This window comes from Xyrauchen texanus, chromosome 18 (assembly GCF_025860055.1).
Source record: "Xyrauchen texanus isolate HMW12.3.18 chromosome 18, RBS_HiC_50CHRs, whole genome shotgun sequence".
Lineage (NCBI taxonomy): Eukaryota > Metazoa > Chordata > Actinopteri > Cypriniformes > Catostomidae > Xyrauchen > Xyrauchen texanus.
Window position 1 is genome coordinate 20,382,172 of NC_068293.1, and position 254,101 is coordinate 20,636,272.

Consider the following 254,101-nt stretch of genomic DNA (forward strand, 5'->3'; position numbering starts at 1 on the left):
TTGTTAAACAAGCTTGCTCACTGGGGTTATTAATACAATTTTCATTTAATTATTTTTAAACACTATTAAAAATCGTATTTTATCTAAATTACACAATGATGATTAATCGACTTTATAGACATTACAGTTTTATCGTCTGTTAATGCTGATATTCTGTAAAGCTGCTTTGAAACGATGTGTGTTGTGAAAGGCGCTATACAAATAAAATTGACTTGACTTGACTTGACTTGACTTGTTAGTGTAACTGGATATATTCAAGTTGATCCAGTAAATAACCAGTAAATTTAGATGTAAAATGTTAACCTAAAATTGTGCTTCATGTGTTAAAATGTACAGGTTATATTAAAGTCAAAAATATTATTTGACATCAATCAATCGAACAGGTAACACCAACAAAACAATTTTTTAAGGGTCAAATCAGATAGTAGTAATAGCTCCTTAAGGTGACAATTGCTGGTTACCACTTTTTATAGTGCATAATATAAAGTATAGTTTAGAATGCTGTGAAGGCAGCATTTTTGAACAAGGACTATATTTCCATGGAAGCAGAAAAAGAAGCTTATTAAACAACAAGGGAGGTTGCATTAATAATAATAATAATAATAATAATAGGGAAATAAAATGCAGGTACACTCAGCACAGCTTGTCTTTGTGTGAGAGAACAATTCATCAGTCTTTAAAAGCTATGCATCAAAAGCAGTATTGTTTTCCGCTTTCTTGTCTAACTTTAGAAAGTAACACACCAATGTATCGTAATACACCACAGGGGAATCTACACCACCCCTGCCCCACCACAGGATAAAGGTAACATATACTTTGAAAAGCTATTCCCAAATTGCATTTCTTGACTTTCCGGCTGCACTTAATTATTTCCACCCTCAGTAATAACATATCTGTCAGTAGTGGGTGTAATGATAAGGTGTCAGACGTTTTCGTTTCTTCGTACAGTGAAATCCGGCTAAAAACCCTGTTCTTTACACCCACACTCATAGGCTGAGTCAGTGCAATCCAATCTGCCTGCAGTCTCAAACCCCTTCTCAACAAAGTTCACTCTGTCCCTGTAGACTGCTCACTTGCTCATATACCTCAGATTTAGCATAGCATTTCATGGGTGGTACATCTTCTTCAGCTGCTGACTGGGGAAGTCCAGATCCTGGTGCAATAACTTCTGGTCACCAACCTCCTGGACTAAGTGATGTTGAAGAAGTGTTGGCCATGGAAGACATTCATCAACTTGGTGGTGCTGGAGCAGTTAATCTCCCAGCTGCCGAAGGGGATGGCTGAGTGGGTCCAGTGCCACCGGCTGGCATCACTGAACAAAGCATTTCAGCTGGCAGAAGACCATCTGGTGGTGTATCTGGGGGCCGGCGCGCCCAACGGCCTTTCCCCCCTGTTGCCTCTTCCCCAGCAGCCCCCCTTCCTTCAACCCTGTTCTGTTCCTCCATTATGAACATTATGCGGAGTACTCCACCCTGGGAGGAGCGGCTGCCATCCGCTAGAGCATGGAGGAGTGGTCGAGAACCAGGCCATGTTATATCTGGGAACCGGCGAACAATTATTTTTCTCTCTCTCCTCTCTCTTTCTCTCTCTCTCTCTCTCACTGTCGCTCCGTTTTGCCCTTTCCCTCTCCACTTTTCCCTCCCCTTGTCTCCCTCCCATGTCTCAAAGAAGGCATGGAAAGCCAGAAAGGAGGGGGGGTGAACGTCATGCCGGGGGTACCTGGCCTGAGGCAAAGGAGGAGTGTGACGATGAGGAGGGTGGGGCCGGGCTGTGAGTGCACATGGTCGGACCCCAATCAGGCTAATCAGCCGAGGAGAGGTATAAGGTCGAGATGGATGTAGCAGTTCGAGGGAGAGAGAGCCATGTTGCTGCTGTGTGTGTTAATGTTTGTGTCTTTTTGTTGAAATTAAATATTACTTTGTATCTTCAGCCGGCTCCCGCCTCCTCATTACTAGAATTTGATGCATATCCAATTCCTTGGATTGACGAACTGCTCAATCGGTTGGGCACTGCTCACTTTTATTCGTCACTGGATTTGACAAAGGGATATTGGCTGATCCCCTTAATGCCGACAACCATATTGACTGCGACCTGCCCAAGACCCAAGACCAAAAAGGAGATAAGACAATTCCTAGGGCTGGCTGTCTATTATCGAAGGTTTGTGCCTAATTATTCAGACATCACCAGCCTGCTGACTGATCTCACTAAAAAGGGAGCTCCAGACCCAGTCCAGTGGACGGAGCAGTGCCAACAAGCATTCATGCAGGTAAAAGCTGCACTTTGTGGTGGGCTGCTTCTGCATTCCCCTGACTTCTCTCACCCATCTGACAGTGGGCTGTGTGCTGTACTGTCCCAGGTGGTGGAGGGGGAAGATCCCCAGATCAGAGAGACTAAGTACAGCACCATAGAGAAGGAGCACTTGGCCACAAAGTGGTCGGTCCTCACTCTCCACTACTATTTGTTGGGATGAGCATTCACCCTCTGTTTGGACCATGTCCTGCTCCAGTGGCTCCACTGCATAAAGGATGCCAATGTTCGGAGGTATCTGGCACTCCATCTGTTTAAGTTCTAGGTGGTCCACAGGCCGGGAGCGCAGATGGCTGTCGCAGACTTCCTCTGTTCCCTGTTTTGGCCGCTGCCATTAAATTGAAGATTCACCGTTGCGCTCTAAGTGAAAATGTTTTATTTTCATGACGGTTCGAGAGAGAGAGAGAATTACAGGCAGCTGCTCTGTGTGTTTATGTTTGTGTGTTTGTCATTTATTTCTTTATTAAACAATTTTTTATATCGTCAAGCTGGTTCTCGCCTCCTCCTTTCCATTGAACTGCCCTTACACTGGTGCTGAAGACCCGCGAAGGAGGAGGGATACGCCGTAAGGGAGTTCTCGCCGCTACCATCCACTCCAACGGAGCAGCCGCGGCCATCTGCTAGGGGACGGAGGAGCCCGGCTGCCTGGATGCGGAGTGAACGGCCGCCGACTGCGAGGTGGGTGTACGTCATGCCGGGGGCTCCCCTGTCTGAGGCAATGCCGGGAGGAATGTAGAGCAGAGGAGGGTGGGCTGGAACAACGCATGCCCGGTCCCCAATCAGCCCGATGGTTCAAGAGAGAGAGAGAATTACAGGCAGCTGCACTGTGTGTTTATGTTTGCATGTTTTTCGTTTATTTCTTCATTAAACTATTATTTATATTGTCAAGCCGGTTCTCGCCTTCTTTCCATTGAACTGCTTTACATTGGTGCCGCTTTCTCTCTCTCTGGATGGGCTCTTGACCATGCCCCCGATGCCACACAGCTTCAGTCACCATTCACTTTTATTGCATGGAGGTGACACGGGTTAAACTTCTGCTGAACACTTCTTTTTGTGTTCCAAAGAAGAAAAAAGTAAAGGAATTGGAACAACATGAGGATGAGTAAATGACACAATTTTCATTTTGGCAAACTAATGTATCACTTTAATATTGTTGATTTTCCTATTGACACACTAGAATCTATTTTATGATCTATTCTTAAGTCTTCTCACGGAGACACATAACCCACCAATATCATGGCTCTCTTTATAAAATAAAACCAATCACCTGACAGATCCACATGATTAAGAGGAAAAGGACGAGGGGCCATGGCTTGAGGGAAGCAGTAAAAATTATGCAATTTTGAAAAAGAAATTATGTGCTGGAGCTCATTGAGCCCAGTAGTGTGTTTTATTGCAAAGGCAAACAGTGCTTATCAGTGAGGGATGAACTCTCCATTCATGTATTTATAGGTGAGGGTTTTCAGATCATGATCAGGACTGGTCTTTCTTATGGAGTCTATTCATAATTTGGGACTGAAACAATTAGCAATCTATGGAATAGCTTTTATGGGATCCAAAGTCTTCTAGTCGAAGTAGTTTTTATATATTTAAAGCTTGATTGTGTAAATGTCAAATTTCACAGTCAGCAACATTAATCATACATACTGAGCCCCAGCTGCATTAATTGCTTAAGGCTTTAAACTTTCAAATGCAATATCGAAATGTAATTATTTAAACCTAATGCTGAATTATTAAAAGCTGACACATAAGCATGACAGCTTTCCGTGGTTAAATTATGGCAGAAATTACTATTTAAAGTAAGAATTTCATTGCAATTTTTTTGTTTTTCAATTTTGTTCTTCAATTTATTTATTTATTTTGCCTATACAAATGTAAATCATCCTCATCAGTTGAAAAAATTTTTTTTTACTTATATATTTGCTTTATTCACTTTGCTTAGTCCTTCCCGAAGACTTTATCATTTAGATCCTCCATGTGTCTGTATATAATGCTTGAATGATTGATGGCATTGATATTCAGTCCCAAGGTTAAAGTAAAATCCCCTCTGCCTTGCAGGGAGATGCATTTGTGTGAGAGTTATTCCCTTGCTTCTTGGAGATAGGATACTTGTGTGAATTTGCATACTAATAGAGATGTAGCCAATGTACTGTGTGCAAAGCAACACTGATGTAAATCATTCAGGAGACTGCCAAAAACATTGATTCTCAAGAAAGAGCTTAGGTAAAGTCAGTGTTGCGGTGATGCTAGTCCTGGTCTCTTGTTTGTAATGAAGTACATGGAAAGCATCTAATGGAAAATGTGATTGGAGCGTTTTAACACACTCATGTAGAGCAAGTGTCGTTGTTTGCATGAAAGGAAATGCTGAAGTCAGAGCAGGAGGTCCCAACAAAGGAAACCGGTGCTCTATCTCTCTGCACATGTGTGCATGACTGTGGTAAAAATATGAGCTGAGGATTTCAACCTTTCTTTGTCACTGTTACAAGCGAGGACATTTCTTTCTTGACTGTATTTTGAAAAAAGAAAGAAAGAGTTATCCTTAAGTTATGTTTTTCATTATTAACAAATGACTCAGACTAGTTATTTTCATGTCTAAAGTTGGCATAACATGGTGTCATGAGGTTTTAAGGCCCATTATATTTTACAATTATTACCCATATAAAAAAATATATTGAAATAAATAAACAGATAAACATTGTATATAACCATAAGATTGAAGTGGGCCCTGACAACCTTTTTCTTGGTATACTGCCTCCTTTACTAAGACATAAATTACTGCATTTTCAGAGACCCCACAAATGCAATGATGGAGTGGAGAGAAATAATATCAAGGATAAATACAACAATGGAGTTGAATGAAATATATTAGATGGGGATATGAATAACATATAAGATTAAGAACCTAAAATCTGAATACAGATGGGAATTTCTTATAGTAGTAATGATAATATGAAATGATGATGATTCTTTCTTTCTGACTTTTCTGAAAAATTGATTAAACAGAAATGTGATTGGTAATTATGCTGCCCTACAAAGGCAAAGCACAAAACTGAGTTATGACTGAATTCAGGTCTCTTATGATATGTCCTGTGACAGATAAGTTTGGCTCATCTGCTAAGAGTCAAAGAAAACTTGATGTGAAAGTGCAGTAACTACAAAATCCACTTAAAAATAATTTGAACCATTTTCAGTGTTAGTTACAGTGTGAGTTTCATCTTTGTTGGGTATAAAGGGCTTTGCTATTTTTAGCCATGAAACTAAACATGTTTAAAGTCATTTTACTGAATAAACAGGAATATGGATGGATGGATGGATGGATGGATGGATGGATGGATGGATGGATGGATGGAAAGGAATGCCATGTCAGCACCAAAGGTTATTTTCATGATAAAAATTTAGTATTTATAGTGCAATGACAAACAATATACAATGAACTATCACAGCACTGTAAAGGTATATGTATATATTTCAAAGACGTAAGACGCGAGGTGATGACAGCACCTCTCTCGTCAGCAACACCGAGCTTTCAACATGAAAGAAATAGAGCAATGTTTTGAAAGCGCCACAAAGCCAGTGTTTACAGCTTTCAGGGGGAATCAACCTATGAATGGCTTCCTTTTAACTGTCTCAGCACATTAAGCTGGGATAGGTGAAAAGTATTTTAACTTTGAAACAATTACACACATCATTAATTAACTCACAATATTGTATAATTGATGCAGGTTTTGATTTTTGTGCTGTCTTGTCTATGAGAAAAGGAAATGTATGATTGGAGAATACTTGAAGATGAAGACAGTTTTTAACCTAGTGTGCTTGTGACCTTTGTGTATGTGTGTGGGTGGGTGGGTGTCAGTAACATGCCATTTCAGACTATGCATGTGTGAAAACTTGTTGCACTTTTACGGTGTTACCAGAAGGGCCCATGGAGTCCTCACACTGTGGTCATACATGCCTCAGACTGCTTTATCGTAAAATTTTTCTGTTCTGTATAAGCTATTATTGTTTTATTTCCAAGTATAAGTGCCAGTTGCTAACTAAAAGACTAATTCAAACCATAATATTATTTTTTAACAACCTCTTTTAAAAAAAAAAAAAATAACATGTCTGTTATGTGATCTTGGTGGATCTGGCCAAGAATTATGGTTATATATTTATTGGATAAATCTGATGCTGTTTTATGAAATATATGCTTGTTAGATCTGTTACATTTGTTTAGTGCTGTTACTGAGCCTCTTCATAATGGATTCTCCATCTCCTCCCCCTCTTCCTGTCCCGCTGTCTCTGGGGATGAGCTCTGCCAGCTCAGTGATGTGGCTTTGGATCTTATTATGGGGCAGAAATGTAATGGGTTTCTCTGTCTCAAGCTAGCATGTGCATTAATGTAGAACTGTTTGTCCACTGCAGCCACTGATGGATTCAAACTGATGCTTTTTGAAATACAAACTCCAAGCTTGAACTTAGTCTTCAGGACATTCCTGCTCTGTCTTTTTAATATATTGATTTTATTATCTTAAAGTAATAGTGCAGAAAGTTATTCTGCTGGATTGTTTAAACATTTATTGGTTCATAGTTTTACATTGTATTGGAACATCTTTCTATTGATACAGAAATACAATAGTACATGAACAAAAGTGAATACAGTCAACAGGAAACAATATTTTATTAACACAACCATCTAACCCAAACTCAAGCCCTAAACCTAACTATCAGTGAATTAAAATGTCAATTTTATAAAGAAAATTCAACCTACAATTCACACAACATTATTCATGTGAATACGATTAGGGCTTCTTCCTGGTTAATTTAACATTTCTTTATTTAAAAATTGTCCATATTCAGAAACATTCTGTCTGTTTCTAGGTGTAATTGAAAAAAACTAAATCCATATTTTCAATATGGTCTCAGACTTTTTAACCCCATTGTATCTCATAACCAGGGTTTGGGGGGTTACTTTTGAAATGTATTCCACTACAGATTACAGAATACATGCTGTAAAATTGTATTTGTAATGTATTTCGTTAGATTACTCAAAGTCAGTAACGTATTCAAAATAATTTGGATTACTTCTTCAGCACTGGTAGATTTTTTTCAGTTGTTTGACTACAAACACAGTACAGTAAGACAAAATACACATGTTAAAAATACATTCTCTGAAAAACCTAAATATCTTATGCAGTGTTGATTCTAAAACAATCTAATTGATCTTGTTTTAAGGATTTTTTGATATTTTTACAGGAAAACAATAAAAAAATTATTATCAAGAATATGATTTGTGTCCTAATGTCAAAGGTCTTATTAGAAAAAAGAAATTATGATTCAACATGAATTTTTTTGATAAACAAATATGATCGTGCCTAGTCTAGTAATACCAATTTAGCTTAGCGTAAAGGTGACAATTTACACAATGTTTATTTATATTTCTTCTTGTCATGTTTATTCTGTTGGTGTCAGGGTAGAGACCAGGAGATTGGAGGTAAGTGATTCAAATATAGTTTTATTCAAGTATAGAAGGTGAAAGGTAAGTATCAGGTGACTTTTCAGGTGCTGGTTTAGTGAAGATAGTTTGTTGCACGGAGAACAACTGGAAATCCAAATGACTTGGATCGTAGAACATTCACTCTGTATCAGTTCGTTAACTCCTTCTCTTTTCTAGGAGCAATCGGGCCGGTTTGATCAGATCTCAGACAAGGGTTCAGGAATCGGATAAGTGATCTGGAGATGGCAGAACAACAGTGCATAGGGTTAGTATGAATCAGGTAAGAAAATGGAATACTCAGGTTTTCAGGATCGACGGAGATATCAGGACTCAGGGAGAAATGGTCTGTTCCTGTTGGAGGCTTGACAAAGACTGGATACAAGGTGATAAGTGATGACCAGGTGTTTGTGATTTAGAATTCTGGGGAGAGTGATCTTTGAGTGGTGGACTGCAATGAACTTGACTGATCTCTGACATTACCCCCCTCCAGAGTCAGCCAGCAGACCTAGTACCTTGGCGTCGTGGGGGTCTACCTCGGGGTCATGGAGCAGGCCTTTCAGGATGAAGTTCGGTGGAATTCTGTGAGTAACATGGGGTCGAGGATGTCCTTCGAGGTTCCCAACACCTCTCTTCTGGGCCATAGTCTTCCCAGTCTACCAGATATTCGAGTAGACCCCTCACGACGTCGGAGTCCATGATTTCTCTAACAGTATAGATGGGGTCGGCTTCAATGGGAGGTACTGGGGGGTTGTCATCGTGCACTAGGTCTGTGGAGGGAACAGGAACAAGTGGATGATGGGGTTTCAAGAGTGAGACGTGGAACGAGGGGTGGATGCGATATTGGGCTGGTAAACGGAGCTGGTAGGTGACTGGGTTAAGTTGTCTTACAACAGGGAATGGACCAATGTATCTCGGACTTAGTTTACGAAAAGGGAGTCTTAGACGGATGTCTCTGGTCGAAAGCCAGACCAGTTGCCCAGGCTGATATTCGGGAGTGGTACTGTGGTGAATATCTGCGAAGTGTTGTTGATGGTTCAAGGCTTGTTGGAGATGATGATGAGTTTGGTTCCATACCCTCTCACTGTTTTGGAACCAAGTGTTAACTCTTGAGGGACTTCAGATGACTCACCGGACCATGGAAACAATGGTGGTTGATAACCCAGTACACATTGAAATGGTGTTAGATTCGGTGGAGGTTTGTCGAAGGGAGTTTTGAGCATACTCTGCCCATACTGAGATATCGGCTCCAGAGATGTTGATTCGAATGGCAGAAAGTACTGAAGGAAGCGACTGACATCTTGTATTTTTCAGCTCCGCTTGACCATTTGCTTGTGGGTGGTACCCTGATGTTAAACTCACTGTAACATTCATTAGTGCAAAGAAGGCTCGCCACACCTTGGAGATAAATTGTGGCCCTCTGTCTGACACAATATCCTCCGGGATGCCAAAATTCGGAAGATGTGTTCCATCAATAGCTCTGCAGTCCGAAGGCTGTGGGTAAGTTCTTGAGGGAATTAATTTGCAGGCTTTGGAAAAACGATCAATAGTTACCAGGATACATGTATTCTCGTCTGAGGGAGGAAGGTCAGTGACGAAGTCGACTCCAATGTGCGACCAAGGTCGATTCTTGGGACTGGCAGAGGCATGAGTTTTCCAGTGGGTAAGTGGCGAGGGTTCTTGTTCATGGCACAGAGAATGCATCCTTGGATGAAAGTCTTGATATCCTGTAACATGTTGGACCACCAGTATCAAGTTTGAAGAGTGGAATAGGTCTTATTAACTCCAGGATGACCTGTGCCGACAGGCGAGTGTCGCGGAGGAGATTAGAGAGGTACGAAATTGTTCGAGTACGTATATCTTTCCGATAGGACATTCTGGAGGACTGGGTTGGTGTTGAGACATTTCAAGCAGTTGTTCATTTAGGTCCCACTGAATGGGATTGACAAACATTTTTTAGGGAGTATACTCTCAGGTTCTTACGTGGGAAATTTCAGGGGCATGGAGGCGGGACAAGGCGTCTGCTCGGACGTTCTTCGAACCCGGACGATAGGAGATCTGGAAATGGAAGCGAGTAAAGAAGAGTGCCCATCTGGCCTGGCGTGGGTTAAGTCTCCTTGCCTCTTTCAAGTACTGCAGATTCTTGTGGTCTGTGAGAGCTAGGAATGGATGTTTGGCTCCTTCTAGCCAGTGTCTCCACTCTTCTAAGCGCAAGTTTAATGGCCAGGAGTTCTCGATTACCAATATCATAGTTCACTTCTGCAGGAGATAGCTTGTGGGAGAAGAATGCACAGGGCATGGGTTTAGGTGAGGAAGCAGAGTCTTGTGACAACACCGCTCCTACTCCTGTTGTAGAAGCATCTACTTCCACAATGAACATCTTTTCAGGGTTTGGGTGTTGGAGTAAGGGGCTGTGGTGAATGCGGTTTTGAGAGATTGAAAGGCATGTTCAGCCTCAGTGGTCCAGAGCAGTGTTTTCGGTTTTCCTTTGAGTAGAGAGGTCAGAGGAGCTGTAAGCAGGCTGTATTGATAAATAAATCTTCGATAGAAATTCGCAAATCCAAGAAATCGTTGTAACTCTTTGACAGACTGTGGAGTGGTCCAGGAAGTAATGGCTTTGGTTTTATGATCATCCATCTCTACTCCTCTTTCACTGAGGTGGTAACTGAGAAATTCGACTGAGGTTTGATGGAAGGAGCACTTCTCTGCTTTCAGGAACAGGGAGAATTCACGTAGCCGTTGGAGTACCTGAGAGACATGTTGCTGATGCTCCACCAAGTTTCTGGAGTAGATTAGGATATCGTCTATGTAGATAATGACAAATTGATTCAGGTAGTCTCGGAAAACTTCATCCATGAAACTTTGGAAAACTGAAGGGCGTTGACCAGACCATACGGCATGACCGAGATATTCAGTAGTGTCCTGCTGGAGTGATGAATGCAGTCTTCCACTCAGTCAGCCCTTTCGGATTCGAATGAGATTGTATGCACTTCTCAAATCCAGCTTGGTGAATATCTTGGCTTCTCGAAGTTGTTCAAGTGAAGAGGGAACCAATGGGAGTGGGTAACTGAACTTGACGGTTATCTTGTTTAAAGCTCTATAATCTATACACGGACGTAAACCTCCATCTTTCTTAGGGACAAAGAAGAAACTGGCGGCAGCAGGTGAAGTAGAGGCCCGAATATAGCCTTGTTTTAATGCTTCTTCAATATACTGTTTCATGGCTTCTTGCTCAGGAATAGCCAGAGAGTAGATTCAGCCCCTTGGGGATGGATTCTCCAGGAATCAGATCGATGGCACAATCCCATGCTTCGATGGGGTGGTAACTTAGCAGCCTTGACGGAGTTGAATACATCTGAATATTGACAGTAGCATGAAGGAATGGATAACGACAAGTTGTCTATGGGGCTTTCAATGGAGGTTGAATTCTTCGGGATGGTGTCGGGCAAGTTGGCGATGGGCGATCATGGGTGTTCAAAACTCATGGACGAGCACAGGCAACCCCATTTCAAAATCTTACCCGATTTCCAGTCAATGTTAGGTTGATGTCGTATAAGCCATGGACTGGCCAAGGATAATATCAGTCTGGCTATTCTCAAGTACAAAAGGTTCAAACAGTTCATGGTGGGTGTCTTCAATACAGAGTAGAATAGGTTTAATTCGAGGCGTGACATACCCCTGATTAATGGTTTCACCCGTCACTGCATGGATGGCGTATGGCTTGGAGGTGGCGGATTGTTGAAGTTGGAGTTTCTGACAGAGCTGCCCAGAGATGAAGTCTCCTGCTGACCCGGAATCCACAATGGCTGTAGCAGAGACATTGAAGCGTGTAGATTTCAGAATCACAGATATCGATTAACGGAGCTGATACAGAGGCGGACGTGCAGACAGAACTCACAAGCATTCTAGGAGGTCGTGTAGGGCATGAGCGAAGAAAATGTCCTCCCATTCCACAATATAGACACAGTTTTAAATCTCGACGGCGAGAACGTTCAGCTTGGGACAGTCGATAGTTATCCACCTGCATCTTCTCGACAGTGACTTCGGAGGGTCGCTTATCGGGTACTGAGGTGGTGAAAAGGTGGGTTGCTGGGCTTCACGATAGCAGCCTTGAGATCTTTGGTGCACACGGAGAGCTTGCTGTATGAATTTCTCGACCCCAGGCTATCATCATAAATCGCAAGTTGAAGGCGGAGTGCAGGATTCAAACCACGTCAGTAGATGTAAATGGCGCTTTTAGTTCCACCCACTGGCGGCGCTAGAGTCGCGGAATTCCAGTGAATATTCAGCAACTGACTTCTTGCCTTGGTGTAATTGCAATAGCTTGTCACTGATGGATGAATCATCTACTGGACGCTCGAAAACTTCTTTGAAATGGTTTATAAATTCTTGTACAGAGGAAGTAACGGTAGATTCCTGCAGCCACAAAGTTTCAGCCCATCTTAATGCAGCTCCTGATAACTGTTGAATAATAAAAGCAACCCTCGACTTTTCAGTGGGGTATAACTGAATTTGTTGTTCTAGAGCGGCGAACACTGTAACAGGAAACCGTTGCAATCCTCCGCCCGGCCGGAGAATGACGCTGGACGGGAAGTTGGATTGGTGAAGCAAACCAGAGAAGGAGCGGGGTTTACAGAAGTGCTGGAAGCTGGCTGACTGGGATTAACAGCGGCGGCTGTCGGTTGTGCAGGGTTATCAATATTACAAACAGATTCCATCAGCTGTTCTTCTTCCCTTTTTTCGGCCAAGCCTTCTGTCAGGGTAGAGACCAGGAGATCGGAGGTAAGTGATTCAAATATAGTTTTATTCAAGTATAGAAGGTGAAAGGTAAGTATCAGGTGACTTTTCAGGTGCTGGTTTAGTGAAGATAGTTCGTTGCACGGAGAACAACTGGAAATCCAAATGACTTGGATCGTAGAACATTCACTCTGTATCAGTTCGTTAACTCCTTCTCTTTTCTAGGAGCAATCGGGCCGGTTTGATCAGATCTCAGACAAGGGTTCAGGAATCGGATAAGTGATCTGGAGATGGCATAACAACAGTGCATAGGGTTAGTATGAATCAGGTAAGAAAACGGAATACTCAGGTTTTCAGGATCGACGGAGATATCAGGACTCAGGGAGAAATGGTCTGTTCCTGTTGGAGGCTTGACAAAGACTGGATACAAGGTGATAAGTGATGACCAGGTGTTTGTGATTTAGAATTCTGGGGAGAGTGATCTTTGAGTGGTGGACTGCAATGAACTTGACTGATCTCTGACAGTTGGTTCCTGTTTTTCATGTCTCTTATTTTGAAAAGTTAATGTCAAGTGTTTCCCTAGTTATGTGGTTTCCTGTTTTCCCTCTTTGTTCATGTGTCTTGTTTTCCTTGGTTCATTGTTTGATTACTTTGTAATTAGTTCTAGTTTGTAATTGGTTTTAGGTTATTAGTCTTGTTATCTTGTTTAGTGTTCTGTCAAGTCAAGGCAAGTCAAGTCAAGTGAAGTCCAGTCAAGTCAAGTTCATGGTTATGTTTTGTTTTGATTCACATTTTTGTCAGGGTTTTTTGATATTAAGTTTTGGAATAAACTGCACTTGGGTTCTTCAATTCATCGTGTCATTACCATTGCCAGCTACACAATGTTACACTTCTGCTCCAAACGTTCTTCAAACCGTCTGCTTGTATGAATGTAACAGATCATAAGAAAGTGTTTCACCGCTGTTCAAATGCACTTTGGATCGCATCATTTATATGGATAATTGTTTTCCATCTGAAAGGACTAAATATTAAACAAAACAAATGACAATAACATGAAAAGTAATCTCTTCAGTAATCAAAATACTTTTGGAATGTATTCTAAATACCATTGTGGCAGGGCGCCACAACCATATCATTTGTATATAAATTGTACCTATAGTGGAATACAGTTACTTATTTTGTGTACCATAAGATTGAAGCATGGAATCTAAATTGATTCATCGCTAGCTGCGTTATCTCCCTACTATGTATTTAGAAATAGTTTTAGGATACTGTTCTAAGCAATGCACCCTATTTAAAACCTTGCCAAAATGCAGTAATTAAACACCGGTTAATGCAATAAAGGTTGCAGCAGTATTAGCAAATAACAATTAATTTTGACCATTGGGAGGCATTGAGATAATCTCAAGGGTGAACTTGCTCCTTAGCCTCCACGTCATGTTCACCATTATTACTCTCAGCAGGTAATGCGTCTGCTGCAAACAAACTTCTTCCCCATCAAAAGCGATTGCTGGCGGTGTATCAGATCTTTCTGCTTCCATTTCTGTATGGAACGCATACTTTTCTAGATCCAATCAATTCCCAGTGGATAAAATCAAGCCCTGCCCTCTATTTTTTCTCATTCAATATTCCATTCCATATATAACGGTCGACCTCTAGGCTCAACTATTGCTGGACTCATTTTCTAGACAGATGGCTCGGTGAATTCGGCGAAGGTAGGTCAACAGTTCTGCTGCTAAAATTGGTCTGTGCTTACCGAAAATCAAACCACTGATCCCCATTACCCCAGTGTTGTTGAATGGATGGGCACATGTGAGCTCCAGTTTATACAATACATGCAGCCTGATCTTATTAAATTTACGTGACCATGGCAACATTTTTGTCATATGTCAGCTTGCATTCTTGACTGGTCTCGAACCAGTCTTTCCAACACTCTATCAGGTGAGTTACCATGCAAGCTAATTACTTTGGAATAAGTGCGTAAATGTAGGTGGCTATGTAAAACAAGCTTTGTATCATTTTTCAATTAATGCATTAGAATAAAAGTGTGTCCTTGTCATAACATAGCAGTGTGAGTAATAGTGTGAAAAATAAGTGTTTATAAAGTCATAATCAGCCATTATTGAACTAGTGATTTGTGTGACAGTGAATAAACGGCACAGTTGTTAGTAACTCAATGTGACAGGGCGGAGGGGCCGGGTCGTGATTATACACACCCGGTCCCTTATCAGGCTAATTAAGCCTCCGAGAGGGATAAAGGCCGATTGCAGACGGTGGTGCGACGAGAGAGAGATCGTTTTTGGACATGTCCATCTTGTGTGTGTGTTTGTCTTTTGTTTAAGTTAATCATTAAAATATTGTTTATATCACCAGGCTGGTTCTCGCCTCCTCATTTCCATTGAACTGCTTTACACTTTAGTGTTAATTTTACCAGAAAACAGCAGCAAAACGTTTGAGAGCTTTTAAAATTCTGTTTGCAAATATGTAGTTGAAGTAACGTTAATTCTATGAGACTAGGTTGAATACATGAAACACTGTGTATATATATATATATATATACACATACACCTAAAGGATTATTAGGAACACCTGTTCAATTTCTCATTAATGCAATTATCTAATCAACCAATCACATGGCAGTTGCTTCAATGCATTTAGGGGTGTGGTCCTGGTCAAGACAATCTCCTGAACTCCAAACTGAATGTCAGAATGGGAAAGAAAGGTGATTTAAGCAATTTTGAGCATGGCATGGTTGTTGGTCCCAGACGGGCCGGTCTGAGTATTTCACAATCTGCTCAGTTACTGGGATTTTCACGCACAACCATTTCTAGGGTTTACAAAGAATGGTGTGAAAAGGGAAAAACATCCAGTATGCGGCAGTCCTGTGGGAGGAGAATGGGCCAACTGATTCAAGCTGATAGAAGAGCAACTTTGCCTGAAATAACCACTCGTTACAACCGAGGTATGCAGAAAAGCATTTGTGAAGCCACAACACGCACAACCTTGAGGCGGATGGGCTACAACAGCAGAAGACCCCACCGGGTACCACTCATCTCCACTACAAATAGGAAAAAGAGGCTACAATTTGCAAGAGCTCACCAAAATTGGACAGTTGAAGACTGGAAAAATGTTGCCTGGTCTGATGAGTCTCGATTTCTGTTGAGACATTCAGATGGTAGAGTCAGTATTTGGCGTAAACAGAATGAGAACATGGATCCATCATGCCTTGTTACCACTGTGCAGGCTGGTGGTGGTGGTGTAATGGTGTGGGGGATGTTTTCTTGGCACACTTTAGGCCCCTTAGTGCCAATTGGGCATCGTTTAAATGCCACGGCCTACCTGAGCATTGTTTCTGACCATGTCCATACCTTTATGGCCACCATGTACCCATCCTCTGATGGCTACTTCCAGCAGGATAATGCACCATGTCACAAAGCTCGAATAATTTCAAATTGGTTTCTTGAACATGACAATGAGTTCACTGTACTAAAATGGCCCCCACAGTCACCAGATCTCAACCCAATAGAGCATCTTTGGGATGTGGTGGAACGGGAGCTTCCTGCCCTGGATGTGCATCCCACAAAACTCCATCAACTGCAAGATGCTATCCTATCAATACGGGCCAACATTTCTAAAGAATGCTTTCAGCACCTTGTTGAATCAATGCCACGTAGAATTAAGGCAGTTCTGAAGGCGAAAGGGGGTCAAACACAGTATTAGTATGGTGTTCCTAATAATCCTTTAGGTGAGTGTATATATATATATATATATATATGTACATATAATTGTACATGAATTATACAGTCAACAGGAATGAATATTTTATTTACCCAAACCCCTACCTAACTACTAGCCTCCAATTTGTATTAGTATTTGTATCTAATGATTATATACTGTATGTTAATAAGATTAGGCCTATGTGACACCATGTCAAGGTTCGTGTGGGGAAATGAGGAGATGGGGAGCAGTGACATGCTTAAGGTAAGGCTTTAATTTTCTTTGCATTCATGTGCTGTGTATGCATACTTTTCCGTAAATATTTAGTTTATGCCTAGGGTTACGTTCTACCTAAGTTTAATGGTGCAACGCTCATTTAGTAGTGCGTAAATTGTGACTTAGTGCCCATTTATGCCACAACTAGTCTAAGTTGTAACTTACATATAGCTGGTGCAAATGGCCCCAGAAACCTTGTCTCAGATTAGCACCAGAGGGAACACATTTTTAATTGATCCAAAAATGGCTATTGTAAGGAGCTTTTCAAGAATTCATCACAACTGTGTTTATTTCAGCATACGTGTAGCACCCTGCTAAATTAATATATTGTTTATTTTAAGTTCTGTTAACAGAAATACAATATATCCTGAAACATGGGCCAGTTCAGTTGTCCCTGGTGTATAATACAATTTTGTATTAATATGTGTTAATGCAGTATAAAGTGGAGGTGTTGAAATATCCTCTGTTGTGAGTAACCTTTGAATCTTCTGTCATTTTATTTTGTATTGGGTGGCTAGGTGTCAGTTTTGTTTGTTATCAAATCAGTGCCATCCAGAGAGCAGTTGGGCAACCTATCGGGTTATTGAGGGGGCGGGACTAAAAAAAAGTTAGAGTGAGACAGAAAAAAAGTGTGACGAGAAAAAACCCAGAGAGATAGTTACGAGCTAAAGTTAGTTTGAAGTTCTGTATGATTGATATAGTGCTGTTATCGTAGTTAAGAGCCAGGGGGATTTTTATTTTATTTTTTGTCAAGTTTGTAACCCTGTTAAAACGGGAGAGTGAACTATGTTTTGGAGCTGTTTAAATCGTCCACGGAGATTCTGTTGAAGTGAAGCTATTATCTGCTACTTTTTTATCTATATATCTGCTACTACATAGCCAGAAACCACTTTGCCACCGAGTTTCTTAGTGAGAATAGACATTGTGAACTAGAATGGAATTGACATTTAGTTTTTGACAGTTGCTCATTTAGAGTTTGTGAACTTTTGGCTAGTGTGCGTCAGATGCTGCCACCCATGTTGCTGCAATAGATGTGCTCAGGATTCGCGCTGCAGGCCGGAGGTGTCGCGTTTGCACAGGGATGGACGGAACTTCAGGACGGGTTTCCTCATTGCGTCTCTCACCATTGGACGGAACGGTTTGATAGACGGTCACAATAATCTTTCAGTTACCGAGGAATCGTGAATACAGACAGTCTTATTTGGAAAGGTTTCAACTGAGCTCCAACAAGCTCTCCAACGTTATGATACCATAAAACTGAGATATAAAAGTAGAAAACAAACCCCGGGGTATGGTTCATTGTCATTTCATTTGGAACATGAGGACATTTTAAAAGGTTAACTCACCTAGTTCTAAAAAACATTCAACCGTTGTGGTCTGATATTTAAGTGTGTGCGATTGAAATGTGATTGGTGTGATTTTAGTTTCATTGTTGCACATAAGGGTTATAGTGGCTAAGTATATGTGCATGGGAGTTTCTTGCTCACAGTAAAAATAAAATAAAATAAACTAACACAGTATAGCTATATTTAAGCTAACCAGGCCTCTCTACACTCTAGCCAGAGTTGCTTACCCGAAGTTTTAGTTGCTGTAAATACTGATTATTAAATTCTAGTAACCTCTCACCAATTCATTCCCCATGCACATGATAACTCCTTAAAAAAAAGTGGAATTGTGTAGGAGGGTTACACGTGGGGGCTCGTCCGGGATTGTTGTTTACTGTTGTTTTGTGTTGTGAGCAGATTTATAAAATGAATAAAAAGTTAGTGACAGTCATAGGAAAGTCAGTGTTAAATGAGGTAGCTTCATAGCCCTATAGCCACTTATGTGTATTTAAGAGATTTTTTTCTTTTCTTTCTCTGTGTATGTAAAGCTAATATAACATGGAGTCAGAACAGATTTTCAGATGGTGTAAAGACAAAGGTATGGATGCAAGGAAAGCATTTGTGCTTAGTAGGGTTTCTCTTGGTGTTACTGATGAGACTATGTATAAGGTACTGGATGAGGCTGAAGTTTTTGGTCCCTGTAAAATCAGAGGATGGTGTGTAGAACACGTCAGTAAAAGCCAGTTAGTTTTAGTCGAAACTATTAATGATATGACTAAGACTGACATACCTGAACAGTTACTAGCTGGAGATGAGTTTGGACCTTGGATGGTGAATGTCACTGAGATCCAGAGTGTTCCTGTAACTGGTAAAGGAGACTTCCAGTCCAAGTTGCTGTCATTCTTAGCAAATGAAGGGAAGACATTAGCCGATGTCACAGGCTTACTTACCTCTGCTTCTGCTCCACCCACCGCTCCAGACCTGAACACAAAGCTGGTGAATGCCATCTCCTCACTAGTTGAAAAATGTCAAGCCACGCCTGTAGATGGACTGGGCTATCGCAAGCTACGCATGTTCTCAGGTATGAAACCCACTCCACATGGAGAAGAGGAGTATGATGCTTGGGCGGAACAGACCACCCACATGTTGGACGAGTGGCAATGTTCTGATGTTGTCAAGAGACAGAGAGTAGCTGAGAGTCTTAAAGGGCCAGCAGCAGATATTATCCGAGGTTTGCGAGTCACTAATCCCCAGGCCACTGCCAATGACTACTTTAAAGTCCTGGAAACAGCTTTTGGAACCACAGACAGTGCAGCTGATCTCATGGTAAGGTTTCATAATATATTCCAGCAAGACAGTGAGAAATTATCAGCTTACTTACACAGATTAGACAAGCTATTGCATGCAGTCCATCGTAAAGTTGGAATTGACGTGATTGACATGAACCGAGCGCGCATTGATCAAGTTGCTAGAGGCTCTCTGCCTCATGACCTTGTTGCCCTTCACATAAGACTGACTTACAAACTCAAGCCTCCTCCCAGCTTTACTGATTTGCTTCGGGATGTAAGAGAAGAAGAGGAGATGATCCTTGAAAGACCGATTGTAAAGAAGGGTGCGTCTTTAGCTATTGGTAGACGTGCAGAGTGTGCTACAGCCTCAGTTGTACATGTACTGCCAGAGCCTGCGCCAGTCTCTGAGGTAGCAGAGAAAGATCCTGCAATAGAGAGTCTAAGGAAAGAGTTTCAAGGTCTCAAGACTGATGTTGCACGCCTCCTCTCTGCCTCTGTGACTGCATCAGCAAGTGTGGCACAGCAAGTAGACCAGAACCCCAGCCAGAAAGCTACTGGAAACTCATATGCACATGTGAAGGAGAGGGCACCCAAACCTCAGTATCGTGCTGATGTCTTTTGCTACAGATGTGGTGAAGATGGTCATTTCCAGCGGGAGTGTCAGAACCCAGAGAATCTCAGAAAAGTGAACAAGCGTCTCTTAAAAATAAAACAGCCGACGGGAAACTTTCCAGGGGCTCAGTAGAGGAACGGCCTGACGCTCCGGAGAAGATACATTCCACAAGGTGTGACACGCTACAAGAAAAGAAGGCTAACTTGCCAGAGGGTTTAGTTGGACCTAGCTCTATTGTCTCAGTACAAATTGAGGGCATTTACGCCAAAGCATTACTTGATAGCGGGTCTCAAGTTACCCTACTGTATCGCTCCTTTTATGACAAGTATCTGAAGTACCTGCCTTTGATCCCTATTGAGTGCCTGGAGATTTGGGGCCTCAGTGCAAAGGAGTATCCATATAATGGTTATATGTGCTTGAAGCTTGAGTTTACTGAAGAGGTAGTGGGAGTAGCTGAGACCGTAGAAACACTTGTGCTTGTGTGTCCAGATCCGGTCATGAAAGGGGATGTTTCCGTTGTGGTCGGCACAAACACCTCTATAGTTCGAAGACTGTTCCATTCATGCAAAACACATGGAGGAGACCATTTTCTTAACACCCTCTCTGTTCATCCAGTAATAAAAGATGCTTATGAAAAGTTTCAGGAAACTCCTGATGACACAGCTGAGATAAAAAAGGAACAGTCTGGTTCACACGAGACAAGCCTTTCACTCTGCCACCTGGCGGCGTTGCAGCGGTTGTTGGTATTCCAACGTTTCCTGGAGGTCTCTCTAGCCAAACTGTTCTTATAGACCGTCCGGAGGAGGATTGTTTTCCTGAAGAGCTTCTGGTCATACCGTTTGTTGAAAAGTCCACCGCTGTCCACTGTCGTCACATCACAGTCACCATGAGAAATGTGTCCAGTCATAATGTGATATTAAAGCGTGGAGTTCCTATTGCTCATCTGTTCCCTGTAGATGTACTAAATACAGTTCTTGAAAAGGAGGGTTCTAAGCTGTCAACACCTAAATTGTCCCCATCCTCTTTCAACTTTGGTGATTCTTCTGTGCCACCTGAGTGGAAGGAGCGACTGTGTCAAAAGATGATGGAGAGAAAAGAGGTTTTCTCCTGCAGTGAGTTTGATGTGGGTTGTGCAAAGAGCACACAACACAGCATTCGGGTGACAGATGATAGACCTTTCAGAGAACGTTCTAGACGTTTACCACCGGGTGATTTGGAGGATGTGAGGAAGCATCTGAATGATCCCAAAGAGGCAGGAATCATTTCGGAATCCAGAAGCCCCTATGCTTCTCCAATAGTTGTGGTTCGCAAGAAAAATGGCACCATACGAATGTGTGTGGATTATAGGACGTTAAACAGGAGAACGATTACGGACCAGTATACAGTTCCTCGTGTGGAAGATGCTTTATCCTGCCTGGGTGGTAACCAGTGGTTCAGTGTGCTTGACCTCAGAAGCGGCTATTATCAGATCCCTTTAGCTGCTGTTGATAAAGAAAAGACAGCCTTCACTTGCCCAGCATTGTTTTATCAGTTTGAGCGGATGCCACAGGGGATTTGTGGGGCCCCGGCCACATTTCAACGAATTATGGAAAGGACTGTTGGTGATATGAACCTACTGGAAGTGCTGGTGTATCTGGATGACGTGATCGTTTTGGAAGAACATTAGAGGAACACGAGCAGCGCCTTCTTAAAGCCCTCGACAGATTGAAGGAGGAAGGATTAAAGATATCGTTGGATAAATGTCAGTTCTGCTGCCCCTCTGTTACATACCTTGGCCACATTGTGTCTAGAAATGGCATTGCTACAGACCCTGCAAAGATTGAGGCTGTGAAATCATGGCCACGTCCAGAAAACATCACTGCTCTTCGTTCCTTCCTTGGCTTCTGTGGATATTACAGACATTTTGTAAAAGATTTCTCCCAAGTCTGTTATCCACTCAACCAGTTGCTGCAGGGCTGCATTGTGGCTGGAAGGACAGGGAAAGGGGCAAAGAAAAATAAGGACATCAAAGAACAGAGGAAAGCACAAGCAGGCACAGCAACAAAAGAGTGGTACCATCCTTCTGAGACTTTTGGGGCTAGGTGGGATAAAGACTGTGAGAAAGCTTTTGAGGCTTTAAAGAGAAGTTTTACAGAGGCGCCTGTGCTGGCAATCGCCAACCCAAAACTGTCATATGTGCTGCATGTTGATGCGAGCAAAGAAGGATTGGGAGGTGTCCTCTACCAGGATCAGGGAGAAGGTTTGCTCCCAGTTGCTTTTGTCAGCAGAAGCCTCTCGCCAGCAGAAAAGAATTATCCCACGCATAAGCTCGAGTTTCTGGCATTAAAATGGACTGTTGTCAACAAATTGCATGATTACCTCTATGGAGTCAAGTTTGAGGTCCACACTGATAACAATCCATTAACATATGTCTTAACTACAGCTAAATTGGACGCAACAGGGCATCGATGGTTGGTGGAATTGTCAACATATGATTTTAGTCTGAAGTATCGGCCTGGAAAACAGAACGTGGATGCGGATGCATTGTCACGCCGTCCTCATGCAAATCACAATGCTTCACATGAGAAGGAAACACTGCTTGCCACCACAGTCCAAGCTGTCTGTCACATGTCCAATGTCAGAATACCTCACTGTCGCCGGTGCAGAGCTGTGGATCTCATGGGCTCATCCAAAGGTGCGGTGCCCAGAGCCTATTTCAACTTGTCCTTTCTGAACACTCAGCAGTTGCCCAAATTGAGCGCAGCAGAAATCTCAAATTCTCAGCAGAAAGACCCATGCATTGGAGAAGTGTGGCGTGCTATCATTCAGAAAAGTGCCAACCATGCCAATAAAGAGAAACATCCTGATGTGTCATTGTTGTTAAAAGAGTGGGATAAGCTAATGGTCAAAGACTCTGTGTTGTATAGAATGAGCCATCCACCAAATAAACCAGCTCGGCAGCAGCTGTTACTCCCACAAGAGTTCAGAACAACTGTGCTCCAGTCTTTGCATGACCAAGCGGGCCATTTGGGGGTTGACAAGACATACGGCCTGATACGAGAGAGGTTTTACTGGCCTCGCATGAAAGTTCAGGTTGAACGGTACTGCAAGAGCTGTCCGAGGTGTATTCAGAGGAAGACACTGCCTAAAAGAGTTGCTGAGTTGTCACATCTTAACAGTGATGGACCGATGGATCTCGTCTGTATGGATTTTCTGACAATTGAGCCTGACTCCAGAAATATCTGCAATGTGCTCGTAGTTACAGATCATTACACGAGATATGCTCAAGCTTTTGCAACTAAAGATCAAAAGGCATCGACTGTCGCTAAGGTTCTGTAGGAACAGTACTTGGTCCACTATGGTTTGCCAAGAAGGGTGCACTCAGATCAGGGCAGGGATTTCGAGAGTCGGCTTATCCATGAACTGTTGAGCATGCTTGGCATAAAGAAATCCAGGACCACTCCTTATCACCCTCAGGGTGATCCACAGCCTGAACGTTTTAACAGAACTCTTCTTGACATGCTTGGAACTTTGGAAACACAAGACAAAAGTAGATGGAGTAAACACCTCAGCCATCTTGTACATGCGTACAATTGCACAGTGAATGAGTCAACAGGCTATTCTCCATATTTTCTAATGTTTGGACGAGAAGCCAGGCTGCCAGTAGACGTGACATTCGGGATCTCAAGTGATGGCACATCCACAAAATCCTACTTGAGGTATGTCAAAAACATGAAACGTGAGCTCCAAGCTGCCTATCAGTTGGCTGGGAGTATGGCAGAGAAGAAAAATGCAGGGAACAAGCAACGCTATGATCAGAGAGTTCGTTTCTGTCCATTAGATTCTGGGGACAGGGTCTTGATTCGAAACCTTGGTTTACAAGGGAAGCACAAGCTTGCTGATCAGTGGAAAGATACTCCTTACATTGTGGAGAGTCAGCTGCCTGGTTTGCCCGTATTCAAACTGAAGCCAGAGAGTGGACATGGCTCTGAAAAGATACTGCACTGCAATCACATTCTGCCGATCAGACAGGAAGTGCAGCTGCGGCCTGAGATGAACAAAGAGCCTCCAAAACAAAGGAGAGTCAGTAGACGGCTCAAAACAAAGAGATCAGAGAACTGTGACGCTCCTTGCTTACTAGCATCTGAACAGGATCATAAGATGGAGGCAGCATCTGACTCCGACGATGATGAAATGGGTGTATGGCATGACTATTATGTACCACGAGAGTTGCCAGGACCAGAACCTCAAAACATTGATCACTCTGAGCCTTTCAGTCTGGATTTGGATCTGGCTGTTTTGACAAGTAGATCGGAAACGGATGAGACTTCATCTGAAGAACCTGCTGCAGTGGCGGAGGATGACCATTTGATACAATATGTGACTGCAGAAATTGTGGAACGAGAAAGAGACACTGAAATACAGATGTCAGATGAAATAGATGAGAGACAAAACAGTGTAACAGATGTTGGCTCTGACAAGACAACTCAACCTCAGAGACTAAAGAAAGCTCCAACCAGACTAACTTATGACTTTCTAGGTACCCCAATGCCAGTAGCCGTTGGTACACATAGTGCTACCGTAGTTGAAATTAATGACAAAAAAGATTCTTCAGTCCTATCTCCTATTAAGAGATATAAAAGTTATTTTTACAAGTGGATAGGTTAAGGGGAATGTTAGTAATCTTCCTAACACAATCTTTTAAGAGAATGTGTTTATTTTCTTGAATGTGATTTACGGTGTTAGACGTGTCATGAGGGCATGACCATTTTTTTTTGTGGGGGAGAATGTAGCACCCTGCTAAATTAATATATTGTTTATTTTAAGTTCTGTTAACAGAAATACAATATATCCTGAAACATGGGCCAGTTCAATTGTCCCTGGTGTATAATATAATTTTGTATTAATATGTGTTAATGCAGTATAAAGTGGAGGTGTTGAAATATCCTCTGTTGTGAGTAACCTTTGAATTTTCTGTCATTTTATTTTGTATTGGGTGGCTAGGTGTCAGTTTTGTTTGTTATCAAATCAGTGCCATCCAGAGAGCAGTTGGGCAACCTATCGGGTTATTGAGGGGGCGGGACTAAAAAAAAGTTAGAGCGAGACAGAAAAAAAGTGTGACGAGAAAAAACCCAGAGAGATAGTTATGAGCTAAAGTTAGTTCGAAGTTCTGTATGACTGATATAGTGCTGTTATCGTAGTTAAGAGCCAGGGGGATTTTTTTTTTTTTTTTTTTTGTCAAGTTTATAACCCTGTTAAAACGGGAGAGTGAGCTATGTTTTGGAGCTGTTTAAATCGTCCACGGAGATTCTGCTGAAGTGAAGCTATCACCATATCCATGTGCGAACTGCTACTACATAGCCAGAAACCACTTTGCCACCGAGTTTCTGAGTGAGTATAGACATTGTGAACTAGAATGGAATTGACATTTAGTTTTTGACAATTGCTCATTTAGAGTTTGTGAACTTTTGGCTAGTGTGCGTCAGATGCTGCCACCCATGTTGCTGCAATAGATGTGCTCAGGATTCGCGCTGCAGGCCGGAGGTGTCGCGTTTGCACAGGGATGGACGGAACTTCAGGACGGGTTTCCTCATTGCGTATCTCACCATTGGACGGAACGGTTTGATAGACGGTCACAATAATCTTTCGTTTACCGAGGAATCGTGAGTACAGACAGTCTTATTTGGAAAGGTTTCAACTGAGCTCCAACATGCGCGCCAACGTTGTGGTACAACAAAACTGAGATATAAAAGTAGAAAAAAAAAACCCGGGGTATGGTTCATTGTCATTTCATTTGGAACATGAGGACATTTTAAAAGGTTAACTCACCTAGTTCTAAAAAAACAATATAAATACATTTCAAGTATAACATTCAACCGTTGTGGTCTGATATTTAAGTGTGTGCGATTGAAATGTGATTGGTGTGATTTTAGTTTCATTGTTGCACATAAGGGTTATAGTGGCTAAGTATATGTGCATGGGAGTTTTATGCTCACAGTAAAAATAAAATAAAATAAACTAACACAGTATAGCTATATTTAAGCTAACCAGGCCTCTCTACACTCTAGCCAGAGTTGCTTACCCGAAGTTTTAGTTGCTGTGAATACTGATTATTAAATTCTAGTAACCTCTCACCAATTCATTCCCCATGCACATGATAACTCCTTAAAAAAAAGTGGAATTGTGTAGGAGGGTTACATACGTGAGCATTCAGAAGCAACAGAATATTGGGTTGAGAATAATTTTCCTGCAAAAAATAAACAAACATACAAACACACAAAAAACATCTTAATCCAGCATCAAGTGTTTTACTGCTCTTAGCTGATTTAAACTTTTCTTAACTGTTTCCCAACCTGGTCTAGCTGGTCTCCCTGTCTGACCAGCAGGAATATGCCCAAAACCAGCCAAGCCAACTGACCAGGCTGGGAGACCAGTTAAGACCCAACCAACTCAGACTAGTTTTACCAATTTTAGTTTTTTTTTGTTTGTTTGTTTGTTTTTTTCCCCAACAGGGTTAGGATTAGTTACAAAGATCAGCTGATGTTTATTTCATTCATTATGAGATGCATGTTGGTTCCTAACTGTGTTGGCTTACGTCTTCAAACAAAGAGGACAAAAAGAGAGACAGGAAGAGAAAGCATACGCTCTGCTGGCACAAGGCAACGCCTCCATCTCTAACAGCAAAGGGGAAAGTCCCCTTAGAGAGAGAGAGAGCATGAGAGAATGAGACAGAGAAAGAGCAAAAACATTAAGCAATCCCAAGCTGTCAGACCAACTACATGTCCTTCTCCATTACAGTTCTCCCGCCGTTTTAGACATATTGTAAATAGTCTATTTCCCAATTTGAATTCTGTACACTTGTAAACACTCATAGGCTTTTGTTTTAGTGTATGTTTTGCACAATTGCAACAAGCATATAGATGATGCATTTTTTCATGTTACCTTCAGAATTAGGAAACACGCTGACACTCCTACACGTTTCTAAACACCGACAACGGTTTGCACAAGAGTAGCAGCTTACAACTGAAATATTCACGGTAAGGACAGTTATCATACAATCTAATTTGAATTGTTCCATTTTTGTCTATGAACTACCCTTGCATGAATGTTTGTTTGATTATTTGCTCTGTAGGTATTAGTGAGTGTTCTTTTCTACCGGTGTCCTCTAACTACAGCATTTGACCAGGTTGGAGGCTTCCGGGTCATCTTGTACACTCTTATTTAAACCACTTACCTTAAAAGGTCTTTTGGAGCGTATTCGTAATTAAACTTTTTCTGGAAAATGAAAAGCGGATGACATACCTAGGTGAAAGTCAGGTCAGACAAAACAGTCTGCTTTTGATCATAGGTGCAGGGGAGGAGTGCTATCAGGCTATTTCTGTCCCTTTATCTGCTTCTCAAATTAAGTGATGGAGCAATGGTGATTGGGCTTAATACCCTCTATATGGCTGAGTCAAATTTGGTTGATAAGCACTGGTCTCAAACCCTCATCCTGTGAGTTACGTTAGCCTATGTCATACCAATGTGACATCTGCACAAAGGCATCAGAATTGTTTTTAACTCAAGCATTCCTAACTATTAATATTAAATGCTATGAAGTTTTGACCATGATTTTTATATAGCTTACATTTCAAATACATTTTCTGTCTGCTCAAATTTATGTGGGTCAAATGCTGTGCCCATCTTTTCAAACTAATCTAGAATGCCTTTTTGGATTGCTGATGTGTTTGTTATTCTTTTTCGTAAATTAATTGTTTAGTCAGATTCAAATAGCATATGTGGTACAATTGACAACATCCATTCTCTGATATTAATATCATACAAGCAACAAGGATTGCTTAGAGGTGTTTTGAGTGCTGCGTTATGAGGTCTTTCTGTATGTGAGGGTGAACAATGATTCTGAATATAGTTGAATGGTTTTATGACCACAAGATTCATGACACCTGCCCACCTAGAGGTTACAGTGGTACACAGTGATGGTTGTGTAGTTCTTAATTTTAAAAAGTTACTATACAGTATGTAACTGATGATATTTCAGTATGATGTTTTGTTTTTGTGTTTGGCTCTACAACGAGAACAGGAACTGTCGATTTTTTATATTTTAGTGTAATGTCACAGAAAAAAAAAACAAAAGAAAAAATGACAGTTACAGTAAGGCACTTAAAATAGAAGTGAATAAGTCCACGCTGTAAAAATATCACTGTGAAATGTATAGTAACTGGCTGGCAGCAGTTAGCTATTAAGTTGCTATAGTACATAGTACACAGTATGCTTACTGTAAATTTTATCACAGAACCTATAAAATACTAGTAATTGTTATTACAGTAATAATCACATTACTGTAATTGTCATCAGAATAATAGGATACTGTATTTTTATCACAGCAAATATTATACTACTGTAACAGGCATTACTGCATTCATTTTAATACTGTAAATTAATAACTGTAAAATAATTACATTATGTAAAATGAAGACTGTTTTTGTCACATAAATTACATTTATTGTATAACTTCATTCAACTTTCAATATTTTAAATGTGAAAATATATAAATAGGTTTTATTTGGGATTTTTCATTTTGTATAAAAAAAATTTATAAAAAAACTTACATCAACTTACAAATCCTTCCACTTTGTTCAAGTTACCCTGATAATGTAAACGGCATGGCCTGAAATTCTTTTGTTAATCTTTCATGCATATTTAGAGAGTTTTAACATGATTGATTTATTGTTTGAAGAGTTTTAGTTAATTTTACTGTAATTCTAGGGACAAATATAAAAGAAAGAAAATACAAAGGGAAGGAGTTGTTAAACATGAAGATATGTGCAAGTCCCCTATTGTTTTACATATGCTTTCTTAGACTCATTGACAGTCACATGTATCCTAACATTGATTCAACGTGAAAAAACACAAAAATATACACACAAGATATTCAAGTCATTTTTTTTTATAATCAAAACAGTAAAATCCAAGCACTGGAAGCAATTAAAATGTTCAGTTAAAAGTGGACATGTACAAAAACACATATGAACCAAAAATAGAAGAATTTTAAACAAAAATGACTGACTTTATTGTTCCTGAACTGGATTCTGCTTCCTGAACTGGATATTTCTTCCTGGGCTATAGAGTCTTCTTCTCTGCAGAGGAAGGAATTAGTTACTAATTGTGATGAGGAGGAGGGCCGGACCGGGCAGTGAGTACGCACGTGAGTACGGATACAGTAGTTTGGGAGAGAGAAAGCCACATGATCCAATTGAACTTTTATCAAATAATATTAATGTAACTGATGACGTTACCAAATAAATATCACCAGATAACATAATCTATCAAAATTTCATGTCCAAATAGTTTCTTTTGGTAATATTATGCAAAATAGCTTACTAGCTAAGGAGCTCGCTCTCTCGCTCTACTTCTCTCTCCCAGTGCACACTTAATGTTAAACACATAGGAAACTTTACATGAGTAAACTGTGCCAATTTAATGAAGCATTGCAAAATAAGGAGCAAAGTTACCTTGCTGAAGTCAAAGGCTGAAGAAAGTGTGGAATCTTGTCATTAAGCTCTTGCAACAAAATAGTGTGGAGAAAAGCAGGTGACCATCAGAATATCGTTAGACTCCCATCATTTGTGTAACTGTTAAAGTTATGGAGGATATAAATATATTGTGTCCTCCTCTGTCTACGTGATAACTAAAACTAAAAAACGTCTGTACTGGAAATAATACAAAGTGTACCAACACCAAAGACAGTTTATTGTTTCTATTGCTGAAAAAAAAAAAAGAAATCAAAGGATTCACAGGAAAAAAACATATTTACTGTAGAATTCACCCGCCAAAGAAATTTGACCATGCTGCTTTGCAGATCTACAGCAACATGCTATTACAGGTTCTACAGTAAGAATGTGTTCATTATACAGTAATAATGCTGTGAAAATTACAGAAATGTGTTACAGTGGAGTCCATAAACACAAGAATACACATTGTTTCAAAAGTTAATTCACAATACGGAAACATTATATATGATAAAAATATGATTTATCACACTAAAATCATGTTAATGTGTATAATGTTTACATCTTATGGCCATTTTAACAATGTGTCTTTTATTTTGTATGCACTGGCCCCATTCACCTACATTGTAAATGCCTTATTTTAACCACCATTTATGCTTTTCTAAAACTAAATGTGGGACAAGATTATTCTGAAGAAATCATTTTGTGGTGATCAACATTATGCCACAAATTGCACAAATATTATCCACTGAGCTTAACTTGTATTGGACCTAGAATATTCCTATAATAATTATACATTGTGAAAGATATGTTTTGTGTGGTAATCTAAAACATGTGTTTCATGTGGTAACTAAATTAACTGGAAGTCAAAAATGTGATTTAATTTGACATAATGTAGCTGAAAAATGAGGTTACATTAGGATAGTAATACATTAGATCAAGTATAAATAGATCCATAGGGTAACATTTGCAGGTTACCATTTTTTATGGTGTAGAAATAACAATATCAAGCAGCTCCATAAAATAAATTCACAGTAAATGCATATTGTACACAAGTATAAATCAGTAATTACTTATGTAAACAGGCCTACACAGTAACATGAATGTTGTAAAATAGAGCATGGCCTATGAATTCTCACAATATTATTGAGGATTCAAGCAAATAAAAGTCTAAAGAATATAGGTTATTAAAGATGTTTTTAATTAAATTATTTTGCTTTTATATTCCTTTATATAAATATAAAGGAATATAAAAGCAAAATAATTTTTTTTTTGCTGAAAATACAATACAGCTGGGGAATGATCCAAAAGAAGAGCACATTTTGAGAGAGAGAGAGAGAAAGCACTACAGTATGTAAACAGGCTGTCAGAAAAGAAAGTGCAGGAACATTTTTACCAGCTTCAGCCAAGGGAGAGCATTGTGTAGAGCACACTGAAGGCTAATCACGAGGGGAAGAGAGAGAGAGAGATTTTTTTTTTTTTTTTAACAAACATTTTTTAAAGAAAAATTGTAAACATTTAATTAAAAATATAAACTACATCATGTTTATAAAAGATGTGAAAAGTAAATTCCATTTTCGACAACAGAACACAATGCCCATCTACAAGCCTTATAAAAATAGAAGTCAATTAACAGTCTCGATTTAATCATAGCTGTAAACATCATTACAACATTATAATCACCCTTTTGTTCAACTTTTCTCGTTCTGTTAACATATATTGCCATTTTTGCCTTGCCTATAATAAAATTGATCAATTGACATTCATGTTGTCTTCTTTAGGTATATTTAAAACCAAAAATAAAAACTTAACACAGTAAATTTTTCATCAAAACAACTGAAAATGTCTTTCAGCAAGTCAAATAAGGGCTTAAGTCTTGAACAGTGCATAAACAAATGAAAAATGGTCTCTCTTTGGGACAAAAGGACAATCATGACTAACAATTGGATTTCAAATAGAAACAAAATAATTAACAGCGATTATACCATTTATAATTCTCCACTGTAAATCCCAATTATTTTTGTTAATGGTGGCTTATAGAGTGCCCTCCACTCCTGTTTTACATCTCTATCAGAAAAAATGGTACGCCAAAGTGAATCAACTCTTTCGTGCAGATCTTTTTTGATAAAACGTTTACACAAGCATTGTAAAATAAAATTCCCCCAACTTCATATAAATCCATATCTGGTACATTTTCCAAAAAAATTCCAGAGTGTTCCCCTATATCTGGTGACAAAAAAACACTTTGGGAAAGCATCTTTATCATTAGGTAAAACATTTTCAGCAAAAAATAAATTTCAAGCATGTTCATTTCTTTTACTGTGAGTACAGATTGAAAATTCTGAAGAAATTTTACAACAGTTCAAATTGATTTAATACCTAAAGAGGCAGCTACATTTTCCACATTTTTTAACTTTGGACCAGACACATTAATTAAACTCCCCAATGTTACGATCTTATATTTAGTAAATGCACCATTTAGTAGTCCACATGTATCCAAAATATCCAAAGGAGATGTTTTGCCGCAGTTCTGCTTTCATTGTCATTGACCACCTCCTTCTTTTTTTAGATACAAAATGTTGTGTGGTATCCAGTGCAGCTTGTCCCAAAAAACAGGCTGAATTTTCCCAAGTAAATAAGCCGGTGGATCAATGCAAGCCATCCGGTGCCACAAAGAGGAAGACACCAAATTGCTAATAACCAAAGTGCATCCCCTGTAAGATAAATTTGGTACGAGCCATTTCTATTTTTCAAGTAGGCTCTTTAGCTTTTCAATTGTTCCTATCCAATTTTTTTGAGCTACAGTTTCATTGCCTAAGTATACTCCCAAATATTTAAAACCATCTCTTGTCCAATGTAAACCCTCTGTGAAAATTTTCCACTGTCCTATCAAAACTGCCTCACTTTAACTTTAATTAACTGTAACGTTGTTCCACTTAATTCTTGTAGAAGAAATTACGCTAAAACCTTTTATTGTATTGTCAAAAGTAAGTCTACATCATTTTGCTTATTCGTCATTATAATAACATAATTTGCATATGCAGAAAGACATAAAGAAGTTTTACAATTTTGTAAAAACACCCCTTCTAAAACTCTCCGTAAAAAACTCAAAAGCTGTTCTATTGCAAGATTATATAATAAACCTGACAAAGAACAACCTTGACTTACCCCACAACACACTTTAAAAGGAGCACATAATCCACCATTAAACTTCAGTAAACTCTCAATATCACGGTAAGACTTTAATGTAAGCTAAACATTTTGAATTAAGCTTGAAGAGTCTTCCATAAATAATTGTGTTCTAGGAGGTCAAAAGCTTTTTCTTGGTCTAAAGGAATCAATCCTATATCAAGACCAAACATCTTAGAAACATCAAACAAATCTCTAATTAAATGGATTTTATAAAAAATGGACCTCTTAGGTACACAATACTACTGGTCAGGATGGATAACGTCAGCTAAAACTTTTCCCAAACGGGTAGCTAGTGCTTTAGATAACAGTTTATAATCACAACACAATAAAGACACAGGTCTCCAGTTTTTTATATCGCTCAAATTACCCTTCTTAGGCAAAAGGGTCAAAACCGCTCTTCTGCAACTCAAAGGCAAAAGCTCTTTGGCTAAACTATCATTAAGAACAATTAGCAAATTTTGTCCAATGATTGACCAAAAAAATTTTTACACTCAACAGGGATTGCATCTAATCCAGGAACTTAGCCATTCTCCATGCCCTGCAGAGCTTTAAACAATTCCTATAGGCCAATCGGCTTTGTAAGTGCTACATTCGCTCTTTCTGACACTTTAGGTAATAAAAAAAAACAGTTCTATATCTTTATCTTCTTTATATTCTGACTTATAAAGCTTTTCGTAAAAACTGACTGCTCTTTCTCTTATTTCTGTTGAACCTGACAATAAAGATCCGGACTCAGAGAGTAATGAATGAATAAAACGTTTCTGTCCATTCTTTTTTTTTCCAATCTGAATTTTTTTTTTGATGGAACATCCATCTGTTCTATGGTCTTAAACCGTGATCTAACCAATGAACCCGGTGCTTTCATCTCTTGTAGGTCAGACAAAGCGGTTTTCGTTACAAAAAGAGAATCAATAAAAGCCGCTTACTGGAAGGCGTATGTGGTTGTGATCAATAATTTTCTCAACACAATTAAAATCTCCACCAAGGAAAAGATACTCTTCGTTACTATACATTTGTCCAGGGTCGAGCATAAAACATCCAAAAAAGCCACTCTTTCTAACGGTAAAGTGGAGGCATACACACAAATAAAAACCAGAACATATTTTTCAAAAATGGTTTGAATTTTCAAGAGTCTCTCCTTCACGATTTCTTCTATTTTAAAAGAGCATAGAGTAAAATTCTTCACAAACAAGATGGCAACTCCACCACTACTAAGTTTTGTGACTCTGTTTCATTGTTTCATACACCTGCATTCTCTTAACGTCATCCCTGGCTCCGTTTACATTTAAAGATGCAATACGGATATCTGCAATGTGTAAAGTAGAAAAAGAAAGAAACAAAACAAAAAAACATACGGAAACACAAACCGGTGAAGATAAAAGAATTATGTCATTATTGTTCTGCTGGTTTTGGATTTTTGACATATATTTCTTCAGTCGATATACTTCTTTATCCAGAAAGTGACCGTCACTCATTAAACTCTTAGTGCTTACCACAAACTGTTACAGGTCTGGGTAGAAATCAACAATCTGTACTCCTCTCTGATTTTTTGTCAATTTTAGAAACATCTTAATTTCATCAGCACTATTATCATTACATTTCCATTCACTTGGTGAACAACTTAAAACACTGGTCAGAAAATTCACTTTCACTATCAACATTGTCAACTTTTGTTCCTTTCTTGGTTGTTTTGATCCTTCCTTCCTGTCTTACTTTTTCCTTTTAAAAGGAGTTTTGAAGACATCTTGATCCATGTCTACCTCACACAAATTTACATTATCTGTTAAAGACTCAATATCAGATAAGCATTTCAGCTAACTATTTTGTGTGTCTATAATTTTTCCACAACAGCAGTTTCTTCAAGCAAGGTCACAGTCAACTTCATTTGATCATCAGCCAAATCATTGTCTTCCTCGATCTCAATCATGGTTTAAGCAGTTTCAACTATCTGCTCACAAGGCTCTGTGTTTGTTGTGCGCTTGACAGTCTGTATTGGATTCATAGGTACTGACACAGATGAACCAGCTCACTTTCTTCATCTTGTACCATCTTCTCATCAACTTTGACTTGTTTCGTGTTTGTACCCTCGTTTTCGGGACAGGCGCGAGTCAAATGTCCGTTTCTTTCACATCCAAAACATTTTAATGTGTCAGTAGATAGGCCTACATAGACAGTGTAATCAAAATTATCAGATCTACTTTCCCCGGTGATACACCGGAACGGCACACCCGTGAAACAATATACTGTTTTATCTAGCAAAGTTCAAGCAGGAAAAAAAATAACTTATCACACACTCTCCATGATCACTCAGCAAACGCTCACGCATGCGCACGACACAGAGAGAGAGAGAGAGAGAGAGAGAGAGAGAGAGAGAGAGGTTTGCTTAATTCATGCAGGAGGGGAGGGATGTTTCTGCCGCTGACTGAGCTGTTTCCAGCGCTGCCTGTAGCATTTTGTTTGTGAAACCGTCCGTTTGTGCCCCGGCGGTGACAGCACTTAGAGCAGCCGGGATTCAGCAACCCTACTGCAGACAACATCACCTGAACAGGCAGAGGTAGGGGACGACGTCTTTCTATCCTTCTCTATCTCTCTCACACACATCTCTTCTAATCTCGCTCTTGTGTGTTCTCTGTGTGCGTTTGTTCACAGGGTACGATAATTGCTGTCTGCAAAGCCATGACCCGTGTTTTCCTCTCAGCATCTGTTCTTTTCGGTTCTGCCCGTCATTACACCAAAAGCATGCAGATCAGCACTGTCAATGTCAATGACACTGACACTGATTCCAGAACATGCACATTGATCATGTGTTTTCATTCATCAACTTGGGTTGATTGGTGCTCTTTGGCTTTATTTTGATGTTGTCTCATTGTCAGACGCCTTTAATGAAAGTCGATTGCTTGTCCTGCAGGTTTGTAGGAGATTATTTTAGTTGTGGAATCCTGCATGCATGTTGCATGTTGCCTGCTTATTATTGTTGTTATTGCCTACATTGTCAGAGTGCCAATAGTGTTTATATTTCACTCTCAGCTAAGTAGATCAATGCCATCAGATATCATCAATAGACTTGTTGATGGATTCTGTTGAAATGGAAGGAAACACAGTTCTACCATTTGACTGGGTATGTTCTTGATGGCCTGGGTCGGTCTGCTCCACTGCGGTCATCAGCCCATAATCTCTGTTGTGAGGGAATGTAATCAATTTGATGTGTGATGATTCATTCTCTTCAGAAACCTGTGCCATCATGTGTTCGAAGACGAGGACCCTGGTAAATCTCCAATAGGCTTTTTTAATTATTATGCAATCACCAAAGGCAAGGGGTCTTCATGTCTTAACAGCATCCCAGAAGCAAGAACAGCATGAGCAGTGTGTGTGTGTAGGCAGGTTTGGGTTGTTAACAAGGAATAATTTTTTAGGTTACAAACTGGTAATTAAAAGGGTATTATGCTATAAATGTGGTTTATGATGACATTTCTAGTGTCCACATAATTAAAATCACTTAAAAAACATACAAAACTATGTTGTTGTTTTTCTTTATGTAAAAATGCAGAACTTTTTTTGTGAGGGTTAGGGTTAGGGGATATAATCTATAGTTTGTACAGTATAAAAATCATTATGTCTATGGAGAGTCCTCGTAAGGATAGCCGCACCAACATTGTGTGTGTGTTTTGAGTGGAGCTTTTTCACTATAGCTGCTTGAGGATGCAATTTCCATTCTCAGTACTCAGAGAGGGCAAACTGAATGTTTGTGTGTGTGTTTGTAATGTTTTCCTTAGTAATTAGGCATGCTATTAGTCATGATAAAGAAACTCAGGTTAGAGAAAAAGAAAGAGGAAAGGTTGCTCATGACACAATACACAAGGTCAAAACAGCAGTCAGTAATGGAGAACCTTAATGGAATCCACAGTAAAGGAGAGGCTGAATAAAAACTCAGTGCTCATACTACGCTTTTTGGCTTGTCTCGCATCTTTACTATGCTCCTCTTGGGTAGATGAATATGTTACTGTCTGGTAGAGCAGCACAGTGATTTATCTGAGTGTCCTCGCTGGAATCACACGTTGCAATAGCCAGAGCCGTCTGCAGTAGGGGGAAAGATTTTTAAACAAATAGAAAGGGAAGCATTAAACAGTTTTTGGCACACATTACAATACAATATCATGCTTAATGTATTTCCTGATATTTTGATTCTCACACATGTTACAGATACTTACTGTACTGTTATTCCTATGTTATTTCTATTATAGCAAATATGATAATAATAATTATTTAGTGTAATAATAATTAATATTATATAATATGCAATGGGATTCAAAATCTGGGATTTAAAATATAATTTAAACCTGGAAATTCTTAATAATTAATTTTTCAAAATTGGTTATACTGATAATTTATATGATTTGTAATGCAAGAAAAATGCACAATAGAAGCATTTACACCAGTGGTCTCTGACTTTTGGACCCCACTTTATGTTCTTATTATTCAACTCTTACTATTATTTGTTTTATTATAAATATTATACAGTATAATTTGTTACATTTATATTATTTTTTATAATATGTTTCGGTAACACTTTACAATAAGATGCTATTTGTTAACAAAGGCTTTAGGAATCATGAACTAGCCAAAAAACAATGTATTTTTACAGCATTTATTTAACTTGGTTAATGTTAATTTATAAATTTACAATTGTTGATTGTTAGTTCATGCTAGTTCATAATGCATTAACTTATGTTAATGCATACAACTTTAAATGTTAAAATGTATTAATACTTTATGTTGAAACAAAAAAACTAACCATGAAAAAAAGTGTTGTAAAATTTTGCATTGTTAATTTATGTTAACTAATAGTTAACTAATGTCAACAAATACAAAGATATTGTAAAGTGTTACCTATATTTCTGAAATAGTCAAATAAAAGGATCATTTAGCTCTTTTCCCCTTAGTTCAATATACAGACTTTCTCTGATATGGTTCATAGAGCAGCCATCTTGTTAGTACGTGTTGATGAGGCTCAGTTACATTAATAGACATTCAGATCCGATTGAAGGGCAGTGGGTTTTTACTTAGCTGGGAATCAGAGCAGGTCTTGGTTGGATTTTTTATGTCATTGCATTGCAATTTTGAACCAAACCCTGCTGTTGCCATGACATCCAACCCCTCTGTAAATACTCCCAGGATTTTTGAGCATGTAGGCCCCAGGACAAGAGCGAGAGAGAGGGGGAAAGAGGAAAAGATTGCTCATGTTTTTTTTTTCAGCTCAGAGAGTCAGGAATGGTAAAAGGCTAAATGTTTTTGGAAATCTGCATAAATGTCTTCATTTATGTGTGAGAGTGTTCAATATACAATTTCAATGTAAAGTAATAAAACTTACTAATGTGTGATTTCTAAAGAAACTTAATTTAGACTATATTTAAACTTTGTTGTTGTTGTTGTTGTTGTAAAGTGATTTTTAAAGAATCTGTTTGGGTTTTCCTTTTTTTTTTTGTGCTCATTAAAAAAAATGTCAGTGCTAACTACAGTAAGTAGAGATTGGATTGTTTTATTTATTCTTAATTTTAGCAGTGAATGCCAAACGCTGTCCTTATACCGTTTCACCAGCTATTACATTGTTTTGGACCATTAAATAAATTATGCTAAATGTCAGTGTTTTTCAATTACACACTGTACTTTACTAATGCATAAGTGGTAAAATGCAGCTTTAAGTAATAACATTTGTGAACATCATAAAGGATTGTTTAGTGGTAGCTTGCAGTTAGAAAGTCATCGTGTTGTGTTTGGCATGGGAAAAGAAAACTCTTAAAAGCATGCCATTTAAACAAATCAAAAAGACCTAGCATTACTGAAGTGAGCATAATATTCTGTTTAGAGATGCTCGCTAAATACTTCTGTCTGGTCTTTGGGGCTGGTTGTGCTACACTGATTCTGTGAAATCAATAGAGATGACTCCTCTTTACCCAAATGGCATCTTAATCAGACAGCAATAGCCACAGAGTCCCAGAGGAGTCATCTCTATTGATTTCACAGAGACCCAGAGGAAGGTCCATACCTAAATTTCTGCAGTCCATCCATCAATCAAACTGCATTCCTACTTAAAGGTGTGTGTCCTTTTCGTCTGTCATTTCTTTTTCCAGTTTAATATGCAAATACAAAGTATGCTTGAGCCATTTGCAGGTTCATTCTCCCTGAAAGTGCTCGGTGTGTTCCATTAAAGAAACAAATGTATACAGGTTTGAATATTCAATAGAGTTTTCATTTTTGGGTGAACCATTCATTTACAATAAGTTGACAGTCCTCAGACAAATTTAAATGTACAGTACACTCCAGTTGCAACCTTGGGTATTTAACACCCATTGTGTTTTTTCCTTTCATATTTCTCTAAGTTCATGACATGTAAAATGTTGTATTATCAGATCTGTCCAGACTCTTCCCTATGGTTTTTATAATGTGCTTTATTTAGTTGTCACTCTCACCCACTGGGTCAGATATATTTCTGCCAACTGTACACTAGACCACAGAGACTATCTGTGAGAAATTGAGACAAAAATATTCCACTACACCTAATCATTCTTCAAACTGTGACAAACAGCTATGTGTGGGTTAGTGAAGCTGGGTGATGAGTGGCAACTGGTGCACATGGCAGTTTTGCTGTTGCCCCTGACTGGACTGCAGCACAGCCGTGCTACAGGATGTTTAATGCTATAACAGCATCTGTTTATGGAAGCTGGTTTTTGGTGTTTCTATGCCCCTCACTAACCTCCCATTGCCAGCTACTCAGCCTGCCACTTTCCGCCGACTCTTCATTTATCACGCTGCTCTCTCACCCGCTTTTGAATAAACTCTCTGTGTGAGACTGTCTACTGTCCCTGTTGAACAAGGGCAATGTTACCACCATGGCTGGACAGTGGTGCACCTCTCCCTGTTTATCCCTGTCATAATACGTGTCCTAATTTGGCTGTGTGTTTCCTAACTGTGCTCAAGAGTCTAGTGCATTGGTCTTACTTAGATGATGAATATGGAATGAAAATAAACTGGGGATATGCGCAAAACAACATTTCAAATTTATTTCCTGTGCTGACGATTCAAGCTACTACAACTGCATATCAGTTAGAGAATAACGTTTTTGTGTGTGTTTGTGTGTGTGTGTGTGCGTGTGTGTGTGTGTGTTATGTATATAATAACATTAAGTGAATTATCTTTACATTTTCCATGTAAGCAGCAAGATTTCAGATAATTCATTCTGCATAGAATACTGTATATAACTAGCTAACTGTAATTGTTGAAAAATTGTTTCATGTTCATTCAGAGGAAGGTCATGACTCGCCTTGCATAAGGCAGGTACAATTGGATTTTTATTGGAAATTACTATTAATAATAGCTTTCTGTGGTACTACACAGTTGTCCAAATATGATTATAAAAGGTTATATGAAACTCTTAACAAGAGCATTGTCTGCAGCAGGGAAGTGATGTTTTGAAGCGGACATAAAATGAGAGAGAGAGAAATATGCCATTTGAGATCATTGAGGTCACTGAGGATCTGATAGAACAGATCTTTCTAGTTTTTCTTTACTTTAATTTTAGATACATCAAGTGCATTTTTTACCTGTTACGTGACAGAGAGGTAGAGACTTAATGTGGTACATTTAATGGATATGAGAATGGGGAAAATAAGGTGTAAAAGGATAGTCACATAAATTCTACATGAAAAGTAGATTTATCAGGGACTGAACTGGTTGTTCGGAGGAAAGTGAGAGAGAAGCGTGAGATAGAGTGAAAGATGTAATATAGATAGTTACAGAGAAAGGGATGTTGGGGAATGGTATAAATACTACATGGCTGGAGCATAATGGAGTGTCAGTTGGAGACAGAGAGGTAAATGGAATAAGGTACATGCATTTCCTCACTGCTAAACAGAGGGATGGTAATGGTAATATGCTAATATTGTAATATTTCAATAATTTTATTGGCTGGACAAATATATTTTGGTTGCATTTTGGCTTTAAAAGTTTTAAAAACATTGAAAGTTTAAAATACTGTAAATAATTTTTTCTGGTTTAGATGGAGTAAAATATGTATCCCGTGCTGACGATTCAAGATACTTCAACTGCATATCAGTTAGAGAATACAGTGTGTGTGTATATATATATATATATATATATATATATATATATATATATATATATATATTAGTGTTGTCACGGTACCATAATTTTAGTAGTCGGTACCAATACCAGTGAAATTGTACCATAGTACTCAATACCATTTTTGGTACCAAAGTAAAACGCAAAAACAGGTTACTAAACAAAACTCTTTTATTAACAAAGTTAACAAAACATTAGCAGCAGAACGAAGAACAAAAATATGCTATTGTGCAACACTTCAAGCTCAATATATTATTTTTAAATGATAACAAAACTGTTCAATGTAAAAAAAACTAAATAAACAAGCATACAACAGAATTAATTAAAAAAAAACAATAGGAACAAATTCCAAACTAATGTGCAAAGCACTTGAAGTTTCATTCAATCCAACACTAACAATTAACTATTGTCTTTCTTACCTGTTCAATTACGAACATCAGTAGATATTTTCCTGTGTCAGGCTTGAGCGTCTTGGGCTTACAATATACCCTGCATCACTGAAAACTCTCTCCGATGAACAACTTGATGCAGCAATGCACAGATACTTCCTGGCACACTCGGATAGTTGAGGTGTTTACATATTTTTTTCCATCAGCAACATACTTTTACATCTGGCTGTAAATCAAAAATTCACCTGGTAACTTATCATCTGCAGAAAGTGTTGCTTGACTAGTGTTGCTTGAGGTAGCTGCCTCTCCTTTTTCTTTTTTGTCACCCTGTATGCTGGAGAGCAGATGCTTGAGATCAGTTTTCTTAAATGTTTTTGATGGCCTCCTTTCACTTGACACTTCGTCTCCGAGGAGTGACATCAGTTGTCCTCACCTCATTCAGGAGATTTTCTTTGACTTTATCCTTAAGGACTACAAAACTGTCCTTAAACCTTGGATCAAGGTAGGTCGCAGAGTTCAAAAGATGTTGCAGCTGAATGTCTTCATGACGATTCTTAAGATATGCACTTATCTTTTCCTTCATACACTCTAAAAAATAAAACATTGGGTCAACAAAAAAAAATATGTTAACCGTTTCCACTAGAATTTCTAAGTTAAGACTGCTGGCAGAATTACATTAATTCAAAGCAATGTTTTGAGTATGGTGAATTACCTTTTAGGCCACAATAAAACACATTTTTAATTAACATGAACTTAAAACATTATGTTGAATCAACTTAATTACTTGCATTCATGTTGAAAATTATTAAGTTCATGTTACTTAAAAATGTGTTTTATTGTGGCCTAAAATCTTCTTCACCTTACTTAAAACATTATGTTGAATCAACTTAATCATTTTCAACATGAATGCAAGTAATTAAGGTGAAGAAGATTAGTCCACAATAAAATACATTTCTGAACTGAGGCTAAGTTTTTATCAACTTAGCCTCCTGCGAAACACAGGCTATCGCAATGCAATGCCTCCTGAAGACATTTGGGTCTTTGATCAAGAGAGTTGGAGATTTTTGATGGGACAATAAGGACTTCAGAGAGGAATTCAATTTTAAAATATAAACAGACAACATTAATGATCACTTTTTCCACATGATATTCAGGCTTACCATGTGCTGTGTCTGCTCTTCTGTCATGACCTTGAGAAAACTTCTTTAGCCAATATGTAGTTATCATGAAATCACACTGAAGCATTGAATACGGTTCACATACTGTTTATTTTGCATTTTTTCTGGTTTTAACATGGAATTCATTCTGTAAAAAATACTGTTGATAAAAAAATAAGCATTTCAAAACATTAATCATATAAAACCGTACCATCCTGCTGATTGTCAGCTTTCTCCAATAAGTGTCTGATGTACATTTTTTTTCTCAAAGGATGCTATTTCCTTGAGTTTTGGGATAATCGTCCCCTCCCATTTCTTGATAAACATGTCTTCTTTCCCATCTGTCATCTTGGAAAATTCAATGTCCACCTGCAGTGCATAAAACAAAAAACAAAGAAATTATTAATATTAACAAATTATGAAACACAACCTTTGTGTAAAGTTCTCTGCAGCTTAGTTTAACATGTATTACCAAGGCTGGCATGTCCAGAAATCTGGGATATTCCTTGAAGATTTGACCAACAGTTGGCGATTTCGATCGTTATCCATCTTCTACGGTAACTGAAGGTTTGGTCAATTGCAGTCTTTATTGACGATGAGTTCTCTGGAGAGGGTCGCATCCTCTTTATCAAGGTCAACCACTCAGTGGGCACTGTTTCATCAGTAATCGGCAGAGAAGGTTGGTCTGTAGGAAGACGTCGTTTCAAATTGTAGATCCGCTGGCTCTGTTGAAGTTTCCGTCTGATGTTCCGTAGTCTCATTTCTATAAATCCACTGTGTGATGGCCCATCAAAAAAATGCTCCTAACATGAGAAATGGACAAATAAAAAGTTGGACTCAAGTATGCTTTTGCAGTTTGTATACACACTGCCAAGTAATTTCATACTCATAAATTAATAATGTAAAACATCCTTACATGTCCTTCATTTTCGCCAAATGGGACATTAATCCTTAATGAGGGGAACAGTGACACAATCTCCTTTGCCAGTGCCAGCTTTTCTGTACCAGATGGATAGCTAAAAAAGGGCAATACAAGCATATACATGCAGAAACTCGTATTAACACAAACATTGACATGCACACAAAAAAGTTCCCACTTTGAATAATACATTGATACTCTAGACCAGTGATGGGCAAACTCGACCCTTCCAGTGAGGCCACTGTCCGGCAGAGTTTAGCTCAATCCTAATCAAACACACCTGAACTAGCTAATCAATCTCTTCATGATTACTAGAAGGCTAAAGCCAGGTTTTATCAGGGTTGTTAACAAGTTAAATTCTGCAGGACAGCTGCGTTTACATGGACCCTTATAATCGAATTGACTGCTCAATCGGACTAAAAACCTTCATGTAAACATCTTAATCGATCTGATTGAGCTCGATCCGATTGGAATTTCGATTGGATTGAAAGGGTAGTTTATTCCTTTTGTAATCTGATCGAGAGAACATGTAAACACTTGATCGGATTGAAAACCAAAACTGAAAGGACTGTGCATGTGCAATGACATTGAAATAGCGTAATGACATTGAAATAGTGTAATGACATATGACGCACGGAACGCGCTGTTCTTCCTGTTGAATAAAGTGTCATCTAAATGAATTATTACGCTATTTCAACGTCATTACACTATTTCAACATCATTGCACATGTGCAGTCCTTTCAGTTTCGTTTTTTAATCCGATGAAGTGTTTACACTCAGATTACAAAAGGAATAAACTACCCCTTTCAATCCAATCGAAATTCCAATCGGATCAAGCTCAATCAGATCGATTAAGGTGTTTACATGAAGGTTTTTTTAGTCCGATTGAGCAGTCAATTCGATTATAAGGGTCCATGTAAACACAGCTAATGTTATTTGATGTTATTTATAACTTATGAGTGCAAATCTGTTAAACAGTTATATACTTACAATCCATGCTTTTCTACAAGGTCACTCACAGCCACTTTAACAAGTAACTTTCTCAAAGAAATTGACAATGTCTTTGTGTCTTCATGTTCTCTCAAGATTGTAGGGGCCTTTTCCTCGAGCAGTGTCAGCAGACCAGTTGTGGTGACAGTCCGGCTTACTTCTGTTGAATGAAACTAAGGGAAAAAAATTACAACTGAAATGTTTACTTTGAAAATTATAAATAGGAAGAGTGAAAACATGACTCGCCAGTAATGACTCAACTCTTCCATCTAATGGATCCTGTGTGATACTAGCAGTATAATATATTTGGAATTTGTCAAGCTCCTTCACTTCTGAATTAACATCGATGTCAATAAATTCTTGAAAATCTGTGTCAAATCTCAGTATTCGATCAATAGATACTTGTTGAGAGAGCTCCGTTTTGGCTGAGTTAATCAGTTCTCCAACACTTCCAACTGTGAATAGTTTTCTCCATGTTTCCTTCCCGTCTATGAAGACAGTCGCGAGAACTCTGTGTAAAATTGTTAGAGTAAACGTGATTTGACCCTCGTCTTCCATTACCTAGATAAAAGATATAATAACACCATATTATAATGCTGTAATCATACAAGAGTCATAATTTAATGAGAAAATGTAAACGTTAAGTGTATCGCGTTATCAATACATGTAAATAGCCTAGTCAGTGACAAGCAAGGTAACTTAGCACAAAGTGGCGCGCTTTTTAAACCACACAACACTCATCGCCACAACTATGCAGTGGTTAAAAGGACGTTTTTGGTAAAATGACTGTTAGAGACTAGTCAAATTAGTTCAAACTTAAGGTGCCATGTATATTAACCTTTAACGTTTCGACTTTTTAAAAACAATTATTAGCAGTCATACCCAATAAATAAACAGCTTTGCAAAGCGTGAGAGCTCGCTTGCCTTGACGCTAGTTAACACACAAAACATATTCGGCTACGGAACATGAAAACGGTTAAAACAAACAAATTATGTTTCCTGGACAATTAACACAACTCTTTCTCATGCTATGTGGAGAAATATTTATTATTTTACACGTTTAATTATATTCACTCACCTGAGGCAGACAGACGCATTTCTGAATTCTGACGGCTGGCTAGGCGTCGGTTGGAAAAGACCGCCACCGCGCATGCGCAGCAAAAACATCCCCGTAGTCCCAACAGTTGTTTCCCCAGCGAGTTAAAATGCTTTATTCACATTTTCAACATGATAAATAAATCCAATCATTAAAGTTGACATCGCCTGTTGAGTATTTGCAACAGAATATATGCCTTTTATATAAACATGTACTACTAAATGTGTTTAACACAGTAATTGTGTAAACAGTTGAGCACAATATTTACACATCATGTGTCTGTAGTAACACAAAATGTGTTACAAATCCTTTTACACATATTTTGTGTTCATTTTTAACACATCAATTTTAAGAGTGTACGAAAAACGTAGAAAATCGAACCCGATCCAATTTTTTTTTTTTTTAACGAGGGACTAAAGTTTCGGCGGTAGTGTGCAAGTGTGATTGACATAACGTCGTATTTATTTTTTAACGTGCAAAAATTTCAGCCGCGAATTTCGGACTCAGTGTGCAAGGGCCTTTAAGGACTTCCAGATTTCGGTATTCGGTTACAGTAGGCTATCATCACAAACAGAATCCTGAGCGATTGCAAATATGTGAATCAATTAAGCATAAAATTACTTACCATTCACCACGCGCTTCAATGCGTTTCAGCCATAGTATGTAGTCACTCGTCTGGCCTTGAACATGCGCGTACATGGAAACTGTGGGCCGTTTACACGTCATAAAATTGTATTTTACATTAACTGAACTTAAATTTAAATTATTTTTTATTAACTGAAAATGTTAAACTCTGACAACTCATGATTGTATATTTAATCAATAGGCACAATTTGTGTGTCATCCAAGCTCAATAAGATAACAATTACAAGTAAAAACTGTAACAGTATCTCAGAACTTGATTTTTTATTTCACAACAATATATATATTTAAGTAATGACTAAAGGTCCTCTGAATTAGTTTTTCGAGTGTATCCTGGGCTAAAGCAGAGTCACTCTGTTCAAGATTAAGGCATTCAAATATTTTCCACATTAATGGCAAGACTGATGACAGGGTGGTATGTTTCTCACCACTAAGTGCATCAGTGAAAGTGCTGAGTGGCTCAAGAACTGCTTTTACAGTTTCTAAAATGGTAATATCAGAGTCTTTTGGCATCTGATGCCATTTCTTCCGGTCTTCAGCAAGCACAGCACACACAGCCTGCTGCTGCTCCAAAAAACGTTCCACCATGTCATAAGACGAATTCCAACGAGTGGGTTTGTCATGTATCATTTATGTCCTGGGAAGGATAGCTTTTCCTGCTTTTTAGCCAGCTGGCGTGAACGTTTTGGTGATCTGGTGAAGGACGATATTGTTTTTCGAAGCCTTGACAGTGCTGAGGACATCCTGTTTATTTCAATTGCTTTGTTGACAGCAAGGTGGAGATTGTGCCCAAAACAAGGAATCCACGTGTACTCCTGAAAGGCTTTCTTGTTGTTTGAGGCATTATCTGTTATGATGCCTGCCATCCTTCCTCAAAGGCCTCCATCAAACTCTCAGCTGTGTGATCTGTATTTAGCCCACAACAGCCTAGACACCAGGACTGCAACTCCCAAGATTCAGTTATGTAATTGATTTACAGACATGAAAGTTTCTACAGCTCTACTTGTCCACAGATCAGTTGTATAACTGTAGAATGGTTTGTGTCTGAGATGATGATTTATGAGGTCTTTGTTTTCATAATAGATGTGAGGTATCTCTGTGGATATAAAATAATTTCTACTTGGCAGCTGATACTTGGGGTTGAACTGTTGAAGCATTTGCTGGAATCCACTTTTTTTCAACTGTATAGAGGGGAACTTTATCCATACATATGAATTCAGCAACAGCTCGGTTCAGTTTTCTTGCCTCTGCTGATTTTTTGTCATATTTGACTTGCCATAAAAGCTTCAGCAACTGTTGGCTGTGTATATGCTTGCTGGAGACATTCATGCTCAACATGCTCTCCCTCAGACTGATTCTGTAAAAAGATAAGAGATTTTAGAAAAAAAAAATGTAATGTTTAATTACAAAAGTTCTGTATTTAAGAGAAAATGCCATACAGTATAATACCAAATTATCATTATCATAATACTATATGTACTTAATTATGATAACAACAGAACATTACAATACAATTACAATGCATGTAAAGGCAATGCTGTGTGTATGTGTGTGGACTGAGTGTTGTAGACATTAAGCGATCTCAGCAGATGACTTGGAGATAATTTATAGAGCCCAACTCACAAATTTTGTCAAACTATGTTATCTAAAAGCCTCTGTAAAATTAGTAAACCCTGTTGTGCTCTCCTTTCGCATGCCCCAGTATTAGGTATTGCATAGCAGTAGGCTAGCTTTAAAGACAAGTAAGGATTCGTGACATTGCTAGCTGAAGCTGAACATATGCTCTGAACATATGCTGCAAACCATAAAGTAGCCTACATAAACGGTGATGTTTTTTGCGATTTAACTCTCTGTGTCTATCGGAATAAAACATTCATAATGCAAACGATAATGCAAATAATATGCTTTTAAACTCACCTGCTTTAGTTGCTTGAATAAATCCAGGTGTCTGTCTTTCAAGTTCTTTATTAGGTTTGACGTGTTTCCTCCTTTCGTCAGAAAATTGCAAAAGCACCGTTTACAAACAGGTTTTTGCTGATTTATGATGTTTCCCTTTTCATCAGCCTCGAATCCAAAGAACTTCCAAACCTTTTTCCACTTTTCTTTTCTACAATATTCAGTTGAGCCTCCGCAGCAGCTTTTCTTGTCGCCATCTTTTGCTTGTTGTGAGCATTGTGAGCGACTCTGCATGGGTACCGGGTAGAACCGGTACTCGGTACTCCGGTACCTTCAGAAATTCTGGTATCGTTAAAAATATTTTTGTTTGAGTACCCACTTGGTACCGGGGTACCGATATTTTGACAACACTAATATATATATATATTCACACACACACACACACACACACACACACACACACACACACACACACACGTTTTTTCCATGTTTTATGGGGACTTTCCATAGACATAATGGTTTTTATACTGTACAAACTTTATATTTTATCCCCTAAACCTAACCCAATCCCTAAACCTAACCCTCACAGAAAACTTTCTGCATTTTTACATTTTCAAAAAACATAATTTAGTATGATTTATAAGCTGTTTTCCTCATGGGGACCAACAAAATGTCCCCACAAGGTCAAAAATTTCGGGTTTTACTATCCTTATGGGGACATTTGGTCCCCACAAAGTGATAAATACACGCTCACACACACACACACACACACACACACACACACACACACACACACACACACACACACACACACACACACACACACACACATACACACTGGCAGCCAAAAGTTTGGAATACTGTACAGATTTTGCTTATTCACCAAAAGTGAAAAAGAAGTTCTTTTATCCACTCTAATCCCTTTTGTCAGTGTGTTCCTGGTCTGATTATACAAGATTTTATCCCCCCTTTTGTAAGCATCCTCTTTGGCCTGACGAAGCTGAGTTTAGCTGTAAACCAATTGTCATTATATATATATATATATATATATATATATATATATATATATATATATATATATATATATATATATATCTTCTTAAACTACTTCAAAGAGTTCTCATCAAAAAATCCTCCCGGTGCTGTAATGACAGCTTTGCAGATCCTTGGTATTCTATCTGTCAGTTTGTCCAGATACTCAGGTGACATTTCACTCCATGCTTCCAGTAGCACTTGCCATAGATGTGGCTGTCTTGTCAGGCAATTCTCATACACTTTACAGTCTAGCTGATCCCACAAAACTCCATGGGTCCATAAAAAAAAATTCCAATTATCTGTTGTCCAATGTCTGTGTTTCTTTGCCCACTCTAAACTTTTCTTTTTCTGTTTCAAAAGTGGCTTTTTCTTTGCAATTCTTCTCATAAGGCCTGTACCCCTGAGTCTTCTCTTAACTGGTATTGAGCGGCTAGAATTCAATGAAGCTGAGGACATGTGAGGTGTCAATTTCTCAAACGAGTCTCTGATGTACTTATCCTCTTGTTTAGTTGTACATCTGGCCTTTGACATCTAAAGATATCCAGATTTCACTTTATTTGGCAGTATGTGTACTTTCAGAATAAAATACTTATAATAGGGAACAATGGGATTTAAGGCACACCTTAAGGAAAATTAGCTTTTTTTTCTCTGGTGTCTCAAGATTCAAGATTGTTTTTTTTGTTTTTTCACATTTATTTTTATTGAATATTGATGGAGAAACACAATTTGTAGGAACAGAAATAACAACAGAAGGTTGTTTTGAATAATAAATGTTGTTTAAAAGGCGAGGGAGCCTTTTACCCCACACCTGGGATTGAAGGCTCCCTCAGATGGGGTAAAAGGCCCCCAGGGGGGTTATATTGAAATAATGTAGACACTGGGGCAATAGTTATAGGGCACAATTTGTCAACTTATTCAAATACTTTCCAGACTGCAAGATGCTTTTTTATTGACAAATTAAGAAAATGTTTACTCAAAATAACCACTTCAGAAATTGTGTCATTTCTTTTTCATTTCAATCATATTTGACATTTCATTACATCTCAAGTATTCTATAAACAAATGAATATCCATTGTAATTGAATCAGTCAATGTGAGCCCACTTTTTCATAGCAAATCTATTCCCTCTTAGATAAAATTGCCTCTGGTAGTTTTTGATACTATTTAGTATTTTGGGAGAAAATAGGTTAAGGTTAGGCTTGGGTTAGGATTAGGGTTAGTAGTAATTACTTTAGTTGTTGTAATTGTATAGTACGGAAATGTAGAACAGTACTGTAAAATAAAGTGCAACCAAAATCCATTTAGAGATCCTTTTATGCTGAGACAATCGTATTTCTAAAGCATTCGTTCATGAGATGTGTCTGAAGTGCAGCCTGATGTTTATCATATGATCATGTGTAGGAATGAATGAGAAAGTATTCCAAGCGCCACAAGCTTCAGATAGGATTTTGATGTTATTTTTGTTTGATTTGTTAGGATTTTGAATGGATGGGAAGACCTATTGCAGCCATAGGGCCTGAACGAACTGAGTCTGATATCATCATCCGTTGATTTGGCTGGTGGGCATGAATGGACATATTCAAAAGTGGTTTAGCTTTAGAAATGTGTGAAATATGTTGCAAAGTGCTTCTTGTTTTATGTACACAAAATTTATGTTTACAGGTTTAGGGGTACAAGAATTGCTTGTGCTATTTTGTCTTTATTCTTGACTGGCACATGCATAACCTCATACTGCCTCCCATTTTCTACCGTTTACCACCCAGCAGAGCATGTCTCGTTTCATATGAATGGAGGAAGTGGACTTGACTTCTTGCAGTGTCATTGCAGCAGGACATTTTTGCACCTTGATAAAACTACATTTTCAACCTGGTTTGAGGCACCACAGTAAGCATGATGTCATCTTCTTAACAAGGCCCTTATGGAGCTTTTGTCCTGCCTAGATATATAGCAATGAATGGAAATGTCAGGATGAAACCTTTAAAAAGCATGTTCAGAAGAGAAGTGTAATTTCAGTGTTCGTGAAAAAAATATTTTGGAAGAAAATGGCACATAACTATTGTAACAAAAAAATTGTCTTATTGCAATCGTTATTCCAAAAAAAATAAAAATAAAAAATGTTTTATTTTTTGTAATCTTTCATCAACTTGCAGTAACTTGCCCCCTGAAATCTGATCTAACCCATAAAACTAGTTTTGTTGGTGTAACCCATTGTATTCAGGTTGATTCAGTGATGTTAAATAATATTTTGACTTTTTTTAATCAAACCACTTAATTTATATGGCACCAGATTAAGCATATTTTTGTATTAAAATATAATTTTTTTGATACTCTTCTACAATACATATGACATGTTTATTTAGTTGTTTAGTATGGTTTTGACAAAGTCTTTATATCATTTGCCTCAAATCATGCGTATTCCTATTATATTTGTTACTCCGAAAGAATAGTTTAATCTTGGAAATCAAATTTTTGTGCAAAAAAGTTATTACATGGACCTCTATCCCATGGGAATAGTTTGATTGTATTTTTTCCTTTTTGTGTGAAATATTCCACAAGAAAAAAACAAATTACATTTTGAAGTCATATATGGTAACATAAATTGTAGATATTCAGTATGGGACACTACATCATTTTAAAGTTAAATGAGTTGGAGGAATATCGATGATTTCTCATACTGGGCCTCTTATTAATAGATACAAAGTTTAAAGCTGTTTATGCTCACAGTACACAGTAATGTCAACATTTTAATGTGTAATTTATTATTTCCACACTATCAGACAGGCTTGTGTGATTCTACATAATTGCATTGATCATTTCATTATACAACGATAATCATCGGTAATCAAACTGAATCCAAAGCAATGTTTCAATTAGTATCTCATTTCCCCAGCTTTGCTGTGCTTTTACCCAACTTGGTGGGTTGCATTTAAAAGCATATTTTTTTAAGGCATCAAAGAAAACATGTATATAAAAAACTGCTCATGTATTATCTGTTTGTTAATAATGAATTATGAACTGATTATAGACATGGAATTTGGAACATTCCATTCAGATGTTCAACATAATGTTGACATGCACATATATTATGGGCATCATGTATAGTTTTGATAAGCCTGTGCCAGACTAAAAACAAGTATTGATTACATTGGTCCTGAAATAAATATATAGATCACACATACAATGTAATCAGACATAATGACATAATGAGTCTGGCCATGTACACTCCCCAAGAAGGTTGAATAAATAATCAATTTTGAAACAGAATTATAGGCAGGATTCCACCTTGTGATTATCCCTGCTTTTCTTTGTCTGTTTCAACAGTTAAATCTATGCCAAGCTCTTTATCTTTATTTATCCACAACAGATTGCCATGTTTCCCATTTATTTTCCCATACATTCTAAATTCTCCATTTGTGCTGTTCAAATTTTTTTGCTTCATTTTAGTTACACCTTGGGATTTTACATATTTTTCACAGAAGTGAGTTTGCCTGAATGAAGCTCAAGGATCAAGAGACGGAAAAAAAAAAGCAATAGTGTGCAAAGGTGTTTTTTTTTCTTCCAAAAATCGTTCTCCTTATCATGTCCCTTTCACATGTTTAAACAGTTTTTTCTCTATACAAAAATAAATAAATAAAAATAAATAAAATAACAAAATATTTATCACTCATTGCTTTTTAAACCAGTGGACATGAACTTACCTGCCATGCTGTCCGTCATGGCAGCCCTATAAACTTTATAGATCATTGTCTTTTTACTCTGTCTCTTCTTCTCATCAAAGCAAATTCTCATGCGTCAGCTTCTTACAGAGATTTTATGTCAGATTTTCACTCCCTGTGGAAGTGCTGGCAAACTGCAGTTGATTTTTGTCTCCGCTTAAACTCATCGAGAGTGTCTGCACAGGGCAAAATGCGGAATGAGAGTGAGAAACAGAGACAGGACACGATTATTCTGCAGAGACCGAGAGAAAGAGAGACAATTGATTGGTGCAGCATGCTGAGCACAGAAGCAGGCCAAGCTCATGTGAGTCATTTACTGAGTGGCCCTTTGAACTCAGAGCTACATGGAGAACCAAAGCTATCCTTTTTGGGTGAAGTGGAGCAAAGAAAATCCCAACTTTAAGGCAAACTCTAGAGGAGACACATGTGTAATTACAAGAGTCTTTCTCAGGAGAAAAATCTGAGACGCAGGATACTATAGAAGAAGTCTCCATTTGCTCTTAATGTAAATTCTGTCTGACAGAAACAACTGAGATATTAAAGAAATATATGTGCTATTGGGGTTAGGCTTGGGGTTGATTCTTTTTTCATGCAGAATCAGAAAAATGTCCCTATGATTATTGGTCTATATCTGCATTTTTTTAAATATAAATACGGCTACCGTAATTTCCGGACTATTGAGCGCACCTGAATATAAGCCGCACCCACTAATTTATTTTATTTTATTTTATTTTAAACATAAATAAGCCGCACCTGTCTATAAGCCACAGGTGCCTACCGGTACATTGAAACAAATGAACTTTACACAGGCTTTAACGAAACACGGCTTGTAACAAAAATAAATATGCTTTAACGAAACACGACTTGTAACAAAAATAAATATGCTTTAACGAAACACGACTTGTAACAAAAATAAATAGGCTTTAACGAAACACGGTGTGGCAGCGGGGGCGTGGTCAAGCGCCCGTCCGGGAGAGAAAAGCGGTAAGGGCGCTTACATCAAATGCTGAAAACTGTCACACTGGTGCCAGTGTGACAGTTTTCCCAAGAAGGACACGTGAAGCAGGGCACTTGACGTTCCAGGTAAGGCTTTTAATGGCCACAGCAATCTTTACAATCAATTTTACAAAGTTTCTCAATTCTTGGTCTTCTATGCGCCAACACTAGACTGACGTGTGTCTGTCTGTCACTCTCTCTGCTGCCTTTTTATGCCGCTCTCCCCACGCTTACTGAAATTAGACACAGGTGTTAGACATTAGCTCAGGTGTAAGCGCCCTTACCGCTTTTCTCTCCCGGATAGGTGCTTGACCACGCCCCCGCTGCCACACACAGCTTGTAACAAAAAATAAAAAATTTGCAGTAAACAGTAGCCTAGCAAGAAAGTCATTGGTCACTATCTTCCTCCTCTTGTGCACATGAAACCACTGAAGTCATCTCCATCGTTGTCGGAGTTGAATAGCCTCAGCTTTAGTTGTCTTTTTGCACTGAGTCAATTCATCACGCTGCTGTTTCCAACGTCTCCCGTGCAGCAGCTCTATTTCCTTTTCCAACAGCCAGATCAATCGCCTTCAACTTGAAAGCTGCATCATATGTGTTTCTCCGTGTCTTGAGGGTGACAAAATGACTACCGTAATCAGAATGATGGGAAGTTTGAGCGCGCTCGATTTAATCTAAACAGTAAACAAAAAAGTTGTTTGACCTTAACCCGTTTGGCAATATCACTGGTCTAATGAAAGCTTCATGCCGCCAAAAAACTGAGCACGTCACAAAATGTTTTTTTTTTTTTTTTTAAATAAAATTTGAAAGCGGGAAAAATCCAGATATTAGCCGCGTCGTTGTTTAAGCAGCGAGGTTCAAAGCGTGGGAAAAAAGTTGCGGCTTATAGTCCGGAAATTACGGTACTCATTCCACAATAGTTTTTGTCTCTTCGTGCATATTTCTCAACACAACATGTGTGAGTGGCAGGGTAACTTAAAGGGGGTCACAGAGTGGATGCTTATGGCAGACGACATGGTGTTCTAAATAATTATTTTCTATGAATGTACTTACACCGCCGCTCGGCGTCTGTCAGCTGTGTCAAGCTACGGCTTCAGAGGCTGCTCAAAATTCTGCAGCGCTGATATACACTGTATGATATATTTTGTATATATATCTTTTGTGCAGCCAACACAATGTATTTTAAGTAATAAGTATGTGTTTTTGAGGTTTGATAACTTAGAGAACTTGCATAATAAATGTCACCATTTCTGTTGTATAATAAACATCATAATTTCTAATCGTTCAGTTTGCGCAGTTACTCCAGTTTCATACACTAACCAGAAAATCATCAATGTCACTTTGTTCATTCTTGAAGAAGTAAAAAAAGCTTTGCGTGTGTATGGTGACTAGATTCACAACTTTGGACTGCCACATGCACTGCATCAACGAGTCCTGTGTGACAGTGATACCTGTGCTTTGTCATACCCGCAACGCTCCGCTTCTCCTCTGGTGTGCGAACTGATTCAGTAGATGTTATATCACCCCCTTGTGGTCTCCCTAAGCTATTACGCCAGATTTTATAGAAGGAAAGGCCAACTGACAGTGAATTGGAGAGCACACAATCAGGCTTCTAATTAAAATGTTGGCTAATGTTAATATACAGTATCAATGCCTCAAAAATGTTTAGATTAAATAACTTGATGATCATTAATCTATGTTTTATGGCATTCCTAGCTATTGTCATTTGTTGATGTATGTTTGCAACATACCTGGAATGTCAGAGATTTAGTGATACTTACAGTATGCTTGACCTGATACAGTGTATATTTAATAACCTTAAGTCAACTCTGAGGCATTACTAATACTGTTTTAATCTTCTCTCTCTCTCTCTCTCTCTCTCTTTCTCTCTCTCTCTTAATAGATCGCTCCGGTTGATAGGTCATAAGTTGAGTCTCACCATTATAGTCTGTGTGCACCTGTCACCTCCCCATCGTGGAGCTCCTCAAATCACAGCTCCTACTAGTGCCGTGGCATGGCACACACCTCACCTTGACCCTCATCCTTGGGCCCCTCCCTTGTTTTGCCACTATACGCCAGAGACGCCTCTTCGCCATCTGCTCATAAAGGAAGCAGTTAAGATGCTGCCAGATCGCCCCATCTCATTCTCATACCTCACCTGACGATAATCACCTCAATTCCCCCTGCTTGCCTCACGTGCTCCAACCGGTGAGATGGGAGACTGGGTGTGTCTGAGCCCGGCTGAGTTCTCCCAGCTTCAGCAGTACAGTGAGTGTGAGTATCTGAGCTCAACACAAGAACCATCTCCTCTGATCTCACATAGACTGCCTGTTTGATTGGAATTGATTTTGGTGCTGCTAGGTGGTTAAGAATGGGTGAGAGGTTTTATCAGTCTATTTAGTTGGTTCTTGGCCATTATTTACGATGTGCCAGTCCACTCACCTGTTTATGGTGATGTTTTATTCAATATGTTATTTAGGGAGATGTTTCGGGATCTGTAAACCTTGTGAGGCCCACCAACAGCAATTTTACGAAGCACTGATGGGAATGTAGTCTATATTGACAGAAGTTATTAATGTGTTGCCAGTGCTCTCTGCATCTCTATTTATTAGCAACATTTAATGCAGCTATTGATGCCTTCATTGAAATTGACTCAAGTATGAGTTAAAGTAGCTCATGAGAAAAATACTTAAGTAAAAGTATTAAATTAACTGATTTAAAATTTACTTTAGTATCAAAAGTTAAAAAGTGTATTGCATAAATTACCAAAAAGCTAATTATACCCATGGTGACGTATTTGATTGGCAGTGTGGTCCTGGAGTTTATATTAGGAGGAGTTAACTCTTGAACTGCTCTGACCAGTCAGTTAGCGAGTAAATGTACTACTCATCTAGTGCAAAATAAAGTAAACAACATGAATTAAAGGGACAGTTTGCCTAAAATGAAAATTCTCACACCCACATGCCATTTCAGATTTATTTATTCTGCAGAACACAAATTAAGATTTTTAGAAGAATATTTCAGCTCTGTGGGTCCTCACAATGCAAGTGAATGGTGGCCAGAACTTTGAAGTTCCAAAAAGCATATAAAGGCAGCAAAAATGTTACACATAAGACACTTCTGAATTGATCCAGTTGAATTTGGATGAGACTAACTAAATTGTGACTAAATTGTAACTCATTTTCACTGTACATCTTGCTTGAATCTCACTTACATCTTCATTTGTGTTATGCAGAAGAAAGAAAGTCATACACATCTGGAACGGTATTAGGGGGAGTAAATGATGAGAGAATTTTCATTTTTGGATTAACTATCCCTTTATTGGTGCGTTTAATCACATCAGAATGATCACAGTACATGATTAGCGCAAATGAACAGCACCACAAAGTCATAAATCCAGTTAGATTTTCTTTGAATACCATTTTTCTGAGAGGGGGCATATCCATTTAAGAAGCATGGTAAGAATAAAGCAAACTGGTGACTGGACAGTTTAGATTGAATTCATTTCTTGTGCTATTGATGAAGAATAGCCTGAAGCTTGCCAGAAAATAAAAATAATTTAGCTAGTTTATAGGCTATGAGGTGACAGGCTTGTGCAAAAAAAAAATAGCCTGGTTGCCCACCAGTAAATGTGACCAACACAAGAATGATGAAAATAAGACACACCTAATGTACATGTATTTACATTGGTGAAAGTGAAAAAGATAAAAAAAAATGGCAAAACAGGCACATTCTGTCCAACTAAATCACTTTAACACTCATTACTTCACAATTACGACCTTGTATGAACTTCCCAGGAGGACTTGAACGCAGTTTAGCCTAAACCACAACATAACTGAAATAGTGTACCTTAGCAACCACCCAGAATAACCTAGTAACAACATACTGTATATCATCAATGTGCTAAAAGCAAAGAAAACACTCTAGTTTATAAAATAAATATTGTCTGTTACAAATTTTCATGAGCGCTGTTAATTATTTATACACATTGTGTCATACCTTGGTTAAATATAGAAGGTAGCCTAAACACATTTGATCGACTTTCATATGCCGATAGCACGTATCTTCATCATTATTTCACAGCTTCATAATGTTTAAGCCAAATTTGTCAAAGTAATTCGCCAAAAAAAAAAACATATTTAAACATACATGAGCAGTTTCTTGTCTTCCCTAGTGGAGACAGATGACAGATTTTGATTCAGATTCATGATTCAGGAAACAAATCATTCAGACCGCTTTTTGAATCTTTTTGATCAGTCCAAATTAATCAAATGTAAAAAATCTGACTCAAATGATTCTTTCATGATTAGACAAAACTATTGAAGATCTCCATGCAATTTACATGTATAACTATGTTATTTTTTGGTGTTTTCAGTTGCAAAGTAACGAAACTGTCTGGAGAAATATATGAGTAATTTTCACTTCAAAATGTAGTGAGGTAAACACAGCTGCTAACTAAATAAATAAATAAATTCCCACCTGATCTGTTCTGGTCTCCTGGCTGCCCCCTGATCTGCTCCCTGACCTTGCCATGTTCCTCTGCTCTCCTTGCCCCTTGTGCTGAGCGGGGACTCGTCTTGGTCTCCAGGCCGTCTGCCTGATCTGCTCTGGTCCCCTTGATCTCCTGGCCGTCTGCCTGATCTGCTCTGGTCTCCTGGCCACCCTTCTGGTCAGCTCTGGTCCCCCTGGTCTCCTGGCCGTCTCCCAGATCTGCCCTGGTTTCCTGGCCATCTCCCGGATCTGTTCTGGTCCCCTTGGTCTCCTGGCCGCCTGCCTGATCTGCTCTGGTCCCCTTGGTCTCCTGGCCGACCACCTGATCAGATCTGGTCTCCTGGCCGTCCTCCTGATCTGCTCTGATCCCCTTGGTCTTCAGGCTGTCTGCCTGATCTGCTCTGGTCCCCTTGGTCTCCTGGCCATCCGTCTGGTCTGCTCTGGTCTCCCTGGTCTCCTGGCTCAACCCCAGATCTTCACTGGTCTCCTGGCCGTCTCCCAGATCTGCCCCCCCACACACGAGCCTCATGTTTTCCCCTTTACTCAATGGACGATTTATTTTTTTGCTTTTTTGGAGTGTCTGTAATCTGCTCCTTAAAGCGGGGGCTCTGTCATATTCCCTGTTGTCTTTTGTGTTTGTATTTTTATGTTGAAATTCTTGTTTAGTTCCTGTTTCCTGTTAGTTTTGTTTTTATAAAACATTATACCCTCCAGTCTAAGAGGTTTCACTTGTTTTTCCTCAATCAAGTACCGCGGAGTGCCAGATGAGCCATGAAGTATTCAATGTTTTGATTTGAAATGACCATTCGTACAACTTGTTTCATACTGTTCTAAATAAACTTTGTAGTCAAGGCCTGTAATTCTTCGAAACAATTTGGGGGTGATGGATGTTCTTTTTTTTACTGAAATGACTACATATTCTCACAGTATACTCACTTATTGCAGTCCGCCAATAATATTAATTATAAAAAGAGAGAACTTGGTGTCATTTTAAGAGGTTGCCTGTAAAATTCCAAATGGAGCATCTTTGTGAAGTTAATTGGCTTGTGGGATGCTGGTTATAAATCTAAATAGTCATAAAGTAAAGATAATTACTTATGTTTTGCTGGGGGGAACCTCAGGTAACAGATTTGATTAAAAAACCTTGTGGAATAAGGGAATATTGAATAATCAGTAAGAAATGCTCACCCTGAATTCTGTCAGCATGCCATTTTTATGGTATAAAGCCTTTAAAAATAGCACATATTATGTGGAGTATATTCTTGGATTTTGGACACATTTCCATTAAGAATTAAGCAGGTGAAAAATTAAACATACATTTTTTAATTACCACTGATGGATTGCCTGTCCCTGATATAGCACAGATTTGAACATCACTGTAAATGAATTGTTTGTGAAATGCAGAATTTCCATGTCTCTTCAGTTTGGAAAGGAAAAGATCTATTTGCAACCCTGTCTGAATTCTTCCTTTTGTATGATTTCTTCATAGAGTTCAGGTCTGTCCTCATGTGGCAGGAGTGCTTGTATGTGTGTTTGTATTGGCACTTTTCCACTACATGTTACTTTTCGACTTGCCTCAACACTACTCGCTTTACTTTTCTGAGCTTGCATTTCCACTGCAGTTTAGTGCTGCATCAACGTGGGTGGGATTATAGGCTGATCGTCATAGTTGTACCGCCTCTACTGCCGGTACATAATTTTAAACATGACACAAACTGACCAAAACAATTACACAACTGCTAGCTGTCAGCTAATAGCTCATTGTGCTGCATAAAGCAGTGGTGATTTTTTTTAGACAAGTGTAACGGACGAGACTTCCAAGTGTTAAATTGTCCTGGTTGTTTTAGAAGCAAGCTTCCAGTAGCTGGTCAACTAAATAAAGTGAATCTTTCAAGCAGAGTATAGAGATAATGTAACAAAATGTACTATCCTCCATCGTGGCTGCGTCCAGGGATTTCTCCCTCCCATTGCTCGCCTGTTTAGCTAGCGTCCATTTGGTTGAACCACTTCCACTTTTCCTTGATGGTTCTGTAGTCACAAGTTTCTTTTACTTTTCCCTACACTGTTAGTAGGTCTGGTGGTAGACGTGTCCGGCCAACAGCTGAGACACTTCCTGAGAGACTTTATTGTTTCGGTCATCGTTAACGAGTGGACTGTCTGCGCCTCGTTTATTGACCACTGTGTTGCACACAGACATTTCTTTTTTCACAATTAGAAATTATACTGCTATCGCTGTTACTAACTTTAATACTAGCGGGTAGATGTAACGTGTCGGAAATCCAGTGACGCTCGTAGTGACGATTCTCCCTGACCAATCAGTGATCTGCAGGATTTTGACATCACATTTAGTATCGGCTTGGCTCGCTTGGAACCTCGACCGAGGTGGTACTAAAAAAAAGTCAGGTACCAGGTACTATCCACAGTGGAAAACCCCAAAATAGCAAGCAGAGTCGAGTTTAGTCGAGTTGTACCATGCAGTGGAAAAGCCCCATATGTGCCTGTCTCCAAGCAATGTGTAGGCTCAGCTAGGTGCTGAGGACTTTGATTCCATGGTGTTAATAATCAGTGGAATAAATTTGTCATCTCCCTGTAAAGAGCTGTTAATTGAAACTCCACTCACATTGGTAGCAATAAGATCCCCCTCTATTAAAACACCAAGTCGGTTACTAAGAGGATGTGTTCACTGCCCACAGAAGCCACAAGGAGCTAGGAGTTTGGTGGCAGTCTTTAAATCAATTATGATTTTTTTAAGTTTAACACATAGATCAGCAGTGAATGTCAGACCTTCACAGTCCAAGACCTCAGATTTATTGTGCCTGTTTGACATTACGCTGGATGTATGCAGATCTGAAACCATACAATCAGCTCATACACATTGATTGATAATAAAAATGTCTTCTAATCTTTCCTATCACAAAATCATCAGATGCTTTGTTCTAGGTTTTACCTGTTGAGGGAAGACTAATTTTATGCTGAGATTAGACTGTGGGTGCACTTTGGTTTTCAGTCATGAGTTTCGGTCACATTGCCTGGCACCCCCAACAATTTTTCCTTTAAACAGTGTGTTCACTACTCTGTAAAAATGTTAAAAAGATTTTTTTAAATGCTACAGTAAAAAAAATATTTTGTTATATTAGTTAGTATTGAGTTAATGTTTGCATTATTTTAGTGTTATGTTAGCCTGATTGTGTTTTGTATTTGTATGTCTAACACTGTGTGCTGTCTATACATGTTTATAGCTATGGCTCATGGAAAGGTCCTATTTTGTTGTAGGATATTTTGGTTGATGTAAATGTACACATTTACAGTAAATTTATAATGGAATTATTTGCATTCGACAACCATTATAAGAAAGATAAATGACAAACAATTTGACCATTAAAACTTGTAATACAACGGATTGTTGTATCTGCTCATAATTTCTATGAGGGCCAGAGCATGGAGGATGAGGAGCTGAAGAAGAAGTAGAGCACGGAGCAAGAGAAGAATGCAAGGTGTTGTCCAGGCTGGTCTTTTAACCCATCTGGTTTGTGCACACCCCAAAGAGGCTCTAAGCCAATCATAGGTGGCTTTTCAGAGGTCCCATGGTTGAAGTGTCCCCCCTCAAGATAATTAATTGATGGGCTTTGTTCAGAGGTTTGTTAATTTGCCGCTCAAAAACTGAACATCTAATCATGAATTTTACAAGAAAACTATAACTGCAAATAACCTGAAAATACTACACAACATAATTCTGGAATTTAAGTGACAATCAATTACATACCAAACATTTGTACTTTCTTTTTAAATTACAGTTACAATTCAGTTATAATGCATGATAAAACTTTCTACGAATTTGTTTTTTATTTTTAACACAGATAATACATTACACATTTTGAAAAACAATGTTCAGGGTTATCATCTGCATAAGATGCATTTGTCCATAGTTGTAGTATAATCCACACGTGTATTTGGATTGTAGTGAAATAGAAAAGGCCTTGATCCATGTCAACTGTTCATGAATGAAGTTTCATGTGAGCTGGTGAGCTGGAAACATACTTTATGATTAGAATATTACTTTTAAATGTGGAGAGTTGGTTATATTGGAGAACACAAGGTTTCCAACAATAGGTTTCTCTGGTGATCATGAACAGGGCAGTCCCTCAGCAAATGGCCAGTCATGTGAGTTAGTTTGGGGGGGTTTATCTGATTAACAACAAAGACAGATTAGCTTCACTGTGCCTTTCCCACTGTTCTGCACTGTTTTTATGGCAGTTAAGATTTGCCAGATGCATGACACCCACACTTGCTGGCACCAGTCCAGATATTTTTATATCTCAGGAGAAAGTCAGAGTAGATTCTGTATTTAAATCATTATGTGTAGAATTGTTAAATTTCTCCTATATTTCTCGCTATATTGAAAGCACTACAACTAAAAATTATATGATGTTTTACCTTGTGAATTTCATTTCAGATGATTGCAACACACTCCAAAAAAGATAGGACAGTCAAGTGTTTACCATTGTGAAACACATCTTCTAATAATAACTTTTAAGCATTTAGGCACCGGAGACACAAGTTTGTTAAGCGTTGAATTTTCCCCCATTCATCCATTATGTAGGTCTTCAGCTGTACAGTTGTACAGAGTCTTCATTGCCGTATGGTGTGCTTCAAAATGCACCACATCAGGGGATTTAATCTGAGGGTATGCACAGAAATCTGCCTAATAAACCTTATATCTAGGGGGGTCTGGGGGCATGCTCCAGTGGGAGATTTATTTATTTATTTTGCAAAAAACAACACCAAAGCATTCAATTCTGGTGACTTTGAGATAAGCTTTTTTTTTTCCTTGAGTATGAGTAGTATTCATGTAACTATTGGCTAAACCATTTCTTCCAGTAACCGTTCTGAACACACATAGACATTTGTTTCAGTTGATTGTTGGTAAATTTCCACTGTATCCAGCGCTGTTTGTTCTGCATTCGTAAATATCCCGATACTGTTTTTTGAGGAATCTGCTCCAAATAATTCAATGAGAGAGTGGTCAGAACTAATTGTTCTGAATCACAAATAGATTCAGACCATTGTGCAAAGCCTGTTTGGCCAATTCACTGAAAAGAACCAACTCAAAATAATTATTAATTTGCAAATTGGGCATTGCTAGTTCTTTTAAACAGCCAACAGAAATACAGGACACATTTCATGAATGGTGAAATATTCTGAGGGTAAAAAATGCAGTCGGAGCGCACGTCTGTATGGCCGTACAGCTGCAGGCTTCACTGCACCACATATTCTCAATTGGAGATGGTCAGGACACATACGTATGGCCGTACAGCTGCAAGCTTCACTGCACCACATATTCTCAATTGGAGATGGTCAGGACTCCAGACAGGCCAATCTAGCACCCGTACTCTCTGCTTATTTGGCCAGTATGTGGTTTGAAGTTGTCCTGCTGAAAATGCTGGGACATCCCTGGAATAGACAGTGCTGGATGGCAGTATATGCTGCTCCAAAATGTTTACATATCTGTCTGCTTTAATGGTGCCCTTAAAGGTGTGTGAGTTGCCCATGCCGTGGGCACTGACACACCCCTGGCCCATACAGACACTGGCTTTTTGACCTGATGCTGATAACAGCTTGGGCAGTCCTTTTCCTCTTTGGCCCAGAGAACACGGTGGTAGTGTTTTTCAAAAACTATTTTAAATGTGGACTCTTTATACCAAAAAACATGGTTCCACTGTTCTACTTTCCATCTAATATGAGACTGAGCCCAGAGAAGTCAGCAGCGCTTCTGAACAGTGTTGATGTAGGGCTTCTGCTTTGCATTGTAAAGTCTTAACTTGCATCTGTGGATGCAGCAGCAAATGTTTTTTACTAACAAAGGTTTGCTAAAGTAATCCCAAGGCCATGTTCATGAAATCCGTTACAGATGAATGATGTTTTTTTAAGACAGTGATGTCTGAGGAATCAGAGATCACATGCATCCAGAAATGGTTTTCGTCTTGCCCTTTACGCACCGAGATTTGGCCAGATTCCTTGAATATTTGAACTATATTGTGCACTGTAAAGGGTGAAATGCCCCAAATCCTTCCAATTTGTCTTTGGGGAACATTGTTCTCAAAGTGCTGGATGGATTATTTGCTGAAGCATCTGTTGGCAAATTGACATGTCTCAATGATTAATGATCCTTGCTCTTGAAGGACTAGGCTGTTTTTGGAGGCTCCTTATATACTAGGACATGATTGCCTCACCTGTTGAACATCTCCTGTTTTACATTGCCTTGTCATTTCAACTCGTCAAATTGTTTTTAGTCTTAAATTGCCCCTGTCTCAACTTTTTGGAGCGCGTTGTAATCATCTGATTTTAAATGACTGTACATTAAAAAAAACAAGGTAAAACATCATACAATGTTTAGTTGTAGTGATTTTAATATAGCAAAAGATGAATATAATTTACAAATAACTCCTTTTAGCTTTTATTATTAGCATTTTTCATACTGACCCCTTTTGAAATTGGGGTTGTATATTTAAAAAATATAAAGCAGATTTAAGTAGTTAAGTTGGCATATTGCAATTACAGTATAACATCATTATAGTTATCGATTTATCAGTTAAGATTGGTAAGACCTCTGGCTCTTGGATCCTCTTGGAAAAAAGAATTACAATGTCTGGAACATTACCATATGACGAATGGTGCATCTTGAGAATATGCTTGATGCTGTGTTCATTTGATTCACAGAAGATGCTTTTGAGATATAGCTCTAATTTTAGTTTTTTTTTTTCTTTGCAAACAACTTAAACAAGTAGCTAGAGTGAATATCTGAACCCTAAATAAATTGATTAATATATTAACTGGATGGAAGGCAGTACATGAAAGTATAGTAAGTACTGGCTGTTACTGTAAGCTTTTATGCAACAGTGCTTTAAACAGGAAGCTAATGTTGAGTAATTTATGAAATGAATAATGAAAATAGTCTGGATGAACTGTTGCGTGTCGCAGATCGACGCACAGACTGATAGCCTGTCTGGAACTGAAACGACACAAACACAGACAAACAGTGTGATACAAACAGTAAAGCGTTCTCCGTGCTTTTATACTTAATATCGGCACTCTTAAAAGGCTTCCCAATCAGATTAGAGGACCGAAACTAACTGTTTTAATATACATTATTAATGGCTGACACATTTACGAGTTCTTAGACAATAATAACAAAAAATACTGTAGATAATTTGCTTACAGTGATGTTTTGCGTCAATGTTCATTTGAAATCAACATGTTAACATAATGTCCAGTATATAAGACAATTCCAAACAGCTTTTGCTTCAAAAACAAACCAAGAAGTTCCCCATTAATTCATATACTGTACTGTATATCCAACTAATTTACTTTCTTTTATCCCTTGCACAGATTCCTCCAAGAAGCTTAAAGATGTGCTGGGAGAGTTTCATGGAAATGGTGTCCTCTCCAAGTACAACCCTGAGCAGGTACAGGTATATTATTACCACAGGAGATGATCTCACCTGATTAAATTATCTGTTTAGAGGCACTGAAGCCTCTGGCTGTGATTTGACAAAACAGCCCAATACGACCTGACTCAGGCCCCAAGTCATTACAGGAAATGCTTAGACATCCGCTCCTGGAATGGAGGTGCCCAGATAACTCCTCCTATTAGAGAAGGTCCACATTGACATCATAAAGCCCATGCATCACGTTGCCGTGACAACAGAGGCCAGCATGCAGCCGCATCTATAATTTGCTTTATGGAGTGTCGCCATTATATTTCTCTGCTCTCCTCCACACTGACATAAATAAGAAGCTGCTCAGGGTTTGGCGCCACAGGTGGTGACCCAAAGCTTTTGCTCAATCAATACAGTATCAGCCCTGGTGCAGTTAAGCTGACGCCACTTTGGCTGTGGTGCGACATTACATTCTTCTCATCCTTCAATAGTTCTGTTGTGGCCGCACCTGTAAATCTCAAGCCAGGAAAGTAACACAAAATGGTGGTGACATGCCATCAGTGCCACTGTACTACCGGCTTTTGATGACAGAGCGCTATATATTTCACTCATGTATAAAGGTCAACCAGCTCCTTTAAGTGTCTTTACAAAATGAATTTAACAGCATAAGAATGGGCACCAGGGAAAGATTAAATAAATTGTTCACTGTTTACACCACTACAGGGCTTGTTTCAGTGTTGAAAGTCAGACAGTATGTTCCCTTAACAACTACACGGTTGTAACTAGTAGTGGTTACACTACTTCTTACACCACCAAATTATATAAACACATTTTTGAATACTGAGATAGTTACTTAAAGGGATTGTTCACCCAAAAATGAAAATTCTAATATAATGTATTCACCCTTATGTTGTTCCAGACCAGTATGACAATTTCCTCTGTGGTACAGAAAAGGAAGTGTTGGGCAGAATTTTAGCCTCAGTCACTTTTCACTTCCATTGAATGGAAAAACATGAAATGAAAGTGAATGGTGACTGCGGCTTCCTTTTATGTTCCACAGAGGAAAAAAGTCATACAGGCATAAGGGTGAGTAAATTAGGATAGAATTGTAATTTCTGGGTTAAATATTAGATTATCTGTGAAAAAACATTAATGCAAACACCTTCCTGTTTTTGGTGTACATCTGCCATAGGTTTGTATTCCTTCAAATGTGGCATGCCACTGCATACAAGTTCCTCTCTTCCACCTCTAATTCCTTCTCTCTCACATCTCTTGCCATTCTATCCATGTTTGCCGTAATGGCTTTTTGCCATTAATAGAGTTTAATTTTAGCAACAGGTTGGGGAGTTTCTAAAGAAGGAAATCTAATAAATCCAGTTTCCTTCATTACTGATTTGCTGATTCGTTTTTTTGTTTTTTTCTCAACCTCATGTTGTTCCAAACTTCAATGCTGTTATTTTTCCTTTGGAACGCAAAAGGAAGAATGCACATGCTCCTCTTTTCCATTCAACGTGAGTTCCTTTTGATCTCATGCTGTCAGAAATGTTATAAAATCACAATGAAAGCAGTCCATGTGATTTATGTGCTAGATTCCAAGAATTCTGTAGCTATACAATAACTTTGTGTTAGAAACAGGCAAAATTTATAGCTGTTATTCACTTCCACTGCAGTTCTCAAATCAAATGTCCAACCTGCACCATATTTGATTTGAGAGCTGCAGGGGAGTATACAGTACAGAACTGTGCATGAGTCATATCATATTATTATTTATTTTATTTTATTTTTTTGGAGCCTGACAGATTGTAGTCAGTATGGAATTTCAAGTGAAGGTGAAGAGCTGCTTAAAGATTATTCAAAATTCTCTGTATTGCACTGAAAAAATAACAGCATATAGATTTGGAACAACATGGGGTTGAGTAAATTATTCATTTAAATTTAAAGTAAGTCAGGATTATGCAAATAAATCAGTAAATTGCAATGCCACTAAACCTGCAAAACAGTATAAAGTATGACACTGGTGTGCTAATTTCATACAACTTTAAATGTGGAATATAATGTGTTTGGCGAATTCAATGAAGTGTCAGAGGAACAGAGGATATGAAAGGTAACACCATTCACTGAAACCTTCCCTCTACACCTACGACCACTACAGTATCTATAACCCCCTCTCTCCCTCTACCCTCTCCATATATCTCTGACTGCCACACAGAAGCCAGATGTTTTCAACCAAGTAAGCTATTACCTTATGGGTTTGCATGTTCTGTGGTTCGGTGTGTCTACAGACTGCATGCCCCAACATAATCTGCCAATCCCACAAACTGTCTAACAACAAAGTCACGCTCAGGTCATAATGTCTTCTAAAGGTTAAAGGTCGTGGCAAGTGTTTTCAGTGTGAGCTATATGTCTGTGCTACTTTCAGTTCCTGTGGATATTATATTAATGGCCTCCTTGTCATGGTGTTTTTGTAACCTCAGATGATTTTATGTTTTTCTGAATAGCCAAAATGTGCAAATGTGTTATGTGTTTTTACTTGGGCCATCACATTAAAGTGCTAATTTGGTACAATTTATGCATTAGCTCAAATTGAAAGCAGTTTAACAATTCATGACCCATATTCCATAATAAAGAATTTTCCTACTTTTTTACTAATATCTGAACAAAGTTTTTCAAAGTTGAGCTACTTTCAACTAGATAAAGATTTTTTAAAATGTGGTACTTATGAGGAAAAAAAGTGCAACACAACTTAGACCAACTACACAATTGTGCAGATGGAATGCAAGAATGCATTCGGTGTTTGACCCTTAAGTCTGCCTCTAACAGATTCACAAACGCAATTGCAAAATGGATTGCTTTTGGACTGTAGGCTTGTTAGGAATGAGGCAGCGAGGAGAGAGGATCTAAATGCAGGCTTTATTTATTAAACAAACACAAAAGGAAAAACCCTCGATGGGGAAACAAACATAAACTAAGAACTCAGGCAGGGAAACACAGATCAGGCTTGACAACATTCAACGAACGACAAGGAGTGAACAAAAAGCAGGGCTTAAATAACCAGGGAGTGATGACTGAATTAGACACTGGTGAGAACAATGAACAAAATGGCAGTGGTGATGGCAGGTGGATTCTGGGAAGTGTAGTACATTTAACAATGACAAGTGAAACCCAGGGCAGACCACAAGGGAATCGTGACATAGCCCCCCCCTCAAAAGGAGCGGCTTCCAGACACTCCTCAGAGAAAAAAAAAAATAAATGAAAAAAAATTGTCCAAGGAGTGAGGGGGGGGAGCAAACAGACAGACCAGAGGAGCACAAGGGGCAAACAGACAGACCAAGGGAGTACAAGGGGAAAACAGGCAGTCCAAGGGAGTACAAGGGGCAGACAGGCAGTCCAAGGAGGCACAGGGGGCAGACAGGAAGTCCAAGGAGGCACAAATGGTAAGGACAGGTTCAGGTGGTCTGGGAGCTGGCCACCAGGCAAGGATAGGTTCAGGAGGCCTGGGAGCTGGCCACAGGGCGAGGACAGGTTTGGGGAACCTGGGAGGAGGCCACAGGACGGGAACAGGGTCAGGTGGTCTGGGAGCTGGCCACCGGGCAAGAACAGGGTCAGGAGGCCTGGGAGCTGGCCACCCGTCAGGAACAGGGTCAGGGGCCCTGGGAGGAGGCCACAGGACAGGGACTGGATCAGGGGGCCTGGGAGGAGGCCACAGGACAGGGGCCGGGTCAGGAGGCCTGGAGGAGGCCCTAGAGGCGGTGACCTGGAAGGCTTGGGAGGCGGAGCCGTAGGGGGCTTGGGAGGCGGAGCCGTAGGGGGCTCGGGAGGCTCTGAGGGCGGAGCCGTAGGAGGCTCGAGAGGCAGAGCTGTAGAAGGCTCTGGAGGCAGAACTGAGGGAGGCTCAGGAGGCAGAACTGAGGGAGGCTCAGGAGGCAGAACTGAGGGAGGCTCAGGAGGCAGAACTGAGGGAGGCTCAGGAGGCAGAACTGAGGGAGGCTCAGGAGGCGAAGCCCTGGAAGGCTCTGGAGGGGGAGCCGTAGGAGGCTCGGGAGGCGGAGCCGAGGAAAGTGGTGCCGTAGGAGGCTCTAGAGGCGGAGGCCTGGAGGGCTCCGGAGGAGGAGCCGTAGGAGGCTTGAGAGGCGGACCCCTGGAAGGCTCGAGAGGCGGACCCCTGGAAGGCTCAAGAGGCTCGAGAGGCGGAGCCCTGAGAGGCTCGAGAGGCAGAGCCCTGAGAGGCTCGAGAGGCGGAGCCCCGAGAGGCTCGAGAGGCGGAGCCCCGAGAGGCTCGAGAGGCGGAGCCCCGAGAGGCTCGAGAGGCGGAGCTCTGGAAAGCCTGGGAGGCGGAGCTCTGGAAAGCCTGGGAGGCGGAGCTCTGGAAAGCCTGGGAGGCGGAGCTCTGGAAAGCCTGGGAGGCGGAGCTCTGGAAAGCTCGGGAGGCGGAGCTCTGGAAAGCTCGGGAGGCGGAGCTCTGGAAAGCTCGGGAGGCGGAGCTCTGGAAAGCTCGGGAGGCGGAGCTCTGGAAAGCTCGGGAGGCTCGGAAGGCGGAGCTCTGGAAAGCTCGGGAGGCTCGGAAGGCGGAGCTCTGGAAAGCTCGGGAGGCTCGGAAGGCGGAGCTCTGGAAAGCTCGGGAGGCTCGGAAGGCGGAGCTCTGGAAAGCTCGGGAGGCTCGGAAGGCGGAGCTCTGGAAAGCTCGGGAAGCTCGGGAGGAGCAGCCCTGGGAGGCTCGGGAGGAGGAGCCCTGGGTACTGGCTCTTGGACGGTCAAGGCTACAGGCGCTGGCTCAGGGACATCGGAGGCTACAGGCGCTGGCTCACTGACATCGGAGGCTACAGGCGCTGGTTCACTGACCTTCGGGGCTGCAGGCATTGGCTGGTTGGCCGTGGTTAGCGGAGGCTGGAGAGCAGAGGCCTTTCTTCTCCTCCTCCTCCGGGCGGATGAAGTTAGCAGCGCTGGTTCTTTGACCACGGCAGGCGTGGGGGTTGGCTCACTCACCGTGGCTGGAGAGGAAAGCCCAGAGGAGGGAGCTGGGATCTGGAGAGGTGGTTCCCTGGCAGCGAACTCCTCCAAGACGAGTCCCACGTACTCCCGCCAGGTGCAGTCTCCGGGAGTTCCCACCACTGGTGTTTGGGAACACCGAACCGGTACGCCACCTTCAGAGTGTGGTCATCCCAGCCGGTGCAACTGGCCACGTTGGTGAAAAAGTAGGAGAACTCCCGGACAGTCAAGTCCGCCTGTGTCAGCTCCATGAGGAACCCTGCTAGATCCATAGTTGGTCGTTCGTTCTGTTAGGAATGAGGCAGCGAGGAGAGAGGATCTAAATGCAGGCTTCTTTATTTATTAAACAAACACAAAACAAACACAAAGGAAAAACCCTCGATGGGGAAACAAACATAAACTAAGAACTCAGGCAGGGAAACACAGATCAGGCTTGACAACATTCAACAAACGACAAGGAGTGAACAAAAAGCAGGGCTTAAATAACCAGGGAGTGATGACTGAATTAGACACAGGTGAGAACAATGAACAAAATGGCAGTGGTGATGGCAGGTGGATTTTGGGAAGTGTAGTACATTTAACAATGACAAGTGAAACCCAGGGCAGACAACAAGGGAATCGTGACAAGGCTAGTGCTTGGCTAATGTGCAAAGATGTAGAAATAAACAATATGTATAGTCATCTAAGGACGCTTTTTGTCAATTTAATGCTAAACTCATCTGCCACAATACTGTAATGTTTTTGAATAATCTTAATTTGCGTGCATTTATCAGCAAATATTGATATACAGAAAATATCTTTAATTGCCGTTAGTACATTTAATTAATAACAAGCATATCTTGTTATTGTTTCAGTTTAATGTTGCAATCAATTGATAGCCCTAGTTTTTACTGTTCTTAATGTATGACAGTTGTCCACCTCTGTATTTTTGTTGCCATGTGTCATAATGAAGGTCCTTTCATCACAATGAAATGCTTGAACACATCATTCATATCCAGATAGAGGGACATTGTCTCTTTTGCTGAAAACATACAGATGGAGGAGGCTACATATTCATGGTCAGGCTTTTAATAGTTTAAAAGGCTTCCAGTTCTTTTTTCTAATCATCTCTCCACTTGCGTCTTGCAGCCCATTGATTACGAGGGCTTCCAGCTTTTCATGACCACCTACCTGGAGAATAACATCCCGGAGGAATTGTGCAAACACCTCTTTACCTCCTTCAAGAGCAAGACTGGTGAAGGCAGCTCCCCTGACAGTTCTCGTTCTGGAGCAGGCATGCTGGGTAAAAAGTCTATTTAAATGCCTTCATACTATCATTAACAGGCCCGTAAATGTGAATATTTCATATTCACTTAAACAGTGCTATGGGTTCTCTGAAATAAGATGTCTCTTTTTCTGAAGTTACTGTTTTTTGCTGCTACTGTATAAATGTTTTGAGCTTATGAGTATTGTAAAAGAAAGCAATAACTTATGAGATGCTGTGTGTTACAGTAATTTTTTGTTATTCCAATACAATACAATTTTAGTTTTTGTTCTTACCAGCCATGACAAATACCGAGCAGCAGGACATTTTGTCGATCGCTTGGTTTCTATATCTGTGGCATTGGACTGGGTAGCCCCGCCCAGGGCTGGACTGGTAATCTGGCATACCGGGCATTTTCCCAGTGGGCCGACGCACTTTGGGGCCAATCAGGGGTGGACTGGCCATCAAGAGAACCAAGCGGGCCAGTGGGTCGGCCACGAAATGGGCCGAATGGGCCGCGATAAGCTAAAATGTGCAGCTGCGTTATGCAGAACGGACCACAAAACGGTGCCGCGATATGCTGAAAAGTCTCAACAACTTTTGGCTCAACATTTGGGCCAGTTGCTATGTAAAATCCAGGGCCGATTTCTCTTCCCTGTCCAGTCCAGCCCTGGCCCCACCCACTTTAATCTCTCATTAGTCTAAAATCCTACTCTTCATAACTGTACATTAAAGGAATGTTCTGGGTTCAGTACAAGTTCAGTCAATAGTATTTGTGGCATAATGTTGATTACCACAGAAAACTATTTTAACTACCACTCATTTATTTAAAGTAGTTACAGAAAGGCACTTACATTAGAAGTGAATGGGCCCAGTACATTAACGCTTTGATACACATCGTTTTAAAAGTGTAGCCGCAAGATGTAAATGTTATATGTGATTTCAGTTTGATAAAATTGCTGATTAACCTTATCTGGGTAAAGTTATATTCAAAACCAGAATTACAGGATTTGTTGTCATGAATATGTAATATTGGTGATAACTTTACACAGAAAAGGTTACTGAGCAATTTTATTACTTTAAAATCATGTAAGCATTTAAAATGCTTACATATTGTGGTTATACTTTGTAGACTGGCCCTTTTCACTTCCATTGTTAGTGCATTACCTTAACTGTGATTTTTGCTTTTCTCTGTTAAAAAAGGACAAGTCCAAATAATGATTTTGTGGACATTAACATTATGCCACAAATTAATTATTCTATAATAATTATTCTGAAACCGGAACATTCCTTTAAACTTTAAATATATTTTGATTGGCTGTGATCATGATGTAATGCACAGCAGTTTTGTGTCCAGGGTGAATAGAAACTTGTCATGTTTCCAACCACTGGTTAAGACAGTATAACTATAGGCTGTTTATGGTTGCCAAGCAACATTGCAACTTTTTGAATTAATATAGAACTTGTGATCACAGGTGTGCATGTATCAGCATTTTACCACTGCTTTGCAGCTTGTTCAGTCGGAATCTTGAGTCAAAACTGTTTTATTTTACCCCTGTCTGTGCAGAAACACCATCACACTTTGATGCACATCTCTTCACTTGAATAAGGATACACATTACCACTCTGTTTGTAAACCTGCATAGAACAAACAATCAGCCTCATGACTATAATAATGAACCGGCAGACGTATTAAGGCCTCGAACTCGCGACTCCAGGGGTGGTAGTCAGCGTCAATAATCGCTGAGCTACCCTGGCTTTGTATATTTTGTATATTTAATCCAATTATGTGTAAAAATTTCAAAAATGTTGTACAATCAAATAATGACTCAAGAAGTCCCTCAAGAAGGAGATGTTGGCAATATTATTTCCGGTTCATTCCTCATACTGGAAATGGAAAGAAGAGTCCATCGCGGGAGGGATAGCGGGATACAGTATTCCACGTAGTGTGCTCTGGTTGAAATCTGCATATTTTGGCAAATATAGCAGATTATCCATGCATTTAGAGTAATTGCATAATATGCAAAATATGCATTCTGCATACTGCAAAAATAGTACATTTAGTTACAGTCAGGTCCATAAATATTGGGACATCGACACAATTCTAATCTTTTTGGCTCTATACACCACCACAATGGATTTGAAATGAAACGATGATGTGCTTGATGAAATGAAACGAAGATGTGCTTTAACTGCAGACTTTCAGCTTTAATTTGAGGGTATTTACATCCAAATCAGGTGAACGGTGTAGGAAATACAACAGTTTGTATATGTGCCTCCCACTTTTTAAGGGACCAAAAGTAATGGGACAATTGGCTGCTCAGCTGTTCCATGGTCAGGTGTGTGTTATTCCCTCATTATCCCATTTACAAGGAGCAGATAAAAGGTCCAGAGTTCATTTCAAGTGTGCTATTTGCATTTGGAATCCGTTGCTGTCAACTCTCAATATGAGATCCAAAGAGCTGTCACTATCAGTGAAGCAAGCCATCATTAGGCTGAAAAATCAAAACAAACCCATCAGAGAGATAGCAAAAACATTAGGTGTGGCCAAATCAACTGTTTGGAACAATCTTAAAAAGAAAGAACTCAGCAACACCAAAAGACCCGGAAGACCACGGAAAACAACTGTGGTGGATGACCGAAGTATTCTTTCCCTGGTGAAGAAAACACCCTTCACAACAGTTGGCCAGATCAAGAACACTCTCCAGGAGGTAGGTGTATGTGTGTCAAAGTCAACAATCAAGAGAAGACTTCACCAGAGTGAATACAGAGGGTTCACCACAAGATGTAAACCATTGGTGAGCCTCAAAAACAGGAAGGCCAGATTAGAGTTTGCCAAACAACATCTAAAAAAGCCTTCACAGTTCTGGAACAACATCCTATGGACAGATGAGACAAAGATCAACTTGTACCAGAGTGATGGGAAGAGAAGAGTATGGAGAAGGAAAGGAGCTGCTCATGATCCAAAGCATACCACCTCATCAGTGAAGCATGGTGGTGGTAGTGTCATGGCGTGGGCATGTATGGCTGCCAATGGAACTGGTTCTCTTGTATTTATTGATGATGTGACTGCTGACAAATGCAGCAGGATGAATTCTGAAGTGTTTCGGGCAATATTATCTGCTCATATTCAGCCAAATGCTTCAGAACTCATTGGACGGCGCTTCACAGTACAGATGGACAATGAACCGAAGCATACTGCGAATGCAACCAAAGAGTTTTTTAAGGGAAAGAAGTGGAATGTTATGCAATGGCCAAGTCAATCTCCTGACCTGAATCCGATTGAGCATGCATTTCACTTGCTGAAGACAAAACTGAAGGGAAAATGCCCCAAGAACAAGCAGGAACTGAAGACAGTTGCAGTAGAGGCCTGGCAGAGCATCACCAGGGATGAAACCCAGCGTCTGGTGATGTCTATGCGTTCCAGACTTCAGGCTGTAATTGACTGCAAAGGATTTGCAACCAAGTATTAAAAAGTGAAAGTTTGATTTATGATTGTTAATCTGTCCCATTACTTTTGGTCCCTTAAAAAGTGGGAGGCACATATACAAACTGTTGTAATTCCTACACCGTTCACCTGATTTGGATGTAAATACCCTCAAATTAAAGCTGAAAGCCTGCAGTTAAAGCACATCTTGTTCGTTTCATTTCAAATCCATTGTGGTGGTGTATAGAGCCAAAAAGATTAGAATTGTGTCGATGTCCCAATATTTATGGACCTGACTGTAGGTAGTGTGCCATTCTAAACATCTTTTTCACTCATTATGGCAGTGATAAATCTGCCATATTAAACTTCCATTTTGTCCCTTGATGACTGCACACATAAACTACCTCTACTCTCATTGTTCTTAAATCTGCTCTTCTTCTCTGTCCATTTTTCTTTACTCTTGTTCCACTGTACTTTGACCCCCTTTGTCTGCAGAGCCCAAGTTCATTGATGCAGGCATCTCTATACAGACTGAAGTGGCGTGTGCTCCTATAGCAGGTACCACAGCAAGTGTGGTGGTGTGATTTCATTGGAAAATGAAGACTTGCATCACAACTGTGACTCCCTTCAAACGTGTCAATTCACCTGGTGTTGTTACATATTGTCCTATTGTGTTGTAGCTGTTTTGATTATTTGTGTTGATGTTAAACAAAGCAACCAGTGAAGTTCTGTCGATAAGTGTATACTTGCTAAATGCTAGTAGCTTCCTCTTCTGTACCCTGTGACACAACGTTCTGCCTTGAATCATTCTACAGTGCCTAAGAATCATCATGCTAATAAGTTACAAAATCAATAGTTACAAAAATTGAGCCATACCAATGAGCATTATTAAGCCCGTAACTATCAAATTCATTGAGTCTCATTTACTAATAATTGCAAACAAGTGTTCTTACTTATGTGTAGAAAACGTTTTTACACTTATACATTTGTTTTAATCCTAATGTTGATGAATCTATTTAATTCTAAATGAGAGTGTCCATGCCCCCCCAAGTCAGTAATTAGCCAATATGTCCAAATCGTCTCCATATTTTTTTTAGCAGTCTGCATGGTTTGGAATATTTCTAAATTTTAACCTAAATTAGGAAAAAATATAAATGCACTTTAACACTGTTAGTTTATGAGACTCATCATCCTTTTATATAGCACTCTCACAGGCCCCATAGTGGACTATCACTTTCATTCTCCTCATACATTTTTCTTGTAGGTATCAATGGAAGGAGTATTCTGAGTGCCATGGGCCGTCATACACCAGAGCCTTCTTCAGGGATTACTCGAGGCTCAGGGGCCACCACGTCTCCCTGCTCCTCCCGGTCCTCCTCACAACACTCCGGCACAGGGGGCCACACACCCAGAGGCCCCCACCAGTCGCCCGGTATGCAACCCAAACCCCCGGCGGGCAGCAGCAATGCTTTTGCTCTCTCCAAGACTACCAACTCCCCGTGCCTCTCGCCAGGTCAGAGTCAAGTGAACACCCTTGATCTTCACTACTCTTATTTTTCCCACAGGTTATCCATAACTAGGGTCTCATTAAAGGAAAAGTTCACCCAGACATGAAACTTGTGTCATAATATCGCTACCCACATACTGTTGCAAATCTGTATGACTTTCATTCTTCTGTGAAACGCAAAGTCATTGTTTGGCAGGATGTTAGTTTCAGTCACCATTCTCTTTAAAGAGCACCTATTTATTCTTTTTCAAATATTACCTTTCATGTAGTGTGTTTTATAGCTGTTTGTGAATGTAAAATGAATGTAAAAAGTTTCAAAAATCAAAGTGCACGACAAATGGAGTTATTGAATCCCAAAAGAAAGAACCGATACGTGTCATTAGTAATTCCAGACTTACTTCCTGTACTAACCTACATAATTTGGTAACAAAAAAACCTGCCTATGGTCTGTATACGTGTACAGCCAGTGCACGCTGTTAGCCTGTTAGCTGTTAGCCTCTTCTAACCAGCTAACTCACGTTATTGTCAAACTACATATAAACTTACCACTGAGAAACTTCCTGTTCTCATCGTGCTTGCAAAGGTGGTTCGGGTTGATCTCAGGCTCAAGTTGGTAAGATAAAAGGTTTTCAGATGGAGCTGAAACTCTGATGTGGTAGTGACCATTTCATTTCCGACACGGCTCTAAGAGGTAGACCAATCACAACAGATGGGGACATCTGTCGAATCAGAGCAGAGTTGGCTCTCTGAAAGGAGGAGTTTAGAATGAATCCTTTAGAACGGATCATTGAACGAGTCATTTTTGAAAAAAGTAATGCTGCAATTTAAATTATGAGCAAATTTATGTGTTTTTTTGACCTTGGATACATGTAAATCTATTGTATAAGACCTTTAAAACTAAATTAGGCATGTTTAAAAACCATAATGCTCTTTAATTACATCTTCTTATTTTTTTCAATGAATAGGCCATCATTCTGCCAAACATCGCCTTCTGTGTTCCACAGAAGAAAGTCATTAGGGTTTGGAACATCATGACAGTGAGAAATGATGGTGTTAAAATTATGATGCCTATGCCTTTAAATTATATTGCCAGACATATATATATATATATTGCTGTCTGAATTCTGAAAAAAAAACAATTTTATGTAGATGAGTATGCACATACACAAACATTTTGGTGTGATATCTGATGTCCTTTCTAATAGACATATGATAATTGAAATTCTTCCAGAGCGAAGTCAATCTGAGAAGTGTTCATCTCTCCGGAGGAGTCCTTCTCCACAAAAGGGCTCTCCACTGCCCTCACCCCAAGTGGTCTTTCTCAAAGACATTGTGTGCTACCTGTCCCTGCTGGAGAGAGGTACACCAGAGGACAAGCTTGAATGTAAGTTGGAGTGGAAATTGGCTTTTTATATTTATCAAAATAGGTTTTTACTGTAAATGTATATACAGTATATATATATATACAAAATTGTGAATTGATGGTTTTTGTCTTTTTGTCAGATTTTCAAATACTCAAACACTAAATGTTTCAAATTAATGTTTGTAATGTTATAATTCACCTCAGAGCTGGTTGGTTTGGCTCATGCCGTGAAGTACTATGAAGTATGAATCCTCATGGGAAAACATTTTCCAGAATGATGGATGAAACAGTACACTGTTGCACTCTATTATTTTACGTGGTTATTTCAGAAGTCTTGTAAACATGGTTCCCTATCTGTCACTCGCTCGACGTTGTGCCGATGTAGTGTCCCAAACACCTCTGATCTTTGAGAAATGGCCAATGGCGTTGGAATTTGCATGCCACTCCCCTGGACATACGGGTATAAAAGGTGTTGGCTCGCAACCACTCATTCAGATTTTTTCTTTGAAGCCGAGCAGTTGAGTTCAGCGAGCTGAATTCCTCTGCTGATCCATTTTTCTCTACAAAAAGTTGATGGATTTATGGCACATTAATAATAATAATTCCTTGCATTTATATAGCTCAAAAGTGCTTTACATAGTATAGGGGGAATCTCCTCAACCACCAGTGTGCAGCATCCACCTGGATGATGCAACAGCAGCCATAGTGCGCCAGAACACCCACCACACCCCACACCACACCACACCAGCTATTGGTGGAGAGGAGAGAGTATAGTTATGTAGCCAATTCAGGGATGGAGATTAATACGATGCCATGGTAGATAGGGCCAATGGGGGGTATTTGGCCAGGACACCAGGGCTACACCCTTACTCTTTACGAGAAGTGTCCTGGGATTTTTAATGACCACAGAGAGTCAGGACCTCGGTTTAACATCTCATCCGAAGGATGGTGCCTTTTTTACAGTATAGTGTCCCCATCACTATACTGGGGCATTAGGACCCACACAGACCATAGGGTGAGCACCCCCTGCTGGCCTCCCTAATACCACTTCCAGCAGCAACCTTGGTTTTCCCCAGGAGGTCTCCCATCCAGGTATTGGCCAGGCTCAACCCTGCTTAGCTTTAGTGGGCAACCGGGAAAGAGATGCAGGGTGATATGGCTGCCGGTAACATTACATTACAGTGGCTTCTCCCCCTTGTGCACCAGTGGAGTGCAGAGAATGCCCATGGGTGCTTCAGCAGTCTAAAAGTGAATATTCTTATTATTATATTTAGAATATTTCCTTCTTAAATAGTGGCACTCAAGGAGAGCATCTTTTTAAAGATGCCTTTCCGTTTTTGTATAATTCCTGGTTGTGGCTGTTACCTCTCCGCTTCCGACTGCCAAGATCGCTGCCTCACATGCTTGGGGGCTGCCTACGTAGAAACAGCGTTCGTGGATGAGTCATGCTGTCACTACCAGGAGGCCCTGACCAATGGTACCTCCTTAGCAGACATCTGCAGCGCAGCAGGCTGGGCAACACCCAACACATTTGCGAGATTCTACAATCCCCTGGTTGAGTCGGTTTCGTCTCGTGTGTTTGCAGGACAACTGGTCGGGTGTGCCACGTGCATATAGCGCCTTTCCCCTCCTGGAGGGGCAGACGTGTGCTTTTTATCGCTCAGCCATGTTCACAAAGTCGTGGACCCCAGATGTCATTCCTCCTTAGCCCTGTGGCAGGCGAGTTTGCGGAGAAAATTGATATCGGCCCAGTACTTGTGCTAAATAGGCCTTGTACTGGGGTAGGTGCTCCACATGCGCTGGTTTCCTGTATGTAACCCTGTGTGATGTATTTTCCGTGAAACAGTTTCCCCATTGGTAAACCCGTATCTTCCTTGGGCAGAGTCCCCTCTGTCACTGGTCGCCGTGTTTGTAGAGCTCCTCCCCTCTGGGTAGGACCTACTACAGGGACTTCTCCACATGCGACACTGCCTACAAAACTCAGTAAGACCATGTGACGTATTTCCACACAATTACCTCCCCTTCGGGCAGGGTGTGGTCTCCACAGTGTCTTCCCCTTGGGAAGGGACAACTTCCCAACACGGACACTTATGAACCCCAGCTGAACAATTTCCATTATTTTTGGGGGAGAAAAAAGAGAAGAGGCCATGCCTGGGGCAGCCTATCCCCATTTTTGGGCAGTCGCTGGCTACGAGGCACGCAATAGTTTGCTCGTCTTGCACCACCAGTCCACGTGACACAGTCCAGCTAGTTGTGCCGTTTTGTATAGGGACCCCTAGTGTCACTACATCGACACAACGTTGAGTGAGTGACAGATAGGGAACATCTTGGTTGCTTTTGTAACCTCCGTTCCCTGATGGAGGGAACAAGATTTTGTGCCACAACACTGAACTACCCTCTGAAATGGCCGGGACCTTGTCTCGGCTACTCAGAACAAAACCTGAATGAGTGGTTGCGAGCCAGCTCCTTTTATACCCGTATGCCAGGGGGAGTGGCATGCAAATTCCACTCGACAATTCCATTGGCATTTTCTCAAAGATCAGAAGTGTTTGGGGATCCCAAGGGCGACCCCTAATGTCACTACATCGACGCAAGGTCTTGTTCCCTCCATCAGGGAACAGAGGTTACGAAAGTAACCAATAGGATCTCTTGCTTTGTCAGATTTTTTAAATAAGTTGATTTTAGAGAGTAATCAGTGTATTGGTATACATGTAAACATGCTCATTGACATAATAGATGTAACCTCATCTTTGCAGCTTTGATGTATTTCATTTCTGTAATCACAAGGTATATCTAAATCCAGTGTGATAGATATGGATCTTTGAAATTAGTTTATTTGATTTAAGATAATAGCCTGTGTCCTTTATCCATCAAACTGTGTTGCTTGTTACTTCATAGATATGGAAACTATTTATATTAGTAACAAGTTTGTTGTAGTAGTTAATTATATTAGTCTAAAGTTTGATTACAAAGTTGTGTTTTTAAATATACACCCACATCTTTGTCTGGTCTGTATTTATCTTATTCTTCACCTGCACACAGGTGTATAATAAGATCTAATCTGTAGCCGTAACTTACTGAGAATGACAGTAGAAATCTCCCCAAATCCTGCTCCCCCTCACTCCTCAAGGGTTTATCTGTGCCCCTGTCCTTGTTTGTCATGAGGTTAGCTCTGACAAGCCTTAAGCCCTGGCTCCTGTCTCACTTCTTTAGCATGGAAAGTTATATCCGCCCAAATTTAATCCTCACTAACTGCTTCAGTCTATCCACTGATAACAGTGCAGCCGTGTCACACTCAAATGTGTCCCTGCCTTTAAAAGGGGCTCCAGGTTATATTGTATAATTTTAAACTTCAAAAGTTTATGCACACTACAAACTGGATGGGGTCTTTAATCTCTCACTTCTCTCACCCTGAAGTCATGTTCCGGCTGTACGACACAGATGGCAATGGTGTGTTGGACAGTTCGGTAAGTCCTATCTCTATATTATATTTATTTAAAATGCTGAGGTGCCTTAAATCAGTGTTTCCCAACCTTTTTTTCTGCCACGGCACACTTTTTACGACTAACATATTCTACAGCACACCAATATCCCACATAGGCTAACCATCGTCAATATTTTTTCTTTTCAAGATCTTGTCCATGTTTTCTGTCCGTCTTTGTAGCATGTTTACTTGTAATGTTTGAAATTTGGCTATGCAAAAAAAATAAAAATAAACAAGTCACATTGGTAGGCTACGCTGTGTGAGGTCACAGGTGGCAAGAGTGCTAAATGGGTAATGATAAATCAACAAAATTGCTTCTTTTCTAATTTGTAGATTGGTTCTTGCAATGCCACAACAAATTGTAGGTATGTAAACTCATGAGGGGTGAAAATGTAAGACAATAACTAGTCCATGGACATTTTTTCTGGGATTATTTTTTTTTAAAAGAATAAGCTAAAAGCACCAATTCCAGCTATTTTTGTGATTCAAGTTTACAACTGTGCAGAATTAACTGCAAAATAAAGAGTATTTTGGTGAGGCATGATTCTGTTTTACAAATTTGTTCAATTTTATTAACTTTAATTCATTTTTTTTAATAAAATTTTTTATTCAGTGACCCCTTCTGGAAATGTCACTAGATGGCGACAAATGAGCATCTTATGTGATATGAGTTAGTCAGTGAATCATTTTGAGTCGTTCATGACTGAAATCTAACAAGAGACTTTATAGTGTTTAAGCATTAAAAGAACAAAGCAGATCTATAGTCTTCCTTCAGACTGAGCATTATTTTACATCCAAAAAGACAACAATAATAGTCTAATAATAGTGAGTTTCAATTTCATCCTTACCTTCTCCTTTATTAAAACTTGCATGGCTACAAATCTACTGACGTCAGTATAAGAATTATAAACACAAAGCAAATCTATGGTATTATTTTCCTACAGTAGCCTATTTAAACTGCTGAGCATGGCTGTTATCAGAAAAGACCACAATAATAGACAAATAATAATAATTTAGAGTTTCAATAATGTTCTTTCGTCATTGTAAAGCGCATTTCACATGAGTTGAGTCGAGGTGTCAACGCTCCATTCAACGTCAGCGTCAAGTGCCGCATCGCCCTCCACATGACAAGAGTTACAGAAAGTGTCACAGAGGGGCGATTTTTACAAGTTTGTCACATAAAAATTGGGAGGTATGCACAATAAACATTGAAAACATGTATTTGGAATAGAGAAAAAAGCTTGTAGTTGCTTTGATAGCGGAAAGTAATAAAAGGACTCGTTAAAGGTCTAAGTGTTTTCTTGGTGAATTTAAATTAGTTCAATAACTGGGGTCTCTGATATTTGTAAACGATAAGGTAATATTTAATTTAAATAGATTACGAGACATTTAATGTTAAATTTGGACAGTTTTTAAATATTTCTTGTTGCTTAGTACTCTCAAAGACATTATTGGTGAAACAAAAATGTGTGTGTGAAAAACACTTTGGTGTAAAGTGATGTCACTTCATAGATTTCAATGTATTCTGCAGCGTTGATGCGAGTCATGTGAAACACACTTAATGCCTATAAATATCACTCACTTTTGCACATTAATCACTTGAATTCAGAATCACAAAAAGTGACCGATTATGGTTTCAAAACTGCAAATTTCTCAGAGAGGTTTTTTTTGGCATTTATATATTTTGTTGACTTTTAGAATTTTCCACAGCACACCTGACAATCTTTCATAGCACACTAGTGTGCTGTGGCATAGTGGTTGGGAAACACTACCTTAAATAATCAGGAAAACAAAATCAGATTGGAAAATAATGAGAAAGAGATTTATTGCCAAGTATGTTCAAACACACAAGTGTCATAAGTGACAAAAGCTTCCAGTACTCACAGAAGTACAACAATGAGACACAGAATAATATAGTCAATCAAATATGTATGGAACGACACAAGAAGATATCCAACATAATAACATACACAGATAGGGTATGTACAGATATGTGCAAGGGGAGATGTAATGTGCAAAAGAGGTAAGCATATGCACGAGTAGTTTAAATAAATATGAATTTGAATTTACAAATTGCTCTTAAAACAATATTCTAGATTCCAGTCATTTGACTTTGTAATTAGATCTAGTAGGCAACAAGAAGTTAATAATGTGTAGTATTCTGTACATGTAATCTAACACATGCTGTATGTAGTCACCACATGTGATGTCATTTTGTTGGGTTGTCATACCAGGGGTGTTTGTCATGTAATCCCTGCAGGATTATCTAATATTGTTATCACCTTTTCATTGATCCTGTTTCATTTGTCTTAAAAGGATAGTTCTCTCATCATTTACTCACCCTCATGCCATCCCAGATGTGTATGACTTTCTGTCTTCAGCAGAACACAAAATATTTTATTTTTTTTAAGAATATTTATGTTCTGTAGGTCCAATGCAAGTGAATGTGATCAGATCTTTGTATCTCAAAATACAAAAAACAAAGAAAACTTTAAATTAATACAAATGACTCCAGTGTTTAAATCATATCTTCAGAAGTGATATAATGGTGTGGGTGAAACAGAAACAGAACAATATTTAAGTACTTTTTTATTTTAAATCTCCACTTAAACTTTCAATTTCAGATGTGAAAGTTAAACTGAACAGGCACCACATGACGTGATGTTTAGATGTAAAAGTGAAAGTGTAGATTTAGTAAAAAAAAGGATTTACATTTTTATCTGTTTCTCACCTATCCTATAGCTTCTGGAGATATGGATTTAACCACTGAAGTCTATGGATAACTTTTATGTTTCCTTTATGTAATTTTTGGAGCTATAAATGTCTGATCACCATTCAGTTGCATTGTATGGACCTATAGAACTGAGTTATTTTTCAAAAAATCTTTGTTTGTGTTCTGCTGAAGAAAGAAAGTCATACACATCTGTGATGGCATGAGAGTCAGTAAATGATTAGAACATTATCTGACCTTGGTGACTCACTGATCAGTAATATTACTGATCTCTTTGTTTGGCACTGAAACTTCGAGGTGGTATTTAAAGGCAACTGTAAATATCCATCTGCTTGAGAAATCAACAGTGTTTTGAAAGTGTATGCTTTATTGTCTTAGTTGTCCAAATCAAGTATGATTGTTGATTTAGGAACTGGACCGCATAATAAATCAGATGGTCCATGTAGCTGAGTACCTGGAATGGGACTCTACAGAACTACAACCGGTATGAACAACCCTCTACTTTTTTAGCATTTAAGGGTGTGTGTGTGTGGGGGGGGTTGTGTTAGGTGGTTTATGAGGACATTTGTTTTATGTTACAAACTGTAATTACAAAGGTATTAAACTATAGATGTGGTTTATGAGGAAATGTTCTAGTGTCCCTAGAATTCAAATCGCTTAAAAATTACTAAACTATGTTTTATTTTTTAAATGTAAAAATGCAGAACGTTTTTTGTGAGGTTTAGGGTTAGGGGATAGAACCTATAGTTCATTTTGTATTAAAAGAATTATGTGTATGGAGAGTCCTCATACGGATAGCCGCACCAACGCGCATGTGTGTGTGTGTGAGTGTGAGTGAGTGTGTGTGAGTGTGTGTGTGTGTGTGTGTGTGTGTGTGCACCAAGCCATCCGTCCACTCCTTGTGGAATCCAATTTTTGCTCATGAATCTCATGTTTCTTTTTTCGTGTCCTTTAGATTCTTAAGGAGATGATGGAGGAGATTGACTATGATCGAGATGGAACAGTCACACTAGAGGAGTGGATCAGAGGAGGAATGACCACCATACCACTCCTGGTACTGCTGGGAATGGAGACGGTGAGAAAATGTGGTTGTGAGTTTAAAGAGGTAACAACAAGTAAAGGTGTAGTAATGTAATTCTACTTCCTCTTTCACATCTGTTCAGAATGTGGAGGAAGATGGGCAGCATGTTTGGAGACTAAAGCACTTCAACAAGCCAGCATACTGTAATTACTGCCACGCTATGTTGTTAGGGGTACGAAAACAGGGCCTTTGCTGCTCACGTGAGTGTCTGCCCAGTTTCCTGTCTGTTGTGATGTAATCTTGAATCATTTGAATACAGAATTAGCAGAATGTGTGTCTTATTATCTATCTGTCTGTCTGTTTGTCTAAATAATTATTCCTGGTAAATGTAAGTTTGAATCAAATTGTTTAATTTAGATCTATTTAAATATGCTGAGCTTTGATAAGTATAAAACTTATAAGAAAAAAAAAGAAGAAAAACGAAACTGTCATTGGCATATGTCTGTTCATCCTCCAAAAATTCAACTCTCACAGTCCTGTCTTCTGTTTGGCAGTATGCAAGTACACAGTTCATGAGCGCTGTGTGTCCAAAGACATTGCTGCTTGCATTAGCACCTACGCCAAGTCCCGTAGACACACCAATGTGAGTACAGAAACTCTTCAGTCTTGCAGATCACCACTTCTTCACTCCTAAATTGCTTTAACGCTTAATTTGGATGTTTTCCCAGAAGAATAATTTACAGCATGGTTGAATTAATAACTACACAAAGAAGGCTCCTATCAGAACTGGTAGAGGTATTGTTTCTTAAAAAAAAGATCAAATAGGCGGAGTATGTGTAAGACAAGATGTTCACATAAATTAATATAAGGTATTGACAGGAAATTCCTATTGCTGCTCCTGAAAGATGCTGCTTGTAACTGCTGGTCCAGGATCAGTTTGCCCACCTCAAATTCTAACTTTAATTACTAGGGGTAAGGAAAATCTGCCTGTAAATCAGTGTCTGTGGCCGAATTCATCTTACATGCATGCGCAAATTGAAAATCGCAATTCATTTTTAAATAATTTTACGTTTTCAAAACAAGTATAAAATAATGTAGTGTAATTCTTACATCAAACCATTTTTATTAGATTATGGTTGCATTGAAAAGGAGCTAATCCAAGTTGGTAACATTGCTTTATAATGACATCCATTTACATTTAAATCAAAAAGTGTCCAAACAAACTCAAAACAATCCAGCTCATAGATGACTTTATAAATAAATTAATAATTCCTCGATGTGAAGAAGGCTCTCATCATCACATTTTATCTTAACTTCCAAAAGTCAACACTGCATGACACTGTCGGTGTAGGACTGCTTGTGTCAGGAGGCAATCAGGCTCACTCACATCCACAACACAAAGATCACACTCACCCGAATACTAATCACCTGCACCTGTCATCAATCCAGCAATCCAGCAATCACCAGCACTATTTAAGAGCACAACTCACCTCCAGTCTCTGTCAAACCTTGAACGAGGAAATATCCACTAACCTGCTCTCTGTGCTTTTCAGACGATTGTTCCTGAGACTATTCCAGTCTGTTTCCTCAGTACACCCTTGTGTTACTTACCTGTTTTCCCTCGTCCAGAGACTCCTCCATCTCCCTGGTGTTCATACTCCGCGTCCTTTGGATTGTGATACTTACCACACTCAAGCCTGCCGTTATCTGCAAGAGAAAAGACGGTCATTCATCAGTATTATACTCACAGCGCCCGTTGATGCATCTGAACTTCCCTACTGTCCTACGAAAGCTTCATTAAAAGTTATTCTGAATCCTTCTAACCTTGTTGTCCTAGTGTGTATCCTGACAGAAGGTTCGACCAAAACCGCTATGGATTCGGAACAAATTAATCCTTTGCAGCGATTCCCACTTCCGCATCTGACGCTCCACCACCGCTGTTTACTTTCTGCCCTATGATGAAACCAGCGCCTTTCTCTGGCCGGGAGGAGGATTGCAACGGATTTCTCCTTCAGTGCTCACTCGCTCTAGAGGTACAACCATACAATTTCCCAACTGAACGTTCAAAAATCTCCTTCATTATTTCACTCTTATCTGGCCGAGCACTTCAGTGGGCAGAATCCATGTGGAATCAGACAGGACCGGTTACTGACTCTCTTCAAAACTTCATAACACACTTTAAAGAAGTATTTGGTTGTCCTGTAGGTGATTCATCAGTCTGTGAGCAGTTATATCACCTACAACAAGGACAAATGTCTATAACTGACTATGCTATAAAGTTTAGAACCCTTGCCGCCACGAGTGGATGGAATGAGAGAGCACTCATGACAACCTACCGTCAAGGATTAAATCCAGCCCTCAGAATACAACTCGCAATTTATGATGATGTCATGGGCCTTGAGAAGTTTATTCAACAATCTATCCGAGTATCTCGCTGAGTTCAAAATTGTTACCCAGATCTTCACCAATCATCATATGCTTCCTCGTCTAGGCCTGCTGATATCCCAGATCACCGCGGTGTTGAGCCTATGCAAATTGACCATACCCGTCTTTCTCCATCAGAAAAAACCAGACGCATGACCCATAATCTCTGTCTGTATTGTGGGGACAACTCTCATTACATCGGTGGTTGTCCTGTCCGTCCACCTCGTCTCTTGGTGAGTTCGTTGGTAGTCAGTCCCCTCAATATTGCTCCTTTATCCACCACCGTTTCATTGATTTCTACTGATGTTACCATCTCAGTTACAGCCCTCATTGATTCAGGATCAGCGGGTAATTTCATCTCGGGCGACCTCTGCCGGCAACTTCAACTCCGAAAATCCTCTGCTCAACCCCGTTCACAGCCAAATCAGTGACTGGAAAGACCTTGAATCCTGGGTATGTAAAACACAGAATAAAACCAATCACTTTAAGAGTCGGTTGTCTACACGAAGAACCATTCACTCCTTTGGTGTTAGAAAATTCCACTTCTGCGATCATTCTTGGCAGACCCTGGCTCATCCAGCACAATCCTGATGTCTCATGGAACAACGGAGAAATTCTGCGCTGGGGTTCTACTTGTTTCTCTACCTGCTTCCCTAAGCTTCCAAGACCTGCCTCTACTTCGTCTCAAACTATCTCCATTGCTGTGACATCTATCGAGAGCCCTCAAGCAAAATGGACCATGGAAATTCCACCCTGTTATGCCTCCTTTGCAGACGTATTTAGTCATGAAAAGGCCTCTCATCTTCCCCCACACAGACCTTGGGATTGCGCCATTGACTTGGAACCTGATACATCGGTGCCCCGCGGCCACATTTATTCTCTCTCCATCCCAGAACAACGAGCCATGGAAGAGTATATACAAGAAGCCCTAAATCAGGGTTACATTCGTCCATCAACTTCGCCAGCAGCATCTAGTTTCTTCTTCGTGGCAAAGAAAGATGGTGGTCTAAGACCTTGCATCGATTACCGGGCTTTGAATAAGATCACCATCAAGTTTCGGTACCCACTCCCTCTCGTACCCACATCACTCGAACAGCTACGAGGCGCTAGTATCTTCACCAAGCTTGACCTCAGAAGTGCGTATAATCTAATCCGGATACGAGAGGGGGACGAGTGGAAGACCGCATTCATTACCCCCTTTGGCCACTACGAATATCTTGTTATGCCGTATGGTCTGGTCAACGCCCCTTCGGTGTTTCAAGATTTCATGAACGAAATACTCCGTGATTTCCTCAACAAATTTGTGATAGTATATATTGATGACATTCTTATCTTCTCCCAAGACGAATCTTCACATCAACGACATGTCTCCAGTGTTCTCCAACGATTACGAGATCACTCCCTCTTCCTAAAAGCAGAGAAATGCATCTTCCATCAAGATTCGGTTACTTTCCTTGGGTACATTGTGGGTAAGCAGGGGTGAAGATGGATGAAGGAAAGGTCGCGGCAGTAACCTCATGGCCCACTCCGCAAACAGTAAAAGAGCTCCAACGATTCCTTGGCTTCGTGAATTTCTATCGCAGGTTTATTAACAATTACAGTACCATAACCTCTGCTGTTACTTCTCTCCTGAAAGGGAAACCAAAATCCCTGTCCTGGAACCTTGAAGCTGACCATGCCTTCCAGACGTTGAAAAACGAGTTCATCTCTGCTCCTCTTCTACGCCACCCTAACCCAGACCTCGCCTTCATCATTGAAGTCGATGCCTCCACAACTGGAGTAGGTGCCATACTTTCTCAGCACCAGGGGGATTCCCATAAACCTCTTCCCTGTGCCTTCTTTTAAAAAAAATTATCCCCAGCTGAACAGAATTATGATGTGGGTAACCGGGAACTCCTCGCCATCAAATTGGCTTTGGAAGAGTGGAGATATTGGCTCGAAGGGGCACAACATCCTTTCACGGTACTTACCGATCATAAGAACCTTCAGTATCTCAAAGAAGCCAAGAGACTAAACCCACGTCAAGCCCGTTGGGCTTTATTCTTCACTCGGTTCCACTTCTATATCACCTATCGTCCAGGATCCAAGAATACCCGTGCGGATGCTTTATCCAGACTCCATGCCCTTCCAGACACCATTGATGAACCTGAACCAGTTCTGCCCACTACAGTTTTCGTCAATCCCATTCAATGGGACATTAATGATCAAATCCAGGAAGCCACGAGACTAGAACCTACTCCACCAGAATGCCCAGACACCCTCACGTATGTCCCAGACAAATATCGCCTACCTCTCATCGAATCTGCTCATTCGTCAGTTGGTACGGGTCATCCTGGAGCGACACAGACTTACACTCTCCTACAGCAATGATATTGGTGGCCAGGCATGAGAAAGGAAGTACAACGCTTCGATCCAGGGGTGTCAAATTTGCGCTATATCTAAAACTCCACGTCACTTACCTTCTGGGAAACTATTACCTCTACCTATTCCTCAACGGCCGTGGTCGCATCTGGGTATTGATTTCATTACTGATTTACCTCCATCAGGAGGCAACACCTGCATTCTCATTACAGTTGACAGATTCTCCAAAGCCTGTAAACTGATCCCCTTACCAGGCCTTCCTACAGCTCTTGAGACAGCCGAGAGCCTCTTCAACCAGGTTTTTCGTCATTTTGGCCTCCCTGAGGACATTGTGTCCGATCGAGGACCTCAATTCATCTCTCGGGTTTGGAAAGCTTTCTTTTCTCTTCTCGGAGTGACGATAAGCTTGACATCGGGATATCATCCCCTGGCTAATGGGCAGACTGAGAGGAAGGTTCAAGAAATTAATCGTTTCCTCCGCACGTTCTGTCAAGATCATCAAGACACGTGGAATCAATTCCTTGCCTGGGCAGAATACGCCCAAAACTCCTTGCATCAGGGCTAACACCTTTCCAATGTTTCCTAGGTTTCCAGCCACCACTGTTTCCATGGTCCGGTGAGCCTTCCGAGGTCCCTTCAGTTGATTTCTGGTTTCGAGAAAGTGAAAGAGTGTGGAATGATGCCCATCATCATCTCCAACGGGCCATACACAGACACAAAAGATTTGCAGATGTACGTCGAAATGACACCCCTGTGTTTGAACCTGATCAACTTGTCTGGCTCTCGACTCGAGACATCCGTCTACGCCAAACATGTCGTAAATTGAGCCCACGATATATCGGACCTTTTAAAATTCTCCATCAAGTCAATCCAGTCACATATAAGCTTCACCTACCTCCTCGATTCAAGATTCACCCAGTTTTCCATGTATCTCTCCTGAAACCTCATTATCCTTCTGTTTTTCCTCCCACTACAGAGCCTGATTCTGACCAGACCCCTCCCTTACCTACCATTGAAGAGGACCCCATCTACTCAGTCCACGAAATCCTGGACTCCCGACATCGGGGATAGAATACCTTGTCGACTGGGAAGGTTACGGGCCAGAAGAAAGATCTTGGGTTTCTAGAGACGATATCCTGGACCCGACTCTTCTCACTGAATTCCACCAACAACATCCACATCGACCAGCCCCACGACCTCGAGGCAGACCACCACGACGTCGGGGTCCTCGGTCCGCTGGCGCGGACCCTGGAGGGGGGGGTAATGTCAGGAGGCAATCAGGCTCACTCACATCCACAACACAAAGATCACACTCACTCGAATACTAATCACCTGCACCTGTCATCAATCCAGCAATCCAGCAATCACCAGCACTATTTAAGAGCACAACTCACCTCCAGTCTCTGTCAAACAGAGCTCTCTGTGCTTTTCAGACGATTGTTCCTGAGACTATTCCAGTCTGTTTCCTCAGTACACCCTTGTGTTACTTACCTGTTTTCCCTCGTCCAGAGACTCCTCCATCTCCCTGGTGTTCATACTCCACGTCCTTTGGATTGTGATACTTACCACACTCAAGCCTGCTGTTATCTGCAAGAGAAAAGACGGTCATTCATCAGTATTATACTCACAGCGCCCGTTGATGCATCTGAACTTCCCTACTGTCCTACGAAAGCTTCATTAAAAGTTATTCTGAATCCTTCTAACCTTGTTGTCCTAGTGTGTATCCTGACAGCTTGATTACAGATAAAATGCAGGTAATAGCGGTTTCAGTCAATTTAATTTTGCTGCTTTAGGAAAGAGTGCTTATTACTTATTATTACATTTGTAAACAATACAAATCACGCATATATACCTACTGTCATCTTGAGTCACTAATAAAGTAAGAGTACTGCCGTATGTGTAAATAACAAAAGTAAAAAAAAAAAAATTCATGTTTTGTGTGGAGTGTTTTACAGATGGTCGTAGTTGCAATTTCAAATAAATGTATTTCAATATTTACTGTAATTATATGTAATTATTATTAGTTTTAGTAATTTTATAACCTCTAAAGTGGTTGGGGGGTTACATAGCCTCATCCTGTTTGTTCACCCTCCGCCTGTGGATCAAAGAATGAAAAAAGAAACAACAAAGCACAGATTTATCCTTTAAATATAGATCTGATAATTATAACAAACACTGAGTTCTGTTATCAATAGAACACTCGTGTTTTGATTATTTTATCCGCTGACCACAATCCAGCTCAGTTTTCACCCAAGGCAACTTCCCAGACCCATAATTCTCGGCTTAACCTCAAAGTAATGTTCTGTGGACATGTCAGCAAGGTTATGAGAACATCCTGTGAGCAGCAGCTATTTCTGTACTAAAAATTAGAGGGAAAAGAGTGACAACACTGCTTTAGTAGTTCATGACACCTCTTTATTTATATCACTATATTACTCAATTGAAGTTTTGTGGGCTTTGGGCTTAATCTTGCAAAATCATCCTGCAGATTTCGCATGGACTTACAACTGTAGAAATGGAAAGATAAATTGTTGTTAAATGGCTTGTTTTGTACTGTTGTTATTGGATTTTGTATTATAATACCACAGAGTTTGGTTACCACTTGAATACTCAAAAAAATTACGTGGAATATTTGTAATTTTAATATAAAAGAATCCATACTGTATATAGCAGAGAACATAAATTGTAAAAAGGTTTAGCAGATTGAATAAAACGTGGGGGTTGTGTACATATATTTGACACCATCAAACTCAAAGTAAAATGCTGTAAGTTTCTTTATGTCTTTCCTTTGTATACATCATCATATGATAAAAAATTATTTAGAATTAGATATGGCACATGCTGGTGTTATATGCAATGTAATTTGTCAAACCCTTGCAGCTCTGTCCTAAAGAATCATTGTACCCAAATCTGACTAACAAAAAGAAATACTATAAATCAGTAAGATATGATAAATATGCTTTTAACTAATGTATTTTGCATCTTAGTGCAATCCAACACTGATTACTATCTTTGAATTCTATTTCATTATAATATCCAAGTTTGCCAATGGTTTTACAGTGCCTGGGAATGTATTATTTTAGACATTTTTGAGGCACTCAACTGTGTGTCTCAAATGGTCACATAAGGTTTTGCTGTTTTGATATATATCTAGATTTAGTGAATAACACTACCGCAAATGGAGTATAGCAGTAGAATGCTTGTGCAAAAGCCATTTGACAGAGCAGGGATAATACTTTTAGATTTGTGTAAATGGACTGTTTAGTATTTCACAACAGAATCTAATGACTCTCTATCCACTGTCTCTCTAGGCCATGCAGCATGTCTGGATGGAGGGTAACTCTCCAGCAAAATGTGACAGATGTCACCGCAGTATCAAGTGCTATCAAGGCCTAACGGGCCTTCACTGTGTTTGGTGTCAAATCACTGTGAGTATCTACTGACATCCTGTGGCCAGTTTTGAATTTAACAGTCTTAAATCAGTTTTAGTATTAAATATTTCTTGCAGCCACACTTTTTTTTAGATGAAAAAGATCCATCAATGACCAGTGTTGAAAGTAATCTAAATATAAAGTCATTAATTCCTGTAATCTGATTACTTTTTTAGTACAAAAGTAGTGTAACACATTTCATTTTAAATTCTTCAGATTACAGTTACTGACTTTCATATAAGTTAATTAATTTTAAGTACATTTCTTAAGTACACCAAGATAAAGTTAATATAGTATTCATCTGATGTTGTGAATATGATTTTTGTGTTGGCTGTCATGTGGCAACCTGCTCTTATGTAAAATAAAACAGCTTTTTGTAGTCTACTGTTATCACTTTAGTGTTCATCTGATGTGAGTGTACAATATTTAGACATATTTTTCTTAAGTATTATTCATTTATTTATCTGTAATAAGGCAATTACAGGTTTGTAATATTTCACTTATAAGATTTCAAATGTGATGCTAAATTGAATTTGTCTACATGAAGAGGCTTTTTTTTTTTTGTTTTGTTTAATTTAGAAAACAATTTATTTTTAAAGAACAAGATTGAGTATAATTAATTCGTTTGTTGACCATTTCTATGCCAGATATTTTTCATGTACAGGTAATACTTATTTTCACCACTTGGTGGTGTTCCTCACTAAATTTTTACTCCATGTTGTCAGTCGACTCACCCGATTCATTTTAAAATAGGTAATAAAGAAAAGTGTCAGCACTTAATAGTCATTCAAAGAGATTTCTCTCTACATAATGACTTTTAAAATAACATTATATACTCCTGAAGACTCTCTGGTAATTTTTGAACCATCGTTCTCAAGTAGATTTTTGTTCAAGTTAAAACAGCATGTGCTGATATGTTTAGCTTTAAATCTACAACTAATTTAAAAATCAAGTACAGATCCCTTTACTCCCAAGAAAAGATTGTTAGCCAATTCCATTACAGTCTGTTGATGTATTTACTTCACCACTCATCTATATTTTTACATTTTCCAGCTCCATAACAAGTGTGCGTCACATGTGAAGCCTGCATGTGATGGCGGACCATTTAAAGATCACACTCTCCTGCCATCATACATCTGCCCTGTTGTCCTGGTAAGATCACCCCACTGCATGATTAAGTGGTTCTTAACTGACTTTGCATCAAGACCCAGATTTCCTATTGAACATCAAGTGCTGATCCTTCAGGCCAATTTAACCCTAACCTTACCCTTACACAGTAGCAAATTTTACCGTAGAACAGTAAGCCAAATGTCCTTAATCAATCATTAAAATGTATTAAAATGCACTGCATATGCCCAACAATATACAAAATAATAGTTGTCAACAACAAAGGATATGGGAAGTGTGGTCTCCTACCTTCTAAAGGTTGATAAGCCTATTAATGTTTATTTTCTAACTACGCACAATTATATGGTTAGGGCCTGCTGTTCATGATCCTTTCAGAACAGACTTGTGACCCACCATTTGAGAACCACTCAGAGTTATTATAGTATTGGATTTTTTATTTACTTTTTATTTTAATTTATTAAATGTTATTCTAATTTATTTTAAATTTGTCATTACAGTTTAGTTTAGTTTTCAATAGTTTTCACACTGTCTCTTAGTTTTATTTTAGTTTTAGTTTTCTCAGTGTTGTTTAGTTTTAGTTTACTTAGACTTTTTTATGGCTGCCAAAGTCAAAGCATTTACTGGTATCATTTAAATATGTCTAATGTCATAACATTTTTAGTCCTGTGTTACCTCTATCTATCTTGTGGCATTTTCATGTTTTCTGTAATTAAGGTGGATGGTAAATGTTTCATATTGTGTTTTAGTTTTGTTTTTCCAATTACGTTAATCTTTATTTTTATTTCAGTTAACAAAAATGTTTTCATTTAGATTTTGTTTTAGTTTTGTGTCAACAAGTGTAACTCTGGAACCAATGTCATTTGCGGTATGCATTCAGAGTGTTATGTTAACCTGTTGACTCCCTACCATTCTTAATCATTATAATTATAATAAGACATTATATTAGAAGTCTACACTAGATAGTTAGAGGATATTATATTATTATAAACTAACCCTAATTGTTTGAATGATAATTTAATAAATAGTAATTAATATACATATATAATTAGTAATAATTAGTAGGAAATAAACATATTAACACCCCTCGCACACCTAGATGGCTGCAGGTGTGAAGGAAACATTCAATTGAAAAAATAGACTTAAGTCCTGCACCCTCCCATTGCTTGCAAATGTTCTAATATTTATTCAAATAGCCATGTTTTGCTCTAAATCTTTCTTCAGGCATTTTAAGTCTCAAAGGAACTGTTCACTGTTTTTAAACTGTTTAAAAAATACAAATAATGTCTTAATTTACTGTTAACTCATGTTATTATTAACCTACTGTACATGACTTTCTTTCCTCCATGGAACATGAAAGGAGATGTTAGCGACAATGTTAGTCTCAGTCACCTTTCAATTTCATTGCATCATGTCTCCATACAATAAAGTGAATGGTGACTTAGGCTAACATTATGCATAACATATCCCTTTGTGTTCCACAGTGTGGGGAAAAGTCATATGGGTTTGGAACTACATGAGTTTGAGTAAATTATTACATAATTTAACATTTTTGGTAAAATATCAGTTTAAAACATCTGCAGATATGTCAAAACATTGTCTGTTTGTTGACTATGTATATCTGTACATCTAAAATATGTATGTAAATGTATTTCATTTGTCTCAGATGTACAATTAAACTCACATCTCTCATCATCATCTCTCTCTTTTCACACCTCATCATCTCTTTCTTGATTTTTCTTTGGGTTTGTAACCTGTACTCTGTCAAATCTGCCTATCACTGTGTAGGACCGTCAGCCTGCTGTTAAAAGAAGTGAAGGAGAGTCATCCCCCAGTACAAGTCCTGAGGACACTGGCCAGTGTTTCAAGTTTGCCAGTGATGGTCAAGCACTGCAAGTAAGCCTGCACCACACAGATTGTCAGTATGTGTGTGTGTGTGTGTGTGTGTGTGTGTGTGTGTGTGTGTGTGTGTGTGTGTGTGTGTAGCGTGTATTTATCACTTTATGGGGACCAAATGTCCCCATAAGGATAGTAAAACCTGAAATTTTTGACCTTGTGGGGACATTTTGTCGGTCCCCATGAGGAAAACAGCTTATAAATCATACTAAATTATGTTTATTGAAAATGTAAAAATGCAGAAAGTTTTCTGTGAGGGTTAGGTTTAGGGGTAGGGTTAGGTTTAGGGGATAGAATATAAAGTTTGTACAGTATAAAAACCATTATGTCTATGGAAAGTCCCCATAAAACATGGAAACACAACATGTGTGTGTGTGTGTGTGTGTGTGTGTGTGTGTGTGTGTGTGTGTGTGTGTGTGTGTGTGTGTGTGTGTGTGTGTGTGTGTGTGTGTGTGTGACTTTTTGAACTTGTTTACATATGGTATTAAGATGCATCTTGGGTGATCCGATCACATGTGTTCAGGTGAGACACATCGCTGTTTACACCTGATCACTTAAAGGGATATTTCACCCAAAAATGAAAATTCTCTCATCATTTACTTACACTCATGCTATCCCAGATGTGTCTAATTTTCTTTCTTCTGCTGAACACAATCAAACATTTTTAGAATAATTTCTCAGCTCTTTGGGTGCCAAAATTTTGAAGCTCTAAAATGCACATATGAGTAAAATAAAAGTATTCCAGATGACTCTGGTCTGGTGGTTAAATCCATATATTCATAAAAAATATAATAGGTTTGAGTAAGAAACAGATAAATATTTAAGTCCTTTTTTACTATAAATTCTCCTCCCTGCTCAGTCAATTTCCACTTTAATTTCACTTTCTCCTTCTATTTTTGGTGATTCACATCCTTCTTGCATATCACCCCCTAATGAGCAGGGAGGAGACTTTCTGACAAAAATGACTTTAATATTGATCTGATTTTCACCCATACCTATCATATCGTGTCTGAACACATGGATTTAACCACTGGAATCATATGAATTACTTTTATGCTCCCTTTATGTAGATTAAGGAGTTTCAAAAATTTGGCACCCATTCACTTGCATTGTGAGGACCTACAGAGCTGAAATATTTTTCAAAATATCTTAATTTGTGTTCTGCAGAAGAAAGTCATACACATCTGGGATGATGTGAGAGTGAGTATATCATGAGAACATTTTCATTTTTGGGTGAATTATCCCTTTAAATGCATCTTCTGTGATCACTTGTGTTCATGGGAGGGTCTCTGAATTCATGACGTCATACATCAATCATTATGTGAGCAATAAAGTCAAAAAATAAAAATAAAGTTCAAATAAACCAAACAAACCCGCACTGTTCTCCCAGATGCTTTTGAAATGTATTCTAAGTACAAACGCAACATTTCAAGCAGAATTCATGTCATTGTAGTGGAATACCTGTATTAATTAAGCTTCAGCTTTGTGTGTGCTTCGCATCTGTGTTATATTGTTGATATCAGACACATTGAAGAAGGTCCTTGAAGTTCTCATGCTAATGTATGTATTTGCTTTTCAAATTGTCCGATTGTATGGTTATTTCCTTTTAAATCCACTTATATTTAAATGTTAAACTCTTGTTTTAATACAGTGGTTAATATACAGGTGAGGGGTGGCACTTCACTGCTGTCCGGAACAGTTTAGTTTTTACACCTCAAATGTGATGTGCTCATATACCTTTTTTGACTACCTTCATATGTTGTTTGTGTGATCCGATTAATAGCATTTTGCATTCCGTTTACACCTGTATTTAGTGCTGACCACTTGTGATCGGATCGCCGAAACACATCTTAATACCAGGTGTAAAGAGGTCTTTTTCTCCTCTCTGCCTTTAAGATCACCCCTTTGCCCGGAACACATCCCCTTCTTGTGCTGGTTAACCCTAAAAGTGGTGGTCAGCAGGGTGAGAGGTAAACATTTTTAAAGCTCAATTTCTTGCTTCATAATTTGTCATGCTATCACACTTTATACAGCTTTATTATACAACAAGGCTGTACATATGAACATTAGATACAAGGATAGCTCACCCAAAAAATAAATTCTGTGTCACACCCTCATGTTTTCCCAAACTCTTTAACTTTCTTTTGCTGATGTTTGGCAGAAATGTTAGTCACCATTCACTTTCATTTTATGACATAATTTTAATATTTTGGGGAACCATGCATCAGATGCATTAGGTATTAAACCCTTTTTTTCTCTCCCTTTGAGTGTCTTAAAATGTTTTAATGATTGGTGTATGTCAAACTTACACAAATCTACTATATCCCCTGCTACTATGTAAAGCGTTTTGAGTCCCTAGAAAAGTGCTGTATAAATGAATGTAACTAATCTGGTTTTTGTGCTCGTTAAAAATAATAATAAATAATAATAATAATAATTAATAAATAAATAAGGTATCAAAAACTAACAATTAACTATTTTTATAAATAGATTTTAGTTCATTGTTAGTTCATCTTAGTTTTACAACTTTTGTATTGTTAAAATGTCTATATATTTATTTGTATTATAAATGTATTAGTATGTGTAGAAAGTTAACTTAAACCAAAGCTAATAAATGCTGTATATGTATGGTTAATCCCCTATCTGTCACTCACTCTACGTTGTGTCGATGAAGTGACACTAGGGGTCATTCTTTGGAGCCCGAGACACCTCTGATCTTTGATAAAAGGCCAATGGGAATTGGCGAGTGGTATTTGCATGCCACTCCCCCAAACATATGAGTATAAAGGAGCTGGCGTGCGAACCGCTCATTCCAATTTTCCCTTTGGAGCGGAGCAGTCCTATTCATTAAGCTGAATTTCCACGGCTTCCATTTGCCTCTGCTGGATTCTGATGGCACATTACAGTGGCTTCTCCCCCCTCTGCACTGGTGTACTGCAGAGATCGGCCCTGGGTGTACCCAGAGATCGGCAAGTCATCCTAGTAGCACACTACAGGCCCACCCAGACTTGGTTCTCGGACCTCAAGCTCCTCGTGCCAGCCCCCACCTGGCAAATTCCCCTTAGGAAGGACCTTCTTTCTCAGGGATGTGGCACCATCTGGCACCCTCGACCAGACCTCTGGAAGATCTGCCATGGTAGACACGATCACTCAGACTAGGGCTCCTCTATGAGGAGCTTGTATGCCTTGAAGTGGCATCTGTTCGCTAAGTGGTGTTCTTCCTGACGCGAAGACCCTCAGAAATGTACAGACGGATTGGTGCTTTCCTTCCTGCAGGAGAGGTTGGAGGGTCGGCTGTCCCCCTCCACCTTGAAGGTGTATGTAGCCGCTATAGCCGGTAAGGAGCCGGTAAGTCCTTAGGGAAGCATGACCTGATCATCAGGTTCCCGAGAGGCGTTAAGAGGTTGAATCCCCTCAGATCGCGCCTCGTTCTCTCTTGGGACCTCTCTGTAGTCCTTCAGGGTCTATGGGGGGCCCGCTTTTGAGCCCTTGGAGTCAGCTGAGCTTAAGGAACTCTCTCTGAAGACTGCCCTGCTGACTGCGCTCACTTCCATCAAGAGGGTAGGTGACAAGCGTTCTCTGTCAGCAAAACGTGCCTGGAGTTTGGTCCGGGCTACTCTCAAGTGATCTTGAGACCCCGACCGGGCTATGTGCCCAAGGTTCCCACAACCCCATTCAGGGTTCAGGTGGTGAACCTGCAAGCACTGCCCCATGAAGAGGCATACCCAGCCTTGACATTGCTGTGTCTGGTGCGCGCGTTACGCTTCTATTTGTATCGCACGCAGAGCTTCAGAATCTCTGAGCAGCTCTTTGTTTGCTTTGGTGGACTGCGGAAAGGAAGCGCTGTCTTGAAGCAGAGGATCGCCCACTGGATCATTGACACCATAGCTATGGCATATCATGCCCAGCACATGCCATCTCTCACAGGACTACGATCCCATTCTACCAGGAGTGTTACGGCCTCCTGGGGTCTGACCAGTGGCGCCTCTCTAACAGACATTTTCAGAGCAGTGGGGTTCATCTCACCAGGTTAAGCCGGTTTCATCCCGTGTCTTGGCAGGAGTGAACAGGTAAGTCCGTTACAGCTGGTCAGGTGTATCGCTGAAGACGGGCGCTGTTGACTCCCAGTAGTTTTCACAAAATGTGTTCCCTGGATGACTTACTCCTAGCCCTGTGGCAGACAAGTTTGCGAAGAAACTCGCTGCCAGCTCAGTACACGTGCTAACTAAGCCCTGTACTGGGGTAGGTGCTCCTAATGTGCTGGTTCCCCATTGGTAACCCCACACAACGTATATCTTCCGCTATCTATATCTTTCCCTGTAGGTAAACTGCATCTTCCTTGGGCAGGGGCCCCTCTGCCACAGTCACCATGTTTGTAGAAACTCCTCCCCCGTTGGGTAGGACCTAACATGGGACTTCTCAACATGACATACTTCTGACAAAAAAAGAGTCGGCTAGACCATGTGACGTATTTCCACTCAAAATACCCCCCTCTCTCTGGGCGGGGTGTGGTCTCAGCTGTGTCTTCCCCTTGGGAGTGACACCCCCATGATGTGGACACTCGACGTTGTGTCATCGACACAACGTCGAGTGAGTGACAGATAGGGAACGTCCTGGTTACTTCCTTAACCTCTGTTCCCTGATGGAGGAAACGGGACATTGTGTCCCTCCTGCCACAATGCTGGACTACCTGCTGAAATGGCCGGGACATTCTCTCTTGTCTCCTTAGCACAAAACCTGAATGAGCAGTTCGTACGCTAGCTCCTTTATGTTCGGGGGAGTGGCATGCAAATACCACTCGCCAATTCCCATTTGCCTTTCATCAAAGATCTTGGGCTCCCAAGAAAGACCCCTAGTGTCTCTTCGTCGACACAACGTCTCGTTCCCTCCATCAGGGAACGGAGGTTATGGAAGTAACCAAGATGTTTGCATTGTTTTGTCTTCAGAAATCTAGAGTTCTGACAATCTTGCCACAAACTAAACTTGCCAAAAATGTCCCACTTATGGGAATTTCATGTAAACTACTGCATTAACCACTTTATAACACTAATCAAAAGTGTTACCTATTTTTTTAATTGAGGAGGTTTGTCTAACCATCTAGTTCAGTCATATGTAAATAGCCAATTTAACAAAAGGCCCACTCTTTTTCTAGCTTGCTGGCAGTGTCCTAAATCCCATCAAAGCTAGCAGGAGACAGTATAGCTGTTTAAGAAGGAAGAATGTGGGTGTTGTTTCAGCTCTCACCACCCACCCAACATCCTCTGGGGGACCAGATTTGGGATTTAGTGCTGGCATCACCATAGCAACACAGTTTTAAATACAATTAATTGGCCGATTATCCTCCATTATTAGACATGTGCTCAAACAAAGACGTGATAACTGCCTTGCGCCTGAAAAAGAAAGAGCATTTTGGTAGATCCTTTGACCATATTCACCCTGCTCAGTACACTGAAAGCTCATTGGTTGAGCTTGACACTTGACTGTGCTCTTTTGTTCTTTGCATATGGAATGAATGAAGTCTTCAGTATTGATAAGTGCTCAAATTATCATCCCTACATAAAAGCATTTCTTGTGACGCACCACAAACTAACAGCCCTTCTTATTTTGCTTTTACTCTCTTTCCTCTCTCTCTCTTTCTCTCTCTCTTCCTCTCTGTATGTCTTTGCAGACTAAAAGGGCATAGTAGCTAACACAGTTAGAAGTGAAGGACATAGCAGAGTATTCAATAATAATTTTATTGCTTCAAGGTTATAGAAGAGTTCTTCTGCAACAGTGTGAAATCTATGTATGTGTTCTTACATCTTTTATTGGACTCTCTTTTGTCTCCATCGATTCCCAGGTTTGTGTGATAATGAAAATTCTGTCATCATTTACTCACCCTTATGTTGTTCCAAACCTGTATGTTTTTCTTTCTTTAGTGGAACACAAAATATGTTAGGTAGAACATTGAACACCGAAGGCGACACAATAATGAGAGACGAATCGCAGACAAATCACCCTTTCACATTAAATACGAGGCAAATGATCGCCGTTAGATCGACCCATTATTAGATACTTAAATACAGCTAACGACAGCAAAGCTGTTAAAGTAATAGTTCACACAAACATGAAAATTCACTCATCATATACTCACCCTTGTGCCATCCCAGATGTGTACTTTTGATGTCTGTGCTTTTTGGTGCTTTAAAGTGCTGATCACCATCTGCTTGCATTGTATGGACCTATAGAGCTGAGATATTCTTCTAAAAATCTTTGTATGTGTTCTGCCTCTTTGCGATGGGAACACAAGGCACTGCTAGTTAATTGACCGCAGAGAGCTAGTTGGGACATAGTCATAGACCTGGAGGATGCTGTTCCAGTGGCTGCCCTGAAGTCCAGAATCAAAGCCTTGAATTCAATGCAGGCAGCTACCAATCGTTAAGAATGTAATTTTTCTAATTTTGACTTTTTAAGTGCATTTCATGCTGATTACTTGTTCTCTGCATCTTTCCTAATCAGGGTGCTGCGGAAATTCCAGTACCTGCTCAACCCCAGACAGGTGTATAGTCTGGATCGGGGAGGACCCATGGTGGGGTAAGACAACTAAAAGCCAGCATAAATGTTGGAGGAAGATAGATGCAAAGAGATGGAGAAAACCAATTTTTTCTGAGACATGACAGGCAATTGCTCAACAGTTTGACATTCTTTATGTTGTTTTTTTCTGGCATATCTCTTCACTATGCTTCCACAAACCTGCAATAAATTGAGCCAACATGCAATTAACTAGTTCGAAATAGGAACCTCTAATAAAGTGGAGCTGACTTTGAGAAACCTACAAGCCATTTACTATGACTCAAGTAGCCTCTGCTGAAGCTTCCTGCTGAGTAAATATTAATTGAAGCACTAATTGAGGCTGAATATATTTCTAAGCCCATTAGTCATCAGATGGCTTCCTCTTCAAGCAAAGATATTGTACTAAAGCCTCTTTACACATGCAACTAACAGCAGACTGGTATTTATCAATGGACCAAATCAGTCTTTCAAATCAGTCTCTCAAATCAGTCTCTCAAATCAGTCTCAGCAGTAGCGTTGTAGTTTCACTGCTGTACTGCACTATGTATTTCCATAATTTTGTCAAGAGAGCTATTTAAATATAAGGCACCAATTCGGCACATACTCCACCCAGTTTGTCAGAGCTCTTATTGTTTTACTAAACAGATAGTTCTGACTGCATTCTGACTGGATGGGCCATGCTCAGATCCATTGTAATTGATTAGGCACACCTTCTGTATATATATTGCAAACTATAGTGCGGCAAGTTGTTACATTACTTGGTAACTGTAAGTAGCCAACTGTTAGGACAATTAACTACAGTATATTCCTTGGAGGAACAATTGTTTATTCTAATATTTATTGCCAATAAACATAACACTTTATTAAACATCATGGTCTTATCATTGTTCCGTTGACACCATATTATATTTTAAAAGCATCTCTGGTTCACTTAGGACCTCTGAATACCCAATACTTGTTGTTAAATCGCTAGAATGCATGATCCCTCATAGCTTATTGCTTTTGTTAAGTATCAACTTTCATAGAAATTTCTCCTAAAATTACTTAAGAAAAAAAAATAGACTCAAATTGGACAATCGTTGACATTCAGGAAGAGAACAGACCTATACAATTTATGTGGAAAGAATAGCTCAGATAATTTGATCTTGGGAAAAAAATATTAAAAACTTTATAGTTCACACTGAATCTAAAATATTTTATTGCAGACTTTGGCATCTTGGTAAAGTAAAGTTTCTAACATTGCTAAGATTCCTTGTTAGTTCTTTGTCCCAGAAGAAAAGAGGGTAATTTATCTAAAATTATTATCTGAAATTATTATTATTAAATTATCAGAGAAGCAGGATAATTACAAGAAAAAGTCTCAATTCGCTCTCCATCTCATCTCTGTGTATGAGAAACAAATGAGATATTAAAAAGATCTCATTTGTAATTTTTCTCTCCTATGGCTCCTCACTTCTACTGTACTAATGTGTATTTATGTACATTGATGTATTTATGTATTGATGATTGGTGTTACATATCAGCCCACTCAAGTGCATAAGAACACTGTTCAGCTTCCTGTAGTTGTGCAACAGCAAATCTCATTCAGAAAAAAAGGACAGAGAGAGAGATACCAAACAAAAGTTAAGCAAATGGTTGCATCACAGCAAAGCAGGCTATCCTATTCCCCAGACCCCAGAAAATGACACAATGCTCTGTAGTCACGACTACAGCACTACTCATCTTGAAGAGCCCATTCATAGGAAAACAGAGAGAGAGAGACTGAGAGACAGAGAGAGAGAGAGAGAGAGAGAGAGAGAGAGAGAGAGAGAGAGAGAGCGAGCAAGCAAAGGAAATTTTGGTAATATGGTACTCATGGAAAACTATAAGATTGTATATTAAATTATCTTCCATGAGCACTTAAATAATTCATAACCAAATAAAAGCACTTTCTATTTAAAAAGAAATCTACTTCTTTTTCTATACTCTTTTGCTCTTACATGCTTATTAATCAATATTTTTGCTGTTTTAAAGTAAAAATATCTAAGCATCCTTAAAATAAGAGACATTTAATTGAGAAGCCAAATTGCATGAGATATTAAGACTTGTTTACTGAGGAGAGAATGATTCTGGAATTAAGTTTATTATTCTTACCCTTTTTTTTCTTAATACAAGAAATTTTTTTTCTTGTATTAAGCATAAATCGAACAAAATTTTGTGATGTTTATGCTTAAAAACAAGAAAAAAAACTATTTCCCAACAAGGGTAAGAAAAATAAACATCTGGGTTACTGGTGAAACCTTGGTTCCCTGAAAGGAGTGATTGAGACACAGCATCAGTGATGCTGATGCTGTGGGAGCTCCTCCTAGGGGCCAATTTGATTGGCTGGTGATGCTTGGCACTCCACCCAATGCATGCATCATCATGGGCATATGAGCAGAATTTTACGACTGAAGGGAAGGGTGCCTTAACAGCAAAAATTCAGTAGTGTAACACAGCTACACAGTATATTATTCCCTCCTTTCAAGGAACCAAGGTTACACCAGTAACTGAAAAGTTCCTTTTCAAGTTGCTTCAAAGCAGCGTCAGTAGTTGATGCTGTGGGAGCCGAATACCATAACACCATGCCACTGATAGGGCAATTCAAACTAGCCAACAGGAAAAGTAGTAAAAAGGCATTGCAATAACCACACCTTAGTATGCTACATACTAAGTACAATATACAAAGATAGTATGGAAAGTGGAGGAACATGCTAAGAAAGAGACACTAGCGATACCAACCCAGCATCATACTTAATGGGAATGAATGGAGCAAAATTGTCAAGCACCAGTCCAAGAACTTTGGTACAATGACACTAGTCATCAGAGTAGTGAAACATTGGTTGCATGCTCTCATTTACACCCGTGGGAATAGTTTTTGACTCACCCAATACAACAACACTAGCCAGCTGGTCAGTGAACATTAAACAGTCTACCCACTTTCTCAATGAAAATCTGGGAAGTGAGGGAAGATACATACAGGTTATAGAACCTGGAGAAGTTGTCAGGGGAAGCTCAACCTGTTGCTAGACATATGTCTAGCAACATGCCTTTTTCCCATGCCCAGGAGGCCATACTCCTGGTGCAATGAGCATTGCAAATCTTAAGCAAGCGCAATGGCATCTACAACCAAGTGGGAATTTATTTGCTTGGAGATGGCCAAACCCTGTGAATGGCCTCCAAAATAAAGTGGAATTTTTCAGTAACCCTGAATTAAATTGTGCAGTCAATGTACATGCATAGTGCCCTCACAGGGCAGAGCATGTGCAGTCACTTAGTCTCACTCTGCTTGCAGAGTATCAGCCTGAGCCCTAAAGCAGATTGCCAGCACTTTGGGGACCTAACCTTCTCTGCCCTTGAGAATGGCCTTTGATTGTCCCGCTCCAAACTCTAAACAAAAGTTGCTGACTGAAAAGGCTTGAAGGTCCCCAACATGTTTGGCTGATAAAAAAGTGAGTAGCAGCACAGTCTTAAGCCCAAAGTATAATTCAGTCAGACGCAAACTGAGCAGGACATGTGATGCATACCTCGTCATCGGCAGAATGCTCGAGCTCTGAATGTGCGCAGCCCGGTTTTCTAAATGTACATCTATGAACGTGTAGAATGTGCATGTGCCTGGTATTATTTGCAAAGATTACTAGATCCACAAGGTGGCAATTCTTACATTTGAGCCGTTTCTGTCACAAAAATGCTAGAAGAATGTAATTGCCGGTAAATAATAGGAGACAAATGTAAAAACAACAACAGTAGATATGCACGTCAAGAGTGCGAGTTTGAGGAGGTCAGGAGATACTATACATGTAATTGAATAACTCGAGTCTGAAGAAATATAAAGACATCTTTATGGGTCTAAATAATACAATACTGTAAATCATAAATTTAAGCATGAATAAAACAGTAAACATCTGACAAAACAGCATCCCCCTCTTCTCCGCCCAGCGTGATCATATCATGGGCATCAATTGTGGGGTGCAGATCTTCAGCTGCATGAGATTCATGTGCTTGTGGAAACATTTGCAAAAGGATCTTTTAATTTGTTTTGAGCTCTGAGCTAACCTCAGTTTATCTTTATTTTTTAGTTAAGTTCTGTTCAGTTGACTATTTTGTTAGGCTTGATTTGTTCACTTTGTACTCTTTCATTTGTGACTTTGAAATGTTTTGTTGGGGTGAAAATAAATACCCACATTTTGTTTTGAAAGCCTGTGTACTCATGTCTTACTGGAATTTCCCATGGGAGAGCTTCCAACAGCTCTACCACTTCTGGGAACCAATGGCTGTTGGGCCATTTCAGCTCAACTAGTATCACTGTTTACTTGTCTTCCTGTATCTTGCAAAATACTTGACCTGACCATCTTTGGGCCTAGGTATCCAAGTCTAGTGTAGCTTGTGTCATGGAGAACCAGAGACAACAATACATGGTCTCTGGGGAGACAAACAGGTCCACTTCATCTTTCCCGAATAACTCCCAAATCCTCCGAACTGTCTGAGGATGGGGTCCCCTGGCTTGGCACTCAGTGGCAAGAGGAAATCTGCGATGCTGTTCAGATGGCTGGGGACGTGCAATGCGCGTATTGATAGGAGACATGACTCCCTCTAGAGGATAATTTGGCATGCCAGGTTCAACATTGGGCATGGCCATACTCTATCCATGGCGATGTATATATGCCACAACTAACGTGCTCTTGATATGATTGAGTGCAAAACTTTAGAACATCTTACTGAAAGGCTCTTAGAGCCAGGAGGACTGCAAGCAGTTCCAGGCGATGTATGTGATAGAGCCCGAAGCCATTTGTTTTGAGAATAATGGCTGGCTGATGAAGTTATTGGCTGGCTAGCCGGCTCAGCCAAAACCTAAATGGCTGCTGCAGCCGCCAAACTTTTCATAGCTGCAAATGGCTGAAGCTGCCACTTCATGTCTACAGAATGACGGCAGAGATCGCGGAGAAGTATGTTGATTAAAGACGCAAACTTTTGTTGAATTTATGAGAAATCTACAGACGCAAACAGACGAAGTGTAGTAAAATAAAGACCTAAATGTGTATTTCGGACTTTTTTCACCACAAGTCTGAAAGAAGACATGTTATTGAAGACAAATATCCAAAAATCTCAAAATTGACCAGTAAAAAAAAAACAATGTTTTTGCCTGCCGTGTCTCGCCTTAATATAAACACACACTGGTATCAGTATTATTTTGGACAAAGTTTTGCACATTTCACTTCAATGTACACTGAAGCATGCGTCGTGAATTAACAATGTGGAAATGGTGGTTTGTTACTGCAGTAATATCACGTTCAGTGCTATAAATCTCTCCGTTCCAGAATATTTGGTTCATAACATCAATCTTTGATTCAGGTGTTTGTGCAACCGTGCCCTGAAGATTTAACAAAAGTCTGGGTAGGCCTAAGTTAAAAAAAAAAGTAAGTAGGAATTAGGAAAGTAAGTGAGAAGTGAGATCAAAATTACCTTGCTTGCTTCTTTCCGCCATTTCACCTCAGTGCGAGAAAAAATGCATCAGCTTCTTCTGTACGGAAAACGAGCAATTTTAATTGGTCGATCAATTCACTGTGAGTCTGTGTATCAGTAGCAACGAGCACAAGACTGTGCTGTTATGAATCCAGTGGGAAAATAGATCTCGTGTATTGTTTATATATTTCGTGTGTGTATGTCACTATGTGATAGAATTATTATTTGATGCAAATAGTTCTAGCCGGCTCAGCCAAACTTTATCAGATGGCGGCTCAATTTGGCTTACGAAATTATTGGCTGGCGGCGGCTGAAATTCTAAATGGCGCAAATGGCGGCGCCTGGCGGCAGCTTCGGGGTCTAGTATGTGACATGTAGGTTGCCCACTTGTCGAAGTGCCAAATGACGGATGTCCTTCACACATGGCTTTCCAGCCTGTGTTGGACACACCCGTGGTGTCAACTTTGTGTCTGTCCATCTGGGCGAGTGTCACACCTTCACAATAAAACCTGGGCCAACGCCAAGAGTGATGCATCACTGGGAAGTGAAGGTGACCATGTTGCCTAGCATGATGATGGAACCTCGATTTGGGCCAGCACTGAAGAAGTCTTCTCTGTATCAAGCCTAGTGTGGGGACAGTGGTTGTAGTGTCCATCAATCCTAGCACTCGCTGGAACTGACGCAATGTAATGGTTCCTTGTCAAGTCCAGGAGAATGGACTGAATGTGTTCAATGGTCAGGTGTGCTGACATGGTTACTGAGCCAAGTTTCAACACATGTTTGACACGAACAGTCTAACGGACAGACATGAGACAAAATATGTCTCTGAGTAACCACCTTGATTGGCATAGTGTCAAATTCAGGTGCCTCAAGTCTAGTATGGGTCACATCCCACCTTCATACTTGGGCACCAGAATAATAGCGGCTATAGAAGGCTATTAGTGCCCAGTATGCTGGTGTTTTCTGCATGGTTGCCTTACAAACAGAAACATGAGTCCAACTTTGGGAGATAAGTACAATGGACAAAAGGACCCAGAGACTTGTGTGTAGCCACTGCGGCTGAACTCTACACTACAGTCAGTTAAACTGAATTTTTGCTCACTTTTTGTGAACATGTGTGTGCTTTGTGCCACTGCTACGAGGTCTGACAGTTGTGTTGGGGTATGGGAGACTTCTGGCACACCACCAATGGCAAAGGCTGGAATAGTGCATATACAAGGCCAGGGAAAGAGAGTGCTGTCCTGGAAATGTGGAAGAAACCACTCTACAGGGTCCATCCAGCATACATACAGGCAAACCTGTCCTGCATTACATGGGGTATGTCACACTTTCTTTCTCGGATCACTACGGCATGGAAGGCAAGAGGTGAATTCCTGACAATTTTTATCCAGGCGCCAGTATCATTCCACTGGCACCAGACTGCCCATAGATCTGTCAATTTCCAGGGCAGAAATCTTGATGGAAAGAGTGCCAATTCGTGACATGGTGCTTTTAACAACCACCAGTTGCATCAGTGACATGAAATCTCACTGAACAGAAAGAACTTCAAGTCATAATAAGCAGCTCTGGAAAGAACAGAAGCAAGTTCGACACATAGAGAAAGTACACCGGTGAATACCTTCAAATGAGACCTCCAAGCAACTTAGCCTCATAGGCCGCTTTGTCCCATTTCCCATCTTCGGGGGAAAATAAATTAAGCACCTCACCTGAGGTCATGCACATCTCACTTATGAAAGCCCAGCATCCAACAAAACAGCATCCCCCTCTTTTCCGCCCAGTGTGATCATATCATGGGCACCAGTTGTGGGGTGCAGATCTTCAACCACTTGATATGGAGAAGAGGAGGCAAGCAAGGCATGATCTTGCAACAAACCCTTCTCAAATCTCTTCGCGCAGTGGGTCTCAAATAGTCTCAATGGGCACTGTTTAAAAAAAAGCGCTTGTGCCTGTGAGACAAAGGAATGTATTGCTCATTTTCGTGTGCTTGTGGAAACATTAGCAAAAGGCTTTTTTAGTTTGTTCTGAGCTCTGTGGACGCTTTTGGTTATGCTGTGGTGATGCTGCTTCTTGTTTCCTGTTTCTGTTGCTGCTAGCTCTTGTGTTTGTAGCCTGCTAGCCTGCTTATTGTTTATCTTTCTATTTTCAGTGTTTAATCTTTAATCTCTGCCATTTTTTTCATTCATGCATTGTTTTTTCCGCTTTTATACTCTTCAACGTGCACAACTGCGCACGCCCGCCTTTCAACTTTTAGCGCAATTAAGCTGCACGTTTTTCCACACGCATTTTGTACATGGATCATTGCATCAATCTCAAACCAATGTTGATCAGGAGCCACCTCAACAACAGCAATAACGTAAGAGATTCACATCGATCTCAAACCCCTGCTGATCAAAAACCACCACCACAACAACAACAACAAACAATTGCGGTAAGTCATGGCATCCGCTCATATTATCACTTCGTGCATTGCATGCCACATGTTTACTATAGCTTCTTCTGTCAGCAGTGAAGGATTCACATGTGATAAATGTAAGTAATTAGTCAGGTTGACGGAGAAGTTTAATGAATTGGAGACACACATCCGAATGCTAATGGAGGTCAGTGAGAAAGTGAAGCCAGTAGATGCTGTTTCGAATGTGGATAGTACAGCGAGCAACACACACTTTGGTTCCGGCTATAGAACCCCTGCAGCGCATTTGGGTGACGTCTTGGCAGCATACTTGTAGGGTAAAGCGATACCACACTCCCATTCCTGTTAGGATTTCCAATTGTTTCTCCCCACTCAGTGATGCACCCACTGAGAATAATTTTTAAAACACCCTTGTTATTGGTGACTATTGTAAGGAACGTGGAAATTGAGACTTCAGTCACTGTTGTTAAATGCTTTTCTGGTGCCAGAGCATCTGATATCATATCAAATATACAAGTGCTGGTTATTGCTAAATGTAGATTTTCTAAGATTGTTATTCATGTCTGCACAAGCGACGTCTGGCTTTGCCAGTCAGAGATCACTAAAGATAATCGTTGTGCTCATCGTTGTGACAAGGTTAGTAGATTAGTGTCTCTAAATGGCTGGATGTCTGAGTGGTGTCTGGAGAATAGCATAGGATTCATAGACAATTTGAAGAGTTTCTGGGGAAGACCTGACCTGCTTAAGAGAGATGGACTCCATCCCTCCAGAGAAAGTGCCTCTCTCCTCTCTTGTAATATGGCTCATAGTCGTAATATAGTGATAGTATGTCACTAACTGGGGCCAAGGTCAGGAAGCAGACAAACTGGCTAATCTGTATGTCTGCTTGCTGCCTTTAGAATCACACAGGTCACAAACTACAACATAATAATAATAATAATAATAAGTTTTATTTATATAGCGTCTTTCCAGAGCTCAAGGACGCTTTACAATAGACAAGCAACAATAAAGGCAGAGGACAAAGACAGCAGACAAAACAACAGCAGGTAGATAACAGTGAAGGTACAGAAAATGAGAAGGTTAGGTAGATGGGACAGCACCCAGCGGAAAAAAAAAAAAAAAAAAAAACAGTACAACTTAAGAGTTATAACATTCAGCAAATAAGTGAGTTTTGAGCATGGATTTGAATTCAGAGATAGTGTTAACAGAACAGAGTGATCGGGGTAGAGAGTTCCATATTTTGGGTGCTACAACACTGAATGATCTGCCCCCATCGAAACAAGGCGATGCCGAGGGACGACGAGAAGGCTAGAGTCGGAGGATCGTGAGAGAGCGAGTCGGTGCGTAGGGGTGAAGCAGATTACAGAGATAGGAGGGAGCCAAGCCGTGCAGAGATTTAAAAGTGAGAAGGAGAATTTTGAATTTGATACGGTAAACCACAGGAAGCCAGTGAAGATCATGCAAAATTGGGGTGATATGTGCAGAACGCTTGGTGTGGGTGAGTATTCTGGCAGCAGAGTTTTGAATGTATTGCAATTTGGAAATGGAGCTAGCAGGAAGGCCAATAAAAGTGCATTGCAATAATCGAGACGTGATGTGATAAATGCATGGATGACAGTTTCAGCGTCTGAGATACTGATGAAGGGACGGAGCTGAGCGATGCGACGTAGATGAAAGAATGCTGATTTAGTGATAGAATTAATGTGAGAATGGAAAGATAGAGAGGAGTCAAAGATTACACCAAGACTTTTAACAGTACTAGATGGTTTGACGTGAGAGCCAGCAAACTTGCAGGTGAAGTTAGTAGGAATTTTGTTAGTGAGTGACGGAGGTCCGGTAAAAATAATCTCAGTTTTGTCCATGTTAAGTTTTAAAAAATTTGAATGAAGCCAATCTTTTATTTCATGCACACAAGCAGAGATTTTGTCAGTTGTGATAGATAGAGTCGATGTACAGGTAGTATATAATTGAATGTCGTCAGCGTAAAAATGATAATTAAAACCATGACGGCGAAGGATCTGACCAAGAGGTATTATATAAATTATGAATAGTAATGGCCCTAAAACGGATCCCTGTGGGACACCTTGCTTCAGGGGGACAGTAGGTGAGTGAAAATCTTGAACTGAAATGTAGAACTGTCTATCAGAGAGATAGGAAGAAAACCAAGAAAGAGCAGCACCAGAAATACCCACATCCAAAAGACGAGAAATGAGTAGTTGATGGGAGACAGTATCGAAGGCAGAGCTGAGGTCCAGCAGCAGGAGCATAGACAGAGAACCAGAGTCACCAGAGAGAAGCAAATCATTGAGTACCTTAACTAGTGCAGTTTCAGTACTATGTAGAGGGCGAAAACCAGATTGAAGAGGATCAAAAGATTATTTTCGACTAGAAAAGACTGAAGCTGGGAGGCAACAGTACTTTCTAGTAATTTAGCTATGAAGGGTAGATTTGAAATAGGACGATAGTTAGATAATACTGAGGGATCAATGTTGGGTTTTTTGAGAACAGGGGTAACAGCAGCAGTTTTGAGTGGCAGAGGGAATGAGGCAGAGGTAAGAGATGCATTGATGAAGTGAGAAATAGGTGCAGAAATAACTGAATGGCAGAGTTTCAGAAGAGGAATAGGAGCAGGGTCAAGACGACAAGATGAAGGGTCTCTACAACACATAGAGAATTAATCACCTTTATGTCATATAGAGACTGTGTCTGTTCCCCAAACTACCAAGCACAAAACCCACATTAATTAATTTAGAAAAAATTTATTGATGTCAAACTTGAAAATAACAAAGTTTTGCTACTATTTACAGTGCTATTGTCAGTGTTACTCAAATGTCTGGATATAAGTTGAATTCTTTTGAACTGATAATGCTTAATGACATTGTCAGATAAAAAAAAGTATTTGTCATTGTTTGTTCTTGCAAAAGTATATAGTCCACCAGGGCCATATTCTGAATTCATTTGAGAATTTGCTGATTTTCTGTCAGATCTAGTGGCTGCTGTAGATAGAGCTTTAATCGTCAGTGACTTTAGCATCCACATAGATAATAAAAATGATGCACTGGTATTAGCATTTATCGATATTCTCAACTCTGTTGGGGTTAGACAAAATGTGAATGGTCCAACTCATTGCCAAAATCATACACTAGATCTAATTTTGTCATGGTTACTGTTGTAAACTCTGTTCCCTGATGGAAGGAACGAGACGCTGTGTCGAATGTTGTGACACAAGGGGTCTTTCTTGAGAGCCTCGCATACTTCTGAACTTGAGAAAAGGCCAATGAGAAATTGGCAGACAGAATTTGCATATCCCGCCCCCGGACATACGGGTATAAAGGGAAGTGGGCGTACATCTGTCAGTCAGGTTTTTGCACTGAGGAGCTGAGAATAAGGTACGGCCGTTTACAGTGGTAGGTCTAGTGTCGCGGGAAGGGGGAAACAATGTCTCATTCCCTCAAAGAGAAAGAGCTGCTCAAAACATCTAAAGCTCTGCATGCGGTCCAAACAGATACGCAAAGCACGTACCAGACACAGCAACGAAAAGGCCTTCCCCTCCTCCCGGGGCAGCGCTTGCAGGTTCACGACCTGATCCCTGAAGGGGGGCGTAGGAACCTTGGGCACGTAGCCCGGTCGCAGTCTTAGGATGATGTGAGTATCTGCCTGAACGAAGTGCTATCAGGAGGGCCGTCTTCAAGGAGAGGGCCTTGAGCTAAACTGAGTCTGGATACAGTTAGATAGTGTCGCCCCCTCCGATTAAATAAAGTTAAAGAGAAAAATCCTGCACCATGGTATAATGATCAAATTGGAGTGTAAGTGGAAGAATACAAAATTAGAGGTATATTGCGGTGCATGAAAGGATAGTGTCTCTAACTACAGACAGGCTCTAAAAACTGCCAGGTCTACATATTTGAGCAAACTCATAGAAAATAACCACAACAATCCTAGATATCCTTCAGTTCTGTGTCTAAATGTATTAGGAATACAACTTCTATGGAACCAGATATTCCATTGCAGCATAGTAGTAATGACTTTATGACTTTCTTTACTGATAAAATAGAAATCATCAGAAACAAAATTTAAATTACGCATTCATCTTTCACTGCACCCCTGAAGACTAAAATTATCCCCTATGAGTAATTTCACCGTTATAGGTCAGGAAGAGCTAACCAAATTTATCAAAACATCAAAATCAACAACATCATGTTAGATCCAATACTGACTAAACTCCTAAAAGAGGTGTTTCCTGTAATCTCAGAACCTCTTCTTAATATTATTAACTCCTCATTATCCTTAGGGCATTTCCCAAGAAACTTTTAACTTGCAGTTATCAAACCGCTTATCAAGAAACCACATCTTGATTCAAGAGAACTGGCTAATTATAGACAGATTAAGATCATCCTGTCCCATTTATGTTGAAAATACTAGAAAAGGTAGTGTCATTCTAAATATGTTCATTTTTAGATAGAAATGGTATATATGAAAAATTTCAGTCAGGATTTAGGCCCCATCATAGTATAGAGACTGCACTTATCAGAGGTACAAATGACTTGGTTTTATCATCTGATCGCAGCTGCTTTTCTCTTCTAGTGCTTTTAGATCTTAGTGCTGCCTTCAACACCATAGATCAGGGCCGGCCCAAGCCTTTATGGGGCCCTAAGCAGAATTTGATTTGGGGGCCCCTCGGTGCTGCCAATATGATTGAATATTGTCAATGCTTGATTATTCGCACACTATAAATCTAACACACCCCTTATCAATTGTATTAGTTGTAGCTGTGTTGCTTACAACATACCAGTGTCTGCCTGGCATGATTTTACCCTTCTACGGTTTTAAATGTAATAGTAGCACACCTATATTTACCCAATCCTGTTGATCCTCTGTTACCAGTTTTGTGTACTTCCTAGAGAACAATTTGCAGCAGAAGCTGTAGACAGTATAATTTATTTTACAGCTCCACTTTTTTCCCCATTAATTAACTTTCTGTAGGTGTAGTGGAAGCTTCGGCCATCAGGTTTTTCAGGGAATGTGAAGTTTTCCTTTATAGGCAGTGGCCCTCTGCTTACCAAATCAGTCCTTTCTGAGTCGGACAGGATAGATGACCACATCAGTGGATGCACGTGCTGGGAAGTGCTCCTCGCATGCAGAGGATGGACCTGATGAAAGATGAAAATAATAATAAAAGCTAGCTATGTTAGATGTCATATTAAAAGGTAATGCAACTGTCTGTCAAAAACAAAGGCATGGTTTATCCATATAAATATAATGATCTGGTATTGTTGAAAAATCATCATCAGCTGTAGCACTGGAACTTGGGGCAGGTGGTGTTAGTTGTGCCCCACGTCCAAAATATTTCAACAGTGCTCCTAGGGAAGTTTCATAAGAGTACATATTTGACAGAATATTTGACAAAATATGTTATTTTCTCAACACAAATTATTATACACAGCAGCAAGCCATCTGTACACCTAAACAACAACTCTTAATCTATAACTAGCTAATTGAGGCATAATGATATTGGAATATAATAGCAAAGACCCCAAAATGGTAGACTGATGTAAATAATGTTAAGTTGTCAGTTATCAGTACCAAGTTTATGGAACAGAAGCTTATTTTTATTACAAAAATATATACCCAGGAAAGTTATTTTTACACAGAAGACAAAAACTTTAATCTAAAACTTGCTAAGTAATATGTTGTACTAATAATATATTAAGATGTCAAGGCTATTTACGGATGTTTAATCAAACTTTCCTAAAAAAAGAAGATATACATAGGCTATGTTAACTAACTAGCCAGCTAATGTTAGCTGGTAACTTAGCCTAGCTACTTAACATGCCTTCATGCTGTTTTTTCTCTTCCTCTGTTTTCTTCTTTTTCCTTTTCTTTGCACCAGAGGATATGTCCTTTTTTGTGACATTGCTGTTTTGCTGTCTGAATGTGCTTGCATCCTGCAGCCCGTTAACATAATATTGCATTTAATATTGCGTTTTTGTATAATTACCATTGTCCATTGACAGTATAATCACAAAAAAAAAAAAAAAGAAAATAATCATGTGCTCTTGGGGGCCCCCTGGTGGCCACCGGGGCCCTAAGCAGCCGCTTAGTTCGCTTATGCCTTGGGCCGGCTCTGCCATAGATCATGACATTCTCTTGGATAGGCTTGAGAATTCTGTTGTATTTGTGGATAGGCATTAACTTGGTTTTGGTCCTTATCTCTCTGACCGTTACCACTTTGTCTCTGTAAATGAGGAACTGTCAGATCAAATTAAAGTTATGTATGGAGTGCCACAGCGATCAGTTTTAGGTCCTCTTTTTTCTCCCTATATATGCTCCTCCTGGGAGACATTATCAGGAACCATGGAATACGTTTTCACTGTTATGCCAACAATACAATTTGTTGGCACAATTTTCAAATTAACAGAGTATATAAATTATATTAAAGAGTGGATGGCTAGAATTTTCCCTCTACTCAATTCCAATAACACAGAACCTCAAAAATAAGATGCTAAAATATCATCTGACTCCTGATGGATGTACTATAATGTCAACTTCTACAGACAAAAATGTAAGAGTTATAATTTATATCAATCTAACCAAATTTCCAATATTTTTAGAACTGCATGCTTCCACCTCAGAAATATTGCCAAGTTATGACACAAGCTACCTGTTTCTGGTGCCGAAAAACGAATTAATGTGTTCATGACCTCAAGACTAGATTATTGTAATACAAGTTGGTTAAAAATGCAGCAGTGAGAGTGCTAACTAGAACCAAGAAATACAATCATAGCAGACCCATTTTATCGCCATTACATTGGCTAACTGTTAAGTTTCATATTAATTAAACAATTCTGGTAATAACTTGCAAAGCTTTGAATTATCTAGCTCCAAAGCACTTAAGTGACCTTCTGTCGATTGCAAAACTCCAGCTTATTAACAATGAAGAGAATATCAAAAAGGAGGGAGATTATTTTTATATTTGGATCCTAAACTATGGAATAGTCTTCTTAGCAGTGTTCGGAACTCAGACACACTATCTCAGTTTAAGTCTAGACTAAAGACATATTTATTCAGCCAGAAAAATGGGCTCAGGATGGAGTTCACCAAAATTACCTGACATAAGTTTCCAGTGCTCCTCACTGAATGATTCCTATATCAACTTGGTCAAAGGAGGAACAACACTCTCTTAAACTACATAGAAAATAAATTAACCACTAACAATGCCTTCATTGGCAAAAATCAAATGACAATGCATCTATGTGTATTTCCTCAGTTTATTCAGTATGACTTCAAGGACTTTAACACTAAAACATATAGTTCATATAAAATTATTTTGTTTAATCATTGACCCACAACACTTACCTAGTATACTCATTTTAATCACTAATAGTTCTAAACATAAATAACTAATATTGGCATCATATTCATTCATTTTCTGTTATAGCTTAATTTCATGTACAGCTACCTTGAAAGAATGCCTGTTGTGAAAATCGCTAAAATTAAAAAACTAAATTTGACTTGACTTGACTTCACTGAAACTACATTTTCACTGAACCAAAACACACAACCCAAACAATAAAATAACAAAGTAGGCCTATATGTTTTTTGCTGGAGCACGCAAGGAAAAAAGTGGTTCTACTTTCTGACCTGCTGCATATTAGATCAGTGAATAGTTGATTAAGGGTGCCAGAGTACAAGAGATATCTACGGGACCCTGAAAGAGGAAAATTCGTATTATTCTGCTTATATGTGCTCGATGACGCAAGTATAGGGCAGAGCATGGTGTGATGGTGTAGGATGTAAAGGTCAACGACCCTAGCAGGAGCTCCCACTGCATCAGCTACTGATAAGCTATCGAAGTGACTAACTTAAAAGGTGCCTTAATTGTATGTTGAAAACAAGTATTACAATTTCACACAGTTTTTCTTCTCATTCATGATTTATAGATTTTTAGATATTTTTACTGAAAAACAACCAAAATAATGATTATTAAAATTATTATTTCAAAGCAAGTTCAATGTAATTAGCTTTGATTTGGCTATGTGGATCTGACTCTTCCATTATATCTCTTTGCCATTTTATTGTGAAATAGCAAGACTAATGACTTACACTCAAGAGATGAAAATAGATGAGAGTGCTCTTTTGCGAAGTATCTGCGCTGAAGAGGCCACTCATATAGCTTTATAAGGAAAAAACACACAGATTGCTCAAGTGTTTGTTTACCATTGCCTCCATGTCATTAGAGAGAGAATCGTTTACACAAACCTTATCACAACAACAGGAGCATACACTGCCATTTTATACAGGTTTGTTCTGGCACATAAAACATTAATCTGTGGCATAAAACATTTGGCCAGGCTTAAAACTGACTAGGTTCTCTGATGAAAAAAAAAAAAAAAAAAAAAATTAAACCCATAATGGTTTCCATGTCTTAGCTGATTTAAGCTGGTCTTTGCTAGTTTAAGCTGGTGCCATTGCCTAGCCAAGTTGGTTCAACTGGTCTCCCAGCCTGATCAGAGCGAAAAGTGCCCAAAACTCCTTTTAAACGTGCTAATAGAGCAGCCTGACCAGTTATGTCAAAAAGCTAAGAACATCAAACCAGCTTTGGCTGGTTTAAGCTCATCTTTTCAGCAAGATTGAGTTTCACAGTGCGATGATTTTAGTCCAAGCCTGTCTGGAGCAATACAGCCATATTCTAGTTACTGAGTTATTGAGCCTCAATGGAATGCCATGTCAACACCATTAATTCTGGGAGATGTTGTGGTTGACATAGTTTGAGTAAAATGGGATGGACTGGCAATAAAATGTTTAAAGGACTGGCTAATTTCTATGGCACTATAGCAACAAACTTTAAAAGCTGAACATTTACAAATCAATAAGAACTGTTAAATGTTTGGATCCAATAGACAGCATTGTTTGTTGTAGATTTTGAGCCATATTTACTCTTCTGTTTTGCTCTCAATATGCATACATAAAATATGCTGAATTCTCATAGCTCATGCAAAGAGGTTTTACATATTAATATTTCACACAGTTGTGTGACTGCTTTGCCGGTGTATTATGCTCAGTGCTATAGCAGATACCAGATGTGCATATATGGACAGGATACAGAATGTCCTTGTGTCACCCATGTGCAGCAGTCAGTACATGGCCCTGACCAGCAGAGGGGGGTATCTTCTTCAGCCTATTTCATGTTCCATTTTCCTAATGCCTATGAGTTTTTAGTGAAGAGCTCAAGTGCTTACCCAGAAATGGTCTCTCACACCCTCCCAAAATGTCAGCCTCAAGCTTTTTCAGTTAGTCAATAAAGCAGATTTCTTATACAATTCAATGTCCATTGTCAATTTTTAAAGTGATAGTTGCTTTTTTAAATATTAGATTATTTGTTGTGTTATCAGTTAGCAATTCCAGAAACTGTTGGCTTCTCAACTCTAGTAACTTATTTCTATCTATCTATCTATCTATCTATCTATCTATCTATCTATCTATCTATCTATCTATCTATCTATCTATCTATCTATCTATCTATCTATCTATCTATCTATCTATCTACAGGATCTATTGCTCAATCTTTTGTTCGATCTATCATTCAGTCGGTCGGTCGTTCGGTCTGTCTGTCTGTCTATCTCTCTATCTTTTGTTTGATCTTTTTATCTATTTATTGTTCTATCTATCATTTCTTTGTTTGTTTTAATTGAGTTTTTGTTGGGCATTAGATGGTTATTCCAGGAACTGCTAGTTTCTGTAGACTGACGAGAATATGTATTTATTTATATATGTATTTATTTGTTTTCACATCTCTGCCCTCTATTGTATTGATTACTTTGTTGTAAATCTTGAGAAAAAGCAGAAATCTACTGTAGCATCCTTCAAATCAAACATGTTTGGTAGCATTGTTTTACAGTAATGTTCCAACAGCACTAGATGAAGCACTTTAATTACAGGACTTAAGTAATCTTTAATGCCAATACACATGAAAGGTAAAATACCATTCCGTTGTTTTTATGTTTGCCAGGCTCAACTTTTTTAGAGACGTGCCTGATTTCCGTGTGTTGGCATGCGGAGGCGATGGAACAGTGGGGTGGATTTTGGACTGCATTGGTGAGTATGCATAATTTCTTTCCAGAACTGTAATATTTAATTTATTCCATGGACTTACAGTACTTAATAGTCTATCAGACTAATAAAACAGCTATGCCTCTTATGAAGCTGTTTTTTTTCTAAGCCATTTGGTCAAGATCACTTTTGTCTTTCAAAGTTAGTGTCTGCTGATATGACCAAAGCAAATTATCTAAACATCAAAGGTCTGCATTTGAGATGTAGATCTTTATATAAAATGAAATCATCTCTGTATTGCGTTGTCTTGACCTGAAATGTATATTATGATTGCACTATGCAAAGGGTTTTGTGCATTTGGTATTTGCTGCTATTTCACATTTGCGTCCCTCTAGGGAATCAATAAAATACGTCAACCCATTCATCTGAAAACATTTGAAAAATTTGGATTTCCTTCTCCTACCATGATGTTTTTGCTCAAGGCTGGCTCTTATTAAGGCAAATATACTGTACAATCATGACATTTAACAGTCCTCTAAAATAACTTTGTTCACAAATCATTGTTTCTAGGAAGCACATCGACTATGACCTCTTTCATATGAGTGAATGCAGGATAGAAGTGGAGAGATAATGGCCTGCCTTTCCCCCTTACTGACAGCCATATTGATGTTAATGGATGAGCACTGGAAAGGACCCTGTGTGGGCAGTGGTATATAGCCTTTAAGTGCTGTTTTAGAATCAGTTTGTTCTCCAAACCTTTCACTTAAAATTACAATTGGTTGCTGACACTGAAACCTGAACTCTGATCAGAAGGGATGGGCTCTTTAACCCTTCAGAGACGCCTTAACCTGTCTTAGTTGAAAAGTGAGGCATGTATGTGATGTGATGTGCAAAGTGATGCAAAAAAACTCAAAGAAAAATAACAACATCTTTGTTAACTGAAATATAAAAAAATATATGACTACAGAACTTGACTACAGAATGGACTACAATACTACAGTATATTATAAAATTTGATACCTTAACAATCCATCTTTAATAAAACAAATTACACTAGATGGCCATGAGAAATTTCAGTGTGCTTTAAAATGATATCAGTCAACAAAAAATAACTAAATATACTGGGGTAAAAAACTGACACTAAACTGAGACTAGAAAACACAGAAAAACTAAACCAAATTAAAAGGACAAATAGAAAATAAATGTAAGTCTGCCCCGGCAGCCGTAAAGTACTGATTTACGAGCAGCTTTTCCTTACAGATTCCAAATCAAGGTTTGCAATAGAGCTGCTCTGTGATCAGTTCTGTTGTTCACCCACACAACTTTTACTGGTATAAGAAAAAGTGTGCTGCTGACAGTTATTTAGAGAGCTACTGTGGTTAGGCAGAAAATCACGCCATATGGACCAGCGTAGAAAACGTCCCCACAGTCCCTGTGCACACAGAAATAAGCCACAGAGGGACCATCATAGCAAGGACAAAAAGATACAGTTCATCATGTTACCTCTCCTCAGTAGATAATGCACCCTGCTATTTGCCTCAATAAAGGAGAAATAATTAATCTAGCTTGACTATATTTGTGAGAATGTTATTTAGGAGGAATGCAAATTGATGTACAAAGTATGTAAGAGTAGCTTCAATTTTATTTGCAATTTCAATAATTAGAACCAATTTGACCAAAACTCATGTCATTGATTGAGCCAGAACTGAGACATGTCGGACTGCTGAGCAATTTTGAAAGCACCAGAGCCACAGTGTTTAAGCTTTTCAGGGAAATCAGTGGTACACTTTTAGTTTTTTTAGTTTAGTTTTTTTGCTCTGCAAATCAGGAGGAAGTATTTTCACATAAAAAAAAATGCAGACATCATCTTTAATAGTCATTTTTCTTTGTCCCTCAACAGATAAGGCCAGTTTTGCTCTGCACCCCCCTGTCGCGATCCTACCACTGGGAACAGGGAATGACCTTGCTCGCTGCCTACACTGGGGCGGAGGTGAGAAAGCATCAGAGACTGTCCACCAGCAGTTTGGATGGAATTACTCAAGGCCTTTTAAATAAAACTTAAAGGGTTTTCCTTGAGATTTAGTTGAGATTAGGCTTTAAATTCTTTGAATCTGAACACAGTCCTGTATAAACCCTTCAAAAAGATTTTGAGACTGCTTTTTTTTAAAACATTTCCAACCCTGAGGAGAAGGTTTATACAGTAATAATCATGACATTTGATCATTGTTATCTGAATGCTCTAATCACATGAATAAGAGGGCATGAGTGGACACAGATTTGAAGCACGTAAGCCCCAGCTAGGACTTGGTTAGGCCACGCAGAAATTCAGGATTTTAATTTATGATTTTCATAAAAGAAAAGGCCACAACAAGTACTTGTCCAGTTTAGCTGGTTAAGTGTGAACTAAACATGTGATTAACAAAGTTAAATCCAGCAAAATTACAGTTACTCATCAGCAGACCCAGATTAAATCTGTGCATGCAGGACTCGCATGTATGTCATTCACAAAAGTTCTTACCTAACCCTTGCATGTTTTCTTATTAAAGATTTTGGCGAATTTAATGATGCTTTCTGCAACAAATAAGACTATTGTACTCTCAACTCCATTAACTCCAGAGACTCCAGAGTATATATTTTTGCCTTTACTAGTTTATTATATATTAATACAAAATTTACTAATATAAATACAGAAATGTGACAACACTTCTGTTATTAAATCAGGCAGACTGATCTGCCAATGGCTTTAACTTTAAAATGGCCAAATATTGTCTGGTCCATATCTTGTTCTATCACTAGATCACAGCATGTCATATCAGAGGTATTTCATGTCAGATACACATATAGACTCACAATTTGCTTGTCGATAAGAGAAATGTCACAGAGACATGCTCTATTTTATTCCAGCATGATTAGATATTTGTGTTCTTGGTTAGATATGTGGGTTTATACAGCTGGCTATGATGGAATGATATGCATCCGTGAGCTTATGTCTGCATTGAAGACAGGTGTGTGTGCCCTTGTAGAGCCTGCGGAATTAATTGGCCTCATATCAGTGTTTCCTGTGTGAGCATGTGTGCAGTTTGTAATTGAGCACAAGATTTTGCATGAATGTATTCCTTTTTCATTTGTATGGTATGCTGGGGTTTTTATCCATGTGAGTTGATTGACTTTAAGACACGTGTATCACCTGTATACACCTAAGAGCTCCATGTGAACATAACTTTTTATAACGTACGGCTGGTGTCAGCATGTTTTGTTCAGAGAGGTAGAATGAGCACCTGGATGTATCATACATGTGCTTTTCTTTTTTTGGTTGCCAGAAGAGAGTTGATATCCCCACCTGACTCACAGTACGACAGTGCTCATTAAGAGATGGCGCCTCTATGATGGTGATATAGCACATTGCCTATGTATCCTGCCTGTTAGAGCTATAAAGTAAATGCAGTTCATCTACCTCAGGGATCCTCTCTATGGCACAGAGAGTTTATCATGTTATTTGGAAGGGTGGCCAAGCATAGGTGGCATCCTCCCAGGTCAAGGAGTTTAGCCCCTTAGTGGTTTAATAAATCAATTGAGTTTTTCTATGCCATCTTGATGCGTTAGCTTTGATTTTTAAAGGTAAAATAGTTAACCCAAAAACTAAAATTCTATCATCAATAACTCACTAATAATGTCATTCCTAACCTGTACGAAAACAAAACCAAATATGGCTGCAAGCAGCGATGAAGGGCCCAAGCACCATGGGTCCATTTTCACCTGGTGGCTTTTGTAAAACAATGCAAGGTGGACACATGAATTTGCCATTTGCCATTATTCTAAACTATTTTGAAGCAATTTGGGTAAATACAAGAGGACTAAAATCTGTTGTAAGAGCCACACCTCTTGCTGCCAGGTGGTGGCACTTTGACCGTCACCCAAAATAGTCACATCCACGTGATTATCCCCTAAGACTAAACATACATCTTAATCACACATTGCAAACAGAAGATAGGAGACACTTTCTTTTGCTTTTGTTCAGCCCAAATGGCCAACGACTCTGATGTGTGTGCAAGGTTTTATGCCTTGCACAAGGTTTTTTTGCCTCAAAAACACCCAAATATAGGAAGAAAGGAATAATAGCAATGAATTTTTTACATGGCAACACTTTTTAAGATATCAAATATCCTTTGACAATTTTATTTCAGCAGTGTCTTGACATTATTCTAAAGACTTTTGAAGCAATTCATGTAAACATATGAGGGCTGTTTCAAAGTCTGTTAAAATTGCCAATTCCTGCTGCCAGTTAGTGGTGCTATGACCGTGGCCCATAATCCATGTGATCAGCCCCCATTACCAAACATACAGCTGAATTTTCATCAAAATCACACAATGCGCACAAAAGATATAAGGCACTTCCTTTTTGCCATAAATGTATTGCTTCGCCATGGCGACATCGTTCAAAATATCAAAACTATGTTTGCAGTTTAGCATCTGCAATGTCTTGGCATGGTGTTGCACAAATTTGGTGAAAGTCACATGAATACTCTCGGAGGAGTATGTAAAGTTCATAGCCTACGATTTTCAGAAAATCCAAAATGTCCGACTTCCTGTTGGGCAAGCTAATGACTGTAAGTATGAAAGTTGTTCAGCTTGAAGAAAACAATATATGTACCAAGTTTGGTGACACTAGGTGAAAATGGGGTGCTACAAAGACCCTCTTATATGCCCATTTTATAGGGAGTGCTAAAGAGCCCTCCTTGCACACATGTTAACTACCCCAAAAGTACCGAAAACCTTGTAAAAAGAAGAATATAAATAAATATAGTTGCAAGCATCGATGATGGCCCCAAGCACAACTGGTCCATTTCCACCTAGTGGCTTTCAGAAAATAATGCAAGTTGGACACGTGCATTTGGCATTTGACATTATTCTAAATAATTTTGAAGCAATTCATGTAAACAAAAGAGGGCTATATCAAAGACTGTTAAAAGTGACTTCCTGTTGAGTGGAGCTAATGAATGTGAGTATGAAAGTTGTTCGGATTTATAATATACGTACCATTTTTGGTGACTGTAGGTGAAAATGAGGGTGCTACAGAGCCCCCTTTACATGCCCATTTTCAAGGGGGCACTACAAAGCCCCCCCCCCCCCCACACTGCAACTTTTCCCAGCCCTAATGGCTGACAACTCTGTTGAAATTTAAAGAGTATTCATGCATGTTAAGTACCCCAAAAGAACCGAAAACCTTGAAAAAATTGTAATAATAATTAGGGATGTGCTCGAAGTGAATACCCTATTCAGAAAGTCATGAATAATGACTTCAAAATGAATAACAGATTCATCCGAATAATATTAAAAATATTTGTATGACTGATTATCCAAAAAGCGCAAGGATAAAGAAACATTTGAAATAATCATATCCGAAATTACAAACAATTTATTAATCTGTGCATAAAATGTTTCTGAAGTGTAAACCTTATAAATGAAAATGTGCATATTGTGATTTCATATCGGATGGGCGTGGTCTCAACTCTGTTTGCGGTCTCTGTTAATTGTGCACGTCTGGAGCTTAAGTGTGACATTATCTAAGACACGTCGTTATATACATGTTCCACTTCTTGAAATGTCTATGTTAATGTATCACACAATTCACACGTGATTCTCATGTGTTCATTTATAGCCTAAACCTGTGCGCAATGTTAAATTCCTGACCTGAAATGATGATATCACTTCAGAGCTCGTCTATCAGTCTTTTAAAGTTGACCACATTATATCCACATCAGCAATTAAGGTTATTGACTTGATAAGACTTTATTTATAAGACTTTTATTTCTTCTTCTTCTTTAAACTGTGCTAAATTTGAAAATGTTAAGTGTTGAACTCTGGTAGGTGCTATATAAATGTAACATTATTATTATTATTTAACTAAATAATGGTGTCCTATCGTAAAAATTCCTGATAGACTTATGGGACTTTCACCTGTTTGTAGGCTATATTGATTTGATTTGATTTAAAAAAAATAATATTTGTATTTAGAATTCACTGCAAAATGTGTGCTTGACATTTGACATTTATCTTGACACCTCCTGCCTCCAGAATAACGTTGTTAAACATGCACAGACTTATAGAAATTATGTTTCTTGCCAATATAAATATCTGAAATACCAGGAGAAACCACAACGTATTCCAAAGTTAATGTAGCCTACAAATTCTACTTCATCTGGTAAGAAAGAAAAAAGAATAAAATCATATTTTTAAAAATAATAATTGTATAATAATAATAATTATTATTATTTTATTATTATTATTATTATTATTATTATTATTATTATTAGGCTATTATTATGAAAAGGCGTATATAAGGCATATTTTATTAATAGAAACTATATACGACACTTGACTTGAATGGTATTTCATTTAGTTTTGTAGCACTTTGGTTTAAGCCCCTCCCACACACGGTTCTATCTGAATACAGAGACAGATACAGATAATTTTGTCATATGAACAGCTACAGATACAAATACAGATAATGGCTTCTCTGCACACCCCTAATAATAATACTAATAATAATCCTTAGAAGAACAATAGGGCCTCAGCAATTTCAGTGCTTGGGCTCTAATAATCCTTAGAAGAACCATAGGGTCTCAGCAATTTCAGTGCTTGAGCCCTAATAATCCTTAGAAGTACAATAGGGCCTTTACACTTTCAGTGCTTGGGCCCTAATAATAATAATAATAATAATAATAATAATAATAATAATAGTTTTCATCAGAAGAACAATAGGGCCTCTGCACTTTCAGTGCTTGGGCCCTAATACTAATAATCCTTAGAAAAACAATAGGGACTGCACTTTCAGTGCTTGGGCCTTAAAAATGTTGAGAATGTGCTGGTCACTTTTGATGCTTCCAAAAGAACACAAAAGCACCATTAAAGTATCATTAAGTGATCCATATAACTTGCTAATTGTGCTACATTCCAAGTCTCCTGAAGCTATACAATTAGTTTGGGTGAGCTCTGCCAGGAAAGTCTCAAAAACACACACACACAAATCCGAGGGGATTCACACGTGAATGGCGATTTGCACATTCAGATTCATGGATACACTCGTACATTTTAAACATTCGAAACTTTGTGCGACTAGTTGTATATCTATGAAGTATGTTTTGCGTTTGTAAAATGTATTTTACGTATGCATACTTTTATTTTGCACATGCGAATAGCTTTTTGTGAATATATATTTTTTTCACGCACGTGATTTTTTTTTTGTTGGTGTACGTGAATTAGGTTTCATGCATGTGAAATTGTCTACGCATGTGTGAATCATTTTTTGTGTGTGAATTATAATGAGATGATTTGGCTCCATAGATGCACAGTCATATTCATGTTGAGAACGTTCCAAGTCATGATTATACTTTAACAACATCATGTTACTTTGGCAAGTTGAATCATGTGATATGGCTTTGTTGAAGTTTTAAATAACCTAGAAATTGTGATAATTTGCATCAATTATCATCATGAGTAGAATAGAAGGTACATCATTTATTCGTTGTATTTTGTGGTATGGACACTTGCAAATTCTTGTATATTAGTTAGAAATGAGCTTTTGTGCATGCATTCTTGATGTACGTGTTGCAACAGTGTTTGAAGCTGTTTGAGAACATTTACACATTGATTCAAGTGTATGTACCCTACATTTTACAGTATGTAGTTTCACACAGAATCTGTGTTCCTGTTGGCAGGCTATGAAGGTGGCAATCTGGTCAAATTCCTCAGGGACATAGAACACAGCACTGAGGTGCTGCTTGACCGTTGGAACATCAACATCATCCCTGATGATAAGGAGGAAAAGGGTGACCCTGTGCCCTACGGCATAGTAAACAACTATTTCTCCATTGGAGTGGTGAGAATCACACTATATTTTAACACAATGTTTACAGCTCAAAGAGACTCAATATTGCAATTTCAGATATATAAGATAGATCCTTGAAAGTAAGTTGGATTTCAGGAAAAATGCTAGATAGATAGATAGATAGATAGACAGACAGACAGACAGACAGACAGACAGACAGACAGACAGACAGACAGACAGACAGATAGATAGATAGATAGATAGATAGATAGATAGATAGATAGATAGATAGATAGATAGATAGATAGATAAGATAAATCCTTGAAAGTAAGTTGGATTTCAGGAAAAATGCTGTTATTTCGGAACTTGCATTCTTTTCACAAGTTGTGAAGCTAAATCATAAAACCCCCTTCTGTCATACTCTCAACACTCTTTCATTAGTCAGAATCTCTCACTCCCTTTATACATGTGTATTTTTAACAAGGCCTGAGGCTAAAATTTCTTTAAAGTAATTTGTGATTTAATTAAAGTTTTTCTCATGTAGCATTTGGATTAATTATTACTGTCAGAGGAACAATAACATGTTCAAACTTTACTGATTTAATGTGTCTGAAACTGTTTCATGCCTGTGAATCGATTTATTACTGCACAGAATTCTCCTTCTCACACACAGTTGCTTAGCAACCTTCTGTTCAAATGTTATATTCAATGTTGTTGTTGTAATGAAGCATTATGAGAGCAGTTAAATGTCAATAACACATTTTTATAAAAAAATTTTGACAGGAAAATCTTTGTCCTTCACAAACAACATGTACTTTACTTAATTTATAAACCAGTATTGGAACAGATTATATAACAAATAAAGCGTGTACCTGTATATAGATAGACAGACAGACAGACAGACAGACAGACAGACAGACAGACAGACAGACAGACAGATAGATAGATAGATAGATAGATAGATAGATAGATAGATAGATAGATAGATAGATAGATAGATAGATAGATAGATAGATAGATAGATAGATAGATAGATATGTGTGTATATATTAAAACTAAATTGGTTTAAGCTGGTCTCCTTAAACTGTCTATCTAAAAAATGTCAAAACCCCCTTTAAAAACAGTCAGCAGAAAAGGCTGGAAGACCGGCTTAGACCAGCTAACCAGCTATGGCTGTTTTTTGTTGTTTTTGTTTTTTTTAGCAGTGTCGTGAACAATTAATTTTTTAAAGTAACAATTAGTCAAAGTGATTATAAAATAATTATCTTTGATATAGCAGGAATTAGGCCATCTTCAAATAAGGCAGAATTTCTGCTCTGGCTCAGTCTACCACAATGGGGCCAGGTGTGTCTCAGTGAGCGCATCTCCCTCTTGTTTAGCTAATGATTAATTTTTGTTCTGTTTTTAGAACAGGTCACTATAAATAGTATGTCTGCTTTAGTTTCTGAAAAATGTCCAACATTCAATTCTAATCAGCCTAATCTCAGGTGTGTTGGATGAATGCTGTTTTATCTCTTTAAATGTGTGAGGTAGTTTGGCCACATTTAGAAAGAACCAAAATAGTGCCACGACCTAAAATGGGCAATCTGACTCGGTTGATATCAATGTGCGTAGTGGCAGGAGGCAGACACAGGAAGGATTAGACAAGGTGGCGTGAAAAAATTATGAAGGAATGTGCCACTTCAGGGCTGTTATGTAACTCGGTTTTGCATCCCACTGTCTCCAGTATGGGCTGTGTTTTCATTAGCCAACAACACAGACCACATAAATGCTGTTGTATTGCTCTAGCATGATTGGAAATTATCTTTGGAAATACTTTAATTAAAACACTAACAAGCATTATTAAAAGGTTAGTTCACCCCAAAAAGGAAAATCCTCTCATGATTTACTTACCTTTAAGCTATCCCAGATGCGTTTGACTTTTCTTACTCAGCAGAACCGAAGTGAAGATTTTTATAATCAGATTTCATCTCTTTTTATCCATACAATGCAAGTAAACGAGTGCCATCAGGCTGCTGGCTATTTGATGGTCTGAAAGGCATATTTAGGCAGCATACAAGTAATCCACACAACTCCAGTCAATCAATTAATATCTTCTGAAGCAAATCGATAGGTTTGTTTAAAAAATAAATCGATAATTAAAACTTTATTAACTTAAAAAAATCGCTTCCTACCAGCAGTCGACACATCAGTGACATAAGCACAATGGCACATTCACACGAAAATTCTGAAGTGTGCGCTTTGTATACAACAGAGGTACGAACGTCAGGTGAGTTAGCTCATTTCAAACATCAATACAGTGCTGGGCGGAAGCAACAACTTAAAGTTCATACCCTTTTAAGGTAACACTTTATTTTACGTAGTCCTTGATACAGAGTAATTACTTAGTTAATTACTTAGTAATAAACGTTGTAATTACATGTACCAAAATGTAATTAACATGTAACTAAGTTATGGTACAGCCTGTACTTACAGATTGTAATTACACACATGTAATAGGCAGCTACTGTTACACATATGTAACAAGCCGAGTCTGTTACATACGTGTTACAAACTTGGTACACTGTAATTATGTAAGAAAGTACTTAGTACCACACAATGTAACAAGAAGTACTTAAATATATTAGGCTACTAAGGTCTGTAGTTACACATGGCAAATGTGTACATTTTGTAGCATTACACGTATGTAACGTAAAATAAAGTGTATTAAGATTGTACTTGAGTGCAATTCATGTGTATCCACATACCTTATCCATCTTAAATAACCCACTAGTTCACCGCTAAAATACATGCATTAGCTTCTTTATTACATTAAAATTACAGAAAATTACACAGGTATAAGCCACGTAAAATAAAGTGTATCAAGACTGTACTTAAGTGGACTTCATGTGTATCTATATACCTTGTCCATATGTACCTTAGTTTGAATTAACTCTCTAGTTCACAGCTTAAATACATGCATTAGCTTCCTAATTACATTGCAACTACAGAATATTACACAGGTATAAGCTACATAAAATAAAGTGTATCAAGACTGTACTTAAGTGGACTTCATGTGTATCTACATACCTTGTCCATATGTACCTTAGTTTGGGTAAACTCACTAGTTCACAGCATAAATACAAGAAGTAGCTTCCCAACTACATTACAATTACAGAATACTGTATTTTAACTCAATAGTGTAGAGTTGAATTGATGTGGTTACCCTTTCCATCCACCTGCCTGCACACAAAAGGTGACATTATCAAAATGACAAGTCAAATTGTAAATTTATTTTCCCCTTCAAATACAACATATAATTAGCAATGTAATTAGGAAGCTAATGCATGTATTTAAGCTGTGAACTAGAGAGTTAATTCAAACTAAGGTACATATGGACAAGGTATGTAGATACACATGAAGTCCACTTAAGTACAGTCTTGATACACTTTATTTTACATGAATATGGACTTATACACTAGTGTAATTTTCTGTAATTTTAATGTAATAAAGAAGCTAATGCATGTATTTTAGCTGGTGAACTAGTGGGTTATTTAAGATGGATAAGGTATGTAGATACACATGAATTGCACTCAAGTACAATCTTGATACACTTTATTTTATGTTGCATACGTGTAATGCTACAAAACGTACACATTTGCCATGTGTAACTGCAGACCTTAGTAGCCTAATATATTTAAGTACTTCTTGTTACATTGTGTGGTACTAAGTACTTTCTTACATAATTACAGTGTACCAAGTTTGTAACACGTATGAAACAGACTCGGCTTGTTACATATGTGTAACAGTAGCTGCCTATTACATGTGTGTAATTACAATCTGTAAGTACAGGCTGTACCATAACTTAGTTACATGTTAATTACATTTTGGTACATGTAATTACAATGTTTATTACTAAGTAATTACTCTGTATCAAGGACTACGTAAAATAAAGTGTTACCAATTACTTTTATGCTGCCAAAATATGCCTTTTGGCCAATCAATTAGCCAGCAGCCTGATGGCACCCATTGACATTTATTGTATGGACAAACTGAGCTGAAATCTACATATAAAAATCTTTACTTCAGTTCTGCTGAAGAAGGAAAGTCATATGCATCTGGGATGGCTGAAAGGTAAGTAAATCACGAGGGAATTATCATTTTTGGATGAACTAACTCTTTAAATTATGTAATGCTAGACAGAGCATTGAATATTATACAATCAAATATAAAACAACTGATATATTTATGTTTAAGCAATATCACACAAGAATGGGTTATATTGTTCTGAAAATGTCTGTGATTCGGCTGGTAATCAAAGCGCAATAGGACATTCTGGTTCCGGCAGTAAAAATTAAATTAATTTTTTCATAGGGGAATTGATTATTAACGCTAATTTATTAACCTTTAATTACAGACCTTCAGTAATCTCCAAGGTTGTCTGTCAATGGAATATACTTCTGCAGAAGCCCTCAGACTGTGTTGTTTCAACATCCTTTTTAAAAATCATGTTTAAAAGTGGATTTCCTGTTGAAGAACTACACTACCCATGATCCTATGGTGGGGAAAAATACACCAATCAGAGAATATGCATTATAATTAACAACTTTAAATCAATAGTTAGATGTTTTTCATAGTTTTTTAGAAGATTGCATCATTTGCAATGCCTCATTGGATTGTAGTTCATTCCCTTATTAAAAGGACTATTGTCTTTTTACCTTTGTCATTTTATCCGATTTCCCTCCAAATAAACTCAGAACTGGTTGGTTTGTTTCAAGGTTAGAACTCTTTTATGAAGTATTTTATGAAATCTGTATAGAAAAAATGAATGGGAAAAATTGTGGCTGTGCACTGTTGTGCTCTGTTGCAAGTGGGATATTGCTTTTATACAACAGTTCTATAAACAAGAAGGTAATATTGAGTAACTTACATTTTAGACACAATATGGCCAGCTAATTTGTCTATATTGCCTCAGCAAACAATAAGTTCCAAAGGAAGCCAAATCAATATCAGCTGTTGTGAGTCTCAGAGAAACGCACTTACTGGCAGCCTGTCTGTTATGCCATGAACACAAACAAGCGAAGTGATGCACACAGTGTAGCATTCCAGTGCTGTCATACTAAATATCAGCACCCTTGAAATGTTGCTTGTCCAATCAGATTAGAGGAACGGAACTGTTGTATTCTTACAGTATTTTTCAATGTACATAAAGGACTCATCTGTTGAGCAGTGTGTAATGTTTGGTAAATGTCCTATTATTAAAGTGTTCTCTCTGCACCATTGGGAATAATAGCATGCTATAAATCAAGGAAACATTACAGGATGCTGATGCAAAATATGTGTCAAAATGAAATGGAGAGTACAGAACCATCGCAATGTGTATTGTGGTTGTCAGGTGTGTGTCAGCCCATTTCATGATGATACAGCTTGTTGGTTTAAGAGGCAGTGTACCAAGGAGTGCTGACTATGAATAGACAATGGCTTGTACTGTGGACCCTTAGTCTTGTGATGGGGTGGACTGACTGTGCAATCTGGGTCCTTGCAGGGCATGGCACAGATGTTCGTTCTCACAAGACTTAAAAAATATATACTAAATATTAAGTGAAATATACATATACGTTGAAGTTACTTGTAAACATAAAGTTGGTATGGGTATTTATTTATGTTAAAATACTTTTTTCTATCCCAGCTTAATATCAGAGACTATAAGCCATTCATAGGTTGAGTTCTCCGAAAAGTGTAAACATTGTGGCTCTTTGGTGCTTTTAAAAATTGCTTTGCTTGTTATAGCATCCCATCACAGCAGTGTGTGTGCAGTCAATGGCGTCAGTTTGGTACCAATTTTGTCAGTCTGTTTTTTTGACCAATGGAAGACGGGGAGAGTGTTCAGGAAACCTGTTTGGAAACTTTATTTTTATATATGGAAACAATTATTTTTGCAGTTCTGTTCAGTGATGATAGTAATGCATAAATTACACACTTCATCTTTAAACTATCATGTCAATTGAATATTCATCAACTCAATGATAGCCACGCTAGTCTCCTAATAAATAAATAGGTGAAGCGCCCATTGAATTCTAATGCTCAATTTAATTATTATACCTTCATGTTTTCATATTTATAATTTTTATTAGTCATTTACAATCATTCATCTATTTCATTAATATATATTGAAACAATTCAATTGAGCTTATTCCATGCTCATATATTTGTAAGGAGCAGAAAAAAGAAAAGAAAAGAGCATTGCCTTTATGACAGCATGGAAGTGGACATAGAGTTGTTGTTGTATTGAAGTGAGAGCACCCCACATGTATTGTATCAGACTGGGTCATTAATGTTGCACAAACAGAAAAAGTGCTTCTTTTGAATGTGTCATTTCGGGCGCAACATAGACCAACAAATTTTAGTACAGCTTGAAAACGGCATGATTTGATGGTTGCTGTTGGTTAGATTTCAGTTTGGTGGAATGGCATGGCATGACTTTGGAGCAGAGAGACAGGGTGCTGGGCATCCTGGAGGACAGGACAGATGGCTCTACACTGAGAGCTACTGACACCTGAGTAAGGCAGCGCAGTGACTCATGCACTGATGTAATCATTAGTAATGCTGTTTCAGCCTTTAACATTTTTTAGCCACTATCCATAGAGGTTGCCCTGGCGTAGGCCATTATCGCTACTTTTATTATTTATAATATTTTAGTATTTTATTAACTGTGATAGTCAGAGACCTAATTTTCTATTTAGCTAAACTAATAACCAATATGTGAAAAGATAAGTAATATTTAAAAGGATAGTTCACCCAAAAATGAAAATTCTGTCATCATTTACTCACCCTCTTGCCATCCCAGATGTTTATTTTGTTCTTTCTTCTGCAGAATACAAACAAAGATTTTTAGAAGAATATCTCAGCTCAGTTGGTTCATTCAATGATGGCCAAAATGTAAAACCTAAAAGCTTATAAAGGCAGCATAAAAGTAATCCATGTGACTCCAGTGGTCAAATCCATGTCTTCAGAAGGGATAAAAGGCCCTGTCCCAAATGGCACACTCCGGACTTGTGGACTTCCTCAGAGTCCACACTTCGGTGACGTCATGTAGTGCAGACTTATAGGGCCCCTCGCGCAAGTCCACAAGGGCGCATTGAGAAGTATTTTTGGGACAGACTCGATCGTGAAGCGTGGTTATTGTTGGACAGGAGCTGCAGGTTCAGTTCGGGAAATATGCTGCCTATTGTTGTTGTTTTTACTATTGTGTTTGCGAGATGGCTTGCCATGCAGAGAAATCACATTTATACGCTCCGACGTCAGTAGAAGACAAGATTATTTTTCATGCATACAAATGCTGATGTTATGCACGGAGGAAAGGGTAAGCAAGTAAATGTTATTGACTTTGTAGATAAACATATAACTTGTCAAAAGTCGTTAATGCATTAAGTCATTATTATTTGATTTACTGTTTAATTTTCTTTTTTCTTTATATACATATATATATATGTATTTTATATTTTTTATGTGTACCTTGTTTTTTTTATGTCGTTTTTAATTTACAGGTTTAAATATCCATACTTCACTTACATATGACTCAGTAAAGCCCTGCCATTCGGTTCTATATAATGAATCGTTATGCGATCAGCCTATTATTCAGCCGCTATTACTACGTTTGAGACATCAACCACTGGTCGATGACCATAATGTTTGTATAAACTGTAGGTAACAACTGGTAAAATGTACACAGTCATAAAAACCATAATGATACTTACACTTAAATATTTTCTTCTCAGCCATGTTATCAATTGTCTGTGTCCGTGAGCGAAAGCGCTCTTCACACCAGTTGTCTGATTGGCCTTTCGCAAGGACTCCTGGGTACTTGAAGTGCGTGAAGCCTGGATCTATGCGGGCTTCGCGTAAGACCGCTTCAAGGGTACAAAGGGGGCGCTGCTGAGCACACTTCAGAGCATTAAAATGCTAAATGGGACGGCCTACGGACTCGTAGACTCAGCGAGCACGCGCAATTTAAGTCCACGAGACCGAAAGTCCGCATGAAGTGCGCCATTTGGGACAGGGCCAAAAACTCCCATTTTAACATTGTTCTTCTTTTGTTTTTGGCAATTTGCATTCTTTGTGCATATCACCGCCTACTGGACAGGGAGGAGAATTGTATGTATTTAATACAGAAACAATGTGTATTATGAAAAATATAAAATACATGAAAACCTATAAAAATACAATTTACTTGTCTATCTACTAGCATTTCCATTCTTCTTAATGGCAGTTGCTCGGCTGGCACAACATCTGTAATATAATGAAATATTTGCAATTGATTTGTTGCTTGCAAAAAAAACATTTTGTCAGAATACACATCTACTTTTGATTGGCCATTAATGGAGAAAGATGCTTTTTGGGTCCAGATGGTTTTGTTACAGAATCTATCTGCAGGTGTTAACTGGAACATGCTAACCAGCCAGACTTTGACCCCTTGGTTGCAGTGGTCCTGTTTGTTGATTAATCAAGTGCTGGCACTGAAATAGCCGCAAATGTCCCAAGTGGCAAATTTTCAAATATTTTTAATGCGTTAAAAAATTAGCCATCTTCTAGAAGCTGTAGCTGATTTAGTTTCTCCCAGGCAATGACATGAACCCTCACTCCAAAGACCAACTGATGGGGGAGGGCAGTGCTTAGAAACTATGTGAATCTGTTTTCTGTCTTAACATTGCATTGCAATCCTGCTGTGTGATCCAGTTCACCATGGAAAGAATTCTCAGGGGGAATTATAGACAGCAAACACACCTCGTCAGCAGCCATTAAAGACACCTCTCCATGTACATCTCCAGCAGTGCCATTTCCCCCAGACCTGGGAGCTGAAATCTATCCACCTTTCTTGACTTCAACAACTTATCTGTGTTAGCAGATAACCCTCCCTGGGGTGGCGCTTGGAGATCTGCACTGCTGCCATCATGTTCTCGCTGCTGTGGTATCATGCGCACCTTTATTTCCAATGACAAATTCAAACCTACCCTGGGACTGATTTCAGATGAGTGTGCTGGCTTTAGATTCCATGCTGGTATTAGGCTTAGTCCAAAGTCACGCTGTCCCTCTCATATCTATATTTTAAGATTAAATTGAATGTCAGATGCAACCTGGGGCAGCGTAACAGGGGTAAGGGTTTATGGGTTAGGACAATTCTATGGGCCCTGGACAGAGAGGGGGCCAGCAGAACTTCAGCACTTCTCACTGGTTAGCTAAAATGAAGACTGCTCATACTTAATAATAAAAGATAATAAGATGTTCTTAAGGGACATCTTAAGGGTTCCAACATCTTTGGTTTATCCCAAAAGCACTTTTTAGGCGTGAACTATATCCTTCTCATTTGTACAGTGCAGCAATACTTGAGCAGGATGCGTCATAAACCAGCCTTGACTGGATCGTGCAGAGTATTAAACAGCTTGGTGCAGACTACAAAACCTGAATTAAACTGATAATTTTCCCCTTTAAAGCACTATGGAGAATGTCATAGATCTCCTAAGGCCAGGCAGCCCTGACATTCTAAACAGCGCTGACGAGGAAAAGACGTTGTGTGCCATTACTGTTGTTTCACTAACTGCAGGAACTGGTATGATGTGAAAGAACTGTTATATATTTATATAAAAAATATAATAAGGTAAGAAGTCTACTTAATTTTTATTATAACAAATTAGTTATAATTGGGGTTTTTTCTATAACAAAATGCTTTAGTTTGCTTTATAAAAAACATAGTTGCTGTCTATTCAATGACGAGGCATCCATGGTATAAACGTATGGTAATTATTACATATGAAAAAAGTTATATCAAGGGCTTTAAAGCTGGACCTCTATACATTATGGACCAAGCTATCTGTTTTTCACCTGTTTAAAAGCTGTTCTATTGGGATGCTCTTGTGTGTGTGGGGGGGGTCTGGTTTTGCTTGTCTACAGATATTGCGATAAATTACTTAACTCAACATTCATACAGAAAAATCCAATATTTCCATGAGAAACACAGTACCAACGTATTTATTTCAGCGATTATAGCTATTTATAACATATATATTTTTTAATAAACTTTTCAAACTCATTTTTGTGTCTCTTGTAGAACGTGTCATTATTATACACATTTATTAATAATTATACTTTTTTATTTAAATTATTGTTGATGTGGCAGGGTGGAGGGTGGGGCCGGGTCGTGATCCTACACACCTGGTCCCGTATTAGGCTAATCAAGCCTCCCGAGAGGGATAAAGGTCGACTGCAGAGGATTGTGCGGGAGAGAGAGATAGTTTACGGACATGTCCGTCATGTGTGTTTGTGTCCTTGTTTTAAGTTTCTCATTAAAAAATTATTTATATCATCAAGTCGGTTCTCGCCTTGGCCCCGCCCTCCACCCTGCCACAGTTGATAATAAAGGTGGCCCTGAGTGCAAAGTTGTCAGGTGGCCCAAAAATCCTAACAGTACCCCTGGATTTACTTGCCTGCTTGGGGCTGTTTGCCTTGTTTTTCAAGTCTATCAAGTGGTACCATGCTGTTTAAACAGAATAAGCCAGCCTAAAATGGTTTGCTTAATGGTTACCAACTTAGGCTGTTAAGCTGTTTTGTTTTTTTATTAAAAAGGCAGAGGTCACATTGGTGGAAGGGGTAGCTGAACAAACAACCGTTTTAGAGATTTATCTGATCTTTAAACACTGTCTATGTGATAAGAGTGTTTATTTTAGAACATGTCAGCCTATATGTGTATACGCATGTGCATGTGTGTGTATTTGTGTGTTTGGAGGGGTATAATACTGGCACAGTCTGAAGGTCAGGGGAAGTATCAGTGACAGGAAGTGTTTGGCTGCCAGAAATGGACCAGGTTACCACGATAATGAATGACCGTACTGAGTGACACCTGGTCAGTCTTAAAGATAGAAGGAAAACTGCACCCACCGCTCCATTCACCTAACACACATTTATGCACTCTAGAGAAGCATGCATACAGTGTTCACATGATTCACACATACAATTATGTGGACTTTGACACAAGTGCACTGCAACCTCATGACGAGTCCCATATGCACCTGCTCCCTGCTGTGCTGACAAGAGCACAGATGGGCACTGATTCAGAACAATGCTACAACCATGTGTGTGGACACACCAATCGCAGTGGCCTGAATATCACCTCCTTTAATATCCTTCACCTTGCCACCCCTTCCATTGATACTGTCCCAGGAGGACAATATCTGTATTGTGAGGACCAAATTAATTCTTGAAATTCATCCAAAGATATGCAAAAATCATGTTACTCTAGATGATAACAATTTTAAGATGATGTAGAACCTTCAGCCTGTTCAGATAGTGGAGGGAGAATGCCAAGAACAGTTAAGCCCACAGTTCCATGCCTTTGGGAGTCTTAGTGGAGGACATGGTGTCCCTCTACTCCCATAGCACAGTGTTTGGGATGAATCATGACATACCGTAGCACCCCAGAGGATTTTAAGGATAACAGATAGGAGGCTGAGGACAATAAGAGAGCTTTGTCTCAGAGGGCTGTACTGATATCCTGATATAGATCTCAATGTTAGGTGTTGTTTTTTGAGATTTGGTTGTCATAGTTTAAAGGTGCACTCAGTAATATCTTATGGTGTGCTGGACAATATAAACATCTTGGACTTTATGCTGACACCTAGCAAAGTGGATGCAGCATCAGTTTGCAGTCAGCCATGATTTATTTATTTTGCGAGTGAAAAATGTCCAATATCACAGCTAATAATTTTTTTAAAATTATTATTCATTATACACTTTTAATATTACACATTTATATTTTTATAACAAACTTCCATCAAATTAAATGTAGTCATCATATATAAAGTAAATAATACAAATAAATATTTTAAGTTTTATTAATTGAAATGAGTAAATCTTAAAAATAGGCTAAATATTGTATTATTATTATTTTTATTTATAGTGAATTGTTTTTTTACTTAACATGAGTTGAATTTAACTTAAAGTTTAGCATATAATTCCTTAAAATGTAAAAGCCACTTAATTTGTCACCTACTTTATAAGACAAATTAAAGCAATCTAGTTTAAAGAACATACAAACAATGTTGCACTAAGGACAGTTTCTCCTCACACTATGTGAACATTTATTGAATAATAATATCATTATAAGGATGTTCCAATATGTTATTTTAAAAAAATGTGTTCCTAACCCTCCATAACATAAGCCAACATTGTTGGATTGTTCTGTTTCGTGGGAAAGGCTGTGTATCAAGATAAATAAAGTAGTATTTTGTTGGTCATACAATCTTAGCATGTTGCCCCCTTATTTTTGATGAACATACTGTATTTGTAAGACATTACATAAAGGTTCTATATTTTAGCATTATTAGAGGCATTTGGTATCTGATCCAACAATGAGCAATATATATTTACAGCATTTACTGATGTTGATTTTTGGAAAAATTATTGTTCATTTTTAGTTCATGTTAGTTCATAATGCATTAACTAATGTTTACCTTAAAGGTAACTCGTTACATATATAGCCGCAAGCTACCAGGGCTGGGGAGTAACGGGATTACGTTTTTAAAATACAAAATATGAGTAACTGTATTTAACTATTTGGTCATTAGAGTACAGTTACATTCAAAAAGTATTAAAATTTTTTCTTCTAAACCTTTGATATTAGGGCAAAAATCATATTTTTTGGTGATTAACATTTGTATTGATTCATCTATTAAATAAAGAACAACAAAACATATACATACAGAATCAATATTATATATATATACTAATCACACACATCCACACCTACCTCCACTGTCCCTCCCCGAGAGCCCTCCAAAAAAGAAAGATATTTGCCCCATTTCTCCACAAACATGTCTAGACTCCCCAGTCTTCTGGATACCCACTCCTCAAAAGCTGCCACTCTGGCCATCTCAGAACACCACTCCTGAAATGGGGGTGCTCCAGCTGACTTCCAACTCCTTTATACAATCTGTCTGGCAATCATATGTAAAGGATTTATGGAAAGGAGGAGGCGAGAACCGGCTTGAGAATATAAATAATATTTTAATTATGAATTTATCAAAAAGACAAACACACAAAGGTGTCGGACAGCTGCCTGTAAATCTCTCTCTCTGTCCCACTGTAGTCTCCATTTGGCTTTTATCCCTCTCAGAGGCTTGATTAGCCTGATTAGGGTCCGGGTGTGTAGCATCACGACCCGGCCCCGCACTCCACACTGTCACATCATAATACTAGTCAGGACCCAGTTTTTCATGTGCTTATTCTCCAAATTAATGACCGCCCCATCTCCTACAAAGTAATACAGAGTCTGGGGCAAAATTAAATTTGAGATGCCTAAACCTCGCACATAAAACTCTGAACTCCTCAGCCAAAATTCTTGACTCTTAACACATCCCCAAAAGACATGGGTTGTGTCTCCATCTTCTGATTGACGTCACCAGCATGTGGGTGTGTCTTTAAGACCAAGCCTATGCACTCTAGAGGGGGTCCAGTAGACTCTGTGTAAAATCGTATGTTATGTTAAATTGCATAAGGTGAATCTTTGTGTCTCTAGTTGCAGACTAGACGTTTTTTTAGAATCCTAGCCCACTTACCCTCCTCCAACGCCAAGTCTATATCTCTCTCCCACAATCACTTAAGAGAAGTTAAAGCTCCATCCCCCAGACTCTGAATTAGCAGGGAGTAATACACTGATGCCTCATGACCTTTTCCAAAAGCAGAAATCACCACTCCCAGAGTAACTGCTGCTTTAGGGGGTGTAAACTACTCCCAAAAACAGTACAGAGCAGATGGCACAGCTGTAAATACTTATAGAACGTAGATCTGGGAATCCTAAACATGTTGAAAGGATCTCAACACTCCACACTCATATAGGTCACAGAGTGTAGTAAACCCCCTCCCACTCCATTCTGACCAGCAAAAGGGGACTTGTTGATACTTATTTTGGGGTTCAGCCATATGATTGACACAACATTTTAAAAAACATTTCCGTTTTAAATACTCTGGCCACTCTTTTCCAAATCACGTGTAAATGTGAAATAACGGGGTGTGACTTAACTTCACCGATTAACTTGATAGAAAGGCTTTGCAATAGCGAAATAGGTGCAAGGACTTCCTGTTCAATAGAAAACCAGGGAGGGCGCTCTCTAAGGTGGAAGTGACCAATGAGCCAGATGTCTGAGACCAAACGCATAGTAATAAAACAAAATGTTGTGTAGGCCTAGCCCAACTTTGTCAATCATCCTATGTAATTTGTTGAAATGTAGTCTGGGACATTTACCATTCCAGGACTTCGATATGCTATCAAATTGCTTGAAATAAGAGAGGAGGACATCTACAGGGAGTGAGAGTAGAAGGTAATTGAATTTTGGAATTCAGTTCATTTTAATAACATTAATCTTACCAATCATCGATAAATGTAATGAAGCCCACCTGTCCACATCGCTTGAAAAACTTTTTATTAAAGGGTCAAAATTAACTCTAACTAAATCAGACAAATTTGCTGGGAATAAAATACCCAAATGCTTAATGCCCTGTTTGGGCCACTGGAAGGTGCCCGGCTGGAAGGCCATTACTGGACAGTAAGTTGTCAGAGCCAGTACTTCGGATTTAGACCAATTGAATTTGTATCCTGAGTGTTAAGTTTCAGACATTAAAATGCATTCATGCATATGTATAACCCTGTGCTGGATATCAGCTGAACAAGTGACTATCTGTTTAAGATTGTACATGACAGTTTACTGAAGGGCAAAAAGGAAGCTGTTATTGTGAAGTAACTGGAAGTGTGTGGAGGTTTTGAGGGGAGCGAAGGTTGTTGTGAAAAATGGCGGTCACTAATAAAGTTGTGCTCGATTAACTTCTGAAGAGTGTCTTTGAGTGTAACACTGAGAACTTGCAAGGCATAGATCGAATAGGGTCAGAGACAAATAATAAAATATAATCTGTGTAAACAGAAGCTTATGTGCCACACCTCCCGCCATCACCCTTGGAAAATCATCATCCTTTTTTAGCGTGGCTGCTAATGGTTCCAGTGCAAGACAGAACAATAATGGGGAAAGAGGGCAACCCTGCCGAGTGCCCCTGTTCAGAGTAAAATTATTTTAAATTAATCAATTTGTTTGTGCTGCTGCTAAAGGGTGTCTATAAAGTAACTTAATCCAACCAATAAATGTACTCCCAAATGCATACATTTCCAAAATCTTAAAAAGATAATCCCATTCTACCATATCACACTCCTTTTCGACATCAAGTGACCGGAGACTGTTCATTCGCTACTGACCACAGGATATTGATGAAACGTCTAATGTTATCAGAAGAGCTACGGCCCCGAATAAACCCCACCTGATCTCTATGTACAGTATAAGAGATGTCATAACTTAACCGGTTAACCAAAATGATTGACCAAAGTTTTACATCTAGCTGGATCAGGGAAATTGGGCAGTAACTTTTACACTCGCTTGGATCTTTGTCCTTTTTAAGTATCAGACTGATCCGGGCTTGTGTCATGGTTGGGGGAATCTTTCCATTCTTTTATGATTTCGTATAAACTTCTAACAAAATTGGAGCCAATTCTGTAGCATAAGATCTAAAAAATTCAGCAGCAAAACCATCTGGCCTTAATTACCTTGTCAAGCTCCTCCAAGGTTATCTCAGAATCAAGAGAATTTGTTTGCTCATTTGTCAATTTAGGGAGTTCTAATGGTTCCACAAATTGTCTAATATCTTCATCAGTAGACAAAGACGTGGAACTATAAAGATCAGGATAGAAGTATTTAAAGGAATTATTAATATCAATGGCTGAGTTAAAAATTTCACCACCAGCAGATTTCACTGGGAGAATGGTAGAAAATGACTCTCTCTGCATTATATATCTATCCAAAAGCTTCCCTGCTTTGTCCCCAACTCAAAGTATGACTGTCTTGCCCTGAATAACCAAAACTCCACAAAACTCCATGACAAAACAGTATTATATCTGTATTTCAATCGGGTCAATTCTCGGAGGCAATCAGATGATATTCGGCGCCTCTGCACTTTTAATATTCCCTTCCAACTCCATGAGTTCTCGTGCTTTGGATTTTTTGGTAAATGAGGCATATTGTATGATCCGACCCCTAAGAACTGCCTTTAGTGCCTCCCAAGCCATGCCCACAGGAGATACTGAAGACCAGTTGGTCTCCTTGTAAACATTGATTTCAGTCTTTAACATTTGTTGTAAATTTGAATTTTGTAACAGTGATATAATAAAGTGCAAACTATATGATTTATTTTTCTCCGTATGTGGCCACATCTCTAAATTCTGATGTTTCCAGTTTAGCAATCAACAACAAATGAAATGAGGGACTTAGACATAAAAAACGATTCTAGAATAAATCTTATAGACTGATGAAAAAATTGTATAGTCCCTACCAGATGGTTTCAAAAGTCGCCAAATATCTCCAAGACCAATATTTTTACACATCCTGTGAAGCGTCAATTTTGCACTAGGGGCTTACACACTTTAGCTTCACAATTATCAAGGACTGAGTCCATCAAAAGATTAAAGTATCCTCCCAATATTATATCATGAGGGGTGCCAGGGCTTGCAACATCCCTTCAAGATCAACAAAAGAGCCCTGATCATCACCATTAGGCACGTAAATATTAACTAAATCCAACCTTTGCCCCTGAATTTCTGCTAAAAAATAATGATTCTCCCTAATTTATCTTTAATCTGTTTGAGAGATTTGAATTGGAGAAGTTTACTTATCAATGTAATGACTCCACTGCTCTTACTTTTGCCAGCACTAAAGATATTATGCCCACCCTTTGTCTTCCCAATTTTTTCAGCTTCCTGTGGGTAAAGATGCATTTCTTGAAGAAACACTATCACATTTCTTACGTTTAATAAAATAAATAACCTTCCTTCAACCCATTCACATTCCATGTGGAGAAAGATAACCCACTTTTGATATAATAGACAAAATAAACTGTGTCAAAAACAAGATTATACAGACCACATTCTAATATTAGTGTAACAATTTACACTAAGCTGAAATGCTATTTATAGCCATTTTACATGCACGTTACCAGGCACAATCATATATTTTTATTAACACTGCACACGACGCTCTAAACTCAAAAGGTCCATGTATTCCTACAAGAGCCCCCATGACAAATTTGCCATCAGATTGCTCAAGTCCGGTGCTTCTGCGCAAACTCTGTAAGGCAAAATTACATAACAGAAAACACTTTGTAAAACAAACCCCAGTCATTAGGCAGAATACACAAAGAACATGTAGATTCATTCACAGTACTGTCTCGAAAGTGTGTTCCTCCACAAAACAAATTCGAATCGATATAAGGGCATTCAGTTTCCTTGGACAGACAAACAAGTGTTCCGTGAGCCAGCTGTTTATGTGTGCAGCAGATGACATAATCATTCCAATGTCCTGCAAAAAGTACTTCACAAAACAATCTCCAGCCAACAGGAGGCATAAGCACAAGGAACGAACAGATTCATCCACAACTGTCTCAAAGTAGTTATTCCATAAAACAAACTCCAGCAGCTAGGTGGAACCAGCACAAAAAGAAACAAAACAGGCATCCCGGTACTTCGGATGGTCAATTGTCAAATTCACTCAGAGGCCACATGAAAAAATACACCATGACTTTCTTACACCATGAAGGAAAAGACATCTTTTGTGTGAGCATGTAAATATTTTGCGGCCATCCTTTGCATCTATTCTCAGTTTGACCGGGAACCCTAGTGCAAAAGTGATCCTCTGTCAATGCAAAAGTTTCTCGAAGGAGAAGTGTTATTCCACAAAACAAACTCCAGCCGCTAGGTGGAACCAACACAAACAGAAACAAAAATGGCACCCAGTTTCCTCAATCGAGTTTATGTTCAGCGATTCAATTCACATGAAATGGCTTACTCACTCCAATGTATTTGATATAAAAATTTGGCCAGAATTGACTGTTTCCCTCAGCCGATCTGCGAGCCGGGACTCTGTGAGCTTGCTCAATTTCCAGCTTATGGCCTGTTATGTTGAGCAGACTCAGGAAGAGCTCATCTAGGAATTTCACCATATCAGGAATCCCAACAATTCAGATGTTATTCCTGTGGCTCCTATTCTCAAGATCTTCAAGTTTTTCAATAACGTGTTCCAAATCAACTTTGGATGCCAGCGGATTATCAGATAATTCCCTCTTCGATGACTCCAGATAATCGATCCTCTTCTCAATGTCTGCCACTCTTGTAACCAACTCAGAGAATTTTGATTCCATCCCCGTAATCAATCGACAGATTACAGTGAGATCCTCCAAGTCAGCAATAACCTTTGTCAGCATCATAAACATGTTGGAGAGTTGATGCTGGATTTCTTCTCCTGCCGCGCCATCCAAATCGAGTCCCTGGTCAGCAGGCCTGACAAAGGTTTCATCTTGAGCACATAAGTGTCTTTTTATGTCTCCACAGCTTGAGGATTTTGACCTCTTTGCCATGTTGACCTCAAAGAACAAATATGTAACTGGGTGTATGGAATCTCACCGGATTAAAACATGAGCTGTATAACAGAGCTGTCACTCACACGTCTGCTCCTCGCATGGCATCACATGACCCCCGCCAAAAATCATATTCTTGATAATCATTTTTGTATTGTTTTCCTGTAAAATATCTTAAAAATCCTTAAAGCAAGAACAATTAGATTGATCTTGTTTTAGAAACAACACTGCATAAGATATTTATGTTTTTCAAAGGATGTATTTTTCACATGTGTGTTTTGTCTTACTGTACTGACAGAGCTTTTATTGTCAAAACAAATAAAATAAATCTACCAGTGCTGTAGAAGTAGTCTAAAGTATTTATATACAGCTATTTTGGTATGACATTTCACCTGCTTTGAGCACAGTTGCAAAAATAAGATTTTCTTAAGTTATAGCATCCCCTAGGACCAAAAATGAATACAACTGGGCATTTTACCTCAGAGTGTTCTCTTGGCCATGTGTACAAATTTTGTTAAGTTTGAAAATTGTGCTCACAAGATATAGGCTACTAAGTCATTATAGGCCACACCCAAAACATATTTGTTTATATCTTTGAAACGATTCGACGCATACAATTATTTTTTATAAAGTTTTGTCAGGAGGGTCTGTAGATGATATATACAAATACATGTACGATTGCTTGTGTATATTCATTTTCAAAACACTTGGCCATTCACAATTCAAGTTATAAGGTTCTGAAATTTGATTGGCCTTTGGTGGCCATTTCTGTTAATTTATTGAATCTATTTTTAAAAATATGTTAGCATTTGAACCAAAGAAGAAGCATATTTAATTTGAACTTTGTCTCTCAAACGGCTGCAAAGTTATCACAGTTTTTTGTTGTAGCGCCCCTAGGGGTGGAATTGTATGAAACTTTGCTGACATCTTTTAAACGTCCTGTTGAAAATGTGTACCAAGTTTGGATATGTTTGGAGTTTGTATTGTGTATATATTTGTTAGGGTTACCTTGTCTTGTTTTACCATTGCCCCTTTGGTTTCCATTTTTGTCCCTTTTGTTTTCCGTAGTTTTTGTCCCTTGTTTAGCTCCACTGTCTCACTAGTCTATTGTTTAAAAGAACTACACTTCCCAGTATCCACCTGTCATCATCACTGCCATTTTGTTCATTGTTCTCACCTGTGTATCATTTGTAATCATCCTGTCCTTGTGTATTTATATCCTGGTTTTTGGTTCAGTCCTTGTCTTTCGGTGAATGTTGTTGTTAGACTGGTATGTTTTCCCTGCCCGTGTTTTTCTAGTTTTATGTTTATTTCCCCATTGAGGGTTTTTCCTTTGTGTTTGTTAGTTTGCTTAATCAATAAAGTAAGTCTGCGTTTAGATCCGCTCTCCTCGTCTGCCTTCGCTGCCTCATTCGTTACAATATTGATCAATTACTCAAATTGCGCTAAATCAAAGGAATTATATTGTTAATATCTTCAGAACAATTTGATGTATCAAATTCTTTTAATAGATTTTTGTCAGGGTGTTATAGTAGATGCATGTTGTAGATGATGCATACGAAATCTCATGCCGATCTGACTAACGGTCTAGGAGTTGTTTGAAAAATTCTAAATGGTGGAAAATAGTTATAGACTGGAATGAAATCGGAGATTAATGTTTTGACTCTAAAATTGTTTATTATAGCGCCACCAAGGGTCAGATGGGAGGGAGGGGGGGGTTGGGGCCATCCTGCCAAGTTTGGTGTTTTACATTACACATTAAGTACCATGAACTAATATTGAACAATATATTTTTACTGCATTTATTTATCATTTTTTTATCATCTTGGTTAACAAAAATACATTTGTTTATTTTTAGTTCAAGTTATAGGTCATAGTGCATTAGCTAATGTTAACGTATACAACTGTTGATTTAAAAAATGTATTAATATATGTTGAAATTACCATTAACCAAGAGATATACAGTAAATGCTGTAAAATTTCTGTTCATTGTTAGTTCATGTTAACTAATGTTAATAAATGGAACTTTACTGTAAAGTTTAATCACATAAACAACTTTTAGTTTTAAAAGTGTTTTAGTATAATTAACATTAAACAATATTTATATGTGCCATATAAGTAATGTTCATTGTTAGTAATATTGTTTATAAAGTTAATGAATACTTCCTTATTGTAAAGTGTTACCAACATATATTTTTTTAAAGGTTTTATTGCTTTATTTGCATAATTTCTTTGAGGACAAAATTACAGTGCCTTTAAAGTGTGGAATTAATGTGATCCTAATGCCTCAGACCACAAAAGGAATTAAAAATGTAATTTGGCAGAAACCATGCATTTTGAGGACAGCTTTCTGGCATTTTTTTGTTGTTGTTCTTTATAGTTACCGTAAGTGTCAAACAGTGCCCACTCTGTGTCATGGTATTCACTGCTTTGATGATTGCCCATCACTCACATGTCGTCTGAGGCACAGTGCGTTCTGCTCTCCTATTCCCTTACTGTTTCACACATGCCAGTTTGTGAAACACCTGCATTGGCTTTCTTAGAATCCAAAAAAAAGAAAAATCATTCTTGTTCCATGCTCTTGGTGCACCAGTGACAACTCTCTTAGACCACATCTACACAAATACATTTTAGATATGCCTCTCATCAACACTACAATGTAATTTTCCTCCTACATAAATAGAGACTTTTGAAAATGCTCTTCATAACCGCATACTTTTGAAATAAGTGGTGTTAGGAAGCTGAAAACTGAGATTTCAAATGGATTAGTCTTGACGTGGCCTCAACTGTGATCAATAGCCTTGCCGCAGCAAGCAGACCTGAGACAAGTTGATGTATTAGCACTGCTCCAGTTCTACTGTATTTAAAAAATTATGTGTGTACTTTTCACTTGCGTCCCTAAGCAAAATTGCAAAAATAATGTCTGTTTATGACACATTTCCTGAATGCTTCTCCCACCTGACATTGGCCAGGAAAACAGATAGTCCTGCCCCAAACTTATGCCATTGATTGAGTCAATGCTGCTATGTCAGGCTGGTTGGGATGCAAAAAATATAGCAATGTTTTATGAAACTACAAAGCCACAGTGCTTACACTTTCAGGAAGTCAACCTACCAATTGGATACTTTGGATTTATAATATTAAGCATATTAAGCTAGAATAGGAGGTAGTTTAACGTAGAAAAGATTACACACTTCAGCTTTAAAGATAAACAAAGATCAGTGTATGGCAGTGAATGTTTGGATATGTTGTAGTTTGGATAAGAGTCCATAGCTCTTCCATTTAGCTTCCCCAACCCCCACACTTACTGTATCCTCTCTCATGTGACCGCTGCAGCACCTGCAAGCACGGGCAGGAAGCCAGCACAGGTGCTAGCGTAGCATCGTCCGCTCGCGGCTTGATCGGCATGCCAGCAGCTATCAAACCCTGAGAATCTCACACACGCACACTTCCTCCCTGTCTGAGTCTGTGATATGGTGAGCACTACAGTATGCTGACATCCATTGCTATATTATTACACAGTGTGTGCACAGCGTGTGTATGTGTTGTCAGGTTTAGGCCTTGTAAAGGATGTGGTGTCTTTTAGCTCCTCTGTCTTTACATGTGCATGTATAAATATAGAAATAATCAGTTACGGTTACAGACCTGATTCATCAATTAGCTGTTCTGTTCTCGCACTGTTGCTTTGATTTTAATCAAGGCTGGTTCACTGACAGAGGAATCCGCTCTGGGTTGGAGCTACAAGAGCAAACAACCTTTGATGCTGTCAACTCGCTGTTTGATCACTTACAGTCTCAGCTGCAGTAAGGCCCTCAGAAACAATTATTTATTTAATTCACCAGTATTATATTTTAGATGTAGCCTTTGTGGTCATTTTAGTAAGCAAATTATTCTAATTATTCTTAAATACTTTATTAATTATTCTGAACTTTTTTTTTATTTTAGATTATTTTCATGACAATAATTTAGTGGTGTTTGTTTGCTAAGGCAAGCATCACTATTACTATTGCCCACTTAGGCTTAGGTATTTAAACAGACATAAAGGACACCTCACATCATGCATCATCTGACTTCCCCCCTTTTCACTTTCATAAAACTGACAAAATGGTGTCAAAATAGCATTATCTACCCATAGATTAGTCTTATCTACAGACCACCATTTCATAGAGACTTTATGTTGGGCTCTCTTGCCTTGGGCTACAGTTGGTACATTTACATGTACAGTAATGGACGTCAGTTGATGAAGTTTGAAGATACACGCTGCACGTCACCTATGTCTTTCAAAGCACATGCCCAATGCAGAGATCAATTGTGGTCTGAATAACGTGCATACATGCAGGATGAAGCAGAACTACAATTGCATCTACAATATGTCTCGACATTGTGAAATTGCAAAAATCGGACTGCTACAATTTCAGTCTGACTAAAACGTTAACAGCTGAATGATTGTTTTTGTTCAACTGAAATGTAACTTAAAAAGCATTAAATTGTTTATTTATTTTATTTTTTCTCATTTTGCTGAAAGAACTGCTCAATTGTCTGCTAACTGGGTCGAAACGTTGTTTTCTTGGATTTCATTTTTATTTATAGAAAGGGCAGATACGTTGACAGTGCAACATAAAGAAAAAGTTAATAAATTAACTTAGTTAACCATTAGAGCTCATTTTAAGAATCAGAATCAGCTTTATTGCCAAGTATGGTTACACATTCAAGGAATTTGTCTTGGTGACAGAAGCTTCCAGTGCACAAACAATACAATAACATGAAAACAGAAATAAAAAAAGTATATACAGAAATACACATTAAAACCAAAACAAAATAAAAAACATAAAAATATATATATATATATTTGTAACAGTACTGTATATAATTAACTATCTTAAGACAAATGTTTTTGTGGAAAATCTGAAACATCAGATTATTGGTTGCCCCCTTCCTCCTTTCAAGAATTGTACACTTCCAGATTGAGGAAAAGGGCTGGAAAAAAATCGCTCTGGATCCCACTCACCCAGCCCACTACCTTTTTGAACTGTTGCCTTCTGGCAGGCGCTACAGAACACTGAGCACCAAAACCATCAGGCACAAGAACAGTTTTTTCTTTAGGCTATCCAGCTCATGAGCAGTTAAAACTTCCCCACTGAGCAATAATTATGTGCAATACACAGCTTATACTATTATATTTACGCAACACACCCTACCTCTTCTGCTATGCATTCCCTTGAATCTGTATATAAGAGATTTGTATTTGTACATACATATATATATATATATATAGTTATATACAAATGTTCTTTGTAGTCTTCTGATGTCTGATTTCATAGATGAACCAAACCAGGCAGTTATTGAAGTGCAGAGGACAGACTCAATGACTGCTGAGTAGAACTGTATCAACAGAGCCTATGGCAGGTTGAACTTCCTCAGCTGGCAAAGGAAGTAATACCTCTGCTTGGCCTTTTTCACAATGGAGTTAATGTAGGTCTCCCACTACAGGTCCTGTGAGATGGTAGTGCCCAGGAACCTGAATGACTCCACTGCTGCCACAGTGCTGTTTAGAATGGTGAGGGGGTTCAATGTTGGGATGTTCCTGTAAAGTCCACTATCATCTCCACTGTTTTGAGTGTGTTCAGCTCCAGGTTGTTTTGACTGCACCAGACAGCCAGCTGTTCAACCTCCCTTCTGTATGCAGACTCATCGTCATCTTGGATGAGGCCGATGACAGTAGTTTCGTCTGCAAACTTCAGGAGCTTGACAGAGGGGTGCTTGGTGGTGCAGTCATTGGTATACAGGGAGAAGAGTAGTGGGGAGAGCACACATCACTGGGGGGCACCAGTGCTGATCGTACATGTGCTGGAAGTGAATTTCTCCAGTCTCACTAGCTGCTGCTTGTCTGTCAGAAAGCTGGTGATCCACTGACAGATAGACGTGTGAACAGAGAGTTGGTGTAATTTAGTCAGAGAATAGCTGGGATGATGGTGTTGAAAGCTGAACTGAAGTCCACAAAAAGGTCTCTGGTCTGTCCAGATGTTGCAGGATATGATGCAATCCCATGTTGACTGCATCATCCACAGACCTGTTTGCTCAATAAGCAAATTGAAGAGGATCTAGAAAGGGTTCAGTGATGTCCTTCAGCTCTCAAATAATTTCATGACAACAGATGTCAGAGCGATGGGTCTGTAGTCATTAACTCCTGTGATTTTGGTTTTCTATGGGACAGGAATGATGGTGGCACTTAAATGCTTAAAACCTTAACCATTGGAGTTTATAAATGAATAAAATAATTGAATAAAAATGTCTTCCAGACCCAACATCATGACATTATAATTTTCATCTGCTAAATGATAATGTAATTAATTGTATAAATGAGAAATTAATCTCATTATAAAACTACTGTTGTGCTAATGACTCTTGCAGATGATAAAAATAGTTCCCTGTTTTAAGTAACATGCTTATACAAGGCAGTTTTATATCCATCAGTCATTGCTGTCCGCTGACGAATGTGTTAGCAACCAGAAATATGTGTCTAGAGTTTTAACAGAAAATCCCTGGAATTATTTTCTCAGAGTAATAGTCCTAAATGAGTTTGATTAAGTGCAAAGTGCTGCTAACAGCTTTGTTGTCACTTGTCTCAGGCAGACTGTTCTTTTTTTTCTGCTGTTTTTTCATCCCACCCTCCTCCTCTGGCATTCCTGGAAAGCCTCTTTCCTGCTTATACTATCACTTATTCATCCAGATTCACTGTGTGTGTGTGTGTGTGTGTGTGTGTGTGTGTGTGTGTGTGTGTGTGTGTGTGTGTGTGTGTGTGTGTGTGTGTGTGTGTGAGCGTGTATTTATCACTTTGTGGGGACCAAATGTCCCCATAAGGATAGTAAAACCCGAAATTTTTGACCTTGTGGGGACATTTTGTCGGTCCCCATGAGGAAAACAGCTTATAAATCATACTAAATTATGTTTTTTGAAAATGTAAAAATGCAGAAAGTTTTCTGTGAGGGTTAGGTTTAGGGGTAGGGTTAGGTTTAGAGGATAGAATATAAAGTTTGTACAGTATAAAAACCATTATGTCTATGGAAAGTCCCCATAAAACATGGAAACACAACATGTGTGTGTGTGTGTGTGTGTGTGTGTGTGTGTGTGTGTGTGTGTGTGTGTGTGTGTGTGTGTGTGTGTGTGTGTGTGTGTGTGTGTGTGTCGTGTTTTGTGATTTACGAGGACAATTTTGTAAGTTACAAATTAGTAATTACAAGGGTATTATGCTATAAATGTGATTTATGAGGACATTTCTAGTGTCCCCATAATTCAAATCGCTTAAAAATCATACTAAACAATGTTTTATTGAAAATGTAAAAATGCAGAAAGTTTTCTGTGATGATTACGTTTAGGGGTTGTGTTAGGTTTAGAGGATAGAATCTATAGTTTGTACAGTATAAAAGTCATTATGTCTATGGAAAGTCCTCATAATGATAGGTAGACCAACATGTGTGTGTGTGTGTGTGTGTGTGTGTGTGTGTGTGTGTGTGTGTGTTTTTTTTTTCTTTTGACACTCTAGTTCTGTGACCACATTTCCAGAATGTCATCTTACCCTCAGGCAAAAGCAACTGAACTCAGCCTCAGTGCTGATCACCCCAGCACTGATTTTAAATTAGGTCCCCGTCTAAAAACCAACTCATTGAGCTACAATACTAGAATGGCTGTCCAAAAGTTTCTGGGTCATGTCTGAATAGCTTTATGGCTGTGCTGTTTGGCCCAAGGGCACTTTTTCCTTTGAGCCCTGAACACTTCATTTAGGATAGGCACTTTAACCCAGCAGCCATCCATCAACTGTCTGTAGCATACTGGCCAGAGACTTAAAACACTATTTTTTACATGTTTAGTAAAGAGTGGCATTTAACCTGTGTTTCCTGTTTTCTATGTCTCCTTTCAGGATGCATCTATAGCGCATCGTTTCCACTTAATGAGGGAGAAACATCCTGAGAAGTTCAACAGCAGGTAAGAGAACATGCATGTTCGTAATTGAGCATATGGTGAGAAAGAGTTCGGAAATGATCACTAAAAAAATAACAACGCTAGTGAGGAGAAAGGGGAAAAAATGATGGTGAAAAAAGTTTGATGGTTAAATGTATTAATACTCAATTGCTGCAAAGGTGAGATTCCACCAACCTGCATCAGAAGCGGACTGCCACTCTTTCTATATTGAAACATCTCTGATGCTGCTAATCTAAACACACTCTGTACATTTATTATGAATATAAACACAAAACCTCTCTAGTTGTATAAATGTGTTGTCCTGATATTGAAGAAATTTCAAATGGAAGTTTTACTGTTTGACCTGAAGATGAGACTTCCTTTCAGAACAGGAAAACCTGATGAATAACCATTTTGTCTGGATTTGTCACTCAAAGCTGCCTTTGTCAGTGTCGTCTACCACAATGGTGGCTGGCTAGCTGTTTCAATAAAAATTTCCAAGTAGAGTTGGTTTGAATGGAGTTTCTTAATTAAATGTTATGCAACACATCTCTGTCACAGCTCAGGGGGCTCGGCTAGTGGAGTGGCAGAACATAAATGGTTATGTATCCTTAAGAGAAGGTGATTTAGAATGGTAGAGTAGAAAAGATACCCAGGAATTGAACTCTCTCCTATTATCTCTACTCAATTGTGCCATTCAAAGCGAGAATGAGAGACTATATAAATGTTTGAGATGAGCAGGTAGAACGGATTAAGATGATGTTAGCAAGCTTCAGAATGAGAAAGGGCAGTAGTGAAATCATCATCGCTCTGTGGTATTTGTAGTTTACAATAAGCCTCTATCAGTCTTTCAGCAATGAAAGGATAATGGGTAAAACTGACCTAAGAACAGCACTTAGGGTCAGCTATAACTGCTCCATAAAATATGAGGTTTTATCTTAAGAAAAAGTCACTCAAAGCCCTTAGTGCACTTTACATTAGTCGTTCCCAGCTCCCTTTGATGTGGATCTCTTTCAAGTCAGTTCTCTGTTCTCTTGGTTGATGCCTCTAGTAACAAATGCAGTAAAAAAAACCTTTGTAGCCTTTGGCCACAAGAGAATCAGGCTTTTTTTTTTAAGCGTCATTGGCCTTGCTTGGTATGACTTTTTTTGTTATTCACACAGAACATTTTTGGGGAATCTGTAGTTGTTACCTCAGTGGTCTATTTCTACTTGATCTAACCCATAAAAGTACAATTCTCAGGTAAATTTAGTGAGATTTTTTTTTTTTTACTGTGTACTTGCTGTATAGTTTACATTTTAATGCAATAGCACAGTACTACAAATTATTATATATGCCAATGAGGACACATACTACACTTTATCAGAAACTGCTAAACAGATTCTTTGAAATATATTCAAAGATATAATGAGACTTTTGAGTGTTCTTTACAACACTTCACACAGATATACTGGTTTATCATTGAGGTGTTGCAGAATTCTGATTTACTTGCTCCTAAATGTTATGTACTAAAATGTACTTTAATTAGTTGAACTGCTCGGAATTGATACTGAACTAATGTCAGTTAATTGTGGAACCATACCTGTGCCAATTAAGTTCTATGCATTGTTTTTCCACTAGTGACACGAAAGCAGGAACTATGACGTAATCATGTGACGCTGTTGTGGCAGCAACGCCTGAATTTAATGCAACAACAGCAGAGATGACTAACTTCAAAACATACACAACGGATGACTCTATGAGAGATTTGGTTTTGAAAAGTCACACGGACAAGGTGCTCCTGAATTTGTAAAAGATCGAAAACAACAGGAGATCAAGTGCAGAGAAGAGACTGCTTTAATGGGATAGTTCACCCAAAAAACTTGCTCATCATTTACTCACCCTCATGATATGCCAGGTGTGTTTGACTTTCTTTCTTCAGCAGAACACATTTGAAGAAAAATAGAAAACTATCTTAGCTCAGTAGTCCTTAAAATTCAAATGAATAGAGATTTCTCTTTTGTAGCTCCAAAAAGCACACACAGTATATTTAAAAATATATCTTTTTTGCCCCAAAAGCAATCGTGTCACAGTTCCTGCAACAGGTTGGGGTCAGGACTACCCAAGTGCAGATCTTTGAGTGCCTTGGCCTGGTGAACATGCAGGAGGGCCATGGCATGCAAGGCGGAAGCAGCCTTTCCATCAGCGCTGTAGGCTTTGGAGGTCAGTGATGACGTCATCCTACAGGCCTTGGAGGGGAGCACCGGTTGATCCCGCCAGGTGGCGGCATTCTCGGGACACAGGTGGATCGCAACCACCCTATCCACCTGGGGGACCGCCGAGTACCCGTGGGCCGCTCCGCCATTGAGGGTAGTGAGAGCGGATGAGCGAGGACGTCAGTTGCATGCAGTAAAAGGTACCCTCCACGACCTCGTCAGCTCATCATGCACTTCCTGGAAGAAAGGTGGCTGTGAGCGGCGCCCAGACCCGAGGAACCAATCATCCAGCCGTGAAGGCTGTGGGGAGGATGGAGGTTTCTAGTCCAGCCCCACGCTGACGGCAGCCCGGACAAGCATGTCGGCCATCTGGGTGTCACCCTCAGACAGGGCGTGCTGACGCAAGGGTGGCAGCCCAATCGAGTCTTCCACGTCAGATGCCGGAACACTCTCCGATGCAGCGGTGAGCTCATCATCCAGCTCGGGGGGCTCAAGGGGATGAGCAGACTGGCCGTGAGGAGAGCCGCTGTCACCCCGTGCCCGGGTTTAAGTCAACAAGCGCGTCCGGGGGCAGGTGGTTCATGGGGATGTACCCAGCGAACCATCCACAAATGCTGCCTCGGTGTGATCATGGCCCAGACACACGAGGGAGCGTCTGGGACCGTCAGGAGTGGAGAGAACTGGACCGCATCCAGGAACTACACAGGAGCGGAAGGGCATCTTTATAAAGACGCGTCCTGAAAAGGACATTCAACTCTGCTGTGTATAACTCTTTTAGAGAAATAAACTTTTTTAAATATTCTCTTTCAACAGCGCTGTCAAAATGCCTAGGGGCAGAGCTGCACTGCTATGCAGAGAAGGAGAAAGCCGCTGATATGCGTCATAGATCCAACAGCATACGCTCTTGCAGAGATGAAGTGAACGGTCTCGTGAATACAGCTCTCTGATCACATAACCGCTCGTCCCTGAAGGAAAATTCTGAATGGGCAGATGCATTTCCCTCCCTTTATACCCGTATGTCTGGGGGCGGGACATGCAAATCCTGTCTGCTAATTTCTCATTGGCCTCTTTCAAGTTCAGAGATGCGCGAGGCTCTCAAGAGAGACCCCTAGTGTCGCTTCTTCAACACAACGTCGAAGTGAGCGACAGACGGGGAACCAGAATTTTAAAAATGGCTGGTGTCGGCTGTCTGATAGCTGAAGATTCATTTTTCTTGACCAAAGAGAAGCATTTGCTCTTTTGACACCACCCAAATAGTTACAATAAGTACCATCTAAGGAGAAGGTACTAAAATGGTTCCTGGTTTTGTTCAGAAATTAGTTTAACATGGAACTATTTAATGTGGTGGAAAAACAACAAGAGCTTTTCAGTTCCAGGAACTAGGAAACGTGTGTAGTGGAAAAATATTTCATGTCCAGATGCCTGAATGAAAATGTGAAAACTTAATTAATGTTCCCTGTGATTCTATTTAATTTTTATTTGTATTGTATTGCACATTTAAAGTTTCTATTTAATATCTTGCCTCTGTACATTTTATGTTCATTCCATTCATTTCCTCATGAAAAGCAAGCAACTCATTAAGAAAGTGCATCAATTTTGTTGTGAAGATTAGCCCATTGGGTCTCTTTTATGTATTTTGTATTGCTGTCTCTGCTAACAGGATTGGTAAAACCCATGGAACAGGTCGATGAGTTCTTTCGCATGCTCCATGCCACAGGAAGCGTGTGAGTGTTTTTAGAGGTAGTGGCAAGTAGGTCATATTCATGATGTGACAGAGATTGAGTCCTGTAAACAGAGCTCTGCTGTAAAATGCTGGATGTTGGGGTTATGTAAAGATGGATGACACCCACCCTCACTCTGTTTACCATATTAGAGTGAAACTGGCACAGCTTTTTAATGACTTTTAAAAATAAGCCTCTAATGACTCATACTTGATTTGAAATATGGAACCTGCCTGCCTGAATTAACTAGTTAATGTTTCAGTCTCTCATAATTCATGCACCTAGATTTCATACCACAGTAAGTGTAGCATTGTGATTCAAAACACACTGTACACAGCAAACAACCCTGTCTGTGGTTTCTCCGTAACGCTATGTTTTTAGTCTCACTCAGTTTAAAGGAGTAGTTCACCCAAGAATAAAAATCTGTCTTCATTTACTAAGCCTCATTTTCCAAATCCATATTAATTTATTACTTCTGTAAAACACACAATGAAATGTCAGAAAAAAGAATAACCTCAGTAACCATTCACATTCGATGAATGAAAGAAACTGCAATAAAAGTGAATGTTGACTGTGACTTACATAGTAATTAACATTTCATTTTGTGTTCCACAGAAGAAAGTTATATGGGTTTGGAACAACATGATGGTGAGTAAATGATGACAGGATTTACATTTCTAGGTGCACAGTCCCTTTAAGTCAAATGTGGTTTTGTATTGAAATGACTGACGGTCAGAGAGCCAAAAAAATACCCATTTAAAGTATTCAATGTTTAATCACAATGTAAGTCATGCAACAACACAACATTTTGTATTTTATTTTTTATCTGCTTGGCTTTGTTCTGCAGATTTAGGATAGCTACATTAGGTAATGCATCTGCCAAAATTCTGGCTTCTAATAAGGGCCATGCTCAATGTTTTAGGATTTGACTATGCACTGTTCTAGTCAGCATGCCACCAGATGGTACGTAAATTATGGTTGCCATGGAGTTTCATGATTTATTCCCAATGTCTGTTTGGATGAGCCTAGTGTTCATCTGACATGTTTCTGTCCACCTGCTATATGTTGGTCCATTGGAAACCATGGGTTTTGTTCCAACTGGCTTTCAGAGGCCGATTTTAATATTTTCTGTTAAAGATTGTGTTGCTACATACCATGTCACTTTGTGCAGAATGGGCGTAACTTCCAGCAAATAATAAACAATCACCGAATGCAGATAATCTAGCTTTATGCAAACAATAATGAGCATTTGCTCAATTTAGGTGCACACAGAATATTGTGTAAAAGGAATTGACATTCAGCCGTTCGACCATTGATGCATAGAATAATAGCAGAAATTTCACCCATATTTTAAAATAAAGCAGGCTCTTTTAGAATATTGTAGATACTTTAGCCTACTAGTTAAAGGGACAGTTACGTTTATGCAGATGCTTTTATCCAAAGCGACTTACAGGGCACTTATTACAAGGACAATCCCCCTGGAGCAACATGGAGTTAATTGCCTTGCTCAAGAACACAATACTGGCGGATGTGGGGATCGAACCATCAACCTTCTATTTACCAGTTCTGTGCTTTAGCCCACTATGCCACCACCACTCCTATTCGTCCAGTTCACCTACAACCTAAAAACTGTTTGTTTTTATTGAATGTAATTTCTTCACTTACTAAAAGCTGCATGGTCATTCGCCTTCTTCAGCAAGATTTGAGGGGATATATATACACAATCAAGCACTTTAACAAGATCAAGTTACTCCATAAATTGCACCTGGCTTGTTTGGAGCATTTGTCCGGAACTTTGTGTGTTTTCTCTCTTGGTTCGCTTTGTAGGCATATATGAACACAGCCATCACACTCTGATACGCAACAAAACAATCGGTCTCAGACCAGCAGAACAAAGAAGAAATCTTTAGGTCAGCTTGTCTCTGTATACGGATATAGATATTTGGCAGCAATGTTATATAGGTCGACAAAACACTGCACACACACAAACACTCACTGTTTGTGTGTTTCTGTGTGCGCAGTTGTGTGTGCATGCATGGAGAGAGAAAGAGCTCAGTGACCGTGAGAACAGGTACTTTTCAATACAGAATTAATGCAAAAGCAACCAATGATGGATACAGATAACCACAACAGAATTTTTACAGTTTTGGTCCATTTAAAAAAATTACCTTGTAAAAGCGAACCGAACCACGAAGAAAATACAACATTATTGCTATTTTAGCCCCTGTTTTGGATCAAATCAAGCAACCTACAGGACTGAAAATGCCCTAAATCACTCTATTACCATTTTTTATGCTCACATCATGTGATCCTACTGTTGTTGTTTCGGCAAGCTACGTTAGGGAATCAGAGAGATAGAGATGTGTGGTGAGTTGGTATGTTTGTCACTCCTCCACAATTTTGTATCGACAAGTGTATCATACCTCTAACTAAAGAGAGCAAGATCTTAGCAAAACAGTCTGCAGGTGTGGCAACCTTGACCAAAATCATGCTGTTTGGAGATATGTTATTATAGTTCACAAAGTAAACTAAAATAATTTATTAAACTAAAATAAAAATGTAAACTGAAATATTGTAAAAAAAACAAAAACTGAAACTAAACTAAAATACTTTTTCATAGCTCTAAAACTAACTAAAATAAAATAAAATTATCTCTAATTAATGTTAGTTTTAGTTTTTCAGCATAATATGGTGATAAAATCCTGGATGTGTTTAAGCAGCAGGGCCTACTGGTAAAGTGGAACAAATTATTCTCTAGAAAAAAAAGAAAGAAAACATATATATATATATATATATATATATATATATATATATATATATATATATATATATATATTATTTTTGTCTTGAGAATAATTTGTGAAAGTGTAGAAGAAAATCTAAATATATTATATATTAAATATATTTTTTTTCTTTTTTTTTTTCTATTTTCTTCTACACTTTCACTTCATAACATTATGTTGACATTTACTTGTTTATAAGTTTTAAGGGCACCTATTATGCCCCTTTTCACAAAATGCAATTTAAATCTTTGATGTCACCAGAATGTGTCTGTGAAGTTTTTGCCTAAAATTTCTGTAATTTTCTTTACCATTTTATTTTCCTGCCACATGAGTTGTGGCACAAAATAAAGATTTAAATATTTATCTTTTTCTCATGCACACTTATCCTGTCGCCTCTAAAGACATGGATTAAACCACTAGCATCAAATGCATACTTTTTTGCTGTATTTATGTGCTTTTTGGAGCTTCACAATTTTGGCCCCTATGGTCATGCATTGTGAGGACATACAGAGCTGAAATTCTCTCCTAAAAATCTTCATTTGTGTTCAGCAGAAGACAGTAAGTCATATACATCTGGGATGGCATGTGGGTGAACTATCCCTTTAATTGTATACTCTCAGCTTTGGCAGCCATAAAATATACTAAAACTAAAATAAAAATGGAAACTAAAAAACACTGAGAAAACTACAACTAAACTAAAACAGACAAACTGTGAAAACAAATGAAATATAAAATAGAAATAAAAACTGAATAAAATTATAATAACAATAACACTGGTTTGGAGTCTGCTAGTGTGGCGCTGGCTTAAAAATGAAAATTCTGTCATAATTTACTCAAACTCATGTGGTTACGAACCCCTTTCCAAACCTGACTTTCTTCTGTCCGTGGAACACATAAGGATATAGGCAGAATGACTGAGACTAGCATCTTTTGTTTTCCATGAAGAATCAAGTCATAGGGTTTGGAGAACATGCTGGTGAGTAAATTATGATAGAATTTTACATTTTATGTAAATTTACTCTTTAAAGCTGTGACTATGATCTTTGGTTTAGTTTAGTTGCAAGAGCATTTATAACAGCAGAATGACACACTTGGTAAAGAAATATACACTTCCGGTCAAAACTTTGGAAACACTTGACTGAATGGTAAATGGTCTGCACTTATATAGTGCCTTTTAACCTTAACGGTATTCACAGCACTTTACACTGTGTCCCATTCACCCATTCACACACACATTCATACACCAATGGCGGCAGAGCTGCCATGCAAGGCCCTAGCCTGCCATTGGGAGCAACTTGGGGTTCAGTGTCTTGCCCAAGGACACTTCGGCATGTGGAGTTGTGTGGGCCAGGAATCGATCCACCAACCCTGCGATTAGAGGCTAACCTGGTCTACCACCTGAGCCACAGCCGCCCCAAAATGTTTCTCATGATCTAAAAATCTTTGATCTGATGGCGTATGCTTAAATGTTTGAAATTAGTTTTATAGATAAAAATATAATTGTACCATATTAATTTATTAATAAATTAAATTCATTTCAAATTTAATTTACAAAAATTGTTTTTGAAATTGATGACTTGGACCAAATAATAAAGAAAAGCTGCCAAATAACTACCCAACATAGATGGGAACACCTTCAATACTGTTTAAAAAGCATCCCAGGGTGATACCTCAAGAAGCTGGTTGAGAAAATGTCAGGAGTACATGTCTGCAAATTCTAGGCAAAGGGTGACTACTATGAAGATGCTAAAATATAAAACACTTTTGATTTATTTTGGATTTTGACAGCTTATAAATCATACTAAATTATGTTTTTTGAAAATGTAAAGATGCAGAAAGTTTTCTGTGAGGTTAGGTTTTAGGGTTGGGTTAGGGGATATAATATTTAGTTTGTACAGTATAAAAACCATAATGTTTATGGAAAGTCCCCATAAAACATGGAAACCTAACATAAAATAATAAAATAATTATGATTGTGTGTGTGTGTGTGCGTGCGTGCTTGCGTGTGCGTGTGTGTGTGTGTGCGTGCGTGCATGTGTTTTTGCATCCAAAAACATTCCCACAGTGAGTGTGATCCACAGGAGGGGGGGTTATATGTGTGACTTCTCTCACCTCAGTCAGTGCTCAGTGATCTGCATGGCAGAGCATCAGCAGACAGTCTACAGGGAACTCATTGCCCAGGTGCTAATGAGTGCAAACACACAATAGACCCACGTCTGTGTGCCCGCTTCCCCAAAGGGGCAGCCAGAGGAAGTTTTAGATTAAGAGGTGTCAAATTGCCCTATAGAAAAGAAAAACCTCCAAAATGCTTTTGTCTGTTTGATTAAAATAACAATGACAGCTCTGCGGACAATCTATTGTCAGACAAACAATGGCAAGAAGATGAGAGGCAGGGCTGGGATACACAGACAGGAGGGTGTAGGGACATGGGGGTTATGTTTCTCCTAACATTAAGGTAGATTACATTCCCACATTTTATTTATTTGATTTCCTAATGCTTTACTGTCCCATACAGCTTTAAGGAATCTTTGAAGTATACAGTGTGGAACTCTCACAACTTTGGAAGACCAAAGCCAAGAAATGTTCCAATTTAAAAATGCATAAATTGGCACAACTTTTTAACACATTGGGCCTCATTCATGAAATATGAACTAATCACATTGTCAAAATGAAAGGGGATACGAACAAAATGTACACCTGCTACTGACCACAGGTAAATCATGCGTAAGCCATCCGAACATTTGGTGTTCAGTCAGGCAAATTACATGACTACATTTTCATAGAAGTGAAATAAAATAAGTTATGAAAATTTTTTACAAATAATTAAAGGAGTTAAATTAACCTTAATAAATAACATCAAGTCAAATATATTTGTATAGCACTTTTGACAACAGGCGTTGTGAAACGCAGCTGTACATGAAATTGTGCTATAACAGAAAATGAATTAATGAATATAATGCCAATATTATTTATTTATGTTTAGAACTATTAATGGTTACAATTTGTAAACTAATTAAGTGTTGCGGGTGAATGATTAAACCAAATAATTTTGTTTTAACTATAAGTTTTAGTGTTAAAGGCCTTGAAGTCATACCGAATTAACTGAGGAAATACACTTATATGCATTGTCATTTGATTTTGGATGTTGAAGGCTTTTCTTAGTGGTTAATTTATTTTATATGTAGTTTTTTTTTTTTTTTTTAAAGAGTGTTGATCCTCATTTGACAAAGTTGATATAGGTATAATATTTGATATAGGTATCGACATAAAAAAGCATTTTGTGTTATTTTGTGAAAAACATATACTTATTGAAATTGTTTCTCTGATGCTCGTGTTTATTTCTTAAATTTATAGTTTTTTTCAAATATGTGCTGCCAATATTGGTAATTTAATATTAAAAAAAAAAAGTTTTTTAAATGAAATAAAATTATATTACATTAAAATCTCATATGACATAATAGGAAATTAAATAGATTGGGCTATGATATATAGAAACTTAAAAAAAAATATTATCATAAAGATTATACTATGGCATTGCATTCTCCTAAGATGTAAATAAAAAAAATGTTTAATGAAATTAGATTTAATTAAGTTTAATTTAAATTTGGATTGTGGATTAAACATTGAGGATAAAAATAAACACAGTCAACAATAAACATAATTTTTACGCTATACGTTATTACTCTTTTGTTCAGAAAACTCTTAACCAGGGTAACCATAGTTGCCACCAAATCACATTTCAACTATGGTAACTTGGTATCTGTCACCAGAAATGAAATGACTAATATGAATCTGAAAGCTTTTTCCACTATTTGAAAGAGCTCTCATATTGAGTTATTATGGGTTTACTGTAGAAACATTACTTATAGTAACTTACATTTTGTCTGAAACGTCATGGTTACTGTTGTAACCTCCATTCCCTGACGGAGGGAACGAGACGTTGTGTCGAATGAAGTGCCACAAGGGGTCTTCCTTGGGAGCCTCGCATACCTCTGAACTTGAGAAAAGGTCAATGTGAAATTGGCAGACATAATTTGCATTTCCCGCCCCCGGACATATGGGTATAAAGGGAAGCGGGCGTACATCTGTCAGTCAGGTTTTTGCATTGAAGAATAAGCCGAGAATAAGGCATGGCCGTTTACAGTGGTAGGTCTAGTGCCATGGCGGGAGGGACACAACGTCTCGTTCCCTCCCTCAGAGGTTACAACAGTAACCATGATGTTCCCCTTCTGTAACTCACTCAACGTTGTGTCGAATGAAGTGACACAAGGGGTTCCATTCAAAAACGCCCCGCACTAGTCTGTGTTACGTGAACTGCTGAGACAGGTGCAAGAAGGCTACTGCGTGCTAGAGGCAACTCTATTGGTTGCACGGAACCCTCCCCAACGCCCCCAAAAGATATGTCTTATACAGACCTTAGTTTCCCAGCGAACCTGAGGGGGGAAAAGGTGTTACATGACTAGCATGGGAGCAAGCCCGGCAGCCGCGGCCTTTTATCTCTCTATGTCTCTCGTATAGAGTGTGAAGCGGCTGAGGCTATCTTAGCGCTATGAAATGCGTCGGGGAAGGCGGTCTTTCCCGGTCCTATTCTTTCAGGGGGAAAAGACCTTGCAGAGGCCACATCCTGTCTAGACTAGGGGGAGTTAACATGTGGCAAATACACCACGAGGGTTGTGAAGCCGTACGTGGGGGTGGTGCGGTGGTAGTTCCTGCCTAATAAGGGAGGAGCTCTACAAGCACGGCGAACAGGGCAGTGGGACTACCCCAGTACAGAGCACCTGTGGCCCGTAGTGGGTCTGGATGTGAATTGCTCCACTGAATTCGTGGACCAGAAGGATAGGGAGTAAGAACTTCCAGGAAGCGACGCATAGTAGCTAACCTGGGAGAGAAAGCGCACTGTATCAACTTGGTGAAGGGCGCTGGGTGCAAGCCACGGAAATGGCGTCAATGACCCAGCAGGCAGCCTCAGTTTGGAGATGGCGTTCCCTTTCCACCGTCTGCCGAAACAGACAAAGAGCTGCTCAGAACATCTAGAGCGCTGCGTGCGGTCCAAATAGATACGCAAAGCACGTACTGGACACAGCAATGAGAAGGATGGCTCTGCGTCCTCCCAGGGCAGCTTGCTTGCAGGTTCACGACCTGGTCCCTGAAGGGAGCCGTAGGAACCTTGGGCATGTAGGCCGGTCGCGGCCTCTGCTTAACGTGAGTATGTGCCGGACCGAACTCCAGGCAGGTGTCGCAGACAGACAATGCTTCAGGTCCCCAACTCTCTTGATGGAAGCTAATGCTATCAGGATAGCCGTCTTCAGGGTGAGGGCCTTGAGCTCAACTGAGTCAAGCAGTTTGAAGGGGGGTCTCCAGAGGCCGGAGAGGACCACTGAGAGATCCCAGGCCGGAACAGGCTTGGCCGGGGAGGGTTCAGTCTCCGGACACCTCTAAGGAACCTGATAATCAAGTCGTGCTTGCCCAAGGACTTGCGATCTGCTGCGTCGAGGTGTTCCGTGATAGCGGCTACATACACCTTCAAATGTGAGGGGGGACAGCCTCTCCTCCAGCCTCTCCTGCAGGACTGCAAGCACTGACCAAACTGCGCATCTCTGCAGGTATTCGGCTCATGAAGAGCACCAATTCATGAACAAGCGCCACTTCAGGGCTTAAAGTTGCCTGGTAGAGGGAGCTCTGGCTTGTTGATTGTGTCTATGACTTCAGGTTGTTGGTCACTCAAATCTTCTGCCCATCCAGTGGCCAGATGTGGAGGTTCCAGAGGTCTGGGCGCGAGTGCCAGAGGGTGCCCCGTCCCTGAGAAAGAAGGTCCTTCCTCAGGGGGATTTTCTAGGGAGGTGATGTTGCGAGGAGTGTAAGATCCGAGAACCAGGTCTGGGTGGGCCAATAAGGAGCCACCAAGGTGACCTTGCACAGCACCATTGTAAGAAGTCTCACTGGGGGAAATGCATACTTGCACAGCATCCAGGGCCAGTTGTGTGCCAACGCGTCTGTCCCGAGAGGGGCCTCTGTCAGGGATTACCAGAGTGGGCAGTGGGAGTTGTCCTGGGAAGCAAAGAGATCTATCTGTGTCATGCCAAATTGGACCAAATCAGCTGGACCACCTGGGGGTGGAGCTTCCACTCTCTGATGAGTGGAGCGCATCTGCCATCGTGTTGCGGTTGCCAGGGATGTGAGTGGCACGCAGTGACCTGAGTCACTGCTGACTCCAAAGGAGGAGATGGCAGATGAGTTGTGACATATGATGAGAGCGCACGCCACCTTGGTGATTTATGTACGCTACCGTCACGGTGCTGTCTGAACGGATCAAGACGTGCTTGCCCCAAATCAGCGGCAGCAGCCAGCGGCATCGTGCCCGTTGCACCCTAACCCCTCTGTGGTGACCATGACACGTCTGCACACCTGCTGCAGGGGGACTCCGGTCCTCAGAAAACAGAGGTCTGTCCAAGGGTTGAAAGTCTGACAGCAGGAGGGGGTGATTATCACATGGAATGTGCCGCGGCACCATGCCCATCTCGGGTCTCAAGTCTGTAGCCAGTGCTGAAGCGGTCTCATATGCATCAACCCGAGCGGCGCGACCACAGCTGAGGATGCCATATGCCCCAGGAGCCTCTGGAATTGTTTTAGAGGAACCGCTGTGCCGGGCTCGAAGAGAGCGAGGCACCTGAGCACTGACTGTGCACGCTCATTGGACCTGAAGCCCTAGACGGCTGAGTTGTCTGAGCACCTGGTCCCTGTGAGTGCATAGTAACTTTCGAGAGTGAGCCAGGATGAGCCAGTCATCGAGGTAATTGAGTATGCGGATGCCCACTTCCCGTAGCAGGGCAAGGGCTGCCTCTGCCACCTTGGTAAAGACGCGAGGGGACAGGGACAGGCCGAAGGGGAGGACCTTGTACTGATACGCCTGGCCGTCGAATGCTAACCATAGGAAGGGTCGGTGTCGAGGCAAGATGGAGATATTGAAGTACGTATCCTTCAGGTCTACTGCATTGTACCAATCTAGCTGTTGAACGCAGGTTAGAATCTGTTTCTGCATGAGCATTTTGAACAGGAGTTGGTGTAAGGCGTTCACGGGATCGCATCTGCTCTGTCCACCTGGGGGACCTCCGTGTATCCGTGGGCTGCCCCGCCATCCAGGTTAGTGAGAGCGGACGAGCGGAGTGGTCAGTTCCGGGCAGTAAAATGTGCCCTCCTCGACTGCGTCAGATCGTCATGCACTTCCGGGAAAAATGGACCGGGGGGGGGGCGTGTCTATGAGCGGCGCCCTGACCCGAGGAACCGATCGAGTAGCCATGAGGGGAGGTGGAACTTCCAAGTCCAGCCTCGCGCTCACGTCGGCCCGGGAAATCATATCGGACAACCGTGCGTCAGCCTCAGACTGGGCTAGCAGACCCAAAGGTGGCAGCTCAGACGAGTCATCAGCATCAGATGCCGCTGTGACGCTCTCCGATGCAGCGGCGATGTCGTCATCCAATTCCGGGGCTCACAGGAGAATGCCTGGAGAAAGCGCCCAGGGGCATGGACTGCACAGAATGCAAAGAGAGACAACTCCAGCTGGACATGCGCCATAAGATCCAACACCAGTGCTTCTTGCCAGTAGAGGTGAGTGGACCAGTGGTGAACTCAGCTTGCTGTTGCACAACCGCTCGGCTCAGAAGAAAAAATCTGACTGACAGACGCACGCCTGCTTCCCTTTATACCGTATGTCCGGGGGCGGGACATGCAAATTCTGTCTGACATAAAAGTACCTCTGAACTTTTCTCAAGTTCAGAGGTACGCGAGGCTCCCAAGGAAGACCCCTTGTGTCACTTCATTCGATACAACGTCGAGTGAGTGACATAAGGGGAACTATGGTTACCATAATTCAAAAACTTAATGAATTAACTAATCCTACAGTTTTATGGTATGGCAACTATTTGCAAGTAGTAGTCAGTGTATGTGTGTGCATTTAAATTCATGCCTTTCAGGGGCGATTCTATTTTAGGGGTGCTGAGCACCCAATGAGCCCCACTGCCACCACCCACCCTCTTTTCACACAAAAACAAAAAATATGTCTATTGAAAAATAACTTTATAATTTTAACATTGGTTCAACTAACTCCAAAATCCAGTTTTCTTTTTCTTTTTTTTTTTTTAGACCTTTTCAGAGCACCAGCTTAATTGTGAGAGTTCACACAGACAGCCCCTGTAACAAACACAAAACCTTCTTCACTCAGCTGGTTTTCCTGACCGTTAACTCCATGTGCCTTTTGTATCAACAGTCATCAGATTGGTTAGATTAGATTCAACTTTATTGTCATTGAACAAAGTAACAGGTACTTGGACAACAAAATGTAATTCCCTCTCATCCCTTATGGACTCTCCCTGTTGTTTTCCTCCTCCTTTATTATGAAAAAATGTGGTGTCAAATAATGTTACAAAAAGTAAATGTAATATAGGCTACTTAATGCCAATAAGTTAGTATAGGAGTATGAGTAGTTACTGTTTTGCTTGCCACTATTCACTATATGTCAATTTATTGTTGTTGTTTCCTCACCTGGTTCTTCCTGCATGCTCTCCCTTTCCCTTTCTCCTTCTCCATCTCCCTCTCTTTCCCTTGGCACTGACAATCATACACAAATATATTGTAGGGAGGAGAGTTGAGGTCAGTTTGTCATGTCACAAAAATGTTATGGAGACCATTTACAGATTCTAAGGATATGATCAAAAGGCACACAGAGACATTTTAAATGTCTTTATTATTATTATTATTATTATTATTGGGCTTAGAAACTTTTTTAAATCACAAATTCCTTTCACAAGAGAAGCTGTATTCTCCATTGTGGGTTTGAAATAAATAAAAGCAGGGGACCATTGCCTAGATAAATAATTTGATACAACAACAGATAGCTGGTTTGCATTATCTGTTACTTTAGCTTAACACTTTTCAGAAGAACAAAAAAAACAAGACAGAGGTCATTATGGACTGTCCCTAGTCTCTCACCTGAATCTGTCTTTTTTCTTTTAAAGAACTTTCTTATGTCCATTGCTCACTGGCAGGCAACACACACACATGCACACAGAGAGAGAGAGAGAGAGAGAGAGAGAGAGAGTAATGCTAGGAGTTCAGGAGTTAAGCCTGGTTCAGGTTAAATCCTCTGTGTGTGAGGAATGAACAAATACAGCAAAAGAAAAACATTAAACTTGCTTTTATTGTCTAGTTTGATATAGTCAGCCACAACTGAAAAATAACAGATATAAATCTAGGAATGAATAACAATTCATTTAAAAAGCCACAGTGAGTGTTTTCACACATACTGGTGGTATACAGTGATATGTTTGTTTTCACTCTGGTCCAAACCCCAGGGCTTCATGTTTCCATGACGACTGACCAGAAAAGACGCACGTGATGTCATGTTTACATGACTCCCGATTGTTAAAATCCATCCATCCATCCATCTTCAACCGCTTATCCGAAGTCGGGTCGCGGGGGCAGCTGCTCCAGCAGGGGGCCCCAAACTTCCCTATCCCGAGCCACATTAACCAGCTCTGACTGGGTGACCCCGAGGCGTCCCCAGGCCAGTGTGGAGATGTAATCTCTCCACCTAGTCCTGGGTCTTCCCCGAGGCCGCCTCCCAGCTGGACGTGCCTGAAACACCTCCCTATGGAGGTGGCCAGGGGGCATCCTTACCAGATGCCCAAACCACCTCAACTGACTCCTTTCAACGCAAAGGAGCAGCGGCTCTACTCCGAGCTCCTCACGGATGACTGAGCTCCTCACCCTATCTCTAAGGGAGAAGCCCGCCACCCTTCTGAGGAAGCCCATTTCGGCCGCTTGTACTCGTGACCTAGTTCTTTCGGTCATGACCCAACCTTCATGACCATAGGTGAGGGTAGGAACAAAAATTGACCGGTAGATCGAGAGCTTTGCCTTTCGGCTCAGCTCCCTTTTCGTGACAACGGTGCGATAGAGCGAGTGCAATACTGCCCCTGCTGCCCCGACTCTCCGGCCAACCTCCCGCTCCATTGTCCCCTCACTCGTGAACAAGACCCCGAGGTACTTGAACTCCTTCACTTGGGGCAAAACCTCATTCCCTACCTGGAGTACGCACTCCATCGGTTTCCTGCTGAGAACCATGGCCTCAGATTTAGAGGTGTTAATCCTCATCCCAGCTGCTTCACACTCGACTGCCAAGCGATCCAGTGAGAGCTGAAGGTCACGGACCGATGATGACATGAAGACAACATCATCTGCAAAAAGCAGCGATGAGATCCCCAGCCTACCGAACCGCACACCTTCCCCACCCGACTACGCCTCGATATCCTGTCCATGAATATCACAAACAGGATTGGTGACAAAGCGCAGCCTTGGCGGAGACCAACCCCCACATGGAATGAACTCGACTTTGTGCCGAGGACCGGACACAGCCCTCGCTTTGGACGTACAGGGATTGGATCGCCCTAAGAAGGGACCCCCACCCCGTACTCCCGCAGCACCTCCCACAGTCTCTCCGGGGACCCGGTCATACGCCTTCTCCAGATCCACAAAACACATGTAGACCGGATGGGCATACTCCCAGGCCCCCTCCAGGATCCTTGCAAGAGTAAAGATCTGGTCCGTCGTTCCACGGCCAGGACGAAAACCGCATTGTTCCTCTTCAATCTGAAGTTCGACAATCGGCCGAACCCTCCTCTCCAGCACCTTGGAGTAAACTTTACCAGGGAGGCTGAGAAGTGTGATACCCCTGTAGTTGGCACACACTCTCTGATCCCCCTTTTTGAAGAGGGGAACCACCACCCTGTTCTGCCACTCCTTAGGCACTGTCCCAGATTTCCACGCAATGTTGAAGAGGCGTGTCATCCATGACACCCCCTCCACATCCAGAGCTTTCAGCATTTCTGGTCGGATCTCATCAATCCCCGGGGCTTTTCCACTGCGGAGTTGTTTGACTACCTCAGTGACCTCCCCAAGGGAAATAGAATCTGATCCCCCATCATCCTCCGGCTCTGCCTCTACCATAGAGGGCGTGTTAGGATTTAGGAGTTCTTCAAAGTGTTCCTTCCACCGCCCAATAACCTCCTTGGTTGAGGTCAACAGCGTCCCATCTTTGCTGTATACAGCTTGAATGGTTCCCCGTTTCCCCCTCCTAAGGTGGCGGACGGTTTTCCAGAAGCACTTTGGTGCGGACCGAAAATCCTTCTCCATGGCTTCTCCGAACTTCTCCCACACCCACTGCTTTGCCTCCCTCACGGCCGAGGCCGCAGCCCTTCGGGCCTGTCGGTACCTTGCAACTGCCTCCGGAGACCTCCGGGACAACAAATCCCGGAAGGCCTCTTTCTTCAGTCGGACGGCTTCCCTGACCACCAGTGTCCACCACGGTGTTCGAGGGTTACCACCCCTTACGGCACCTAAAACCTTGAGGCCGCAGCTCTCCACCGCGGCTTCGGCAATGGAAGCTTTGAACATTGCCCACTCCGGTTCAATATCCCCAACCTCTGCAGGGATGCCTGAAAAGCTCCGCCGGAGGTGTGAGTTGAAGATCTCACGGACAGGGACCTCCTCCAAACGTTCCCAGTTCACCCGCACTACTCGCTTGGGCTTCCCAGGTCTGTCCAGAGTCTTTCCCCACCCCCTGACCCAACTCACCACCAGATGGTGATCGGTTGACAGCTCTGCCCCTCTCTTTACCCGAGTGTCCAAAACATATGGCCTCAGATCCGACGACACGATTACAAAATCGATCATCGACCTTCGGCCTAGGGTGCTGTGGTACCACGTACACTTATGAGCATCCTTATGTTCGAACATGGTGTTTGTTATAGATAATCCATGACTAGCACAGAAATCCAATAACAAACATCCACTTGAGTTCAGATCAGGGAGGCCGTTCCTCCAAATCATGCCTTTCCAGGTGTCCCTGTCATTTCCCACGTGTGCGTTGAAGTCACCCAGCATCACTATGGAGTCCCCTACTGGGGCCCTATTCAGGACTCCATTCAGGGTCTCCAAAAAGGCTGAATACTCTGAACTGCTGTTCGGTGCATATGCACAGACAACAGTCAGAGTTTTCCCCCCCACAACCCGTAGGCGTAGGGAGGCGACCCTCTCGTCCACCGGGGTAAACTCCAACGTAGTGGCGCTCAGCCGGGGACTCGTGAGTATCCCCACACCCGCCCGTCGCCTCACACCCTGGGAAACTCCAGAGAAGAATAGAGTCCATCCCCTATCCAGGAGTACGGATCCAGAGCCAAAACTGTGCGTCGATGTAAGCCCCACCAGATCCAACTGGTAACGCTCCACCTCCCTCACTAGTTCCGGCTCCTTCCCCAGTGAGGTGACATTCCACGTCCCCAGAGCAAGCCTTTGCTGCCCGGGTCTGGTCCGTCGAGGCCCACGGCCTTCACTGCCGCCCATATGGCAGCGCACCCGACTCCTGCGGTTCCTCCAATGGGTGGTGGGCCCAAGGGATGTAGAGGGGGTTCCACGTTGCTTCTTCGGGCTGTGCCCGGCCAGGCTCCGTGACAAGCCCGGCCACCAGGCGCTGCCGACGAGCCCTCCATCTGGGCCTGGCTCCAGACAGGGGCCCCGGGCTTCCTCCGGGCAGGGTAACTCCTCCTCTTGCCGTTTTATCCATGAGTCATTTTGAACCATTCTTAGTCTGGCCCCTCACCTGAGACCACTTTGCCTTGGGAGACCCTACCAGGAGCACATGGCTCCAGACAACACAACCCTCAGGATCATAAGGGCACACAAACCTCTCCACCACGATAAGGTGCTGGTTCCCGGAGATTGTTAAAATGAGTATCAAATTAACGATAAACACACGTATGCACTACACAGGTACGCAGTTTATTTGTCGCGCTGCTGTTTTTGTTTCACGCTCTAGCAGTTAATAAACAGAACTGCATGCGTCTTGCGGAAGAACATTGTAACCGGCGCTACTTCTCTCCGTTTATGACTATGGACGAATCACCCAGGTCCTGTGCTACTCCACAGCGGCAGAGACCCGTTGGACTAAAATAGTCCGAAAATAAACACTTATTATAGGTGTACCATGGTGATTCAGGATACTGACTCCAGTACTCACCGATATGGTTTCGGAATCGAAACAACTCTAGGTAAAAGGAAAGAACTGTGAGACACAGCTTTGGAGCAACTTAGTTGATTCACAACACTACATAACGGGTTCTCACTCTGCGTGTGTTTCGCGCTGGATGACGGTCGTGCTGAGCGGTGCAGGTACAGCGGAGAAGTAGAAGAAGAGAAGAGGATGACACCATTTGCTAAGCGGGGGTGTTTTCATTTTCATCCTTAACACATACATTTTAAACCACAAACTACGGAATATGTTTTGGACATTATTTAACCTTGTCAAAGACGAACAAAATTTTTAGAATAACAACATTTCTTACTCCAAGTTTTAGGGGTGCTGAGCTCCTTTTTAGGGGTGCTGAAGCACCCCTAAAAAGGGGCTAGCCTCGCCCTTGATGCCTTTATTTCTGCTTCAAAGAGCCATTGATTGTCAACATGTATCTCAGTGGCCAAGTCGGTTATGCTACTGTATTTTCACTTTGATCTGTGAAAAGTGTTGAGCTCTGTGGGGTATTTGAGGTCAGGAACACCCTCCTATTTACTTTGAAGCATGTCATTTTAACATAAAAACGGAATGTGGCAGCAGACAAGACATTAACAGCTACATTATGTGCTCAGAAAGACACTAGTCTTGTATATGGGTCTTCATCTGTCCTGAGATACAATAACCTTCATTCAAGTGGTTTATCTTCCTCTTTTTATGTTTGTTTATATTTACGTTTCCAATTATGATCTTTGCTGGCACATTACAAGCGCAAACAAGATAGTAAATCTGTTGTGTGTGACATTTACTTTAGCAGGTGGCTAAGGATATTATACAGTTTGTTTTTATGTTTTTTTTTTCTCTCCTAAGAATAGATTTTACAATATGAAATCTTCTGATTGTGTTTTAAAGTACCAGGTTTCGTCATCTTTGACCTCAGTAACCATTTACTTTCATTGTTTGAAACAAATTTGTAAAGACAGTGAATGGTGACTGAGGTAACACATTCTGCCTAACATCTCCTTTTTTATACCACGAAAGAAAATCATACAACAGCATAAAATCTGTCCGAATTTTTCATTTTTGGGTGAACTTTTGTACATGTAAACCTGTATTCTCAGTGATTTAAAGATTACCATTAATCCTGAATTGAGTTATACAGTAAACAGATATAAATTAAAAATGTAATTGAATGAATAAAGAAAAGACTTGTCTTCTGATTTTTTTTCTGAATTTATACCCTCCAGCCTCCAATCACAATCTACTTCTATTCAAATTTGTTTATTAAGGAAATAAGATCCATGTAACAGTAACTCTTCTGTTACACGCCTCTTCTGATCACATGAGAGACCAAATATGGTCCTGAACCTAGCCTCCGTCTATCTGCTCAGCATGTGAGCATGTGTTTCATAACCCATATGTTTTTGCAAGTGAGGGTGTTTGTGTACTCTTTGTGTTGGTTTGTTCATTTTGTATATTAGTGCAAGGACCGTATGTGTGCGTGGGTGTGAGAGTGCGCAAATCCCTCCGTGTGCACATATGTGTGTGCCGGTGCTCAGCAGAAACCCAGCGTGGCTGTGTTCTGGAACCTATTGTTCCCTGCTGCTCCATGCCCATGGTGGGAAGGGATAAATATATGCTTCCCTTCCTCACGGTCTCTGACCGCTGCCAATAGAGCAGCCCGACAGAATGTACCCCCTGCCCTGACCCCCTTCTCTCACACACACTGTTGGGCTGGTCATCGGCAGACAGCAAGGAGGGACATACACTACCTGCAATTAGACCATAGCCATAGTTACTCTACGATTTTACAGATGGACATTTACCTCATCATCTTCTTCTTCTTCATTTCCTAATAATACAAATAATTTAGAAGAGGACAATAGTGAAGAATTCAAAATAATATTATTAATTTGAGTTCTAAAATAGCTGTTGGAGCACAAATAGTTACTTTATCTCTTAACCCACTAAATGTCTATCCTTTACCACTTCAACGTCTCTGCCCCATCCCGAAAAATTGAAATATGCCTGCCTTGATTTGAACAGCAGTAGACTCAAGGCTGTAAATTTGTCAAGGCTGTCTTGAGCTTGGTCTGAACAATGATGGGCAGAGTTAGTGTAAGACACTCTGTTTAAAAATGTATTGAATTTTGTAATGAAATTGAAATGTGTAAATCTTAAAATAACTTGTTTAGTATATAATGATTATAATGACTCACAAAACTGGAATGCATGCAGATAGGAGGGATGGAAATCTTTAAAAGGCAAACACAAAAAAACAAAGGGTGCATGAAAGAGTGAACGACAATTACACAAAGCTTAGTTTTGAGCTCAGTGAGTGTTTGATGGAAAGCAGTCACATTGATCTGACATGATGCTCAGGCTGGGCAGATTACAGTATTGATGTTCACATTGCAGTCTTTCTTCTCTTGTTCCCATCACAAGAGGTCCCTCACATCTTATCTTTAACCACTAATGCCCCCCAAAGCACCCCCGCTCTTAAAATCACTGTCATTTTAGCTGTCAATCAAAGGCATTATCAGAGTTACGATCAGCAGGATAAGGACTGAGCTGCGTTGTGACTGATTGCCATAATGATACAGGGGCAGAGAGTATACAGGTCAAAAAGTCATCAGGCAATGAAGGGATTATGGGAGATGTTATCTTGGGCCGATGACCAGCAGGGGTGTTTGGGAGTGTGTGTTTGTGATTGTGTTTGAGGAATGTGTTGGTTGAACGCAGAGGTTCGCTGACCCTTAACATCTGCATCCTTATTTGCTGATCTGGGTATTAATCATAACTTTAGCAGTGTCTAGGCCTCCAGCATTCATCAGTGCATTTTAGCAACATATGTTAAACCATTCCCCTCTTCTGGATCCTGGTTGTAGTCATTGAATTATCCCACAGGTAGTTGTCCTTTCCATGCAGTTTGGCCTATGCATCCCAGCGAAAACCCCTAAGATGATCATACAAGGAAGCTGTTTGTCCTGACAGCTTCGTCCCAGGTTTTTACAAAGCTCAGAAGATGATTTTACACTACTGCTGCTGACGAAACTTAACTTTTTCTAAATGTAAACTGGGGGTGGTGTACAAAGAGAAAACCATGCTGGGCTAATTGCTTTTTTCAGAGCTTCTCAGATGGAAATTAGCTAATGAGGTTAGGCAGCTTGACCCTGTTGAGAACTTAGTGCGTGTCTAATTGTGATCTCAGGTCTGCTCATAATCCCATAATTTGACAGAACGAAGGTAGCAAGTTGCTGGAGTATAAACTGAGGGAAAGGACAGCAGAACAAAGTCTTAAAGGAATGGTACTATCAGAAGTTAAGAATGTTGTGCAGTATATATTGACCTCATAAGTGTGGAGTTTACTCTTTGTTTGTGTCACAAAGGGAGATAAAAAAGTTTATAATTTCTTTCACTTCAAAAGAATACATTGTCATTTTTTTTCTATATTAAATATTTTGAGTTGCTTGCACATTGGATGTAACTTCACACCCTGAATATTAAAAAATGGCCTTTAAAGACTTTTATTATTGCTTTTATTTATTGTATACATGAATCCTTATATCAGAATTGTATTAATTGCACAAAAAATGCTTAATTTATTTTGTCTGGACTTTTTTCAATGTGCTTTGCTTAATTTATTAAAAAGTTTTAAAGCTTTTTACACAAGCTACATTTATCAAACATGTCCAAAAATATATTACATTTCTAATTTCAAAGACTCGTAAACTTGTTGAACAGTGGTTCAAAATGTTACCGTCATTAGCTTGTGTTAGTCATCACTAACAAATTCTGTCATACTTCTAATAAGATGCTTGTACCTCAAAGGATTGCTTGCCTTGTATAGTTGATATTGATGATTGCACTGTGTTCATCCCTTGTGGGCCTTGAGAAGCGCCTATTGCACAGTCTATTATGGAAACAATTGTGTTGTCATTATCAGCAATACACCGCTTTGCAGGGCCTTGTCACTGGTTGTCACCATCTGATGAGTGTAAATTGCCCAGTTTTTGAGCAAAGTGAAAATGCAACACATTTACAGTAGAGAGAGAATGAATGTGGTCCTGGTGTTAAAGGTTTTTTTTTTCCTTCAAGATCAAGATTATTTTCATTTTATATTTGTCCCATCCCTCTGTGCTGTGTTGTCCTCAGCTACTTCCTTTCAATGTGTCAGTGTTAATGTCAGATTGCACTCAGGTTGCTGATGGTGGCTCTGGTTTCTTTATGGAAGCTGAAGCCGAGATCCCTGTCCCTCATGTCCTCTCACACCTGTCCGCATCGGCTTTCCTTGTAGCATATCAATATTTCAGCAGGCCTGAGAAAGGGCAGAGGGCGACAAAAAGAACTGGCCCAAGAGCTCTATAGCACTAACCCCAACTTGAACCCAACCTTAAAGACAGAGATTGTTATGGGTTAGATAAACTGACTGGGTTGTGAAAATAATATACTCCCCAACAAAAAAAAGCACTTAAACTTAAACCAACTTAAACTGGTTTGCTCTTCTTCCAGCCTGGTCTTTTTGCTGTGTTTAGAATTTTTTTTTCAGATGGCCAGGCTGTAACTCCCAGTAGACCATATTAAACCAGCTAAGACTTATGCTGCTTTAAGCTTATGCTGGTTTAAGCTGTTTTTAGCATGGTTCATAGCATTTTGTTTAATCCAAATGAAGGTGACAGTTAAACCTGTTTAATTACATATAAACAAAAGTTTAAATACATTTTGATGTACTGTTGATGAGTTCTGTATGGTTTCTCTTACTCGGATGTGGTTATTAAAGGATACATCCGATGATATGGTTCAGATAATATACTGAACCCAAGCAATATATTTGGAAGTCCCTTTTATTTGTTGTTGAAAATAAGATTTAACATCTGTATGTTATAAGTCATAAGTTAGATCAGAGAGCTGTTGGCCGTTTGATCTGTTGACAGCCCAAGACTCTGTTCATCCCATAATATTTGTTGTCACGCTTGCATTAGCATAGGGGTGGGTAAACGCAAACTTGTTTGTTGTTCCAATGACAGAGCAGCTGCATACTTAGTCATAATTTTTGCATTTGCATTTAATTGTAATGAATTATATGGAACTGTTTAATTGTCATTACAATCTAGGGTCATCTAAAACAGTGATTCCCAACCAGGGTATGTGTAACCCAGGGTGTACCAAAGATTCTAACTAATAAAACTACATAAACAGACACTAATAGATTAAGACAACTACTAATCTCAATTAATCTTCATTGGGTTTTTTTCTAGTTCCTTTTTAGTGAAAGAAATCTAAATATTTAGTGTAATGTGTAAAGGTTTTATAAATGTGTGTGTATTACGGTTGTAACAGAATGTATGTGCTATTTGGTGTGTCTGTTTTACACCCATTTTTGTTTTCTTTAATAGTATTAGTGATATTGCAAAATTAATTCCAGTATACTACATGTTCAAAGGAACACATTTCTTGTTTAGAGTTGATAAAGTGATACTTAAGGAATCTGCCTTACTGATGGGGCTGTGATGGTACACAAGACAAAAACATTTGGGAAACACTGGTATAAATCATTCAGGCATCCCTGCCAAATTATGCTCCAGTGTTTATGGTTGTAAAATTGTTTTATTTAAAGTGGTCTCCTTTTTAAACTTTCTTACACCTCTATCTCCCTAGGATGAAAAACAAGCTATGGTACTTTGAATTTGGCACCACAGAGACCATCTCAGCTACTTGTAAAAAGCTGAACGAAACCATTGAGGTGGAGGTGAGTTCAGGACAGGAATCCCATCATTTGTGCCCTGTTTCACTTTACAGCCAGTGTTGTAATTATATACAGACACATTCATTCTTTTAACTGTTTTGGAACAGAAAGTCCATTAAGCACTTCCTTCAACATACTTTGATTCATGAATGCAGCAGGATATTGTGAACTAAAGTAAACCTCAGATTACACTGTCAGCTAACCATTCTGTGTTGAGGGAACATGTCAGAATATGTATCTGAAAGCAAACAGTGGCGGAAAAGCTCTGTTGACAGTGTTTCAAGCATGTGAGAGTTTCAGACTGCCTGTTTTTAGCCCGTGCATAAAAGATTATCATTTACAAGGAGATTTTCTATTTTAGCCTGATACTATATAATTTACAATATAAAATAATTGCTTGGTATTGAATCCAGGGCAAAATGACAATTGTGTCATGACAGTTATGAAGCGAGAAGACCTATACAAACCTTAGCAGAGAAAGGAAAGAAGGAAAATAGACATTTGTATTGGAAAAAGGAAAGCTTTTTTTTAGGACAGATCTACTGTCTTTCTCTCCCACTCTGTGTGGGATCTCATGCACATCGACGCATCTCATTATGTCGTAAATGTGTCAGTTTTCAGCTTTTTGAAATATGTGTGCTTTCCAACTGTACTGACGCCCTTCACGGTGGTCTCTGACATTATATAATACTGTACTGCTAATCTATATTTGGATTGCCGACAGGTATTTTTAGACTAGTTTCACATCCCTCGTGTCTGGAATGTGATTGTTATTGATGTGCCACTCCCAATAGTTCCCTTTAAGTGCACGGAAACTGTTTATCATGCCTCTAAGGTGCTTAAGAGTAGTTACTTATGGATTTATTATGAATTCAGATCTCTTTGCCTTCAAAAATGGGTAGCTGACATATCCTGAGTCATTTTTTATTTTTTTTCAACATTAAGATTTTAGGTAACAATTTATTTTATTAAGGAAAAAAGTGAAAAGGGTACATTTTAGGGGCTTTGACTGGCCAATATTTTTCCCCATTTTAGCCATACTAATTTTAAATGGTCCTGCAAGACGTGTATTGTTTATTTATATACAGCACATTTTATGCACAATGGTAATTCAAAGTGCTTTACATGGAGAAAATAAATATACATAAAAGTATATTTTTTAAATATATGAATAAAAAATTTTTTTTTAAAAAGAATAAAAAGTAAGAAATAAAAATGTGATTTAAAATGTATTAAAATGAATAAAACAGAAAGAAAAAATAATACAGAAAGAAAATTAGACAACACAATCTGTAAAGTGCAGCACAATGCTCAGTCACATTTATTATAAATTGTTTTGCCAAATGCTGTATAAAATAATTTTGCATGCAGTATAGCTTGTAACAACGCAGGACGTCAACTTCCCAAAAGTATTTTTAGCATGTGATCTAACCATAGGCATATATGTATGTTTATTTTATATTTTCTGTCACAGTGTGATGGCATCATCTTGGACTTGAGCAGCACGTCTCTGGAGGGCATTGCTGTGCTCAATATTCCCAGCATGCACGGAGGCTCCAACCTGTGGGGCGAAACCAAGAGAAGACGCAATTACAATCGCATGAGTAAGAAAGTACCAGAAAGAATGACTGCCAGCACCATCACCGATGCCAAGGAGCTCAAGTTTTGCGTGCAAGGTGAGTCAGAGTTTTGGAAGGTCCGTTATTCACATAATGAAAACACACCGTGAAAACTATCTAGATTGTTCCTAAAATGTTCTCACAATCTGCAATCCACAAATTGACTGAAACCTCTTATTTCCAGTCACTTGTAATACATTTCAAATTACTGGCCAACTTCAGCAGATCAGCACACCATGTGGAGCTGTTTCATATGCAGTGCTGACTCACAGCTGCTGAGGAGGAGCAGAAAGCTTTTAACCATCACTAATGAAAGAGAACCTCTCTGGCTGCTTATTATACTGATGTTCTGTCTCACTGTGTTTTGGGACTTCCTGCATTAGTTTCCCAGAGTGCGAAGCACTATTGGTAGTGTTAATCCTCATTTAGGGAGAGTGCTATCTGTGTCAGAATCTTCACTGAGAGTAGAGTACCAGCTTTTTCAGAGCCCACACAAGAGGCGGGTGTTACCATCCTACCAAATGTCCTCCAGAGAGGGTATGTCGCTGCAAACGCCCTTGTGACGCCAGTCTCTGGGCCCTGGCGTCACCATCAGCTGTCTCAGTCAGAGATAGGGAGCTCGGCTGGGCCTGTGCCACCCAAGGTCAGAGCAGCAGCAGCTGTTTCAGGTGCCAGCGAATTAAACCTCCGGCACATGTTTCATTTGACTGTTAGAGGATCCCTGTGTACATCAACCAGTGGTTCATCATGATTGCTCAGTTTTTAGTCTCTTTTACTGTAAATCTGGGTTTGTTTTTACTTTTTAACATATTTCTGGCAAGGTAAGTGTTTGAGATGTAAACCATATATGCTTGACATTCTTTCTTAAAATTGTCATTCTCAAGAAACATTAAGCAGCTGAGAGAAGTAGATTGAATAATGTAAGTATGAACAGGTAATCAAAATCAATTCCCTTCTTTAACCTGCAAATATAGTAAATATCAAGACTTTACATTGTCTCTAAGGATTCTTTGAAAGATCTAAGAAATACTTTTTGTGGTTTGTAGTTTGTCTCAAAAACGTGTCAAAAAGTAGGCTAAAATGTAGGCACATGTCTCAGTTAGAAAAAGAATGATGAATTGACTGTGTGGGAAGTAAGACATCCCTTGAGATGTTTTGTTTAGCTTTTTAGGTGATGACAGTAAATGACAGTTTTGACCTTAGAGAGCAGCTTCTTCATTTCACATTCCTCTCTGATAAGTTTAGGTGACAACATGGGCAGCACCTCTGTCTTTTCCGTGACCTCACGCTCTGTCTCTTCATCACCTGTTCCTTCTCTCTCTTTAATCCATTACAGTTCTCTTCACATCAGCATCATTAACAGAAATGTTTTGGTGGGTGAGCCAACAAAAATGATCAGTTGCATGAGATCTTTCTTTATATATATATATATATATATATATATATATATATATATATATATATATATATATATACATATAATTAACCAATCAACAATGTTCTTGTGCCTTGAGCTCTTTTGTGCCTTGACTTTTTTCATTTATTTTATGAATGTTACTAGGCCATATGGCAGAGAACAGATAATAAAGTGTATTATAAGGGAAATGTAAAAATGTTTACATTTTAAACATAGAACAGGTAAATTTTTTATTTTCCTTGTGCAATTTGCTGGCGTGTTTTTGGATGGATGTAAATTATGTAAAAAATTATGGAAGTAGGTATTGTCGCTATGTCTCCACTATGGTTTACTGTCAATACATTTTTTTGACTTTTTTCTTTGATCTCATTAAAGCGGGGAGAGATGACACATAAAGTAATCAGGTTCCGAGGTAGAGTAGCCATCTATGCCTTTTCCCTAAATTATGAAATAACATTCATAGCAATAAATTCACACATATGATATTGGAAGTAGCATACATTTATTTTAGTTGTACAGGGGAAAAAGAGGCTGGATCTTAAAAGTCTTTCAGAGCATATGTTCATCCAAAATTATTTATTTCAGAGTACCTTATTTATGCTGCCACAAGCTGCTTTTGATGCAACGAGAACAAATACAATTCATAATCAGTTCATTCACATGATATTTTATCTTTAAAAATAAAGTGGATGGAGTTTAGAGTTTTAGGAGTTTTGGAAGCATTTTAACATCTGAATTCAGCATCTTAGGTCAACTTGATCTAGTTTTGAAGAAACAGGTTAAAAGTTATTTAAATATATAGCCAATACAATTCATAGAAATAAATTAGCATATACAGTATGCAGGGTGGACTGGCCATCGGGGGAACTGAACGGGCCAGTGGGTCGGCCGCTAAGCGGGCCGAATGGGCCTCAATAAGCTAAAATGAGCCGCCGCGTTATGCAGAACGGACCACAAAACGGTGCCACGATATGCAGAAAAGGACAGCAATGCTGACATTATTCAGCACATTCTGCCTCCGATGTTAGTGGTTTGTGGTTCGTGGCCAGCAAGCTATTGGCTGTTGGTGGAATAGGGGCATAAGACAATGATTGAGTGGGCCCGAATGCCAGTGGTTGGCCATCCAGGCCCACCCATGGCTACGCCAGTGCTTCCCATTTTACAACTCTCTCTCTCTGTGCTTTTCTGTACTCAACTGACTAAACTCACATGAATCTTGTTACCATGGAGACCCCGAGGCCCTCCTCAACCGAGGAACAGCGTAGGGATTGAAAGAGAAAGAGAGGGAGGGAGAGAGAGTGTGGGCTGCTGTTAGCAGTGTGACTCATATCAGTAATCTTTTAACTGCCCTTCAGGCAAAAATACTCAAGCCAGCACTGCATATACAGCACATTGTACAGCAAGAGTTCTGTAGTCACGTCCCATGTCCAGCTGAACTGTACATTTGTATTGCCAAAGCATTTGCAGCACAGCTGAGTACAATGAGGAAATTGTCAAATGTATAAATAAATAAACAAATAAATAAGTAAAATCAAAGAATAAATATCAGTAGTGCAAAATAAAAACAATATATTAATTAAAGTAACAGTTCAATGTAAACTAAGACAGATTTACTAAAAGGTTCTATTTACTTAAAACAATATTTAAAGAAAAAATATTATTGAACAAATAATTAAGAAAGATGAAATTAAGAAATTATAGTTAATTATAATATCAGGTCCTAAAATATGTGAACATGTGACTGTAGCATTACCCAAACCTGTCTTCAGTTGTTGCTCACTTTGATCAAGTGTTTTTGCTGGAACACTGGCGGTCAAAGGTGGATGAAATATATGACATATCCTGCACGAGTTAAAGTCCAGATATCCTGATGACATTTTACCCCAATAAAAGTAGTTCTTTTAAATTTCTACTTGAGTAAAAGTACAAAAGTACTTATTTTTTAAAGTAGTTAAGTAAAAGTACTGATCTGTTAAATCTATAATTTATTATTTTTTGCTGGTCAATATGCTTCACTTTTTAACTTTTTAAAGGTACTGTCTTGTGCTAAAGCTACGTTGCTTTGAAGATTCATTAAGCATAGCTTATATAGTAAAGATGTGTTAAATATTTTCAAGTAGTTAATATAGACAAAATATATCTCATTGTATTACAATTTTATTTTTTACTTATTGTATGTGATGTGGTAGACTCATATAATCACAATAAGTTAAATATAAATAATATGAAATGATTATGAGAAAGAAAGCAAAAGTTGCTTAATCCAATTTTATGGACATTTTTTGCAGAAACTAGGTGACATTTGGCAAAAAAAAGGAAATGTCTATTTATTTATTTAATTTATATATATATATAGCTGGAATGTGGAAATAAGAAACCATTATTTGTATGGCAGAGATCACTTTCACATCAAATCTGTTGTTCCTTTTGCATTTCTTTATTTCAGGGCCAGAGGGACATAGACATTTTTACATTCACCTGCTTTCCATACCGTTATAACTCCTGTTTCTTTCTCTTTTTGGCTTGAATAAATGTCACTCCATCCTTCCCACAGTAATGTTGCCACACACTGCCTCGTGCTGATGGTTATTTCAGAGCCCTGCAGCACTGGGCCCATTCATTGTTACACCCCACAAACAAAAACACACTCTTAGCATCTGTGGAGCGGAGGGGGGCGGGGCCGGGGCGGAATATCGCGCACCCAGACCCAATCGGCCTGATGAGGCGCGTGAGGGATAAAGGCGGCCAGTGACGATGGTTCGAGAGAGAGAGAATTACCGGCATGTCCGTCATGTGTGTGTTTATGTTTGTGCTTTTGGTTTGAGTTTAATTAAATTATGATTTATATTGACAAGCCAGTTCTCGCTTCCTCCTTGCCCATCGTTAACCCCCTTACATTGGTGTCGAAACACGGGAAGGAGGAGGGATGCCCGTTGCAGAGTCCTTGACACTGCCGTCCACCCAGGGGAGCGCCGCTGCCATCTGCCAGGTGACAGAGTAGCCCGACCGCCCGGATGCGGGGAACGGCCGCCGTCCGCGGGGCTAGTGGGGACTGGATACCCCGACCGCCTGGAGCGAGGGAGCCCCTGCCGGGGGAGGAGGAGTGCCCTGCCCTCCCCAGAGACGTGGAGGGGTCGAGGGAGACCGCCGTCCACGAGGGGAGGAGGGAAGAAACTCCCCGACCACCCGGAGCGGTAGGGCTGCTGCCAGAAAAACGAAGGGGCGTTCTGCCCACTGGGGTTTGAAGGTTTGACTCCGGTTCGCCCGGGGTTGGAGCGGCTGTCGTCCGCCTGAGTGTGGAGGAGTGTTCGAGGACCACGCGACGGTACATCAGAGAAACGGTGAGTGAGCTTTTTCTCTCTCTCCTCTCTCTCTCTTTCGCACCGTGTTAGCCTTTTCCCTCGCCTATTTTGTTTTTTTTGTTGTTGTTGTCTTCCCCTCCTGTCTCCTCCCAGGGCGAGGAAGGCGGGGATGACCACACGGGATGCAAGATACACCCCGCCCAGGGATAGGGGGGATGTACGTCATGCCGGTGGCACCCCGGCCTGAGATAACGCCGGAAGGAGTGTGGAGCGGAGGGGGGCAGGGCTGGGTCGGAATATCGCGCGCCCGTCCCCAATCAGCATGATGAGGCACACGAGGAATAAAGGCGGCCGGTGACGATGGTTCGAGAGAGAGGGAATTACTGGCATGTCCGTCGTGTGTGTTTATGTTTGTGCTTTTGGTTTGAGTTTAATTAAATTATGATTTATATTGACAAGCCGGTTCTCGCCTCCTCCTTGCCCATTGTTAACCCCCTTACAGCCTCATAAACACAAACAGGAATAGAAGTGGAACTCTCCTCTCCAAGAGCATGGTGGGAACATGGTGACTCGGTGAATGACAGGGACACTCTCCACTGTGCCTCAGCATCCTCTATCAGGGACCAGAAAAGCCTTTTCTCTTGCTTTAGCAAGAGTGATGGACATTTGAAGAGTGACACTCACCCCTCAGGGGTTCAGAAAAATTGAAGATGTTGTTGGCCTGAGGAGCCCTTTCCCATGATCTGTGTCATGAGAGCTGTGATTGTTAGGCGGCTTTGTGAGAGCAGCTTTGTTTGTGAATGGCATGGGAACAGAGGTTGGGAGACTGGTGAGCTCTAGGGCAAGCAGGAAGCTAGTGAATGAAGTCTGGGTAACACTTTATTTTGATGGTCCCCCTACAGATATTTACAATACATGTCACTTATCAACTAACTTGCAATAGCTAGTAAACAGTAAATGACCTACTTTCTTTTGCTTACCTGCTCAGTGTCTTATTTCACCTTTAGTTACCTAAAGATTTTCTGGAAATGCTCTACTGACTGTTAATACTCTACTGACTGTTTGTTGCATATGAATTTCGTATCAGTACAGTCACTTTACTTTAAGGTAGTATCAACTGTTCATCTATAGTTGCCTAGGGACCATCAAAATAAAGTGAACATTTAAGGAATATGGTTATCTCACTACTAGATGTCTTTTTTTAAATAGACTATCAACAGATTGTAAATACCAATACTGATAATAACACACAGGAATAGCAGCACCACATTGCAACCAGCACATAGACTACAGTACATGTAAAATAAATATAAATGTACAGAAGTTCTCATTGTTTTGTACAACAATTTTAACAAACTGATGTCCTCAACAATAATGTACAGTTGAAGTCAGACGTTTATATAATCCTTATCCAAATACATTTAAACTCAGTTTTTCACAATTCCTGACATTTAGTCATAGAAAACATTCCAGTTAGGATCACTACTTTATTTTAAGAATGTGAAATATCAGAATAATAGTAAAGAGAATAATTTATTTCAGCTTTTATTTCTTTCATCACATTCCCAGTGGGTCAGAAGTTTACATACACTTAGTTAGTATTTGGTAGCATTGCCTTTAAATTGTTTAACTTGGGTCAAATGTTTTGGGAAGCCTTCCAAAAGCTTCTGACAATAAGTTACTGGAATTTTGGCCCATTCCTCCAGAGAGAGCTGGTGCAACTGAGTCAGGTTTGTAGGCCTCCTTGCTCTCACATGCTTTTTCATTTCTGCCTACAAATTTTCTATCATATTGAGGCTTGTGATGGCCACTCCAGTACCTTGACTTTGTTGTCCTTAAGCCATTGTGCCACAACTTTGGAGTAATGCTTGGGGTCATTGTCCATTTGGAAGACACATTTGTGAACGAGCTTCGACTTCCTGGCTGATGTCGCTTCAATATAGCCACTTAAGTTTCCTTCCTCATGATGCCATCTATTATGTGTAGTGCACCAGTCCCTCCTGCATCAAAGCGCCCCCAAAACATGATGCTGCCACCTCCATGCTTCACAGTTGGGATGGTGTTCTTTGGCTTGAAAGCCTCACCCTTTTTCCTCCAAACATAATGATGGTCATTATTGCCAAAAAGTTCAATTTTTGATTCATCAGACCAAAGGAGATTTCCCCATGTGCACTTGCAAACTGTAGTCTGTATTTGTACTTTTTGCACCAAGCTATGTTCATCTCTAGGAAACGAAATGCGTCTTCTTCCTGTGCGGTATAATGGTTGCATGGTCCCATGGTGTTTATACTTGTGTACTAATGTTTGTACAGATGAACGTGGTACCATCAGGTGTTTGGAAATTGCTCCCAAGGATGAACCAGACTTGTGTAGGTCCACAGTTCTTTTTCTGAGATCTTTTCATTTTCCCAAGATGTGGGACCTTAAAATACATCCACGGGTACACCTCTAATTTAGTACACCTCCTATCAGAAGCTATTGGCTAATTAGAATTTTACAAGCTGCTTAAAGGCACAGTTAACTTAGTATATGTAAACTTCTGACCCACTGGAATTGTGATATAGTCAATTAAAATTGAAACAATCTGTCTGTAAACAATTGTTGGAAAAATTACTCATGTCATGCATAAACGACTTGTCAAAACTATAGTTTGCTAATATTAAAACTGTGGAGTGGTTAAAAAAAGTGTTTTAATGACTTCAACCTAAGTGTATGTAAACTTCTGACTTCAACTGTATTTAGATCATTTATAAAGATTTATATACAGGCTACTGAAAGTCTACCTATTGTTTGTTGAAACACTGTTTACTAGCTATAGCAAGTCAGTGGATAATAGTCAGTTGAATATCTGTGGGAGACATCAACATAAAGTGTTACCTGAATGGCACTTAAGAAGAGCCCAGGAATTAAGTATGGTAGTAAAGAGTGTGTAAGAAGGGCCCAGGCATAAATTATGCTAGTGAAGAGCAGATAGGAAGTCCCAAGGAATGAATTTGCTTGTGAAGAGTAGATAAGAAGAGCCCAGGAATGACATATGCTAGTGAAGAGCACATAAGTAATGCCAAGGAATTAATTTGCCAGTGAGGGGCCAATAAGAAGAGCTCAGGAATTAAGTATACTAGTGAAGAGCATACGTGATGATCCATGAACTGAAGTATACTAGTGAAGAGCAGTTCAGCTAGTGTAGAGAACAAATGAAGGAAAAACAGTGGAAGAAAAAACAGATGGTCAGAAGGAGTTGGAGAGGTTGCAGAAGCTGTGGTGGAGGTATGGGGGTGGCTGGTCACTTGGCACATGGATCGAGCATGAGAGCCACCTCCCTGCCATGTCGCGCATAGTTTTGGGTTTGCAGAATAGAATTTATAGTCCACACTATCGGCCTGTGTTAACACATCATATTCACAGGAAAAGCACAGTACAGGGCAAATGGTACCATAAATACAATACATTTTAGCTGTCCACATCCATGTGGCACCACACAGATCCCTCACACTTGAAGAACACTATTGCCACATCAGAAAAAACCATAGAGAATTGTGGCAGGGGAGGGCAGTGATTTCGCCCACCCTCCCACTAATTATGCTGATGAAGCCCGAGAGGGATAAAGGTGACTGGAGACGGCAGTGCAACATATAGAGAGTTACATCAGCTGCCCAACACCTGTGTGTGTATTTGTCTTTTGGTTACGTTTATTATTAAAATATTATTAATATTATCAAGCTTGTTCTCGCCTCCTCCTTTCCATTGAACTGTGTTACAAGAATATTTTGATTAGTACCAAAAACCCCGCCTTCTAGTCCTTTTTGTCACACTTTTTTCACAAGTTACTTTATAAGTTGTTTCCATGCCTTTTTCTGATCTAACTCAAATTTCATTCATCTCCGTTTATACTGTATAGTTTTAGGGTACTTTTACACTTTAGTTTTTTAGTGTGGACCAGAGTACACTTGGCTGTTTGCTCTGGTTAGTGCGGATGCAAGTTCACTTGAAAATTTTGTCTGGTATTGTTGTTTGTTTGAACCCAATCCATCTTAAATAACAGAAGTCAACCACTATCAATTGCATCAATTTGCATCTTTCCATTCTCTTAGTAAAATGATTATAGTATAAAACATTTCTCAGATCTTCTTCTCTCTCAATAAATCTCTTGTAATTTATCCTAAGCAGACAAATGCAAGTACCACTCATGAATTAAACAGGGAACATGTATCCTCTCATCCAGAGTTGTTGTCTAGCTAAAGTGGTAAACAGTTACCGCTAGTACTCATGGTCATACTAACTTTAAAGACACACACTTACCCAAAACTACAATGTGAATATAGACCAGCAGGAGAAGGGAGTTAGAATCAAACTCTTGTTTGGACCTAGCAATCCAGCTAAGTGTCACAAAGCAGCTTTAGGTCTCTGCTCCAGTGAGAAAGCGCAAAGTGACTGTTGCAAGAAAAAGCTAAAGAGTTAGAAGAATAGATGTCATCCCACTTGCATTATATGATGCACATTCAAGCATCTTATCTGCTTGAGCCATTACTTCACCAGCAGGTTCACTTAAAGGAAATCCAATTTTTGTTGCTGTTTCTAGTGCAGCTGACCTCCAAAATACCAATGTTTAAGAGTATGCCGACACTGGTTGTGTGTAGCTGGTACCAGTCACTAACTTCATGTAAAATTGCAGTTGGTTGAGGGTCTAAAGTGAATCAACTTAAGTTTGTCTTTTTTATGTTAAACATGGTCAGTGTAGATCATGTTATTTGTTTTGATCACTGTAATTTGTAATATACTTTTAACATGACCCTGCTCTGTCAGGGCTTAATATCCTCCACACAATGCATTCTGACATGGTTATGTAAGAAGGCGTTTGTGAGCTATTCTTAGCGCTGCCTCACTGTGATGCCCTGCCTGGAATAAGAAAGCCCAGACCTGACAGAGTTGGAAACATTTATGTTGTGAGGAAAATAAGGCTCCTGTCAATTTATTTCCTTCCCTGCCTTGAATATTATTTGATTTTATGCTTCTGGGGTAGTGAAAAAGAAGCTGTGTGTTTGATAATAATAACTTTGCTCCATGAAACAAAAGACAAGGCATGCAGTGTAACTATAAAATATAATAAATATAACATTTAGCGTATGTGAATATATGTGTATATTGTTGCGACTCATTTTACTTTTATTTATAGAATTTTCTAATTAAATAGTTGACTATTTCTTGTTTGCAAAATACCTAAAAGTATCCCGACCTGCCCAGTAGAGTAACATGGTGTCAACCAATGGTGGAAGACCAACCAATGGTAGGTGGGTTGGTGGGGGATTGACATATTCAGGAAAACTGTTCGAGAAACCATGAACCATGCTGTTCATGTGCTCAATTCTGGCTCTCAGCATTTCCTGCTCTTACCCCCCTTGTCCTCTCCAATCATTTCTGGTAATCTTTATTCTGTCCCTTAAAGGAAAATAATCTTCAGTTTCTTTTTAAAAGGACACTCATTTTCATAGATTATTGGTTTGATTGTGTACTGATTCATGAATCAGTATAAAGGCTGTAAGTTTTTGCAGTTTTCAGTCTTAGGGCCATTCACAACCAGTGTGTTTTTCCATCAATCTGTGCTGTTTTTCAGTAGTTTGTCTGTGTAAACATGTGCTAGACAGACATCTTTGACTGTTGCTCTGCACCCCACTGTTTTTCAGCGTCACTTGCAGAAGCGCCACATTTTTCACATGCGGTGTTAGGTTAAAAAGAATGGTAACTTTTAAAAGGATGTCTCGAGACACCTAATTTCAATTCTTTTAGTTGAGTAATGTCTAGTTTTTTTAGCAACAACATATTCAAACTGAACAGCCCCTAAGAGATCCATCGGTCACTCAACGTCACTTCACAGTGTCACTGCTGAAGTGCTAATCTTCCCTCTTTAACTCCTTCTTTTCTTCTTATTGCTCTCAATCATATTATTATTTCAGGGAAAACTACCAAGATGTATAGAGCCAAGGGAGCTTCAGGATCATTGACATACCCGCTTGTGCTATTGTGGAGGTGGATAAAGGATACCGGGCCAGAATTCTCTGTTGGGGCTATGCATAGCAAACCAAACAAAGTGTATGGTTTGTTTAACTTTCCTGTCTGACCTTTTTGAGGAGGAGAGTCACAATATCCCCTGGCAAAGCTGCATAGTCAGGCCAGTTCAGACCTCTCCACTTCTCATCAATCAATAAAAACGTTATAATCACTGGCAGGCGGCTTTTTCTGTTCAGCCAGGTCAAGAGATTCTCAGGTCATACCTTTTGAATGCAGATAACTAACAGGGGTCCATATCCACATGTTGAAATTAACGAATTGCAACTACACTCGTTACAGTACTTGAGGACATTTTTCAAATTTTTCTACTTTTTTCTTATAAATAATAATATTACTTTTACTTGAGATGATTAAAAATTAAGTATTCAACTTCACTACAGTTATTTTTCACCACAATTACAAAGTACAAATAAAATACATAATATTTCTGAATTTTTGTGAAGAAGAAATGTATATGCACTGTTATCTTGAGCACAGCAGTTTGCATAAACTGCCACCGGTGACCTCTCTTCTCTCTAGACAAGACTCTTCAAGACTTTCTACCCTGTCACTACACACAAACTGTAATACTGTGGTTTTCTGCATATTTCATTTTATTCTGGAAAGGAGCCAGTCATTCATGCAAGAAGGTACTGTTTGAACACATTTAACCACTGATCAAACTTCACTTGTTTTTAAGGTAGGCAATGTTTTAACTGTGTCAAACATTAACAACATTATTTTGGGTTCGCCTGTTTATTCTGTTGCTTTGTTTTTCTCTCTCCTTCATGTCTTACAGGCGGAGCCGGCACACAAGATCAGTGTTTCCATGGGAACGATAATCGTTCCTCGTGAAGCGCTGATCATGCCGCTGATTAACGTGCTAGCTACACCTGTTCCACTCTGATTGGACTCCCTACTTAATCCTTGTGTGCCCTCTCTGTCTTCGCTATATTATTGCTTGTGCTGTCAAGCGGCTAACCTTGCTTTCTCTGTCTAGTTGATGCTGTCTCATGTATCTGTTGGTTGCCTGTCTCTGCCTGCATCTCGGGAAGTGTGGTTACCTTCCAGCTTGCCTTTCTCCTGTCCTCACCACCCACAAATCACCAGTGGAGGATTCTTCTTCTCTGCCCTTTTGTCGGGAATACAGCTGCCCTCCTTCATTCGGGCTTTGCTCTCTGCACCACACCACACTTCTGACGACTTGCTACTATATGTCTAAAACAAACTTTTTAAATACCTTTTAAATAGAAAGATACAATGCCAATAGTGTCAGAAATTAAGGGGGACTAACAAAAATATCCCTGAAATTCAAAATATAGAGGCAAAAAATCACCAGGCAATAAGTTCCTGTGTTTTATTAATAATATCTGATATAATTACAATTAAATACATAGGCCTACATTGCAATCTTCTTTTGACTTCACTGAACATTATTTATATTTTTCGCCGCCTGGTTCCTCGCACCTTCGCACAGAAGGGCTCACCGCTTCTATCAGTCCGCATCAGTTCGGTATTGTACTCCCACGTTAAATTACATAATCGCTCATCCCTGTTCAAAATAAACTGTCCTAGCAGGTAGAGTATGTTAACTTAATAGCCAAAATACTTGGACATACGTGAATGAGAATAAACCTGAAATAGGAATGTTTTTCAGTCACAATGCACATTATGTAGTTTAGAGATGATTTAGAATTATTTTAAATTCTATTTAAATAATTTTTTTATGTTTGTCCAAGAATCCTCTTGCAGCAATGCAGGTCTTTGGCATTTAGAGGCTGCTAGTTTAGGACCTGTGAGGAGTCTTTTTCTCAAACTAGAGATTGTGATTTACTTGTCATTTTGTTGTGCATCTGGCTGTCCACTTCCCTCTCTATCCTGGTTGGAGATTTCATTTTCATTTTTCTTTGCCTATTTTTAAAACCAAAATTTGACTTGCAAGTGTAAAGAACTAGCAATACCTCAACAAATGGGGAAAATACCCACTGTATTGTGTGATTTCCACATTTTAGCGCAACCATTTTTAATTGTTCTAATAATAAGAACATTTTCTTGAGTACCAAATTATCAATTTAAAATGATTTTGTAAGGAATAGGTGACACAGTATATGTTTGCCATCACGGGTAAAGAAAAAATAGAATAAATACCTCTTAAAACAAAATGTAATAATAATTAGCAATTAATGATTCTTGATCAATTTAATTCATCCTTGTGAAAGGAAGCATCATTTTCTTTCAAGAATAAAAATGTCTTTGTGTTCTAAAAATGGAAGCATATATACTATATATAATATTTCATAAAGTAACTTGTAACGTAATTACTTGAGTAGTTTTTTTTGGCAAACTAATTATTTACTCTTACTGGAGTCATCATTTTTCTCAGTACTTCTACTTGTACTCAAGTTAATTATTTGTTCAGTAGCAGTACTTTTACATAGGTAAAAAAAAAAAAACAACACCTGCCCATATTGTTGAGTTGAATCTTAAGAAATTGCCTTGTATTTTTTATTTTTTTTTACATTTACATATTATCAATACCATACAATTTTAAGATAGAACATAGAAGCATAATACTTTTCAATGGTAGACATGTAGGCTAATGCTTATTGCGTACATCAAAGTTTCTCACAAATGACTTGTTGTGCGAGTAGGCGTTGCTGGAGTGTACTCAACGCAGTTTGGAAGCTGGCAACACACACTGAGGACTAGTTTTGTGATATGTCCCGTGAAATTTGCTCTGTGAAATATTTAATCTTGACAGTGGCTCACTAACTTACTGTACTTCCTCTGCGTATGCAATATTCACATCTGCTGAATTCACTACCTTAACTCACAGTATCAGTAACATTAACAATTACTCTATCAACATGGAATTCGTATTATGATTCTGAATGGCTTCAAGGGACATGAGCTCTTTATTAAAGCTTGTCAGGAAAACTGAGGGTTAATTATGAGTAAACAACAATAGCATCCCTATTGACATATTTATTCAGTACTAGGTTTTTATTAGGTGTCTGTCTGCCAATACCATATGTGTAAACATGAAGAAATTAAATGTGAAGGATTAAATGTGAAGCATTTAATTTCTGTGTCTCATTGGCACTGAATAGAAGTGCAGAAATAATAACTGTTTTTATACAGGTTTCCGAATACTCCTCTCATCTTTCACTGAATGATCAAATAGATAGTCCCACCCCAAATTCATGATATTGGTTGAGCCAATTGTGCTATGTTCCACTGGTCAGGATACTCAAACAGAGCATTGCTTTAAAGGCACCACAGAGAAACTTTTATGATGAATCAACCTATAAATTAGAGGATTGCTCTTAGTTGTCGCATATAAAGCTGGGACAGAAAAAATTATATTTACATAAAAAAGGACACACTTCGCCTTTAATAGGAAAAAAATCTATGTTTGGAAATAATAAATGTATTTGGCATCCTATTTCTTTCTCCTTTTTGACCTCTCATTTTGAACCAAAGTCAAACACTGTGCGTTGAGGATGGAATTTCTCTTTGGTCAGCATTGAGCATCGCTGGATGACTCTGAACTTTCTCTGGAGCTCAGAATTGCATCATCAGCCTTGTGCAAGCTTCTGTCTCATAGGACGAGAATAAGCCAGGCGACATTTTCCTGCTTGGTTGCAAAAGTGTGTCTGCTTCTGTCAGGTGACATTGTGAAATTATTAACAGTGTTTATATTGTGGTATACAATGGACAGACTCATCTAAACAGACCTGTATGGGAGTAAACGTAATCTGTTGGCAGATGTGCCTTTAAGTGCACGTCACACATCAGAAGATATTTTGTTAAAGGGATCGTTCACCCCCAAATTGTTTTTGTTTTTTTTATCATTTACTCACCTTCATGCCAGCCCAGATGTGTATGACTTTCTTAAGCAGATCAGAAATTAAGATTTTTGGAAAAATATCTCAGCTCAGTAGGTCCATACAGTGATCAGACCTTTGTAGCTGCAAAAATCACATAAAGGAATCATAAAAGTAATCCATATGACTCCAGTGTTTAAATCCATATCTTCAGAAGTGATATAATGGTGTGGGTGAAAAATCCTTTTTTACTCTAAATCTCCACTTAAACATTCACTTTCATATGTGAAAGTGAAAGTGGAGATTTAGCGTAAAATAAACTCACCCACACCTATTATATTACTTCTGAAGATATGAATTTAACCACTGGATTTATATGGAATACTTTTATGTTTCCTTTATGTGATTTGTGGAGCTACAAAGGTCTGATCACATTCACTTGCGTTGCATGGATCTACAGAGCTGATATATTCTTCTAAAAATCTTTGTTTGTGTTCTGCAGAAGAAAGAAAGTCATACACACCTGGGATGGCATTAGGGTGAGTAAATCATGGGAGAATTGTGAACTATCCCTTTAATGACAGGCTAAATTGGCTGTAAAAATATTTTTAAAGTGGACCAAAGATTAAACATCTGCCCTTCCCTGACAAATCACTTTTTGTGATATATATTTGTTTAGATCTGACATTGTACACTTATCAGAAATGTATGTCCTCATTTGGGAGGAAGTTAAGGAGAAACATCTGAGACAAAGTTGATACTTAAATGAGCGATGTCTGAGAACTCCAGCAAGTCTCATGAGCTTTAAAAGTGCATCATCTGAGCAATACAATTTTCTCTGGGTAGCTAAAATGTACATACCCGTTTGGATTGCAGTAAACAGCCTCATTTTATTAAGAATGATTTCTCAGGGGCCTGGGTAGCTCAGTGGTAAAGATGCTGGCTACCACCCCTGGAGTTCGCTAGTTCGAATCCCAGGGCATGCTGAGTGACTCCAGCCAGATCTCCTAAGCAACCAAATTGGCTTGGGAGGGTAGAGTCACATGGGGTAACCTCCTCGTGGTCACTATAATGTGGTTTGTTCTCGATAGGGTGCGTGAGCAGTGGCTGGCGTCAAGCCACACGTTTTATGTCTCCGTGGCAATGCGCTCAACAAGTGATAAGATGTGCGGGTTGATGGTTGAGGCGAGTCAATACATGACCACAAGGACTTAAAAGCGCATTAGGAATTGGGCATTCCAAATTGGATGAAAGATTGGGTGAAAAACAGAAACAGCCACCTCTATTCAGCAAATTTGGATAGAGATGGGACCTGCTTTTCAGAAACTTTCAACACGTGTTAAATATTCAGGTTGCTTTCATTGGAGAGGTATCAGTTAAAATGAGATTCAATCACTCCATGTGTGATTTTTCCATCAAGTGCTTTTTATACAGGTCTATCTATCTTTTTGTACAGCCACATCTTGATTCTGGCACTGGCACAAAAAGATCTGTGTTCCATTATCAGTACAAGATACTGCATTTACACCCTTGCAATTGGGTTACAGGCAATACCCACTTTTGTCAGGTACTGATTTGATTACATTGGTTCTTCAATAATAATTCACAGAAGGGGCTTTCTTAGAACTGTGGAGACTTTTATAAATCACTAATTTAGTTTGCCTGATCCCCCTACTCTACAACAGACATAAAGTCATTTCCACAGTGTGTGTGTACAGTATGTGGGATACTGAGGGTCTATGACCCTCTTGTGTTTGCTAGGGTGAGTGAGAGAAAGTTAATGAGTGAGTGAAGGGATAACAATGTTCCACAAGCATTTACTTAAGCTTAGCCTTCTAGTAGGCTTATACACTGACCTCAGGCAATTGCCTCTATACCCTTAATTTTCTCTCATACTACCAACTATATTTTGTAGAGTAAATACCAACCCATTTTGTAGAGTTTGGGTTTGGTTTGGTTTAGAAATTGAGGTTCCTTTTTATTTTTTTTACTTATCCGAATGGAAGAAAAATCACAAACAAAATCTCTTTTATATATTAAATTGTTTCTCCTAGATAGCAATGAGATTAAATGGAGAGCAAATGGGATGGTGATAAAGATAAAGATTTTTTTATAGTTTCAAGTAGATCTCAATAATGTCACAAACTGTGCGCAGAAAGTTGGATTTCAATATGAACAATATAAAAAAATTTGCATCAGATTTTCCCAAGACCCAGTTAACTGATCTATGTTATCCACATTTATTTTATAGCTCTGTGTTCATGCTGTATCACCCTTTCTACACTAGATGCGAGTGGTGCATTGCTCTGTTCTACTGCTGACACTGCTGACCACAGAGCTACTCTGGCCACTGAATTATAGCTATCTTGTGATGTTTCTGGTCCCTGGTCTACTAATTTATATAACTTTTTGTTTCTAACCACAAGTATATACAGTTTTTACAACAATAACATAATAATAATAATAATAATATAATTAAATGTTTATATCAGTGGTTTACATTGAAAATAAAGTAGGATACATGTTTTTTTTTCCCATTTAACCGTTGCTAAAGTCTACTCAAGCTCGCACCTGATTGGTCAGTGTAATCTGCACGTTATTTAAAACGTTCACTTCGGTGCTTCCAGTGTACACAGCCGCAAGCTGTTGCAGTGCATCAGTGAAAATATAAAGTATCAGTAATTGTTTCATTGGTTTCTATTTTTATTTCTCAAAAAGAATTTTAGAAGAAATGTTGAAGACTAAGTTTATTCTAAAAATTAAACTTTGAGTAACATCTGAGCAATAAAATTTTCATCTGGGCTGTCACCTAATTTTCCCAGCTCTAATCCTCCAATCTCTCTTTCTATCACTTTCTATCTATCTATCCCTTCCTCTTCTGCTAAATAGATCTGAGTGACCAGCTTCTGGAGGTTGTGGGCTTAGAGGGAGCCATCGAAATGGGTCAGATCTACACGGGTCTCAAGAGTGCTGGACGGCGCCTTGCACAGTGTTCCAGTGTCATCATCAGGTCAGTACCTTGTGCCTATGCACAGACACACACATACTTTGACCAAGAGGTCCAACTCATAGATAAACACTCTGATTTCCCACGTCCACAGCTCTCAAACGGATCCCTTCCCCCTCACCATCAGCAGGATGGCCACTCTCGGCCACTGTAGCCAATAAGTCAGACATTTGACCCACCATCACTGGTCTTTTCCAAAAGCTTTTACTGATGAATAATGATGTTTGTAGCATGAGCACACATACTGCTCAGTCCTGACTTATGTTAATGAACTGGTGGAGACTCATCATGGCTGAGGTGCTAGTTCACATGTTTGTGTATGTCTCGCTCCATTAAACATTCAAAATGACCTTTAAATTTAGTGCTGAATTTAAGGGAGGGGGTTATTCACAGATTTAACAGCCTGTTTTCTCACCTGTAAACAAGGCAGTCTGCCTACTACCTAATATTTTCCAAAAATCTGCATTAATAGGGCATTCACTATTTGACTGTTTATTCTTAATAACCCAGCAACGTAGAAGGTAATGTAAACACCTGAAGGCTGGCATGTGCGATTTTGCCAGTGTTACAATTCTCTCTCCTATCCTAGCTTAATATGCAGAGGCAACTATAAATAAGCCATTTGAAAGCTGATTTCCCCAAAAAGTGAAAACACTGTGGCGCTATAAGAACATTCCCTTTTTTGTTTGAGTGTCCCAGTTAGCCTAGTGGCTCAATCAATGGTCTGAGTTTTAGGCGGTACCATCTGTTTGTTCGGCCCATGGAAGACGAGGGGAGTATTTGGGAGAGCTGTTTGGAAACAATGATAACTTTTGCAGTTTTGTTTGTTGACACTCGCTGTTATGTCTACACACTTTGGCTTTAAACGGCATTTTTCTTGGGTTGTCAGGTTTTCAGAATGAGCTGTTATTTGATCGTTATCAGTGTATTGTTGCGCATGTAAAAGCACAGTGTCATTCTCCCATGCTTTGTTTCTTTAACTTCTAGTGACCTTGCTGACTTTGTGGAAGTGTGTGTGTGTATATTGGGGTGGAGGTGCTGAACTATGTGTGTGTGTGTGTGCGAGTCTATTAGTTTAGAGAGTAAGGGGCCCAACGGGTAATTGGGCTGTGGGAACAAAGAGTGTTGTGTTCAGAGCCGTCCAGTAACAGTGTTGTAGAGGAGGCTCATGCCCGTGGTCTGCCTGATCAATGACCTGACCCCTAACAGCTCGCTCTGTCTTTCTTTCTCTGTCCCTATCTCTATGTCCACAGGACGTCCCGGCTGCTGCCCATGCAGATTGATGGAGAACCATGGATGCAGCCTCCTTGCATGGTCAGCTCACTTATTTTGCTTTTGCTTTCATTTCATGACCCACGCCTGCCAATGTCTTTAAAACTTGGTCCAACACTGTGACAAAAGACGATGAAAGACCACACTATGACAATATTAGTTATTGTTGAATGAAATACAGCCTTAAATGTCAGAGTTGTGACCTAATGCAGTGGTTTTTAACTGGTTTACTTCAGGAACCAGATTTTACATTAGACATGACCCAACAAAGTAACAAAATTGTTTATCATATAATAAACACAGTTGTCTTTAAAACTAAACATTGCATTTTATGTAGTCTAGGTCAAATTTGTATTTACTTTACATAAAAAAAATTTAGAAGATGAGGGGATGTCTTATTACCTGTCAATGTTATGATTTCTGCCTAATTCGGTTAGGTGGCTTATACAAAGTGTCAGATTAATTTGCATAAACAAAACGTAGAGTTTGATTGGATGCACAGTTTTGACGTCAACAACAAAAGATATGGGAAGTCTTTTCTCCTCCCTTTAAATTTTTTTAGCATTGTTCTTTTCCTGTTGTCAGCAATCTGAACCTGCAACACATTTTTAGGCCATGACTCAGCAATTAAGAACCACTTGCAGAGTTCACATGCTCTAGCACATTGTGCAATTGTGTTCATGTAGGTGATGTGATTTAAAATCCAACTTGCAACATTTCTCCCCACTTTTCCCATCTCTTTGCAGTCCTTATCCATAAAAGTGCAAAAGCTAACCCCTTCCATAAAGAGCTCTATAAAATTTGATGCATAATGTCAAGTCAAACAAACCAAAAGCAGCATGCTTGGTGTACAATATATTCAGAGAAGGACCTTTTCTCTATAGCAGAAAATTGCCTCCTCTGGTCCCTTGCTGCTCCCTCTTTGTACGTCCAGGCATCTCAGTGAGCAAACTGTTAATTAAAACACAGTCATGTCACACCCTGCCATTGACTGATTATGTTATTAAGAGAGGGGAATAAACATGCAGGTTTCCCTCTGCACAAAGCTCCAACATAATGTCCTCTGCTATACTGTATATAAATTTCTATCAGCACACGCAGCTCTCTATAAAAAGTTTGCCGCTGTGCTTTTAGTCCTCTCTAATTTTACCAACTGTGCAGTAGGGAATATTGGATGTTATTTCAGTTTCAAGGTCAGCTCTCATGTTCTCAAATTTGTGCCTGTTAATCTGGACATGTGTGACTTCTGTCAGCTCATTTGCTGATTGTGAAGGAGAGAGCTGCTGACAGTGGCTCAGTCACTTAAAGCAGTGAGTAATTGACAAACAGAAGGATCTAGCCAACTGTTTGGATTTTTTATTTTATTTTATTTGGACACATATAGACTACACCCTGCTAGGAAAAAGCACCTTGCCAAAACAGCCTAAGCTGGTTTTAGCTGGTCTCCCAACATGGTCAGGTTGATCTGTTGACTTGTTTTAGTGAAGTTTTGGTCACTTTTCACCAGATCAAGCAGGGAGGCCAGTTAGGCCAGCTTGACCAGGCTGGGAAACTAGCATAATCCTCCTAAAAAATCTATAAACCAGCTAAAACCAGCAAACTAGCTTATGCTGATTTAAGATGTTTTTATTAGCTGGGCCTTGAGTAATCTTACCTTCTTTACTGTCACTGTTTCAGATACGGATCACACATAAGAACCAGGTGCCCATGCTGCTGGGGCCACCGCAGAAAACTCCGTTCTTCTTCTTCAAGAAGCGCAACAGAAGTCAGGACTAAATGCGGGACTCCAAAAACCACCAGCTCTAAAATCATACAGTCACACAAACATCTCCACCTTCTTCAGATAGAAAAGGCTGTGTGCAGATCTTCACACTTCAAAACACTTTGGTGAACTTTCATTGACAAACATTAAAAACACTGTAAAAAATAACACTGTAATAGGCATTTAAGATCAGTGGAATCCATCTACCAACATAGCCTGATCTTCTCAGGTTGAACCAATTGAATGGACCCTCTCTGAGTGTCTTGACCACTTCCTGTGTCTCATGATCCAGAAATTGTTATTGCAGGCAATATGAAGTGTAATCTATAACCCCAATTCCAACCAATTTGCCGCCTACCACTGCCTTGGGATCGACACTGTGCCATCTTCCTCTTCTTGAGAAAGCTCATTGGAAGATACTGCCAGTTTCCAAGATAGAGAGAGAAGGTTCATATGGAAGGCCAAAAGCACAAGAAACTATGCTTATTGAGAGGAAATGCCAAAAAATGGCCACTAAGCAGTGATGAAAGTCAAGTACAGTTAAGAAAGGAGAGGTCTGTTCAAGTGAAAAGAGAAGGAGGGAGAGAGAAAGAGAAAAAACCTGACACAATTATGTTGTTAAAATGAGGTTCAGTGGTGCTCATTTGAACGTCACTGGGCCCTGTCTTAGCCTAGTAGGACCAGGGAACAAACTTTTCTCCTGCAGGATCTTACTGAATTATAGATCAGTGCATGCAAAGCACTCATTCCAGTGGCTCTCCGAGGCCCTTCAACATGCCACCCCTAAAGTGGTGAAACGGCAAACTCATGTATAATGAAGATGTTTATGGGGGTCTGCTGATAGGGATAGGATAGACTATTCTAAAAGAGAACATTTCAGTTAAAACAAACAAAACAAAACAAAACATAAATGTATTTTGGCTCGTCCCTCCTTTTCTTTAAAAAAAGCAAAAATCGAGGTTACAATGAGGCACTTACAATGGAAGTGAATGTGGCCCGTTTTGGGAGGGTTTAAAGGCAGAAATTTGAAGCTTATAATTTTATAAAAGCACTTACATGAATTCTTCCATTAAAACTCATGTATTATAAGTAAATCGTCATGTTTTCAGTCATGTTAGGGTTTTAGGGTTTTTTGTTATTACATCATCATTTCAACAGTTGTAATTTGTAAAATTGGCTATAACTTTACACAGAAAAGGTCAGTAAGTGATATAATCACACAAAAATTATATTAAGACACATATTGTTTATGTCTTGTGGATATACTTTTGAAAAAGTTTCTATTTTTATTTTTTAAGAAAAGGAGGTGCAGGTCAAAATAATTTTTGCGGTAATCAATATTATGCCACAAATGCTGTCAATTGAGCTTGAACCTGTATTGTGCCCGGAACATTCTTTTAATATGCAGGGACATATTAAGGCATTTGAAGGTTGATACCTCCCACAAGTGTAAGAACTGTGGCACTGTGATACTTACTGTTTTTGTTCTTGCATCCCGATAAGCCCGAAATTTTTATATTCAGTATTATTTCATGCATGTGAAAAAATTATATTATTTAACAATAATTTGTCTTTTTAAAAGGACATGTACATGCTTAATCCAACTGAAATCAGTTAGATTTTTATAAAGTTAGTCTAAAATACATAAATAAGTAATTTGATTGTAGCATGGCTTCGTCCAGCATGTAAATATGTTAACTGATCCACAATCATTGTGCACATGCTCCAAAAGACAGAGGTGACGCACAACATGTATTCAACTACTACTTGAATGTCTGACCACAGGCAGTAAGGGGGAATATTCAAGAAACCTGTTTGAAAACAGTGGTTACTTTTGCAATTGCAGAAATTACACACTTCACCTTTATATTTTCAAATCAGTACAGAACTTTACTAATTACCATTTATCAGTGAAAAACAGTTTGCAATGGCAAAATTGAAAGCCAAAAGAAATATATGGTAGCATTAAGTTCATTGAGAGCACAATGCTGTGGATTCTGCTTGATTTTCAATAATTACATTTCTAACCCCAAATCACTCAAAGAATTTGCAAATGAGGAAAACAAAAAATAGGTAATAAAACAAATCAGAAGGACAAATTGTGCTTCTACATGCGTTATCAGAGCCCAGTCTGAGAAACAGAAACATAGTCCCTTCACTGTGGCTTATTGCATCTCCATACTGAGAGCAGTGAAATCAATCCAGCACTGGAATTAACACTGAATCCCATGGTCGTCCTCACTCAAAACAAGCTACCGGACTGGGGTTTGATTTACTGCTGCATGGACGGAGCCTAAATTTAACTTTCTATTTCAGGGAGTGTCTATCCTGTGAAACACTATTCCTAATTGCAGCATAAAAACATCAGCTTGCGATTTTAGGTCAGCAGTCAAAAGGGTGTAAAATTAGCCCAAATGAATACAAAGAACAGACGTTATTTGTAGTTATCTTCTAACAACTGTTTTATGGGAGAACCGCACCCAAGTTATGAAGTGAGCTTTTTATTTTTTAACCTCTTAGGCCCATAAAGAGTATTTAGTTGTTCAAATAAAGATGCCCACTTTGTATCACTATTTGTATATTCCTAGAGCCTTGTGTGCATATACAGTATATGAATCTGTTTAGAGGTGTAACTTATAGAGAAAAGTTATCAGAGGTTAGTTGACGGGTGACATGAATGACTGGAGCCATTAGGCAAATTTCCCCAATTTAGATCAATACTCAGTGATCAAAAGATGCATCTGCAGTGTGCCGGTGTTGAGACAGAACTTTTTCCCATGCAAAGGTCTGTGTTGGAAACTGTTCATATTTCACCAGTACAGAACTGGGATCAGATTTACTTTATCATGGGACGATTAAAGTTCAGGTGTGGGATTTTGAAACTGATCCCAGCTCAGCTCTGGTTAAATCTTACCAAGGCTAGCAGGTTAATGTTCCCTTTAATGAACACTGAACCGCAGAAGCTACACCAGTGTCCTAAAAAAAAATTTAATCTCTCCATTTGAGCACAGGATAGAGCGAAGTTCAAAACCAGTCAGTTTATCATGAAAGTTAAAGGGATAGTTTACCCAAAACAAAGAAAGTCATACAGGTTTGAAACAACATGTGGGTGAGTAAATGATGACAGAACTGAATTTTTGGGTGACCTATCCCTTTAATGGTGGATTTTGCTCATAGAGCCCCATTGTTCCTGTGGTCACTGGACAGATGGTTTATCCTGTGTTACAGCCTGGTGTTTAAAGAACAGCGGTTTGGTGAAGAGTGCATGTTTACAACTACTTTTCATTTTACAGTTTAGAATGATTTTAAACAGTCATGTAAATATAGATATTGTTTATATTTTATCTAAAGTTTAACTACCGCATGCCTGCTGAAACAAAGTCGACAAAGATGTCTGCTTGAAGAGACCACGCTGATTGTTGCTAGATTCACATGATTATATTTTTTTGACATTATCCAGACCATAAGCCCTTTTTATCCAATGTACTTTACCATTTCTGTTAATAGCATGTTCATTGTAAAAGTACCTTTGTGGCTTTTCTTTGTCATTTGCCACATGAAATGTCATTTCTGAATCCCAATGTCACGTTGCATGTTTTTTCTGTCTAAATAAGTAACTGATAGCCTTAACTTGCAAATACAAAATAGCATTTTGCCTGGAGCAATGTAAGACTCTTGCAATACAAGCCACTGGATAATCAACCAAAAGAGGAACCAAACTTTCAAATGCTGAAAAGAGAGTTCAACATCTGTTTTGCTGTGTTGCAATAACTCATTGCTATCAATGTTATCATACTGGCCTACTCGCTCTCAGCTGTTCAGTACAGAGGGGATCCAGTGAATTCCTGGACATCACAAATTAGCTAGATGATGTTTTGAACAGCACATTTATCTTAACTTGTGAACTGGCCAACTTTTAGCAGATATTATTAGCAGATATCATCAGATCTTTTTAGTTGTTCTAAACCTGTGATTGCTGAATCTTGCCATCACGGTCTCTTTTCTAATCAAAAGTTATGCTATTTTATCTGTAAAAACCTTGCTGCCTCTTGAGAACAAATCAGGAAAAGAGTTTAAAGGATTTACACCCAATATGAAATTTTTAAAATTCTGTTATAATTTATTTACTCTCATGATGTTCCAAACCTGCATGACTTTCTCATCTGTGAAACACAAAAGGAGATGTTAGGCAGTCACCATTCACTTTTATTGAATCTTTTTTCCATGTAACTAAAGGGTGACTGAGAACATTTCTGTGTGTTTTCAACCATAGAAAGAAATTCATATGGGTTTGGAACAACACAAGATTGAGTAAATGACAGAATTTTCATTTTTGAGTGAACTGTCATTTTAAGGAGGTGAACTTTGTTAAAGGGATAGTTCACACGAAAATGAAAATTATCTCAGCATTTACTCACCTTCATGTCATCCCGGATGTTTATAACATTCTTTCTTCTGCAGAACACAAACAAAGATTTTTAGAAGAATATCTCAGCTCTGTATGTCCATTCAATGCAAGTGAATGGTGGCCAGAACTTTGAAGCTCCAAAAAGGATATTAAGGCAGCATAAAATAATCCATGTGACTCCCAGATCAATATGTATCCTTTTTTTATGATTACAATACTTAAGACCTTAATTAATTTTATTCTGACTTTATGTCCTTTTTGGGGCTTCAAAGTTCTGACCACCATTTACTTGCATTGAATGGACATACAGAGCTGAGATATTCTTCTAAAAAAATATTTGTTTGTGTTCTGCAGAATAAAGAAATTCATTCACATCTGGAATGGCATGAGGGTGAGTAAATGATGAGAGAATTTTCATTTTTTGGTAAAATATTTCTTTAAAGACCTTGTGACATGTCAAAATCCTAGACGCAAATATGATGTTAACATAATCTTCAGCCAAGCACGTTACCCTTTCCCTCCACATCCAATATAACAGATGTCCTTACCTGTCTCATAGAGACAGCATGGTTTATCTCAGTGTTTCTCTATTTTTAGCTAAGACAGATGAAAGTATTGAGCAGCACTGATGCAGTAGAGCCCATATAGAACCTGAATGTGATGTTCTACATGTATGTACAACTCCTGCCTTAGGGTTAGTGTGGTTTGTAGCAGTCCATCTGTGTGGTAGGCAACAAGGGTCAGGAACAGAGATTCCTACAGACAGAGATTGGGTTTAAGGGCAAGGATTAATCGTACCCTTAACAAACCCACGTAGCCTCTTATACTCTGTTCCTTGTTAGGTGTAGGCATCCATGTTGATGGTCAAAAGAGTTTTATTGAATAAAAGGAAAGACTGAAGCTGTGTGTCTTGTGTTGATCATTGAGTGGTTCGACTGGGATGTTTTTTCATTTCAACAAATGTGCCTGTAGTCTGCTGACACAATCCTGGATTTAACATGATTGAATTTCAGTGTACAAAATAAATCAAAGAATTGGGTGCTCCTATTCTAATAATACAAGTTTCTCAATCTGAGAGACTTTAGTGCTTATTTTAAAGAGACAGTTCACCCCAAAATTAAAATCCTGTCATAATTAACTAACCCTCTTTTTGTTCCAAATGTGAACCATTCTTAAATAGGTTTTGTTTAGTTTTTTCTATACAATACCACTTTTATAGTGATTTGGATTGCATCCAAATTTCATGTATTATTCTATGGTTAATGATCTCACACAAATAATATGACACGTTAACACTCATACACATGCTTATTTTACTGTAATAATGGAGGGTTATTTTTATTTTAACCAAACCGTACATGATGTACAATGCAGATTTCATGCAATACATTAAGTACTCCATGTGTCACAATGCAACACTGGACATGCTGTACTTCACACTGATAACATTTAAAGAAGAAGTCTTCTAAATTGGAAAAGAGATCCAAATGAACATGGATATATATATTAAAGTGTAAAAGTACAACAGTAATTGCATTTATCTGATGGTTGCACTATGCAACTGTATGATTGTTTGTTTTTGTCAAGCAGCCCTTTGGCCCTCTGTGCATGTAAATACAGTCCTGAAAGGAAAAAGATGTTGATTACACAACAAGAAGCTTTGAGCTGTGGAAAAGCCTACATGTCTTGGGTGTGCAGAGATAATGAGACAGGAATTAACTCTCCATGAACTATTAATAGTAATCAAGTCACATCTTGTCTCTCTTTGGGAGCGCACCAGTGGCCTGAGGCTGCCTTTTCCTTCATTCCACAGCAGTTTTCAGTGTGCATTTGTTTATTTAGCACATACAGTATAGATCATATGACAGGTTACATGCAAGATCAACATTTTATATTTTACTTTGATAGAACAGTCAAAATACAGGTGTGGAAATCTGTTTGGATTTGCTGCCATGCTGTTACCTTTGACTGTCCCTCCTCATTAAACTCTGATGGATTAGCCCACATTTCCAAAGAAGGGCATTCTGACAGAACTGTCACACTGACCCATTCAAGGGCACAAATAAGCCATTCTGATGAGCAGAGAAACAATTCAGCCTGGATCACCGCAATGTTCGTATCATAGAGAGAAGCATGCTGCTGTGTCATAGATGGCTGTCTCAACTCTAGATTTAGGAAGCAGAATGGAAATACACTATGCTTTTGGCCACCCCTTCCCACCTCACCACATCTGCAAAGGGTCAGGTGAAGGTGCTATAAAAAGCAGAGCCTGACAACTTGGTTAAGCAGAAAAGCCCAGCTTCAGTAGCGTCAAAGAGGAGAAACAATGACACCAGGAAATGCATACTAGGCCTACATATTTATTGCATTCTAGCATCGTCTTTCTTTGAAAGGAGGCTCTGCTCAAAAGCTAGAAGGATTTTGAAGATTATCAACCTTTCACTTCATGCCTGTCTCTTTTCATAGAAACCGCTTTGTTAAATATAGATAGGACATCTGACCCTGACCACAATAATGCATGTAAATCCCTTTCAAATCACAAGATTGCAGGGAGCAATCTAAATAATAAGGATGATTATTATTATTGAATAGTATTGTTATTATTATTACTACTATTATTATTATTATTAATGCTAATAATATATTAACATTATTATCATTATTATTTAAATATCATTAGTAGTAGTAGTAGTATATAACACTTACATAAATTAATACAAATATGAATTCTTCAGTTATAGTTTGGTTTGGGGATTTGTTTTTCTACTGTGTCATAGTCTGGCTCTTATTGATAGTTTTGTCAAATAAGTTGCATTTCTGTTCCTGCTTGCATTGTTTTCGGGTATTGTTAACGATTTTAGTCCTGAATGGGATATTGTGTCAAGTCAAAACATGTTCACGTTATTTGCTTTTGAGGCAGTCCTTGAGACATTGAATAATCATGGAATTGCAGTTTACTTCATTTTATTTATTTTCTTTTATGAACTAAAACCAAACCAATGAATTATAGGCCTATTGCTTATATTGATTTCGGTCATATTGTAGAGTTATCCTCGAACTTTCGCCGCGCTTTCTCCTCTTCTTTAGGATTCTACTTCTCCGTTTCTGGCCCTTTAAGAGCTTCTGGAAACGTGATAGGAAAAAAACTTGAAATGAATGAAACCCAACCATTCATAAAAATAGGACAAACTGAGCTTCGATTGGTCGTTGTGAGCTTCATACATATTCAATATAATCCTCACAAACTATTGGGCAAACGATTTGAGTGACGTGTGAGCGAAGCCAATGGGCTTCCAGGTTGAAAGCCTCACGAGCCCAAGGGAAAAGCAAGCAGTCCATTATCTGTAGCCCGTTTAAGTTTTGTGTGTCGTAGAGAGCGCATCTATCGATCAGTACGAGCGGACGGCAGGCATCCTTTTGGGATTAAAATCAGAAACCGCGTTTTTTTCTAAGTCCATTCCGAGAGTGGACGTCAACTATAGGGTGAGTTTAATCATCGTTTCTCAGATACAATCGGCAGTCTCTGCAGTTTCTGTAGGAATAGTGTTTATTGTCCGCAGCGCGTAAGTTTATCACGGGCTCGCAACTGCAAATACAGCTATCTCGCATTGGGGGTGAAGCGAACGCCATTTTCTACAAGAGAGGGCTTATACTCTTTGGCAACCATTTTAATGCATGAAGTTTTCCGATGATATTTTGAGCTGTTGCAATGGATACAGGAGCTCGTGTGTTCAGCATTAGTGCACTAATTTGACATTTATAGGTGAGGTCGGTGCAACCTGCGCAGTGTATGTTTTTGTGAATGGAGGTCTCACTTTTTTTCTTCTCACGGATCGAGTTTCACTTCATTGAGAAAAACAAGAGGCCCTCGGGGGGCTCAAAAAGGGAGGAGGTGGTCCTCACCCCCGCTCAATATTATATTTACTTTTTAAGCAATTATTAAAGTGCAGATCTATTTGACTGATATTGCACAAGTGTAAAGTTTTTGTTGTTGTTTTAAAATATATTAATGAGTTGTTCGCTGTTGACTTGTATTGTGTTCATGCAGTTTATGTCTTGTTTTTTTCTTGCATTTTTACAATTTTAAAAACAACAACTCTGTTGTTGAAAAAAAAAAATACTTCTAATGTTATTAAATAAAGTGGGTCAGGATTCAGAAAAAAACTGCGAGCTGTTCGTAATCTGAACTGAAGTTTTTGAATCTTAACTTGCTGACTGGACTTTTCTAGGACGCTTCTCGCCACCTCATTTGAAAAGTCGTGCATTATAGGGGCCGTTCATACAGAAACGTATTTTGCATTTCAATTGTTTTTCCTGAAATTCTAGCACTGAAATTCTGAAATTTTGACCTTTGCGCCGCGTCTCCCTGATTTTCAGCGTCTTGCGCTAAAGCAATTTTCAGCGTTTTTAGACGCAGTGTCAAGTTAAAAACACGTCTCGAGACACATGCGTTCTTTTCAAATCCTTGCGTTTTTAATTTTTTCGCGCATGAAAGCGTTCGTGCTGAACGGCCCCTCATAGTTTCATCAGATCATTGTGATGTGTTAGATTTCCCTACTTTATTATTAACACCTTAATGTCTGTTAAAATTAACTTAAATGTATAATATCTTAATTTCTATTTACATCAATATGAAATGTTATAATGATATAAAAGGTGTACAATAAATAATAATAATACAAATATAATAAGTATAGACCGCAAATATAAAGTGTAGTGAGTTAGTCTATCCGCTATTCTTCAGTCTAGATGATAGATTGGCCAACAATTTAATTCTGAACCTTTATTCATGATTAGCTATTTAAAAAAAAACTCTATGTATTCTAACATAAACCGTATTGTTTTCGTATTCTTAAGTGTATCTTAATGTGAGCATCAAGCCCTTCTTAGTAATCACAGGCACAGATGGTTGGCTTTGCTTATGTAAGGTTTTCATATATCTCTGCTGTGGATTGCATTATGCAGCTCTCTCTCTCTCTCCATCTCTTGCTGTCTTTACCCTTATGCTCTTGTCAGGAGGGATGATGTGATGGATAACAGAGAGAAGGGGGAGGACGAATTTACAGGATCAGTTGAATCTGAGGGTTTTGTTAGACTGTATGCAGGACGTGCTGTTTCAACATTGATGGTATCAGTCCAGCAGTTCTTTTACATGATTGCTCATTTTATTTCCTCAGAGAAAACAGAAGACCCAAAGAAACAAAATAACCATCGCTTTTTAAGCGAAGACCCTTGTCTGGGAACCTCTTTGAAGACCCAGGAAACATGGACAGATTTTATGACCAGCAAGTTCCATTTATGGTTCCACATAATGTACGTATATTTCTGTTTTGTTTTTCTTTGGTTCTTCATGCTAGTATCTCATAATGAACAATGTTTTGTCATGGATTAGGTTACTGATCACTGTGTTTTTCCACATTAGAAATCATTACAAGTGGAGGAACCATATACCAGACCAGTGAATGACAGAAAAAGAAAGTTGGTGGAGACTGAACTCGCTCAGGACACAGAGGGTAATTTCAACATAATGAACATGACTAATGCATGTTTAGCAGATGGATTTGATAATTGAGATGAATTTACAGTGAGAGGACAGAAGTTTATATGCTCAGTGTAGTTTGATCGATGCTGTGATTGTTGATGGAAGCCTTTCATTTATCAAAGGATTGGCATTGGGTTGCAGTGGTTTTTCTTAATGTATTGTCTTTGCCTGTCAACTGCAGAACTTTTCCAGGACCTCAGCCAGCTGCAGGAGATCTGGATCGCAGAAGGTTGGCAACATACATTTTTTTAGTATATTGTATTATTTTCATAATAGAAGTGCATGGATTCAGTGTTTTCCGACAAATTGACAGATCTGGGGCTAGGCAAATTGTTCTTAAGCAGGGAGCCTTGTCTGAAACTTTAATTCATGCTCTCCAATCTCTCTCCACAGCTCAGGTGCCCGATGATGAACAGTTTGTCCCAGATTTCCAGTCAGAGAGCTGTGAGTACCTCGAGATTTATTATTTATTCTCCTTGGCAATGTACTTTGGATGTTGTCCAGAGAGGGTGAGGGAAAACAGTAGAGGCTGAACTCATGGAGCTATTTATTATTCATCTCTTGCTCAAATTTAAAGCCAGTGTTTCAGAGGGAACAAAGGATATCTTAGACTAGGGGTGGTGTCAAGTGCCCAGATGGCCTTGTTGATTTGATTTGTTTGCAGACTTTCAGTGAATATGCCACCAGTCAGTTTTACAAATGAAGTTGAGCTTATAAAATAAATGTGGATATTAAATATTTTAGCATGCATTAAAGAGATAGTTCACCATGATTAACAAAATGTTAATTTTTGAGTGAACTATCACTTTAAGTGCCTTTAACTTGTTCTGCATTCCTTCTAAAATCCCCATACTGGACTCTAAAGCCTACTGTAGTGCTTTCATTTAAAAGGTCTTAAATAGAGTTTCTCCATTATTATTATTTTTTATCATTCTTGCCTGAATCCTCTCAAGGAGGACCCCCTCTACCACCCATTTTTTCAGTGTAATCAGCCGATTGGTATCGTGCATCACATGAGCCAAGCTTATAATCAGATTTCACACTCTTATGCACTCAGTTCAGCCTCTGGAATGGGCCGGATTCCATTGGGCAGACAAAGAGGAACAACTATCAATCTTGGCCTTCCTGAACCTACCAAATCCACAGCCACTGAAAGTCTTGAGGGGTCTCTATTGTAACTCACCCAATTTGTTAGAGCCTGGCCACAGGAATCAGAGCTAAAGGAAATTCTTGAGGGATGCTTAGTGGAGCATTTTATGTTTTTCGCCCCTTTTTTGTCTCTTAAGTTTTTATGTTATCTCATGTTGAAGCTAGGAGACAGGATGTGTACCCTCATGCATCAGGGCATGTGTTTTTGTCCACTTTTACATGGCACTGTGGTGTAACAAATAAACCAGAAGTACGTTATAAAGGTAAATGCAGAGACAAGCTGTAAACATAATGAGGCACTGTTTTGAGTGTTAAAATTGCTTGTGAACTGACAATCTGCAGTTTTACTCATGATTTGTGCAAAAGGGAATAAAATGCATTGTTGTTGTACAAGGAAACAGCAGCGATGTATATAATCAGCCATATAAAAATGTTCTAAATTTTGCAAAAATGTAGAGAGCACCAGGTTGGCCATATAAATGGGCAGTGGCCTACTCTAGGAATTGCCTCAGCAGAAAAATCTCCTGTTATCCTCTCGCTTTGGGGATTTATTTAATAGAGGAGCGCACCTTTGCCCTTAACGCTTGCATTTGAGCTTTAACATGCCTACCGAATGGTCTCTTAAGCCCAATACAGTCTGGGTGAGTTATCTGGCTCAAGTCATATGGATCCAGTTGCGTTGGCTATTATGTGGCGCCGGATATGAGAGCCTGATGCAGAGATCCAAGGGCTAATGGTTACAGTGCGTGGAGGAAAATCATTCACAATCATTGAATTACGACCACACTGATTCATGAGTATTGACTTGGCTCTGATGGAAATCTGAGGGGAGCGCTTTGATTGCATGTGTTGTTCGGCACCATGATACTGATGTGCAGGGCAGAGTGCTTTTATACCTCACAGTCGATTGTCATTACCCATGAAATATGGTAGTTTAATGGTGGAGAGGAATCTCCTTCTGGAGCATTTCACTGTACTACGGATGATGTGTTCAATTGGTTGCTCTGCTTCATTAGGAATTTCTCCTCTTTTCTCTCACAGTGATGTTCCATGGTCCACCACTGACCAAGATCAAACGGGAATCGAGTCCTTCCAAAGAGCTCTCGCCCTGTAACCAGGATAGAAGTCCCATGCCATATGGAGAGAAGTGCCTTTACAGCTACAGGTAGTCTCTCGTCGGTCCATCTCAACGTCATTGCTCTACCATTAACAAAACGCAGAAAGCTTCTTCTCAGTGTGATGACTAACTTCCCTCATTTTCTTCAATATAGTGCCTATGAAAGGAAGCCCACAGCTGGGTTCAAGCCATTGACTCCTCCCTCAACACCTGTCTCACCATGTGGCTCCACCAACACCCTTGGGACATGCCCCCTGCATGAACAGACCCCTCCCCCTGTTGCTAACACAACGATAGGGCAACTTCTGCATCATGGGCAGCCTTCATTGAACAACTCTACACCAAGCCAGCCAGTACTCACTCGCCAAAGCCCTCCTTTCGCGCTACCCTGTCCACCCCTGAACCGTGATGTTCACTTCAATAATGAACCTCGGTTAGTATCTGCATGGTTTCTGTTCAAACTTAAACTTGTGTACTTAAACCTACATGAAATATTTTATACCTCCAGTATACTTTTCTGTTGTCATACCATTAGCATGCAGGGCAAAGGGAAGTTTATAAATAAAGACAGATGATCTTTCAGCCATGCTTGCTTTACAAGGTCAAAGAATGTACCTAGTGGTGTAGATCTCTCAGATGTTGTGCAGTTGAGTTAGCAGCCCACTTCTAGGAGTGGTGTAACAATATGACCCCCGTGGGAACTGATTGGCTGGCAACCTGCTCTGCCACCTGTAGGAGAATGGAGAATGTATGGCACATTGTTTACAGCCAGTAGCATAATGCCAGCAACTTCCATCTCAGCAGAAGGTACTTTAGAGCACTAGTGCTAAACTGCTGCATTATTTATCCCTTGATGTCACATGACCAAAACCTCTCTCTTTACATGCTGTTTGTTTATGACTTCCTTTAATCAACTGCAGTTTCAAATACTGGAAGTTGCTTTGCTTTTATGCAGCCTTTTTTCGATTTGTTGCTGAATTTTAAATGTCGATGTTTTCTTGCAAAAGGTTTCAGCGGCAACTTTCAGAGCCTTGCCTTCCATTCCCATCTTCTGATACACAAGGAAGACCCAACTTCATGCCACAGGTCCTCAGTAATTCACCTAGAGATGGAAGGCCAGCTTACCATCGGCAAATGTCAGAACCTGTGGTTCCCGTGCCTCCTCAGGGTTTTAAGCAGGAGCTCCTTGACCCCCGTTATGCTGAACAAGGTGTCCCCAACATGGGCCCATCCCAGACTACCTTCCACTCAATGGCAATCAAGAAAGAGCCTCGAGATTTTTGCTTTGACTCTGGTGAGTGTCCCATTCCCTAGAGGAAATTAATTTTGGGTTTTCAGAGTCTGTCAGGCAGCTATGGCTCAGCTTCTTGAGAGCTGCCTGGGTGAGGCCATGGAATGTTTGATGTGTGCTTGCATAGGCTTGTGACTTTTAACATTGTTTAGTGAGGTGTACAAGATCAAAAGCATGCACACACACCTCAAACCTTTGCATGCAAAAAAGAGACACATCTGTACTTATGCCTAGGGACATTCCTTAGTTGCAGCATTATTTATACATTACATTTAGGGCTGAGTGAGATATAGAATATTCACGAAATATGTTGCAATGTTTTTAATAATGATAAAATGTAACAATATTTTGTGAATATCGCAATTATTTAAATTAGCTTTTTATTTGGGCACTACGTTCATAAAGAGTGCATCATTAGACTAATTTCACGATCCTCCAGGGCTGCACAATTAAACAATGTGAATATGCGAAAGGCTGTGATTTAAATGAATACAAGGTCTGTGTGCTTCAGAGTGAACGGATGATGTGCAGTTCTGTGTTCACGCACGGGGCTCCTGATATACTGTTTTCTGCTTTCATAGAGAAAACAGATTGGTTTCCACGTGCATTATTATATTCATCTAAAAACCTAGAGAGTATCAAATAAAATAAATAACAGCATTTCACCAGATTCGTGATGAGGAACATTGCCAAAAATACACAATGTTCTTTCAGTGTTCCGCCAAAATAAAAGATCCTTGTCAAGTAAATAGAACAGAAAATGAAACAACTGAATAAAACAATCTAATCTTCAAAATCCTCATAATAATATATAATTCAGAATTATATTATATTCAACATTTAGTTAAGTTGTAGTTTTTGCAAATCATTTACAAAAATGTTTTAATCAAAAATCTGTAGGTAAATAATACTTTTTATTAAGCTACTATGTATCATTGTATATGATTACATGTATATGAAAATTATTGTGTATCATCTCCCTTGTGTTTATTTTATGAAAAACAAACACATGCATTCGCTATTTTTAAATAGTTTTTACTTTATACATTTAATATTTTTAATCTATTCGACTACAATGGCTATTTGAATGAATGGTGGTTCCTCTGATGTAGAAAACACATTTAAGCCATTTCAGAGCTTAAATGATTTTATATCATATTTCATGTGATTTGCTTTTGTCTATGGAATACAAACAGGGATGGTAGGCAGAATATTATTCTCAGTCACCATTCACTTTCATTGCAATTTTTTTTTTCCATGCAATGAAAGTGAATGATGGAAGGCTTTGAGATTTCTGCCTTAAATTTCCATAGACCAAAGAAAGTCATATAGGTTTGGAACAACATAAATGATGGCAGAAAAAAAGTTTTAAAGTCACATTAATGATCCTATTTGAAGCAGTTTTATAAAAGTCCAATTGGCTAATTTATGCTGTAAGAAATAAAAGCTTAAAACATCTATAAAGGGTAAATTCCTCTCTTCTGCTCTAGCTGGTCTTTGTATTTCTGATCCATATGTTGTACCATATGTTGTGCACTCCTTCAACATTGTACTATCCCTCTAGGTTTATGATTGCCGGTTAGTGATGTAATGCCAAATCCTCCATTCTTCTTATAAATACGTATGTCACATATCACATTTGCATGGGGGCGGATGAACGGGATCTTTTCATCTGTACAGCAGCCTGACAGATGATGCATCTGATGCAATTAATAAGGATCACATGCTCTGAGAAAAAGAGGAAAGGGGCGGAGTGGCCTGCTGAATCATCAGGACACACAAGGACAGATAAAACTTGATTGTCATGGTCTAGTATCTCGACACAGTGGCTAATCCTATTTGGCGACTCAGTAGACTCAATTCTAATGCTGTATGTTTCTTTGGTGTGTTGATCTGTGCTTAGCCATTGCTACCAGATGTATGGTGTCAGATATTTGCAGCCCAGCTGTTCCATCAGGGGTTTGTTTTAAAAGGGTCAGAATCAATGTGGTTGATCATGTTACCTCTTCGTGCTTCCTTAAAACATCTGTTCATATGTCAAATTCAAACGTACTTGTCCCATTCTCAACCTCAATTCTGAAAAATATAATATATATATATATATATATATATATATATATAAGAATTATCCAGCCTTGGCATTTTAAATGAATTTGGTGAATAAATGCAATTTTGCTTTGAACACAATGTATTTCTTTTCAATTCAGCATCATTAAGAGTTTTATTTTTATGTTTCTCCTATCACCGAAAAAAATTCCTTGTGTATGTGAGAACACCTGGCAAGAAAGCTCATTCTGATTCTGATTTTCAATAGTGCTTTTGTTTTCTTTTTCACGTTTTGCAGAAGTGCCTAAGTGTCAATCTTCATTTGGGAGGGCAGCAAGCTTCTACCAAAACCATGAAAGTAAGTAACTGATTTATTGATGAAAATTATACCTCACTGCAGCTCCAGAAAACAAATGTAATTTCTTAATCTAAAGTACCGTATTTTCTCTTTCTCTCTGCTTGTAGACTTTGCATTTGACCGAGATCAGCAATTGTATTACGATGACACCTGTGTGGTTCCAGAGAGACTTGAAGGTAAGATTTAACAATTGGTTATGTCACACATGATTTCACAATGGGTCACATACAACTCTTAGTGGTTTCCAGATGTCTCATTGAGGTTAATGGCCAAACCAGCTCAATGTGATTGATAGGTTCAATGTCAAGTGATCCATCTTCATTGTTTAAACTTTGCACCCTCCTCTTTTAACAGATCTAGTATGGTGGTGCTAACTGAACAGTGTCCATATTAGCCACATTTGTGTTAGAATTTTTCATCTGCTTGCTCACGCAGCTCCGGGCAAACTCTAATCCTCATAATTTTTGTCCCTGACAGGCAAGGTAAAGCAAGAGTCCTCTGTGTATCGTGATGGTCCACCTTACCAGCGCCGTGGCTCCCTCCAGCTTTGGCAGTTCTTGGTCACGCTCCTGGATGATCCTGCCAATGGGCATTTCATTGCCTGGACAGGACGTGGAATGGAGTTCAAACTTATTGAGCCAGAGGAGGTCAGTTTTGTTTTCCTGTCTCTTTCAAGCACACTCTCCATTTCCATTTGTTCATGGTATGTTCCTGAAGAGTCACTGAAATGACAATCCTCTTCTGCTTTTTTTAGGTGGCCCGACGCTGGGGCATCCAAAAGAACAGGCCAGCCATGAACTATGACAAGCTGAGTCGCTCACTGCGCTACTATTATGAGAAAGGGATCATGCAGAAGGTAAAGGCAGGTTCACATTTAGTTTCCTCTCTATGCTCTACTCATAATGACAAGTTAGTCCAATTTTCCATTTCTATGCAAACCTCTTAGATGTTCTAACTTTTTTCTCAGGTTGCTGGTGAGAGATATGTGTACAAATTTGTGTGTGATCCAGAGGCCCTATTCTCCATGGCGTTCCCAGACAACCAGCGGCCCAACCTTAAAGCAGACCCCGATGGCCTGCCTGGAGTTGATGACGACACCCTTCCATTGACACATTATGATGAGGCTTCTTACTTGGTAGACGGTGGAGAGCAGTGTGTTGCTGGGATGTCTTTTCCTGATGTTTATGTGTACTGACCTGCAACTCTGAGAGCCTGACCAGAACACATCTGTCCCCATTACCAGAAATCCTTCAGATCCGATGCCCACTTCCAGATTAACCCTAGTATAAAATAAAATGAGGAGAAATCTGCAAGCCACCTTTTCTCTCACGTCCATCCATGAGAAGGGTGTCAAGGAGGTGAGGAAAGGATGGTTCCTAGTGCATAAACCTTCCTTGTGGCAAACAGTCACTGCCGCAGAGAAGAGGAGGTTACACTGGAGCTGACTGGTGCTGAAAGACTGACAGATCTCATTGCAAGAATTGTAGCAATTCTGTTTTTGACAATCTTTTTTTAAAAGAAATTGGTTACAAATTATTAAGAGACATCCTAGCAAAACCCTTAAATTCAGCACTATTTAATAGTTGCTTTTTTGGTCCCAATTAATTTTGTGTTACTTCCAAATCATGTAGATAAGAAGTCAAAAGGGCTTTGTTTTGCAAGGTGAAAAAATAAATACTTGTTTCATCCAACTTGAGACTATATAGAAAGCTGGCTTTTATACAACAATTTTTGTTATACTTGATGTGGACAGATTTAATTATGCTGAGGATTCCTACAGATCAATGCTTTCATTTTTTTCTCATTGGTTTGGTTTTGTTCTGAATCGTTTGTCAAATGTTGTTTTTATATTAACTCTTATTTTCATGCTGGTTAACCCAAGAGTTGTTAATGTGTACCTAAGTTAAACCAGAGGCACTCCTTTTTTCTTTTTTAGTCGATTGCACGGGACTGTTAACCCATCTTAAATGTATTTCCGTATGCCTATTGCTATTTATTAAAAAAAAAGAAAAACAATCTGCCCAAAAATCTAAAATTGGAATATAGAGTTGATTTATAATTTTTTTTTTATTTACATTTAAATAAGGGATGCACTAGTCAGAATTTCTCCATGAGGACTCTGAAGTGTATATGAAGTTCAAAAAGTATTTAGCCTTTTTTATTCTTTCTGGTTAGAATTATTTTAATTTTTTGCTACAGTTTTACATTTGTATGCATCAAGCAGGAGTTTTCAGAGCCTTGCATGCAATAAGGTAAAAAAAAAAAATCTCAAGTTGACAACAGACCACTGCTTCATTTTGCATGATGTACTCAACGATCAGCTGTCCACTTACATATCGCTCTAAGCTGGACAAAAGAAGAAATTGTGGAGTTCTCTGCATTTTTTTTTTTTTTTTTTAAAGATGAACTTATATATTTTTGCAAAATCTGCATTTATTTGATTTTTATTGTATAAGCTGTGTAGTTCTGCCTGTAACCGATACTGTATGTATGTTTTAAATGGATATCTGCGTTGCAGCAACTGCACACCAGTGGTTACCGGACACCTTTTCCTGGTGGGTTCGAGAGCAGTGCCTTTTAAAATGAGAGGTGCAGCTTATTCATTAACAGTTTCTCATGGAATGAGGGGCTTGTCTCAACCTCCACCATAGAAGGTTTGTCTGCACTTGTACAGGCTTAACATTGTCCTCTCACAATGTGTACCTTACACTGCTGAGTTTATAATCTGTACTGGGTACAATAAACTGTCCTTCTGCTTCACTTGCACTCTGGTGGTTAAACATTTCTTCATTTACGTCTCACATGGAAAAATGGAAGGTTGTCCAAAATGTTTTAGCTACTATTATTTGTTAAGATATTATTTTTTTATGTGAGAAACATAAAGTCCTTCTTGGATGAGCTGGTAGATAATGGCTGGCAATTGCTTTTATGCACTGAATCTGAAACTGTATTCAGTATCGATTGTCCTCTATTCAGTTAAAGGCGTTTTGCTGTCCCAGGGGCTGCGCTGCCCTTTTATCCGAGCTTTAGCTGGTTAGCTGATGTGTGTGTCTGCTCCTATGTTCATGCTTTAGACCTCCATCTATGATTATTTAATCACTTCTTAGCTTCGTATGGCTGGGTTAGCAACCTGTCTGAGACCATACCTTGCACTTATGTCAAAACATCTACCGCTTAAATGATTTATCCAAACACATTTATGAACTTATGTATTGTTTGCGCACACTACTGTGCCCTAACGTTTTTCTTAAAGCTGCATAAATACATTAGTGTCTAGTTGGGATCAAATATTTCAAATAAAAGGACATAATTTACCAGTTTAATGTCTAGCATGGTACATTGACTGTTCAGGCACACTTGAGCCTCAACAGCTAGATGGCTGGTCGTAATTTGAGAAGTGCACTATAATTTCCTATGTCGATAGCTTGACCAGACCTGATCCATATCCTGAAACTTGATTCTTACAATGAGTGCAAATCTCAAGCATTTATAGCTGCACAGAAAACACTGCATATGCAATTTTGTTTAAATAAGCCTTTTTAATTATATGTGCTTAGTCTAATCTCAGACCTCTCCCCCACACTGAACCATTTGACTTGCCTTTATGAAATTCAACCAGCAAATGAAAAAGGAGATGATCGATTTGAGGTTAATCCAATGTTTGATCACCGTGGCAAAATTCCTTTTCTGTTCAAGAAAGCCACTTAACCTTTGAACCCACCTACTTCACAGTAAATAACTCTTCAGTCAACACAATAATTGTATTTCTAGCCAACTTGAATAATAACTGACTAATGCAACAAGCAATTTATGTCTTCGTGCAAAATAGTTAATGGGTTCAATCAACATATATTTTGTGGTATGCTGATGACCGTTTTAGTGAAGTATTGATTTCACTTAGCAAACGGACAGCTAGTGTATACCATTTGCTTAGGCTATGTCTTTTAGTAATGGAGCTCAAGATGTGGTGACATAATTTATTTTGCGTCGTAAGCAGCTTTCTATCTGTTGAGACACAGACAATGGAGAAATTAAATGTGATTACATCATCTAATGAATAACCTTTACTTTCCCACTTATTGCCTGACCTTTCTTTAGTTCCAAACGCTGATCATTCCGAGCAAACCAATCATTTGGTTCATTTATTTATATTGACATGTTTGGAATGATCAGTTAATTTCCATGTATTCATTTATTGACTTTTTTTGCATTGTTCTAAAATCAATATAAATGAACAGCAAAAATATTATACTGTAGCAGATTAATTGGTAACACTATACAAAAAGGTTTAATGTGTTAACATTAAATAATGTATTATTCATTAACATGATCAGTATATACCTACAAGGCAATATTTATTAAATAGCTTTAAATAAATATAATTCGAAATTAAAAGTTAACCAAGTCAAATACATGCTGTAAAAGTATTGTTCATTGTTAGTTTGTGTTAACTATTTCGTAAACCAATGGCGACGTAAACAACCTTATTGTAAAGTGTTACTGGTTAATTAAGAAGGCCACAACAGGGGAAATGTGCACCTACATGTAGGCCTACTTGCTTTTTAATATTTCACAGATTAATTCTATATAAGTAAAGTAAGATACAGCAAAACGCTATCAACAGGGAAACAACACAAATGTCACGGGCCATGGTACAGTGATTTGGTCATAAAACAGCTTTATTTATAAAGGCATAGACTATTTAAGTGATCTTTTTGGATCTAGATAGAAATTATAATGACTTTGCCTAGACATAAGTTTCCTGTTGTTTATAAGGAATTGTTTACTGTAAAATGTAATATCTGGTGGTCTTGTTCAATTAATGAGAAATCATGTATCATTTGGAGAGATTATGAAGACTGAACATGAGTTTTTAGTGGATCGTATAAGTATCTATAACCAAAAATGCAGTAAAAAGCTAATTAGAAATGTTTTTCATTTAAGAAAATGAATCACCCCCAGGGGGTTTAGTTTATATTCACTAATAGAAAATATTAATTGGAAAAAAGAATGGCTTCTGCCATATAAATTCTGTTCTGAAATAAAGTCAGAGAAGTACACCTTAAAAATGTACATAAAATACATCCTACTAATGACATCATCTCTAAATTTGAAATTGGAATTATTTACATTTAAATTGCAACTTTTGTGGTGAATCTTGAGTCAGTAAACCATCGTATCTCAACGTGTCCCCTTACTTTTAAATTTTGGGTTGATTTAACTGAAAACTGTTAATGAATAAGCTGCACCTCTCATTTTAAAACGCACTGCTCTCGAATCCACCAGGAAAGGGTGTCCGGCAACCACTGGTGTACAGTCACTGCAACCCAGGTATCAATTTAAATGTTTAATTAAATGTTTTGTTTTAAAAACTATACACAAGTTTGCTTTAACATTATGTGATGTAATATGTTACTTTTTCATTGTTATCAAAACATAGAATATACACTGTAGGTAATGTGATTATATTCTTGGCAAAATATTGTATTCATAAATGCAAATTCTCATCAGATGTACCCAAGATCGAGATTTTTATGCATGACTTTGCTTGTTTAATATTGGCCTTAAGAATAGTGAACAACAAAAAAGTATGTAAGTAACTCTATGATGAATTACTAAACACATCTTAATGTATCTACATATTATTCTGTTCTCTGTTTTCAATTTTTTTTTTTATGTTTAATATTATTGTCTTTATTCTTGTTGGACATTAATTGTTTTGCTTCTGTCATCCTCTGTATTATTGACATTCTGCAAATGTAATCAAATAAATTAACAGCATTAAGTGAGTTCACGCATCGTGCTCTGTGTGCCCTCTAGTGGACACTGGACAGACTAAGAACTTTATTTACAAATCAAGTTCACCGGCGGGAACTGCATACTAGACCTATGGGAATATATATAATTATAGGTAACTATATCTCAAAATTTATATTAACTAACAACTAAATAGCCAGCAGTTTACAGGTTGAATTTCAGTATCAGAGAAGCTCTACCTAAAATAAATGGTAGTTACTGGTAGTTGGCCAGGCGAGCCGTTTATAAATTGGATTAATTTTCAACTTACAGATCGATAAACGGAGTGCATTTCGTAACGGCCGCTTGAGGACTCAGAAGGTTTCACTTTATGATTTGTACCAAAGTATTGTTTTTATATCTTTGAATACTCTTACCAGACAGCTACTTTCCAAACTGATTTTAGCCAACCGCTGATTGCTGTCATCTCAGTGCAGTAGTGAACGTTCAAATGGGCTATTCAAAATAATTTACTTAATAACTGTTATGTATTATAGTTGTTGTAAATTATAATAAAACATATTAAAATAATTGTTTTTAATGTATTATGTTTAATGTATAATTAATCATATTATTGTATTTTTTTTCTTTCGTTCCGAATATACGTGTAAATGTATAAAAACGTCATCAGATCATTTAATATATTATTGATTGTTATTGTACCTTTTCCCTATCTATTTTACGTGTCAATCTATCAGACATTTTTCACCAGGCGGTTATTTGGCGCCTGCTGCTCTTCAAACGTCGCGCGCAGCTGCAGCCTCGCGCAAGGAGAGAACGCATGAACAGAGTTGGAGATTCGCTAAGCTCTATCATCAATAAAATTCACACACATATAGCCTAACCCACTTCTTCTCGAATAGGATATTTTAAAGTTGCTATCGAGGTCCATTCAAACGTGGTCGTGTGTCTTTCAGAACATGTGGTTTCCTCCACCTGTTGTTGTACCGTTTGTTTTTGAGACGCATTCAAACACTTGTGAAGATAGTTCTGCCAGAACGATGTGGCACATAATTCCCTTTGACCAACGCTCGTTTTTTGCAGTGAATCAGACGATTGGTAAGTTACACAGTCAAACCAAATGGTAAATCATAGCCTTTTGGTTTTTTTTCAGCGTTTCTCCTGTTGAAATTAAATTGTGTGCTCACCAAGTTGACAATGGACAACTTTTGTTTTAGAGCTTTAATTATTGTTGATTAATTTAAAATACTCGAAGGAGAGAAAAAAAACTGTTAATCTCATCAAGACATTTTCAAAAACCTGTTCGTTTACACACACACACACACATACACACACACACACACACATATATATATATATATATATAAGAAATCCATGTATTATTTTTTTATTTGACCCTATCTAAAATCAGTTGTGCAATGAAAACCCCCTTGTTGCATAATAACATGCATAAAGTGTTCCAAGGGCATGGTGAGAGCATCCTTACAGAAACATGAATACATCTCACAGACATTATACAGATAAAAATAACATAATTCTAATCAGAGTTATAAGAAATGAAAATGTCATTAAGCCCCATCACATGAACATTTTAGCACATGGTTAGGGTAGAAAAGCTATATTTTGCCAAATTAGCCAGTTTCTGTGTTTGTGGTCTTTTGACTCTGGCTGAATTTCTTCTCAAGGCTTTCGTAACGATCCACCGAATGCTGAGGATGGAAGGAAGTTTATGTTGAACAGGTAATAGAATGGTTGAACAAATTGATTGCCTTGTCACAAAGTTTTTGTGTTTTATATATAACCATATTATTTTTAGTTTTACAGTTATATTAATTGGATACATAGTGATGTATGGATTTAAGAAACTGAACTTATATAAATTTATGATAATATATTTCATTGTCTCTTGCTTAATGGCATAGTTCACCCAAAAATGAAAAGTCTCATTATTTACTCACCCTCATGTTGCTTCAAAACCCAAATTACTTTTTCTACTGTGGAGAACAAACTGAAATGGTTTTCACTCCGAGCCAAAAATAAGTTCTAAACAGCTGAGCAACAACATACTGTTCGCGAACATTCAGAAACTGCCACGCTGCTGGGGAAGGTGTTCAGAGATGCATTTAAATATCAAGACAACATTCAAGATTATATGTAAAACATCAACTATTGTGACATTAAAATGTGATATCATTGAATTGCCTCATCATGCCTCATTCTATGAATATGATTTACATGAGATCAGTAATAGAAGCTGTTTTAACCACTGAATAATTTAAAAGTAAATTATATGCAGTATATAATGTGTAATTTGTAATGTTTGCCTTTTGTAAACATGGCACTAAAAGCTATAATCCATATGCAGCCATAAAATGTGCGGATTACACTCGTACTACTGCAAAGATGGGTGTATAAAAGAGAGTTAATGGGTACAACACAAACTAAAAATTATGTGAGGCATATTTGATTTGGGCAGATGTTTGAATGGCTTTCAGTTGTAGATGGCACATGAGTGAAACAGCAATTCAAACAAAAGAATGAATGGGTACTTAAGAGTATTTGAGTAGATTTGATTACTTTTGTAGACCAATGAAACAAAAACAAAAATTTGCATGACATGTTCATGGAAAATATCTATACTCGAATGATGTAGGTAAATTTGTACCAGCTCACTATTAAATCTGCACACCATTGAGTTCATGTTGACTAAACTTAACTGATTAAATGGGAATTAGTTGTCTGCCTCAAAGTAGGTGGACCTCCAGGTCACACCTACCAATGATGTAGACCAATGGCAGTAAGTTGTTTAGCAGCTGTTAAGAAATTTTTCTGAATGTTCACTTTGGCGAGCTGTTACGAACCACTGTAAACAAAAGTTTTGGACAGATTTTGTTCTAAATTACATCTCACTTTTGAATCACACACGCTTTGAATCAGTAGCCACTTTTCCACCATGGTGCTACAGCTGGGCAAAATGACGATATATATTGTGGTGACAATTTAAAGTGTCAATCGATAGAGATTTTGCTCTATTTTGTTGGGCTGCACAATTAATTTAAAAACAAACTGCGATTATGATTATGGCTGCCACGAATATGTAATGGTGAAAACTGACGATTACGGCATTCAATTTAAGTCCTCTCCGGTTGCGTCATTGGTTCTGTTTACAATTGCACAAACTCTGGAAATTAAATAACATCCATTTGTGATCAAAGTGCCACCACTGTGACAAATATGAAGCTAAATATGATCTAATGGTGATCTTACATGAACAAGATCATCATTGAAGATCTAAAGGGACACCCAAACTGAAGCACTAGGCGTTTGCTTAATTTATGTCATGTAATTTAATCTTTTAATCAACATTAATAATGGTGATTAAAATATTAAGGGAAATAATCTGCAATTATGATTTTTGTCAGAATTGTGCAGCTCTAAAATGGTGTCGCTATATGTAAATATCCATGTGTGCAGTGAGGGCCTATCTATCAGTTGGCAGGGCTTCACGTGAGACCGGAAATTTAAGAAACATGAATAGTGTGTTTTTATGGCATTCAAAAGATTTCAGCAGCTGTCCAAGCAAATTAATTAACATTCATCTTGCATTTGGCACTTCATTAGTGCTTAATAGGCTTGTCATCTGCCACATACATCTGTGTTTCATGAGTGTTGCATGTACTTTCTCTGGAGAATGCCAGTGCGCATGAGTCCAGCAGGATTCTCAATATTTACAGGAGAGAAAAGAGCGGGATCACTCGTGCCACTTGCTAATTTTTGACCCAGGAAAAACCCTCAGAAAAAACCCTCCACAGAATGGGACGGCACCCAAACAAGTCAGGAAAATGAAGAGGAGCTTCTTATTAAAACGGGTGTGACATTGGGGGCCTGGGTAGCTCAGCGAGTATTGACAATGACTAACACCCCTTGAGTCACAAATTCGAATCCAGGGCATGCTGAGTGACTCCTGCCAGGTCTCCTAAGATACTAAATTGGCACAGTTCCTAGGGAGGCTAGAGTCACATGGGGTAACCTCCTCGTGGTCATGATTAGGGGTTCTTGCTCTCAATGGGTTGTGTGGCAAGTTGTGCATGGATCTCGGAGAGTAGCATGAGCCTTCACATGCTGGGAGTCTCCGTGGTGTCATGCAAAGCGAGCCACGTGATTAAATGCACGGACTGATGGTCTCAGAAGCTAAGGCAACTGGGACTTGTCTTCCACCACCTGCATTGAGGTGAGTAACCGTGCCACCACGAGGACCTACTAAGTAGTGGGAATTGGGCATTACAAATTGGGAGAAGAAGTGTTAAAAAAATTATAATTCCAGAAATGATGAGGAACAAGGTGATTGAAATACATCTGTCTATGAAGGGTTGAAAAGCTATTTCAAAAGCTCTGGGACGCCAAAGAACCACAGTGAGAGCCATTATCTCCAAATGGAGAAAACTTGGCACAGTAGTGAACCTTCCCTGAAGTGGCCGACCTTTCAAAATTCCTCCAAGAGCACAGCAACGACTGATCCAGGAAGTCACTAAAAAGCCAAGGTCAACATCCAAGGAACTGCAGGCCTCTCGCATCAATAAAGGTCCCTGTTCATGACTCCACTATCATAAAGACACTGGCCAAAAATGCCATCCATGAAAGATTGGTGAGGTAAAAACCACTGCTAACCCAGAACAATAAGGCTCATATGAATAAGACTCAAAAGTGTAACTTTATGGAAGACAAGGGACTTGTTGCATCTGATGTAAATCAAACACAGAATTCCACAAAAAGAACATCATACCTATGGTCAAGCATGATGGTGGTAGTGTGATGGTGTGGAGATGCTTTGGTGCTTCAGGGCCATGGCAACTTGCAATAATTGAGGGAAACATTAATTCTGCTCTCTATCAGAAAATCCTAAAGGAGTATGTCCGGTCTTCAGTCCGTGAGTTGAAGCTCTGCTGGATTATGCAGCAAGACAATGATCCAAAGCATAGGAGTAAGTCCACCTCTGAGTGGCTCAAAAGAAGCTTAATTAAAGTTTTGGAGTGGCCTAGTCAATGTCCTGACTTGAACCTGGTTGAGATGCTGTGGCAGGACCTTAAATGGACAGTTCATGCTTGAAAACCCTCCAATATGGCTGAAATAAAGTAGTTCTGCAAGGAAGAATTGGCCAAAATTCCATCACAGCCTTATGAAGGACCGACCTCCAGTTAATGATAGTGTTTGTTGCAGTTGTTGCTGTTACAAGTGGCACATCCAGCTATGAAGTTTTAGAGGGCAGTTAGTTTTTCACATGGGATATATAGGTGTTGGATAACTTTTTTGCTTAAAAAAAATACACACACACACACACACACTACCGGTCAAAAATTTTGGGTCACTTACTCCATCCATCCATCCATCTTCAACCGCTTATCCGAAGTCGGGTCGCGGGTGCAGCTGCTCCAGCAGGGGGCCCCAAACTTCCCTATCCCGAGCCACATTAACCAGCTCTGACTGGGCGACCCCGAGGCGTTCCCAGGCCAGTGTGGAGATGTAATCTCTCCACCTAGTCCTGGGTCTTCCCCGAGGCCTCCTCCCAGCTGGACGTGCCTGAAACACCTCCCTTGGGAGGCGGCCAGGGGGCATCCTTACCAGATGCCCAAACCACCTCAACTGACTCATTTCAAAGCAAAGGAGGGTCACTTACTCATTCTTTATTATTATTTTTCACATTTAAGGATAACAGTAAAATCATCAAAACTATGGAAGAACAGAAATGGAATTGTGTTGAGACTAAAAAAAAATCAAAAATAAATGAAAACTGTTATATTTGAGCATATTCAAAGTGGCCACCCTTTGCATAGAATTTGTAAAAACATACTCTTGACATTTTCTCAACCAGCTTCTTGAGGTATTACTCTGGGATGCTTTTTAAACAGTATTGAAGGAGTTCCCATCAATTTTGGCCACTTATTAGCTTCTTTTCTTTATTATTCGGCACAAGTCCTCCATTTTCAAAAACTTTAGTTTTGTAATGAAATAAATGAATATGTTGGCACAATTATATTTTTGTCTACAAAACTAATTTCAAACATTTAAGCATACACCTTCAAATCAAAAGGTTTTTATGATCATGAGAAACATTTCAGTCAAGTGACCCCAAACTTCTGAATGGCAGTGTATATTTGAAAACTGTATATTGTGTTTACTCTGGTTGCCTTTCAACCAAGAAGTAGGCAAATACTTTTTCACAGCATTGTAGGCATTACAATATTGTTTTTTAATTCAGTATATTAACAATTTGTATTGATTTTCCAACATAAATGTATAGTATCATAATGTATATCATTGTGAAAATTACTCTTATGATATAAGATTTTGGTCCTTTCGCCCACCCCTACATCAGGCCAAGCGGTTCTTGTTGCAGAACCTTGCCGTTTATGTATCGATCCGGGCTTGTTGGCATGGTTACAGTTTTCTTTATCCACTGTGGTGCTGCAAAATCAGGATTAGAATAGATTGGCTGGCCAAGTGACCAGTCATCTTGAACACATGCTAACCATGCTGAGAATTCAGGGTCAGGAAAATTTTGTAATCAAATCGCAACGAACCGTGCTTAAATGGTAATGCTACTGGACACAGTCCTCACGACGCTCAAAACCATTTGGTCCAATGGTGAAAAAGCACTTCATTGTACTTTGAACTAACACTGTACCTGCTTATATTATAGGTCATTGTTTGAGCTTCTCTGGGTAAATCATTTCCTGGAGCTCACCGATCCAAAGCTGCTTGGATGGTACCTTGCCTTACCAGTGGAGGACAGGGCATCAATACAACGTAAATAATTTTGCCATTAATAATTGAAAATATATGGGCAAGAAGTAAAACATGTTTTGTCTTGAAGTAACAAAGTTTTGTTTTCTCATCTACAGGAGATGGAGGGTTTTTGCAGTTTTTAAAGAGACACCCTGCACTCGAAATAGCCAGAAAGTTTGTTTACATAAAACGTAAGTTCAGTTGGTAAAATATTACAGATGTTTCTGCTGTCAGACCAAACATTATATATACTGTGTATCTATAATGTTTTTCAATTTAGATCAAATCAGAGGAAACCTCATTGCCCCTAAAACAACTCCTACATCAACTGAAATGTCATCAAACCTCAAGTAGGACCTTAATTTTAAGTTTCTATTTAAAGTTTCAAGAATGCAGTCTTTCTGGGGCTGCATTAATCATACAGGTGAAACTCGAAAAATTAGAATATCGTGCAAAAGTTCATTAATTTCAGTAATTCAACTTAAAAGGTGAAACTATTATATTATATAGACTCATTACAAGCAAAGTAAGATATTTCAAGCCTTTATTTGATATAATTTTGATGATTATGGCTTACAGCTTATGAAAACCCCAAATTCAGAATCTCAGAAAATTAGAATATTACATGGAATCAATAAAAAAAAAAGGATTTTAAATACAGAAATGTCGGCCCTCTGAAAAGTATAATCATGCATATGTACTCAGTACTTGGTTTGGGCCCCTTTTGCATTAATTACTGCCTCAGTGCGGCGTGGCATGGATGCTATCAGCCTGTGGCACTGCTGAGGTGTTATGGAAGACCAAGATGCTTCAATAGCGGCCTTCAGCTCTTCTGCATTGTTTGGTCTCATGTCTCTCATCTTTCTCTTGGCAATGCCCCCATAGATTCTCTATGGGGTTCAGGTCAGGCAAGTTTGCTGGCCAATCAAGCACAGTAATACCATGGTCATTGAACCAGGTTTTGGTACTTTTGGCAGTGTGGGCAGGTGCCAAGTCCTGCTGGAAAATGAAGTCAGCATCTCCATAAAGCTTGTCTGCTGAAGGAAGCATGAAGTGCTCTAAAATGTCCCGGTAGACGGCTGCGTTGACTCTGGACTTAATAAAGCACAGTGGACCAACACCAGCCGATGACATGGCTCCCCAAACCAACACAGACTGTGGAAACTTCACACTGGACTTCAAGCATCTTGGATTGTGTGCCTCTCCATTCTTCCTCCAGACTCTGGGACCTTGGTTTCCAAATGAGATGCAAAATTTGCTCTCATCAGAAAAGAGGACTTTGGACCACTGAGCAACAGACCAGTTCTTTTTTTCTTTAGCCCAGGTAAGACGTTTGACATTTGAAGCCCATGTCCAGGACCCGTCTGTGTGTGGTGGCTCTTGATGCAGTAACTCCAGCCTCAGTCCACTTCTTGTGAAGCTCCCCACACATTTGAATGGCCTTTTCCTGACAATCCTCTCCAGGCTACGGTCATCCCTGCTGCTTGTGCACCTTTTTCTTCCACACTTTTCCCTTCCACTTAACTTTCTATTAATGTGCTTTGATACAGCACTTTGAGAACATCCAACTTCTTTTGCAATTACCTTTTGAGGCTTTCCCTCCTTGTGGAGGGTGTCAATGATGGTTTTCTGTACAACTGTCAGGTCAGCAGTCTTCCCCATGATTGTGAATTCAACTGAACCAGACTGAGAGACCATTTAAAGGCTCAGGAACCCTTTGCAGGTGTTTAGCTGATTAGAGTGTGACACTTTGAGCCTACAATACTGAACCTTTTCACAATATTCTAATTTTCTGAGACTCTGAATTTGGGGTTTTCATAAGCTGTAAACCATAATCATCAAAATTATATCAAATAAAGGCTTGAAATATCTTACTTTGCTTGTAATGAGTCTATATAATATATTAGTTTCACCTTTTAAGTTGAATTACTGAAATTAATGAACTTTTGCACGATATTCTAATTTTTCGAGTTTCACCTGTACTGTTAACCAAACTGTTTATAATAGTGCTCCTTCTAAATAAATATTTGTTAATAATAAACTCACTCCATAAGATGTTATGTGGTTGTGTTACAGGTCAAGGTACCCAAAATTGTATGGTGTGTCTCGGTGTCAAAATTGTGGAACCAGTTGTCCATTTGGTATAAAGAAGTGTAGCCGTTGTGGTATACATATTCAAATTTCAGAGGAGTCAGGTGAGAGGTGATGTTCAAGTCATGACATACTGTATGCTTACGAAAAATCACCAGCAACTAGTGCACTGTTTTGTTTTTTTACTTGTTGAAGATGAAAGACAACTTGAGCTCCTCCCAAACAGAGTGAGAGAAGAGCTGAATATCATTACTGCCAAAAGTGGTGTTTCAGAGACAGATCTTCAGAATACCTCAACTAGAATCTCCCAGAGATCTTATCATGGTCCTCCTCCTACCCATAAATCAGTGTGCAATCCCCAGACTCGGTGCCTGTCTCAGCTGTGGGAGGAAGTAGAGAAAAGTAAGGACACTAAACGTTTTAAAGACTCAACAGCCCAGGCAAGCTTCTCCCTTGATATGGAGCTGGAAATGCAGAGTCTGGCTCAGAAGAATGACTATACCCAAAGTCACCTATCACATGTGGAATTGGAATGTGATGCAGATCAGGAAACACAGACAGAATACTACAGTTTCAGTAGCTTTGGAGTAGACTACAATGAATGGAGTGAAAACAGCCAGAACATGGAGGCAGGCTACAATGACTCAATAATGGCCACCAAAGGCAGTACAGAACCCTCAGAAATGACCATGGCCAGTGCTGCAAACTCCACTGATGGTTTCTCTAGTCTCTGCAATTCTTTCGAACTGGCTGATAATTCAGGAGACCATTATGAGGGTTTAGAAAATAAGAATGTGTTAAGAAATGGACAACAGATTGAGGAAAATCACAGAGAGATCAATGTAGGGTCTGCACTCAAATCCACTTCAAGTGTACAGTGCGGTGCTTCTTGTGCTCCTGCCTTTTCGAACCAAACAGTGGATGCATGTGGTGATTTCAGGGCCTGTTTTACATCTACATGTGCAACAGAAGTTTGTCAGCTCCCCCAAGAGAAAGCCTGCAGAGATGTTGCCACTGACACAGAGCCACTTACTGTCAGCTATGAGAAAGACACACAGACCATACAAAAGTCCATATCTGAAAAAAGTACCATTACTGAGATCTACATGTCTGACTTGGATATTCTGACAGAGGTATCATTTTCAACTTATAAAGGGAATGCTTGGGTCTTTTCAAATTAGCTTTTTATAATGTGGAGGTAAAATCTGACTCGTAGGAATTCATACAACTAAAGGAGATGGAGAAGGAGCTGAAACAGCTGAAGAATAGAAAGGAAAGGTAATGTGTTTAACATATTTTCAGACTCCTCTGTTTACCAAAGTCATTCCTTCATACTGTAGAAATACAATAAGTGGCTAGTTTAGGCTATGTTTTGAATGGAATTCGTTTTACTGAATACTGTGCAATATACATGTATACTGGACACTGCCTAGTATGCTATAAAAAAAATTGTGAAACAGTGGGTGTAAATTTTTTTTATTAAGTATATGTTGAAATGAAGATTAATAAATGCTGTAAAATAGGGGTGTAACGGTTCACTCATTTCATGATTCGGTTTGGTTCATCATACTGAGCTCACAGTTAGGTTCAATTTGCGATTCTTTAAACTAAGCCTGAATCAAGAAAAGTTAAGTTTGAAAGTATTTTTATTATGGTTCAAACAAATTGAAATTGCTTTGTTTTTAAAAGTGCTATATGATCCATCAGAGATGTACTTTGATAAAAAATCAGCCTAGAACAGGGCAATGGTTTCACCAAATGGAAATAATAGATAATAATTAGCTTTGCTGAAAATATGGTATAATGTTAGATACATGTGCTGCGTACACACTGTCACTGATGGCATACATTTAAAATATTTTAAATTAAAGCTGGACTTTTCTAAAATAGTATTGTCTCTGATTAAATCTAAATATTATTTTCAAAAATGCCCATTTAATGGAAATACATGCTTATCCAGTTTAATAATATCCCTACAGCAAACCCTCCTGAAATGTACTGATGAAATCCAATCAGACATGACATTTGACTTAGCATAGCATTACTATGCATACTCAGCATTATACTGTATATAGTAGATTAATATCACTATCATTATCACCACTATTAGTGGCACTATCATTAAACCACTGTAAACTTATTGTGGGGGGCACAGTGCGTATAGTCCAATTTTTTAACAACTGTGTATCGTGCCACGATACACCTTTGCTAGTTCATGCTAGTTGTTAACAAATGGAACATTATTTTAAAGTGTTACCAAAAAATGTCTTAACTTTTGGCAGCTTAATTAAATCCAGAAAGATATTTAACATTCTTTTATTCAGATTAGCTTCCACAAAATGGTTGCTAGACTTCCTGGGGTCCACATAAATGACGAATTGTGCATAAAACATAGGATACCAAACATTTAAACAAAAAGAAATAAAAGTGCAATAATAGCAAAATAAAATTTAAAAACTTTTGTGACAGTAATTACTTCCGGTTCGTTTGTCACGCAGAAATTGGAAAAATCAAGTCATGCCCATTGCATTGTTGGATATATATAGTGGTATGCTATTTGGAACATAGCTAGAGTTTTTATTTAGGCTAGTACATATTTTTAAATTTCCTTCTAGAAGTATCTAGTCGAGTTGCATGTGCATGTCTTTTCAGGCCCAGTTCTGACTTTGCTGAAAAGGGTGGTGTTGACCCATGCCGCAGAGTTTGTTGGTTTGACTGTAGCTTGCGGGCGAGACGGGCAGATCTGCATCTTTTGGCCCTTCAGTTCCTCATGTGCCAACAGCACTGCTTGAAATGTTATTTCACCTCCCCACTGGGTGAAAGTCCTCATCAGGGGTAAGAGAGAGATTAGGAAGGAGCAAAAATCCTCAAAATGTTTAAGTAAATAGTCAACTTTTCTTAATGCTGTTAAATTTGTATTACGACCGTTGAATCTAATGGTTATAAAGCATCCTGTCTTGATTTAATTTCAACTGTAAAAATAAATAAATAAAAATTGGATGTTCCTCAGGACTGAGGCACTGCCTGACATCATGACAGAAATGTTGAATACACTAGAGAAAGATTATCATGAGATGAGGAGACAGATTCTGGCAGGTATTCCTCTGGATCACCTTAAGCCCCTGTCGGTAGACTCTGAAAAGATAATCACTGGGACATACTACAGCCCAGCATCGGTATGACAGTTCTTAAAATATTTTTCTCAAAAGATTTGGGAATGTATTAAAGTATTAGTGGTAATTATTAATCTCTTGTTTTAGGTGCTTAAGGCCCATATAGACTTATATGGCTGCGAAGAAAGGTAGGTGGTCATGAAATCTTTCAAATAAACGTTATTGAAATATGTGTTTTCATAAAATGGATGGTTCTGTCCCTGGATGCTAATTAGTCAATACAGCTTTCCACCTGTGCTAAAATGCACGATACTGAATACATACTACTATTACGTAAACACTTGTGCACTATTGTAAATATGAATGCACAGCAGCACCCATATAATAACGTTCTGTTATTGTTGCCAGGGACTAAATTAGCGAATGATGCTGCCAACGATTTTGCTTCTGTGGAATATTCTGTGTTCAATACAATTTATGGTATTATGCCATTGTTGATAACCACCAAAATGTGTTTTTTACCTGTTCCTCCTTTTCTTAAAAAAAGCATAACTCTGGGTTACAGTGAGGCACTTACAATGGAAGTGAATGGGGCCAAACCGTAAATGTTAAAATACTACTTGTTTCAGAAGTGTAGCCACAAGATGTAAACAATATGCATGTTAACATGTTTCTAGTGTGATAAAATTGCATACTAACCTTTTCTGTGTAAGGTTATATCTAATTTGACAACTTTGTTGCCATGACGACATATTACTGTAAACCATGTAATTCTGCAAAAACACAGAACAATTTTGTAAATCAAATAGCACACAAGTTTTAGAATTAATGCAATATAAAATTGTGAAACAGTACGCTGTTAAATACAATGACTGCAGACCAGGACTATAGGGCTGTATTTTCCTTAGAAATCCTAAATTCACTGCATTATCACATTGAGAATCAATAGGTGCGTTCAAAAGGTTGAAAATGTTGCTTTCAAAGGCTGTATATGGAGTTGGGATGAAAATAAGTTGCATTTCAAACTGTTCTGAGACCAGTGCAATCAGATAGCACAATGGATGTTAAGTCATTCACTTAATGGGAGCATCTTGTAACTTTCTACGCAGTTAAATGCATACACTCCAAACTTGCAAAAGTTTGGTTTCAAGCTGCAGATGATGTTTGAACCACTCAACATTTTTGGCAGACATGGGACAATGGTAATCAGTAAATGCGTAGATTCAGAATTTATAATGTATAATTTTATTTTAACATTGTTGGCAGTGATTGGACAATGCTGGCCATTACTTTGAATTAGACTTAATTATGCTAATTTCTGATTGGTAAAATGCTTTAGCATTATCACTTGTTTATTTAATTGTGCAATGAACATGGAAATTTTGCTTCCAAAGTATAAAAAAAACAGTGTTAACAAGTCAAATAATTTTTATATCTACACTCACCTAAAGGATTATTAGGAACACCTGTTCAATTTCTCATTAATGCAATTATCTAATCAACCAATCACATGGCAGTTGCTTCAATGCATTTAGGGGTGTGGTCCTGGTCAAGACAATCTCCTGAACTCCAAACTGAATGTCAGAATGGGAAAGAAAGGTGATTTAAGCAATTTTGAGCGTGGCATGGTTGTTGGTGCCAGACGGGCCGGTCTGAGTATTTCACAATCTGCTCAGTTACTGGGATTTTGACGCACAACCATTTCTAGGGTTACAAAGAATGGTGTGAAAAGGGAAAAACATCCAGTATGCGGCAGTCCTGTGGGCGAAAATGCCTTGTTGATGCTAGAGGTCAGAGGAGAATGGGCCAACTGATTCAAGCTGATAGAAGAGCAACTTTGCCTGAAATAACCACTCGTTACAACCGAGGTATGCAGCAAAGCATTTGTGAAGCCACAACACACACATCCTTGAGGCGGATGGACTACAACAGCAGAAGACCCCACCGGGTACCAATCATCTCCACTACAAATAGGAAAAAGATGCTACAATTTGCAAGAGCTCACCAAAATTGGATAGTTGAAGACTGGAAAAATTATGCCTGGTCTGATGAGTCTCGATTTCTGTTGAGACATTCAGATGGTAGAGTCAGAATTTGGTGTAAACAGAATGAGAACATGGATCCATCATGCCTTGTTACCACTGTGCAGGCTGGTGGTGGTGGTGTAATGGTGTGGGGGATGTTTTCTTGGCACACTTTAGGCCCCTTAATGCCAATTGGGCATCGTTTAAATGCCACGGCCTGCCTGAGTATTGTTTCTGACCATGTCCATCCCTTTATGGCCACCATGTACCCATCCTCTGATGGCTACTTCCAGCAGGATAATGCACCATGTCACAAAGGTCGAATCATTTCAAATTGGTTTCTTGAACATGACAATGAGTTCACTGTACTAAAATGGCCCCCACAGTCACCAGATCTCAACCCAATAGAGCATCTTTGGGATGTGGTGGAACGGGAGCTTTGTGCCCTGGATGTGCATCCCACAAATCTCCATCAACTGCAAGATGCTATCCTATCAATATGGGCCAACATTTCTAAAGAATGCTTTCAGCACCTTGTTGAATCAATGCCACGTAGAATTAAGGCAGTTCTGAAGGCGAAAGGGGGTCAAACACAGTATTAGTATGGTGTTCCTAATAATCCTTTAGGTGAGTGTATAGTTTTTATTTGTGCTTTTCCCAGTACATGTTGTTCCAAAGCAGCTTTACAGAAAATCAGCAGTAATCTCTATAACATTTTAAAAACATGAATAACCAACACTGCTGGAAACATAATAAACAATCTGATAATAATCTGACTTTCTATAGCTTGGTATTATTTAAAACTTATTCCCAATGTCCCCATATGAGGACATACGTTTTTAAGAAAACCATTGCTACTCAAAAAAATAATAATATTAACTTAACTATATAATTATAATTTGTATTAATTAGTTTTAAAAAGTTTTAAAGAAAATGTGTTTTCTTTAATATTTTTATGAAAATGTGTGTCCTTTTAATATTTTTAAGCAATAATGTTATATAGGCAATTAGATCGCTATATAATAACAGTCAGTCTCTTGTACATTATTGCTTAAATATATGACCTCATACATGTTCAGAAATACTAAATATTCTGTAATTCTATACAGTGCTCTTGCAAATGTGGTGGATGAAGAATGTAAAGCGATGAGGGCACCTTTTAGTCCAGTCACTGACACCACTCAGGTAGATGTATTTTTATATTGGATCAGGAATTGTAACTGCAGTATATTTTTTTCTGTTAAATTAAGATCAGCCGTGTGCATATGTCCTCTCTTGCTACTGAATAGGATGAACCCCAAGATGACAGCAGCAAGAAAGACAGAGCTGTGGTCATCCTGAACAAGCAGCCAGTTGCCTTCAGTAAGATGTAGCCTGGTACAATTCATAGATTAAAATTGAAAAAAAAAAAACAGAGACAAATTAATTTTCAAGAGTGTTCTTTGTTTTTGCTATGGTAGTTGCCATCAAGGATCTAAATTGCAGTGAAACTTGGTTTGATGCAGAGGAGGAACTTGGGTCTCCCAATCAAGATGGAAAGATGAAGAAACAGAGAGAGGAGAGGGAAAGTATAAACTACAAAATGAACCAAAAAGGTAGCCGTTATTGAAATATTGAATGACAAGGACATCTGATGAATCTCCTTTTCAGCAACGCTCTTAAGTTCTGAATTTAAACAAGTGCTGATGCAAACTGGACTGTTACAATTGGGGGAATGGGCCTCATCATAGCTGGCTGAGTTTTAGTTAGATGACTAATATTTGTTACTACTTCACAGGGACTGATGAGAATGAATCAAACGAAAGCTCACTCTTGTGTGTTACTTGTTTGCCAAGTAATTTAACTGAGGTAAGGTCCAATAAAGATGATGCGTGTACTGTAAGTGAAAACTCTCCAGTTTAGTTATTGGCCTCTAGAGGGCAGCAACAGCCACTAATATTTTTTATTTTCTGTAGCATGAAGTGCTGCTGTGGTTTGAGAAGTATAATGCCACAAGTGTTTGCATCTCCACTTTCAGCAACAATATCCGGTAATTAATCTCTTGTTTTTTTTTTCTTTTAACTTGCGCATTTGGTGCAAAGGCTGAGACTCGTAAGTGGTTCAAGGTTGTAATGTATTAATCAACACTATCACTATTTTATTGGGCTACATGTATTCAATATAATTTCTGAGCACATTCTCAGCTTATATTTGATAAAGGAATGTTTTTTTTTTTTTTTTACAACATGACACCTTTACCTTTGCACTCAACAGAATCTTAGTAAATGTTATCAACTGTGTGAACGCACTCAGTGGGTGAAACTTTGTATTTTAACTACAATTATTGTGTGTAAAAAAATAAAAATAAATTAAATGGGGCAGTTTCCTGAAGTTTAAAACATGGGCATATTGCATGCAATACCAGTAAGCTTATATCCACCTTGCTGATACATATAGTAGTATGCTTACAGTCCAAACCCAAGTTGTAATGGACACCAACATTTACATTAAATTGACAGCAGCAGTTGTGTGGCTGCACTGTCAATGTTTTGTTATTTCTTTACATGGCTCTAATATTTATATAATTTTTGTTGTAATGCAGAATACCATTTCTGATTTTCAAACAATTATAGATATTAAAACAGTTTATTATACTCCATGTGTATCTAGGGCAGCTATTGTTTATCTCAAGAACCCAACTGATGCCAAGGCAGCTGTGAAAGATCTAAATGGGTGTTGCCTCCAAGGTCACACTGTTCAAGTACAACAACTCTGTGGACCTGCCTCAACTGATCCTAAGCTAAGTGATCAGTCTCACAACACATCAGAAACCCATAAAACAGAACCTGCAGGTGATAGACCAAAAATGAAGGGTGTTTTACATTACAAGTCATCACAAAGAGTAAGTATGAATTTGCAGCAGGCTTTTTGGACAGCGTTATATGTCCAAAAATAGTTAATTAACAGTTTTAGGAAGTTTTTATTTTTTATTAGGATATACAATATTTAAAATGCAGTTTACCAGGTTATAATTTAGAGGTAGACACATTTTATAATTACAACTTATTTAAGTGGTTTGTAATAACAGACATTATATTTTCTGTTCTGAACATCTTTCACTCTTTTGCTTTGACTTAGGGACCGCGCTGTAGTGTGGACAGGTTGACCAATGTATGCGACTCACCCACAGCCTCTGGCACCTGTGTGCCACAGCATTACGCCACCATGGGAAGCTATGACACAATCATGGCCCGCCTGGCGGAACTCCACCCAAACATAAGCCGCCAGAGGATCATAGATGCCATGATGGTACTGCGGGCCAAGCATCAGGGCTGTCTCAGTGGCCTCCCATTGAGATCTATAGTGGACATGACCTCAGAGCTTCTCACAAAGACCTCTATGCCCAAATGTATTTGAATTTGAGTTTGAGCAGCAGTTAAGGGGATGGTTCAACCAAAAAAAAGAAGTCTCATAATTTACTCACCCTCATTCCATCCCAGATGTGTATGAGTTTTACTGCTGAACACAATGAACATTTTTAGAAGAACATCTATGCTCTGTTGGTCCATACAATGTGTGTGAATGGTGACCAAAACTTTGAAGCTCCAAAGGCACATAATGGCTTCATAAAACGAATCCATACAACTCCAGTGGTTAATCCATGTCTTCATAAGTGATATGATAGATGTGAGTGAGAAAAAGATAAATATTTATGTACTTTTTTACTTTAAATTCTTCTCCCAGTGCATTAGGTGGTGATATACATGAAGAATGCAAATCACCAAAACAAAACCACTCTTAGAAGAGTGCTTCGGAAAGTGACAGTGGACAGTTATAATAAAAAAGGACTTAAATATTGGTCTGTTTCTTGCCCACACCTATCCTATAACTTCTGAAGACATGGATTTAACCACTGGAGTTATATGGGTTTGTTTTATGTAGCCATTATGTGCCTTTGGAGCTTCAAAGTTTTGGTCACCATTCACACACATTGTATGGACCAACAGAGCTGAGATGCTCCTCTAAAAGTCTTCATTTTGTGTTTATCGGAAGAAAAAGTCATACACATCTGGAATGGCATGAGGATGAGTAGATAATGAGTGCATTTTTATTTTTGTGTGAACTGTTCTTTTTAAAGACTGACCAGTTGAGTTGTGTTCAGTTGTCAGTTCCATTTCAGGCACTTGCGTTTCTGCCTTTTATTTTATGTACAACCATATGGTTCGGATTCATTGTTTGTGACACTTTCTCTGAGTGAACTCACATCTTGCAAATGGACAAATTATTAAGAAAGTTTAATTTGATTTCAGATGTTCTTGACACTGTTCAGGTTTTCATCAGTATGATGAAAACTTCATATATGTTTACATATAATAAACAAGTTCCTTTGTGTTGCTTGAATAAACATTTTCCTGGAATGACTTGTGTAAGCCCAAACTTATTAGATAGTCACACATTGTTTAATGAAGAATAATTTTAAGCCACTTTTAAGGGTCCCCTGTGTAAACCTTTTATGTCGTTTCTTTGGTCTTTTATGACCCAGAAAATCATATATCATTCCGGTGAGTGCACGTTCGCTCAGTTAAACCCATAGAGACACTTTATTATTTGAGCTACCTAATCATTGTCTAGGTATGGCAGCTCTAGTGATGGGAATCGATTCCGAGGCGATCGACTCATTCCTTTCGGGGAAACCGGTTGATATTTTCGGACTGTTTATTTCCTCGACCACTGACTGAACTATACATTTCAGAAGCCCAACAGCACTAATGCAATTTACAAAATGATTAGAAAAATTGCTATCTTAACGCTCATCAACCTGACTGACTCTTTTTTTTAGTCCGTCAGTCAGCAACTGTAAATCCACTTCGTTGTTCAGTTGTATGAAATAATCACATAAGCCCTTCAACATATCTGCTTTCCAGACCTGTATAGTCTACCGGTATTTTCCTTTGGATAACATTTTTAATAAACATGTCAAATTTGTGACAGTAAACTGGCATACAATAACAACTTCCCTTATGTTACAACACGTTTACAACAAGGATATTGCAGAGTTGAGTTAGCTTCCCAGTTCACATGAATCAGTATGGTGAAGTTTAATTGATCAATGTGCTGCATTTATCAAAGCGAGAATCGAACGCTTCTCTACTCGTCCTCGACATTTTTAGTGCTTTAAAACCTACTGCATATAATCTTTTTCAGTTAGCCTACATTTGACAATTGTATATAACAAAAACGGAGTAACATTGTAGCTATGACAGCACGCCAATCTTTAACATGCGTGAGCGCTTTGAGTGAGACGGTAACAAAGTCCCTTTAGAAGGGAATGTATGAGGTAAATTTTAGGAGAGTTATAATGATGTAAAGAGAAAAGAAAATAGCCTAGATTTTACATGTGTACTTTTAGTTTAATACTTTATTTTAATTATATATTAATATACAATATACTCTGCATCCATCTACTGAGGTACTTCAACTTGGGAATTATTGCTTGCGTTTGAACATATTTAGGGGCAAATTGGCGTAATTTTTTTATTTACATTTTTTTCCGTTGAAGCAAATAATTGTGGGATGTAATTGCCCACGAAGGATACACCCACTGATAGATAGATAGATAGATAGATAGATAGATAGATAGATAGATAGATAGATAGATAGATAGCTCGATCGATCAGTGGATACACCTCATGCATCCTCAGAATTCCCGTGAAAGAAGGTCGTATTCGATGTGTCCTCCTCGCTTTTATAAAACGAGACAGCCTCGATGACGTATGCGGCCGAGAAATGCGAGAAAGGTGGTCATAATTAGCATGGGGTTGTAGCAGCCCGGATGAATAAAGGAAATTCGCTCTCTCACTGATGCTGTCAGTTTATTATCTTTAATACCTCCACAATGTCATCACAACACCATCACAACACCGTAAGAGCTAGAACAGATTAATTAACATTATTGGAATTTGAAAAATAATAAATGAAACAAACAGTAGACTAGATAGCAACAAGATTAATACTAACATTTATCATAAACAACCTTAAACAACATAAATTACTTAGAAATGAAACAAGCACATATAAAACAATTATAAAAGACCAGATATGCTATGTAACATTATACCTTGTACTCCCTTCCAACCAGGTGCTAAAAAAATATACACAAAAAAACCATACTACAAAATAAAACAAACAGCGAATAGATGCCTAAATTCACTTAAAGGTGACATTAATACTATAATTCAAATCCGTGACCGCATGGTTCTGTGTCTCCGTCTGTCAGCAATCTATCTGTATGCACGCTTTCTGTGCGCGAGCGATCTGTTCATATTTCCGGCAAGCGGCGTTTCAAAATAAAGGTCTCTATAGGTTAAATAACTAAGAGTGCAAAGTAAACTTCCAAAATATAATAAACACAATATTAAACTAATATTAAGAAATATTGAATTATGATAACATCAGAATATAATAATAATGCCCAAAACTAATTTAAATAACTGAGGGTTATTTACACTCCCACCAAATCATGAGTGACTACAAATCTCAACCTTTAATCACAAATGATTTCTAAAATAAATCACCCATGTTCAAGGCTAGATGTAAAAGAAAAACTGAAACATATTCTACTTTGAACTGCATATATCAAAGGAAATGTTAGGAAGTTCAGGCTGCCTCTAGCAGCAGGACCAGCTTCTGCACTGGGCGATCAACTATTGAAGGTTTATTCAGACGTTTACCATCCTTCCCCAGTTTTCTGTCTCCAAAACGTATCTTCACTCTTCTCACCAAGCCATTCTTGCCAACCACACTCTCAATAACTTCTGCCAAGAGCCACTCATTCCTGGGCAGATCGTCTGCCTTCTCCAAGACTATATCTCCAACTTGCATGTTCCTTCTTGGTGTAAGCCAGCATTGTCTTGTTGCAATGTTAGACACATACTCCTGCCAACGGCCCCAAAATTGCTCCGCTATGTATTGGACATGGCGCCATCTCTTGCGAGCATATACATCATCTCTAACAAACTTGCCAGGGGGTGGCAGAGCTTGGGTAGTTTTCAAAGTGAGCAGGTGATTTGGGGTAAGGGGCTCAGGACTTTTAGGATCATTCAGATTGTCTACTGTGAGTGGTCGGCTATTTACAATTGCCATAGCCTAGTAGAAGAAGGTCAGAAGGGAAGAATCATCAAGCCTTCCAGAAGATAAGGGCAGAGTGGAATGAAGAACACTTCTCACAGTTCTAATCTGTCTCTCCCAAACTCCTCCTGTGTGACTTGAATGGGGTGCATTGAAGACAAAGTCACATTGTTTTCCTCCTAAGAATGTTACCAGACGATTGGTGTCAATCTCTTTCATGGCCTTAGCAAACTCATTCTTAGCTCCAATGAAATTACTCCCTTGGTCGCACCTTATTTGACGAACTGCTCCTCTGATAGCGATGAAACAACGCAGGCCGTTGATAAAGGCGTCCGTGGACATATCATCCAGCATCTCAATATGAATGGCTCTGCAACAGAAACAGGTAAAGAGAAGTCCGTACCTCTTGTACGATTTACGACCTTGTCTGGTGATGAACAGACCAAAAACATCCATTCCACAGTACGTGAATGGAGGGGATGGATCTATACGCTCGGAGGGCAGGTTGGCCATTTTTTGCTCTTCTGTGGGTCTGCGAAGCTTGCGACATCTCACACACCGTCGTACAAAGGAGGCTACAGTCCTATTTACTCCTGTTATCCAAAATCCTCTTGATCTGATCTCATTTATAGTGAAGCCTTTTCCTTGATCTTCAGTTTTTTCATAACAATCAGCAATCAGAAGTTTTGTAAGATGATGTTCCTTTGGAATTATTCCTGGATATTTAATGGAGTTAGGGACAGAAGAATTCCAAAGCCTTCCTCCCACCTTGAGCAATCCGTCGTGGTCGACAAAGGCGTCTAGATTGCATAGCCTGTTGTTGCTTGAGAGTTGCTTGCCCTTACAGAGTAAGGCTAACTCTTCTGCATACATCTGACTCTGTAAGTCCTTGATGATGATGATGCACTTAGCATCCTCACGTTCTGCCACTGTACTGTAGTCACTTGACTTGTCGACGAAGTAAACGTGCAACTGCTTGGATAACTTTGGACCATGAGGAAAACTTTGTGAGACGGTTGGATAAGCAGGAATACTGTACCGTTTGCGTGTTCAGTGACTGAGCCTTCTTGACCTCTGGGTCTCCAATTGGAAGTTGTTTATTAACATCCACAGGGGGAGCTATTTGCCTTTCCCACAAGACGTTCGGTCCTCTGAACCAGCTGGAAGTGACAAGATCATTAACACTCATACCTTGTGATGCATAGTCGGCTGGATTTTCTTCTGAGGGAATGTATCGCCACTGTTGAGGAGTTGTACTGTGATGAATTCTCTGAACTCTATTTGCAACGAACGTGTGGAAGCGGCGAGCTTCGTTGTTTATATAGCCTAACACCACTTGAGAGTCAGTCCAGAAATATGCCTCTGCATCTGCAAGGTTCATTTCTTCCTTTAACATATCATTCACTGCAACTGACACAACCGCAGCGGTCAACTCTAACCGAGGGATTGTTGTGACTTTAAGTGGGGCTACTCTAGATTTTGCCATGAGCAAAGAACAATGGACATCACCTTGTTCGTTCTCGAGCCTAAGGTATGAGCACTGGCCATATCCTCTCGTGCTGGCGTCCGAGAAGTGATGAATTTCTCTCTTTGTGAATCTCTGAAATCCAGCAGGCACAATACAATGAGGCACCTTGATCTTCTCTAAGTTTGCAAGATCGGCCTTCCAATGCTCCCACTTTGGCCGCAAAACATCAGGCAAAGGATCATCCCAGCCCATGCCATTTCTGCACATTTCTTGCAGAAAAGCCTTTGAGCAAGAATGGTGCAAGAAACCCTAAGGGGTCGAACAATGAGGCCACTATAGACAGTATGCCTCTACGGGTTGCTGGCTGGTCCCGTATGTTGACACGAAATCTGAAGTTATCATGTTCCAGTTGCCAGTAATGCCCAAGGCTCTTTCCAAAGATTGGTCAGTGAGGGACAGATTGACAGCTGTAACATCCACAGCACACTCAGAGGGTGGTATGCTCTCCAAAACTGCCCTGTTGTTGGACACAAACTTATGCAATCTTAAACCTCCTAGTGCGCAAACCTGGCGAGCTTCTCGCGCTGACTGGATGGCCTTCTCTGCACATTCAACACTGGAGACTCCATCATCCATGTAGAAATCTTGCAAAATGAATTGTGAACCTAAGGGGTACAGATGTTCACCTTCTCTAGCAAGATGCTTTAGTCCATTGTTAGCTTATCCAGGGGACGACGAGGCACCGAACAGATGTACTCTCATGCGGAACGCTTGAGGCTGAGTGTCGAAATCTCCATTTCTCCACCATAGAAATCGTAAGTAATCTCGATCTGCTTTGTCAACATGGAACTGGTGGAACATCCTCTCAATATCACACATCAAGGCCACTGGATGCTGTCTGAACCGCAAAAGAATGCCAGTCAGGCTGTTCATTAAGTCGGGGCCTGTAAGTAGATGATCGTTCAAGCTAGACCCCTTGTATCTGGCAGAGCAGTCTGGCAGAGCAGTCGAAGACTATGCGTAATTTCCCTGGCTTCTTCGAGTGATAGACACCATGATGAGGGATGTACCATTTTTCTCCTTTCCTTCATCAATGACTCTTTCTGCGTCACCTTGTACTCCCTTCCGTAATAGAGAATTATTACGTCTTCCATGAACTTCACATAATGCTCTCTGTACTCCTGGTCCCTAATTAATCTCCGCTTTAGATGTTGAAGTCTCATGAAAGCAAGATGCTCATTATCGGGAAGATAGGGTCTTTTCTTGAATGGAAGGGGCATTTCCAAATGTCTGTATTCGTTCATTTTGATGTTTTCTTCCAGTTTATTCAAGAACATAATGTCCTCTTGAGACACCACTCTTGTGTTTTCTTTAGTATCCTTGAAATCTGACTCCAGCACTTTAATAACATCAGTTGGCGTTACAGATGGAATCTCCTTAATAGATATTCTGTGACACATGCTAACACTGCTTTGTGACTCATAATGTGTCAAGGAAGGGCCCACGATGCTCCATCCGAGATCCGTCCCAACAGCATATGGCTCATTGTCTGCTCCAAGAATCACTTCTCTGGGTGCTAAAGCTCTGGGACAATTATATCCTAATAATAGACCAACCTCACAGTCTTGAAGCAGAGGAATTCTGTCTGTCAGAGTAGCAAGATGTTTCCAACACCTGGCAGTCTCACTGGTAGGGATGTGGGAGCGATCTACTGGGATACATTCCTTAGTGTATGCAGGGGGAAGATTTAGAATTACTGTAGAATTAAAACCTCTGACTCGAAGACCAGAAACTCTTTCACTTGATATCAATGAATCTCTTCCCACCATGGTAGTGAGCCTAAGTGTCACTGGGCATGAGTCAACCTTTAGACTTTGACTTACTGCATATTCGACGAAGACAGTGTCGCTTTGTGTGTCTAACAGAGCATAGACGAGTTTCTCAGAGGCTGGGTCATTTTGTGAGGACAACCACACTGGCACAATCATTGAGGTGCTAGCAGATGTGCATCCAGATTCTAGACTTAAAGACGTCGTCACAACCCTTTCGTGTGTGTTCTCTGGGCTTTGGGCAGAGGAGAACTTCACCCTTCTAATGAAGCTGTCATCGTGTAAGCAGGTAGGATGTCTTCCCTTGCAGGTATCACAGCTATGTCTGGAACGACAGTCTCTGGCACTGTGACTGAGCTTCAAACATCCGTAGCACAGCTTAGTATCCCTTATGAACTGTCTCCGCTCTTCAAGAGACTTTGCAGAGAAATGCTCACTGCTTCGACAGAACAGACATGGTTTAGAGACTTTACTAGTGAGCTTTGGATTCTCATATTGTGTGATTATTTTTGTGTGGAAGACATTGGCTTTGTTCTTACTAACCTTGAGGTTATGTTTATCATTAGCTTCAGAAGTGTGAAGAGCATAGAAGGAAGTGACTGGGTTGCAGGCAACCTCGGCCTCAACTGACATGAAGTTAGCGAAATCATGGAAAGGTGGGAAATCTTGAGTCTCACTCAGTGTTTGCGTAGCTTGGCGATTCCAGCGGGCAGCCGCCCAATCAGGAAGTTTACTGACGAGTTTTCAATTTTCCTCACAATCGTTCAATATTTCCAGTCCCTTAACATGAGGTATGGCGTCTTTACATGCATTCAGGAAATCTGAGAAATTTCTGAGTCCTTCAGCGTCCTTGGGATGGATTCTGGGCCAGCATGAGAGTTTCTCTCGAAATGCTCTTTGTACAATGAACGGCTGTCCATAGCGATCCTGAAGTCTTTTCCATGCATCCTTGTAAGCTTCCTCATCATTTCTGTAAAACATGCCTTCTAGAGTTTTCCGAGCAGAACCAGTGACATACTTCAAGTAGTATAACTTGTCTGCTGAGGAGATATGTCTTTTGTCGATGAGTGACTGAAATGAATAAAGTGTATGGGGTCACCACTGAAGACTGTAGGCTCTGGCATAGGAAGTCTGTTCAGCATTATACTGTCTTGAGCAGCCTGTGCAAGGTAAGACACATCAGCATTGGGAGGTGGCGATGATGCCTTTTCATTGAGTGTTGGTTCAATTGAGGATGAATACACAGGGTCTTGTGTGGGAATACTTACAGGTTGCTGCAGCCTGTCATTCTGATTAGCAGAGGAAATATTTTCTCCCTTGTCATACACGTCTAGCCTGGCTCTAGCTGCTCTTACCTCCTTTATCGCTTGTAATCTTTCAAACTCACTCCTTTGAGCATCAAGTTCTCTTTTTTGCTTTTCTTCTAGAAGTTGTATTCTTTCCTTTTGTTCCCTTTCCTCCATTATTGTTGCATATTCAGCTTCCTTTGCTGCAAGCTCTGCTTCTGCCTCTGTTCGTATAGCCATCAGTATGGAATTCAGTGAAGGTTGACTTATGGGTGTACTTGACTTGGAGCTGATAGGTGAAGCTGTAGAACCATAGATGGAGCAAGCATAATCTCGATCAAGCAATTCACGAAGACGCCCTCTTACTCCTTCACCGTCTCCATCAACATCTGAGATCATCTCATAAGCAATCTTTACTATATCCTTCGTCACAGCGTCACAAGCATCAATCCGTCTTCTTGTATCAGTGGAAGGAGTAACGTAACTTTGAACTCTCATGTATGCGTTCATTACATTGTCTCTTTCATTTTCCAATGTGTCTATAAGTGTTGCTAGCTGAAACTCAGGAATGTCAGTTTTTAGCTGCCCTCTAGCCTTTCGAGCCTCAGCCTTCCATTGCTCATATACGTGCATGAGCTTTCTCTCTGCCTTTTGTGACTCTTCTCTTTGATATGCGAGCATCTTTTCTGTTGGAATTCGTTCACGACCAGAGCGACGTACTTCATCTGTCTTTACACCAGAAGAATAATCTTCCATCTCATCGTCTGTATTTCTGCTTTGAGAAGGTAGGATTTTTAATGCTTCAATTTCTTTCACAGGAGTGCACAACTTCGATCCTTGGTCTGTCATCATTTACATCAGCAAATGGAATCAATGGGAAGAAGCTCTTACTGTAGCAGCCCGGTTGAATAAAGGAAATTCGCTCTCTCACTGATGCTGTCAGTTTATTGTCTTTAATACCTCCACAATGCCATCACAACACCGTAAGAGCTAGAACAGATTAATTAACATTATTGGAATTTGAAAAATATTAAATGAAACAAACAGTAGACTAGATAGCAACAAAATTACAAGATTAATACTAACATTTATCATAAACAACCTTAAACAACATAAATTACTTAGAAATGAAACAAGCACATATAAAACAATTATAAAAGACCAGATATGCTATGTAACATTATACCTTGTACTCCCTTCCAACCAGGTGCTAAAAAAATATACACAAAAAAAACCATACTACAAAATAAAACAAACAGCGAATAGATGCCTAAATTCACTTGAAGGTGACATTAATACTATAATTCAAATCCGTGAATCCGTCTGTCAGCAATCTATCTGTATGCACGCTCCCTGTGCGCGAGCGATCTGTTCATATTTCCGGCAAGCGGCGTTTCAAAATAAAGGTCTCTATAGGTTAAATAACTAAGAGTGCAAAGTAAACTTCCAAAATATAATAAACACAATATTAAACTAATATTAAGAAATATTGAATTATGATAACATCAGAATATAATAATAATGCCCAAAACTAATTTAAATAACTGAGGGTTATTTACAGGGGGTCACATGACTGCTGACTAAGCTGGAGGACGTCTTCACGTTAGTAGCGCTTACAAGGCTAAATATGTAAAAATCAAAAGGAAATAATTGACTTAAATGATCTTCCATTAATTGATGAAGTACAAAGAAAATGTAATGCTTGGTTAATTAGAGATTTATCTTTGACTGAATATTGCTATCAAAGGCTAAATGGTTGTCAAGATTAGCTTATACAACAATGGTTTTTGACGCTCCAAAGTAAATTATTAGGCAAGACAATGTATAATTTTATTTGGAAGAAAGGGCCACATTACTTAAATAGAGGTATATTAGGTCATCTATTTCATCAATTTGGTTTAAATGCAATTGATTTTTAATTTTCTAATACTATCTTTAAAATTAAAGCGATTCAGAATTGTATCAAATCTAATAACAAATTGTGGTATTATATACCAAATTTAGTTTTTAACAAAATTGGTGGTATTAAGTTTCTCCTCAGTTGCAACTTTGATATTAATAAAATCCCCATTAAACTGTTTTTCATAGACAAGCTTTGTTATCCTGGTTGCTGGTGTACAAACACAATTTCTCTCCCCACAGATGTTTGATTTGGAATAATAAAAATATTAAATATAAGAATAAAACACTTTTTTATATTAGTTTAGATGTAATAATATATTATAGTTGCTTCGTCATGATGGTCAATTACTTTCATATGGAGAATTTCTAGATAAATTCAAACTTCCAATATCTGCAAAGGATTACGTAGTTGTTTTTGACGCCATACCTTCTCAATTGTTGCATGTTGCTGATATTGTTGATTTTAATATAACTATTGACCTCGATTTAAAATTAGATGGTTTAAGTATTGTTGATAAATAATGCAATGATAATTTCCTTAGACAGATCTATCTGCCTTTTAGCAGACCCCCAGCTAAAAGTTTCTGGAATTCACACTTCCAGGACATTGAGTGGGAAGAGGCTTTTGTGGTTTCCAGGAGATACTGTGTCATCAATAAGATTCGAGAGATTTCATTTAAAATTATTCATTGTATTTATCCAGTAAATCAGGTTATAAAAAGATTTAAGGAAGATATTCATTTGAAATGTGTGTTTTGTGCCCTGCGATGGACTGGCGACCTGTCCAGGGTGTCCCCCGCCTTTCGCCCAATGTTAGCTGGGATAGGCTCCAGCCCCCCGCGACCCTGTACACAGGATAAGCGGTTGACGATGGATGGATGGATGGATGGATGGATGGATGTGTGTTTTGTAATTTGAATGAAGAGAGTATTTGTCATCTTTTTTTAAATGTATTTGCACTAAATTGTTCTGGTGTGATTTTAAGGTCTTTTTAAGGAGATTTCTGGATCTGATATTACTCTGGAGGACAAACATATTTACACATTTTTACTATAAGCCTTTAGAAAATAAAATTTGTTTTGTTCTTAATTTGATTATTTTAGGGAAACATCAAATTCATAAATGTTGATGGTCAAAAAATACACCTAGTTCTGTACAATTTAAGTTTTGGCTTTGTCAGTATCTTAAAGCACAGGAGGGTGTTAGGAACACCAAAGCAAAAAAGACTATAGATTGTTGATGTTTTACCCTTTTTAAGGACCTTTGTATTTAGTTTGGAATTAGAGATATGGATTCGATTTCAATACCCCTATGTATATGTATAAAGAGCTGAAAGGCTATCTCTTAAAGGTGCTGTGTGTAAGATTGACAACGAGTGTTCGAAATGGGTACTGCAGTCCAAATTCAAAATATTGGACAGTTGTCTACCCCGCCCCAGACTCGAAGCTTATTCGGGTTGCCAGAATGAGCCAACTCAGCATCTGTTTTAAATTATTTCTGGGCTTTAAGCTGTCTCCATCTTCCAAAGGCATCTCCAATATTTATCCTTGTTTTACTACGCCTCTTGTCATGGTGGTTTTTAGATGGATGGCGAGGCTTTTTAGGTCGGGTGGAATCTGTTATCTCTGATCCAGTTTGTTTGCTAGCTACATGGCTGCAGCAAGTAGTGTTGTTTGCCTGCAAACTTGTTCAAATTGGCAACCCAGTGGTGTCGAAATACTATTGGTGAGAGGGAAGTGGGCGGGATCACACAGGCCAAAACATAAACAGAAATTCCGGCCTGGAACAGAAACTTCAAAGTAGAATATACTGTCTGTAGCATTGTTATCGGAGAAGCCAGTATTTCAGTTTAGCTAATTCTCTAATGACATATTGTGGTCATTTTATGATTTAGTACAGTACAAATTAATATCAACGATTCGAAAAGTGTTTATAGTAGGCCTAACAAACTGTTAAAATCTGATTTTAAACGTTTATAAGCCATTTTGAATTTTCTACCTCAACATTA

At 39.1% G+C, this 254,101-nt stretch overlaps 4 protein-coding genes across 5 annotated transcripts; 3 read left to right on the forward strand and 1 right to left on the reverse strand.

The window, feature by feature from the left end:
- Window positions 1-34,829: 34,829 nt before the first annotated feature.
- LOC127659143 (diacylglycerol kinase beta) lies at window positions 34,830-207,285 on the forward strand. The gene is made up of 28 exons (XM_052148814.1): window positions 34,830-34,971; window positions 35,067-35,325; window positions 55,293-55,663; window positions 65,267-65,343; window positions 67,526-67,546; window positions 71,431-71,584; window positions 75,468-75,530; window positions 76,237-76,485; window positions 77,711-77,863; window positions 81,260-81,309; window positions 84,467-84,541; window positions 85,013-85,132; window positions 85,221-85,338; window positions 85,633-85,721; window positions 93,175-93,291; window positions 94,348-94,446; window positions 96,208-96,315; window positions 98,212-98,285; window positions 102,814-102,888; window positions 120,768-120,853; window positions 122,709-122,798; window positions 128,527-128,687; window positions 155,029-155,093; window positions 180,484-180,574; window positions 182,046-182,247; window positions 199,671-199,791; window positions 201,042-201,102; window positions 202,738-207,285. Exons 3-28 carry the CDS (start codon window positions 55,603-55,605, stop codon window positions 202,834-202,836), a joined length of 2,679 nt encoding a protein of 892 aa, XP_052004774.1. The 5' UTR covers window positions 34,830-34,971; window positions 35,067-35,325; window positions 55,293-55,602; the 3' UTR covers window positions 202,837-207,285.
- LOC127658797 (uncharacterized) lies at window positions 42,198-46,376 on the reverse strand. Its single transcript, XM_052148346.1, has 6 exons — window positions 46,224-46,376; window positions 45,087-45,125; window positions 44,009-44,181; window positions 43,016-43,115; window positions 42,572-42,902; window positions 42,198-42,468 (listed from the first exon to the last, which is right to left on the reverse strand). Exons 1-6 carry the CDS (start codon window positions 46,374-46,376, stop codon window positions 42,458-42,460), a joined length of 807 nt encoding a protein of 268 aa, XP_052004306.1. The 3' UTR covers window positions 42,198-42,457.
- Window positions 207,286-210,564: 3,279 nt separating the features above from the next.
- LOC127658904 (ETS translocation variant 5-like) lies at window positions 210,565-220,746 on the forward strand. Its single transcript, XM_052148464.1, has 13 exons — window positions 210,565-210,713; window positions 212,408-212,543; window positions 212,653-212,743; window positions 212,954-213,001; window positions 213,166-213,216; window positions 214,963-215,086; window positions 215,193-215,471; window positions 216,046-216,332; window positions 218,674-218,733; window positions 218,841-218,909; window positions 219,211-219,380; window positions 219,488-219,589; window positions 219,701-220,746. The coding sequence occupies exons 2-13, from the start codon at window positions 212,496-212,498 to the stop codon at window positions 219,926-219,928; spliced, it is 1,557 nt and encodes a 518-aa protein (XP_052004424.1). The 5' UTR covers window positions 210,565-210,713; window positions 212,408-212,495; the 3' UTR covers window positions 219,929-220,746.
- A 148-nt stretch (window positions 220,747-220,894) lies between these two features.
- LOC127658903 (RNA-binding protein 44-like) lies at window positions 220,895-242,000 on the forward strand. 2 transcript variants are annotated; one of them, XM_052148463.1, is made up of 18 exons: window positions 220,895-224,064; window positions 226,176-226,230; window positions 231,188-231,294; window positions 231,390-231,464; window positions 231,554-231,623; window positions 233,350-233,468; window positions 233,560-234,497; window positions 234,581-234,642; window positions 236,017-236,199; window positions 236,375-236,540; window positions 236,625-236,665; window positions 239,611-239,686; window positions 239,791-239,863; window positions 239,962-240,096; window positions 240,279-240,349; window positions 240,457-240,530; window positions 241,151-241,382; window positions 241,619-242,000. In XM_052148463.1, the coding sequence occupies exons 2-18, from the start codon at window positions 226,220-226,222 to the stop codon at window positions 241,895-241,897; spliced, it is 2,712 nt and encodes a 903-aa protein (XP_052004423.1). In that variant the 5' UTR covers window positions 220,895-224,064; window positions 226,176-226,219; the 3' UTR covers window positions 241,898-242,000. The 2 variants fall into 2 exon arrangements, with proteins under 2 accessions (XP_052004423.1, XP_052004422.1); XM_052148462.1 differs by lacking the exon at window positions 220,895-224,064 and adding an exon at window positions 225,295-225,588.
- Window positions 242,001-254,101: the final 12,101 nt, after the last annotated feature.

Coding starts and splice junctions, on each gene's coding strand:
- LOC127658797 (XM_052148346.1), bottom strand. CDS start 46,376: ATGATACATGACAAACCCACTCGTTGGAATTCGTCTTATGACATGGTG. Junction 44,182..45,086: donor AATGCGTCTGTCTGCCTCAG/GTGAGTGAATAT, acceptor TTTTTCCCTTAG/TTTCATTCAACAGAAGTAAG. Junction 43,116..44,008: donor CTTGTAGAAAAGCATGGATT/GTAAGTATATAA, acceptor GCCCTTTTTTAG/CTATCCATCTGGTACAGAAA.
- LOC127659143 (XM_052148814.1), top strand. CDS start 55,603: ATGGGAGACTGGGTGTGTCTGAGCCCGGCTGAGTTCTCCCAGCTTCAG. Junction 94,447..96,207: donor ACATCTGCCCTGTTGTCCTG/GTAAGATCACCC, acceptor ATCACTGTGTAG/GACCGTCAGCCTGCTGTTAA. Junction 182,248..199,670: donor GCTCAAGTTTTGCGTGCAAG/GTGAGTCAGAGT, acceptor TCTGCTAAATAG/ATCTGAGTGACCAGCTTCTG.
- LOC127658904 (XM_052148464.1), top strand. CDS start 212,496: ATGGACAGATTTTATGACCAGCAAGTTCCATTTATGGTTCCACATAAT. Junction 213,217..214,962: donor AGATTTCCAGTCAGAGAGCT/GTGAGTACCTCG, acceptor TTTCTCTCACAG/TGATGTTCCATGGTCCACCA. Junction 219,381..219,487: donor AACTTATTGAGCCAGAGGAG/GTCAGTTTTGTT, acceptor TGCTTTTTTTAG/GTGGCCCGACGCTGGGGCAT.
- LOC127658903 (XM_052148462.1), top strand. CDS start 225,450: ATGTGGTTTCCTCCACCTGTTGTTGTACCGTTTGTTTTTGAGACGCAT. Junction 236,200..236,374: donor GGTGAAAGTCCTCATCAGGG/GTAAGAGAGAGA, acceptor GATGTTCCTCAG/GACTGAGGCACTGCCTGACA. Junction 239,864..239,961: donor CAAGCAGCCAGTTGCCTTCA/GTAAGATGTAGC, acceptor TTGCTATGGTAG/TTGCCATCAAGGATCTAAAT.